The sequence below is a fragment of the Cynocephalus volans genome, chromosome 8 (genome assembly GCF_027409185.1).
Source record: "Cynocephalus volans isolate mCynVol1 chromosome 8, mCynVol1.pri, whole genome shotgun sequence".
Classification (NCBI taxonomy): domain Eukaryota; kingdom Metazoa; phylum Chordata; class Mammalia; order Dermoptera; family Cynocephalidae; genus Cynocephalus; species Cynocephalus volans.
In genome coordinates this window covers 2,167,033-2,403,010 of record NC_084467.1, presented here as the reverse complement: position 1 = coordinate 2,403,010, position 235,978 = coordinate 2,167,033, and the positions used below count along the sequence as shown (strand labels likewise).

Below are 235,978 nucleotides of genomic sequence, written 5' to 3'. Positions count from 1 at the left end.
CCTGGAAGGGGCGACCCGTGCTGAAGTGGGGCGCCCCCGCACGCCCGTAGTGCCCGGCGCCCAGCGGTCACGCCCCGCCGTGAGCTTGGCACGTGGCCGCGTGCTCCCGCCTTCCCCTTCTGTGAAGCCAGCGCGTTCCCGGAAAAGCGGACTCTGCGCGGGACAGTCTCGTGCGGGACAGGAAGCCCCGGAGCGGCTGCAGGGCTCAGTGCCCAGGACAGCTCCCGAGCCTGCCCTCACTCGAGCGCTGTGACACCTGCTAGGCTGTGCGGGGCGGAAGCTGGTCTGTCAGTCTCCGGCCAGGTTCGCTGGAGAAGCGCCCCCGACGCTGCCAGCGTCCCGCCGAGCGAGCGCCGCCTCTGGAGAGCGGGACAGGACGTGTGCGCGTCGGGGCTTGTGCACGTCGGGGCGTGTGTGCACGTCGGGGCGTGAGCATCGGGGTGTGTGTGCACGTTGGGGCGTGTGCACATAAGGGTGTTTGCACGTCGGGGTGTGTGCGTCTCCCCTGCATGGAAGGGCAAGACTGGCACAGATGTGGTGAAGAGTTTGGTGGAAAACTGAGTACCTGTTCACGATCAGGTGGAGAGGTGCTCTATGTGTGTCCCGGGTGGCCAGACGTTCACAGGCTCTGCAGCTGGTCTCCTTTAAGAACCAAGGCTTTGCCTGGCCCGCTGCTTTCAGGAGCATTGGGGAAATGGCCGGTTTAAGGTAGATTTAGATTTGTTCTCTGGGCCCAGTGCTTTGCTAGATGCAGACGTGTGATGAGTCCTCTCAGAGACCTCAGGAAGCAGCACTGTCACCACCTATCACAGAAGGGACACTAAGGCACAGGGTCAGCCACTTCCCACTGTCACACCATGACGGGCTGAGCCAAGACCCATCTGAGGCACATCTCCTGGGCCCTGCTCTTGTCCTGGGGGGCACTAGAATGCCATCTGTCCTTCCCCATGGCTGTCCTGGGCTTCGCCATCCCTGCCAGGGGCCTCCACTCTGCAGTCTTAGCCCTTACAGGCCCCAGGTTGACCTCATCGCCATCCTTCAAACCATCCTGACGGGACCCAAGGGCTGTGCGTTGATGACAGCTTACAGATCCTCACCCAAATGGTCACTTCTGACTTCACTGCCTCTGCTCATGCCCTCCTGTCTCCCTCACCCCAAAAGCCTTCCTGCCTCCACTCCGCTGTGTCCATCTTCCATTATCTGGTTTAAAACTCACCTCTCCAGGAGACCTTTGCCATTCAGCAGGGCTCACTCTCTTTTGTTCTTTGCTCTTTCATGTAATCCACTCCGTGCACGCCTGGTCTTTCTGCTGTGTGTGTGTATGTGCACTTGTGTGTGTGTGTGCTTGTGTTGTGTGCTGTATTTGTTGGGAGTGCTCATGGAGCTAGTCCCTTGTACATGGTTGGCGCTTTGGGCTTTGTAACCACTTTCAGAGTATTTCACATTTCCCAACAGCCCAGGGATGTAAACACACTGTTGTGTCCATGCTACAGCTGATGAAACGGGTTTGGAGAGTTCCAGTGAGTGCCTGAGGCTGCATGGCTGGCTCAGCTATGCCAACGAGCAGAGGGATGCTCTCGCTGTTGTGAACAAGGCAAGGGCCAGGCCTCTGTCCCTGAGACCTCCAGGAAGCACTGCTCCTCCACACACAGCATGTTCTTCACAGCTGCTCACTGCCCTACCTGGATGTCAACATCGACAGAAACAGGAGGCACCAAAATACCACTGATGATGGATAGCTTTAGCACTTTGCTTCCTGGAAAAAAAAAACAAGATCTTAAAGAGTGCCAAGGGAGTGGCAGACGTGCTTAACAAAGTGCTCTGGGCCCGCTGGCCTGCCGGGTCTGCCTGGGCCCTGCTCCTGCCGGGGGAGGAAGCCCCTCTTCTCTGGCAACCAGAGCCTCTTCTGCAGCCCGCTCAGCCCAGTCCCTGCTGGGTGGACTTGAGTTGGGGTTCCCTGAGGGGCAGCCTGGGCCACCTGCCCCTGTCCTGTGCACCTGTCACCATAGAGGGGAGTCGGAACAGCTGTCAGGGACCCATGGACGATGGCAGCTGGGAGCTGCTTCCTGTCCGTGCTTCAGCTCTCCATGCCTCAGTTTCCTCATCTCTTGAGTGGGCATGATCATAGGTTCTGCTTCCTGTGGCCGTCGGGAGGATCAGATGAGCTGGCACCTGAGGCGTGCTTAGCCCCCTGCCTGGCCCACATTCAGAGCCATCTCAGTGCCGGCTGTTACTATTTGTGCTGTTGACTGAGCCTCTTGGCATAGCTGGGGGGTAGGGGGAGGCAGTATTACCCACTTTGACCATGGAGAAAAGTGGGTCCTAGCCCAGAGAAGTTGTCACTTTGGGAACATGACACATCAACAGAGGACTAGGCCAGGACTTTCACCTGGGACATTCTGAGGCCAGTGCTCCAGCCCTACCCTGTACCCCTGTGCCAGTGGCTCCAGGAGGGTCCGAGACGGAGATAGAGAGCCCTGCCCCACCTGACCCACTCGCCACTCGCCTCCACACTCACCAGTGGATGACACACTTCGTGTTTACTCTCAGACATGAGAAGGAAGGAGCAGTCGCCTCCCTGCCCGAGCAGGACTCAGCAGTGACCTGGATTAGTGTCTCAGCAGGGTGGCGAGAGCTGTAGCCACAGGTCAGAGAATGGGCACTGGGGCCGGAAGGGTAAATGGGACAACACCGACAGAGGCTCTGGAGGAGTTTTGGGAGGTGTTTGGGGTGGAAGAAGTCATGGGGCAGCCAGCCCCTCCGGCGTACCCACAGATGGCCGTGGCTGACCTCGGGCCATTGCTTGACCTCCCCGCCCCCCTCTCCTCTGGAGAGCAGGACGATGAACCCCGCTCCAGGCTGCCCCCAGGCTGAGGCAGCCGGCCGCTCAGACAGGCCCTGCCCACCCCAAGCTGGTGCTCCGCTAGTGTCTGCTACTGTAGGTAGAATGTCGCTGTCCCTGCGCGGCCCAGCTCACAGAGGTGATCAGCCTCTGTGGAGCGAGGGACGACAGAAGAGGACAGTACCCCAGGAATGGAGGCCGAGGGAAGAGAACCCAGCATGCAGGGTCAGAGTTGGCTGGGGGCACAGTGGACAGAGGTGAGGCTCGAGCGGATGGCTGAGGGTGGGACGTGTGGGGAGGGGACTCAGGGCTTCTGGGCACATCTGTCTTCTTCAAGTGGGGTGGGGGTGCAGCCGGGAGTTTTGGTAAAGATGGCAATTTGGAATAGCAGGGGTGAGAAACAGGCCACGGGGCTGATGAGGGACAGGCATGGGGAGACCTCAGGGAGGCTTGCAGTGGAGCTGCCCACACAGTGGCTGGTGGGAGTGGGACAAACTGATGCTGGACTGGTCTAGACTGGGGGCTTGTTGGGGAGATACAGTCAAAGACGAGGGAGAAAAGGAGACCAAGATCCCATGGGGGAGTATTTGCCAGGGACAGAAAAGGATCAGGGATTTTACATCCCTTGCAAGAGGACAGGCCGGCCTGCCATGGTGGTGGGGACACTGACAGAAGAAACAAGACCCCTGGGTCAGAGAAGAGAGACTGTTACTACCAGGAAAATCAGTGGCAAGGTGTCCCCAAGCCCCATTCCTGCAGGGTTGATGCCAGTGTGCTGAGACAGATGTCACACACAGAGAGTGTGTTACAGGACAGGCCCCGGAGCTTGTGAGCGAGTGTGGTCTTTGTCCCAGAGGGAGACACTGCCCTGCCCCGCAAGTCTGCCCTCTGCAAAGGCAAGCCCGAGAAATGGCCCAAGAAGAGCAGTCAGGGCAATGCGTTCTTGGCATGCCCAGCAAGACAGGCAGGAGAGACACGGAGGGGGGGAACTTGAGGTCCGGGTGTCCTGTCTGGTTAGAGACGGCAGCAGGTCCGACAGGGACTGGTGAGTGCGGGATAGGGAGGGATGAAGGGCAGGGGCCTGGAGGCTGCTGCGTGGATGTGGGCGAGGAAGACCTGGACAACGGGAGCTGTGGTCAGCGAGCGGGTGCTGGGATGGGAGAGTCCACAGAGAGAGTTCTGGATGGCGGCAAGGATTGAGTCATGGTCTTGGGACTGGATGCCCTGGTGAGCAGCGTGAAGAACTGGGAGAGGAGCCCAGGACCAGTGTATTAGCCCGTTTCTGTTGCTTATAACAGAAATACCTGAAACTGGGTAATTTAAGTCAAGGGCTAAGTCCAAGGTCCAGGGAACACATCTGGTGGGGGCCCTCTTGGTGCAGACTCCTGTGGAGACTCAGGGTGTCATGTGGTGAAAATGGGCTGAGCAAGAGCAAGTTAATTTTCTCACTTGCCCTCCTTAAAAAGCCATCAGAACCACGCCATGACCACCCATTCAACCAGCAACTCATCACTGTGTATGGATCAGTCTGTTCACGAGGACACAGTCCTGGGATCCAGTTACCTCCCAAAGGCCCCACCTTTCCAATGCCATAACTGGATTTCCCACCCTCTTACCACTGTTACAATGGGATCAAGTTTCTAATACATGAACTTTTGGGGGACACGTCCCACCCGTAGCAACCAGTTATGCTGGACAATGCTGAAGTCCTCAGGGTGCTGGCAGGGGCAGTGCGCCAAGGGGGCTTTGGATCCAGATCCTTCTGTGGTACAGGAGTGACCTGCACGTCCCTCAGTTCGAGAAACAACAAGGGACGGACCAGTGATTGAATGCATAGGCGACAATACGCAGATAGCCTCCGGTGGTGTTCGAGTTTCCTGGGGCTGCCAGAACAAAGCACCACACACTGGTGTGTTTGAAACAACAGAAACTTACTCTGTCACAGTTCGGGAGGCCAACGTCCCCAGTCAAGGTGTGGGCAGGGCTGCGCTCCCTCTGACACCTCTAGGGGAGACTTTTTTCTTGCTCTTCCAGCTTCTAGTGTTTTCTGGCAATCCTCATTCCTTGGCGTGTAAATAAATCACCCCACCTCTGCCTCTGTGGTCACATGGCTGTCTTCTCCCTGTCTCTTCTTACAAGGATACAAGTCACACTGGATTAGGGCTTGCTATAATGGCCTCGTCCTAACTTGGTTACATCTGCAATGGCTCTATGTCCAAATAAGGTCACATTCACAGGTACTGGGGTTAGGACTGGAAACTATGTTTTGGGGGAACACAGTTCAATCTGGAACAGATAGTCATAGGTGTGCAAATGATGGAAAGTTCCAGCTGAGATCCTTGCCCTCCACACGCACACGTTGGTTGGGAGACAGGAGAAGATGGTTTGTGGTTGGGGTTTGGCTGTGAGTCCCAGGAGCTGAGTAGCCCCGGAGTTGGGGTCACTTATTTCTTGGGGCTTTTAAAGGCTGTTGCCATTTCTGTCGGCAGGTGGCAGCATCACCCATGCTGGACTCCAATCTGAGGCTCCCCACCCCACCTCCTGCTTCTGTGCCTGGCTGTGTTTAAGCCCCAGATGAGGTCATTATTTATATTATCTTCCTGCGGAAGACTCGAAATCTCAGCTGGGAAGAGTGGATTCTTATCTTAACTTCCACATGTTGTGGTTTAGCATTTTACAAAATCAATACGTCCCACCTTTGACATCTCTGATGGATGTGGAGGGTCAGGGGCCACATGCCAAATGGGAGCCCAAGGGTGGGGCCTCAGAGTTGCCAGGGTTCTGTAGGTGTGGCAGCAGCCCCCCAGCCTGGAGGTCAGTGCACAGCCTGGAGGATATACCCCTATGCAGGGTCTGTGATGAGCTCGGCACCACACACACACACACACACACACACACACACACACACACACACACACACACACACACACCCCTGTGGTATTTCTTGGCCTCTGATGAGCTCGGCACCACACACACACACACACACACACACACACACACACACACACACACACCCCTGTGGTATTTCTTGGCCTCTGATGAGCTCGGCACCACACACACACACACACACACACACACACACACACCCCTCTCTGTGGTGTTTCTTGGCCTCTCCCTCCTGTAAGGAAGCAGGGTCCGGGCTCAGCTGGTCCCAGGGCGTGGGAGGCTCGGCAGTGTCCAGCAGCTCTCGGATGGTGTATTGCAGACATTTTTCTTAATCTTTGACTTTGGCGAGTCGTAAGAGAAGCAGAGGCAACTTTAACAAAGAAATACCCTTCGCGGGAGACGAAAGGGTGTGGGCCTCGGGGAAGGGGAGGGCAGGCTTCCAAACATCTTGGCTTTGCAGCTCAAGAGCAGGATGTAGGAAATGAGCATGAGATGCAGCTCGGTGAGGTTCTTAAAGATGGAGTTGTCTGGATGGTAACTTTCTATGCACCCTGTGCTGACCAGGAAGAGGGTTTTGCTCACCTCCAACCTACCTCCAGCTCGCCTCGCCAGGCCAGGTGCCCGAGGTGGTCTCTCTGCCACCAGCCAGGAGCTGCAGTGTCCGAATCTGTTGGGAAGGCCTGGCCTTGCGGATGAGCTTACCTTGGGCAAGCAGGAGCCAGGAGGAGGCTGGGGGACATCAGGTTAAGTCTGGGGGCCAGGAGATCTAGGAAAGGACATTGCCTGGGATGGGGTGTCACTGCTGCTTCTGGTCGGCATGGCAGGTGAGGGGCGAGGGCTGAAGGCGGAGCACAGACTGCTTTACTCCTGAGAAATGCCTTGCACAAGGCGTGTCCTGCAGTACAGCCCCACATCTCCCAGACTCAGCTACAGGGGGAGACTCTGTCTGCCCCGAGTGGTGCTGCTGACAAGGCCTGAGGTTGAGGGCCCGTGGGGCATGGCTGCCCCGGGCTGGGCCAGGCCAGCGTTCCGAGGATGTTCATTTCCTCTCTGGCCGGGGCCCCCTGAGAACAGGCACCGATCGGCCTCATTCATGGCCTGTGTGAGTTTCCTGCAGCTACTGTTACAGATGACTACAGACTGGTGGCTAAGACCACAGAAACTTATTCTCTCGCGGTTTCAGAGGCCAGAAGTCTGAGATCAAGCTGCGGACAGGGCTGGTTCCTTTCTGAGGGCCGTGAGGAGTCCGTTCCCTGTCCCTCTTCTGGTTTCTGGACACTCTTAGAATCCTGTAGACGCATCTCCCCAGCCTCTGCCTCCACCGTAACACGATACTCTCTCCCCTGTGTCTCTGTCTCAAATCTCGCTCTCCCGTCTCTTACGAGGACACCTGACATTGGATTTAGGGCCCGGGATGATCCTGTCTGGAGATCCTTCTTAATGACCTCTTCAAAGACCCTTTTCCAGAAAAGGTCACTTTCAAAGTTACCAGGGTTAGGATGAGACACATCTTTTTGACCCCCTGCAGTACCGTGTGCCCAACACCTTGTGCCGTTGCATGAACGGGCGCAGTTTTCTGCCCTCGGTGTTTGCAGGTGACCTAAAACCCATCACAGCGTTTCTGGATCCTGCTCCACCCTTGATGCTCCCCGGGAGTTAAAGAGGGGATGGGTGAGGGGGGAGGGTCTGCGATGGGGGACAGACCAGGCCTGTGTGTTCAGACGCCACTTGGTCATTAGAACATAGTTGTGCCCATTGACGCTGCACCATCGGCCTGTGGGTTCAACCCTGAGCAGGAGCCAGCTTCTGAGGCTGCCACTGAGCTGTCTCCACTTTACCTTTGAGGACACTGAGGCACACAAAGATTCAGGAAGTCGTCCAGGCCAGGCGGCCGGTCAGGGAGGAGCAGTCTCTGACCCGGGCCAGCTCTTGCCCACCCCTTGGGGTCACACAAACCCACGTTAAGTTCGCCATTGATTGCTGCTTTCCTTTTAGTTTCTCTTCTGGGTCTGATTAGAAGGTTTAGTAATGAACTTCGGAATCAGCTGCCTAAAGACTTCTCATTGAACTGGTTAAGTATTTGGTGTAGGGTTTCAGATGTGATGCTCTGCTGTCTAGAGAATTCTCCCGTCTCGTCTCTGGCTATCGCCAGAATGATGCTGGATCTCACGGTCATCTCCCCATGGGCTGTGTTTGCTGAAATTGGAGAAGGCACCCTCGGTAGTATTGACCACGAAGACTGCTATGGGCACTGTGCATCTGAGCGTCTGAAAGCACCTTTGGCATGAATTAACTGGCTCGCTCTCCTATCAGGAGAAGTGATTGCAAAAACCCAGACGAGATGCTAGACTGTTTTCTTGGACTGACAGACACGTTTGTTCAGGGAGCTTTACAGGATGTTGTGAATTTCTCTCTGTGGGTTCCATGTCCTTCAGCTCACAGAGGTTCTCAAGTCCAGCCGCAGGAAGGGAGCAAGGGAGCGGAGCTGCTTGCTTCGGACACCAGCGCTGGGAATCTTCAGCTGAGCCAGTGGTTTGATTCTTCTTCCTCCTTACGTTATTTTTTTCTTGGACCAAAGGCTATTTTTATTATTTCCAGCAGAGAATGAGACAAGAACTTTGAAAAGTAGCGTCTTTTAAGGATTGTCTTCACTCAAACATGAGCAATCATGTGCCAGATGTAAAAACAGGAGCATGTCCACTCCTCACGTCTGTTTGGGGTGAGGTCCAAACCCAGTCCGACCCCATGTGTGACTTGGGAATAGTGACCTGGGCGTCGCCCCAGGCCTGAGTCCTTTGTGAAGGGGCAGGATAGAGAAAGAGTGGAACCTGAGACCATGGGCAGGGAGGCGTGTGCGGTGGCAGGGCCGGGGCTTCCACGGCGTGGCACCTGCTGCTCAGGGCCCACTTCCTCGTCAGGTGCAGGTGCCGTACATTTGGGGTTAGATCCCCCAATGAATGCTCAGGATTGTGATGACCACATCTGTACCTTGAAAGTGGAGTCAGCAAATTCTAAGGTGGAATTGGGACATTTGGCTAGTTTTGCTGAAGGCTTTTGGGACAGGAACTTGGGCTGGTATCCGAGACCTGAGCTGCAGCTGTGACTCAGTGGGTGTCTGAAGGCCCAGTGGGTCCAGCCCTGGGTACCGAAGGGTTTCAATACCTCCATCCTGCATGAGGGGGTGGTGCCCCCCAACAGTCCCGGCAGCGGCCGCTTCTCTCCTGGGCTACCTTCTGAAGCTCCCAGGAGAGTTCCTGCCCTTTCCAAAGTCTGGCTATTGTGAAGGTGTCAGTTCTTACATGAGCTCATACATGTAAGGCGACTGCAGTTAAAAGTCCAGTGCGCTGTGAAGGGACTGGATAAAGTGATTCAAAATTCGTTTGGAAGAATGACGGACAAGAATTACCAATGTTATTTGCAGGAGAAAACAAGAGTAGTGGAGAGGTCCTTGCCATACGGTCCCTGCAACGTGTCATCAGTGCAAGCCCCATCTCATTCCAGTGATGCAGGTCAAGTAGTTAAAACTATCTGGGGTTGTAGGAAGAACCCGTGGAAATGCCCAGAGACAGATTCTGTTTGCGATCAGTGCAGGTCTGAGATGCTATCTCCTATCCTTGGAAGCAGGTTGGCCAGCAGATGCAACAACTAGCTAACTACAACCAGTCCTCCCTTCACAGCACACAACAGGGTAAATTCCATATGAAATAAATAAGTGCAAGAACCTTAATAGAAAAGAAAGAATAAAACATTAGTGATCTTTCTAAGCTAAGTGCCTACTTCTAAGCAATGGCAGGAACTGCCTAGTGAAAAACTATGTACATTTGAGGAGAAATTTACATAGTCAGCATCATTAACCATATTAAAACCAAAACTACAGACTGGGAAAATGTTTGCAATAACTATGTCCCACAAACTGTCACCTTATTATGAAAATGGACAAAGACAGATACTTCTTGGAGAATATGTAGTGTTCTATTTGGTTACTATAAAAGAAGTCTTGTTTTTTTGTTTTTTGTGACCGGTAAGGGGATCACAACCCTTGGCTTGGTGTCGCTGGCACCACGCTCAGCCAGTGAGCGCACCGGCCATCCCTATATAGGATCCGAACCCGCGGCGGGAGCGCCCGCTGCGCTCCCAAGCGCTGCACTCTCCCGAGTGTGCCACAGGGCCAGCCCTAAAAGAAGCCTTGTTTATCGTGAGTGGAACCCACTTATGTATACACACATATGCACAGTCTGATTACTTTTTTCAAATCTAACACCTAAGCATCCTCTTTCATGGCCTGTCGGTGGTCTGGGCAGGAAGACACACTTTGTGGTTTAGGCAGCAGGATGTTTGACCGCGCCCGTGCCCTCAGGTGCCAGGCTGGGCAGAGAAGACAGGCTGGGGAGGAGGGGGGAGATTTAGGGAAGTGACCGCCCCAGGGGTCTTCCTGCCTGCCTCAGTCTGTGGGAGAGGGGCTTTGCTTTGCGAGGTGAGCTCTGTGCTTGAGAATGAGGGCCATCTAGAGATGGTGGGAAGGCGCAGACTGTCCAGGTGGAGTCCCTCACTTTGAGTGGCACACGAGAAAAGGCTATGCATGGGGGTGGGGTGCTGGGAGGTGTCCTAACTCGGGGACTTCCAGCAGGAAGTACCGTCCCCGCCCACCTGGCATCTGGCACCCCTCACCTGGCAGCTGAACTCAGTGCCAGGACGGTGGGGGAGGTAAAGTCGCAATTACTGAGAGGCCAGGAAAGCTTATACTTCAGGGGTCCTTTCAAGTTGGGGGCAGCGGGGCCTAGAAATGCATGCACGACATCATGTGTTTTTGTAAAATTAGCAAAATAACTTATTTTTGTATTCTTTCAAGAGGGCCCCCCAATTTTATCTTTTTCACCCACAAAACCTGGATCCTCGCCTTCCCTGAGACCTCCTTTCTAACCCACAGGATCCATCCAAATTCTTTCCTTCTTCCTCCGATAAGCTGGAGAATTCTCTGAAACAATGAGTCATCCCGCGGGGCAGGACGGAATTTAGCAGAGAAGCTTGTGCACTTTTTTAAGGTGATAATTCACTCATTCGCACACACTGACCATCCATGTGGGCCACGAGGCTCTAGAGGAGAAGGGATAAGACGTAAAGACGGGAAAAGAAGATGGCCCCGTTGTGAAGTTCTCAGGGTTGGCGTCCGGCTGTAGAGGGGGAGGCGCTGGGGAGGTTTGCTTGGGCGCAGGCTCTCAGAAGAGCAGTGTTTCAGGGTAGACTTCCAAAGCAAAGACCAGGAGGAAAGGAGAGGAAACCGGCCAGCCCAAGTGGTCCCAGGGAGGGGTGGGTGGCGGGCAGGGGGCAGGGGGGCAAGACTGAGAGTGGGATAGACTAGGGTCATGCTTGGAGCATCAGCGAGCAGGGATGCCAACCTGTATTTGGTTCTGGAATACAGTGAACTTGCCCCGTAGGACTTCTGTCCAGTCTATGCCCTTCAGCGTTTTTCTCTGATTTACAGGCAGCAGAGTACAGGGTTAAGAGACAACCCTGGAACCAGACACCTGTGTTCACTTCCCAGATTTGTAGTTTACCAGTTGGGCAGGGGTTGGGGTGCTGCTCCTGCCTTTGACCTCAGCAGCGACAACAATCTGTAAAGCAGCTACAACAGCAGGGCTGGCCTGACCCCCATGAAGATGACCGCAACCCTCCAGGTGGTGCGAAGGGCTCATAGCCTGTGCCTGGGGGGTGGGGTGGGGGTGATGCATGTCTCCATTGCGTATGGACTGTTGGGGTCCCCACCTCCCAAGCCCCTACCAGCCAGGGGCTCCCTCCAGTGCTATTAGAGTGGGGGGCTTTTGAGTCCCCCCTCACTCAGTCACATGAAGTATTGCAGAAGGAAGGCCCCAAGGAAGAGGGCCGGCAAGGCTCCACGGGCAGGGCTGGGGGCCGGTGCACCTCTCCAGCTGGGACTGTCAGGGGCCCGCCCTCCACACAACCCCTGGCCTCCACCTGGTCCTGTCCAGACTGCACCTCTCTCCGCTCTTCAAAAAGAGCCACTCTTAAGTGGCTGGTCGTCCTCACTGTCCAGCCCCTGGCCCACCTGGTCCTTGCCCCTGGAGTAAGCCAATTCCAAACCCAAGCCAGGTTTAAAAGGAGAAAAGCAAACCAGAGCAGGAGCTTTGCCCTAGACTGATGCCTCCAGGCTCACAGGGTGTCCCCCATGTCTGTGGTTGGTGGGACCCCCGCCCCCACCCACTCCAGGCCACTGTCCAAGAGCACTCTGCATAAAAATAGGAATAAAAATGCCCAGAGGACGGCTGGTGACCAACAGTTTTGGTGCCAAAAACGGGGTGCCCAGAAGTACACAGAGGGCTGCAGAAACTGCCCACCCCCTCCTCAAGCCCTTTCCCTTGCTGGGAGGGGATGAAGTACCAGGGATAAGGGTGGACGACAGGCCAACCTGGCTTCCCCAGGGACTTAAGAAGGAAGGGAGACTGAGGGCTGCCCCCCTACCCTAGGTCCGGGATCTGCTGGGTGTGCGGGGCGTGGACCCCCGGCTCTCGGCCCCGCCAGGGTTGATCACTCGGGTCGGAAGGGACTTGGGATTTTCAGCCTGAGATGACCAGGGAGCGAAAAGGGGCTGTGCCGGCCGAGTGGGGTCGGGGTAGGGACGCCCGGGTGAGGTTGTGGGTGTGGCCGAGAGCCGGGGGGGGGGGGGGGGGGGCGGGGAGGAGGGGTTAGAGGCGGGGCTCTAGGAGGGACCCGGGGGCGTGCCGGGGGCGGGGCGCGGCTGGGGTGGGAGGGGAGTGGAGGGGCCTGGGCCTGGCTGGGGGTCCGGGCGGGACCTGGGGGCGGGGCGCGGCTGGGGTGGGAGGGGAGCGGAGGGGCCTGGGCCTGGCTGGGGGTCCGGGCGGGACCTGGGGGCGCGGCGCGGCTGGGGTGGGAGGGGAGCGGAGGGGCCTGGGCCTGGCTGGGGGTCCGGGCGGGACCTGGGGGCGGGGCGCGGCTGGGGTGGGAGGGGAGTGGAGGGGCCTGGGCTGGGCTGGGGGTCTGGGCGGGATCCGGGAGGCGTGCGGGGAGCGGGGCGCGGCTGGGGTGGGAGGGGAGCGGAGGGGCCTGGGCCTGGCTGGGGGTCCGGGCGGGACCCGGGGGCGCGGCGCGGCAGGGGTGGGAGGGGAGCGGAGGGGCCTGGGCCTGGCTGGGGGTCCGGGCGTGCCGGGGGCGGGGCGCGGCAGGGGTGGGAGGGGAGCGGAGGGGCCTGGGCAGAGCTGGGGGTCCGGGCGGGATCCGGGGGGCGTGTCGGGGGCGGGGCGCGGCTGGGGTGGGAGGGGAGCGGAGGAGCCTGGGCCTGGCTGGGGGTCCGGGCGGGATCCGGGGGGCGTGCCGGGGGCGGGGCGAGGCTGGGGTGGGAGGGGAGCGGAGGAGCCTGGGCCTGGCTGGGGGTCCGGGCGGGATCCGGGGGGCGTGCCGGGGGCGGGGCGAGGCTGGGTGGGAGGGAAGCGGAGGGGTCTGGGCCTGGCTGGGGGTCCGGGCGGGATCCGGGGGGCGTGCCGGGGGCGGGGCGAGGCTGGGGTGGGAGGGGAGCGGAGGGGCCTGGGCCTGGCTGGGGGTCCGGGCGGGACCCGGGGGCGTTCCGGGGGCGGGGCCGGCGTCTAGCGCGCTCGCTGCCCGCACGCTGAGAGTGTCGGGCGGCGGGGACCCGGGCGGCAGGTCTCGGCGCTGCCCCTTCGGGCGCGGGCGGGAAGCCGGGCGCTCCGCACCTGCGGCGACCTCGGACTCCGCGGACCGGCGCGGGCACCTGTGGCTGCGCCCGCGCGCCCACCCGAGCTATGGCGCACGTGCAGGCGGCGGCTCCGAGGGTCCGCCGGGTCCGCCTGTGAGCTGGGGACCGGAGGAGGGACCCGGCGCGGGGCCGAGCGCACGATGCCTAGCCTTGCGGAGGCGAGGGCGGCGGGGCGCGCGGTGGCCCTGGCTCTGGCGCTGCTGCTGCCCGCGGTGCCCGGCGCCCCGCCGCGGCCCCTGCTCACACTGCAGCCCGGCATGTGAGTAGCCAGAGCGGGGAGGGATCGGCGGGACGTCCGCAGACCCCGGGCCACGGGCGGCCCGCCGTGGGCACAGCTCCGAGGCTTTGTCCCTGGGCCCCAGAACAATGGGTTCTTTGCCTTTAACTGGGGAGGGGGGGTCAAGACGCGAGGCTGCAGGCCTGGGTCTGGGGGCGCTTCTGTGGCAGGGGCCCTCGCGCCTCCCCTCCCTCTCCCCCTCCTGTCCCTTTGCTCTGTGATTCGGGTCTCGCAGGCTCAGGCAGATGCTGTGCTTTGGAAAGAGGTGAGGAATCCGGGCCCCTTGCCGGGCAGGGTCTAGCCAGGGACCCGGGCTTGGAGAAGGCAGAAAGGAAGCAGCGGCTCCCACCTCCCTCCAAAGCCTGTCTCCTGGGGTCTGGGGGCCTTTGCAGGGGCGGGGGCTGCACAGAGTTGGTTTTGTGTGTTAAACACGTGCGCTTTGGGGCTGTCGGAGCAGGAATTTAGTACCAGAATGGGCAGGAAGAGCGGGTCAGGGAGCCAGCCGAGATGGATTTAATTTTGAAAGATGATTCCCCAATGGGCCGCTTAGCGGTCTCTCAAACAGCAAATCATTCCTTGTGTTGGCCTCAAAGGACAGCCGGTGCCGATGTGAGCCGACGTGGAGGAGGGGAGGCTGCTGCCTGCAGGGTGCCGGGCTGGGGCCTGCAGAGCTTCGTGAGGCTGGGGAGGGCGGGTGGGGGACCCAGGCAGGGGTTAGGGCCTCCTGTGACAGCCCTAGGGCCAAGTCAGCTGGCCGTGCGGGACAGAGCTGCAGCTCTCCGGGCAGGAGGAGACAGGCCTTCACGTGGAGCTGGGGGAGGGGTCTCACTTTACTCCAGGAAGGAAGATTTCCTTGTAGCCGTTTCAAAGGAGCACCGTCTCGGGGTCGGCGGCCTTTGCATCCAGAAACGTGGACGGCTTAGGCCCTGACTCCACGTGACTTCTGCTGGACATTCCTCTTTCCCGTGATCCCGTTTGTTCGCGGGGTGGGGGGTGCAGCCTCAGAAGGGACCACCGCCGTGGCCTGCTGCTCAGCCGGCCTCTCTTCACGTGGTTGGCCCGGGGTGTCCAAGGGTACAAGCTCCCGGGAGTTGCAGGGTGCTGGGCGGCGTGGGCAGCTCAGCGTAGGTAGATGGACACCTCTGCTCTTGAGAGGGGCTTCTGCTCCCAGCGCTTGTGGAAACTGCCGGTCACCCCCCTGGGCTCCCCTGTACCCCCCACCCAGCTTGCCTGTGCTTGCTGAGCTCCTGGGGAAGGGGCGGAGCCGAGAGTCAGTTTTTCTGTCTTCTGCATGCTCACCTGGGGCTCAGGAAGCCCTTAGCGAGTCTGGGGAAAAGCTATTTGGACCAGCGGTGAATGGGTTACAGGAGAGAGTGGGTCTCTTCTTCCCGCCCCACGCTGTTCCCAAGGCCTCCCCTCCCCTCCTTTCTCCGTGCTCTTCAAACCCTGGGCTGGGCCTGGGGGAGCCTCCCACCCCACAGTGACGGCTGCTGCTCTGGGGGCCTGTGTCCCCTTGTTTCTTGGCCTGCGGTACATCCAAATGGGGCCTCTGTTCTCAGATTGCCCCGCACATATGAGTCTGAGTTCAGTGACAGCGGCAGATACACCTTCCACAGACCTTTTGTCTCGGAAGCACCTGGCACGTGTTTGGACACACAGTAGGGCTGCAGTGGACAGGGGCTGGCTGGCTGAACGCGTGGGGACCCCGAAGAGATTTCTCCTCTGGGCTGTGGAGGACGGGGCCCATCCAGTGGATCCAGAGTTTGCTCTTTGTTCCCTCACCCCAGAGGAGAGGGGAGGGGGCCAGGGGAGCAGCGAGGGTCCCAGAAAGTGCTGGTCCTTGCCGGTCTTATCCTCTCTGCCATCCTTATTCTGAGAGATCTGAGAGCCGCAGGGCCTGGCACACTCCCTCTGGCCGGTTTAAACAATACAGCTGACCTCCTGCCTGGACACCCTGTGGCTGGTGCTAGAAGTTGTGGGCCTCTGGGGGAGGTAAGAAGGGTGTGGTACGGGGACGCATCCCACTGACTAGCAGCCCCACGTGCTCTGTGGACCTTCGTGAACCTGCTGGAGTGATCTGGGTAGTGCTTTGGCTCCCCCTGACCGCATGTTCCCAGACTCAGCGCCACCCTGGGAGCGGGCAACGCTTATCTGTCTGCCTGTCTGTCTTTGTCTCCAAAATGAATTTCTGCTGCCACAGAGGAACGACTTGCCTTTCTTTCCTGGGCCCTGGAACCACTGCTGACCACATGGCCCAAGGTGGCTGGCTGGGCTTCCAGGAGCGAGGTCAAGGGGGAGCAGGAGCCAGATTGCCCACTTGCTGAAGCACTGACCAGCAGGCTCGGACTAGCCATGGTCTTAGGCTCCACGCTTCGGAGGAGATATACCTGCTTCACAGCGCTGAGCTTCTCCCCGAGCTGGAGTGCCCCGTGGGCAGCTGTGCTAAGAAAATGGCCATTGCTTTGGAATCAGCTGATTATATCGACCCCTCCCATCCGGGGCGGGGCGGGCCCCTCCAAGCTCAAGTCCCATCTTGCAGGTAGCTCTTTGGACCCACTGGCCCTGAGAGCTCCAACACCCCGACCTCTGAGGCCTTGGCTTCCTCCTGCTCCACCCCATTAGGAGTCAGAAAGGTGAACTGTACTGTCAATGGGCTGCGGGCAGCTGTTCTGAGCACCCCACTGGGGGCCCAGAGTTACACAGCTGCCAGGGCCTTGCCTCTTGCTTCTCCTGGGTGCCGAGCTGCGGGGTGGGTGCAGGGAGGAGCAGGAGAGGGAACTCACGCCTGAGAGCTGCCACGTTGGGCCCTGCACATTCGTGTGACATTCCAATAAATTGTCTCATGGCCTTGCACCTGAGGGACCAAGAGTCACAGCCTCCGGCGACCTGCCTGGTCATGGCATCGGAGGGGCCGCAGGACAGGAACCAGGCTCCCCAAACCCAGATCCTTGTGCTTCTCACATGTGGGCTGCACCCAGGCCAGGAGAGGGTGTTCAGAGGCAGCCCGTGGGGTAAAAATGGAGCCTTTAAACAGAAAGTCGAGGGAGACGCTTCTGAGCAAACCTGCCCTCCTCCCGGGCAGGGGTGTGTCCACTTCCATCCACCCAAACACAAAAGCCCGCTCCGTGCTTCGAGGTGCCAGCACTCCCCTCTCCTCCCTGTAACCGTGATTGATGATCCAGCAATCTTGTCAGCGTTGAGGCCGCCCGGGAGCCTTCAGGGATACGCCTGCGCCAGGCAGTCCCAGGGGCTGGCCTCACCGTGCGACTCCCTGCGGTCCACGCTGACCACAGTTGCGCTAGAGGCTGGGCTGCGGGGCGGGGCAGGGGGCCACAGGCCTTGGGGAGGGCCAGCTGGGGGAGGGGTTCTTGGAGAGATGAAGGGCAGGAGGCCAGGGCACCAGACAGTGACCAGAGAATGTGCTGGAAGGGCTGCCGTGTGACCTGGGGTGGGCGGGCAAAGGGTGGGACGGTCCTTCAGTGTTGTCATCTTGCAGATTAGCAGCAGCCAAGATGGTCGAGGTTTAAGGAGGGTTATGAAGGACAAGAGGACCTGCCGAGGGGAGCCCCAGCACCTCCACGCCCCTTGCTCTGTGTTTTCTGTCATGCCTGACACTGCCAAGGTCTGTGTGGGGCATTTCTCCTCCCCCGACCCTGTGGCTGGACCACTGCCCAGCTCCTCCTGCCTCCCGCAGCCCCCACTCCCCTGACACAAAGGACCCTTGCGCTCTGTGGCGCCACCTCCCTGGGGCTCTGGTGCTGGCATCCTACGTGCTGAGCTGGGGTCAGCATGAGGGAACTGGGGGGACATGTGGGCAGGAGACGTGGGCCCACACCAGGTTCCTAACATGCGTGGCCTCATCTTGGGTGCTCTGGAGTCCTGGAGGCATGTGCTGTCATCGTGCCCACTTTGCAGATGCTGAATCTGGGGCTCAGAGAGGGTTGGTGACTGTCTTCAGGTGGCACAGTGGGCCATGGACCTGGGTTGTCTGTTCTAAAGCCCGTGCTTGTAACTGCCCGCCTCGGTGTCATCTCCATCCCGGGACAATAACGGGCCACCTCCAGGTGGCCTCCCTCAGCACGGGCGCTATTTCAGAGTCAGGGGCTGGAGCCCTGCAACTGGAGCTCCGAGGGCATCGGCCTCAGCCCCCTCCCACTTCCACTGTGCACAGACAGGGAGCTGAGGCTGGCATTTGTCCAGGGCTCACCCCTGACGGTGCGGTGCAGGGAGCAGGTGTGGGCAAAGCATTCGGAGTAAAAACGGCAACACCCGATTTCAATTAGTGGATTCACTTTTTCCTGAAGGAACAGCCTGTTCACTACGGGGTCCCAGCATTGATGGTAAATAACACCAGCTGATGTCTATCTAGGACTGTCAGGAGCCCCTTTCTGTACTGACTCCTGTAACCCTCATGACACTCTGGCGAGGTTAGTGCCATGAGTCTCCATTTTGCAGGTGAGGTGAGGAGACTGAGGCAGAGGCTCCGCAGTGGCATGTCTTACGGATGGTGAGCGGGTGGCTGAGATTCCAACCTGGGCTGCCTGGCTCTGACCTGCCAGTCCAAGGGTTCTCAAACCCGTATCTGCGTCAGGCTCCCTGGAGGGCTTGTTAAAACGCCAGCCGTTGCTAAATCTGCAGGAATGCTGGGCACTACCCCCACAGTTCAGTGGGCCTGGGGTGGGACCCAAGAATGTGCCTTTCTGACAAGCCCCAGGAGAGGCTGCTGGTCCTGGCCCAGGGACCCCACTTTGAGAACCACTGCATGGCGTGCCGCTGCCATAGAGCCAGGGCAGGGTACATGCGTCCATCGTGAGTTCTGTTCCAAAATGTGCAACTCGATATCGTCATATGAAAACTTGGCATTTTGGTTTTTGGAGGGGGGACAGTGTGTCTGTCACGGAGGAGGACAGGGGTGGCACTCTGCCATGAGCGGGTTGTGAGGGGTCTGCAGGGAGGCATGTGTGCTGCGGCCTGCGTGAGAAACCTCCGGGCGTGCAGCAGTGGGACGCCGATTCCACCCCTGGGAGAAGGATGCAGGGAGGCGGTGGGGGGTTCCTGGAGCCTGAGAGAGCTGCGCTGTGGCCGGGATGGGGAGGCAGCCCCCACCAACTGCCCCACAGCATGGGAGTGGGGGGCAACTACCCTAGCTGCTCTCTTCTCCTGCCCCCCATCTCCCGCTGGTCCTCCCACTGGACAAACCCACCAGGCAGCCAGAGGGCAGGGACGTGCGTGCAGGCGTGTGTGTTGGGGAGGGGGACATACTCCACAGAGGTGGGCCTCCCGGGGCACAGAGCAGGTCAGAGGAGAATGGCAGCAGCCCCAGCGGCCATGAGACCATCCGACATTGATGCTCGGGATGGGGTGGAGACAGGGACTCCTCAGACCAAGACTCAGTTCTTGGTGATGGGGGGACCCCCATCCCTGATCCAGCCTCCTGCCTTGCCCCTTACCCACGTTCTCACCCTGGGGTCCTTGGCCCATCATGACACGGCCGCTGGAGGCAGAAGCCCAGGTGTCCTCTGTTCAGCCTCCTGAGAGGCAGGAGCCCCAGTGATGCTGGGGAAGGCGGGAGACGCCTGGCTTTTAGTCCTGACTCTTGTCACTAGTGGGTGACCTCAGGCAGGCCACACGGGGAGTCACTGTCACCTCCTCCGGGGTGAGTTGGGATTCGATGATACATGTGTCTGGAAAGGGTGTGGTGTCAGCACCCACTGAGGAGGTGCTCCAAAAAGGAGTGACCTCTGCCCCCATTAGGAGTAACCCCCTTCCTGGTTGGGGGTCTCCGTGGAGCAGGAAGAGGCCACAGTTGCAGGTCCCATCCGGGAGTTCATGGGGGAGTCTGGGTCCCACTCCTGGGTGGGTGTGCCCTGGCCGGCCCTGCACCCTGAGGTCCTCACACTGCAGTCACACAGACCCAGCTCCCGGATGGATGCGGCCTCAGGTGGGCAAGCCTCTGCCCTGGCGCACGAGTCTGGGGCACGGCAGGAGGGGCGAGAGTGGGACTTCTCGGGCGGGAGGTTGCAGGCGGGACACCTTTAGTGGTGGCCTGGGCCCCTGCAGGCTGGGCACGGGCCTGGTGGCCGTCCGCCCTTTCACGGATGGGCAGCTGGAGCCAGAGGGCCGGGCTGTGGGGACACCGCTGTCCCAGCTGTGGCCTGCCATTTGGCGCTTTCATGCTCTTGCCACCTCTGCTGCCGGGGGTGGGGGTTCCAGGCTTCCCTGACTTGTTCTCGGTGGGGTGGGCAGGTATCGGAGGGGACACATGTCTTCCCTCCCAGCATGAGCCCGTGAGAACGGGAAGGAGAATGTCTTTGGCTGTGAGGGCACCGTCTGGGGGTGGTGGGCCTCGGGCCAGGGTGGCTGGACAGGGTGGGCAGAGTCCCCGAGTGCCGTGCTGACTTGTGGGACGCTGGCACTGGAGCCACGTTCTCTCTTCCGAAATCTGCCTCTGCCGAGACTACCTCTGCCCCTCACCCGCCGCCTGCTTGGCCATCTCAGAATGTTCCTCCCTGTGACCTTTCCCCCAGCAGGGCCCAAGCCCATTCTCCACCTGCCCAAGCCTGATGGGGTCTGGAGTTGACTTAGGTCGACTTGGAGTGTGCTTGGCTGCTGTGTGCCCCCTCACTGGGTTTGTGCCATCCCTGGGCTGGGGAGGCCTCGGGAAGGGGAGCTGCTGGGGGCTCGGTGGGGGTGGGGGGATGGGGGTTTCATTTCTCTGATCCCGGCCCCACTACCTGCTCCGAGAGTATGCCATGTTGGTTGTCCAAACATTCACCTGTGTGGGTCAAAGGATGCTGGGAGCCACCGAGATGGCAGGGGACTATGGTGCCAGGAGCTGGCTGTGCCCCTCCCCGTCCCCCACTTCCATATCCTGCCTGCCCTTGCCTGTCCTGCATGGGGCAAACACCTACCCCTGCTGCCCTGGCACCACCCTCCTGGCTGAGGGATGTGGCTGAAGCGGGGAGGGCTGGGGTGGAGGGGTCAGATGGACTCAGGTCAGTCCTGAACTCGGGATGAGGCGTTACTGTACCTTGTGACTGTGTGTTCCCATCTATTGTGGGTGGGCGGTGGTGTCCACGGTGCAGGGGTCTTGGCAGATCAGGAGCAGCGCTGTGAGCAGCATGTAGCCCATGGGTGGGGAATTCTGTGGTTGTCCCTTTTCCTCTGAGCTCCACACTCTTGATCCTGGGCTCTGTTGCAGGCCTGGGGTGGGCGCTGTGCTGGGAGGCCTGGCCACGGGTCTGGAGCCCATGCAGGATGACTCCCCACCTGAGGGCGGGCGTGCTGGAGGGGCTGGTGCCAGCGGCCATCAGTGCTGAGGCGCTGACTGTCTGTGTCCTCTGTCCCAGGCCCCACGTGTGTGCCGAGCAGGAGCTGACCCTGGTGGGCCGCCGCCAGCCCTGTGTGCGGACCTTCAGCCGCATGGTGCCCGTGTGGAAGCCGGGATGCGGGTGGCAGGCGTGGTGCGTCAGCCACGAGCGGAGGTACGTGCTTGGGACCTGGGGCCCGATGTTGGGGGGGCTCTGCTCACAGCATTGACTACCCAGGCACCAGGCAGCTGGGGGTGGGGGGTCCATCCTGGTCTCTGGGCCACCTGCACTCCCCTTCCTGAAGCCCCTCGTCTGAGGACAAGGCCTTTTGTGCCCCGAGGTGGGCTGCAGTCCTCTCTGCTTAGCCCTGTGCCTGTCTCCCTTGTGGGGGAGATGGGTGCTTTGCCTGCTGAGTCCTGGCTGGAGACTGCAGCTGCTCGACCCTTGGGCCTCGTTCCCAAGTCCATGTGAAACCTTTATTGCTCAAGATTTTATTTCAAAACCACGCTTTGCATACCTCTCCTCTTTATGAACTCGGGTTCTGCAGCATTTGCCTGATTGCAAAGCCGGGCGGCGGGGGTGGCTGGCAGCTGCCCTGAGTAAGGTGGAGGCTCTCCACGCGTCCGGGGGAGGGAAGGCGGGAACGTGCGTCCCCAGGCAGGAGTCGGCGTTCGGCTTCCTTGCCAGGGCTCGTGGGGTGCAGGGCAGGGGGGCGCGGCCCTGCTCTGGCTGCTCGTGTGGGTGCGTGGCCCGAGTGGGGGCGCCACGTCTGCTGGGTCTGCTCCAGGGAGCCCCGGGGCGGCTGGAGGAGGCAGCTTTCATTTGGAATGTGTGTTGTACAATTCAGACTGTTCGGAGTAGAGGAGGAAAAAGGTACAGTTATGCTGTAACTAACAGCGGTTCTCAACCAGGGGCGGTTTTTATCCCTCCCTCTGGGGACGTGGGCTTGTCTGATGTGACACAGAGGTCCAGCCTGCACGTGAGTTGGGCAGAGGCGGGGGTGCTAGCAACATCCTACAGAGCATAGGACGAACGACACTGCCCCCACGTCAGGAGGGCGGAGGCGGAGGGACCCTTTGCACAAAGAAGAATCCCCCCCCGCCGTCATTCCTCCAGAAACGTGCATCCTGCAGTGCAACCTCCGACCTTCACACGTGCGTGCGTGGACTGTACCAGGCACCTCAGTGTGTGCATAAAGCGGATGGGAAGATAGTACGAATCCTCCCACGAACTTCTGAAGATCCCTCGTATTTACAAAGCAGGAATTCTCCCACATAAACCACATCTCTCCGTCAACAACTCGTTGTGGAAGGGAGCCATTTCTGGAAGCAGCCGGAAGCCCCTTGGACCCGGGGCTGGAGAGTTCCGTGGGTGGCCATTCAGATGACTTTTCTGCCATGGTCTCCAGGCTGGCCTGAAAGGAGGGTGGGACCAGCGCTTCTGAAGCGGCTGGGTGCCTTCAACTTCCTGGCAGGATGTCCGGGGCGTCGGAGGGGAAAGTCCCATGGTCTGGGAGGGCCACTCTGCCCCAGCCGTGCGCAGGCGGGGACCATGGTGTTTCTGCCACGTTTTGTGTCTGTGGATCTATGTTCTGTGACAGGGTTTCCTGGGAAGGCCTGGGGGTCCTGCATGCAAGGCTGGTTCTGGAGATCCCCTCCCTGTGCTGTCCAGCTCGAGGTGTCTGGGACACTTCACCAACTGAGCCCTTCCCTTCCTGAACGTGGCAGTTCTGCCTTGGGGTTCCGTGGGAGCAGTTTGGGTTCTGGGCTTGTGGGTGGAGGAGGGTGAGCCGTCCAGTCTGCCTGGCTCTGGAGTGTGGCTGAGGCCCACCTGTTCTCCCCACTTCTCTCCCGGGTGAACCTCGGTGCCCACAGGGGATGAAGTGTCCTGCCTGGTTTACTGGAACCAGCACCATGTGGTCACTGTGGCCAGGCTCAGTCCCCTCAGACGCTGCTGTGCTGTCAGCATGCACTGGAATGCTCACGAGTCCCGTGTTTCCTCCCAAGCCACCTGGGGCAGAGCCTGGCTGTGCCAGACTGTGAGAAGTTCCCCCAAATGCCTCATCCAGACGTCGCTTCAGCAACACCGAGGCTGTGGCTGGCACCTGGAGCAGCTGCCATCCATCCTTCTCAGGAAGGCAGTCCATGTCAGGAGCCCCCCAGTCCTAAGCCAGAGCCCTTGGGTTGTGTGTTTGCCTGTGAGTCCCCAGTGCTTATGAGCAGGTGCCCAAGTCCACGTGGACCTGGTCGTGGCCCCAGCATCCCAAGCGGGCTCTAGGCAATGCAAGGGAGGCCGGCGCAATGCCGCCGTCCTGTGTCCCCACGGGCGGCCTCTCCTCTCCCACGCCTGCGGTCATGTGTGGATGTGGAAAGACGCTGGGGCCCAGCCAGGGGAGGGGACCTTACCTTGGCTCTGCTTCCTGTCACCCAGCCAGTGCGTCAAGCTGTGGAAGGGCCCTGACATCTGGGGAGATGTAGGAGAGGAGGCCCATCCCTGCCCTTCAGGAGGGCACGGGGGGAGGCAGGGCAGGAGCTTGGTGCTGCAGCCCAGGGGACAGCCCTAGGCAGGATACCCAGAGCACCGAGGGTATTGAATGGTGCTTCAAGGGAGGGCTGGCACCGTAGGGGGCTCAGGGGTTTTATTGCTGGCTCCACCCCACCAGCCTGGTAACCCCAGCTTCGTTTTTCTCATCCATGAAACAGGCTGACCACATCTCCCACACCAGGGCTCCTGCCTGTCAGCCTAACCCAGAATGCCCTTCGTGGGCTGCCTGGCATGGAGCAAGGCTCAGGAACAGGGTGCCTGTGAGCAGAGCAGCCTCCGGCAGGGCCTTGGCTGCTCCCATGCCTGGCTGGTGGGACCCACTGTGGACATCTGGCTCCTGGGACCAGCCTGCATGGGAGAGCCATGGCTCAGGATGGTCTGGCTGCCTGTGGGTGGCTGCATTCTTTTCAGCTCCTGCAAGGAAGCCATTAAACTCTCTATTTTAAAAATGGGGAAACTAAGGCCTGGAGAGGCTTTAGGCAACGTAGCTGTGGTCATGCCGGGAGCGAGTGGCAGGGCTGGAATGTCAGTCCTGGTCTGACTCCCCAGCCTGAGTGCCGGCTGTGAGGCACACAGCCTCTGTTGAACTCCCGTTCACCCTTCACAACCCAGCTCAGATACGCCCTCCTCTGTGAAGCCCTCCCTGACCTCTAGGCAGCCAGAGGCTGTCTTTGCATCCCTGCATCTCCCTGCAGGAGGACACTGAGGCTTGAAGGCTGCCAGCAGGACAAGGAGCAGCTCGGCCAGCTTGGCTGGGGTGGGGAGTGGGCGCAGTGAGGCCAGGGGAGGGAGGCTGAGGCAGGGAAGTGAGGGCTGTGGTCTCCTTGTCTCCAGAAGAGCCAGCACTGATTCAGGACCTGGATCCAGAGCATCACTGGGACTTGGTCTCGGTTTGGCCCAAGCATGGCAGCTGCTTATTTTAGCCGCTGGAAGGTGATGGGGACCTCATCTTCGAGTCCCTGTGTAGGGCAGGCAGAGCCTGCCAGGCACTGAGAGGAGGAGCAGGCATTGGAGTTGGCACACAGGGCAACGCCCATGCCCCTCAGCCTCCAAGACGTCACCAGCCTCACGCCTGGGCCCCGAGGGATGTGTCTATGAATGTGGGTCTTTGCCACGGTGTGACCTTGTCCACTTGGGGTTTTATTGTCAGGGACGTGTCCTTGTGCTGTTTGGCTTCCAGCCTTTTCTTTCTTTTGAGATTCTTCTCCTTGGAGAATTCTCCAGTTAGTCAGAGCAAGTTGCAGAGGCTGGAAGCTGAGGGCGGGAGGCGGAAGCTCTGCACCCCACAAGTGACCGCACCCCAACTTGCTCAGCTCAGGGCCATTCTCTCTCCCCCTGGACAGACAGGAGATGCCTTCTCTCCCAAGCTTGTGGGGTGGCTGGCAGGGCAGGGGCCACAGGATGGACTTTGTGTCCAAGCGCTCAGGCTGGGTCAGCTCCAGCAAGGTTCAGAACCTGTCCGAGCCTCAGTGTCCCTATCTGGATTGCAGCTGGGGTGAGGATTCAGTGACAGCACGGGCCAGGCCCCACGTGTGGCTGTTATGTGGTAGCTCCTGCTGCCGTTTCTCCTGCAGTCTGAAGGGCAGCGGGCATTTGGCTTCTGTGTCTGATTTCTGGGCTGCCTGGCCACTGAGGTGCGACTACGCCTGAGAGGCCAGACGGGGGTACCCAAGGTCTCGTGGTCAGCCCTCCCACTGGGTGTTTCCCCGACAATCCCAGCACAGGCCAGCCCAGCCCGGGGAGTCCCTCAGGCATGTAAAGGGCTCCCCCTGCCAGGAGTAAGGTCCAAGGGAAGGAAGGGAAAAGGGACTGAGCAAAGAGGTGCTCTGAACGTGGAGCCAACACCATGTCCCTCCCTCCAGGCCCAGACCCTGCTGTGCTGTGGCCTCAACTGTGTGACACTGGCTGTAGGGGAATGAAGGGCAAGTCCTCACAGGGGCCGTGGGGGCTGCAAGCCAACTGTCCCTCTCCAGGGGTCTTTAACTTTAGGGGGCATGGGGAGGGGTGACCAGTGGCTGGGAGCAGCCGCATGTAGCCGGGCCATGCCCACGGCCCCGGGAAAGGGGATAAATATTTACAGTGGAAGGGCCCAAACAGTCCTAGCTCTGCCAAATATTGTTTGCTGCTGGGGCCGGTTTCTGTCCAGGCAAGTGGTTTCATGTCCTGCCAAAAGTGGTATTTTGCAAGGCGCTCCCGCGTCTCTCTGTGCAGGGCATGTGCACGCACACACGCTTGAGGGAAGTGGCCCGCCGGCCACCCTGTTTGCTCGTTGGGTCGGGGTCCCCAGGGCCAACCTCGGGCTTCCTGCACTCCAGCCTCAGCCGCTGAGGGGGAGTTTAGTTACCTGGAGATCGCAGCCCGGGCGTCCTGGCCCTCTCAGGGGCTCAAGGGCCCTTGACCAGTGGCTGTTGGCCTGGCCCCTCGTCCCGTCTGTACAGACAGTGGCGGGGGGAGGGAGGTCATTGTGCTGCGGGGCCTTAGGGTTGTGGAGTGGCCCTGGGTGGTCCATCTCCCCCTCCTTCTGTTACTCTTCTCTCTGTCTCTGTCACTGTCTCTCTACCTCTGTGGGTCTCTCTCTCTCTGAATTTCTCTGTCTCTGTCTTCTCTGTCTCTCTGACTTTCTCTCTCTCTCTGTATCTGTCTTTGTCTTTACCTCTCTCTGTATATCTCTGTCTGTTTGTCTGTCTCTGCGTGTCTCTCTGTGTCTCTCCATCTGTCTTTCTCTTCATCTCTGTCTCTTCATCCTCTCCTGCCCACACACATCCACGTGACCCATTCTGTCCTGCAAACACAAAGGACTCATAGCCATGGGATAGGGGCAGGTGCCGTGTGAGTTTCCTGGGCTGCTGTGACAAATTATGTCAACCCAGGTGGTTTAAAAACAACACTTCAAGAGGCCCGAGGTCCAGGTGTGGGCGGGCGCTGGTCCTCTCTCCAGCATTTGGGGCGGCCGCAGTCCTGTGGCTCCTGGGCTTGTAGACACCTCGCTCCAGCCTCTGCCTCTGCCTAATGTGGCCTCCTCCTGTGTCTGTATCCGAACTTCCCTCTCCTATCAGGACAACAGACACTGGCTTAGGGCCTCCTCTCCAGCTGACTCTTCTTAACTTGATGGCAAGTTAAGCAAAGACCTTTCTAAATAAGGTCATATTCCAGGTGTATGTGAATTTGGGGGGACATTATTCAAGCCAGTACAAGCAGTGAGAGACAGGGCGTTGGGTGGGGGGCAGTTAGGTCTGCCTTGCTGACCCTCATCAGAGTGGGAGGTGGAGGTGGTGTGGGCAGGGGGTAGGACAGGGACTCAGGGCAGCTCCCCGTAGGGAGAACAGGGTGTCGGCAGATCTTGAGCTGCTGGGGCCCCCTCTGAAGAAGCAGGAAAGGTGCTCATTGGAGGAGCAGAGACCCTTCCTGGATCTGAGGCCCAGACCAGGAGGAGCCGGGACTTGGGGTCTGGGACCGGGGGTCCAGCCATTGGAGGGCTGCCTGCTGGGAGCCGCATGGACCAGGGCGCCCTCTGCTCCCACCTCCCTCTGCTCGAGGTTTGCAGCTGTGGGCAAGTCCTGGGGCTGGGGGAGGCAGACCCCTCCCCGCTGCTCACTGTGAGGGGCTGGAGAAGCAGGTGGAGGCCAGGGCTGGGCTGAGGGTGGCCCTGAGGTGGCTGGGCTTCCACAGGCCTCAAGGTCCTGGTGGCCTGCGGTGCCTCTGGATCTGCGGAGGGGGACAGATAGGGGACCCCTATCCTTTGGTGAGCTGGTCTCTCCCTGGCTGTGGGCACCATCCGCCTATGGCTACCTCCTATGCCAGATCCCAGGCTGGCCAGATCTGGCAGCCCCCTCCCAGGGGTCCCAGCATGGGGCCCCCCTCTCAGTCCCTGGGTGGGCTCCGTCATTCTCTGCTCAGCCTTCGTGAGAGCTGCAGCCTGGTCCGTTTGAGCAGGAAGCAGCCTGTGGACCCATGCCATCTGGGCCTCTTGGCCCCCGGGAAGACCCCCGCCAGCTGCTCGCCCTGCTGTCTCCCCTCTGACTTCGGCACATATGGGTCCTCCTGCCTCTGCCCATAACTGCTTCATCTGGGTTACCTGTCTCCTGGCTCAGCTCTATACTCCTGGGGGTGGGGGAAGGGCCTGTGGCACCGGTGTTTGGGGACCCCTCCTATGGACCCTCTGGTACCATCCACTTCGTTGGTGGACTGAGAGTCTGAACAGGCACCACCCCTCCCTGACCCAGCCGGCCCGGCCTTGGGCACTCTGGGCCTGCTCAGCTCATTCCAGAAGCGGCTCTGGCTCCTGAGCTGGGCCTTCCAGTCTGAGTCTCCAGACCCTCCCAGACTGGGCTGGTGCTAAGAGCCAGGTGACCAGCAAGATGCACATTCTGACCCCAGCTTGGGAGCCGGGACCTCTGTGGGGTGGGGAGGGCAGTGTGTTCCGGGGCAGAGCACAGCATGAGGCCACCGAGGCCGGCTCCCCGCAGCCCTCCCGTCCACGTGGGTGCGGTCCCCTCGGGCTGCAGACGACCTGGCCGGGTACCGGCCCGGCCGCCCCGTGGCTCAGCTGGGAAGCTGGATGCCGCTGCGGTGGTGACCGCCTCCCCTTCCCTTCTTTTCCAGGACCATCTACTACATGGGCTACAGGCAGGTGTACGCCACGGAGGCCCGGACCGTGTTCAGGTGCTGCCGAGGGTGGACCCAGCAGCCCGGCGAGGAGGGCTGCCTCTCCCGTGAGTGCCGCCGTCCCTCCCCACCCGCGTCCCCGGCGGCCACTGTCCCTCTGCACCCCAGAAGAGGCCGTGTCTAATAGGCAATGCCCTCCCTGGGACATAGGCCCCGAGTGTCCACACTGGGCGTGACTTCCCAGAGCAACACGAGAGACTCTGGGGGCCGCTCACTGTGTGGCTCTGCCTGCCCGAGACGTTAGAGCGAGACTGGAGGGAAAGAGGACAGTGACTTTCCCCAGCGCCAGGCTGGCAGGAGCCGCAGAGAGAGTGTGGGGCCAGTGGGGGGTCAGTCGGCTTCTCTGGCTCTGCTGAGGATGGGGCCTGGTCTGCTGGTGTCTGAGGTCCTGCATGGGGACAGTGTCTGAGGTCACACAAGGCTGCATGTTGGTGTCAGTGGTCTCAGGTACTGTGAGCTGGTTTGGGGGGGTGTTCAGAGCATGGCTCTGGAGCGTCTGCCATGCCACGTCCCTCTGGCTCTTGGGTCCTTCTGCCTGCTCTGTTCCCAGAAAGGCCCAGACAGGGCAGGCGGCACCATGCTCACCTTCGGCCTCAGTGGGTGCCAGGTGGCAGCTCTGTCCTGTCCCATTCGTTGGTATTCCTGGGCGCCCCGAGCCCCAGCCTTCTCGTCTGCAGAACAGGAGCGGGGGTGGCCCCTGTGTATCCAGCAGGACTCTGGAAACCCTGTGCCACATAAGATGACTGGGGGCAGGTGCTGGTGGGCTGAGGCTCAGAGGTGGGGGGCTGGGGCTAGAATCAGGTTGTCTGGTCCTAGCGGTGGCTCTCAAACCTTTGCTTTGTAAAAAGAGTGGCTCACAGCTGTGGAGCCTGGCTGCATGGGGTGTTTGGGAAGGGTTTCTGGCCTATGAGAGTAGGGACAGGTGAGTGGTGACAGGTGGGCCAGCAAGTGAGTGTGGCAACAGATGAGTGTGGGGATAGGTGGGCCTGCAGGTTGGTATGGGGACAGGTGAGTGTGTGGACAGGTAGGTGCGGGGACAGGTGAGTGTGGGGGCAGGTAGGTGTGGGGATAGGTGAGTGTGGGGACAGGTTGGTGTGGGGACAGGTGAGTGTGGGGACAGGTGCCCTGGCAGTTGAGGCCACCTGGGAAAAGACATCAGTGTCCCTCCCTTGGAGAGGTTGACCCTGAGATTGTGGGACCCTTGTCCCGTGGAACCAGGCTTCCCTGAAGCACTGACGTGGCATCTGTGGGTGAGGCGAGGGATGGGGCTGTGAGCTCCCCACCGTGAGGGGTACAGGCCTGGGCTCCCCGGGCTCCTTCTGTGGCCTGTCCCCTGAAGCCCCTGGCTCCCTCCTTTGAGGGGGACGGAGCTGCCTGTCCTGACGTGCATTTCAGCAGGGACAGGGGAAGAGAGAGGGACGGTGGTGATGTTTTTCTAGTAGAGGAAGTGAATCACTCTCTCCAGGAGGGGACAGAGAGGAAAGAGGGAGGAGGCGGCCAGCTGGGGGGGACGGTGAGGCCCTGAGAAGCGGCTCTTCTTTCTGTGGCTCTCTGATCGCTGTGCCTGATGCGTCCCCTGTTTCTCTGCTTCTGGCATCTGGCAGGAACAAAGGGGTCTGTTTAGTGGGGGGGGGGGGGCAGACATCAAAGCTGCAGTCCCCTGGTTTCCGCTCTGGGGCGGGGAGCTCCTGGGGCTGGAAGGTGGCTCAGATAAAGGAGTGGGGCCGGGGTGAGGAGAGGAAGCGGGGCGGCGGTGGGGGGAGGGGGAGATGGGGCCTTGCACGCCGGGAAGGGATGTGACTGCGCAGCCGCACAGGTGACGTGGGGCTGCCCCTGGCCTGGTGTCCCCTGGCAGAGGGTAGGGTGGGGGAGCCTGGACACAGGTGAAATGATTGCAGGTGGAGGTGTGCATGGCAGCATTTGGACAGTATTGTCCCCTCTGAGCTCTGAGCCAGGATCTGGTGGCCCTTGCTTTCACCTGTGTCTGGGAGTGACCATCCCAGGGTCAGGGCAGGGCCAGGGGCCAGCCAGTCCCCAGCAGGCTGGGTTGGCCTTTCCTCACTGCGGAGAATGGCCCACGTGCTGGCTTTTTGGGAATGGGATGGGTCACTAGTGGGCTCCGTCAATGTGATCATCTCTCTCCGTCGCCAGTCTGCCCAGCATGAGCTTTGGGCCTGTCCCGCCAGCTCTGCCTTCTTGTTCCTGCAGTCAGGCTCCAGGGTGTCACTTACACGGGGGACCCCAGGCCATAGAAGAATGAGGTGGCTCTGCCCTGGCCTAGCCTGGCGGGCAGGAGGGAGATGCTGGGGGCTCAGCCGGTGGGGCCCAAAGCAGCCTGGGCGCCGCAGCACTGGGAGGATCCTGATGTGGTTCTGTGCCGGGACCCTCCTCAGGGCAGCTTTGGCTGGGCATCTGCTGTGGGACACAGCAGGGTCCCCACGTGGGTCCTCAACTTGGGCTTCAGGTTTCTTGGTTGTAGGCTTTTGAAAATGCATTTTTAGCGCAGGATTTACGTGCTTGTGTATTTTCCTTTTGTGTGTTTGTTTTCATGATCCCGGGAAAGCTGTGATCTGGCTTCTCCGGATGCCGAGTGTTTACCCCCGTGTGTGAGGGGGCCGAGGGGTGGGTGGCAGGGGTGGGAGTCTGGTTCACGCCGGCCGAGGAACCTCGCATGCAGCCTTCGGGGGGCGCCGGCGCGCAGGAGGCCTCGCTTGCTCCGGCTCCCGCGTGCGTTTCCTACCGGTGGGCTCGTCAAGGGGGCCGGGGCATTGCGGGTTGGATCAGGACCCAGCAGGAGCCTGGAGCTGCTCTGCCCGGGAAGCCCTGCCACGGTGGGGTCAGGCGAGAGTCTCAGGTGGCGGCTGCAGTCCTCGCCTGGCCAGTGTGCCAATGGGCCTCAGGGCCAGGACAGGCTCCTCCAAGCCCCCTGGCCCCCAGCACCCCCATATCTGTGAGCAGAGAGGACAGGGTGGCGGCAAAGGCTCCCGTGCAGAGGGGCCTGGTGGTCTGGCCCACTCCTTTCTCTCCCTCGCCGCTCCCCATGTCCCTGTCACCCCTGCAACCCTTCCCAGCAGGGGAGGGCGGGGTCAGCCCGTGAGCTACAGACGTCCGGACCCCCATCCCCGCACCCACCCCACCAGCCATCGTGAAGCTGCTTTGCGCTTGTGTGACCTGGAAACCCAGCTGTGGAGGACAGTGTCAGGGCCGCGAGGGTGGGCCTTGGAACCCTGTCGTGTTTGTGTAGGTATGAGGAGGACACTTCATGCCTGTGGGAGAGGATGGCAGGAAGCTGCTGACCGTGTGGTGATTGCTACGAGATCCACTCAGCCGCACGTGTGGCCTGGAGGTGGCTGAGCAGAAAGAGCATTGGCCGGGCAGCGGGGCTTTCGGGTGGGCGGCCCCGCGGAACGTGCACCCGGGTCTCTTGCTGTGGGGCGACTCCTCTTCGCTCAGGGTTCTCTTAATCCCACTTTGATCACAGTGGGTGACACAGTTTGCTCCGACCCTCTGATGCTTCAAGTAGTCACCCTGGGTCCTGGCACCTTTCCTCACGATGGGGGCCCTGAGTGTGCAGAGTGGCTGATGTGGTGTCTGCCTGGAGCCATGGACACCCCAGTCCCCCACATGCAGACTCTGAGATGGACACACGCAGGAACGAAGTGCCAGGAAGACCCTGTCTGCGGCCCCTTCCTCTGACTCTCTCCCTGTGGGCTGAGCTCGGCTGGGTGTGGTGGGGGCTGAAGGGAACCAGGCAGGCCGCAATGGAGAGACAGGACCCGAGGAGGGTGTCCAGAGCCACAGTGGCTCCTTGGGGTGTGAAGAGCACAGGGAAGGAATCCTGTGGCCAGTGAGTTCTTCATAAAGCAGAGTTAAGCCGGTTTCCTTTCTGCAGGACTTCTCAGAGCCTTTAATGTGGTAATGTGCCCCATGGAGTCCTGTGACAGCTTATACAGTATCATGTTTTCCAAACTAATTGCATCTTGAATTCAGAGCCATCCTAAAAAAGAAAGAAAAAAAAGGAACAAAGTCAAAGCTACAAAACAGTGTCCCTAAACAGGCTTTGACATACTGACGTAGGTGATCCACTCGATGGTCATTCATGGGGGCCAGTGCTGTGCTCTGGGCTGGTGCTGTGCTTGGGGCCACGAGGGTAGCTGTGAGCAGAAACTGGTCCCTGCCCTGATATCCTGGGACTCGTGTCCTGCAGCAGGAGACACACAGGAAAAGAAGTGGTTACGTGCCACTGGTGGGAGGTGCAGAGAGAAATGAGGCAGGGACAGGGTGGGGGCTGGGAGGGTGGGAGAGGCAGTGGGAGTCGGGATTTGCAGTCTGGAAACTGAGTCTGGAAGGCTCAGGCCCGGCCCTACCTCCACAAATTCTGGGGTTCCAGGACCTCAGAGTCCCTAGCCCCCGTGTGCCCAGTGTGTGTGGGTGGGGACAGCCTGGCTCTTGACTCTGGAGCAGACCCTCAGGCAACTGCAGCCGGGGAGGACCCCGCAGAGTGACCATGCAGAGTTCCTCCGTGAGCTGCCCTGACCCCTCCCTGCCTTCTTGCTGCTCAGGGATCCCAGCCGTCTAGGGGGAGGCCAAAGACCTTCGTAGAAGAGTGCCTTCCTGCACGGGCTTCCCAGCTGCGGGGGGCGTTGAAATGATCTGTGTCCTGCAGGAGCCGGGGAGGCTGTGCCTTTGCCTTTGCCCATGGCTGGGGTTGGCAGAAGGGACAGGAGCTCAAGCCGCTGGACACTGCCCTTGATCTGGGTGTCGGTGCACCTGCAGCCTCGGCAGCAACAGTCGGGGGCACCCAGGGGCGAGGCCCAGGCTGGGGTCCCCGTGTCCAGCTATTGGACCGCCAGGCAGGCAGGGCCTGCAGGTCTTCCTCCTGCCCCAGGATGGCCTGGGGCCCTGCTTGGCTGCCAGGGCCAGTGGCTGCTCCCTCCTCAGTGTTCCTCTGGGCCTGGTTGGTCGGGACCACTGGGAAGGAGGCTGCAGGAAGGCCGCGTGGGACCCCGGGGCTGCCCTCTGCTTTCCTGCCTCTACCGTTTGCTTCTCCTTTTCCGTTCTGGCCATAGGTCCGCCCTGCTCCCCAGTGTGGGAACTGGCTGGGCTGATGTCACGGCTCTGAGCTCTCCTTTCCTCTGTGTGGATGCAGTGCATTGTCTGCCAATACCTGTTGTCTACTGTGACTTCTACTCTCTTATCGCTGTCTCCCCACCCCCAACACCCCAGGCCTCTCCCAACCGTGGAGTCACATCCAGACTGGTAGGCCCCCATGCCCAGCCACACTGTGCGCACTGGCACACATGGTGCACCTGGACTCGCAGCCCTCCCAGAGGGCCCACCCACTCACTTCCTTGCAGATTTGTGCACACACATGCATGTGCTCACTCCCCCACATGCACACATTCACACTGACGTGCTCGCGTGCATGCACACACTGTGCACAGCCCCGCACACATGCACATGTACGCTCACACACGTGTGCTCACTCATGCATGCATAAGATGTGTCTGTGCACGCTCATAGTCACAGTGCTCCTGTGGGCCCACAGCATGTGCAAATCCCACACACCCACATGCTCACACCCACACGTGCTCACATGTTCATAGCCACATGTGCTCACAGCCACACATGATCACACATGTTCACACCCACACATGCTCACACCCATGCGTGCTCATACGTTCACACCCACATGTGCTCACACCCATGCATGCTCATAGCCACACATACCCACATCCACACGTGCTCACACATACATGTGCTTACACCCACACGTGCTTACAGCCACATGCTCACACCCACATGTACTCACATGTTCACACCCACATGTGCTCACACCCATGCATGCTCATAGCTGCACACATTCATAGCCACATGTGCTCACATGTTCACACCCACACACGCTCACACACACGCAAGCTCATGGTCACAGTCCCACACTCACACCTGGCCCAGAGCTCCCTTCCCCCTCCCCTCCCTGCTATGGGAGTTGCCCAGCAGTGACACAAGGAGCCACGAGCTCCAATGATGCTGTGAAGTCCTCAGACACCTCTGGGCAGGGTATGGAGGGGTGGAGACCTACAGGAACCCTGTGTTATTGCTGTCTCCAATGCAGTCCTGGGGACTTACTGGGTGACCTGGGCAGAAGGGGGCCGTCATCTTCAGTTCAGTTTCACTCCCTGGGTGGGCTTTCGCTGTGCATGGTGACAGGGACACCGAGACTTCCCCTGGGGCTACGGTGCAGGGGAGCACAGGCCCTGAGACATGGAGATGGCACCGGCTGCTTGGAGTCCACACCGATCCCCAGTGCCAGATGGAGCTCTTCCTTCTGGAAGGCTCTGGTGCGTGGACTTCGGGGATTCTGCATGCAGGGGCGAGGGAGAGGAGGGGAAGGCTTGCTCTGGCCTGCTCAGCCTCCTACTCCTGCATTGACAGGACGCGGCCTCCCCAGTGTGGTGAGGCCAGTTTTTCTCTTGACTTCAATGATGTGCTAGGGCTTTGGGAGCTGGCCTGACTCTGGGCAGGGGGAGGTCCACCCACCCACCTGTCCAGCCCTCCCCGCCTGGAGGGCTTGGCCCTTCCTGGTGAGCCTGGAGCCTCAGCGCCCAGCACGGAGCAGCTGGACTGCGCCCTCCGCCCATGAGAGTCTGGGCAGAGAGGGGGTTGGTTGGGTGAGGGATGTGGTCAGGGCCCCAAGCCTCCAGCCGGCATTGGGTGGCAGCAGGTTTGGGTGGACTCAGGGTCATTCTGTTCCCTGGGCTCCCAGGGAAGTAGCTTCCTTTGCTGAGCCACCGCCAGTGGTGGAGGTGGGCTCTGTGACCCCCAGCGTGGGCAGCTCACGGGCAGTGCTTTGCAGCAGCTCAAGCGGTTTAGGAACCGCCGTCAGCCTTGGTTGACGAGACAGCAGTGTCTTCTGAGCCGCGCTGCTTGGAGGCCTGGGACCTCGTGCTGTGCCAGCCCTCCCTCTGGCATCCCTGGTGGTACGTTGTCCTCACTATCTCCCCGTTTGTCTGTGCTTTCGCATGCCTGGCACCATTTGACCCCCAAACACCTCCACATGTGGCAGACAGATGTGGTCTTGCTGAGGACCCGGGCCCTAGTTCAGCCTGGCTTTGGTCTCCCCCGCTGGGGGCTGGGGGGGTTGTCAGGGGCAGACGTGCCCTGCTGGGGTCCTGCCCTGTTGTGTGTGCCTGGGATGTGCCCGGGAGGCCCAAGCAGAGGGAATATCCCACCAGCCCCTCCCTGGCCTGGGCAGGGGAGCGCCCACCCTTGTCCTCTGCTTTCCTCGCCTTTCACCATAAGAGAAAGTGGCTGGCATTAAAGAGGCCACATATGTGCCTGGATGTGCTGCCCCCGCCCTGCGGATTGCACTCCCCCAATCTGCCATCCAGCACCCAGGCGCAGCCAGGAGCAGGGGAGACGTGTGGACAGCCAGTCACTAGGGGGAGTTCCCTGCCCCAAGCCTTCCCTCCACTTGCTCGGCCCTCAGAGGCTGGCCCCTTGGCAGTGGCAGATCCTGTGGGCACTGTGGGCCCCAGGTCGCCTCCATCTGACCTTGCATTTCTCATGTCCGTGGGTTCAGAAGGCTCCTTCCTGGCCCCCAAAGGTCCTGTGGGTGCAGTCCCGGCCAGGCCAACAGCTTCAAGGGACAATCCCCAAGCTTCCCAGACCCCCTGCCATGACCTGGCACGCAATAGGCACTCTTAAGATTCATTAATGTTTTAAAAATAATGTTAAGTATAAAACAAATTTGCCAATTGTTTCGTAAAGCACCACTCTTCCTTTAGCACCCATGCACTGAGGTTTTCTGTTTTTCATTCCTGGGTCTGTACTCGGTTCTCTTTCCTGTCCACCTGTCTTTGTCATCTCTGTGAGGTGCTCCTCTCTTCTCACAGAGGATGTCGGATGTCCTGGTTTTAAAGCCGTGGTCTGACACTCATGAGCTCTGTTTCCTTGGGTGTGAGTTCTTCCACTTTTCATGTGTCATGTCTGTCACGAGTTGGGTGGATCTTTTGGGGTGTGTGTCTGTCTGTTGGAGACAGCCGGCTGCCTTCCTCTGTGCTGTGCACTTGGGGGGTAGTAGAGGAAACTGCCATTGTTTGCTGTTTTGGTGACAGTGGGGAGGGGTGGGCCCTGCTGCAGGAGGCTGGCGTCGTTGGCTTCCCAGACCACCAGGTCCATGTCCTCCGACACAGGCTCCCCTCACTGTTGCTGTTGCTCTTGCCTGACCCACCAGGGCGAAGGTCGTGCAGGGCCGGTCCTGCCTGGGTACTATCCTTCACATTGTGTGCAGTGTCTGTCCTGCCCCAGGCCTCTGCTCTGGCTGCACCTGGAGCATGCACCTTATTGCTCCTGCCAACCAGGAGCCCTGGGCTTCCCTCTGTGGCGTCCCTGTTCTTCCAGCATCCCACAAGTCTCTGACCAACCAGGAGCACCCCTTCTTGCTTTGGAGCTTTGTGAAGCTTTGTCTTAAAACGGTGTCGTGTTTTTCCATCTCTGTGGGTGTGATGCTTCGTGCAACCTGCCACCTCAAATCTCGAGCTCCTGCCCTTTCCCCAAGGCTTACAGACAGACAGCTCTCGCACATCTGGTTTTGCCTGGGCATATGGTTGGTTGTTCACACATTCATTCATTCATTCAACAAAACTGGCCGGTGTGCTTCTGAGGGTGGGTGCTGAGGCATGGGATGGCAATCCAGACAGGGTTGGTGCCTGTTCTCAGGGAGCCCATGGCCTGGATGGAAGAGGAGCTGTCACCCCAATTAAGTGCTTAATTATGGCCAAGAGGCCATGCAAGATCACCAGCTGCAAGGTAGAGGATGGAACTGGGGTGAGCAGGAGTGAAAGGGGAAACTGGCTAAGGCCTCTGCAGGAGCAAGAGGTGGCGCTGGAGGTGGACAGACGTGGGCGTGTTCAAGGCGCACCAGGGGCAGCACCCTCGGACTAGCTTTGGGCTGGATGCAGTGTGGGAGCGAGCACACGAGGACTCCTCCTGGGTGTCTGGCCTGAGTCTTTAGGTCAGAAGGAGGATTCGCTGTGTGTGCATCGATTGGCTGGTCCACGGTCGAGGGAGCGTCTTGTGGCCATGTCTCCTAGGGTGAAGGTCAATTATGAAGGTCTGACATGGACACAGGACGGGGCAGTGGCTGCCCCGGGCCTAGCACCCTGGTGAGTGCACGTGCAGTAGGACTGGCGTGCCTGCTCTGGAGGGAGGGCTCAGCTCCCCTTGCCCTGAGGTGTGGTGTCTTTAGTTGGGACAAGCAGGGGCGCTACCGTGGATGCTACTGTGGGGACAGTCCACAGAGATGAGAGGGAGCAGGGTCTGGTTAGGACTGTTCCAAGCTCCTCCCTTTCCCTCTCTGTTCCAGAATTAGGCAGATGCTCCTGGGAAGGGAGAGGGCAGATGCAGGGCAGTGGGCTTCTGGGCTGTCACCTGCTCCCCACCTGAGGGGTGGCGGGTCTCAGCCATTTAGGGCTGGAGGTCTTCAGGACAATGAAAACCTTCCAGGTGGAAATAAACGCAGCTGGCTTTTGCTCAATGAAATTGCACAAGTCAGCAGGTTTCGGGCCCATGGTGCTCGGGACTCTGATGCTTTCCTGTTGTGTGGGCCCTGGGGGACGGCCCCTCGGTCCAGGGGACTTCCCTGTGTGGATTCCAGGGTCAGGGGGGCTTCCGTCCCTGCTCCCCTGTGAGCTGTCTTGTGCCCCACCCCCCCTGCCCCATTCTGGACACATCCTCCAGCTGCAGATTTGGCTGGAGGGAAGAGTCTGATGGGACCGAGGGTGGCTGGGTGTGGAGGAGCAGCGGGGCCACAGGGGCAGCGGTGGTGGGTATGGGTGCAGGACTGCAGAGGAAGAAGCGTCCACAGAGAGCCTGTGTCTCAGTGCTGGCCTGCACTCTGGTCGCTCCTCACTGTGCAACCTGGGGACACGTACTGAATGTCTCTGAGCCTCGGTTTCCACATCAGGTGCAGCACCTGATCCAGGGGCCACTTGGACCCGTGTGCCTGGCTGTCATCCTTCCCCTCGATCTGCACCCTGGGAATCTCAGGTGGTCTCACCTGGCTGCCAGCAGAGCACTGCTCCTTCTAGAGCTTCCTCCCTGCCCTGGCAGGAATGCTCTCAGCGACACACAAGCTCTGAGCCTGAGGGTGATAAGCTTCAGGGTGGCAGGGGTGGCCAGGTCACTTCTGGGAGTGTCCACTCACCCAGCGAGCTCCCCATGTGGGTGGGGTGCAACCCGCCCAGCCGACCTTGCCCTCCTATGTGTGAGGATTTGCAGGTGGCGGCTGTGGGGTCAAGGACACTGACCAAAATCCCCCCGAGGAGGCACCTGGTCCAACCTGGTTGGGCACTCACTGTGACAGGGGCCAGCGGGACAGTTTGGGACTGTCGGCTGGTGGAGCTGCCTGCCAAGCTCCACCCACCTTCCCCCCCACTGAGCCGTTGCCTTGTGGGCCCAGCACAGCTTCCTCCACCTCCACACTGGTGGTCTCACTCCTGAGTCTAGGGAGCCTCAAGGCAGCAGTAGCAAACGCTGCCCAGAGTGGGGCTGGGGAGAGGGCCGGGGAGCAGGGGGTCTCCCCCGCAGAAGGATGAAGCCAGCCCCTCCCCAGCCCTGGCCTCCTCCTGCCGGGGACCCTCACTTCCTCCCATCCTGTGCTCCTGCTGGACCGGGCCAGGATTGCCCCTCCTTGGGGACAGGACCAGCCTGGTAGGTTCCACCTTCAAGGCCTCAGCCAGGCTCTCAGGCCCCCTCGCAGCTGTGGGCAGTGTCCTGGCCACTCTGCTGCCCCCGCCCTGCCCCTTGCACTCTCTGCCCTCCTTCCACTCCCTTCCACCCCCTCACTCCCTACCCGCTGCCCCCAGGAAATGCTCTGCAACTCAGAGGGCTCCCATTTAACCCTGCTGGGTGTGGCCATTGCAGGTGGAGAGGGGGACACTTCAGGCTCCGGTGGGGGAGGGATGGAGGTGGCTCAGGACAGAGCAGAGCTGGGCCAGCAAAGTGACAGCCTGAGGCGGGGCTGCCTTCTTGTCGGACCCTCCCCAGGACCGGGTGCTCACCCCTTGGCACGTTCCGAGGTCCGAGGTGGGGCAGCGCTTTCCTCTCTGTGTCCGGGGTCCAGGTCCTGCAGTGCCTGGGCCGGGGCTGGAGACCCTCCGTCTCAGAAGCAGAGGGTGGAGTTACAGCTGGATGGGAAGACTTCGCAGGCAGGCGGGCCGTCCCCAGGGACTTGGTGTCCCGTGGGTGGCTGGGGGCTGCCCCGGGCTCCTGCCCCTCCTCACCGGCCTTTCTCCTTTTCTCCACAGCCGAGTGCAGTGCTGGGTTCTGCTTTCATGGCGGCCGCTGTGTGCCAGGCTTGGCCCAGCCCTGCTACTGTCCCCGAGGCTTCCGGGGTCCCCGCTGTCAGTACGGTGAGTGGAGCCCCCTTGGGGCAGCGGGGCCCAGGCTGTGGCCAGCTTGTGGGTGGAGGAGCAAGGGATGAGCTGGGGGTGATTCTGCCGCACAGGGTCCTGCAGGGGAAACCCCTGGACAAGCGGGCATTCTCCCCGCTCCACCAGCTCCCTGCAGCCCATCCGAGGCTGTTGGGAGGAGGGGCGACCCCAAGAGACCCCTTCCTCTGCAATAGCTCTGCACCTTGTAATCTTAGAGCCCACCCTGTCCAACCCCATCATTTATGGGCAGGGACAACTGGGCCCAGAGAAAGGCCTGGAGTGGCCGGGGTCCCTGGCAGCTCAGGTAGCAGCCCGTCCCAGGGTCCTCCAGCTGCACGGCCACACGGCCAGAGCTCTCATCCCTGATGTCGAGGGAGGGGGACACCGGTGGTCCTCGCAGAGGTGATTGGCTGAGTAAACCGTGGCGCGCCTGAACTGGGAGCTCGCACGGAGCACGTGAGGCCGGCTGCGGTAGGAGCTCCCGGTGCCCGAGAAAATGCGCGTAGGTGAAGCAAGCAAACACACAGAAAATCACCGAAAGGACCTTCGTCCTAATTCTCTGAGTGCGGGAAGCGAGGCTTTTCCCTTCCTCTGTGGCTTCTGCTCTGCCCAGTCTCCCACCACAGCCGCGAGGGGCCGAGCCAGGTGGGCGCGTTGGGGTGAAATACTCCCAAGCGGTCTCCGTGATCTGGGATTGCGCCTGTGGCGGGTGATGAGCGGGTCCTTGCAGGCGCTGCCCAGGAGCCAACTGGAGGGGAACCTGAGGAAATCAGAGGGAGTCTGGGGGTCCCCATGTTTGCAAAGGAGACCCCTGCCCATTCGCCGTTCTCTGCGTGGCCATGCGAGGTAGCCTCTCCTCGAGCGCTGGTCTGAGGACAGGGGTCCTAGGCAGGTGCTGGGTTTCTCCAGAGTTCTGATGTGGCTCCAGGTGACCATTGCTGGAAAGGCTGGCGGCTTGGACGCCTCTGATGCTGGACGGTTTGCTGGGTACCGTCTGTAGCTGGACAGTTCCAGTGCTTGCGGCTTCCTGGGCTCTGGGTGGTCAGGAGGGCTGCTGCCCTGGCCATGGAGTGAGGCCTGTCTGTCTCATGCAGATGAATGGTCCTCTGCAGGTCCCCTGTCACTGCCCTGTGACATCCAGGCTTTCAGCCTCGGTCAGGCCTCCTTGTGGTTTCAGACCTCAAGTCCCTCGTGGGCTATTGCAGGTGGCCGACCCCTGCCCGGACGGCAGGCTGGGGTCCACGGCAGGATGGGGATGGGAGCTGCAGCAATCACACTTCGTCTCTGGTTGGGAACTTTAATTATGGCGACTGGTGGGTACTGGGACACGCGACGAGGCCTTCCTGTCTCATCGTCTCATCTTTTTGAAATGGGCACTGCTTGACCTTGGCTTCGTGGGGAAATGCCAGGGCGGTCGAGCTGGGGTGGGAAGGCTGCCTTTGGGAGGTTTCCAGGAAAGTGCTGTGGCTGGACAGTCGGCAAAGCAGACCCTGCTGAGGCCCCTGCCCTGGGGGAGGGCAGTGGGGAGGCGACCCTGGGGTGGGACCAGTCCTGGTCCTGTCTGGGAAGGGGCCAAGGACACCTAACCTTCCCCTCAGGGCCAGCCCCATGCCACACCCTCCCGTGCACTGCTTTCTGTCCTCTGTCAGGCACCCCTCCCACCCCTGCCTAATCTTTGTCGAAGCTCCATCTCGGAGCCTCCCTGGTGGGCACTTCCTTCTACAATGCAGCCTCCCCCCCCCCCCCGCATGGCACCCCGACACTTGGCTCCTGGGTCCCAGAGGGTAGCAGAGTTTGCAGAGGACTCGTCGTGGGGCTGGGGACTAGGTACCCGATGGGGGAACTGGGCATCTAGTGGGGGCTCTGCATCCCGGGGTGGGGGGAGGCTGAGCAGCTCATGGGGAGGGGGCTCCAGCATCTAGCTAGAAGTGCGGGATCTAGGGCAGAGCTGGGCATCTTTGGGGGGCTCAGCATCATTGTAGGGCCCAGCAGCCAGTGTGAGGGAGTGTCTTGCCCAGGTCCAGGGCAGCATCTGCTTTGAGCTCCACACCCGGGTACACTGGGTAGGGGTGGCCTCACGTGCCCTGTGCCTGCCAACTTCTGGGGCCCTGACTTCTGTGTCAGACTCAGAGGGGCACCTGGGCTCCAGGCTCAGCCCCAAGAGCAGCAGTCCCCCTCCACGGTGACTGTGGGGACAGCCTCTCAGGGGCACCCTCCTGGCTCTGAGCCACGCTCTGTGCCATCTCACTGAAGCCTCACTTCATCTGCCTCGTGGGAGAGGAAAGCAGGATCAGGAGGCCCAGCAGCTGCTGACCATTGCTCGTGACTGGCAGAGCAGGGCTGAAGCCATGTCTGTCCCAGGGAGCACATGGGACCCCTGGCCACACTGCCTCCTGGGGCCAGGTCATGCCTTGGCCAGGGTGGATCCCTGTTGAGATCGCCTTTGGAGGAGAGAGGAGCAGGGTCCCCAGGTAGGGCAGGAGCATCTTCACCAGGGGGACTGGACCTGTGACTACCTTCCCAGGTGGGGGCTTCCTGGGAGAGTGGACAGTCAGGGAGCAGATGTGGCCTTCAGGAGGTGGTAGATAAGCTGGAATGTGGCCGACCTGCCTCCTTTCCAGCCTGTTCTCTTGTGGAAGAAGGGCAGGGTGTGCAGGATGGGGTGTGCAGGGCTGGGTGTGCAGGGCTGCTGTGCAGGGCAGGGCTTGCAGTGTCAGGCATGCAAGCCGAGCTGTTGTGCCTGCAGGGGCAACCCCTGGCCTTCCTGCTCCCACCCACACCTCTAACAGTCACTTTGCTGTCCCTCCTCCAGCTGGGTTTGGGCACCACAGACCTGAGCTCAAACACAGTTGGGAATATTTAACTAATCCCCCAATTATAATTGATTCCAGTTTTGAAAATAAAAGTCAAATTTTTCTGGTTCCCCCAAATTCTTTTATTTGAACAAGAGTGGCGGAGGGAGAAAGGGACTCGGCTGGTGACCGTGGAGGGTGGCGGGAGGGGCCCCCGGAAAGAGCCTTCTCCTCCCCCATTTCTCCGTCCCTCCCCTTCTCTCACCCAGATCACAAGTCAGGGCTGGGTCTGCGCAGGGGAGGGGGCTTCGTGTGGAAGAGCTGCCCCAAAGCTGTTCTGCAGAGCAGGGGGAGGCCTGGGGAGCGTACACTGGGCCTGTGCCCCTCCCAGGGTGGAGCGACAGGCCAGGGCACCAGCCTGCCGCAGAGCCCCCCGCCCAGCCCATCACAGGCCAGTGGCTCAGTTTGTCTGGGACTGGCTTTGGCATCCCCCAGGCCTGTGACTGAGTGACCAGAGTAACCTACTGGAACTCTTGGGCCCCCGTTTCCCCTCCTTTTCGGGGAAGATGACACGGGCGATGTTTGTGCCAGTTGCATGAGTCAGCGCAGGGGAGACCCAGAGCCAGCCTGGCAGAGGGTCAGGAAGTGAGGGCTGCTGTCCGGGACAACGCAGTGATGGTGACAAGTTCCAGGCCCCCGGTGCCTCTGTGGGTGCAGCTCCCACGTGGCCTCTCCCTTGGAATGCCCTGGGGTCAGGAAGGACCTGGAGGGTCAAGGGCAGTCTTTGAGAACCAAGGCCTGGGTCACCTCTAGGTGCTTTCTTGGTCCAAGAAGCTTTGGCTTTGGTTTTCCTTCAGGCCTCAGTTTCCTCACCTGTAAAATGGGCAGGGCAGGTCTCTGAGGCAGTTCCACACTAAAGTGCTGGCACCCTCACTCCTGAGTCCAGCATAGAGTGTGGGCAGCTGCACTGCCCAGTAGAGGTGGTGCAGAGGGCTTCCTGGAGGAGGCAGGCCTGTGGGCTGGGGGAGGTTTAGGGAGCGGCAGGTGGGTCGGGTGGGTTTCCAAATGGAAAAGGCAGGAGCAGAGAGGAAGAGGAAGTCAGTTCAGCCCTGAGGCACTGCGTGGGGACTGGGGGGGAGATTCAGCCTGGAATCCCGAGGGTCCCCACATTCGCTCTGAGACTGAGCCAGGGGCTGTCTGGGACTGGCCTGACAGGTGCCCCTGGGTACCTGGTGTGGCCCCGCACCCCCACCCCACCCCATCCTAGCAGGGAGAGACATCAGTGGTCCTTCTGGAGTCTCCCCAAAGGAACCTCAGTTTCTCCCATCTGGGGAGGAAACCAGCAGGTAGGGGGTCCTTGGGAGGGGACTGGAGCTGCTTGTGGCATTGGTGGGGGCCCTGCAGTTATGCCAGGAAGCAGAGCCCTGAAGGACTAGGCCAGAAGTCCCCGAGGGCGTGGGGACAGGAGGAAGGGCTGGGCGGGGGCCTGAGCAGCTCTTAGTCCCAGCCTTGGCTCAAGGGCGACTCTGTTTCTAAACAGGGATAATTGATTAATGGAGAGGATGCCAGCCCTCCCAGCTGCCCTTCAATGCTGCCCACTGTGTCTGAGGGTGGGAGTCTGACCCCTCGCCCGAGATCCAGACACCACCCAGGGCTGCTCCTGGCTGCCAGCTGTGGCCAGGCCTGGGAGCTGCCTCGGAGTCTGGCCCTCCAGGGAGCGGGGCAGGGAGGATGGGCCAGCCCGGCCTCCACCAGAGAGGCTCCTGTTCATTTCAGCCTCTGTCCATCTGCACGCACAGAGGGCCCTGTCCTGGCTGGAGCTGAGGCAGTGTCTTACTGAGCACCTCTCCTCCTGCCACCTGCCACCGGGTGGCTGTCCTTGGGGAGGCATCTCAGCTTCTGTCCTGGGGGGGTGGTCTCAGGTTTACCAGACCCTGATCCTGGGCTGTGGTTCCAGGCTCCCCACACTGTTCCCTGCACTCGTCTCTAGGCAGGCCGGAGCCAGCTCAGCGAGCGGGTCCACTCTGCGGGGAGGCTGTGTGTGTCCGCTGTGAGAAAGGACCCAGCACACCCGGGAGCCTTGCTCTCTGGCCTCCTGGGCGGACTGGCCTTGCTATTGGAGTTTCTCTGCTCCACTTGCTGCTGAGGGGCGGGTCCCCTGAGCACAGAGGTACCAGGAGGCGCCGCGCTGGCCAGCGGGACTGTGTGGGCTGTCTGGGGAGGGACTTGCCTTCCTCGACAGGGGTCCGTAGCTGGTGTAGACATTGTATGCTGCAGGGGAGGGCAGAGACAGGCAGCCTCAGGATCCTGAGAACACAGCTGGCCCAGGACCCCCAACCCCCACTATCCGAGGGTCCCTGAGGGAGATGGGGACCCCGCGTGGTGCAGGACCATTTGAGAGCCATGCTGGCCGTCAGCACAAGGTTGGCTCGGCAGTGGAGCTTGGGGGTTGGGCTGCGTTCCCCGTGAGCACCTGGCTCCTGGCTGGACCTGCCTCTTTGGCTTCATCTCCGTCTGGGCTTTCCTCAGGTTCCGGCCTTTGAGGAGCTCTGTCTAGTCGCTGGATAACCAGAAAGCCCAACGAGCAGTGGCTGCTCTGGCTGTCCTCTCCCCGTGGGGTGGCCCGGAGCTGTCCAGCCCCACCAGACCCCCTCGCTCTGCTCTGCTCTGCTGCACCCGAGTGGGCAGAGTGGCCGTGGGCTTCTGCTTTTCCACACGTGCCCACTTGAGGTACATGAACCCCCTCCTCTGGGGGGACGGTTCCTCGAAATCTCCAGGGAGCCCCACCTCCCTGCAGGAGCCTGTGCTGGGCGGCCTGCCAGTTGGCTCCTTGCTGCTGAGGTGGGGGCCGTCTCTGCCCACCGTGGGGTGGCTTTGACTCGGGCCTCTCTGGCCTTGGTCCCTGCTGGCTGTGACTGTTGGCTGGGGCAGGTGGGGCTGCTCCAGGTCCGTCCTGCTGTGCTCGGGCTGGGCCACATCCTCTGCAGACAGTCGGGGAACCGCCTGCAGAATTCCGAGCTGTCTTTCAAAGTGGCTGACTCCGGGAAGGGTATTCATGTTCGCTCAGTGAATCGTTTAATTACCAGGTTTGTTCCTCTCCCTGGCCACCCACAAAAGCGCCTCTGTCTTTCTCCTGGGATGACTGTGTCCCCCCCTGGCCCTGGCTCCATTCACAATGGGGTTGTGTGCCTGCTCCCAGAAGCTGGCTTCAGAGAGGGGTGGTCTTTTAATGACATAATTACAGCAGGAGACACCGAGAGGCAGACCCTCCCAGGCATGGCAGGGGGAGTTCTGTGAGCTTGTCCCATCTGTCCCCATGCTGCCTGGCTGTGGTGTGTGGTGAGTGAGCATCTCCAGTGTCCCTGCCCACAGCATCCTGGGCTGCCCAGCGGCTGCCCCAGTGTTCTCCACCCCATTTTCCTGGGCATTCTCCTTGGATGTCCCATTTCACAGATGGGGACGCCAAGTCCCAGCAGTTCCCGAGTTGCTTGTGATCAGTAGTGGACCGAGTGTTGGCAGATGACCCCTCGACCTCCAACCCCAGGACAGGGCTGGATGCCGTGGAGGCCTCAGCTGGGTCGGGGGAGCCTGGGTGGGGAGCCCTGACAGTCTTTGGGGGATCCGTGTAGCCTGGTGCCGTGTGGGTCCCAGTGACCGCTGCTGCCGGGGATGGAGTTTGGCTGCAGGGGCTTCCTCCGGGAGTGCTTGGGGCCACAGGCCACGCCCGGGCCTCTGGCAGACCTCTCCTGGCAGCCGCTGGCTGAGTGAAGCCGGGCCCCTGCCCCCCTGCTGGAGCTGTGGTGCCCGAGTTTACAGCTCCCACTGGCCGTGCTGAGGGCTTGGCGCTTTCTATTCTGGGCAGAGGAATGGCTGGGCCAAGCTGAGGGTGCTGGGTGAGGGCCGTGGTGCTCTGTGGCTCTGCGCTGCATGGACACACCCCTGCTGGCTGACCCTCCTCTGCCCCGGGCCCTCCAGGCCCTCACCAGCTCAGGCTTTCTCCGGCTGGTGGAGGGGAACAGAGGAGCAGCCCCCAGCCCAGGGGCTTCTATAAGTCACAGAAGATAAGTGTCTGCTTGCAGCCCTGTGGGGTGGGCCAATGTGGTGGAAACCCACCATCAGGAGGGGTGGAAGGACGTGTGGGCGAGCTCACAGGGCACTGGTGGGTGGGCATCCAGGTCAGGGCATGCGGCAATGGAGTGGGTGTCCCTGCACTTGGGGGGCTCTCGACCTGGGCGGTGGGGGAGAGACCCTTGGGGAGCAGGTGATGGGTTCCTGCCCTGGAGAAAGCACATGTGTGCAAGGACTCACCTGTGAGCCCCTATGGTCCCACCTGCAGAGCTGCTGCTTTTGTGGCCCCACCGTCTTGCTTCAGGCAGAGGGACGGCCTCCTCGGCACCCCCTGGGAGGCCTAGGACCACTGTGAGACCCCCAGACTAACTGCGTTCCTGAAGGTTGGGACCCCTGGAGGCCTGGTGCGGACCCAGCACTCGGTGGGTACTCAGCGCTGAGGCCTGATGTCTGGTCCTGGCTTGCTGGGTCTGCTGTCCTGGTGGTCCTGTGCACCGTGCACCCCCCTCCGCATCACCCAGGAATCTCTGGGAACCTCTGCAGCAGTGACCCTGCCTGGTCATTCACCTCTCACCCTGCGCTCTGGCTGTGGTAGGCATGCTGATGAGTCAGTAAATCTCAGCCTGCTGCTGAGCTGGGGAGGGGTCTGCCTGATCTGAATTCCTGGAGAATTCCTGCCCTGGGTGATCTGCAGGCCAGTGAGGCTCGCAGGAGCGTTTCTGGGGCTGGTTCTGCCTCCTCAGTGGTTGGATCCCTTGTGGCGGGCCGTGTCTCTGATGGCCCCCTACCCCCAGCCTGTAGTGCCTGTGAGACCTGGTGGATGGAGGGCCTGGAGCAGCGGGCAGCAGCCCATGGTGAGCCTGAGAGGCCGTCCCAGCCTCCAGTACACTCGGCTCAAGTGAGGAAAGAGGGGAGGGGCTGCTCACACCCCCAGTCCTGCTGTGAATGTGCCACAGAAACACGGGCCGTCGTCCTGCCCTCACCAGCTTCCAGAGAGCAGGTCGGTCGAGAGGCATCCTCTCGAGGTCCCTGCATTCCCCAGGCCTCAGCCTGCCTCTGGACACGCTGGGCCTGCAAAGTCAAAGCTTGGGTGTGTCTGGGGACATTGCAGGCAGGAAGGGCCCGGGATGAGATAGTTGAGAAGCTGGGCCAGGTTGGCAAGTGTCCCTGGCGGTGGGGGGCGTGATCTGAGCCTTCACTGTGGGGCTAGCTTGTCCAGGGAGAGCCTGGCTTGGGGTCAGCATCAGTGCTGGTCCTGTGCCAGTTCCAGGGGTACGAGAGGGGGTTCCAGCCCATGGAGCCCACATGCAGGCCAGGAAGCAGTCAATAAACACGGCCTCCTGCTGCTGCTGGTGTGCGGGGAGACTTGCTGTGGGACACAGTGCTGGGGTAGGGTCCTGGGAGAGGCAGGGCCGGGCATTCCTGGAGCCAGCACTTGAGGGGCAGATTCTGGGCTTGGGGAGCCCCGTGGGGCGGGGAATGTGCTGGGTTCTGCCCAGGACGCTATCCTGAGGGACTGGGGTGTCGTCTCCGCTGTGGCCAGTCTCCCTGCTCGCATCTCCGGCTCTGGGCTCTGGCGGGGATGCACGGCTGTATGGGGTAGCCAGCCACGTGAGCCAGGGCTGGGCCCTGCCAGCTGTCACAGGGCAGCCCCTGCTGCTGCTGGTGTGGGGTCCCCGACGAGTTTGGGCACTTAACCTGGCTTAGGACTTGGGCAAGTTGGGCAGCCTCGCTGCAGCTCAGTTTCCTCGCTGGGAAGACTGGGGTGGCAGCAAGACCTGCTAGAGGATGCCGCGGTGAGAACCGGATGGGACGCTGCCAGCAACACGCCCAGTCTAATGCCCAGTCCCAGTGAGGGCGAGTTATTCCACAGGTGGGAGGAGAGAGGCACTGCCCAGTTTCTGTGGGCTGCGTCTTGCAGTTCTGAGGACTCAGCCAGCCTGGGGGTCTCCCTGGGCCCCCGCGAGCCCACCAGCACTGGGGGCCGTGCTCTCCTCTGCCCGGGCAACTCTGTGGTCTCTCCAGCCCTAGCCGTTCTAGCTGCTTGACCTGGGGTGTCTGGGGGCTCACAGCCGTGGAGTGCTTGGGGTGAGGAGGGACTCCAGCAGTTCCCCACAGTGGGCAGAGGAGCCCGCCTGTGAGGCCTGTTTATGATGCTGTCCAGAGGCAGGAGGGACTTGCTGATCCTGCAAGATTCCTTCCAGCAAGAAAACGCTGGAGTTTTCCAGAGCAACCTGTGAGCTGCTCACATTCCCATCAGGCTGCAAAGATTGGCCCTGGGTTGGCTAGTGTCTTGTGCCCGCTCTACCTGAGTGCTGGCCACCCAGAGCCCTAGCTGCTCAAGGAGGCAAATTCTAGGAAATCTGCTGATTGTCCGCTTTCAGGATTCCTGGGGAGCCTGCCTGTGCCCCCACCCCCAGCGAGATAATTAATGAGGGTCTGCAAGTGAGTCACCACCCTCTGGAGGCCCTGGGCTTTGCTCTTGGGCTCTGGCAGCTCCAGGCATTCCAGAGCAGGGCCCGGCCCTCTGTCTGGGTCGAGCCGGGGGCCTGGGCAGCATCATGCAGAGCCAGGCTAGCTGATAACAAGACAGCTAGGGCAGGAGGAGGAGGCAGCAGCGAGGGTGCCAGCAGCCTCCAGCTGGCTCTGGCTGCAGGGGAGCTGCTGCCGAGGTCGGTATCGTGGGCCAACATCTGCTCTGCTGGGGCCAGGAGCAAGAGGAGGTCGCCCCACTGTGGAGAGCTCAGGGCACAATGAACCTGTGGACCAGCTGTCCATGGCAGGGTCCTCAGTGGCCAAGCCCTGGTCAGAGGTCTCAGAAGGGAGGACCTGGATTCTCACCAAGCCCTAAGTGGGGTGCAGATAAACCTGGACAATGCTGTGGTCGTTTGGTATAACCGGCCAATTCAGAAGGTTCTTGGACAGTGGGCAGCTTGGTGCTGGGCCGCAGGTCCCACCGTGCACGCCATCCAGGGTGAGGCCGGGCAGTGCTGAGCCCAGGCCCTGGAAGGCTCCTGGTCCTGCCCCTCACGCCTTGCCCCGGACCCCGCCCCCTCCAGGCACGCCTTCTGCTCGGCATGGCTCCCTGGGAAAGCTCAGCGTGGCCCTGACCTTCAGGATGGACTCGCCTCGTGTGTGTCATTTGTAGACTCAGTGCCAAGGGTGGCTGTGAGCTTGCTGCTCCGGGAAGAGGAAGGGTGAGGTTCGGCTGCAAACCTGCTGAAGGTGACAGAACCCATTCATCAGCTCCTTTCCGGCCAGCGTGCTTGTTGGTGCCTCCCGTGGACAATCACTGTCCTACACGGTCCTCTTTGCTGTACGTCCTGTGAGCTGTGTGCAGGCGGATGGTTCTGCTTGACGCTGGCTGGGCTGCCAGGGCCTGTCACAGGCAGATGCAAGAGGGCCTGACGCAGAGTCGGTGTTCCATGGGACAGTCCACGTCCACTGGGCCTTTCTGCTCTTCCTGGGGGACTCTGGACTCATTTCCGGGATCCTGGCTCCATCCACTTGGAAGTTGGGGAGTCAGGGCTGGGAGCTGATACTTCCCGAGAGCCTCCATGTGGGCGTCAGCTGTGTGTGCCCCTTCCTCCTGTTCATGCTGCCAAGGGGAGAGGCCGGGGTGGGCTCACCAATCCTTGTCCCACTGCTCTGACCAGCTGGGGGCCCCACAGGTGTCTTCCTTCCTGCCTCCTCCCCATGGGGCCTGCTCACCCAGGACCACTGTCACTTTAGTCTTTGTGTCCATGCTATGCACTGGCCTGTCCACCCATAGCCTTCTCTGGCTGGGTTGACCCTGCTTGGGCATCTCTAGGTGCCCCCTGGTGACGAGAGCGCACAGAAGGGGCCAGTGCCCAGCACGGTATAGAGAGGGTGGGCACTATCTCCTGCCGCCCTTGGGGCCTGTGGCTGCCCGGGCAAGAGGATAGTTGTTCTGGAGAGGAGGAGGTGGCATTGAAGAGCTTTCTGGTGCCCACAGGGCGCTCAGGGCCTGATGTGAGTAAGCACCAGACCTGTGCAGGGCCTCTCTGTCAATCCCCGCCCACAGAGAGTGTCACAGTGGCTGGACCATCCCTGTGCTGGGCTCCACGTGTGGTCACCCTGCGCAGCCACACTGCCCGGGCCTTGGATGGCCCTGTGAGAGCTACAGAGCCGGGCTCCTGGGCATTCGTGGCGCTCTGCTGGGCCCATGCACTTTTCCTGTCAGACCCTCCAGTGCCTCACTCAGGGCTCCCTCCCTTACTTTGTCGATGGGGACACTGATGTTCATAAGGGACAGTGCCTCGGCCCGAGTGGTACAGAGGACTCCAGCATGGTGGCCCTTTTGTACATGGGGAAGTGTCTGGGGGATTCGGTGCAGGGCTGAGCCGGGTGGCCTGTTTGTCCTCAGCTGTGTCCCTCTGTCCCCAGGGTTGGGTTCTGGCCACCATCAGGTTACGTAGGGTTGGCAGTTGTGGGAAGGTAGGGAAGATCTGGCCATCATGTGGCCTGGCTCCTGTGATGACACCAGGGAGAGAGGCAGAGGACTCCTTCCTGGATGCTGTGTCCAGGCATTTGGGGACCTTGCCCAGGAGGAGTCTTGGGCAGTGTGGTCCCTGTGGCCTGGGATTCCTCCTGGACGCTGCTCCTGCCGCCAGCGGGGTCCCCACCGCGTGTTCAGGGCGGGGCACTGGTGCCCCCTGGTGGCAGTGAGAGGCCAGAGCAGGCGCAGGGGCTGCCTGGGATTTAAGGTCGGGTTAGGAAGGTGACCAGCAACGAGGGACGGTGGGGTCTGAGGATGTACTTGTGCCAGACTCCATCCGTGCATCTTCTTGTCCACTCCCAACCTCACTTCTGTGCCCATCTGACACATGCAGAGCCTGAGGACATTCAACTGCCAGGCCTTGGGGACGCTGTGGGAGAGAGGATAAGACCCCGGTGAGGGGCCCCAGGGCAAGAATGGGGAAGGGGTGTCCTGGGTGCACATCCCTCCATCTGTCCATGGCCGGACCCCCACTGTGTGCGGACCCTGTGCTGGGAATCAGCTGCCCTCGAGGGCTCTGTGTCCTGCTGTGTGTGTGTGTTGGGGGGTGGTAACAGGAAGCGGGGGTCACAGATTCAGCAGCGACGTGTGCTGTGGGGAATGTAAGTCAGGATGAGCGGGTAGAAAATGCCAGCGGGGATGGGGGAGGCCGGCATCAGTGGGCATGGCGGGGGCCTCGGAGCAAGTAACGTGGAACAGACTTAAGTCACAGGGCCTGGGGCAGGTCCAGGAGGGGGACGCTGCCGGCGTGGACAGGGTGGCCGGTGTGGCGAGAGGGCCGCTCACGGAGGTGTGGCGACCACAGTGAGGGCTGGGCTTCCTGCGGTGATGTGTCACTCCTGTTGGCTTGCTGGGACTTTTGAGTCGGGGGACAGTGTGTGGGGTCGGACATGAGTTTCAGGAGCTCCCTCTGGTCGCTGGAGATGAGGCTGAGACAGGAAGTACAGGGAGGAGACTGCACAGTCACCCTGGGAGAGATGGTGGCTTGGCGGTGGCTGGGCTGGTGGCCAGGGCGGTGTTAGTCCAGGGCAGCGATGGAGACCAGCACGGATGGGAGCGGGGGTAGGGGGCTGGTTCTGGGTGCCGGTGAGGGGAGGGAAGGCAGGTGCGGGTCACCGACGGCCCCACGTGGGGGCAGCGGACAGGGGCTCCCAGGGTCCGGGTGCGTGTGGTGTGGTGGGTGGTGGGGCCTGCCCTGAAGTAGGGAAAGGGTAGCAGCAGGCCCAGGGGGAGCACGGAGACTTTCTGCAAGGGGGGCACGTGGGCACAGGAAGGGCCCTTTGGCCGAGGGGTTCTGCCCGTGCCTGGGAGCAACGGGCTCTGGCCTCTCAGGGCACCAGGCCGGGCCAGCCCTGCCCTCCAGCAGTGCAGACACCACAGGGCCTGGGCCTCCCATGCCTTGTGTTCAGCCTGTGGGACAGGAGCAGGACCTGCTGACCCCGTGGGCTCTTTGATTCTAACCCCCTGGATATCGGCCTCACCTCTCTTCCTTGCGGGTGTCCGGGGAGCTGGAAAGAGGCTCTTTGCAGGAATAAAATAGAACTTACACCCAAACCCAGGCCCTGAATGAAATTGTCCTCAGCATTTAATCTGCCTTCTTACCACAGATAGTTGCCGGTGTTTACTGTGTGCCAGGCACAGCTGGGGGCTGGCCACGCTGTGGCCGCCGGGCAGATGTGGCCTGTTCTCAGGGACCTGCAGTCCAGCAGAGAGGCAGACATCCCCTGCCAGACTGGTCAGGAAGGGGGACGTGGGACCGGGGCCTGGCCTGGGGGGAGGGGCAGGCGCCCAGTGGGGGGCCTCTGCACTCCTCCCCACTTCCCTAAATCCTGCCATCTGCCCTTTGAGCACACAGCTCTGGGTTGCCTGTTGGCGCCATGCATGTGGCTTGACACCAGGGCCACAGCAAGCAACCCGCCCTCATGGTCTCAATGATCTGCAGAGAGACAAGGATGGGTCCGGGGGCAACAACGCTCCTGCTGAGGGTTGGGGCAGGCCGGACAGGCCACATGCAGAGGTGCAGGGGACGCATGTGCACAGCCGGGGCACCACGCCCTGTACAGAGCCAACAGAACGGAGGCCTCTGGGAAGCGACTCCCATACTGGACCGAGAAAGGTGTGGATGACAGCCAGGTGAGGCACTGCAGAAATCCTCGGGTGGGCAGGGGACGCTCTCTGGAGTGCTCCTCCAGCCACGTCCTGGGGGCTCTCGGGGAGACCCAGCCACCCTTCCCAAGGGTGAGTGTGGGGAGGAGCTGGGGACGGCCCTGCCAGCCCCCTCGCCTCCCCGCTAACCATTGCCCTGCTCCAGAGCCGGCCCGGGAGACACTGCCGCCCCCGCCACGTGTCCTGGACAGGGTGGGCCTGGCTGAGGGGGCAGGTGCTTGTCTGGCCAGAGGCTCAAGCGGGTCCAATCCTTGGTTTCAAAACAAGAGGACGTGAGGGGACAGCCGGCCAAGGATGGCCGAGTGCTGTTGTCCCAGGGTGGGCTCCCAGTGAGGCCCAGCCCTGTCTCTGGCAGGGCTGTGAGCTCTGTTCAAGGAAATAATAGGAAAGCGCTGAGCCCCGTCCCGCCCCCAGTTCTTGATCTTGGCTCAGACACGGAGCAGGAGGCGAAGGCAACACGTCACCTCTGCGGTCTAGACTGCAGGGAGGACGCCGGGTGTCGGGGCCCTCCAGACTTCTGGGTTGCTCTGAGCGGGTCTTGACTGTTTGAGGGTTTAGAGGTCTGGGTGGACCCATGTGAGCTCAGAAATCAGTGCCCTTGGCAGAGAGTCAGAGACAGAGAGAGACACAGAGATGGAGAGAGACACAGAGAGAGACAGACAGACAGACTCTCACAGAGAGAGGACCCGAGAGCGCGCCTGGCCCAGAGCTTACCAGCCCTCCCACGTCTCGCCCTGCTGCGGGGCAGCCCGGGGGCACCGCCAGAAACTGAAACGCCCTAGGAACGTGGCCACCGAGGGGGAGTGAAGACCTGAGTATTCGGGGGAACTGAGGAATGTTCTTGGCTTCTTTCTGGGCCTTTTACATTTTGTCTTGTTTTCTGGGAGACAAATGAGAGAAAAAAAAAAAAAAAGCAAGCCGCGTTCCCACGTTTCTGGAGGCCGGCTCGTATATGCAGAGCAAACCTGATCACTTTCAGAGCGAGCGGAGAAACGCTGTTCCAAGTCAGGAGGGTGAAGTCAGACCCTGGTGTGGCCAAGACCCACTTCCCGCATTCGTGTCATCTCCTGCATCCCCCGTGTTTCCTTTGATGCCTCTACATGCCCAGAAAAGGCACGTCTCCGTGGGCGCACACGGGTGTGGGTGGGGGTGGGCTTTGTCATCTGACGCACCTGACTTTGAATCCAGACCTGGCTCCCGCAGGCTGTGGCCTTGGGCAGGTTCCTCTCTGGGCTCAGTGTCTCCACCTGTAAATGGGCGTCCTGTCACCTGACTGCCAGGTGTCTGCAGGAAGGGCCTCCCCATAGTTGGTACTTAGTGGATTTTGGCCGTAACGGAGGCTGTCACTGCCTCATGGTGAGCATTGGGGGCATTGGGTCCTGGGCTCATGGCAGACGGTGTTGGAGCCCTTCTGGTCCTGCCCACGTGGCTGCACTTCTGGAGACACCTTTAATGATGTCTGTACACCCACTGTCCCTGGTGTCCTGCTCGGAGATGCTTCAGGGATTCCCATGGCCAACATTGCCTGACCCCTACCCCGCCTCGGGTCTCAGGGGGCTGCTGGCTGAGTGGAAGCCCTGATCCCCCCTTAGCCCTTGTGCCTCAGCAGAGCATGGAGTGCCCCTCTTCACCTGTCCCAAAGCTCAGCTCAAAATCCCGATCTCTTCTGTGCCCTCTTCTGGCCAGAGCCGGCAGCAGCCTCTGCCCTACGGGGCCCTGCCCACCTCCCCTTTTAGAGGCTGTCTCTCCTGTGGGGCAGGGCCTTTCCCTTCATAGCACCCCAGGCTGGAGTCAGAGGAGGACTCGGCAGGTGCGTGACAACTGGCAGCCTCACCTGACCCCCAGTCCACCTCTGTGCCTGGCCCTGGGTGCAGAGGGGCCGAGAGCTGACCCCTGCCCTCCAGTGCCCCTGGAGCCCTAGACAGGTGTGAGCCTGAACACCCTGGGGGCGAGAGAGTCCAGCAGTGCGTGGCCCGAGCCCACCATCCCTCTCCTGGCCTGCCCACGGCACGGTCCAGGAGGCCGCTGAGGTGGGACTGCCGGGTGACCCTGGAAATCCAGAGTGGGCGAGGCCTGTCCGACCATTTCTAGGCGACCCACTCTTGGTTTCCAGGGTTGCTTTGGAAACCCCAGATGGGGAGGGGGCTGAGGACGTTCATCCTCCCTGGGCCAGGGAAGGAATCCCCCAAACCTGCCTCCCTGAGCTTGCCTCTGGGGGACAACAGCAACAGCTCAAGCTCCTTAAGTGCACATGACTCAGGGCCAGTCCGCAAAGGCTGCGCGCGGCGCTGTTCCAGCCGCCTGACGGTCTGGAAAAGTCCAACCGTAGAGACGGTAAGAAGATCAGGGGTTCCCGAGGTCTGGCGGGATGGTGTGGGGTGGGGGATGGCCAGGTGAGCGCAGAGGAGTTTTAGGGCAGTGAAACTATTATTCCGTGTGATACTGCAGTGGTGGACACGTGTCCGGACCCATAGGACACACAATCCTAAGAGTGAGCCCTCATGTAATCTCTGGACTTCGGTTAATGACAATGTGTGAATATCGGTTCCGTTGTAACGAATGTATCGTATTAATGCAGGATGTTAATGATAAAGGAAAAGGAATGTGTTGGGGAGACGGGGGTATATGGGAACTTCCTGCACTTACTGCTCAATTTTTCCATAAACCTAAAATTGCTCTAAAAAAAAAAAAAAAATCTATAGTTTTAAAAAAAGCCCAGTCTTTTCAGCCTCCCGCGGCTGGCGCTGCCCAACCTCTCCCACTTGCCTCCCGCCTGCGGGCTCCCGTCGTGCCCTCCCGGTGCCCCGCTGAGTGCGTGTTCAGAGGCCTCATTTTCTCTGTCTTCTCCCGAGGATGGCCTCGAAGGTTTCGGTCTCTCTGCGGTGCCCACCTGCCCCCGAGCCGTTTGGTTTGTAACTGTGGTGGTCACACACGCTGGTGAGTCGATCCTTGAACGGCCAGGTGTCGCGGTGCCCAGCGTTGTCCGCGCAGAGCCTTGAGCACGCACGTGAGGAAGCTGTCCTGCAGCCAGGCTGGCTACTCAGACCAGGAGAAGGCACCCAGTGGACGGCGATGGCTTCGAAATGATTTCTCAGGACTCGGGTTTAATGAGGGGACAAGGAGCAGGCGTGCTGGATGGCCCTGCCATGTACTGCCAGGGCCACGCGCTTCCTTCTTTACCTGCCTTGCCCGGGGTGAGGTTCCTCGCAGACCTCCTGGATGCAGAAGGCACGGGATGAGGGACCGGGAGGGGACTTCTAGGGTGTTCAGTTTCAGAAGAAAATGAGAAAGGTCGAGTCACCTGTATATGCATGAGAGGGAAAATGCCAGAGCAGGAATTTTCTGAGAGGGAGCGAGGGAGGCGGGCGGGAAGGGAGCCACAGGGAAGGTGGCAGGCCGACGCCTCGGAGGGGAAGAACAGACAGAAGCCTGCAGCTGCCACCAGGGGGTGATGTTGGGCCAGGACAGCGGGGTGGCTGTCCAGGAGAGGGTGCCCAGGATGTGTTTTCAGACTGCGCCGGAGGTCTAAAGGAGAGCGCCACACGGAGCCAATCAGACGACAAATGCCGACAGTGGGCTGTGCTGCAAGTGGCGGCTGGGCCGTGCTGCAAGTGGCAGCTGGGTCATGCTGCAAGTGGCAGCTGGGCCGGCTGCATTGCTGTTTGGGATCTGGGTGGCCCCTTTGGACGGCAAACTGTGCAAAAGCATTCACAACTGGGCTCTGACATGCATCTCCTTGGAGCAGCAGAGAAGCAAAGCTGCCGTGCCTGCCTGAGCCATAGCCCACTGGACGGACAGATGGTTTCCTCTGAGCCCTCAGGAGTGGCTCCGCCGAGGACGCCTCTCCCAGGAGACCCTCCCTCGTGTGCCTTTCTGCACGTCACCCCTGAATCCCCACCCTCTGCTGATGCTTCTTCAGCTTCCCTGTCCCGCTCCTGTGGTTCTTCACCTACCTGGCTGTCCTCGCACGGGCTGGGCACCTGTGCTTTCTCAGAGCTCAGCAGTGCTTGCAGTGGAGCGAGCGGGTGACGTCTGGGCCCCTCATCCAGCCCCTCTGGCTGGTGCCAAGGTGGGGCAGGATCAGATGGGAATTGAGATTGGAATGCTCTGGCTCTGCGGGCTGGCAGGACTTCTGAGCTGCAGGAGCAGAGATGCCCACCCAGCAAGGTGGGCATGTGGCCTGGAAGCCGGCTTGCTTAGACAGCGGCTCCCCCTCAAGACACAGTCCCCCTCCCCAGGCCAGCCCAGCTGGGCAGGACACCCTCCTGCCAGCCTGGGGGCCCAGGGCGAGCTGCAGCCGGCAGGAGCTCTTCTCTAAAGAAGTGACGTGTGTGTTTGTGTTTTTCAATTTTAAAGGTGATCCACGTCTAGTAACCGCATTGGTTTTTCTTTTGCTGCCGTGACAAATGGTCACGAATGTAACGGTTTAAAACAGCACAGACTTCTTTTCTCACAGCGCTTGAGGTCAGAATTCTGACACGGCTCATGGGCGAAGGTGTTGGCAGGGCTGGTTCCTTCCGGAGTGTCCAGGGAGGATCGTTCCCTTGCCTCTTCCAGCTGCTGGAGATCCTGCACGTTCTTGGCCCGTGGCCCCTTCCTCCTCCCTCAGCGCCTGCAGCGTGGCATCTGGCCGGCTGCCAGTGTGTCGCTTCTCTTTCTCTGACCTCGCCTGCCTCCCCGTCCACCTGAAAGGACCCTCGTGATTCCACAGGACCCGCCCAGGTGATGCAGGACAAGCCCCTGTGTACGGGCAGCTCGTCAGCAGCCTCCGTCCCTTCCGTACCCATCACTCCCCTCCGCCATGGAGCATCACATGTTCACAGGTTCCAGGGACTGGGATGTGGACATCTTTGGGGTCATTATTCTGCCTACCGTGGTAACTAAATATTGGAAAACAGACAAAGAAGGAAAAATTACTGCAGCCTCGCTGCCCAGCAGGCTTAATATTTTCTGATGTTCTTGTTTCTGAGAGCACTTATGTGGTGGGGACAGTGCCACGTGTTCCCCCAGTGTCATTCTCACGGGGCCTCTTGTGCTCTCCAAAGGGTCCCATTTTGGACGATAATTTATCTGCCTCCCTGCTTTCCCCGATGGTGCGCTCGTGAGGTCTCGGGTCTTGCTTGGTGCGGTCACGTTGGGTCTCTAGCGTTTTCTGTGCCCCTGGCCTTCGTCGTGGTTGTCACTTGTGGGGCCTGCAGGTTGTCCCGAGGGTGGACGTGCTGCCCCCCTGACCCGCCCCCGCGCATGCGTGCCACCGTCTGACCGGAGCCCGAGGCGCGTTTGGCTCGCAGGCTTTCCTCCCTCTCCTGCTTGCTCCGGCTCCGGCGGGAGGTGACCGTCAGAGTTTCATTCCATCCGGCAAACAGTGTTGGACGTGCTTGTCACCATGCCAATGTCATAAAATGAGCAGTCCCAGGGAGCTCGTGGGGGTGCCTTTGGGCCGAGATCACGGAGTTCAGTCCCGAGCCCGGCCTCACACCGAGCTCTGTGTTATCCACGGGCCCGCCCTGCCCCTCTCCCCATCCTGGGAAGTCCTGACGGAGGCTGGGGGAGCAGAGCATGGACTCACAGGATGGCCCGTCGCCACAGCCAAAGTCACTCAGTGCCCAGGTCACAGAGGGATGCTCCCTCTGGGACCTGCTGAGCCAGCCCATGTCGTCCCTGCCCACCTCAGAGAAGGAGCTCCGTGGGCCACAGACCCTGGTCTGGCTGCTTCTGGGGCCAGCCGGGATCCTGTCAGTCCTGTGGGGAGGGTGAGCAGATGGGGACACAGTCAGTCACGGACGGGCCCCAGGAGGCCTGGGCTGCCTGCTGCTAAAACCCCTTCCCCAGCAGTGGTGGGACAGCTTTTTGAGTTGGGGGCTTGTGTTGGACAATTTCCATGTAGACAGATGCTCATACGGATGCTGGGGCAGGTCCTCCTGGAATAACTGGTTTCCTTGGCCAGGGGCAGGTGTGGGTTCTGCCTTTGGCTGCCAGCCCTCGTCCCCGCCCCACGTGGCAGATACTTCCCTGGGAGTCACAGAGCCCAGCCTGGGCCCGAGACCCCAGGAGGAGCTTCTGGTACAAGCTGAGGCTGGTGCCTGGCCTGGCACCTGGCTGAGCCAGCCCTGGAACCTGTGCCCACAGGACTTTGCCCTGCTCTAGGCACCCGGTCTCCAGTGGAGCCGGTGAGGAGGAAGCTTGGTGGCATGCGAGCACCCTCGCTGGCGGGAGTGCCCAGGAGGCCGGAGGACGCTCTGGATTTCCCCTCTCTCCCCACGTCGAGGCCTGGGGGTGGTAGGAAGGGCCTGGCATGTTCCGAGGCCATGGGCCCAGGCCAGGGAGCTCTACCCTCCAGAGCACAGAGTCTGCTGGCGCCAGGAAGCCACCAGCCGTGCCCCGTGCCCAGACACTGCTTTCTGCAGGCTGCCTGCCACAGCTCCTGAGAGCAGCTTGGGGCCATCTGGAGCAGGGGGCCTGTTGGCTTTGCCATGGAGGGGCTGGGCAGGTGGGTGCCCTGTGGAGCTCGGGAGAGCCCCTCTACCTGGGCTGACCCGCCATCTGCCTCCCACTTCCCTGGCCTCCTTTGGGCCCCTCCTCCTGGAAGAATCCTGCAGCTGCTCACCTAGCCCTGCTGCTAGTGCTTCTCCCCTCAGGCCCACCCTTCGGGTCCCTGCTGTGCCTTCGGGTGCAGGTGCAGTTGTGTGGGTGGTATCTGCCCAGCCAGATGGTGGTCTCCGGGTGGGCAGCCCCTAAAAGGCCCGGTCTGGTTCTAGAAGGCTCTTGGGGTGTGGATAGCACTTCTTATATGCTCCCTGGGCCTTCGTCCAGGCTTTCTGCTGTGCGCCCCCCCCCCCACCTCCACTGGAGAGGCAGCCTGAGGTTGGGCTGGGGGTGAGGGTATAGTTGTGTGTAGAGTCAGGTGGGCTGCGTGGGGGTCCCCAAGGAGTCTGCTCCAGCCCTCTCCTGGCTACGAATGGGTCTCCTAACCGGAGGGCTTACCACACAGGGCCGGAGGAGGCTGGGGAAGGCCAGAAGAGCAGAGTTGGAGCCAGGCCCAGAGTGGAGATGCCAGGGGTAGAGACGTTTGGGGTCTGGGGGCCAGGAAACCAATGTGGAAAGAATCTGCCCCACCCTGGTCATCTTGCTGGCATCCTGGTGCCAGACACACTTCTGGTGGGGCACCTGGGCCTCCCTGGTGCCTGCCCTGCGCCCCCTGAAATGTGGCCCCTATCCCTAAAGCAAAGACAGACTGCTGGATGGGGGGGTATGCCTGAGGCCTAGTCTAGAACATTCTGCTTAACGTGCCCAGCACCAGAGAGGGTGGGGTCTGGCTGGGTTCACCCACCCCCACCCAACTCAGGTCTCCAAGGCCACTGTCAGAACCTCTCCCACCCCCCAGCTCCTTCCTGGGAAGTCATCTTCAAATGCCTGGGGCATTTGTGCCTAAAGGCAGGATCCTCTGGGAATCTTCCGTTACCCCAAATCACAGAATCATTACAAAGTGGGGAGGAGGCCCTGGCCCTGGAGTGGCCTGTAGGGCTGTGGAGGGAAGCTGCGGTGGCAGTGGCCACAGGGGGCACCTGTGTTGGGAGAGCTGCTGAGGGTGGGTACAGGGTGAGGGCGGGTGGGACCAGGATGCGTTTGTTCCAGAGAGAGCTGTCCCCTCTTTGGGGATGCCCACAAGTGGGGTCTGGAGACCCCATAGTGCCCGCTCTCCTAACCCTAACCCTCTCTTGGGTCACGCTCGAAGCAGCCACAGGAGGGGACGACTCCCAGCATGGAGTCATGGCTAGGAGAGCAGGGAACCTGCTGGAGCAAGACCCAGGACGATGTATGTGACAGGAAGGTCCATCAGGGATTGGGTGGCCCATCCAAAGGGACCCAAGAGGGTCAAGCAGCACCCTGGGGTCAGTAATGGCAGTACTCTGTCACTTTTGCTAGACTGCAGAGGTGACAGCTGCCTGCTGAGGAGCTGTGGGCTCACAGTGGCTAGTGGGGAGGGGCCCAGTGTAGGAGTGCCCAGAGCTCGGACCCCTCTTCACTTACCTCCCCTGGCCAGGCTGACTGGTCGCTGGCATTTTCTCTGCACCATGGCCTGATGGATGGGAAGGTGCAGGCCTGCTGGGGTCCAGGTTGCGACCCATGGGAGACAGCCTCTGAGGACAGAGCAGGGGATGGAGAGAGGGCTGAGGGTGACACCAGCACAGGTCATGGAAAGGAGACTCCTGCCTCCAGCTTCCTGACCATGACTGCTTTTCTCCGCTGGGCTCCAGGACAGGCAGGGCCTGCGGCTCACCTTTGTCTACCCATCTGTCACCCACCTGCCCACCCAGTTGTTCCCCACCTGTCCATCCACCTGTCCACCTGCCCCATCTCTGCATGTTGGAAGCTCACAGAGGCCGACGTATGGGGCTCAGCCACTCCTGAGCCAGTGGCCTTGGCCTCTGCAAATGGTGGTCATCTGAATAGTGAACCCCGAGATGTCCACATCCCGATCCTGGGGACATGTGCCTATTTCCTTATGTGGCAAAGACTGCAGATGTGATCGAATTAAGGATCTTGAGATGGGGAGATGGTCCTGCCTTACCCAGGTGGGCCCTGAATGCCATCACGAATGTCCTTATAAGGGGGATTTGGCGAAGAAGGGCAGGTGATGTGACCATGGAGGCAGGTTGGAGTGATGCGGCCACCAGCCACAGAATGCCATTTGTGGAAGAGACATGGAGGACCCTCCCCTGGGGCCTGCGGGCGGTGGGGGTGGGGGTGGGGGGGCAGGGCGGTGGCCCTGCTGACACCCAGGGATGCTGATTTTGGACTTCTGGTCTCCAGACCTGTAAGGATATGTTTCTGTTGTTTAAGCCACCCAGTTACTGGTACTTTGTTGCAGGAGGCCCAGAAACTGAAATAACCACCTCCTGCTACAGCCAGGACACCCTGGGGCCCCTTACCTTATCACCTTAGTTACCTGCTTCCCCCCGTCAAAGCCAAGGGGCCCCAGTCCATCTGCACTTGTCCCCTAACCCTGGCCAGGAGCCCAGAAACCTTGCCATCTTCCTTTGGTCTGGCCTGGGCTGGGTCCTGACCCCTCCTTCTCAGGACTCTTCCCGGCCTTCCTGATGGCTTCCACCACTGGGAGCCGCCTCGTCTTGGCCCTGGCTGACTGGAGATGCTCCCAGCCCTGCTTCCCACGATTTCAGCGCCACTTCCCGTGTCCTTCAAAACCTGCGCAGACCCCCTGCCATCCCCCGTGCAGGTCTTGTCGTACCCGTGCCAGGGCGAGTTCCCACCACAGCGTGCAGCAGGGTGCATGGAGAGTGGGTGTAACGGGGGCTCCCGGGGGTGGGGGTGGGGTGCGTGTGTTCAGCCCCACCTCAGCAGCACCAGGCCCTCCTGCCCAGGAGGCCAAGCAGGCACACGTCAGCCCTGCAGAGCAAGCTTGCACAGGGACCCCCTATTGTCCTGCCGCCCCCCGAGGGAAGGAGGGGCCCAGAAGGCTCTGAGGCAGAACATTCCTTGGGAGGTGGACCAGGCAGGCCCCAGCTCCTGTCCGTATCAGTGTGTGGGCCAAGGGGATGCTCCTGGCACCTCCTGTCCCTCGGCAGCACGGGGTGGGGGTGAGGGGCTGCCCACCCCTCCTGGGGAGGTGCCTTCCCGGTCCCCCTGCAGCTTGCAGCCTTTTGTGAAGCCCCTGATACCTGTGCCTTCCTCCTCTGCTCTGGAACCCCGTGCAGCTGACTCCCGTCCAGCTGGTTTTCGTCAGCGCTCCTGGCTGGGATTTGGGGAGCAGCCCTGGCCTGTCTGGGTGACACCTGGCTGCAGGAAGGAAGGATTCTTGGCCTAGGGGCAGGCAGGGCCTCATAAATCCTGGCTCCTGACAGGAAGCCCAAAGCCCAGGCAGGTGGACACGGATGGGATAATTGTCCCCACAGGCCTGGCGTGCCAAGGATGCGGCCATCTGGCCTGCCCGGTGGGCTTGGGGCGGCCTCTCTTTGGGTGGTCTCAGCCTTGGTTCTGCAGGGGGAGGCTTCCCCTCCTCCCCATCTCTTCCTCATGGTACAGGGTGGGGGGTCCTCTGACACGCCCTCCTCTGTTCTGCCTCATCCAGAAACCGCCCAGGAAGGGACCAGCGTGCTCAGGGGACACATGGCGAGGGGCCTGCTGTGGGCTCTGGAGGTTGCCAGGCCACCCAGAGTGGCCTGGGGTGGGAGGAACTGGGGACAGGCCTGGGTCCCAGGCGGGAAAGCCCAGTTGGCTATGGGTCCCCACACTCAGGCTGAGAGGAGGGTCAGAAAGGGTAGAATGAGGAGATATGGGGGGTGGGGAGGCACAGCGGGGCAGAGGGCACAGCGGGGTGCCGGTGGGCAGGGGACGGGCCGCCTGGCTGGGCCCCAGTCCTTGGGCTGAGTGATCTGCAGAGAAGACCTGTGCGGTGGCCTCGGCTCTGCCAGCTGGGCCTCGGGAAGGGGCAGCAGCCCTACTTGGTGGGGATCAGAGGATTTAGCCAGGCTTGGGGGTGGAGAGCTGGTCCCCATGGGTGGAGAAAGCCACCTCTTCCCTTCCAGCCGCTCCAGTGGGCCGCCGCAGCCTCCCCGCCCAAGGGCATCTCCCCAAGGTTTTGTTTCTTTTCGGAATTCCTTGGCCCTTTCTGGGCTCAGTCCTGGACCTCAGTCCCACTGCCCTCCTGGCATTGGGCCCAGCCCCGGCAGCTCATGTGCCCGTGTGTTCTCACCGCCCTAACCACGTGCTCCGGCTCCGTCGCAGGCAGGTTTGGGTTCACACCCCGCCCTGCGCTCTTGGCTGAGGGGCCTCGGGAGGCTGCATTCTCATGAGTGAAGTGGGAATCCTAAGGGTTGAGCCCGGTTCTGCCCATCCAGAGGAGGGTCCTCGCCTGCCACTGGGCTGATGGTAATGTCCTCCTGAGGGCATGTGCTGGTCAAGGTGTCGGGATGTCTGGAATCTTCCAGCTCGGAGCCCAGCAAGGCTTGGTGGGACACAGACATTGGCAGGTGGCGGGATCTTAGCTCTAAGATTGCCACCTCATGCGCGGACTGGAACAATGAGTTTTACAAACCCTGGTGGTTCCCAGAGGGTGGCCTTGGGCACAGTAGATCACCCATGTGGCTGGTTTTCCTGGTGGGAAGCTGCAGCCCTGCGGGTTTCTGGTGGCCGCCCCCATGCAGCTCCCCCGAGCGGCTCTTGGCCTCCCCTGCGGGACGGGTTTGGGAGGCTGCTCCTGTGCGGGACGGGTTTGGGAGGCTGCTCCTGCCCTGCAGGGCAAAGGGTCGTGTGTATGTCGGGGGGCGGGGGGGGGCTGTCTCCTGTCCTGGGCGGGCCCTGGTGATACAGGTCCCCTGAGGCTCCAGTGACAAGTCAGAGCCAGCCTGTGACAGCTGAGGTCCCATGGGGTAGAGGGAGGGAGAAAGCCTGGCGTCCTGGGAACATGCTTGCTGTGACCTTGCATCTGACGAGACAGGGTCCTGAGCCGGCCCGCCTAGGATATCCATCTGGTCCTGAGGGAGGCACTGCCAGAAAGCAGGGGACCGGCTGGGGCCTGACTCGGTGTTTGGCTGGAGCCTCTCCTGGTGGGGCTCCCCACATCCCACCCCCTTCCGGCCCCCTCAGGGCCCTGCCACTCCCAGCAGTCTCCACCCAGTGTGATTAACGTTGTCTGAGGCTAGTGTGCAGCCTGTCCCCTGGGGTCTGCATGCCTGGCCTGCCAACACTGGCTGCTCTGTCCCTAGGCTCCGTGCTCCTGGGAAACACGCTCTGTCACCTGCATGGGAAGGAGGGGCACCCCAGCAGGAGCCCCATGGCGTCTCATCGTGAGGAGGGACTGGGAGGCTGGCACTGCTTGGTGGAGCTGCCTGGCCATGGGACCACACAGGCCTGGCTCTCAGAGCTCGGAGCCATGTGCTGTCTCACGAAACAGACCTGCTTCACACCTGGGGGACTCAGAGACCCAAGGGCAACTGCCCAGCCCAGGCTGGCTGTACCTCCGATTCTGGCCCCTGTCCATACCTGGCCGCTGATCTGAGCATCTCATCACACCCAGGCAGCTGATGGACAGGCGGATGGGTGGCGACCTGTTCTCCCAGGATGTGGGTCCCCTCTTGTTCCCCTGGGGATGCCGAGGGGTCTTCACTCTGTAGCCTGAGGTTGCTGAATTAACTGGGCTGGCTGCACCGGAGGCGTGTTGGCGCCTCCCATGTGAGTGCTTGCCCACGCTTCCTGGAGCAGAGCGTCCCCACCCACGGCCCAACGGGGGCTGCAGCTCCAGGTGCAAAGTCGGCTCAGGTCACCCCAGGACAAGCGGGGAGTGAGGGGCCCGTCCGCTGCCCAGGCTGCTGCCTCGTGAACGGAAGGGTGCTCAGCCCCCGGAGTTTCCTGAGCCACAACACTGACCAAGTGAAATTCCAGTTCACAAATGACAGGCCAAAGCTGGGACCGAAGTCCTTGTGCGCTGTCCAGCTGGGTTAGCTGTGAGGAGCGGTGTGGACTGAGGGATTTTGGCTTTGGGGTATCTCGTACTGGTGTCACTGGTGAATTGATGGATCATTCTGGAAGGCCAACCAATGGGATGCCTGTTGCGTGCCAACCTGGGCCAGGGCACAGTGATGTGCTCCCAGAAACCTGCCGGGCAGTCCCAGTCTCCTTACCCACACCTGGAGCCCTGAGGTCCTGGGGTGGAGGGATGAGAGGCTCCAGGGGTCTTCAGGGAGGAGCCCTTCCTGGTCCCAGCGCTCAGTTTCCCCTCCTTTCTGGCCCTGTGTGGCGCCAGCCTGCCCCGTGAATGGGATTCCTGCCCAGGCCAGACTGTTGGACTGCGACATCCCCTCCCTGAGGCTGGCCAAGGACAGGGTCAGTGCTGACACCCTGGGGTACCATCGGCTGCCCCCGCCCCCAGCCCAGGGCTGCCACGCCCCGCTCCCCAGCCTGCGGGTTTGAACAGGTAGTCCCCCCGCAGGCGGTCGCACTACGGAAGGATGTACAGTGAAAAGCTGCCCTCCCACCCCTCCCCCTAGGCACCTAGCTCCCCGCAAGGAGGCAACCGTGGGCCACCTACCTACCGTGCAAGCAGATTCATTCAACAGATCCTGAGTGACTGTGCTGTGGGGTTGAGCTCCTGGTGCTGGAGTTGCAGCAATGAGCAAAAGGATGGAACTCCCTGTCCTCTGGAGGCACCGGTGGTGCGCAGGATTTGACAGTATTTCCCTTGTCCCCAGGTGCTGCGGAGGAAGAAAGCACAGGCCTCGAGAGGCATGTTAAGCTGGGGTCAGTTCTAAACAGGTGCTCAGGTGCCCCCACCAAGCAGGTGACTCTGAACCTGAAGCACGGTGTCTGGTCCTTCCTTCCACCTCCGCTTCCTCCTCGCCTCCTCCCCTACCTCCCACCCTGGGGCCTGTGCTGCCCACCACCCAGGAGGCTGGGTCCTGTATCCCCCACCCCGGGCCAGCCACGTGCACCAGAGATGGTCAGCCGAGAGGACTCTGCTGACTCTGCCCTGTGCCCCCTGACCCCGGCTCCAGCCGAGGAGAGAGCCCTGGTCAGCGTGGCCTTCTCAGGCTGGGCTACCACTGCCTGGAGAGGGGGCTCGGGGGAGGGCTGGCCACGCTGCCCTGCTCTGGCTTCTCTCCTGGAGGTGGTCCGTAATTAAGTGTGATGTTTATTTAATAGCTAGAGGCTCTTCTGCTCTCCTGAGGCCCCCTGCGGGCCTGGGCTAGGCTGGGCACGAGGACCCTGAGACTAGGGGGGCACAGTGCTCACTGAGGCCCTCACGGTCCAGCTGTGGGCAGATCACACAGTGCAGAGTCACAAGGGCTCAGTCCAGCCTGGAGGCAAAGGGGACTGCCTGGGGGTGCCCAAGTGGGGCCCACAGCGTGGAGATGCTGGGATGGAGGTGGGGGTGATCCCAGCAGTTGGGACAGTGACAGGCAGCAGGTGGCCGTCGTGAGTGCCAGGCCCTGCAGCCCCCTCACCCTGGTGCCCAGCAGTGTCAGGGTGGGGCTCTGTGAGGCTGTCCCCCACCCCCACACGAGCAGTCGTGCTGGTGCTCATGTGGCCGGGGCAGTGGAGACTTTGCTGTGCTAGCTGCTGTGAGGGGGCTCTCCTGGTCTCTGGTCCACATGCCTGGCCACCTGCCCTCCAGGCTTTGTGGCCTCACAGCCCAAATGTCAGGCAGGCCCCAGAGCTTTGCACCTGCCTCACTCCTGGGCCCACCACTTGCCCGCTGGGGCTGGCCTCACACTGTCTCCTAGGCTGGGTAGACAGGAAGCCCTGGGAACCCCCAGCTTTGACCCCTGGCCGGGCCAGCCTCTCTCTCTCCCTGCGTAACTCCCTAGGAATTCCCAGAAAATTCCCACTGTTAACCTCTGCAGGGCAGGCTGGCGGCTACATTCCAGCAGTCAAGAGGCAGCTGGCCTGTGGTTCCGGCCACAGCCTTCCTTGTGGGACTGTGGCCACCCCCAAAGCCCATTGCCTGGCTCGGAGGTCTTCCAAGGATCCTCCTGCAGAGGTGCACAGAGAAATGCCAGAGCCATTGGGGGAGCCTCGGGCCGGCTCAGGTCTGGGAATTCAGGCACCAGGTCCTGTCTGCTTCCCGTGCATGGCTGGGAACAGTTGGGCTCACCTGGCAGCACCAGGAAGGCTGGGCTGGTGCCTGGCCATCTGCGCCCATGGAACACTGGGGGCCCCACTTGCTCCGAGCTTGCCTCCAGGCTATGTTCCCCCCACAGATGGGGAGAGCTGCAGCCTTTGGCCTCTGACCTTCAGGGTCTGTGGGCACGGGAGCCTTAACCCCCCCTTGGACCTCAGAGGGAGCAGCTCTGCGGGGGTGCTTGGGCAGAGGTGCCTGATCCCCTGTCACCCTATGTTGAGTTCCACACACATGCAAAGCATCCTAGGACCGAGGCAGGTCACCCGGTCGTCCCCATCGGCAGTCTTAGTCCCTTGGGCGTCGCTGGCCGAGGTCCGCTGTGGGAGAGGAAATGGTGCTGCCCTGCAGCGCCCGGCGCCGGGTGGGGGTCTGCCATCCCTGCCACAGGAGATCGCCCATGTTCCTGTACCCACAAAGGCAGGAGGGAGCCCTGGGGAGCCCGGGGCTCTGGGCTTGGCAGCTGGACTCGGCAGCTTGGCTCGGCGTTCAGGCTCATGACCTGCTCTGGGCCTAATTCAAATGCCACGGGATCCCAGCAGATCAGGGTGGCAGAGGCTAGATGGGAACACACGGAGGCCATTCTTTGGGGACTCTCAAAACCAGGTGTGACTTCGTTCACAGGGGCAGGGCCGTCCTCCTCTGCTGAGCAATGACCAAATGGCTCTTGCAAATCATGTTTCACTCGCATGCCAGGGGCGGCCACTTTCTCCAGTGCTGGGGAGGGAGCCATACCGCAGTGCGCTCCCCCGCTGCTGGGCTCACACCCCTGGGTTTCCCTCCCGTGGGTCCTGGCCTGCTGGCCCATGTCCTCCTCTGGAGTAGGGGAGGGCCCTGTGGCCGGCTGCTCACCCGCCTCTACCTTCGGAGACGTGGACGAGTACACCAGTGCCAACAGGGGCTGTGAGGGCCTGTGCTGCAACACCGTGGGGGGCTTCTGCTGCTGTCCCCTCAGCCACCAGCTGCAGGGAGATGGCAAGACCTGCCAAGGTAGGGCCTGGCCTGGCCCCCGGCCATCCCTGGCCTCGGTGTCCCTGCCCAGCTCCTCTGCACGACTGTCCCTTCTCAGACCTCGGGCTGCTCCAAGGGGCCCAGGCAGGGTCCTAGGTGGGAGCCCAGGTCCTCTGAGTCCTCCCCACCCACTCCCCCGTCTCATCTCATCCTCACCCCTGAAATTGCCTAGGGGCTGTGCAGGGGGAGGGAGGGGAGGGCAGGGAGAGGCTGCTCTGGGCTCTGTCCAGGGGAGATGTGGGTGGTGGGCCCAGAGCCATTGCTGGGATGGGCGGGCAGGCGGAGGTCGTGGTGGGGGAGTGAGTCCCTGTGGGGGGGAGTGAGTCCCTGTGGGGGGAAGGGCCCCATGCCTGGGTGTGCACAGGGTTACCGGGGGGCCCTGTGACTCCCAAGGACTCCCAGAGGCCCGGGGGTGGGGCCGGAGGTGCTCCCCAGCTCTGGGTGGCCCCTCAGCCCAGCCTCGCCATTGCTGGCCGGCCTTCAGCAACGTCAGGAGCAGACAAAGAAACCCCCCCAGAGAGAGACGGGAGCAGGTTAGGATGGAGGCAGTGGGGGCGCCCAAGTCATGCCCCCCACAGTCCTTCACACGCTCGGACCCTGCCCTGGCACTCAGAGTGCTTGGGGCTGTGGGCGGCCAGCGGGCCCCGGCTCGCTCTCCCCTCCAGACAGTCGCCATCATCTCATCCCCCAGGACCTCTCTGTGAACCCCACCCCTGCAGCCGTCCAGCTGTCGGGAGGCAGGAGGCGGGGGCCAGCCTGCTGGACCAGGGGTTGGGGGGCAGGGGGCGTCTGCCCTGTTCGAGATGTTCTGGAAACACTTTCTGGGGTGTTCTTGGCCAGCAGGAGGCAAGGGAAGGGAGAAGTTGCTGTGGCCACTGCTCACACCCAGGACCTGGGGTCCCGCGGGGGCCTCGGGGACGGGGTGGCAGGGAGCCTGGCTCTGTGAGGAGGCGATGCTCCCCCAGCTCCTGGGCCAGCGTCTCCCATCACCCACCCTGTCCTGGCTTTGCCTTGGTTTCCCCTTCTGTGAAGTGGGCTCGGTCGGGATGACAGAAATCCCCCAGGCCTGCATGGCTGCTCCAGGACATGCTGAAGGCAGGTAGAGTTGGGGGGAGCCAGTCAGGACCCTGCCCTGCCTTGCTGGGCATGCACCCGTCCTCTCTGCGGCTGGCCGGCGTCTGCCCTGCCCACTGACCCTTCCCTGTCGGTGTCTCTGCCTGTTCCAGTAGTGCACAGGGGGTCAGACGGGTGCTGCCCTGCGGCCCCAGGAGCTGCTGTCCAGGGCTATGGCTCCAGGACTCTGGTAGGCTGTTTTCTGTGATGGTGGAGTGGATCGGGTAGGGGTCTCTGGACTGGGGTTTCAGGAGAGTGTGTGTTGAGGCCTGGGAAACGGGTGGCCCCTGTGTGCCCTGGAGGGCCCCAGAAGACAGAGCTTCCACATTCCTGGCCTGCCCCATCCATCTCCTGCTGCCGCGAGACAGGTGAGGGTCAGAGGCCCTCCTGGGACAGATGTTCCTGGCTGGAGGAATGGGTGAACGGGCTTTCCCCCACTGCACCCCCTGTCCCCTCCCCTGCTCCCAGAAGTTAGGGAGGGGTCTTGTGCTCTGGACTCCTGGCCTGTGTGGGTGCTCTCCCAGTGCTGACCCAGGCCTGGCAGCCAGGTGTGGCAGGTGACAGGTCTGCAGGTCCTGGAATATCAAGTCCACGGCATTGACACTGCAGAGCTGAGCAGTGTCAGTAAACCAGTTAGGCCCGGACCTTGACCCGTGTTCCTTCAGGAGGTGTTGGAATCTCTCCACCCAGGAGGTCTCCAGGGACAGGTGAAGTTCTTGCCCTCTGGCAGAGTTGGCTGGATTCAGGGGCGTGGACCAGATGACCCGGGGCCCAGGCAGGAGGCTGGACGAGCCTCAGACCCGCATCCCAGCAGCACCGGGCTCTGGGCCCGTCCCCGGCCTCAGCCCCCCTGGAGGTCGTGGCCCTCCAGCTCTGCGTGTTTGGGATGGTTGAGGCTCCGAGTCACCGCATGGCCGAGGGGGCCCTGCTGAGAGCCAAGAGCCTGTGTTTCCTCTGTCCCCCCACCAGCCCAACCTCCCCTGACATCACGGCTCTGGCGAGCGAGCCCGGCTCATGGCACCGGCTGAGTGAGCGCCGCCCGTAGGAAAGTTCCGAGGAGGAGAGGACGGCTTTGCTGCTCATACACAGCGGGGCGCACTGAGGTGATGGTGGGGTGAGCCCAGAAACCGCTCAGAGTGATGAATCGCCCTGTGAAGCTCTGAGTGCTGGCATGGGAGCCTGGCCGGAGGGCGCCTTGGCCCTTGCTCTGGGAGCGTCTCCAGGACAGCGTGTTGTCGTGTTCCAGGACACTGTCCTGGGGTGGGCGCATGTCCCAGGTTAGCCTGGACGGCTGCTGCTGCTTCTGCCTCATTCTGGGCAGGGCGTGGCCTCCGCCAGGTGCCAGACCCTTGCCAAGACCCCTGGCGAGGTGGGCTCAGGCCTGTGGGTGATGGAGCTGGTAGGCCCTGGGGAGAAATGTGGGCCCCCCCAAGCTCCTGTCCAGGCTGCCCCAGGGTCCTGAGCTCACCTCTATGACAGCTCAGGCTTCTCATGGAAGCCCTTGTGGGAGGGCACTCCAGGGCCATCCTGCTGTCAATAAGGCCTGCGCTTGAGCCTCTGCTTAGCTCTTTACCGTGTGGCCATGGGCGAGTGACTCTGCCCCTCTGAACCTCAGTCTCTTCATCTGTAAAGTGGGACAAATGATGCTCTCACCTCTTTAGACGCTCTGGAGTGTTCAGGGAAATGTCTTGAGGCCCACGGCCCAGGGCCTGCTGGCAGAAATGCTCACTGTAGCAGGCCCCCAGCCCCAGGCAGCTTCAGGGGCCAACCTCGGATAGAGAGGACAGTTGCCCCCACCTGAGCTGAACTTGCCGTCCACCTTGGCCTTGGGTCACCCTCTCTGCCTTCTCTTGACTGAAGTTCTTTGGGACTAGGACCCTACCTCCAGGCCTGGGGGACCCCCTGCAGGTCTCTGTGCAAGGCCCACTTCCTCCCTCCACTGCCACTGGTTTGGAGTTCAGTCCTGCAAACATTCCCATCTGTAAAATGGGTCCAATCCTCACGTTAAGCCAATGGTTTGGACTGAGGACCATAGTCGCATCGCAACGGGAAGTACGTTCTGTCCCGTTCTGAGAGAGAGATTACTGCTGCTGGGCAGCAGAAACCAGACCGTGGCTGCCTTCCCACGCTGGGGCGGGACCCTGCCCTGAACCCTCGCTGCTGTTCCCGCCCTGGCTGACCCTGCTCCTTCCAGGAGATAAGGAGGGAGCCTGGGAGCCGGGGCGGTGGGTGGTGGCCAGGGCGGGGACTGGGTGAGGAGCAATGGCTTCCTCTGGTGGCAGTGGGTGGCTCGTCCTGGGGGAGGCTTGGCCTGCTGACTCCGGTCCCTTGGCTGCTCCTTGGCTGTGGGGGCTCCATATCAGAGTGCCTGTGAGAAGCCCACAGGAGCAGGTGCTGTGTCAATGTCCCCTGGAGGACGAGATGCTTCTCTACAGTGGATGGCACCAGCTCTAGGGTGGGCAACTCAGGTCACAGTGCCACCAAGGAGACCCGGCCCCCCCTGTGTTCCCAGGGAGTCCCTGGGCCCAGAGTCCCCAGGCTGCCGCTCCCGTCGTCGCTGTGGGCTTCAGTCTCCGCTCTGACAAGCGTTTCTCACACCCACTCGGCCTGAGGGCATGGCGGGTCCTCACTGTCCCAAGGGAGACGAAAGAATGTGAGACGTGACTTAGAGTCCTTGATTTGGAAGCCCCTGAGACTGACCGGCTGCCTGACCCAGGCCAGCTGTGCTGTCCTCTGGCACTGCCCAGGCAGGGGAGGGGGCACATGGAGCTAACCCTGACCCTTGCCCTGGTGCCCAGGGAAGGTGTCCACACCTCAGGCAGCCGCATGTCCATCTGCAGCGCATGAGGCCCTTCCTCGGGCCTTCCTGCTGGGGCATTCCTTTGTCCCACCTGTGGCAGGACCCCCACCCCCAGGAGAGCAGCATTGCGTGGAAGCCTCTCTGGAGGTCTTGGTGCCATAAGGACTGCTGCGCTTCCTGCGATAACATGCCCTCCTGAACCAGAAGAGCAGTCGTGGTGACTGAAACAGCCTCAGCCCGCTCTATCCAGCCCACACTCTGCTCCAGGCCTGGCAGCAGGCCCCCGCCCACTCATGGCCACCCTGGTCAGTGTTGTGGCCTCATGGTATAAAGCACAACAAGAGGCCTACACAGGGGCCGTGGCATGTGCAGAGTCATAGCCAGGGGTAGTGGGGGGATGGAAGACCAGAGCCCCTTGGCAAAGTCAGAGCAACCTGTGGCGCCCCACCAGGCACCAGTCCCACTGAGCCCTGGCACTCCAGTGTGTGCTCTTTGGCCCTGGGCCCCCATATAGGGGGGCAAGATGGGGGCGTCTCCCCTCTCCTTGGCCTGCTGGCTTCTTGGGAGTTGGAAGGGGCTTCCTCCTCACCTCCCGAGCTAGCATGCCTGGAACACGGTGGGCATTCAGCAGACATCCATGGAGCAGCCTGTGCTTGCAGAGGAGGAAACTGAGGCTGGAGAGGAGGGAGGCCTGCCCAGCCTCAGAGTCCCACACCTGCGGGCCCTGCAGCCCAGGCAGGAACTGGGGTCTTCTGGTTCCAAAGCCTCAGCCTTTTCCTGCCAGTGCTGGAATCGGGACCTTCCCAGCCAGTGTCCTCCACTGGCTGTGCTGGATGCAGGTGAGGAAACCCTGGGGCAAGCTGACTTCCTTCCAGGCGGGCGGCAGCATTTCCAACGAGGCGGCTGTGGCCAGAGGCCTCCTCCCCAGTGGGGCTGGGAGTTGACGGCTTTCATTTCCCGGCTCTGGCCCCGCTCATTCTCTAGTGAGCGGCTTCTGGCAGGTATATTCTTGGTTCAGGCCAAGGCAGGAAAATAATAGCCTTGGCGTCGACAGTTGGAAGCAGCTCGGAGACAGAGGGACAAGAGGCCTGCCCACTGGGCTGCCCCGACCTCCCAAAGTTCAGGATGATGGGACAGTTTCCTGAGGATGCCCCAAGGAGGGCAGTCTGCAGGCTGCCACGTGGTTGTGTTCTGGACACCCACAGCCAGCTGAAGGACCCGTAGGTTTAGGCAGAGGACCAGGAAAGAGCTGGGTGCTGGAGCTGGAAAGGCCTGGGTTTGAATCCCTGAGCCCTGATTTAGGACAAGTGTGACCCAGGGCTCAGGGGCAGGAAGCAGACTCACCTGAACAGGGAACCCCAGCGTGCCCTGTGGACTCTGGGCTGGCCTGGGGAAGACAGGCAGGGAGGTGACCAGCGGGCGATTCAGGAGGGGGCTTGCCTCAGCTCTGGGAGCCTCTGCCACTGAGCCAGGGGCCTCTCGGGCTGGGGACATGCGAGCTCCAGGAGGCCATTTTCCTCTAGTTCTCCTGGAATCTGGCCCCGTGGCCCAGGATCTCTGCTTGAGGAGGCTGGGGGTGACTGGGCCCTGCTGAAGCCATAGGACCTCAGGAAGGCGTGCGCGTCTGGCCCCCGCTGGCAGGTGCAGGCGCGGAGGCTGTGTGCACACCAGGCGGGTGGGGTCTGGCCCCTCGTCCCCTCCATGTTTCTCGTCTGCTGCTGACTCCAGTTCCCTTCCCCGTGCGTTTCTGCTCATCTGGGTTGGCCCCTTCTGTCCACAGCTCTGGGGCTGCTGGTCCAGGTGCCTCCGTTGTGTGATGACGGGTGGTGAAGGCTGCGCCTGTGCCCAATGGCTACCCTCCCTGCCACGACCCCATCTCTTACCCAGGGCACCCCAAAAAGTGATCTGGGCCTGGATTTCCCCTAGTCCTCTCTCCCACTTGCCCCTCCCAACCCCATGGGGCAGCTGGACTCCTGATCCCACTGAGCCCTCACCAAACCAGAGTCCCATTCTCAAATCCCTCTGCCCAGCCTGGCCAGGGGACGAGCTTTCCCCATCCTGGAGGGCGAGCGGTTGTAGTCTATGCAGTGCCTGTGATTAATAACCAGACCTGTGGGTCCTGAGCATCTTCCAGTGGAAAGGTTTAAGGGGGCGGTATGGACGCCCAGAACTCGGGGACACTGGCGAATCAGACTGCAAACCCTGTTGAATTAGAGGTTGCTTCTCTGCATTTTATGTGGGCGTTGTTGTCCCAAGCTGGGTCTGTGTGGCCGGTGTGCTTGTGGCCTGTGGGACATGTGGGGCAGCTTAGCGGGATCTGGTGGGTCTGGGCATACTCTTGTGCCTAGGGCAGGGGCGATGGCACTGGGCTCAGAGGGGGCAGGGGCAGTGGCCAGGTCCTGCCAGCTACAGGCTCGGGCACCTTCAAAGGCAGCGTAAGTGCTCACTGGACCTGGGCACCAGGCAGGAGCGAGCTGCCAGCACTGACCCTGGGCTTTGAGGGGACAGAGAGGGCAGCAGGAAGAGGGACCGATGGGGCCCAGAGGCCATGGGGGTTGCTGAAAGTGGCCTGGTGATGTGCCCAGGGCCACCAGTTTGTTGACTCATTCCAGCCTGCTGTGGGCAAGGCCCTGGGCACCGGGCCTCCCTTGACCCCCTTGCCCAGGCTCTGCTGTCTCTCTGCCCAGCAACCCACACTGCCCCACATGTCCTCCGACAAGCCAGTCTGTCCACAGGCCAGCTCAGGCCATCTCCTCCAGGAAGCCTCCCTGGTCACTCCCTGTTCTGTGGTCAGTGCTCCCCTGGTGGCTCTGACCTCCCCAGTGAGACTCTGGACTCCAAAGTGTGGCTGACCTCACCTGGCAGGGCGGCTGTGTCCCTGGCAGGAGCTGCGTCTGCACTGTAGTGTTCAGGCACTCCCAGGCCTTACACAGCTACAGGGGAGAGTCCAGGAAACAAAAAGCCACAGAGAGAGCCAGGTCACATGCACATACATGTGCACACGTATGCAGGAGGCCCTCATCTTGGCACCAGCCACCTGGGTTCTCTGGGGCTGTGCTGGGGTCTGATGTCCCTCCCCTAGGCTGCCTGGTCTCGGGAGGAGAGTGCGTGGGACAGGGACAGAGCTGCTCCGTCCTGGGCTCTCCCGGGGGCTGTGTCTGTGAGAGGAGAGGGCTCTCCCAGTTTCCCCAGCCCTGGCCTGGGACAGCTGTATCAGGAATGGCAACTGGGCTCGCGGAAACAACCGTGGTTTTAATTTTCCTTCCTTTGACCTGGGTGAGGAGCAGAGACAGGGTAATGGGTTTACCATGAGGCTGATTCTGGAACAATTCTGGGAGGCCGAAGCCAGGCCCCAGGGGCTCCCAGGCCAGGCGGGGGCCCTGGCGCTCTCTGCTCCTGAAATAAACTCCAGGGCGGCAGCAGGAGGAGGATTGGGAGGAGTGTCCTGGAGGCCGGCTCCGTGCCATCTCCATGGGGAGGCAGGCTGGACCATGTGTGACCCTAGACCGCAAAGTGACCTCCTGCTCTGGGCTTGGCCCTCAAGGTCAAGGGTCAGAAACAGCCCAGCAGATCCATGTGCCACCTGGGGGTGGGATGGGGTGTGGGGGATGTGGGGGGTGGCAAGGGAGGGCTTTGGGGCTGGGTGGCCTCGAGGCCCCGAGGCCAGCTGAAGAGAAGCCAAGAGAGCGGCCTCCTAGCACCTTCCTGGCAGTTCTCCCCTGTAGCTGGGGGCCCATCGGGTGCACGTCTGACCACTGCCCTGTCCCTGCAGACCCCTGCCCCACCCAGCCCACCAGTCTCCACCCTCCCCATGTCCCCAGCCCACTGCCATCATCTCCTCCAGAACCCAGGCCAGGGGGACCCCCTGCATGTGCCCAGGGCTCACTGCGCAGTGGTGGGTGGGATGAGAGGACCAACTGTCTCCCACTTGTCCTTAAATGCTTCCACCTGGAAGGGACACAGGCGCCCCCTTGCTCAGGCTTCATTGGCCGACACCCGTCATGTGATCGTGCCCACCTTCAGTGAAGAAGGAGGGGAGTGAGCTGCAGGTGACAGCAGAGTCCAGGCCTGGTGTCCCCTGGTGAGCTTGTTCAGGGTTTGCCCACCTGCTCACCTGTCCACCTGCGAGTGCTCACGCCCAGCCCCTGAGCAGTGCCAGGCACAGAGGGCACGAGGGCGGTCGCGATTGCTGCTCGACCTGGCACCTTACTGCGCCCAAGAGCCTCGCCTCTCCCAAACAAACTAGTGTCATCAGTGGTGGCCTCTGGGGGCTTCTCTGAGTGTCACTCCTCTGTTTCTCCTGTCCCCCACCCCACCTGCTGAGGGTCTAGTCCCCCTGTCCTATGCTGAATCCGTGGTTCTACCCCCAGGGACCTGGCCATGTGGGAGACTGTCAGGGTGCCCGCTGCCTTGGCTTGCATGGGTCCCATTCGTGGGTCCCCTCACCCCATGCCTTATCCCTAGGAACTTGGGGGACAGGTGTCCCCTAAGCGCCCACAGGCATCTTGGGCTTCTGAGCCCAGTGCTCTGTGCCGGGGGCTGGGCAGCCTGGATGCCAGGGCACCGCCTCCCTCTCAGGGAGTTAGTGCTCAGGTGTCTGAACCATGAGGCCTCGGGGGGCGCTTCGTGGAGGGGGTGTCGAGGTGAGTAGGGAGGGACAGACACCCCATAGCAGAGGGTCAGCTGGGCCCTGCTCTGCCCCCTGGCTCCAGCTGCCCCTGGGAATATGCCAGCTCTGTTCTAAAGCTCTGGAGTCAGGGCTCTAGGGTGGGACGGGCCTAGCACCAAGGAGGAGCGGTGGCCTCAGGCCCTTGTCCCAGGCTGGGTCCTGGCAAAGGAGCCCCATAGTCCCCCAGCTTGGGCTGGGGAGCTGGAGCCAGCCTGGGGGTGGGGAGAAGGGCTCCTTCTGCTGACACACAGACATTCCACCGGGCAGAGACGCCCAGCCGTGGTTCCGCATCGGGAAAGCATTTCCCAAACAGCTTCCAGACCCCACAGCCGCGAGCCTGGTTGTGCTCGGTGGCACGGAGGGGGGACGGTGGGAGGCCGCGGGTGCTGTCTGGACTGCTGGTGGCATTCTGCACGGCAGCCACTGTCCCCCATGGCCATGCCTGAGTTCCAGAGGGGTGGAGGGCCCAGAGCCCGCTGCACTCCCAGAGCTTCAGGGAGGTGCCACTGTGGCTCATCTGTACCAGGACTTGTCCTGGGCTCTGGGGACCTGGACGTACGTCTTGGTTGGGTGGGGAGATATTGCTGCACTCCAGGACCATGTGCTGCCCACAGTGGGCACACACGTCATTGAATGAAAAATGAGTGAGTGAGTGAGAGAGGACGGGCCGAGAGCGGGCCAGCCCAGAGGCGGCAGCAGCTGGCCCTGGGTGGGGTTTTGCAGAGGTGACTTCTGAGCTGGTGCTCTCTGAAGCCTGCATCAGAGCCCACAGCCGGTCAGGTGGGAGGAAGAGTGGGCATCTCAACTCAGCAGGAGCTGGGGCTCCGGGAGGGCAGGGCCACCCAGAGGATGGCAGAGCCAGGACTTGTGGCCAGAGACACTTTGTCCAGGGATGGACTCAGAGGCAGAGGCCCGGTGGACACCCTGTCCAGGGCAGCTGCGTCACAGAGCTTGGCCATCGATCTGTGAGGTACCTGCTGCGGCCTGCAGGGCGGCTGAGCAGGAGAGGCTGCGTGCCCACCTGGAGGACTTGCCCGCTGCCTGCTGCCCGCCAGGGTTCCTCATCTGGAGGATCCTGAGGAGGTGGCCTGGTGAGGACAGGATTTGGGTTGGAGTCAGACTTGGTCCCTCTGGCTGGCGCCTGTCTCCTGCGTGATCTTGGGCAGTCATTTGTCCTCTGGAGCAGACTTAGCGAGAACTTGGGAGGATGTCCCAGGCTGCATGCCGAGTGCAGGGCTCGGCCACCCACGGGGGGTGCCTGCCACTCAGGTTTCCTTTTGGGCAGAATGAGGGCTTCATTGTGGGCCTGTGTATGAGGGGCAGAGAGGTGGGTGTTGGGTGCCTGGGAGGAGAGGAGGCGGGCGTGGAAGGGAAGCGTCGGGGCGGGCAGGGCGGCTGCATGGGGCTGGGAGCAGCTAGAGGGGCCGGCTGAGCCTCAGTGCCGGAGCAGCCTCCCTGCCGGCCTGTTGGAGTCTGTTGAGGGTGACACTATGGGTGGCACCCCGAGGCCTCACGTAGCTCTTGAGGGCTTCCAGGCAGAAAAGTTGTCTTTTGCCCAAACTTGCCGTGAAGCATTCCGAAGGCCTCATTGTGCTCCTTGAGCTGCCCCTGGAGGCTCAGCTGCTTTTGTGTTTGGCCCCCCTGCTCCCCGGACCCTGTGGGGAATGTGGGGTGATACACCTGCCTCGTTTCCCCTTCCCAAGTCACGTGGGGCCCCTAGCTTCAGGCCCCTGCTGCAGATGAGGAAGCTGAGGCCCCGGGCGGGTCCTAGGACTCGTCTGTGCCACACAGCCCTTCACTAGCTGGAGCCCACATCTGCCCAGCCCAGACTGTGCCCCGGCCCTATGCTGGACACTGGGGACATGGGCCCGAAGCAGCCCCTGCCAGCCCCCAGGATGGACGTGGCAGTGAATGACCTCCACTCAGGCTTGAGTGGGAGTCAGGTCCAGGTCCATACAAAGGGCACTGGCAACCCCAAGTGGGGCGAGAGGGCAAGGGCAGTGGTCCCAGGTGGCTTGTGAGGGGGGTGCCGAGGTCGGGGAGGGGGCTGAGGGGCAGGGGTGATGGCTATCTTGGGACAGGCCAGTGCTTGTGTCCTTGACTCATGTCTGGCCAGCCTGGCTGGGGCTTCCAGGTGCCTTCAGGACCAGGGCTACCTCCACCACAGAATGGGAAGTGGACAGTCCCAGGACACTGTTCCCCCGACCCCTGGGAATCACCTGTGGACATGTCACTGTCATGGTTCTCACTGCTGGGCCTAAGTGAAGGGCCTGGGGAGGGGATCCAGACCCGGCCTCCGACGTTCGTTGACTTTTATCAACCCTCGGTCAAGCGCTATTATTACCACCCCTTGTTACCAACGAGGAAACTGAGGCACAGAGAGGTTCTGCGGCTCCCAGCTCTCCGAGGCCTCATGCCTCTCTGCCCATCACCAGCAGGGCTGGCGGGTGTCCAACAGAGATCGGGTGTGAGCCCGGCACGTGAACATGTCTGTCCTCCCAGATTTTCTCACAGCCACACCAAGAAAGGAAAAAGAAATCTGTGAAATCCGTCCGAATGACATGTTTTATTTAACGCCCTATGTCTAACCACGATCATTGGCCTGTCACACATACAGAAACGATCGAGACAGCTCAGCTGCTCTTACTCTTCCTAGGAGAGCGGTGTGTGTGCCCCGCCGTGTGGGTACCTCAGCTGGCATAAGCCTCCATGCTCACGCTCGGTGGCCACAGGCTGGCCCAGGGACAGACTCCCAGCACCTGCCCTTCCCTGATGGGGGCCTCACGGAGGGGCTCCAGGACCCTCCTCCCCGAGACAGAGGACAAGGCAGGAGCGCTTTCCCCAGGTGGGCAAGACCTGGGTGTGGTGGGGAGACCGAGGGTGGGGTGGCCCCTGCTGATTCCTTCCCTCGTGTGTCTGCTTTCCGCTTCCTGTCTTAGTTAGGTTCCTCCTCCCACAACCCTGGCCCTGGAGGGTGGTGGCGAAGACTGCATGAGCCGGGAGTTAGTGTCACCTCGGGTGCCACGTGAGGAAGACCTCCCCAGAGGGGGCTGAGCGGAGGGACTCCAGGCCTGGTCTCCTGCTGGTGACAGTGACTTTGGAATCTGAGGTTCCTTGCATGTCTCAGCACCTCTCCGTGAGATGGATATTGTCTCCAGGGCCCCTGGCCCTCTGCAGACCCGGCCCAGCCACCGAGGCAGACCTTGGTGTCTCGCCCCCGCACCCAGCCCAAGCTGGCTCCCACCTCCACGGAAGCCACTGGGGAAAAGGCCCTGCTGGCAGTGGCTGCACAGGGTGGGACCCTCAAGTTTCTGTCAGAACTTGCTTGTGAGCTCCTGGTGAACGGGACACACATTGTGATCGTGAACAGTGCCAGCCCGTGTGGAAGTGATCCGACAGCTTGTGTCAGGGAGGTCATGTAGGCTCCCCAAGGCGAGGGCTTGGAGTGTGCTCGGAGTGCCGCTCAGAGCGAGGGCGGGAGAGGGGCTCGCCCAGGAGGCCTCAGCAGACAGGCAGGACCCAGGCAGGCCTGTCTCTGCACTGCTGGGCGCCAGCAGGCGGGATGGCTGGCTGCCCTCTGGATTGCAGACAGGACCAGGCAAGGCGAGACAATGCTGGGCTGGGTGAGGCTGCCTCTCTCCCACGGGACTCAAGGTTGCCCCCTTGGCCCCTGCCCGCAGGTGGGCTGGGCAGGGCCACCAGCCCTTAGAGACTACCCTCTGCACATCTCAGCACTGGGCTGGGCTTGTGTTAGAAGGTGGAGACTCTGCTTCTGGGCTCCGCCGGGGTGGGGCTCTCTCCCTCTTGAATCTCCGGGGCTCTGCCTACCTGGATTGTCATGAGAACAGTGTCTTTCCTGCCCCGGCCTCAGTCTTCTCACCTCTAAAAGGGGAACAGTGGCCTCACCTGCAGGGACCTGGTGAGGATGGCAGGTGCGTTCCTCAAGCCCAGGGCCTGGCACGCACCGGGCACCTAGTTGGCTCTGGCTGTGGTTTTCACCCTCCTTCCTCACCATCCACCCAGTGCCTGTTGGTCCCTAAACAGCTCGGGGACTGTGCATCTGCACCCCCTCACCCCGCTGGCGCTCCCAGATCTATGGCCCAGTGAAACTGACCCGCCTGCTTCTGGCGGCTGTGGCATGTCTTCAAGCTTTCTGCCTCTGAAGTGGTCCCCAGTCCCGTGGCCTTGCGTCCACCTGTAGTCTTCAGAGAGGGGACACATGCCACACGTGGGGGGATGGAAGGGAACTTCCTGAGGGCCTGGGAACAGCTCAGTGCTTCCCATTGGGGCGCTGTGTCAGTCCCTGCTACCGACAGTCACACTGAGCACAGCTCTTCTATCCTCATGCAGCCCTGGAGGAGGGAGGGAGCCTGACCCCGAGTACAGGTGAGAGAAGGGACCCGGAGAGGATAGGGGCTCAGGAGGCTCCGCCCAAGTTGGAATCCCAGACCTGCTTCCCTCGAAAAGGCATGGCTGCAGGTCACGTGCTGTCAAGGCCCGAATGTGTGATTCCCTGGGACGCCAGCCCCCTGTGCAGCTGGGGCCTGGGCTGTGCCTTTTAGCAAAGTGGAGGCCCAAGGTTCTGGGCTAGATGGAGGTGACTCCGTGATCTTTCGGCTCAGCACCTGTGCATGACTGGCGCCCTGCTCGTAAGTCCTCCGTGCCCTCTGGCCCTCTCCCGCCTGCTGTTGGGGTGGGGGGATTCTCTCGTCCAGGCTACCTCTGGGTACCCTGGTCCACTGGAGGGAAGATAATGCAGGGAACCAAACACTGGGCCTGGGAGGTGGGGACATCTTCATGCCCAGGATCTCCACTTTGGTGCTGGGCCTCAGACTGCCTCCGACTCCCCACCCTCCCCACTCTTGTCGCGTTCCACCCACCAAGCCGCCTCTGCGGGGCCTCCGGCCTCGCCAGGATGGCTCCCTTCTCTGCTCTGGTTTCTTTTCCGTGTTGGCGCCCGAACACACGTGTTTGTGCATATGTGTGTGCGTGTCTGCGCACGTCTCTGCGTGCCTGAGTTTTCCAGTCTGTGTGACTCGTGTGCATGTTTGCCCACGTGGGTCTGTCTGCACGTCAGTGGGTGCCTGCGTTTGTGCGTGGGGCTGTGTCTGGGTCCAGTCCGGGAACGCGTGCAGGAATGCTTGGGGCGGGGCGGGGCCCGGGGCGGCCCCCCAGGGCGCCCGAGGATTTGTCCTTTACCTGCAGGGGGCGGAGGGAAAGCTGAGAGCATAAAGACAAGGGGCGGGGGCGCCAGGCCCACAGCTGCTCTGGGCGGCGCCGAGTGGAGCGGAGCGTTGGAGCCCGGAGCCCGGAGCCCGGAGCCCAGCGCGAGCCCCCCGCCTGGCTGCTGGTTCAGGGCGCAGCGCTCCCGGCCATGGAGGCGTCCTGGGGCCGCGGCGGGCTGGTGGCGCTCTGGTGCCTCGGGCTCCTGGGGAGCCTGGCGCGTGTCGCAGGCACGCACTACCGCTACCTCTGGAGGGGCTGCTACCCGTGCCACCTGGGCCAGGCCGGCTACCCCGTGAGCGCTGGTGATCAGAGGCCAGGTGGGAGCCGGGCAAACTGGGGTGGGGGCAGGCGGGACCAGGGTGCCTGCTCGGCGGGCGGCGCGCTCTCTTTGTTTCCTCTTTTAAAATTTGCACTGGCCCCGCTGACAGCCTGCAGGCTGGAGAGACCAGGGCTGGGGCAGTGTCCGGCAGGCGGCCCCTGTCTCTGGGACAGGTCCCCGAGGAATCAGACTGCTGACAGCAGAGATCACTTGACTGGAGGGAGGAAAAACATCCCTTTGCCTTTGCCTGTAGGTGCAGGGGGTGTTCCCCTCTAGGCACCAACAGCTCCAGGAGTCAAACGAGAAAGTAGGCTGGAGAGAGGCCCTCTGGGACCCCCGGAGCTGAGTCTCCCCCGCCAGAGTTCCAAGAGCCTGGCACCTTTGGAGCCAGGTGTATGAATGTGGCAGGTGCCTGCCCCCTCCCCAAGCCTCACAGGCCTGGCCGGCTGAGTGGTCTGCAAAGTCAGCCCCAAGGCCCTTGACTTGAGGACTCCAGCTGCTGCAGGAAGCAGGATGCCCCCTGTCCGTGGTCCCCTCTGCTTCTTTGTGCAGTGGGCATCTGCTGCCCGCACCAGGCCAGCACCCCTCAGGTGGCTCCTTTGAGCTTCTTTGGGATCTACAGAGGTTGGAGCTGGGAATCCTCAGGAATTCGAGGAGGGGGTGTGTGCGGCTCCCAGTGAGTCATCGCCTGCATCGTCCCTGGGAGGCGGGGGGGCGGGGGGGGCAGCGGGACCTCCCTACCAAGCCCTCCTAGTCCCCTGAGATGATTCCTCAGCTGTTTCAGTCCCCTGGGGCGAGTCTTTGCCTCTCTCATGCCTGCAGGGCACCTGGAACATTGAGCTCCAGGCCCTCAATTGTGGCAAGGCTGCCTGCCTCCCCTGACTCGGTCACTTGGCCCAACAGGGTTTGTACTCCTCCCCCCACACTAGGTAAGCATCCATCCTGCTCGGTGGCTCAGCCAGGGCTAGACCGGCCAATCTCTCCACCATGAGTGGCACTAAATGCCATTAGACCATGGCATCCAAAGGCCTCAGGCTGGGCAGGGCTGAGCTTTGGGGAGCTGGAAGCCTTTGCCCTGCTAGAGGCCCATTCTGGCTTTTGAGGGGTGCGAGAGAAGGGTCTGTAAGTAATTTTGTGCACTTCCCTGGGATGAGGACCTGTGGCATGTTTGGGGATAAAGCAGGACTTGGAACTTGATAACCACCCCTGAGTGGAGCTTTCTGGCAGGGTCCCAGAGGGCTCTGAATTTCCTGTAAGTGTGGGAGAATTGTCAGAAGGGGCTTATTTTGGGTGGTTTCTGCAGAGGCAGCTGGTTCATGGGTGACAGCTGTATCTGTCCACCCAGTGTGTTTTCCTGGGCCAGGAGCTGGTGGGACTTGAGTGATGGTTGGTGGGGACCCCATAGGCTCCCAACAACATCATGATGGGCTCCCCACAGCACCACCAGCCCCGTTTGGCAGACACCACAGGCCTAGCCTGGTTCCCAAGGGAACCACCCTGTGTTGGCACAGCGATGTCACCGTGTGCCAGCGTGCGCAGCTGATCCTGTCATGAGGCTGCCAAAGTCCACAGTCACATAGCTCAGCCAAGGACAGTGGTGGGACCATGGGGACATCCCAGCAGAGCCCTGGCCCGGCTATTTCTTAAAATAGCCCTGCTCGGGACCTGCCAACTGCCCCAGCCAGATGGCTCTTCCCCAGGTACATGTGGCAGCTGCTTGGGTTCTCCCTGGCCTGCACCGAGGTGAGGAGCTTGGCCTTAGGCTGGACAGGACAGCATGGGTTTGGCTCAGGCCAGGTCCTTGTCCCTGGAATGTGCAGGTTTTGTCCCTTGGCTCTCACTGGTAAGTATGGGAGAGAGTGGCCTCTTTTCAAGCTCCTTTCAGCCTTTGCTGGGGGTACCCCACTGCCATGGGGTCCAGGCCGCCCTCGTGCTTGCTCAGGAGGGCGATGTTTTGATTGAATTTCAGAGTCTGAGGACCAGTTGGCGTGTCTCAGGGCACTGGTCCCACTGCAGGGCTCAGCGTGACCCCATACAGCATGGCCTGTGTGTGGGTAACGTGCCTGGTCCTTGAGCACAGGCCCGTGGGTGGAGGAGACCAGGATGTCTGGTTTCTAGAGGTGCTGGGGAGCCAGTTGCCTGGCTGTGTGACCTGTCCCCCGGAGGGCAGAGAGGACCTCACTTCTAGGAATCAGGGGGCCTGGCTGGCCAGAGCCGATGTTTGGGAACCGTGGATGTCCAGCTCAGGTGGTCTGAGCCGCCATGACTCAGATTTGCTGCAGTCTGGAAAAGATTCCTGAGACACAGTGATGTGCTCTGTATTCCCTTCCTATGGCTGCTGCCACAAGTAACCACACACTCAGTGGGGGCTCCGGGGAGAATCTGTTTATTGCCCCTTCCAGCTTATAGTGGCCGCCTGAGCTCCTGGGCTCCCGGCCCATCCTCCACCCTCAAAGCCGGCCCCGCAGCACCTCCCTGTCCCTCCCTCTGACTCTAACCCTCCTGCCTCCCTTTTGTGAGGTCTGTGTGATGACTTTGTGCCTGCCTGGGTACTCCGAGATAACCTCCCGTCTCAAGACCCTTAACTGCAAAGTTCCTTTTGCCGTGTAAGGGTCTGCAGATGAGGACATGGATATCTTTGGGGGACGTTGTTCAGCTGAGCATGCTGTCCTTAAAGGGTACTAAGCCTGTAGCTCCCCAGCTCATGGCCACAGCCACAGCAGGGTCATGGGCCCGGTACTTAAGGGGTCTGCCACCACGTGGCCCACCTTGGGAGTGGGGCAGGCAGGGTTCCTGTGGCTCATTCCTGCCCTGCTTTCTGAGTGTAGGTCATTTCCATAGAGGGGATTGCTCAGTTAAATGCCTAGATCTCAAAGCTGAGGGGACCCTAGCAGGGGGGCATCTGGCCAAGTGCCCCACCCCCATACGCAGGCTTCTGTGTCTGGAGAGGTGAAGGAGGAGGTCCCAAGCCCTTGAGCCTTGAACTGACCTGCTGCATCCAGATATTGACCCTGGCCAACAGCAAACAGTGCCCTCCACCCGCGCTGCCGGCACCGCCAGTCACCAACCCAGTCCCCCTCCACGGCAGCCTCTCAGCCACCAGACAGCGCGGCTTTAGAGATGGGAAGGGCTTGGGGCGGGGGTCAGCGTGCCAGCCCCTCGTGAGAAGGGTGCCACTGGGGAAGGGCGGCGAGGTTTCAGAGGGGAGCCAGCGTTTCTGGAGGGAGTTAGGACTGGGAGAGGCTGGGCCAAGCATTAGGATGGGATGCTCATGTCTAAATATTTCTGTCCATGCAGCAGGAGGGCGATAGGAGAGCCGCTGTCATGTCACGTGGGAGGTGGGTGTGAGCAGGGAGGCCCAGGCTGCCCTTTCCTCTGGCGTCTGTGCAGCCAGCAGGGCTCCCGGGCCACCCGGGGGGCAGATGCTCCTCCTGGGCTGCAGGCACCGCCTGCCTCAGACTGGCGGGTGAGGATGCAGCTGCCCACTGGCTTGTCCTCCCCAGCCAGGGCTCTGAGGGCAGCTCAGAGTCCACTGCTGTCTGTGCAGGGTCACCACAGCCAACGTCTCTGTTAGCCGAGGGGTCAGAGGTGAGGCCCAGGATGAATCAGAGTTACTCGCCAAGCCCTGGGATTTTACAGAACCTCCCAGCTCTTACTAAGCACCTACTGTATGCTCTGCACCATGCTCCTTGTGGTTACCTTTCAGGGACTCTCACGGGAGTCTCTCAGGGAGGGATCTGAGCCCCCTCGGATGGGTGCTGTCCGTACTGCCCTGCCCAGCAGGTGTGGGTCTGTCCCCCTCCACAGGATGGTCCTGGGTCCTGAGACCTCCCACAGTGCCCTGGGGCCCTCTCTCCTCCTCAGCGGCTCTTTGGGGTCCTGTCAGAGGCCCATCAACCCTTTGTGTTTAAACTTCTCCCTGCAAGTCACCCAGCCTTCCTCTGAGGGATATGGCCGTGACTTTGTGACTTCGTGGTGCAGGTGGGAGGTGCCTTTGGTCTCATTGGTCTTCTCTGAGGCAGTCTCGGGGTTTAGGAGGGACCCTGGGGTCTCCCTGGAGTGGAGGCGGCTTGTGCTTGGAGCAGATGGCCCTGGAGGTCCCAGCAGAGACCCTGGCCTCCTGTGCTGGTTGCGTGCTGTTTCTGCATTGCCGAGCACATTCTTGGAGCGTGGCTCTGCCACAGGGTTTTCGTGTGTGAGAAGCACAGCTCGGCGGGTGGGCACTGGGCACCGACGCAGGCTTGGGAGGCCCGGGGGTGGCTGCGAAGGGCTGCGCCCCGTGTGCCACCTTTGGTCCCTTCAAAAATATGCTCAGATGGCTGGAGTTTTAGGATGAGAGCCTCAAAGGTGGGCGTTTTAATGCGGACAGAGGGTGGGAACCGGGGGGGTGGGGCAGCGTGGTAGGAAAGGCCCTGGTGGTCAGAGTGGACACCATAACCCTGTCAAGCAAACCAGAGAGACCTCAGCTCTGTGCAGTACCTGGGCATGCCCACCCAAGCTTCCCACACAATTGAGAATTTGTCGCTTGAAATCATAACATTTCTTGCAGTGCGGCCACGCCGAGCGGGGATCTTCCGCTGGCACTTGGAACCAAAGGTAGCTTTCCTGGCAAGGCACGGTCAGCGGTCAGGACCTCTGTGGTTGCCCTGGCCAGGGGGCCCCAGACGCTCGCTCGTAGCTGAAATGCAGAGTGTCTGTGCGTCTGTCACCCACTTGACAGTGGCTCTCAGCAGCCGGTCCGTCTCTAATCTGGGAGACCAGCTGCCTGGTTGGAGAGGCTGGTGGAGAAAAGGGGTCACCTGGCCTAAGTAGCAGGCGTGGACTTTGGTGCCTGTGTCCGGTGCTCCTGTCTATGTCCTTGCCTGAGGAGTGGCCCCCTCCCACCCTGTCTTTGGTGTCTCCCGGGCAGTCTGCACACACAGGTGTCCGGCGAGCCTGTTGTCCCACCTTTTCTGCTGCTCTGCTCCGTCTGCCTCTGGTCACTGCCTGGCCTGCCTCAAGGCCTGGCAGTGGAAGTGGGCCTGACGGCCGGGTGAGAGAGAGGCCAGGACAGCCCGAGCTTTCTGCACACCTGAGTCAGACCTGGTAGCCAGACCAGACCAGAGCCAGGGGCCTCCTGTCCTGGGGACATGTAGTACAGGCCTCCCGGTCCCCACACAGGGAGCCCGTGGGGGGTGGGAACCCCAGGCTGACCCCACCTACATTAATTTCCTAGGGCTGCTCTAACAAAACACTGCAAACAGGGTGGCTTAAAACCAGAGAAAGTTCTCTTCTCAGAGTCTGGAGGCCAGGACTCTGAAGTCCAGGTGTCAGCAGGGCCGCCTCTCTCTGAAACCTGTAGGGGAGGGTCCTCCTGGCCCCTTCCTTCCTGTCTTCCACTGCTTCCTGCGATCCTTAGCTTGTGGCTGCCCCACCGCAGTTTCTGTCTCGCCTATACCAGCCCTTCTCTGTGTGTCTCTTATCAGGACACCAGGCATTGGATTTAGGGCCAACCCTTATCCAGAATGACCTCATCTTGAACTTTCCCTTATGACCTCTGCAAAGACCCTGTTTCCAGATGAGGTCACTTTCTGAGGTTTCGGATGGGTGTGAATTTGGGAGGCACTGTTCAAGCCCGCACCCCCGCCCTGCCCTCTCTCTTCGACGTTTCCCCCACAGCCTGGGCAGGGTCATTGTGAAAGTTGTCAGTTTCTCCTTTTGGGCTTGTGGGCCGTAGCAGAGCAGCTGGTGCTCCCCGAGGGCATTTTCTGGGTTTGGACTTAAGAAAATAGCGTGTGTCCAAGCTCAGTCTTGAAAGGCGTTGGGGGCCAGCCAGGGCAGGAGGACGGGCCCTGCCTTCTGTCTGCTCCGGCTCCAGCGGGCGTGGGTGAGGGGCGCCGGGAGTGTTGCCGGTGTGGCCGATGAGGAGGCTGGGGTTCGCATCCTCGCACAGCCCTGGTGAATATTTGCTGTTGACCCTGCACCCCCCGCTCCTGCCCAGATGTGGACGAGTGCCAGGCACACAATGGCGGCTGCCAGCACAGGTGCGTGAACACCCCGGGCTCCTACCTCTGCGAGTGCAAGCCCAGCTTCCGGCTCCACACGGACGGCAGGACCTGCCTGGGTAAGTGTCCTCTGGAGACCCCCTGCATGGGCTCTGGCTTCCGCTGTCCCCTCATCCTCCTGGGTGTGCCCAGGTCTGGACAGTGGGGCAGGGGGCTGGCCAAGGAGGACTGGCCTGGGCAGGGAGGTGGTGTGAGGCCGCTGTGGCAGGTGGGGGAGGGGCTACCAAGCAGCAGGACCCAGACCTTCACTTCTGCTGCAGGGTCTCTTTGCTGTGGGGAGTGGGCTCCATGGAGTCCCTAGGGACACAGACTGCAGCCTGAGCAAGCATGGGAGGATCAAAGGTGGGGGGGAGAGCACCAGATCCCTGAGGTATAGTAGCAGGGCTGAGGGTGACACCCCACAGGCTGACTCTGGATACACCTGGGGGGCCACCCCCACCCCAGATCAGCCGCCCGGGTCGCCCTTCTCCAAGGAGAGCATTGCCTGAGGCGACCAGGGGACTCCAGGCTAAAAAGCCCCAGCTACAGACTCCCAGAAGTCCCCCAGCAGGCAGCAGGCTGGCTCTGGACACAGGTCCTGCAGTGACAGGGCTGACTGCTCCCATCAGCCTGTGTGGGAGGTGTATGGGGTCATTCTCTCGGGGGCTGAGGGTGGGATGCTGCTTTTTCCACCTTGGAGACCCAGAGCGGGACCCTGAGCAGCCTCCCCCCTGGGCCCGCTGCTATATGGCAGGGTGTCCTGCCAGCCTCGGGGGGGCCCTTCCTCTGTGCACACGCAAGTCCTGCTGCCATGTGGGGAGCCAGACGGCTGCCCTGTGAAGTCTCCCTGGGTCGGAAATTAGAAACAGATGCAGGAATGTTGTGTGCACTTGAGGACAATCGAGACAGGGGTGCGGCCCAGCCTGCTGGGGTGGGCGTGGACCCCCGCTGTGAGGGACCGGGGCCAGGGACCCTTGCGCCCTAGTCTTTGTCTCCATCATCTGTACTGATGGTGGTCTTCATCCAGATGCCCCCAAAAGGCACATGGACCAGGACAGGAAGAGTAGATAACTTCAAAGGGGAGGGATACTCTTTAGGGCTTTGGAGCATCAGGCAGTGGCTGCTAAGAATAGCCTTGAAGCCCGGGGGTGTCCCTCAGCCTTTCCCTGTCCCCCACCCCACCCCACACGATCACTGTGCTGGCCACCTTCCTGGAAGGGGACCTTCTGGGATTTGCCTCCCAGGAGCCTTTCCTGGGAGATGTCTGTACATTTTCAGGGCCCCTGAAATCTTGATTTGGGACACTTGCTTATTTTAAAGGGTCTTTTCAGAGTCAGGTGCCAGGGCCCTTGGGCATGGTCTGCACAGCCTGGCAGGAGGCTGTTGGAACCTCTCAGCCCCCTCTGGCAGTCACTCCCCAGCCCTGTGCACCCTGTTTGAGTGGGTGGGCTCCTGGTGCTTCCACAGCCTACTTGGGTGCCAGTGCCCACCTCCTGGTATTCCTGCTGGAGGGCCGGGTGAGACTCCTGTGTGCTGGCCTGTCCCCACTGTGGGAAGTGCTCATCTGTTCAGGAGTTTGGCTGGATGCAGAGAGTGACCTCAGACTGTCACTTTCTCTTGCCGGGACTGCACCTCCCAGCAGGGAATGTAGACCAAAGCCTCACTGCGGTGATACATCTGAGGGCTTCTAGTGCAGTCTGTTTCACTCCTAAAGGATGCTGGGAGAGGCTCACTGCACTGTCACCACCCTGGAATGGGTGGCGACCCTCACTGTGACAAGCACCGCCGTGGTGGCTTGGGCCCACCAGCCTCTGGCAGAGCCAAGTGGGGGAAACGCCTTCCCGTACACACAAGTTCCCTAGTGGGAGTGGGGCACGTGAGGATTACCCCCGTTCTGAGGCCGCCCCTGCCTGGGCATCACCTGGAACCTCTACCCGGCACTCCTGGGGCATTTTATCCCCGCTTGTTCCTTGCTCTATGGTGGTGTCTCACTCTGGGTCTGTGACTCTGGCTGTTGGTGGTGGATTCCCTGTACGTGGAATTCCTGGGAGCGACACCTGCCAGTGGGCAGGCGTGGGTTTGTGGGCCTGGCTCCACCAGGAGCTGCCTTCCCCGTGGTTGTGGGGTCTCCTGGGGGCTTCTTCCTAGGTAGAGTCTGGAGTGTTTGTTCCAGGGGTGCCCCGCCGCCTTGAGCCCCTTCTTGTTGCCGAAAGGCCCACCCCTGGCTGCTGTGGACCTGAGATGCTGGCCTGGGGGGATAGGGTAGATGAGCAACTCAGGTCACAACTGAAGGGCTTCCCTGCCAGAGAATCTCCTGCCATAGCACAGTTGGGCCCAGTGGAGGGCAGTGCCCAGTCCATGCCAGGCTGCTTGGACTCTGCAAAGGGGAGGGGGCTGGACCTCCAGCCACTGGGAAGCATAGGACCCTTCCCCCTGCTGCAGCCCTCCTTTCCCCACTTGGGACTCCCAGGGTGCAGGGTGTGGAGTCTGGTTCACAGTGGTACCCTCAGCAGACTCTTGTGGGAAGAAGTCATCTAGGAACCGTGCCCCTTCCCCGCCCCCGCCCCAGCCTGCTGTGGGGCAGACTGCACAGCTGGGACACAGCTGTGTGGAGCCGATTGATCCCCCTAGCGGGGAGGGGTGCCCTGAGCTCCCCTGGGGCTTTGCAGGGACCCACAGGCCTGAGGCTCTGCAATCTTGGGCTTGCCTCCAGCAACTTGGAGTGCAGATTACAGAGGCCGGGGTGGAGAGGGTGCCCACAGGGTACGACATCCTTCTGCAGTAAGGGTTGGGAGCTCTCAGAGTGCTGCCCCATTGAGGGCAGGAGTGATCTGGGAAGACCCCAGGAGCGCTTCAGGTGGCCTTGAAACACTTGAGGGGGCCTTGAAACACACCTCCAAGGCAGGTAGAGGACAGGAAATGCACAACCTCCATGTGTCCCTCTCTTCCAAATGATCTTATGGAAATAAAAAACATAAAGGTTTCCATTCCTAAAAGTGAGAATTTACAAAAAGGATTTTGCGCCGGCTCAGATGCTCCGAGAAGTGGCTGGGCCTAGAGCCAAGTCCCCCTGCCTTGGCCGCCCCAGGGGAAACAGAAACATCCTGGGGCTCTGTGCAGACCAGGGTGCTCTCCTGGACATGTCCCCTGGTTTCTGGGTGGGAAGAGCAGGGCCCAGCGAGGCCTGAGGGTTCGTGTAGGCCTGCTTCTCACCCTGGGGACCTGATCCAGCCCCTTTCCTGCCTCGCTATGGGAAGCAGGGCCTGCCCAGAGCAGTGGTTTGGCTGGCATGTCTAGGAGTGTCCTTTGTGCTTTTTGGTGACACCTTACGGAGCACCAATGTGCAGAACCCAAAGAGAACGACTCCCAGGTTGTTTAACGCTGCGCTGGGGGAGCCCTTCACCTTTGGGCGGCTGGGTGCCCTGAGCCAGCACAACACCCGCCCAGTGGTCCCAGAGCCCGGGCTGTGTGACCTTCCGGACCCTGGCGTTGAATGTGGCTGTTTCCTTGTGTCCCTGGGTGGAGTGGCAGAGGGCAGAGGGTCCCTCCAGCAGCAACAGCCCCGGGCCGGCCCCATGGAAGGGGTGGGCGCTGCGTGAGCAGTGGGTTACGGTCCTGAGGAAACGGATAAGGTCTGTCCCCCAGAGCTTGGCATCTGATGGGTGAGACCTCTGAGGACCACCTAAATGACAAACAAGATGCTCCTCTAAATGCTCTGGAGGAAGTGAAGCAGACAGTGGGGGCGCCTCTCCGAGATGGGCAGCTGGAGCCGAGGCTCGGTGATGGGAAGGTGCTCGCGGCGGCAGGGCGGTGAGAGGGTCCGCTCCGTCATGTGCAGCTGTCTGCTCCGGGGGGGCCCGAGGCTGGCCCTCTCTGTCTTGCCTCCCTCAGTTCCACCTGCTGCAGTCCAGGCTCTGCTGCCCACCGCTCTGCAGAAGAGCCTGGCGTCCCTCGAAGGCTGACTCGGATCCTTTAGCTTTTGTCTCTAGGGCCCACCTGTCACCTTGGCCAGTCGGTGAACCTCTGCAGCCCAGCATGGGCTGAGCTGGCTGCCTGGGAAGGTGGGGCTGGGTGGGACAGTCCAGGCCTGGCTGGGGGCCAGGGGGTGCAGGGTCAGCACAGTCTAGGTTCATGGAGGGAGTGGGGCTGCCCCTGTTTCTGCTGGAGGGCCTGTATTTGCCTGGTTCTCTTGCTGGCGGGGGTCGAGGAGAGAAGACCACGTTGTCAGGGGCCACATTCTGTTGTTGGGTCCTGGCAACATCACGGGCTCAAGGACAGCCATTTAGGTGGGCTATAAGTGAATAGTGCCCTTGCGTCACGGAGGCCCCACTTGGGCAAGGGGCAGGATGCACAAGATGGGGAGCAGTGGGTGGGCTGTGAGCTGCCTTTGGGGGGACGGGAAATTGTCTCTTCCCGTCCTGCCATCCTGGTCCGGACACCAGCACAGCAGAGCGCTTTCTGGAAGTAAGGGCTGCGGGTGGCCACCGGCCACAGGTGGTGTGGGGCTCTCAGGACCCAGAAACGAAACCAGCCCGAGGGCGTTAATTATAAAACCTCATGAAGACAGCAGGGACCAGATCCACCTAGAGCCTGCCCCGAAACCACTGGGCAGGCCTTGGTGGCGTGAGCAGAGCGAGCATGGACTTGGCACGCTGCGGGTGGGCTCGCCTCCCACCGCACAGCCCCAGCCCAGTGCAGCGCCTTAGCTGAGAGCTGGGATGGCCAGAGCCTCGCCTGCTGAGTGCCTCGCCATCTGCCGTCGACAGCCCCACCTGCCCTTCCTCCACTGCACCTGACCTTGGTGTTCGGGCCATGGCTCACGCCCCGAATCCATGCCCAGGCCAAAAGTGCTGCATCCTGATGCCAGGATAGCCCCCAGAATGCTGCACCTCCAAGAGCGGAGAGCACTGGTGCAGGCAGCGCAGGCCTCGGCCTTGTAGGGAGCTTGTTTTCTACCATGCCCGGGTTCCTACTCAAGGAAGGCCCTGTCCCCTTGGAAGAGTGCGAGCCTCACGCGGAATGAGTGGCGATTCCTGCTGGCACAAGGTGGAGTTGCAGCTCTCATGCACCTGTCCTGGCTGACGTGGTGGGTCCTGGGATTTGCAGTCTGGGGAGTCCAGGTGCATCAGTCTGCTTGGGCTTCCATAAGAAAGTCTTCCTGGCTTGTAGACAGCAACCTTCATGCTGTGCTCTCACATGGCAGAGAGAGAGAGAGAGAGAGAGAGAGCTTGAGTCTCTTCTTATGAGGACACTAATCCTATAGGATTAGGACCCCACTCTTATGCCCTCATTTAACCTTAATTACATCCCTAAAACCCTATCTCCACGCTGACTGGTTAGGTCTGTTGGTTAGAGTGTGTTGTGACAGCACCAAGGTCAAGGGTTCGGATCCTTGTACCGGCCAGCTGCAAAAAGAAAAAAGAAAAAAAAAAAGACCCTACTCCAAATACAATCACATTGGGGGTTAGGACCTCAACATATAAATATTGTGGGGACATCAGCATTCAGTCCTTGACACAGACTGTCCCCCACCTACAGTCAATTGCGTCTGATCTGGAAGTGGGTGGAAACCTAAGGTGGGCAGAGAAAGCGTGGACGTGCAGGAGGTCAGGCTCCCACGCCCCGGCAGGACGGCTCCCGCTGTTCCGCGGGGACTTTTTTCCTTCAGTATTATATTGGAAGGGAGAGAGAAGATGGGGGTTGTCGAGCCGGCTGTGTGAGCAGGTGCCTGTCCACAGGTGAGGCAGGTGAGGGCTGTGGGTATGCAGGGAGGGCAATTCCTAATCCCTGTTCTCTGATGGACGCCCTCAGCTTTGCTTCAGGTCTGAGCTCAGTCCTGATTTGCAGACTGTAACCAGGCATGAGCCCTGGGCCATGTGTGTCCCACAGCTAGGACGCACAGTGACTGGGGGGCCTGGAAATATCACCACAGCACTGGGTCCTGGTCACACAGAGCCCAGCCCTTCCCTGAGCTGCCCAGTGCTGGAGAAAATATGCCTTGTTCAGCTTTCCGGGAACCCACAGCAGGATGTGCGGGCTGACCCTGGGCTTGGCTCCCTGGTGTGCACAGCTTGGGAGCATCTGGAATGTCACACTTTGTGGAGGGGAGCTGGGAGAGGATGGGCTCCAGAGGGACCCCCCTAGTCTCCCCACCTGCCCTTGGTGGGCTCCAGTGGGCCCAGTGCCTGGCTGTCCCTGGGCCCTTTTGGGGGGCTCTGCCTTTCTGGAGGAGCTGATGGGGAATCCCCTCTCCAGCCCTGCCATGGCTTCCTGGGCCTGTGTCTGTGGTGCCTCTCCCTGCCTGGCTCTCCTGCCCAGGGCTCTGCGCTCCTCTGAGCCTGCCTGGCCCTGCCAGAAAGGGCTTCTGGTTCCTATTACATGTCCCGAGCAGGGATGCAGTTGGTGCTGTGAGCATGAATAAACAGATTCCCCGGGAATGTGGGGCCAGCTCAGGCCACGCTCAGAAGCCTCTGGAGTGATGGCCAGTGGCTTAAGCAGTGCCATCTCAGGCGAGGCAGGCCAGGCCTGGGGTCAGGGCAGAGTTGGGGGTAGGTGGACGAGAGGGGGGCTGAGAGGCTGACGGGCTCCTCTCAGTTCTACCTTGGCCTCGGGCTGCTGTGGCTCCTCCCTGCATGTGCCAGTGCAGGTGCGGTAGGGGACGGAGTGGTCACTGCCCCTGTGTCCTTCCCCTGAGGCTGGCTTTGTCCCAAAGGGGACACTCAGCATGGGCTCCCCACTGATGCCCCACGTGGGGAGACAGGGCAGTATCTGATTGCTGTGGTTTTTTAAAACAAGCTTGTTTCAAGGGACGCTTTGCCTTTGGCCGGCCTTGTGGGGGTCCCCACCTTCTCCAGGCCCCGAGGCGACTCATGCACTCCGGCCACACCAGCCCCCTTGGCCTCAGAGCACCCGCTCCTTGGGGGTGCCGGGCTCCTGATCCCACATGCTGGGGTGGTAAATCATGTTCCTGAACTCGGACCCCTAGGCCAGCCACCTCCTAGGGATGGTGGCATTCCCCCCAGGAGGCGTCCCCGAGGAGGCAGCATCTTGGGGTAAAGCCCAGCCCCCCAGAGTCACGGTGCTTTAGTAACAGGGCTCAGGTTGGCTCCAGCCCGCAGGCACATGGCTTCATCTCCCCGGGCACAGGCAGCTGCACATTCTTGTGGCTTGCCTCTGAGCTCAGGCCGGCACCCTCCCTAACCACAAGGCGGCTGCCAGAGACTTGATGGCAACTAAATCCCCACCAAGGAGGGGGCTGTTGATCCTGGCAGAGGCCCAGTGCCCACCCTGGGTGCCCAGTCTGGCCCAGTGCCCTCTCCCCACCACCCTGAGAATGCTGAGGGGCATGGCTCCAGTCCACCCACTGGTACACAGTCACCCACTGAGCCAAACTGACTTGCAGAGCCTGTGCCCTGTTGGGGTCCGAGTGTGAAGGACTGAGGTGCCGTGCCCACACCCCTGGGAGGGGTGGGGAGCATGTGCTCTGATCCCTCCGGTGCTGGGTGCCAAGCCCTCACTCTCAGGCTTCCCAGCGGCCCTGGTAATCTGTGCTCTGCTGGGGGTACTGGGCTTCCATTGAGGTGGGGCTTCTGTGTCCAGCCCTCAGGCAGGCCAGGGCCAGGGGATCCAGGGAGACAGCCACAGTCCTGCAGACCCTGTGTGTGGACTGAGACAGTGCAGTCAGGCCCGTGAGCCCGGCAGGAAGCAGTGTCACCCTCCCCAAACCCCAGCTTCTGGGGTGGAAAAACAGAGTCCTGGGGGCTTCTGCAGGAGATGATTGCTGTGTCTTTTCTGCTGTGTGCCAGCATCTGTCGGCCGGCCACCCTTCCTGGGCTGACCTGGGCTCCTCCCTGTGTCCCCAGCCATCAACTCCTGCTCCCTGGGCAATGGTGGCTGCCAGCACCGCTGTGTCCAGCTCACGGCGACCCAGCACCGCTGCCAGTGCCGGCCTGAGTTCCAGCTGCAGGACGATGGCAGACGCTGTGTCCGTGAGTAGCCGCCAGCCCTGGGATGGACGGAGGGAGGGCTGGGGCTGGGACCCCCTCCGAGCTCCCCCCATGCCCTCCATGAACCCACAGACCTGCCCAGGGACCCACAGCCTGAGCCTGGGCAGACGCAGGATGAGCCCCCCTGCCTTGGCTGCTGGGACGGGCAGCAGATCTCTGTGGGGAGCCCCTGTGCTGCTGTGACGCCTGGTGGGCTGTACGTCAGGGCTGTGCTTGGGGTGGCGCATCGTGGGGGTAGGTGCCCAGGACTGGGGCTGAGGCCCAGCTCCACAGCGGCCCACCCGGGGTTGCTGCGCTCTGGTGGAGGAGGCAGGCCAGGCCCCATGGGACACTCCTCTCTGCTCGCATGGAAGGAGGGCTGTGCTCATGGCAGGGCGCAGACTCAGAGGCCCCCCAAAATGTGGAGATAGAGGGCTGGAGACAGAGGTGGGTGTGAGTGTGAGGGACTTTGGCCAGTGGTGGGGACGGAGTGGCATGGGTCACAGGGCCGGGGGGTCAGAGCCCTGGGGCAGGCCCTGGCACCTCAGCTCTGACAAGAAGGCTGTTGGGAGGGGCTGGCTCCCCCCACCTGACCAGGGTGGGCCTGGCTGCCCTGCTGGGAAGTCCTCCTTTGGGCCTGACTTTCATCGTGCTGTGGGATTCTCTGGGAGTCCTGAGTTCTGACTTATGGACATGGGTGGGGTGTGGGCTCCTGGGACTTGGGTGGCCCAGGGGCTTCCCACATCTGGGAAGAGGGAGACCTACCACTTAGCCCATCAGGCCAGAGCAGAGAGGGGTGAGAGTGCTGGGGGTGGCACCGGGGCAGGTGTCGGTGTCCCCCTCACCCCCTGCCTTCATTCCTCGGGCCACGGCCGCAGGGAGAAGCCCGTGTGCGGATGGGAACGGCGGCTGCATGCACACGTGCAGGGCGCTCCGGGGCCTGGCCCACTGTGAGTGCCACACGGGCTACCGGCTGGCAGGGGACCGCAAGGCCTGCGAAGGTAGGACCAGGAAGGAAGGTCAGCAGGGCACGTCCCTGGCACTGTGGAGGGACCTGTGTCTGACTCCGGGGCCACCTGACGTCCGTGAACTGGGCCTTTTGGGGGCAGGTCTGGCCCCGTCCTGCCCCCCTTGGGTGCCTGGGACAACATCAGTGTCATCCTGTGCTGGGGGTGAGGGAGGGGGCGAAGCCCACTCAAGAAGATGCTTCCAGCCAGAGTCGCATTTCACCAGGAGTGAGCGAGACAGCTGGGTTTTGTTTTTATTTGTAAAAGTGTTTCTGTGTTACCTGAGCAACACCTGCTCGTTAGAACAGAAAAGAGACGGTGAGAAAAAGGAGGGGTCGCCCCTGAGGAGCCTCAGGAAAGCATCTGGAGCACCGGCTTCCGCTCCTTTCTCCGCGGCCGTTAGTTGACGTGCTGCTTGGGCTCGGGGCACAGTTGGGCGCTGTTTTCTGGAACACGTTCCTGTATCCTCAGCTGCACCTGCTGCATGGCCGTGGGAAGCGGCTAACTAACCTCATGCCTGCACGTGTGTGCACTTCGGACACTCCCCTGCTGACAGCAGGGCTGGGAGGGGCAGCCCCGGGCAGGGGTCCTTCCGGCCCCAGTGACCCTCAGGATGAGTCTCTGAAGCAGCAAGGTGCATCCAGGGCAGGCAGTGGTCAGTTTCCCCGGTGTCCTGCCAGATGGCCACAGGTGCCCACAGGTGTGGAGTCCTGCGGTCACACCTTTACCAACACCAGGAGGTCGTTGCTGCCATGAAAAGCCAGCCCTGGCTCTGGGTGCCTGTGGCTTTGACAGGCTCAGTATGAGACGGGGTTGAGGGTCAACTTCTTTATCCCGAGGAATCCAAGGGGCCATGACCATAGCAGTGGTTGGGATAGCGGGATTCGGTCCTGACCACCTGTGCCACGCAGCCACAGCGAGGCTGATGGCCGAGCCCTAGGGGTCAGCTGGCCGTGCACCCTCTGCTGCTGGCCTGACAGGCGGGTGGTGAAAGGCCCCTCCCCTTGGGTCTCTCCTCTCCAGACGTGGACGAATGTGCCATGGGGCTGGCCCAGTGTGCCCACGCCTGCCTCAACACTCGAGGATCCTTTAAGTGCGTGTGCCACACAGGCTACGAGCTGGGCGCTGATGGCTGGCAATGCTACCGTGAGTGCACGGTGGCTGGGCAGCAGAACCTCGGGGCTACGTGTACCCGGGATCCTGCTGGCTTGCTTCAGCTCCTATAGTGGGACCCCTGGGGGGCACGGGGAGGGCAGGGGTTTCAGCCCCCGTCCCATGTGCTGGGTGGCTGGTCTTGTGGCAGGGATTGAGATGGAGATTGTAAACAGCTGCGAGGTCAACAACGGCGGTTGCTCCCATGGCTGCAGCCACAGCAGCACGGGGCCCCTCTGTACCTGCCCCCGTGGCTACGAGCTGGACGAGGACCAGAAGACCTGCATCGGTGCGAGCCGGTTCCTCCCAGAACTCATGGCACCCCCAAACCGTGGATTTGCTGTTACCCTGAATCCGGACTGGTTTGAGTTCCCTCCTGTCACCATGCATTCTGCCCTGGCTGCCCCAGGCTGGGTGGGGTGTTGGGCTGGGCCTGGCGAGAGGTAGCATCAGGACCTGGGAAGGACCCCGGGTGCTCGCATTGGCCCACCCACCCTCTCCTCCATCACCCGGTGAAGGCCCCACTGTCTGGGTGCAGCACCCAAAGTGCTGTGGTTAGGGAGGGTCCTCTTTTCACAGGGAGACCCTGACTCCCCGATGGACTCCTCACCACCCTTCAGCTCCCAGTCCCAGCACCTTGTTCACAGCAGGCAGGGTGGCCCTGGGCTGTGACAGGTCCTGTGTGTGTGTCTGTGTATGCAGGGCCAGGAACGTGCATGCATGAGATTGTCTGCAACGTGTTCGGTTGTGCCAGTGTGTGTGACTGCGTGGGTACGCGTGATCATGGGGGTGTATGAATCATGTGCAGGTACGTGTGCGGTCAGCTGTGTGGACGCGTGCCGCTGTGCGTGTGCGTGGGTGTGCGGGCGCCTGGGTTGCAGCACGCTCCTGGTGTGTGCCCGCAGATGTTGACGACTGTGCCAACTCCCCGTGCTGCCAGCAGGTGTGCACCAACAACCCCGGTGGGTACGAGTGTGGCTGCTACGCCGGCTTCCGGCTCAGCACCGATGGCTGCAGCTGTGAGGGTGAGCGTTGCCCTGTGGAGGGCAGCTAGGATGACCAGGACCGCGGGGCCACCCACAGGAAGGACACAGGCTGGACTCTGGCCCTCCCTCAGTGGGTGTGGTGTCAGCCCTGCCCCGAGCTTCACCTGTGGGTGTTGGTTGAGCTCCTGCTATGGGTAGGGCTGTGTGACCTGCTCGCTCCCTCTGTCCAGTCTGTAGTCACTGGCCACTCTCCCAGCCTGGCCTCCTTCAGACAGGTGTGTACTGTCATGCTGACCCTGGGGGACAAGAGGATGGCCACAGAGGCTGTGGTGGCTGTGCGGTGGGCTTTACCCCCTGGATTAGGGAGACAAGCTGCTTGGCTCCCAGCCTGGCTACCTGGACCTCTATCCAGCACACAGAGCCGGGGTGGGCAGGCTCTCCCGAGTCCCCAACATGGAGCACAGGCCCCAGCAGCCCGGTTTGCCCACAGATGTGGATGAGTGTGCTTCTGGCCGCGGTGGCTGTGGGCACCACTGTGCCAACCTGGCTGGCTCCTTCCAATGCTCCTGCGAGGCCGGCTACCGGCTGGACGAGGACCGCCGGGGCTGCACCCGTGAGTCTCCCTGGGGCACCATGCTCCCTGCCTTCTTGGGGTCTACTCCCAGTAGCCCCTGTCCCCCCATTTACATGGCTGCCTCCCCCCACAACGTGGGATCCTGCATCCCCTCACCTCTCTGGGTCTGCACCGTCTCAGAGGCCGATGGACCCTGCGTGGACTCTACTGTTATTCTGCCTCCTGCTGTGGGACATTTGTGGGGCCACAGGGTTGGGTAAGGGAGCTGGTCAGACAGGTGTCCTGACAGGGCAAAGTGTTACTGGGAGGGGGTCCTGAGGGTCCAGCTTCTGTACTGACCAAGTGAGAGAAGGGACCATGACCTAAAGTTATATTCTCCCTGGTACTGATGGCAGCTGCCCTATATCCCACCCCTCCAGGCTCCAGAGTCCCTAGGGCCAGGGTGGAGCTGGGACGGAGCTGGGGGCAGAGGTGGCATGGGTCAAGTCCTCAGGGCCTGGGGCCTTCTCTGTCCTGAGGAGCAGTGTTAGGAATTTTGCGGGGATGACCCCTGCAACCAGGGGTGGGGGTGGAGGAGGTGGGGTGGAGAGGGGTGGCGGGTGGTAGGTTGAGTTTGGGGGGCTCAGGCCAGCCCTGCCCAGCGTAGATTTATCAGGGCTGTGCAGCCTCTAGCCCTGGGGAGGGCAGGTGGGCAGCTGGGGCTAAGGGGCCTCTGTGTCCTACCCCAGCCCTGGAGGAGCCCACGGTGGACCTAGAGGTGCCCACGGTGGACCTAGAGGTCCAGCTGCCCTTTGTGCGGCCACTGCCCCACATCGCGGTGCTCCGGGACGAGCTGCCGCAGCTCTTCCAGGACGACTACGGCGGGGCCGACGAGGAGGAGGCGGAGTTGCGGGGCGAACACACACTCACAGAGAAGTTTGGTGAGTGGCAGCCCTAGCTGGGGGCCCCTGCTCTCAGGGACAGCAGCCAGCAACCCCTCGGGCCGGGCTGAGGTCTGCCCTGTGGTCTTGGGTGTGAGGAACGACCCCTGCGGTCGCCTTGTTTGACCAAGGCCCAAGTGTGAGCTGCTTGTTTAGTTTGCACGGCTTGTCCGGGGCTGGGCCTGGGCTGTTCCTAGGCTGTGTGGCTCTTCCTGGCCCCGCTGGGAGCCCTTGTGGGCTGAGGACATTCTGTGTGTCCTCTTCCCCGGCCTGAGGGCCTGAGCCCAGCTTCTGTGCCTGCTGAGCCCGGGCAGGGCCTGAGGCTGGTGTGAGGTACTGAGGCCCCTCTGCCTGGTCTGCCCCCAGTCTGCCTGGGTGACACCTTCGGCCACGACTGCAGCTTGACCTGCGATGACTGCAGGAACGGAGGGGTCTGCCTCCCGGGCCTGGATGGCTGTGACTGCCCAGAGGGCTGGACTGGGACCATCTGCAATCAGAGTGAGACTGCTGGGTGGGGGTCGGGGGGCCGGGCAGGGGCATCTGGACCGCAGGACCTGCGGCCGTCTGTTCGGCTTGACTCCTCCCCGCCAGCCCTGGGCAGAGGGGTCCACACGTTCCTTCCTTCCTTCTTTCATTTGTTCCTTTGACAAGTGTCCACTGACTGTCGCGTCCGTGCCAGGCACTGCTGTAGGTAGTGGGGTGCCCCAGGAACAAGCAAGCTGCGTGACACCCCCCATGTGGGGATGTCGGTCTCTAGAGGTCCTGCTACAAGCAAGCCAACAAATAACTGAGGCAGCGACGGGGGGAGTTGTCTGCTGAGGTCAGCTGGTGGGCGGGCCCCTCTGGCCCCATGTAGTTGGGACTGTCCTGCCTGTCTCCTGGTGGGAGCAAGTTAGCAGCTAAAGCGCATTTGAGAACTGTTCTCTGTCCAAAGCCTCAGGGGTGAACTGGAGGCCAGGGCTCTTCTCCAGGTCCCGGTGACTGTCTGTGAGGGTCTTCCTGTTGAAAGGGCAGGTCAGAGGGATGTGCGGGGGTGTGGGCACGCGGAGGGAGAGGAAGCAGTGATTGATTAGCGATGTCTGCCGTGACTGTGGGTGGCAGATGGGGTGCGCGTGCCTCACGGGTTTCTCCAGGAGGTTTCTGAGTGGGGCACCTTCAGCCCCAAGAGAGGGGTCTCACAGCGTCCGTGGCGAGCACTCCTGCTGGGTGGTGACCGTGCTGCTTCCCTGTTGGCCCCTTAGCTTGTCCTGAAGACACTTTTGGGAGGAACTGCAGCCTCTCCTGCAGCTGTGAGAACGGCGGGACCTGTGACCCTGTGACGGGGGCCTGCCGCTGCCCCCCGGGTGTCAGTGGAGCCCACTGCGAGGACGGTGCGTGCAGCCCCTCCTGGTGCCTCTGGAGTTGCCCCTGGGGAGTGAGGGAGGCAGGAGGCACCAGCCCTCAGCTGCCACCAGCTTCCACTGGAGTAGAGAAGGTAGCCCTGGGTGTCCCTCCTGGCCTCCTGGCTCCAGAGTGCCAGGCTGTTGAGGGGACGTGAGGCCCTTGAGAGAGAGGCATCGAGTTTTCATTGTTGCTAATTTTCTCGGGGCCTGACCATATCAGATGGTGAAGACTCAACAAAACAGCATTTTGGCATGGGTCCCCTTGATAGGTAGTGAGCCCCCCGTTCCTGGAAGCATTCAAGTGTGGCTGTAGGATGGCTGGGTGGGATTTGTAGAAGCAATCAGGCACAGGCCAGCGGCTGCCTGGGAGGGTGCCGATGTCCTTTCTAACTCTGAAGTTTCAGCATTTTTAGAGGAATTCGAGTCCACATAGTTTAAGTTTCCCAGGTGGCCAATATTCATCTCTGAGTCTTCAGACCTTTGAAATTCTGCCTCTTAGCCTGGAGAATGTAGCTCACGTATGGTAAACTTCCTGCCTGGGTGAGGTAGCCATCAGTGAACCTGTCCCTGACGCCCCTGGAGCTTTGTGGCTTGTGTGCGGAGCTCTGTGGGGCTGGCAGCCCCACACAGGGCTTCCTGCCTCTTCCCTCCCAGTCAGTGTCCCTGCCTTTCCTCCCTTTCAACCTGCCATTTCTGTCCTGTGGGAACTCACTGCCCGTTAGAGGCCATGTGAGGGGTGGGCTCTGTACGATCTCAGGGGCTCTGGCAGGTAAAGGGTCTGAGCCTTAAAGCTTCCGTTTTGCAGCATGCACGTGACCTGGGTCTCAGGCGGGGCCTGTGGGAGGGTCACCAGGCTCCCCAGAAGCTAAAATGTACCTGTGCAGGTGAACTGATGGAGGGGAGGCCCAGGGGAGGCCTGGCCAGCCAGTTTCAGGGACAGGGGACTCATCGAGCCCCTGCAGGAGCTCCCAGGCCCTGGTGTGCTGGGCTTGTGGCTACATCACTCTGGTCTCTGCCTGTGTCCTCACGTGGCCATCTCCTCCTTCTCTGCCTTCTCTTCTGTCTCAAATCTCTGTCTGCCTCTCTGAAAAGGACATTTGTTGCTGGATTTAGGGCCCACCTGGATAATGCAGGGTAGTCTCACTTTGAGATCCTAGGGATTCGGTCAAGGACATAGCTTTTGGGGCTGGGTCCACTACAACCCGTCAGCAGGAGGAAGGACCTGGGGCAGGATGGAGCCAGAGGGAAGCATCTTGGGAGGAAAAGTAAGAGGCCTTCTCCTGGCCCTGGGGCCTCCTGATGCCTGGGCCTGAGACACTGGCCAGCTGGGGCCATGTGTCCTTCCTGATCTGAGGTCCAGAGGTCGAGCTCGGTGACCTCTGTGGGACAGAAGTTAGGACACTGCAGTTGTGGGCCGGTTGCTGGAGAGAGTGGGGTGTGAGCCTTGAGCTTCTCTTAAGGGTTGGAGAGGAGTGTGCTCAGCCGCCTCCCTTGCCACAGACCCTGCGGGGACCAGCCAGCTGGGGACGCCACGTTCAGGAGGCTCGTCTCGTACCCCTGGCTTCTCCCCAGTCTGCATGAGGTCCTGAGGTGGCTGGTGGCCCCAAAGCCCTCTGGCCGTGTCCCCTGGCTCCCTTGCTGGGGGCTGAAGCCCCCTAGTGTCTCCTCACGTGGCACAGCCATGTGTGGGTGGGCTGGCAGCTCCCCACAGCGCTCACTGGGCCCTGCTGTCCCCCAGGCTGCCCCAAGGGCTTCTATGGCAAGCACTGTCACAAAAAATGCCACTGTGCCAACCGGGGTCGGTGCCACCGCCTCTATGGGGCCTGCCTCTGTGACCCAGGGCTCTACGGCCGCTTCTGCCATCTTGGTGAGTCCCACCGCCTCTGCCAGTGTCTGAGGTGGCCACAGAGGGTGGAGGGGACCATCCGTGCCTTACTGCCTGCAGCCGGTGTTGGGAGAGCACAGTGGGGCCCAGCTGGGGTGTGGGGTCTGGGGTCCGCCCACATCTGTGGACTCCAACCATGCCTAGGCTGGCCTCCAAGGTGTTGGGTGGGTGGTCCCAGCCTTGTGGTACCACCCAGCCCTGATCCAGGCAGGCAGGTGGACTGAAGGTGAAGGCAGGGGGCAGGTCTCCCACGGAAGCTTCTGGGGCATGGGGTTCATGCTGCCCTTTGGAGATTCCTGGCAGTGAGGCCAAGCCCTGAGCCCCGGCTGGGTCATCCTCTGCAGGGTCTGCAGACACTTGGGGAGGGAAGGGAAGGGGGCGCTGGGCTGGTAGAGGAAAGGCGGGTGAAGACAGCTCCTTCGGTCATTCTGTAAAAGGGCTGCTTAGAGTGGAGAAAGCTGGGATTTTCCCAGCTGGGAAGTGGTATGACCCGGGGCTTCTAAACCTCACCGAGACCCTGGTTCTTGTCTGTAAAGCGGGCACAGTTGTCCCCGCCCCCTGGGCAAGAGCAAGGTGCTGTGATTCCCAGACCTTGCCTGGAAGGGGCACAGCTGTGAGGGGCTCGTCACCATCACCCATGCTAGTCCAGGGCTGCGTGGAAACAGGGCCCTGGGGGGGGGCACCGTGGGTGGGCAGGACCCCTCACGGCTGTGTGGGTGCAGCCTGCCCGCCGTGGGCCTTCGGGCCGGGCTGCTCGGAGGAGTGCCGGTGCGTACAGCCCAACACGCAGTCGTGCGACAGGAAGGATGGCAGCTGCTCCTGCAAGGCGGGCTTCCGGGGCGAGCGGTGCCAGGACGGTGAGTGCACATGGGGGTGGGAGCAGGGAGGGTCCCGGGGTCCACGGGACCCGCTCACCCCTCCCACGCCCCTGCAGAGTGCGAGCCGGGCTTCTTCGGGCCGGGGTGCCGGCACGCGTGCACCTGCCCACCAGGTGTGGCTTGTGACCCTGTGAGTGGCGAATGTCGGAAGCAGTGTCCTGCCGGCTACCGGGGGGAGGACTGTGGCCAAGGTGAGTGGCTGGCCCCTGGGGCTCCCAGCGGTCCAGATCGTCTGGCCCGCCTTGGGAGGTGGTTCACAGAAGTGCTGCACAGCTGGAGGCTGTCGCCTGGTGACACCTTTACCTGCCCTTGTCACTGGTGGGTAAAGGTCAGCAGCAGTGTGGCCACCGGTCTGTGTTGTAGAGATGGCTCATGGCAGGAGCTGGTCTGTCTGCCTGGGGCCTGGTCCAGAGAAAGGGACCGGTGCCTCTCCAAAGTCCCGCACTCCCTCACTCTGTCACTGCACCCGAACACACTGAGCGTGTCGTGGGCTGGAGCGGGAGCAGGAGCTCCTCCTCGTGGGGTCTGCGCTGGAGGTGCAGCATGGGACAGCAATGAGAGCCCCTCCACATGGGTGTGCGGCCCACGCGTGTGAACAGGCACAGAGCCCAGGTGCCCCACATTCACATGGGGCAGAAGAGGAGGAGCCACCAGGTGTCCCTGGGAGGCCTGGCTGTCTGAAGCAGGGCTGGGGGGGCGCCCCAGTAACTCGAACCCTGACCCTGTGAGCAGCCCAGTGTGCATGGGGCTGGAGGCTGTGCCTATGGGCTGGAAGGGTGGGGCACCGTGGCTGTCACCGCCTGGAGGAAGAGGCCCAGATCCTCAGCCTGAGCCAGTAGGAGGTGGGGACCGTGGTGTGGACCTGGCCAAGCGCATAACTAGCCTGTCTGTCTGATGCGTGGGGCTGCAGGATGATGTCTCTAAAGCCATCATGTAGTCTCATGACCAGGACAGGAAATACCTAAGTGTTGTCATTGGCTCGTGGGGAAAGGAAAAAAGCCTTCAGCCTGAGTAACTGGACCGCTGCAGCAGGCGCTGACAGGGCTCGGCAGGTTGGTGCCTCCTTCGGCACAGCACACGTAGTCCACGCCTAGCCACGGGGGGCCTGTGGTGTGACCAGCATGACTGTGACCAGGGCTGGAGAAGAGCCGTGGGAGCCTGGTGCCAGCACCCCTCCTCTGCCCTCCTGGGGCTGCACCGTGGGGCCAACCTGGATTCTTAGGAGCTCTGTGGTCTCAGGCTGGCGTTCAGCAGCTCTGAGTTTCCGTTTCCCCATCTGCACAAGCGTCACGAGAGCTTGATGAATCATGCTGACACTGGACTGAGCCTCCTCCTGACTCACCCGGCATCTTCTCTCTGCCCCACCACCCCTGTCCCAGCCCCAAACACTCACACACATATAACACATGCATGTATGTGCACACATGCATGGGCATGCACACACGCATGCACATGCATATACACAGATGCACACATTTACACATGCATGCACACATACATGGAGGTACTCATGCACAATGCACACACACATGTATATACACAGATGCATATGTGTGGACCTGCACACATGCATGCACATGCATGCAGGCAGACACACATATGCATGCGCACACATACACACATGCAGACAGACACATGTGCCCACACACAATTATACACACAGGATGCACGTTTGCAGCTCCCCTCCCCTGATGCCTGTGACCCTTTTAGACTGTCCCCCTTCATGCAGGGGACAGCGAGGAGGCCCCCCCACAAAAGCGCCCCCAGCATTTCTCTGGCAGCTTCTTTGCTAAGGCCAGAAAGGGCCTTTCGGCCCCAGCCCTCCCCACTGTCTTTTTTTTCTTTACTTTTTTTTCTTAAAGCCTCCAGTGCCCTGAGGATGAGCCACAGGAATGACACTCAGTTTATAGAAATGGTGGGCTCCTGCTTGTTGTTAGGTCTGGAAACGGTTACTGCCTCAAACATGTGTCTGCCCCCAGTTAGTGGAGGGGGGTCCCTGAGGCCTGGTGGGGCTGCTTCAGCCACACAGTTGCGTGTGCTGTGCCAGGGCCCCGTGCACACCTGTGTGCTGGGCTCAGAGTCCTGCTGACGTGCTGGTGTCCCTGGTGGGTGCGCACGGGGATGGGCCCTCGTAACACGGACTCACCATGGTGTCTGTTCCCAGAGCCCCTCTCAGGCCTCCAGGCCCAGGCCTGGAACCCTGCCCATCCTGCTGACTCCTTCTCAGGGCTCTCAGCCCCACTGTGGGGCACGTTGACCCATGGGCTCTGTGATTCTTTGGATGTGGAGTGTGGGGCTCTCGTAGCCCACCCTCCTGAGGCTCCCACGAAGGCCCAGGGAGGGGTTTTGTGCCAGCAGCAGGCCGGGCCCCAGAGTGGCCATTCCACACCATGCTGGGCAGGCAAGAAGCCTTCTCTGCCACCCAGAGCTCTGGCTCTAGCCTCTCGCTCTGCTGTTCTGGGGTGGGGAGGCCGAGGCCAGGCCCTGGGGCCAGGACAGGTGTGGGGAATGTGGAGGGAGGCTCTGCCAGCCCGAGCTGCTGGGCCCTCCTTGGGGCGGGGCCCTACTCCGTAGCACCCACCTTGTTTCCTGAGGCCTGCAGCGGGCCCAGGGCCTGCCTGCTCCTCCTCTCAGGATGCTCGGACTCTTTGGCCTCTGTTCTCCCCAGTGTCTCACTGACCTGCTGGGTGGAGGGAAGAGACTCCAGGCCGCCAGGGCCCCCACGCTCTTAGTGTGCAGAGCACTCTGTCTGCTGCACCTTCTCGATCCTGTCCTGCAGGGAGGGGCCCCGGATCTGGGTGTAAAGTGGGTGGATGCAGGCCGTGCCCCCAGCCCCTGGGGCTGAGTCCTGTGAGGAGCTCCCAGTTGGGTGGGGCAGGGGAGTGAGAGGGGCTGGGCTGGCACCCCCAGGTGAGGGGCACTGACCTGGCCAGCAGAGGTCTTGGGGGGGCAGACCTCGGTCGAGGTGGAAGGAGGGTAGAGAGCAGCCTGCCCTGTCCTCCTGGGAGCTCTCCAGGGTCCTGGACAGCTGAGGCATGCGCTGCTCCTGCCCCTCTATGTCCAAGAGACCACCCTTCACCCCCTCCCTGCCCATTCCTGTGACCTGTCCTGGTCACCCTGGGTGCCCCAGCTGTGTGCCACAGACCCTCCGGAGCTTGAGCTGGAGCAGGTGCCAGGGTGGGGGGCACACTTACCAGGAGCCCCTGTAGGGGAGAGGTTTGGGTTGAGCAGCTCTGCATGGGATGGCTGAGGCCCTTCCTGCTTCTGCAGAGTGCCCAGCAGGGACGTTCGGTGTGAACTGCTCGGGCTCCTGCTCCTGTCAGGGAGCCCCCTGCCACCGGGTTATGGGGCAGTGCCTGTGCCCGCCAGGGAGGACAGGGGAAGACTGCGGGGCAGGTGAGTGACAGTGGTCCCCAGTCCCCTTCTCCCTGGGCTGCACGACTCCAGAGGGCCAGTTTTGGGCCAGGTTTGGGGACCCCAGCCCTGCAGATCCCAGGCCCGTCTACAGCAATTTCGAGAGTGCACGGTTATTGGACCGTGGGTACGGGAGTGGGGGTCCACAGCTGCCCAGCTAAGCCCCCAGGCCTGTGGTTTACCTCCTGGCTACTTGTGTCTGTACAGGGGTCTCCCCGTCTCTCTAACGGGCTTCCCATTTTGCCTGTGTGTGGGCAGCCTGTAGCCCCAGGAGGTGTGCAGGGCTTCCAGTGACCCAGGAAGCTCCCCTGTCCTGGGCAGGCTTGGATGGTAACAGCGGTTCCCCATCCTGGGCCATAGCACGAGGGCATCTGGGCTGTGCCAGGCACAGGTTTACCTACATGTCTAGCAAGGGCAGCTGGGGGATACTGACTGGCCATGGGGGGCCCTAGATTGTCCCGAGGGCCGCTGGGGGCTTGGCTGCCAGGAGATCTGCCCCATGTGTGAACATGGCACTGGCTGTGACCCCGAGACTGGAGCCTGCCTGTGCCGCCCGGGCTTCGTTGGCTCCCGCTGCCAGGACGGTGAGTGTGGGTCGAGCCCTGACCTCAGCCGCTGCGAGGTGTTCGTGGCCCCCTCGCTCACCCCTGCGCTCTGCCTGCAGCATGCCCAGCAGGCTGGTTTGGGCCTGGCTGCCAGATGAGGTGCTCTTGTGCCAACGACGGGCACTGCCACCCAGCCACGGGACGCTGCAGCTGTGCCCCCGGGTGGACCGGCCTCAGCTGCCAGAGAGGTACGGGAGCCCTCTTCACCCTGGAGAAGCCTCCACCCAGCACCCAGGAGGCTTGGAGGCCAGCAGCAGGCCCCACCCTGTCCTGAGCTGCCCCTGTGCCCATACCTGGCAGGGGTGACCCAGGGCTCTGTTGCAGCCTGTGACAGCGAGCACTGGGGACCCGACTGCAGCTACCCCTGCAACTGCAGCGCAGGCCACGGGAGCTGCGACACCACCAGTGGCCTGTGCCTGTGTGAGGCCGGCTATGTGGGCCCGCGGTGCGAGCAGCGTGAGTCCTGGCTTGGCCTTTGGCCATGCACACCCACCCCCGAGCACACACATGCACGAACACACATGCCTGCTCACATGTATGCATGTGCACACGTGCACTGCCACTGGGGACCCTGGCTCTACCTTCCTGTCCTCACCTGAGCTTCCTCAGCTCCCCCTCCACAGCCTGGACCAAGTCCCCACTCTCCCACCTGCCCACACCAGACATAAGACTTACCTGGAGCACAGGCCGGGAGGGGCAGGGCCTGTCCCACCCCCACAGGACACCTGGCATCTGGGGGTGGGGAGATGGTGGCTTAGGGCTGGGGGCCATGCCCTTCAGTGCGTGCTTCCTAAGGCGGGGTTGGCGGGCCTGGGGCAGGTGGTCCTACAGGCAGCCCATGTGAGGACCCCTACCCTAAATGTGTAGCCTAGGGGCTTCATGCTGCAATGCTCCTAGCTGGGGGTGGGGCATGCATGTGAGTGAGCCAAGCCCCCTGGGTAAGGGGAGGTTTCTTGAGCCAGGCCCTGCCCCACTGCCCGGGGCCCTAACTGGGGATGGTGGCAAAACCAGGTGGGGCTGGGTCAGCCTCTCGGAATCTGGCTGACGCTGAGCCAGGGCTGCGTGTCTCAGGGTGTCCCCAGGGCCACTTCGGGCCTGGCTGTGAGCGGCAGTGCCTGTGTGAGCACGGGGCAGCCTGTGACCACGTCAGCGGGGCCTGCACCTGCCCGGCCGGCTGGAGGGGAACCTTCTGCGAGCGTGGTGAGCCGGGGTACAGGCCGGGCATGGGCCAGGGGCCTCGAGTGTGGGGCAGAGTCCCCTGGATCTTGGGCACCTCCCCATCACCTCCTTTGTCTGCAGCCTGCCCGGCCGGCTTCTTCGGGTTGGACTGCCGCAGCGCCTGCAACTGCACCGCGGGAGCCGCCTGCGATGCCGTGAGTGGCTCCTGCTTCTGCCCCGCCGGCCGCCGTGGCCCCCGCTGCAGCCAGAGTGCGTGAGGTCCCTGCTCAGCCCCGGGTACTGCAGGAGGGGGCGCCAGGTCCTCCATGGGAGAGTCGCTTCTGGGTCCCGTCCTGGGTGTCCAAAGCTGCCAGGCGGCCACCCTGAGAACACTGCTTGCCCACAAGGCTGTAGTGTTGGTCCCTTTTTGTGGCCGCTCTGCTGAGTGGGTGACCTAAGGCAGAGGGAGAGTAGAATTGAGCACGGCAGCCCCAGGGACCCTGGCACGTCTGCCCAGCTGCCTGAGATCTCCCAATGCGGCTGCTCCCGGGGTCCCTTCTGCGCCAGGCCCCTGACCGCCCATCTCCACCTGCAGCCTGCCCAGCTCTAACCTACGGGCACAACTGCAGCCAGGCCTGCATCTGCTTTAACGGGGCATCCTGTGACCCCGTCCATGGGCAGTGCCGCTGTGCCCCTGGCTGGATGGGGCCTACCTGCCTGCAGGGTGAGTCCAGAAGTCCAGAGAGCAGGGTCCAGGCTTGGAGGAGGACATTTGCCTCTTGCTGGGCCTGCATGGGGTCACGTGGGAGTGGGAGGCTAGGGTGGATGGAAACCTCACCTGGAGCAGTAGGCAGGGAGGGGAGGGGCCTGCGGCACCCCATAGAACACCTGGGGGGGGAAGTGGTGGCTTAGGACTGAGAAGACACCCTTCAGTGTGTGCCCCCCAAAGCCAGGATGGTGGGTGTAGGGTGGGCCTGGGGTAGGTAATCATGGCAGTAGCCCCAGGCAACACTCCTGTCCTCAAATTGCGATGTTGGGCCTTGGGATGGCTGGAGAGCCCACTGAATCATGGGGGCCCCGCTGGCTGGACGCTACAGGTGGCTGCCTTCCCGCTCTCCCCTGCCCCCAGCCTGCCCCACCGGCCTGTACGGCGAGGACTGTCGACATTCCTGCCTCTGCCAGAACGGAGGGACCTGCGACCCTGTCTCAGGCCACTGTGAATGCTCAGAGGGCTGGGCTGGCCTGGCCTGTGAGAACGGTGAGCAGAGGTGGCAGAGGTGGACGTGCCGGTGTGGTCCTACCCGGCGGCCTAGGAGGGCTCCTGGTTTCAGGCGGCAGTGTCCTGGGAGTGGCCAAGGGCACCTCTCCTTGCAAGGCTAGTCCTTAAGGACACAGGAACCAGGGCTCAGGTGCAGGAAGCACAGGCCAGTGTCTCCTGAGTCTGCGGGGACAGCCCTGTTCCAGGAGGCGGGACCCTCACCCTTGTCCCCGTCCCTATAGAGTGCCTCCCTGGGCGCTTCGGAGCTGGCTGCCAACACAGCTGCAGCTGCGAAAACGATGGCCTCTGTGACCGGCACACGGGCCGCTGCCTCTGCCTGGCTGGCTGGACTGGGGACAAGTGCCAGAGCTGTGAGTAGGGCGGGGGCGTCTGGGAGTCCTTGCTGGGGTCAAGGGGTGGTCTCAGCCTCACTCCAGGGCGAGGGACCATGGCCCAGGGTGGGACCTCACCCAGGTGGTCAGTTGTGAGGCAGAGGGCGGGGGCTCATGTCTGAGCTGTCAGGGGTCCCCTCTGGGAGGGTCTTGACCCAGAAAGCTGCTTGACAGGGGTGGGGGCTGCTGCTTTGAGCTAGTGGGGGTGTGTGTTGGCCCCTGGACGGGTCTCTAGTGAGCAGGGATGTGTGATGCTCTCGCTGGGGGTGGGAGCACAGTTCCCATCTAGCGACTCCAGAGAGGGACACTTTCACCCCCTTGGTCTGAAGCTTGTGCTGGCTGGGGGTCTCGCTTAGTGGGCAGCGGGCCTTAGCCTCTGTACCCGCAGGGCCTTGTCACCCAGCAGGGCTGAGCCCCTTCAGAGCCTCCGGGAGGGGGCGTCAGGGTGGACGCTGCCACGTTCATCCCCAGCTCCAGCCTCCCACCGGGGCTCGGGCTCACCAGCCCCTCTTCCACCCCGGGGGCAGTCCAGGCCGCCCCCTGCTCAGAGCTCAGGCCCTGGGGCTGCTGTCAGTGGGAGGCCTGGGCTGACGCAGCTCAGCCGCTGCTGGACCCTCAGGCTGGCCCAGGGTGTTCATGTCTCCCTTCGCCCACACGGCCCTCTCCCGTTCTCGTTGGCTCCCAATGGAGACCGCAGGACTCAGCCCTCCCATCCGTCTGCTTTGCCACAGCCTGTGCCGAGGGCACGTTTGGAGCTCGCTGTGAGGAGCGCTGTGCCTGTCGGCGGGGAGCCACCTGCCACCACATCACCGGGGCCTGCCTCTGTCCCCCAGGATGGAGGGGCTTGCGGTGTGAGAATGGTGAGCCCAGCCCCCAGCTCAGCCAGCACTGGGGACCAGCTGCCCGGGGCAGGGGTGGTCCTACACAGTGACTGCCCCGAGCCCTCCCTGGCCCAAGGGTGCCCCACTGTCCCCCACCTGCAACCCTGCCCAGCCACATCCTTCCCGCAGCCTGTCCACGCGGCTGGTTCGGAGAGGCCTGTGGCCAGCGCTGCCACTGCCCGCCTGGTGCCCCCTGCCACCACGTCACCGGGGAGTGCCGCTGTCCACCCGGCTTCACTGGGCCCGGCTGCGAGCAGGGTAGGTTCTCCCACAAACCTTTACCCACAGAGAGGGCCAGGCGGGGTGACTCCTGGGGCTGGGCCAGGACCAACCCCCGTCCTGCCTGCTCCCAGCCTGTCTGCCTGGCACCTTTGGGGAGGACTGTGGGCGCATGTGCCGGTGTCCCGGCGAGAACCAGGCCTGCCATCCCACCACGGGGGCCTGCATGTGTGCTGCTGGCTACCATGGCACCGGCTGCCAGCAACGTGAGTGCCATCCGTGCCCACCCTGCTGGGCCCCCGGCCCCCAGTCCTCAGGAAGGCCCCTGTCTGAGGGGGTGGAAGGTGGGGTGTATGGGGGCCTCACGGGAGTTGCCTTGCTGCGTTTAGGGGTGCCAGGGGCAGTCTCCAGTCCCCCAGCCCCTGGCAGCTGTCCCCTGTCCCTGCAGGATGCCCGCCTGGGTGGTACGGGCCAGGCTGTGAGCAGCTGTGTGGGTGTCTCAACGGGGGCTCCTGCGATGCGGCCACGGGGGCCTGCCGCTGCCCCACCGGGTTCCTTGGGGCCAACTGCAGCCTCAGTGAGTGGCCAGGTGGCAGGGCTGAGCAGTCCTCTTTGTGTCTCCGGTGGGCAGGGCACTGCCAGCCAGCCAGAACCTGAACTGCCCACCTCCCTGCCCTTTCCACCCCTTCTGCTGGGCCTGGCCCCGGGCTGCTGCTGCTCCCTGGCAGGAAGGGCCCACAGCCCTGGGGGTGTCCGTGTGATCCCACCCGTCCTCTGGCCAACTCCCGCCCAGCCTTGGGCTGTGCTCAGCAGGACCTGGGAATGTCCAGGGCAGAGGGAGCACTACTGTGCACGAGTGTCCTGCCGAGCGAGGGGCCTTTTCCTGGGTCATGTCAGCACTTTCCCTGTCTGGGACCCAGGTGGAGCTGGTGGGGGCAGGGTGGGAGTGGGGTGAGTCCCTGCAGCACAGGCCAGCTGGCCTCCTGTGGAGGAGATGCTGTGGTGGGCGGGGCATGGGAGCCGGCCGACTCCACCTTGTCTCGGGCAGACACAGAGTCCCTGTAGCTCTCCCGGCCCCCATCTCGCCTTGGGGGCTGGCACTGCAGGAGGGAAGGTGGCCTTCCTCACCTGCTCCCTCCCCGGCAGCCTGTCCACAGGGCCGCTTCGGCCCCAACTGTGCCCATGTGTGCGTGTGTGGGCAGGGGGCGTCCTGCGACCCTGTGACCGGCACCTGCATCTGTCCCCCGGGGAGGGCCGGCGTCCACTGTGAGCACGGTAAGTGCTGCTTCAGGGGACGGGGCACGTCAGCACTTTTCAGAGCTTGCTTGATTAGCCATGGGAGAGGCCAGTGGGGGGAACCCAGACCCCAGGGGTACATTCACACCAGCATTGCCGTTGGAGACCCAGGAGGCCCTGGGGTTAAGAAGCAGGTGCCCTTGCTGGTGTTGACAGTGCTGCCCCACTCGTGGGGACAGACTGTCCCCTGCCACCCCAAGCCCTGTCTTGACTGCCTGAGTCCCCGAGGCTCAGGCTCCTGAGTGACCTGTCCACGTCCCTGCGGCTAGTGGGGGTTGCAGGTTCCGACCCACAGCCCTGCTGGCCCCTAGCAGGAGGGGTCTGTCAGCTGTTTTCTGTCTGGGGATGGAGTCAGCTTCCTGGCTGATGTCCCCTTGGAAGAGGGTCCTCCTGGCCCTTTTCACCAGGCCTGTGGACCAGGGACCCCAGTTAGGGGGAAACCTGGAGCACAGGCCAAAGTGGATAAATGGGGTGGACACCGGGGGCGGCTGTGGCGACTCCTGGTCATGATGACACACCCAGTCCCCACAGCCACATCCACAGCCTCGCGGCCTGGCCCCCACTCTCAGTCCTTGTCGGGGGGCTGCCACCCCCACCACAAGTCCTTAGCGTGGGGGATGCTTGGAAGCTGGCAGCAGCAAAGGATCAGAAGCCAGGGACCAGGCTCCAGCCAGGACACAGTGGCCCTGCCTCACTCCTAGGAAGGACGACAGCCATCGGGTTAGTCAGCAGATGTCAGGTCATAAACAGGAGGGCCACAGAGGAGCCACCTCTGAGTTCACGGATGTCCAACCGTGCTGCTTCTCGGGTCTGGAGGATGTTTGCTTCCAAGATGGGCCTGTGCACAGCACGCCACCGCCTCCAGGAAGACTTCCCTGACCCCTACCCACCAGCTGGGCAGCTGCTCAGATTCCCTGGAAGGTCTCGGCCTGTTTGTCACCGAGTCATCCTCAGTACCTCGACCAGGACTGGGGGTGTTGCCTGGGACCATGAGTGAATGAACAGGGCTGTTTGGGGACGTTCTGGGCAGCTCTTGCCTTCCACCTCCCAGGCTGTGCCCAGGACCGGTTTGGCGTGGGCTGCGAGCGCAAGTGCGTCTGCAGAAACGGGGGCCGCTGCAACGCCGCCAACGGCAGCTGCTCCTGTGGCCTGGGCTGGACGGGGCCACACTGCGAGCTGGGTGTGTGGTGCCGGCTGGGCATGGAGGGAGGGCCGTGCCCTGGGCTGGGGGACCAGTCCTGGAGGGGAGGGGCTTGGGAGCCTTGAGCGGAGCTCCTGGGCTGCCTTAGGGCTGGGCAAGGCTCCCGGCATCACCTGAATCAGGCTAGTGCCTGAGGGACTGTTCCTCTTGGCCCCCATCCTTCCTACCCTCTCCCAGCCTGTCCCCCTGGGCGCTACGGAGCTGCCTGCCGCCTGGAGTGTTCCTGTCACAACAACGGCACGTGTGAGCCCACCACGGGGGCCTGTCACTGTGGCCCGGGCTTCTATGGCCAGGCCTGTGAGCACTGTGAGTCTGGGGCCCGGACCCCTGCCCGATTGGGCCGCTGCAGGCAGCTGTCCATCCATCTGGAGGATCTGGGGGGCTGGGGCTGGGAGCAGGGGCTGGGGAGGAACGAGGAAGCGTGGAAGGGGGCTTCTCGTGGGGCCCCCATCCTCAGTCCTTTGCTCCCTCTGGACAAACTGGAGGTTTCTGCTGCCTGCCCTCGGCTCGCTCTGACTAGGGTCCTCCTTCAGCCTGTCCGCCTGGCTTCCATGGTGCTGGCTGCCAGGCAGCGTGTGAGTGTCAGCACGGAGCCCCTTGTGACCCCATCAGCGGCCAGTGCCTCTGCTCTGCTGGCTTCCAGGGCCAGTTCTGCGAGAGGGGTGAGTGCTCCATGCCCCCACGGGCTACTCATCCTGTTCCCCCCAACCCTGGCCCTGTCTAGTCCAGATGCAGGACAGGAGGGTGATACTGACCCGTTGCCCCCACCAGGGTGCGAGCCAGGCTCATTCGGAGAGGGCTGCCGCCAACGGTGTGTCTGTGACAGGGAGGCACCCTGTGATCCTGTCACTGGCCTCTGCCTTTGCCCTCCAGGATCCACAGGAGCAATGTGTGAGCTGGGTGAGTCTGGGGTATTGCCAGGAGGGGGATGTGGGTGTGGATCTCCATCGGTGGCCAGTATCAACTGCGTTCGTTGAGCCTGTCTGTGCCAGCCCCAGGCTGAGCACTGTGCCCTTCCAGGGCCTCTGCATCTGGTGGGGGTGACACTACTGGGACATGTGTGAACAAAGTGCTCCTGCTGGAGCTGTCAGGGCCAGACCCTGCCCTGTGGCCACCCACTGAGTCCCCAGGAGGCCTCCCCAGGGCCGGGGGCTGCTGTCACAAGAGAAAGCCCCAGTTAGGTGCAAAGACTTCTGTGATCTGCCAGCCGGGTCTGGGGGCATCGAGGGAGCTGTGAGCCCTGCGGAAGAGAGGGCCCACCTGAGGACAGGAGGGGCCGTCCTGCTTGGGCTGCACACTGACCTCCTTGTGGCTTTTGGGTCTGTTGTGCCCTGGAGGGAGTGTCCCCAAGCACTAGGCTTTCTTTGCCCCCCCGGGGGTTTGTGATTCTGGGTATGTGCCCAGAGTCCAGCGCTTTTCCACGCAGGAACTTGTGGGCTACAGAGCACTGTTCAGTAAGGTGCGGCAGGAACTGTGATACTCCTCAGGGGAAACTGAGGCCTGAGGTCTCAGCTTCACACACCCCACATGGAGGGCCTCACCCCACCCAGGCCCTCTGCCAGTGGCTCCCATGGCTGGGGTCCCTGGCCCGGGCAGGATGCTCAGGGCTCTCTCCTGCCCCTGCAGATTGTAGAGGGGGCTACTTTGGGCCGGGCTGTGCTCTGCACTGTGACTGCGGGGGTGGATCTGACTGCGACCCTGTCAGTGGGCAGTGCCACTGTGTGGATGGCTACATGGGGCCCACGTGCCGGGAAGGTGAGTTGGGCTTCCCAAGGGAGGGTGCGAGGACACCAGGCCTCCCCAGCCCCACCCCTGGCCGAGGACCTGTCCTCCCCCTACCCCACTGCAGAGTTGGCTGGACCAGGCTAGCCAGAGTGAACCTCAGCTATCCCTGCCTGGTATCTGTGTCCAGTCGGCTTCTGATGGGCGAGGGGTGAGCTCACAGCCACTTAGCCTGCCCAGAGCAGCCCACTCCTCCAGGCCCAGACAGCCACAAGGGTGGGCTGCAAACTGCAGCAGGAGCCTGCAGACAGTTGTGACCCCAGGGGCAGGGCTGGATGAGCCTCAGTGTGGCAGGTGCCGCCCCTCCCTGCTCCGCATGCATGTGTCTGTGGGCGCCAGGGTGTGCACGTTGGCCAGCACATGCATGCACCAGTGGGTGCCAGTACATATGTGTGCAAACGTGCATACATGTGCACCAGCCTCTGTGTACCAGTGCATGTGTGCAATACGTGTGCAGGAATGTGCATGCTGTAGTAAGCTCCTGTACCAGGTGTGTGTGTGCACCAGGTGTCTGCGCATGCTCTACCGCATATGTGTCCACTAGGCACATGTGCTCGTGCCCCAGCGTGTGCATTTGGCATGTGTGCGTTGGGCACATGTGTGTGCTCCAGTGCATGTGTGTGCACACCAGGCTGCACTGTCTTGCCTGTGGCTGCATGCACCCACATGCAGAGTTGGGGGAGGTGGCCCCAGACGTGCCCTCCAGTCGCAGCTAGAACTTGGGGGTGCCCCGCCCCTCTAGCCAGCCTAGTCTTTGCTGGTGCCCCCAGTCAGCTCCCCAGGCCCAGCCTGCTGCAGGTGTTGGGAAGGGTCTCTGCAGAGGCAGTGGGAGGCAGGTGAGAGCCTGCTACGGGCCTGTGCAGGGCAGGACGTGCAGACAGGCAAAGGTGAGGAGCCAGCCCACGTCTCTGCAGTGTGGCTGAGTGTGGATTCCCAACTGGGGGTCCTCGGCTTGGGGGACCCAGATATGGGCCCATTACTGTGTATGTGCATCTTTTTGAGCCTCTCCAAGGCAGCCCTGGCCGCAAACTGTTCAGAGCTGTAAAGATAGGGAGCCCCTCCCACAGCAGTGCCAGGGGTGGGGGTGGTGAGGCTGCAGCTGGTGGCAGATGCTGTCCACAGCGGCATCTGGTGGTCGAGTGTGGCACTGCACCACAGGCTGACTGGCCAACCACGGGCAGAGTGTAGGGCAGGGCCGTGGCATTTAGCTGGAGGTCTCTGGAGCCTGGGCCCCATGGACAGGGCCTCATTGGCTGTCAGGGGTCCTGAGCCCTGCCCCTGCCCTGGAGTGGACTTGGTTTGGACTTGGGTGAAGCCCCTCCCCATCCAGCCCCCAAACCACGCCTCCCACCTCTCCTGCTGCCTGGGGAAGGGAAGGGCTGGGCATGTTCATTTGGGCAGAGGGACTGGCTCCCCCAGTCGCACAGGAGTGGGATGGGGGAAGAGGCTTGCTGGGGAAAGTGGGGTCCCTGCAGGCTGGGGCAGGGTTAGGCCTTGCTGCCCCGTTAACCGTTGCCCACCCAAGAGTGGGGTACTAATGTGACCTCCTGTCTATGCCCCTTCAGGTGGCCCCCCTCAGCTCCCCGAGAGCCCATCCCGAGCCCAGGGCCCAGGTAAGGTAGTGTCATGGTTAAGTCCAAAAAAGGGCCCAACAGGGCAGTGGGTGTTCCTGCTGCTGGGGGACCTCTAGAATCAGGATCTCAGAGATGGGGGCTGGGGCCACAGCTGGGAGGGTGGGTGGGCTGTTTTTCCCTCCTCTGGGCTTAGCTGCTGAGGGGAAGGGTGAGGTGTCGGCCCAGGCCCCTGGCTGTTTCCAGAGCTCTACTCCACCCAAGACTGACCCTCTTTCTCTTTGTCCCCCAGCGGCCACACACCCACCCTCCAGCAGACCAACATCTGGGCTCAGCAGTAGGGTGTCAAGGCACTAGCTGAGGGTGCCCTGCCTCTGGGCTCCAGCCCGAAGGGACCCAGGCTTTGGTGACAACTAAGGAGGGACTCCGTGGGCCCAGGACTCTTGGCCCTGCCCTTCTCTCCAAAGGGCTGTGGACACCTGTGCAGCCTATGGCTCGGTGAGGGTTGTGTGGCCGTGAGGAAGGAGCCCTGCCTGGAACTCTGCAGAACCCCAGCGAGTGGACAGGCCCTAGCTACACGGCTGCACAGGGCGGCAGAACATGCTGAGGAAGCCCTGCCCCGCCCTGCAGCCCCAGGACTGAGGGCAGGTGTGGGGCCCCCACCTTCTGAGCTGGTTCTTCTGGTGCTAGGCCTGGGACTGCTGCAGCTCAGCCGCCGTAGACCTGGAAACGCAGCCCGGCCCCTATTTATGTGGAGGTGTTCGTGGGCAGCTGCGCAAGCCCGCCGCAGCCCTGGGTTGGCTGGAAGCTGCCCTTCCATCTCTTGCCCACATGCAGGTCTGCAGGGCCGTGAGGGGTCTCCAGGCCGCGGCTCAGGTGCCGTGTGGTGCCTAGTACGTTAAAGGAGTAGTGGCTTCCCTGTGGCCTGTGTGTGTGCTGTGTCATGCCGGTTCTGCACGGATCCTCCCAGGGGCACTGAACAGGCATCTCCCCCTGGACCAGGGAGGCCCAGACAAGGTCCCCCAGCCCTTCCTGGGGATGGGGGTGCCACAGAGTCAAGTTCCCGTGCTGGAGAGGAGAACGTCGGGGCTGTCCCAGGCTGGGCCGATGGGTCAGCAAAGCCTGCTCATGGCTCAGATGCACCTGAGCCCTAGAAAGGGGCCAGTCCCAGGACCTGCCTGTGGGGAGAATGGCCCAGGGGAAGGAGGGCAGGGCCCCGAGGGCAGGGCTGGTGTGGAGAGCAGCCTGTGCAGGGCCGACCTGAGTTCAGCTTTTCCCACCTGCCCTACACCAGCCTCAGCAGTGGTGGCAGAGGGGGGACAGGCCATCCTTCTGAGGGGGTGGTGCTCACGGGCCAAGGCAGAGGTCACCTGGAAGGGTGGCACGCAGAGCAGAGGTGGGGGGTGGGGGGCTTCTCCAGAGGGTGGTGGCCAGTGGAGTGGGCTGGACCCAACTGTAACATGGACACTGCCCTGAGACTCTGCCTCCACCTCCCACCCGAAGAAAGCCCCCTTAGGTCTGGGCTGTAGCCCCCTCTCCCCTCCCCTCCAACACCAGTCAAGGTAGCTGATACTCCCAGGGGCACCTGAGGGGTACAGGGAGGATCCCAATGGGCTTGGTCACCCTAGACAGACAGACGACAAGGGAATGACATACAGTAGAGAAAGCCAAGGCAGCAGGCTCCAAAGTAAAGTATTAAGACTCTGAAGTCAATGCAGGGATAAGGGGTGGCAGAGTGGAAACGTGACGTGGAACAGACTGAAAAGACGCGGTTGTAGAGCCTGGGCATGGAAAATGTGCAAGGTGAAGGGGAGCGTCCCACGGACGGGAGAGCGGAAACCCCTCGGTAACGGATTTCCAGCTCGGGAGGCAGCAGAGAGGATTAAAGAGAGAGAGCACACAAAAGCAAGATGAACCGACGGGGGTTTAGGAAGTGTCGATCAGCATCCATGCGGATGAGGTCCTCAAGAAAGAAGGCGCCATCGGCATGAAGCAGGGCGAACAGGCCTTCCCAGCTCTGCAGAGCGGTCTCAGGCTGGAAGGGCGCACAGGGCAAACAAGATACAAACAGAAAAGCCACAGTCCACAGAACTTTAAGAGCATCCGCAGCAAAGGGAAATTCTAAAATGCCCAGAGGAGAAAAGAGAGATGGGAAGCAGCCTGACATTACACTTTACAAGAGAAACACCGGAAGCCAGAAAACAGCCGTGTTCTATCTTCCAGGAGCTGAAGACAACAGTTTTGAAACCTGAATTTTATGTCCTGCTAAACTATCACCGACACACTGTCTCCAAGGCCTCTCAGTACATTTACCACAAAAACCTGATTTGAAAATGCTCTTAGAAAAAGTTCTCCAGCAGGAGGGGAGAGGAACCCGGTGAGCGCTGTGGGAGACGAATTCCCACATTTCCCACGTGGCCCAGCCATTCGAAGAGAATCGAAATACTCCTATTACTCTACAATGGGAACCTCAGACGGTCTCACCGCAGGTGAGCCTCATCCTGCTCGATGGAAGATGTGGACGGTGACCAGCTGCAGAAAGTGCTAAGGCAGAAGATAAGTGCAGATTAATGAGAGAGAAGCAGCCACGAGGATGCTTAGCGTTTACATTGTCCGCAGGAAATCTGATCTGTCCAATGGAAGGCAGGAAAGGAGGGAAAACAGAGCATAATAAAGAGAGAATAGAGTAATAAATCTAATGTAAAATGCTTACAATCGATAATTGAAAAACAGATCCCTAGACTGCATTAAAAATATAATCGACAGTATCTTGACCACAAAAGTTATACTCGAAGGACAGAAAAAGAAACATGCAAAGGAAAGCTGGCCTGGGTGGCTGGTGATTTTCACAAGCTCTTTACAAAAACCAACAGGTTGAACAAACAAGATGCAGTGATGAAAAAATGTGGAGAAGCCTCCACCCATGTTCCATGTGTGTTCATACTTATGGTATATTCTATTCATGTATATACACCTTTGTATCTATGTATATAAACTTTACACTCAGCAAATGGAGAAACATTTAAGAAAACCCAATTTCTTTCTTTGAAGACTAATAAAAAAACTAGCAAGACTGACGAGTTTTTAAACATGAAGCAAGAAAAAAAAAATACAGAAGAAGGGAGAATTAACTACAGACACAATAGAGAGTAACACATAAAAAAAGAATATTATGAACAAATCGGTACCAATAACTTTGAAACCTTAGAAAAATGGATGGATTTTTGGGAAAGCATAAAATGTCAGGATTGGGATAAACAGATATTTAAAAACATGAACAAACCAGTAGTTTAAGTAAATGCAAGTAATAATGAGAGATCTGCCTGCATCTCCCTCTGCCACCAGCCCCTGTAAATCCCACCCTGGCACAGATGTTGGGGTGCATGGTGTACCAGACGTTCAAGACACTGAACCTATCTAATACGATGTGTTCCAGAAACTTTAAACATAGGAAAAGCACCTCACCTCATTTCATGAGGCCTGTATAGAACGTGGTTCTAAAACCAGGTGGGGACGGTACAAGCATCATGGCATGTACGCAAAAATCCTACATAAAGCATTAGCTATTCGAGTAAAAGTATTTAAAAATGTTATCAAGTTGATCAAATGGGGATTGGACTTGGTCAAATGGAAGGACAGTTTAACATCAGAAAATGTGCCGATGTATCCGGGGAGAAGAGAAACCAGACGACTGTCCTGATCGGAGCAAAAAGAACATTCAACAGAGTTCAACACCTGTTTAGGATTTTAATTCTTGGAAAACAGGGGACAGAAGGGAGCTTTCTTGACAGTGGCTATGTGCAAGCGTCATGTTTAGTGGAGAAACCAATGAATTTAGGTCTGGTCAAACGATTCCAGCGCAGAGAGCCCCCCGAGGCGACCGTCACCTGGTCCTGATTGCACGGTTACTGTTCTGCACAGCCCTGACATTACATCCCAGAGCTCGTGGTTGACCGGCCTTCCCCACTGGGTCTGAGGAGGCAGGGGCACTGCTTGCTTCACGCTGGAACCTGGACCTGGATGTGGGTGGGCTCGGTCAACATTGTTGCATCGGTAAATCCCCTTAAGGGTCAAGCATCAGATGATGTCTGCATATGGTCACTCCTCCCCCATCTCAGCAGAGCTCGGAAGGCCCTAAGCAGTAATGTCAGAGGAGGAAAAAACTGGCGGTGAGAGGATCTGTGGGGAAGAGAAAACCCGTTATGGTTTTCAGGGGACAGGATGCCCCCTGTAGAAGACCCAAAAGGGTCAACAGACAAATGGTTACAACTAATGAGAATTCAGCAAGGTTGGCAATAAAATAACATAAAATACATAAATTTCATAAAACCCACAAAACCCAGTAATTCTTCAACACCAGCAACAACCAACTAGAAAATGATACAAAATAAGATACCGTCCAACGTGGCAGCAAGACCCATAAATATATGGGAATGCATCTGAAGAAAGTTTCCTCATTTGCTTAACTCTTTCAGTAGCGGTTTTAAAGGCTTATGAAAGGGACCTGAAAAAGGGAGACAACGGGACGGGGGGGCGGGGGACGAATGTGATGTATAAATGTCACCCCCAGTCCTTAAATCTGATGCAATTCCAGTTTTGAATGAAAGGCCCAGCAACGGAGTCAACAGGTGGCAGCTGGGGGAGCGATCAGCAACGTCTAAAATGGGCAAGGGTCTGATATGGAGAATGGGTACACAGAACGATGCACACAGGAAGTGAGCAGAAGTCATGGTGACCGAATGGCCAGCCAGTGTAAGGAGAGGACGGTCCTGCCAGTACCAGAGATCTGCAACTCAGAACACTGGAATATGGCTTTACTCCTATGAGGGCAAAAGTTAGAGGGTCAGAGCGTTCTAAGTGAAGCACGGGGACTGAGGGACCCCTGAGGGCCCAGCCCACGGCCACCGGAGGGCACGTGAGGAGGGTGCACTACTGCGTGGCTGGCGGTAGAGGGCATCAGGCGCCAGTTAGCAGAAAGGACAAGTCCAGGGCAGTGCAGGCTCTGGAATGTTCTGCAGAGATTAGGAACAATGAGCCAGATGTGCAGACAGTGGCACAGATAGATCCCACGACGGTGCTGCGTGAGATGAGAGGCGGAGATAGGCACACACCCCCTTTATGGAATCACCGCCCCATAAAAGGACACTAGTGTACAGGGACACCCTTGGGTTTGGGGACATAACACATGGGAGGGGTGAAGGCGGAGGAGCGGGAGCAAAAGGAAACGCTCCCGTGGGCCTCCTGGCCCGGCTGCTGATGGACTTAACCCCGTACCTGGATGAAGGCACAGGAGGCCTGGGCTGGGACTCTGGCACTTGTTCTGGATTTGCTGGCGTGGCTGCTCAGGCCCTGCTTTTCTGCTCCTGTGAAGCACACGCCTCCTGCTCCCACCTCCCAGAGGGTGCTAGGGGTGGATGCCCACCTAGAACCAGCCACCGTCCACTCTGCCCACTTAGGGCTGGGCAGTGAGGTTTGCTGACATGAAGGACCACAGCCCTCGGCCTGGCCTTGGCTTCCCCAGCCAGGGTGGCCTTGGGGAAGGGGCTCAGCTGCAAGGCCCCAGCACCAGCCCCCCACTCCCCACTCCCCTGCAGACACACAGTCACCAGGGTGCCCCTGAGGCAAGGCTGGAACATTGGGCACCCCGGCTTTCGGGTCCCACTGGGGCTCCTTTGGGCACAGGCTTTGCTGGGGTAGGCTGGTGTCTTTAGAAGCCTCAGTGGCCCCCTGCAAGCACACTGACCCCAGCAGTGGGTAGAGGGTTTTGGGGCCTCAGTTTCTCCGTTGGCAAAAGGACAGTCTGTATGGGACAAAAGCGTGCCTGAGCCACGCAGCTGGACAGGAGGAGGGGCTGGGCCTGCTGAGCCAGTGTGGCAAGGTCCTCCACAGACAGGAAAGTGCCACCTGGGCACCCAACACTGAAAGGACAGTGTGAGGTCCTTAGAGGAGCAGCTCATCTAGAAGGAGACAGGCTCTCAGTCAGGCAGCCTCCAGTTGGGAGGTGGTGACTGTCCCACTGGGTCCATAGTGGCCCTGTCCTGCTGAGGGGATGACAACACCTGGACCAGCCAGGGCTGGGCTGCAGGCTAAGCAGAGGCCCTTGGAGGGGCTCCAGCCGGCACCTCTTGTGCTCCTCTTCTCCATGGACTCCACCCCTGCCTGGACCCCCAAGGCCTCTCCGTGGCCTGGGCCCTGCGCTGACTCTGCCTGGAGGGGTTTCCTGCCCTGAGCAGCGCAGCCGCCCCCAGGGCCCAGGGCCTGTCTTCCCTCCTCCGGGGCAGCATCTTGCTCCCTTGCTGATGAGGTGGAGTATGCTTTAACAGACAAACACTGAAGCCTGGAGACTGAGTCACCTGCCCTAGGTCACCTGGCTACAGAGTCAGAGGAAACCATCTCCACAGCTTTCCAAACTCACTTTGCTGTTAATGGAACACGTACTTGGCAGGGGAGGAACGGTGGGCCACCCTGCCCCTGCCTGACCCTGACCCTCGGGGGTCAGCGGGGAGAAGGAGCAGGAGGACTACGGGGCAGCTGTTTACACAAAGATGCTGCCCGCCTGCTCCTGCCAAACACGCGCACTCACGCACCCTCCCCCTTGAGCTGCCACCTTGCCCCACAGCAGCTCCAGGAAAAGAGCAGGGAGTCAACCCAGCTCACAGGTGGGAAGATCGAGGCCAGAGATCTCCATCCATCTGGGCAGTGGGAGGGCTGGGCTCCATCTCATGTGGCTCAACCCCCTGACCATGCCTTTCCCTGAGCCCTGGCCCTACACCTTCCTGCCAAGTGGCCTCTGACCAAAGCCCCCACCTTCCCAGGATGGCCCTGCTCAGGCTGCCAGAGGCCATGAGGAGAGGACCTGGCCCTCCCTCCTGGTGCACAACTCCTCCCCCCCTGGCTCAGTGGGCCAGGCTCAGAGCAGCTCCCCCTCACTCAGCCCCTGGCCCAGCCCCCTCCCACTGGTCCAGGCCAACTCCACTCCCTCCTGCACCTGGTCCTGCAGCGGTGCCAGGGCTGGGGACGCAGAAGCTGGCCTCCCAGCATCACCATATCTGGCTCATGTCTGGGTGAGGGAGACACATCCCTGAATTTCCTATAGAAGCCGCAGTCCCCAGTGGATCAGGGCAGATTCTCAGGCGTATCTGGGAGCCCCCATCCCCATGACAGCACTCCCCAAGCCGAGAGGCAGCAGCACCCACTGGCATGGAGCCCGGGAAGGCTGGCAGGGGCTTCCTGGCAGGCCGGGGACCACTCCTCCCACCTGGCCTAGCCCAGGCTGGCCGACCAGCTCAGGGCTGCCTCTCCTGCCTGCAGGTCCCAGGAGGAGACGGGCTAGGAGGGGAGGCCTGTGGGGGTGGGGCTGCCTCCAGGGAGCTCTCCGAAGGCTCTGCTGAAGCGCCAAGTCCTCAGACCCACTGGCCCGGTGGGCCCTTTGAGGTCCGGCTGTTACTGCTCCTGAGCTCCAGCCAGTGGACAGATGTGCCAGAGCCAAGGACAAGCATCGGGGACCATACATGGGGGGGCCCAGGCCCAGCCCATGGCACCTCGGCAATTTCCCTGGGACACAGACTGTCATAGTCTTTGCTTGGGCTCAGATTCACTGTGGAAATCCAAGTGTTGAAGAAATACTTTAATGTCTTTGGAAGTCTCATAGTTGACACTTCCCTACTGGCACTGCAGGGTCCCTCCCTCCGGCTGAACCTCCTCTCAGAACACTTCTTGAAGCACTCAGGGCCCTTCTTGTCCTGCTGTAGGTAGGAGCGGTGTGGGAGGGAGATGGCCCCACATTGTCCTTGCTGATAGCGTTGGCTGTCCTCTATCACTGTCACCCAGGGTGCAGCTGACCCATGCGTGCACAGGAGGGTGTGCAGCACAGTGGCCAGGAGCTGGGGGAGGGCCTGGGCCCGGCTCCTCCCGGGGACTTGGCCTGGGGTCAGGGCTGGTGTGGCCCTAAGAGCTTGCAGAGAGGATGCTCCCTGGGGGCAGGTATGGTCCTCCTCCTGTGAAGTGTCCAGAGCCCAGCGCTGCAGCCGGGGTCTCTTGGCAAAGGACAACCACACTCGCTGGAGCCAGGCACAGCCACTTGCTGGTCGGGGGCCTCAGGCTGCACCTGCCTCAGGCTGCCTCTCGTGGTGCCCGGCTGATGGGCTACACGTCCGTCTCCACCCGCAGCCGCTCCATCCTGCGCACGTTGCCCTCCACAGCCACACGGCTGGTGATGCAGCGCGCGAAGTCCTCGGGGAACCAGCCTGTCTCTCCGTCCCGAAGCCTCTCGCCGTAGAGCCACCCTGAACCCCAACAGGGGCAGAAGGGGTGAGAGAAAGGCTATGGCACCCAGGCCCTGACGCCCACGCCCCCATCCCCTCTGAGCAGGTGCTGGGTCCCTGAGAAGGTGTCGGGGCTGAGCTCAGCCCACCCAGCATGGCCATAGGCTGAGGACACAGCCCTGTTGGCCTGTGCAGGCACCTTCTGGGGCCCTGGTGGAATGGGGACTCAGGAACATGAGTCCTCCCTGATGAAGTCTTTGAGGGAGGAGGCAGGCCGTGGGCACACACGGGTCACCCTGCACCTCGGTGACCTCTGGACCTTCACCCTGACTGTCACTCAGAGCCTGCCTGTCCCCCTGCCCACACCCCAGGCTCACCGTCCTCCTGCTGCAGGACCAGGACCACGTCTGCCTGCTGCAGTGTGATCTCGTCTGCCTGCTTGGCAAAGTAGGCCTTGGTGATCTCCACCTGGGGCAAGTCTGTGTAGGGGGAGCGGACATCAGTGACAGGCTGCCCAGGGCCGGGTAGGCTGGGAGCTCTCCGCAGCCCAGAGGCGGGCAGGGCTCCACCTCCCAACAGCCTCCAGCAGACACATCCCCCAGGGCTGGGTCTCAGGGGGGCCTGGGAAGGCACCCAGGTGTCCCAGCATGGGGACAGGTGGCAGCTTCCCTCAGGCTAACGCAGGGCCCCTCCAGAGGCTGCAGGAGAGGTCCTCCCGCTTTTGGGGCCAAAGCACCCACCTCGGGCAGAGGGCACTCCCTCCCCTGAGAGAGCCAGAGCAGGGCCAGAGCTAGGAGCAACAGATCTATGTGCCACCCTGCTCTGCCCCTGTGGCCTCAGTTTCCCCTAGCTACTGGGCACGGACAGTGTTCTGTCTCTGCTGCATAGAGGGCGAGGCCTCCTGAGAGAGGGAACCCAAGAAGAGAGCTGGGTCTGTGTGGCCAGGTGGGCACATGTACTTGGGGGTGGGGTCCTGTGAGGTGGACTCCCCTCGCCTGGGCTAGTCGCCTGGAGGGCAGATCTGGTGGGGGCAGAAGGCCCACCCCCGCCCTGGGGCTGGGAAAGGGGCCACAGCCCCCACCAGCACTCACCTCCCTTGCTGGTGGGGCCCTGCCCCTCCCTCTCCCTGTATGTCAGCGCCGTGATCCACCGGGCCCGGTCACTCCTGGGGACCAGAGAGAGCGTGAGCAAGGCCTCGCAGCTGACCCCGCCAGCCTGTCCCCTGGCTTCAGAGGCCCATCCTCTGGGGGCATGGTGAGAAGATGGGGGGTGGGGAAAGCGAAGAGAGCTGGCCCCAGGTCATCCGTGCTCCGGCTCAGAGCCAGGTGGCCGCTGCACGCCCAGGCCGCAGACTGCCAGTCCCAGGTGACCCCGTTCCCGGCACTGGGCCTGCCCTCCCGGCCTGTCAGCTTGCTATCTGACACACTCGGCCTCGGTTTCCTTGCCTGGAAAGGGGCCCAGTGCTGGCCAGGGTCACAGGGGACAGGGGAGCTGGGCGGGAGGGAACATGGAGACGGGCCCACTCTCGTGCCTTCCTTCCACAGGGGTCCACAGAGCCCCTACTCGGTGCCTGCACGCATTCTATGCACTGGGCCCGCCCCTCCTGTCCCCTGTGCTCCTGCCCTCTGCACTGTGGGCTGGCTGTCCACAGTGCTGCTCTGTGGCAGGGCGCCGCTGCCTCAGGGCCTTTGCACGGCTGTGGCTCTGCTACATGCCCCTCCCCCCGGCATCCCCAGCCTCCATCCCTCCTCTCCTTTGGGTTTTGACCCAAATGTCACCTTGCCCAGGAGGCCTTCCCTAGTGGCCCCTGCCCCCTTCTCTCCTTGCTTTTTTCCCAGTTGTCACTCCCTTCTGGTTATCTGCTGGTGTGTGTCCCCTCCAGGGACGCAGAATCAAGGACGGGCTGTTTCTGTTTCGTTCATGGCTGTGTCCTGGCACCTATGCAGTGCCCGCCACACGAAAGTGCTCGGAAATTGTTGTGGGATAACAGATGCGGCTGAGCAGACGGACCATCCCTGGGGAGCTGGCGTGCGCGTGGGCCTCGGGTGTCCCCCCCCCAAGCCCCTCTTACGCGGAGTCCGTCGAGAGCAGGATCTGCTCCTGATGCCCCTCACTGTTGTGCAGCAGGGTCACCTGGAAGGGGTAGGGCACGGACGAGCTGCGGTTGCCGCCTCCTGGCAGTGGGAGCTCCGAGGGCTCCAGCTTCTCTGCCTGGACGTGGTCCATCTGGGCATAATCCTGCACCATGTAGCTGTCCTCGCTGTAGGGTGCTGGTGGTCAGTGGGACGTAGTAGCCCGGCTCCCACCTGGCCCCCCTGCAGCAGCCGGAGCCCAGCAGCCACCTGGATGCTCCCGAGAGCCCCCCTGAGCCCGAGGAACAGAGGCCATGAGCTTTGAGGTCCTCCTCATGGCCTGGGCAGGCAGACCTGGGTCCCCAGGCAGAAGCCAGAGCTGGCACAGTGAAAGTCACCTGGTCACCCCGTATTGCTTAGACCCCAACTCTGAGGTTGGAAGGGCTCAGGCCGGCTCCCTCACACTCCTCCTGACCCACAGCCCAGTGTTCATGGAACAGGGCCCACCTTTTCTTCTTGGTGACCACCAGGACGTCATTGAACAGGAACAAGTAACATGTCGGCCGGCTGCTAATTTTCCGGAAAAGCCCAGTTTCTTCCACCAGTAAGAGCTCCCCACGCTTCAGCAGCCAGCGGGAGGCAGAGATCAGCGGGAGGGACTGGGGGGACAGAGCCAGAGGGATGAACAAGTCCCCTGGCAGGGGGCAAGGATGGGTGGGGACCGATTGCTGCCCCCAGGAACTGGGTGACCAGCTGGCCATCCCCATTGGGGCTGGACAGAGGAGGGGACTATGGGACGCGTCCAGGCCATAAATAAAGGCTGTTCGGTCAGCTGACAAGTGCCAGCTCCACCAGGCCCTGGGCCCAGACGCTGCCCAGCAGCCCAGCACAGCCCAGCCGGCCTCCAGCCAGGCCCATGGGCTTGCTGGGCACCCACTGAATGTCCCACCCGAGCAGAGGCCAGTCCTGGGGAAGGCTCCACGCACCCCTCGCCTCAGTGTGGGGCGGGCAATGGCTTCTGCCCACAGACTCAGCAGCTCCTGGGAGCGAGGGCCTGGTCAGGCCTGGCGCCAGGGTGGGAAGAGCCAGCCTGCTCAGGACGGCCACATTCTGGTGTCTAGGGGCCTTCTGACCCCCAATTCACAGAGTCCCCTGCCCCACCTGGTGCTAAGTTGGTGGAGCTGGGTGGGGGTGGAGGGATCACAAAGATGGGGGGACGGGTGGGCAGAGCAAGAGTGAGCAGAAATGTGCACAGCCCCACCTGTCCCCAAACACAGGTCTCGACACCCCCACCCACTGCGGACTCTGAACCCCCAGCACCTCCCACCTCTGGGCCTTTGCCCCTGCCGCTCCCCCATCTGGATCCACCTACTCTCCCCAGCCCCCTTGCCCATCTGAAGCACCGACTTCAAGACCACAGGGGTTGGGAGCCCAACTCGGGGTCCGCCGGGCCTGGGATCAGCCCTGCTCTGGCCAGGCCTGGGATCTGTACTGCACCACAGACGCGAGAAGATCAGGAGCCAAGCACATGGCCTGCATGGGGTGTGGGCTCAGCGATGGCGGCTGGAGGTCACCACCCTGACACCTCCTCCATGATCATAGCCCACCCTGGCCCATCCAAGGGGCCCCTCCCCTTGCCGGGACCTCTGAGCCCTTTGCTCCTGCTCGGTGGCCCTGACCTATGGCAGCCTCTAACTTATCACCCAAACCAGGGCACCTGCGAAGGGCAAAAGGGCAAAAGTGGACAGGGCAGCAGAACAAGAGGCCCAGGCATGTCCACCTGCAGGGGTGGCCACTGGGGCCACCCTGGACAACACGAGGACAAAGCCAGTCTGTGGGGTCGTGGGGGCAGAGGTCTGAGCCCTGCCTGCTTGGGAGGGGGTTTGGGGTTGCCCAGGCCCAGGCTGGAAGTATTTTGCCTCTTCCCCAGAATCCAAGCCTCGCAGGGAAACCTGAGAGCTGAAACCTGAGGTTCCCCTCTCTCCTCAGTCAGGTCCTACCCAGCCTCTGACAGGCCAGCAAGGAGCCCTGGCCCAAGGTGAGCCCATCGACTGGGCCTGCCGCCTGCTGACCCCTGGGCTCAATCACCCAGGGACTGGGCCTGCCCTCTGCTCATGCAGTCCTGGGGCTGGGGGCAAGGGCCGGAGAGAGCTGCGCACCCACTCAGCCTTGGCAGGAGGGCTGTGAAGCTGAGTGGGGGCAGGGGTGCACAAGCGATGCTCCCAGATGGGGAAACTGAGGCCTGGAGAGATCAAAGGCACTCCCAAAGCCTCCCTCCTGCCCACAGGCCCCGGGGATGCAAACCCTGACCTCAGACAGAGGATAACAGGGAAAGCCAGGTGGGGAGTGGTCTGAGAGAGGCCTGCGGTGCCCAAGGCGGGCCACTGAATGCCTGGGGACGGCATGGCACCTACCTTGACTTTTCCAAAGTCCAGCTGCGTGTGCAGTGTGTACAGCTGCTCCATGCGCTCCATCCTGTGGGCTCCATCATTGCACTGCCGCACCAGCTGCAGGGGGTGCGTGCTCGGTGGGAGCCATGGCCTGGCCCACTGAGTGTGCCCGTCCCCACCAGGCATGCCGGGCCCCTGCCCAGTGCACCCAGGCTTCACCTGCCTGCCAACCGCTGCCTGCCCACGATGCCTGTCCTCATGGGTGGTTCTGGGCTGGCCTTAGCCCCCGCCATGCCATGGGCTCACCGATTATGTGAGCTCCACTGGATCTGGGTTTCCATCTCCCCATCGGTGCCACAAAAAACTCGGGGTGGATAATCCAAGACCCCTCCCTGCCCCAGGTCTATGCCATTGGGTGGGGTGGGAGTGGCCAGCACTGAGGATGGCGCTGGAGGTGGACGTGGTGCGCCCTGCCCTACATCCCATCTTTTCAGCCCCAGTCCCTGCCTCACCTTACTGATGGCCTTCAGGGCGCGGCTGGCAGCCTTGTACCTCTCGGGGTGGCCCTGGGTCTTGAGGCAGAGTGTCTGGAAAGGACCCACGATGTGAGGCACCAAGCCTCTCCCACATCCCAGGCATAGCAGCCTGTCCCCTCGTGGGGCAGGGGCTCACCTACCAACTTCAGACACCGACTGGTGGCTGCAGAGGGCTCCTGCTGGGCCCCACCAGTGCACACAGTCCCCAAGTGGCCTCTGCACCACCTGGGGCTCTCAGGGCAGGCCAGGTTGGGTTGGAATGGGAGCCAGCACCACGCCCCAGGACCCACCTCTTCCCATCCCTGGCCATATCCGTCCAGCCTTGGGATGGCCAGTGGAGATCCTCCTCTGCCAGCCCCATTTCTACACTCCCCAGGGGTCCCAGAGAGTCTGAGGTTTTGTGTGTCTTGGGCAGCCGACCCCGAGCACCCTTTGAGCACCTGTGCAGCCTGTGGGGGCTTAGCTCGGATGCTGGCACGTGTGTCTGTGTGCACATGCCTGCATATGTGCGTGCATGTGTCTGCATGTGTGCATGTGTCTGCATGTGTGTATGCACGTAAGCGTGTGTGCACCCTTCACCCACTGAGCCCCTCTGCCCTGTGGGCTGGCATCTCCGAGACACTGGCCATGCCAGGGAATCCCTCTGAGCCCCTTTCTCCACCCAAGAGATGGGAGAGCTAGGGGTGCGTGGGTGACCTCAGAGGGCCACCACGGCAGGGAGGTCTGGGGAAGGGGGATCGGCAGGTCTGGGTGCACCGGTTCCAATTCATCAATATGAGTCAACCTCATGAACCACCCGTAGGTGAGCAGGGTTCCGCCAGTGCTGCAGCAGCCCTGGCACGGTGAGCTGTGGGTGACAGCAGTTACCGTAGCGACCGTGGGCCATACCGATTATTAAAGTCATCTTAGAATCGTTGTCACAGCTGTTAGAATAGCACAGGTAGGCAGAGTGTGGAAGAAAAGGCCATGAGGGAGCAACGTTTGACTGAAGGTGGGGTCTCCAGTGGTGGGACCCCAGCAGCGCAGCTCCCACAGCTGGCCAACTACAGGCCACCCTGCCCCAGGCCTGCTTCCCTCGGGCTGATGCCTGGCTGGGTACTCACATCCGTCAGCAGGGGCAGCCGGGTCACCCTCTGCATGGGGAGGATGAGGAAGGAGATCATGGGCAAGCTCCCGCATGCGGGCCGCTTCTCGATCTCTCTCAGGACCTCGCGGAAGGCTGCGTTGCTGCTCCTGCAAGAGAGGATGGAGCTGTCCCTCCAGGTGCAGAAATCAGGCAGAACCTACGGAAGCCAGGCTGCGAGCAGGAATGTGCTTCAGGAGACCAAGGTGCCAGATTCTCCCAGGCTCCCTGGGACCCCGGAGATGACCCACTCACGTCAGCTTCTGCAGGGTGCGCTGCTGGTAGACCTCGTTGGAGCAGTAGGCGACGTAGGGGTGGAAGTGCTTCTCAGCGTGCTCCTCCAAGATGTCGCTGATGTCCTCCACACACACCTGTGCCTTGTGCCGCTGCTCCAGGTCCTCGAAGAACCTGCAGGCGTGCAAGGGTGAGGGTCCTGGTTGTTCACCGCCACAAGTGCATGTACACACATCATGCAGATGTACATATGCACGTGTGCACATGGAATACAGGTGTGCATATGCCCACACGTATGTACACGCAACAAATATGGACACAGGCACACATGTGTGCACACAATACAGATGTACATATGCATGCACACACAATACGGATGTGCATATGCACACATGTACGTGCAGTGCAGATGTGCATATGCCTGCACACACACACACACACACACACACACACACACATACACACACAAACACACAAACACGGCAGGAACCAAGCTAAGTTCCTGGAGGTGCATGGAGCAGGTGCTTGGTAGGGTGGCTGCCCAAGCCGATGGGACCTCATCTAGGACCTGGGCCAGTGTTCTCTGCAGAGCACTGTGAGCCACAGCTCTCCCATGGACACCCGAGAACAGAGCAGCTCCTTACACCTGAAATACCCGGGTGCTCGCCCTGGCCCTTGGCAGCAGCACCCACCCTGGGCCTGCCCCGGCAAGAAGCTCAAGGACAGAAACTCTGCCACAGGTGAGGGAAACATAAGTGCCTGTCTCCTGATCACACTGGGGGGGGCAACACCTGGGGCCCTGAGGGATCAGAGAGGTCTCCCGCCTCCAAGGACATGTCCCACATCTTGGTGGCACTGCCGGCAAGCTCCCTGCTGGGCTTCACGGACCATCCACTTTCACTGAGTCCCACCCTGTTCTGGGCGGGCAGTCAAGGCTAGGGTGGGGGGCGAGACTCCCTGGAGGTGACTGCCACCCCTCACCTCCTCCACACCCTGGCCTTGGTCCAGGGTGATGTGGGTGACGTGAGCTAACACTCAGTCAGAGCGTGGCCCAGGGTCAGCCCAGGGTTCTGCTGCCACAGGCTGCCACTGCCACTGTGCTGGGCCCAGCTGGACTGCGATGGTTGCCTGGTGTGTGAGGCTGAGGGCTGCAGCCTCCAGTCCATCCTGTAGACCCCGAGACTGCTGGACTCTGAGGTCCCACCCACCTCTCCAGGCCCCAACAGCTCTGTCTGTCTGAAAAGCCCCTTCCCCAGCTGGCAGGCAGGCAGGGGCTCTTCAGGACTCCCTGCTCACTGGGCCCCGGCTGGACCCTCCACCCATGCGGGGACTGCGCTTCCTGCAAGTGGGAACATTCTGAGAGCCTCTGGCCCTTGAGAAGCCCTGGCAGACGGGATGGCATGTCAGGAACGGAGGTCCCTGTGGACAAAGACTCCAGAGGGAGTGGTAGGCCCAAGCTGCCTGAATGCAGGCCACCACACGTGTGTGCAGGGGCAGGCCAGGCGGTCGGCACTTCCAATGGGCGACTCCAAGGGTTTCCAAGAAAGGTCTGGGAGAGCCTATCATCAGCCACTGACCCAGAATAGCATGTATTCTTGGGGGAAGGGGCACTGTGAATGACCAGGAGCGGCGGGGACCCAGCTGGGGGAGGAGGCCAGAGTGTCCCACCCTGGGGACAGCAATGACCAGTCTGAAGCCCTGTGGAGTCAGAGGCAAACGCTCAGCTGCTCATTGCAAAGGGGACCACACTCAGAGCACATAGAGTCTGCACAGCGCGGGTCAGCACTGGGGCAGGGGCAGCTGTCATCCCAGACGCCCCCGCCTCCCCCGACACCACCACGGCTGAGTCAGAGGTTGGGAGTTTCCCACGACCAGTCACTGAAGCTCTACAGGAAGCCTCCGTCTCCAGGAATGAGACAGCACCCCCCCACCGTGGCCCTGAAACTTCCTGGGGGCCACCCCGTGGGCAGCAGACTGGGTGGGATTCAGCGAGGGGTGGGCTGATATTGTCCTGAAGGAACCAGCAGCCCAGCCCCACTTGCGCGGCGCCACATGACCCAGCCATCTCTACGACCCCACCCACGTCCGCGATGGGCCCCAAGGCACCCACCCCATTGGGTCAGCCACAAGGCCAAGGCTCAGAGGCAGGATGACGCCCTGGGTTTCCTGAGAAACAGGGAGGCGCAGGGCTGAGCCTGCACAGCGCACACCTGAACTGCGCCCTCCGAGGAATTACATGCGCGTGCACGCTCATCGGGCATGCGCACACACCCCCACGCGGGCCTGCAGCGCACGCCCACCCTCCTCCACCTCCATCCTCCACCTCCACGCCCTGCAACCAGAGCCTGGGTTGGCCACCAGACACCTCTAGGCGAACATGATCCGGGGCGGCAACTCGAGGCTGCCTCTTGCCCAGTGAGTGCCCCGCAGGTGCTGCGCACTTGGGTCATGGGCCCTCTGCGCCTGGTGTCGTGGTGGGCATGTGCCCATCAGCAGGCAGAAAAGAGCCCCACCCCTCAGGAATGTCCAGGACGCCCACATCCCCCGTGCCCAACCTGTCCCCTGGGGCCAGCTCTCGGAGGTTGTCATGCTCTGTCCAAGCAGCTGCTATAAACCATCCCATCCACAGATGCAGGCCAGGGCTCTCCCAGAGCCTGCCAAGAAGCGGGGACCCAGACCCAGTGACCACAGAATGGGAAGGCTGTGGTGCGGGCTCACTTCTGACTGGCGCCCAGGACGTCCAGGATGTTAGAGAAAAGGTGGTGGTGCTCTGTCTGCGTCATGGTGGCCCGCAGCTCTCTGGACTGCAGGAACTCGGCCACCAGGATGCTCAGGCTGTGCTGGTAGGAAAACTCGGACGTGAGGATTTCGAAGATGGCCTGCGGCAAGAGGAGACGATGTGGCACAGCCCCCGAGAGGGGCCTGGACGCACCACCCCCCCAAGCGTGCGTGTGACAAGTGCTCGGGACCAGAGGATGTGATCTGGGAGGCAGGGGCAGGTGGGGACGTGGGTCCATGCGCAGACCCTGGATGGGGCTGTGAGCCTGGGGATGTGAGCCCCAAGTCCTGGGGTTTGTGCTTGACTACCGTGAGCTATGTGACACTGGGCAGGGCTCCCGTCCTCATCTCAGAAGTGGGTAGTGGTAGCCCCCACCCCGAGGCTGCCCTGAGGACTGCACAGGGGCTCAGGGAGTGCCTGGCACGGGGTGGGGGCGAGAAGCCCTCAGCTGTCACGACGGTGCCCAGCCCAGGAGGTGGCCAGTGGGTGGGTGGCAACGTCCCTGTGGCTCCTGCCCATCCCCCCCGGGGTGCTGTGTGGCCCACACCTCAGGCCGCATAACCTGCTCCGTGGCCTCACCTCCTGCCTCTTGCGCTCCTCAGTGGACAGCCTGTCCAGGATGCCTGACTCCATCACCTGAGGGGACACAGGCCCAGGGGTTACAGGCAGCATGTCCTGGAAGCGGAGCCAAACTCTGCCCTGTCCTCCCTCTGCTGGACTGAGCCAGCGTGGAGGACAGTCAGGCCCAGATGAAGTGGGAGCCCAGGCTGGCCCAGGCAGAGCTGCCCTGCATGGAGCAGCTGCGGCCACCGTAGGTGGGGAGGGGCTCTTGTCCCGAAGATGTTCCCAGGGGATGGCGAGGCGCAGAGCCCACCAGGGAGGGACAATGTGGAGGGCAGGACCATGACACAGACAGCAGGTACATTGGCACCCTGCCCGAGAGGTGCAGGTGACACCAGTGTGCCAGCATGGTGGCATCGCCAGAGCTCTACCTCCTGGGGTTCCATGGCTGGCAGCTGCCTTGGCCAGAGCATGGCTCATCTGGCACAGCATGCCGAGTCCCTGAAGAGCACGCCTGGACAGGCTGGCCACTGCACTGCCCAGGTGCCCCCTCTGCAGGACCACGGCCACCCCAGCTGGTGCCATCTGCTGCCCTCCGCCCAGCCCCCACGCCTCCTTCTTCCCAAGCTTGATCAGGCTGGGGTCAGAATCGCAGGCAGTGTCACCAGAGTGCATTGTCCTGGACGCCACCCCAGACTAGGGGAGAGCATGCACACCCAGCTCCCAGCACTTCGACCTTTCCATCTATGGACAGGTAGCCTCCCTGCCTGCCCTCACCCCCTTGCTGGGTGCCCCCCCGGCCGAGGGTCCCACAACACACAGTAGTGTGGAGCACTGTGAGCGGTCACAGTGCTGCGCCCCCTCATCCCACACAGGATGGCAGACAAGCAGCCCCATTGTACTGTAGATGGAGAAAGAGCCAGGCCCCGCCTGCCTGACACACCCACGCTCTGCAGCAGTCCCCTCCCACGGCCCTCAGAGGACAGGGTCACGAGTCTGTCCACCCATGGCTGGCTGTGCCCTCGTAGGGTAGCAGGCGCCCCTCTTACACACTGAGAGCCTAACAGCCCTGCAGAGTGGGGACAGGCCATTTTCACATGTGGAAAGTGAGTAGGTGGCCTGGCCCTGGAACACGGCCGTGTTGAAACCAAGCCTGGCCCCAGACCCTGGGCCCTCCCCTCCCCGACGGCCTCCCTACGCGGACCCTCCAGCCTTTCCCTGGGGCAGAGCCAGGGAAGGGGGTCCCTGTAGGGCAGAGGGCAGTCTGAGCAGATCGCCTGTTATGACGGCAAGAGACAAACTTGAGTTCCCAGTGACCACCCCCAAGGTGTGGAGCCAGCCCAGCAGGGACATGGGGAAGACCCCCCAGGGCAAGCTAGGCACAGCCAAGGGGTTTCGGGAAAGGTTGCCCGCCCTTCCTGGGAGGACCTGGGCTGGCTGCATGGGGCTGGCATCACGGGGACGGGAGGAGAAACGGCCAGGTGGCCTCCTGTGACCCCACCTGCCTCTCTGGGCTAGCTTCACCCACCACCCTGGCCCTACCTCTGGGAGCTGGCTCCAGGTGACGGGGGCAGGTCGGTAGCTCTTGACCACGATGGTGGTGTCCACCTTCTGGGCTCCCTCGGGGCTGGAGGGCTCATCGAGCACGTCGTCGTCAGACTCCTGGCTGGTGTTCAGGCCCCGCTCCCGGATCTCCTGGTAGAGCCGGGGGTCTGGAGGGAGGAAGAGTCACCTGCAGGCCTGGGGTCTCCAAGGAGGCCTGGACCGTAGAGCCCCTGAGAGCATCAGGCAGCGCAGAGCTCCCCGGGGCAGGCTCCCCTTGGGTGGGCTGGCTCCCATGGCTGTGCACGCTGAGCCCAGGAGATAGGCGGCGGCCCAGTGCAGAATGTGGCACCGTCAGACCAGGGCTGAGCTAACACACCAGAGCACCCGCAGGGGCTGGCTGGGCCTGCCTGGGGGAGGGAGGCTCTGGGTGGGCCTGCCCCTGGCTGGGCCGCAGGGCACTGGGCACTCCATCCTAGCGGGCCAGCCACCTCCCCTCGGCCTCCCTGTGGGGTGTCCTTGCTGTCCCACCCTACAGCAAACTAAACACGGTACTCTGGGTGAAAGCCATCATCCCCCACTGACCCTCCCCACGCTGGGCTCCCTTTCAACCTTGGAGACTCCAGGCAGTGAACTGGTCTCACCTCGGTCCCACTGGCATGGCCACTACGGGCTGGGCCCAGCACACACGTGGGGTGCTCAGGGTAAGTGTGCGGTCCCTGTCCCCTAACCTTGGGATCACACAGAGGGAGTCCAAGGGAACGTTCTAGACCTTTCTAGATCCATCCGAGCTGCATGGTCACACCAGCCTCTGGGACCTCAGCCCCTAGAAGAATCCCATCAAGCATGTCCTCCAAGACCCCAGAATCCCAACCCCCCAGAATGGCTCCAGTAAGACCAGGTTCCCGAAGCCACTCACCGTCCTTGAAGGAGCCCTTGTGTGCATGCTTCCGTCCCAGTGTCCTCTGCACAAACGACACACACAAACCCCCGCAGTCAGTGGGAGGTGGGCAGGTGTGGAGCCACAGCAATGCTGCTGCCCAGGGCCCAGAGGCCTCACCCCCTCATGTGCAAAGCCATGCCCAAGGGGAGGGGGCTCTGTTGGGCACAGAAGGCACTCATGAGGGTCTCAGGGCCGCCAAGCAGAGGCTAGGGCAGGTGGAATAGGGGCTCAGAGCAGGGAACCGAGGACTGGGCAGGTCCAGGAGGGTTGCCTGAAGGAGGAGGAAGGGCTGAACTCATTGAGAGGGAATGCTCAGGAGAGAGGGGTGTGGGACCCCGAGAATTCTGAGTGGCCCTGGAGGGAAGCCAGAGGCAGGACGGGTGTGGTTGGAGAGGGCTGAGAAAGGATGGTGGGGCTGTACCCTGGCCCCCTCAGAGACCAGGACCTGGGTGGCAGGAAGAGCCAGGACTGGCCAGGTCATGTCCAGCTCCTAGCATAGGCCTCAAGGACGGGTGGTGGAGGCGACTGGGTGGCAGGGTTCTTGGGGAGCCCCCACCCTCTGGCTGGTCCCCACCCTGCAGCTGCCCAGCTCAGAGCCCACCCTTCTTGGCTGGGACCCACCATTTCCCTGACCTCACAGATGTGCAGATTACAGGAAAGCAGGGGCTGGTTTCTCAGAACAAGTTGGGGCCTGAAAAGTCCTCTTGCGGTTGGGAACTTGCGGCACTCCCAGCTGCACCTGGCCTGGCACCCTCTGCCCTCTACCCTGGTGCCCCCAGCCCTCCGCCTCCAGGTCTGGGTGTGGGCCCTGGCCTCTGTCCTCTTCCTGGTCTCTCCCGTCCTTCCTGCCTCTGCTCTAACCCTCCTGGCTCCAGGACCCTCCCTTGGCTGAGGCCACAGGGAACCCCCTCTTCTGTGCTCCCACCATGCCCTGAGCTGCCCCAGCCAGCCCTTGGTACCCCTGCCAGCCTGGTAGCTGTCCTAGGACGGGATCGTGCCCTCTGAGCTCCCCCCAGCACCAAGATGTAGGGGTGTTCAGGAAACACCCGCAGGACGTGCAGGTCAGCAGTGACTGAGTGAATGAATGAGTGAAAGAATGAGTGAATGAATGAATGAGCGAGTGAATGAATGAATGAGCAAGTGAATAAATGAATGAGTGAATGAGTGGGTGAGTGTTGAATGAGTGAGCGAATGGGTGAGTGAGCGAATGAGTGAGTCAGCGAATGAGTGAGTGAGTGAGCGAATGAACGAGTGAGCGAGTGAGTAAGTAAATGAATGAGCGAGTCAGTGAGTGAGTGAGCGAATGAGCGAGTGAGCGAGCAAGTAAATGAATGAGTGAGTGAGTGAGTGAATGAGCGAGTGAGTGAGTGAATGAGTGGGTGGGTGAGTGAAGGGCCCTGCAGGCCTGGCCCTGGGCGGTGTAGGGCCCACAGCAGAGGTCCCGAGGCAGTTTCGGGGGTCTGGCACCTCAGGTAGGCACGTCAGAGGAGAGGCATGACCAAGGATGGTGGCTGGCACTGGGGACACGGGGCCACCTCGGCCACCATTGGCCTCCAGTGGAAGCTTGAGGCCCGGCCATGCTGCAGGCTGGGCAGCTGCGGTGCTGGCCATCATCATGAGCTCAGCTTTGCTGGGCTCAGCTCATGGTCTGGGCAGGAGCACAGGGCACAGGAGACAGCAGGGATGGCAACAGGATGGGGCAGGGGGCTGATGTCCCCAAGTGAGCATGCCCTTCCCACAGACACTGAGCCCAGCTCTTGGCACCTATGGCTGGCTGCATTCTATTCTCTAGAGAGTGCCAAGGTAGGACCACGTTATCTTCACTCACACGTGGGGAAGCTGAAGCTCAGGAAGGTTCAGGAACTTGCCAGGGCTCACGCTGCAGCAGAGCCCCACCCCAGACCCCTCGCTGGGGTTGCCTGTGTGCCTGGGGCTGCTTTCCGGGCAAGTCTGAGCGAGGAACCCAACAAAAGAGATGCCCCTGGGGCCAGACCTGCTTCTGTCCTGCATTCCTGAGGAAGTGCCAGGCTTCCACGGCTGCTGGAGACCAACCAACAGGTGGGCCCTGGCCAGCTCACCTCCTTACCCCCCACACCTGGCCCCTGCCCACCAGGTGAGGAGCCCTGGCAGGGTGGTCAGAGCTGCAGGCCTGGCCAGGGTGGGTACCTCCCTGAGCGTGGACTTTAGTTCTGCAGCTATCCACAACAAAGGCCCAGCCCCCAGCCACAGGGGGTGGTGACTCAAAGGGCAGGATACTGGGTCCAGGAGCCCCAGCCAGCTCCTCCCCCTCGGTCCCAGTGACATGGGTGGTCTGGGCTGCGTCTCTGCACAGGGAAGGGTGGACTGCCCGCTGTACCCCAGTCCTGGGAGCCACTGAGGGCAGACAGGGAAGGGAGGGATGTGTGCAGAGGGAGCCTGCAGACTTCTCCCGAGCTAGGGGCAGCCGGGAAGCTGCCCCTCCCCAGTCCCTGTTGGGAGCCCCTTTGTAGACTGAGCCCAGGCTGGTCGCTGCGGCAAAGTCTTCTGTGAAAGCTGTCACTCAGGCCGGCTCCCGTGTGGGGTGCAGAGACAGGACAGTCCCTCTGAGGCTCTGCTCTCCATTCTGACTGGGAGTGGGGATGCCAGAGTCTGGGGCCTGGGCAGAACCTTGACCTTACTCAGCCTCATCTGCCTCGTCTGCAAAATGGGATGTTTACATTCTCGGCCTGGTCTTGGGCTTAATGGGAATGAACTCGTCTCCAGAGCCTGCATACAGGAAGTGCTCGCTACATGGCAGCTGTCATGAGGCCTACAAGTCCCCTCCCCGTTGTTGAGGTGGGCAGGCCCCTACCTTATTTCTGGCTGGTCCCCGGGTGGGAGGCTGGCTGGGCTCCTCAGCCAGGGTCTGGAGCTTGGGGCTGAGCAGGACAGAGTTCCCGTTGCCACCGGGCATCCCCAGGCCCTTCATGGCTGCCCGGTAGGACTGGTTTCTTAGATTTCGCCTCAGCATCCCCCCGGGGCCCATGTCCATGTCCATATCATCCAGGGAGAAGCTGGGGGCTGAGAAGAGCTGGGGGTCCCGCCGGGCAGCCTCCTTGCTGAGCACGGCCGCCCCGAAGCTCTGGTGACGGGCAGGGGTCTTTGCCTTGCTGGTCATGGCAAGGCTCCTGGGGATCAGCTGCTCAGTGCCCATCTTAAGGGCAGCGGGGCTCTGCGTGCTCAGGATGATGGGCCGTAGTGCCTCACGCCCTGGGGGTGGTGGCTGTGGGGGTGCCGGGGCTTCAGGCCGGAAGGCGGCATTGGCCCCGACTGGCAGGGACTCCCGGACCATTGGGAGTCCAGATGCCGGGTTCCCGCTGGCATCGAGCCGCAGCTCCGAGTGGAAGCGGTACTCCAGGAGCTTCTCTTCCAACGAGCGGTCCGAGTGCCGCTGGGACATTCTGGGGAGCTACAGGGTCCTGTGGGGAAGGCCAGAGGTGAGGGACGCAGGCCTCTCTCTCTCGTTCCTCTCTGATGTCCACCCCACTGGCCTCCTGCACACAGACCCCAACTGCTTCTCATCATCACCCGCCCTGGCCAGAGCCCGGCATGGCTCCCGGGACACAGTGTGCATGGGACAGTGACACAGCTGGGAGCAGAGCTGGCAGCAACACAGACCTAATCACCAGGAGCCTCCCCGGGGAGGTGAAGCACAGTGGCCAGGGGCAGCCTCACGCCTGCTCCTGCTGATGGGCTGATTTGAGGACAGAAGCTGGACGCTTGCTGGGACTGGGGCAGGTGGCTGGTTCTCCAAGCTCTGAGGGCCCAGGAGGGAGCAGCCTGCATTAGAGCCCACCCTGCTTCCCCTGATGGAAAGCTCCTGAGCTGGGGGTAAGCGTGGGCAGTGCGGGGCACGTGGGCCCTGGGGGCCCTGCAGACCAAGACTGGGATCCTTGCTCAGCCCCTTGCTGCTGCCTGGGACACTGGCAGCCACTCGACCTCCCGGAATGATTCTGTCTCCTGTGAATGCCCTCAGAAGCCTTCCTGAGGTCGGCATCAGAAAACACGAGGTGGCCACGGCCTCTGTCGCACTGGCTTTGAGGGTGGCTTAGGCATACGGATCACCTCACCTACTCCCGGGAGGCACGGGCTGTCTATTCCCATCTGCAAATGAAGAAACAAGCCCCTCAGCAGTGGCCCAAGGACCTGCCTGGGGATGCAGCGCAAGTGGCAGCAGGAGCAGGGTCTGCAGCCACCTGTCTGATTCCCTATGCGGGGCACGACCGTAGCTGCTGTGCATGAAACCTTTCCGCACGTCTTGCACACACTCACACTTGGCCACAGCTCTAAACTTGGGATGGGGCTGAGAATCCCATCGAGGGTCTGGGACACCTGGTCACTGGGCAGGTGTGAGGCAGCGGGGGAGGTAGGTGTGTGCTGAGACCCGGTCTGGAGCCCACAGCCCAGGACACACCACCCAGCGCGTTGCCTGGTCAGTGCCACCCTTGGGCCGCCCGTGTCTCCCCTGCAGCTCGTGTAGACCAGACCAGCCCTCCCCTCCCTCTGCTCCACTGTTCCCGGGCAGCAGCCGGCAGCCCGCGCCTGATGTTGCCATACGTGCTGGTGCCGGCACATCCCACTTTCTCTTTCCAGGAGCGAGGCAGGGCTGCCCTTCCTGACCCATTTGGGTACCTCATGGTCCTGCGACCAGCTTTGCCCAATGACACAAGACATGAGCTGAAGGGACGGGTGTTCCCCCGGAGAAGACACATGAAGACCCGGCACCCGCCCACAATTCTCCCAGCCGCCGTGACCACGGGAGTGTGTGTCCCAATGGAGGCCACAACTGGGACCCCGGGTGACTGAGCAGTGCCGAGCCCTCAACAGCCTGGGGCACAGTAGGAGTCAGAGGTACGCGTTGGTTTGTGAGCACGTGGAGGGGCCGTTTGCCACTGCAGCAGAATGCGCCCATCCTGAGCCACAGTGCATCATTTTGCAGGAGTGGGGATGGGCCACCACCACCATTTATGCCCTAGGGTAGGCTGGGCCACCTCTAAGCCATTCTGAAGGTCTGTACTCCCGGGGCTCCCCACACCTGTCAGGGGCGGCCCTGCCTGGGGTACTTAAGACACCTGACGTCATCAATGAGCAAGTGACACTGCCTCTCTGTGCCTCAGTTTATAAATCTGTAAAATGGGCACAAAAAGAATAAAGCCACCTCCTAAGGGAAGAGAGTCCACAAGCTCAGACGCACGAAGTGTTTAAAACAGGCCTGTCTGGTCGTGGGGGCCACATCAGTGCCGTGGTGACCAAGGCTAGGCCGAATGGGAGATGACCTTGAGTTTCCTATGCTGCAGGGACATGCACAGCAGGAGCCAGAGTGCAGGAAGACTTCGCAGGATCAAAAAGTAATACGAGGAAAACTCACCTTTCACTCTTTTCCCTTTAATTTTCATAATAACAAGAACTTTTTACCCGCTGACGTCACAAGAGGCCCTTCTCTGGATGGGAAAACAAGGCTCAAAGCCGCTTGTCCAAGTTAGGAGTGAGCCTCTGGGCTCACAGTAGGACCACAGGGCCACCTTGTCACTTGCCCTGTGGTCTGGAGAGGAATGCTGGCCTGAGAGCTTACCAACAGCTCTGTCCTGCCCCAACAGGGGTCACGCCCGGCGGTGGCCAGGGCTATGGACGGACACAGGGCTCCGCAGTTGAGGGCTCCCTGGGTCCCACCCCTGGCCTACCTCACACACTCATGGCCAAACCCTAGCTCTGGGTGCTCCTGTGAGTTCCAAGCTTCTGCCAGGAACCCCTCCCTGGAGGAAGGCAGGGCAGGGCTGGCTGTGGAGCGACCACAGGGCACCCAGGAAACCTGGCTCCCTGTCCCTGCTTAGCCTCGGCAGCCACCAAGCTCTCCTGGGACACAGGTTCTCTGCTGAAACCATCCCAGGAAGGCATGTGTGGCTGAGCCTCCTGGGCCCCGGGGAGGGGTTGCCCTCAGAGCCCTGGCTGCCCCCACGCCGGGAGGGCACATTCCTCAGGACATTCCGAATCCCCCGCCACTCACAACAGTGGCTACACCAGGCCTCCCCCAGGAGCACGCCCTGGAGATGCCAGCCGGGGCCTGGGCAGGTCCACACCATCCCAGAGTCACCCACCCACGGAAACTTGTCTGTTTTACCCAGGCCTGGCCGAGAGGTGGGTTTATTCTAGACTTCCATCTGTACGCATGCCAAGCACAAGGCACCCCAGTGGGCAACCGAAGACACTCAGCTCCTGTGCAGTCATCGGACGGCATTTTACATTGATCTAAAGAGCACAGGCATTAAAAGTCCCACACCATGACCGTGCCCCGTCCCCACCAAATGCCCTCACATGCCCACCAGCCTCCACACACAGGGCCCCCTTGTCCTTCCCTCACCCCCACAGGCCTCCCTCCTCCGTGGTGGGGCCCCAGGCCATCATCTCCACCCAGGTCTGACTTCCTGACCCCGCGCCCCAGGCTGGGTGGGTGGCACGGCCCCTGGCTGGCGGCGGCCTCTCCCAAGGGAGGTCAAAGTCTGCTCCAGGGCCGGAAGGTGCCCGGGCAGGAACCTGTCGGGTGAGCTGTTGCAGGGTGGGACCTCGGTTCCCAGTGAGGCAGCCGCACCCACAGGCCTGGGGCACCACTGGCCCCGGACGCAGGGCCTAAAGGAGAGTAAGGAAAGTGGGCGCCGTCCGCAGGGTGCAAGCGGCTGCCCCTGACTCTGCAGGACCCAGTCCCCCGCAGGAGCCGCTCTCTGGAGCTGGGGCCGTCGCAGGCACCGCTGTGTGTTCTTTGCCTCCTAGTTTTTAGTTTGATTTCAGAACCACCCACACACAGGTTCAAAGCTCACATAGCACCAAAAGGCTTATCACGAAAGTCAGGTGTCCCTGCGCCACGCCGCCCTGCCCCCCAGAGGCCACCGCTCCGGGCTCTTGAGCTTTTCCTCAGTTTTTAAATAAGGCACAGCATGCTCTTTGGTGATCTCCTAACTTCGGGCACTCCCCACCCTGTCCCCGTCTGGTGGACAGGGGCTCGGGCCGGGCACACAGGCCACATGCAGCCCCACAGGACCGTAAGACCTGGCCGCCTCCTCACGATCCCTGCTCCTTCCACTTGCCCAGTTTCCCTGGGGCTGTTCCCTGAGCGTTCCTGGGACGACGATGCGTGTGTCCAGCACGGCAGGTCTGTGTCTCCCAGAGAAGGTCTGTCCTCCCTCTGGCTCTGTGGGCCCCAGGCCGTCTCCTGCCCCTGCACTGCACTGAGGCGTGTGTCTGCACCATCCCGAGGAAGTGACAGGGGACGCTTAGTGTTCCCATCCCACCTGCAAATGCCTTTCCCTGCCTCCCTTGACTGGCAGCCAGGGTGAGGTCAAAGCTCCGCTGGAGAGGATTTTCTCCCAGAGTCGTGAAGCACGTCCCCTCGTCCTAACGCGTCCTGTTTTCTTTCCCTTGGATTACAACCTGTGGCCCTCCCCTCCCCCCCAGCCCCAGGACAGGAGCACTGACGTCCACGGCAGTGTGCTTCAGTAGGGACCCACGTCCACTCACCGAGCCAGGGACCTGGGGGACTGCCACTCTGGGCACTCCTGCCTTTTAGGACTGTGCGTGTTTTAATATTATTTCTTTTGTAATTTCTTCCACTGTTTTCTCTTTCTGGAATACCCGCTAATGAGTATTAAAACCTCTGAAAGTTCTCCCTAATTTCCTGTCTTTTGTCTGCTATGTTTTCATCTCTTTGTCCTCATTTGGGGGAGATCTCCTCAACTTAATCTTCCAGTCTTTCCACCAAGCCTGTCTTGGCATTTTCGTTACTCTACTAGGAGCTCTCTCTTTACTCTCTATTCATAGCATCCTGTTCTTGTTTTACAGATGCAACAGCTTCCACTGATGCAGAGGACAAGGGTCACATTTCCTTTTAAGCAGTTTCTCTCCATTGGCCGCTGGGGCCACCTCCTCCTCACTGGCTTTCCTCGCCCATCCCTGCCCCTGTGGGCCTCTGTCTCTTGGGCACACGAGGCTTTCCTCAAACCCATGCTGGTGGTGGCTGACGTCTGCTCCTGCTTCTATTTAGGAGAGAGGCATTGTGCTGCTGGGAGGCCTGTGAGCACACCCCTGCAAGCACATGCTCTTGTCCTGGAGGGCTCTTCGGGACTGAGCCCCACTTCCATGCCTGGACCTGGTAGCTTTCCTCCAGGCTGGCTGGTCTCTACAAGGGTCTCTTTCAGTTTCCTCACTGGGTTGCTGGCCTGCACCTGGTGTCCTGGAACCAGTGAAGGGGAGGGACCGGGAGCCCAGACTCTTCTTTCAGCCACCCTCCAGGTGAATTCCGCCACACTGTCTGGGCACAGTGTCACTGACAGAGGCTAGCCACCTTGCAGCAGCCACGTGGGCCACAGAGGTGGATCTGCTCCCCAGCAAAGGCAGCCAGACTTGCTGAGCAGGGAGCCTCCCAGAAAGCTCCTCCAAAGATGCACAGGGTATGGACAGTTTCAGGCTGTCTGTCCTTCTGTCTCCCCACATGTCTGTGAGCCCTTTGAGGGCAGGGACACTTTCCTGTTCATGTCCCCACACACAGTGGGGCTCAGTTCCCGATTGACAAGTGAATGCCTAGCTTTGACACTAGCTCTGGTCTCCTCACCTGGATTCTGCATCTTCCTGAAGAGGCCCTGGTGTTCTGTGCTGAGAACTAACCTGCATGAGGCTCTGCTCAAAGTGAGCAGAAACTAAAACAAGGCAGCTCCCCCAGCCCCTGAGGATTCCAGACCTGTCTGTGCCATTTTCTGGGTGACTTCCTGCTACTTCTGCTCAGGGTGGGCTGGAAAGGGCCCCCCATGATTGAGACCGTGGAACCTGTGCCGTTCACCTGGTATCACTGATATGCGTCAGAGGTGGGTCAGGGGCACAAGGGACTTTTCAGGAGGAGCCATGGGACAGAGATGAGCAGGTGGAGTCGGTGGTCTCTGGGCAGTCTGTGACCCCATGCAGCCTGTCCAGTCCTAAGCTGCGCTGGGCCTCACCAGCTTGCAGCATTTTGGGCCTGGGCAGGTGGCTCTGCAGCCCAGACCTCCGGCTCCTGCGCCCTTCTCACAGACTGGCTTCCTGATACTCCACCGGGAAGGCACAGGCCTGTCCCTCCCACTCCCCCACAGAACCACAATCTCCCAGCACAGGCCTGTGGCTCTGGTGGCAGCTGCTCTCACAGCCACTGGGACCCAAATCCCCCTGAGTTGCGGACTTGCTGCCCCTCCAGTTAGGGCACGTTCGGGCATCCATCACCAGCTCCGAGGTGATCCCTGTCCCTTCTACCCCGGCCCCTAGGTCCTGCTGACCCCACCCTGCTGGCAGGGCTCGGCCTCCTGGGCATCTGCTTATCCGAGCCCAGTCTCTGCACAGCAAACTCAACCCACAATGATGCCCTTGTACTTGGGTAATCCTGCCTGGCCAAGTGTGGGATTCGGAGTCACAGGTAATTTGGGAGCAGAATTTGGCTTTGTAAACCAAACAACACATACCAACCAGTTCCGTTTGCAAGCTGGCCAGGGGCTCAGCTCAGTGGCTCCCACCACGGGCAGTTTTGCCTACCAGGGGACACTTGGCAATGTCTGGAAATGTTGTTGGTAGTCCCAAGTCCTGGCATCTTATGGGTTGAGGCCAGGGATTCTGTTAAACATCCTACAGTGCACAGGACAGCCCCACAAGAGAGAATTATCTGGCACATATGCCCACAGTGCTGAGGTGGAGAAACCCTGGTGTAGCTGACCAGAGATTCACCCTTCACAGTGGGGTGGGGGACACCCACCTGGCCCACCCATCCCTGGACACTGCCTGGCTTAGCCTATAGCAGCTGCCTCTCCCTCCCAGGTTCCTGGCTCTGAATCCAGACCTCTGATGAGCCCGGGCCCCGTCCCAAGTTCAGCTGGCACTCATGGGGTACCAAAGCTCCCAAAAGAAGCACCAGATTGAGAAATCAGAGTCCTGACTCCAACAGGCAGGGGGACAGGTGATGGGTATCCTGCTGCACCCGCTCCCAGATATGAAACAGGCACACAGGCAGTACCCTCCAAACGCCTCTCACCCACTGTGTCCTGTCCCCACACTTCCGGAAGGCGGGTCTTCTCCCTCTGATAGGTGCGGAAACCAGGTGCAGAGGGAACATGACCTGCCTGGGGCAGGCTCCGGTCAAGCCGGCGAGGAGCCAGGCCCCATCCTGACCCAGATAACTGTCCCCAGACACGGAGGTAGGGGAGCGGGGATCCTGGACTTGTCCACAGAGTCACTAGAAATACAGATGCTGCTACAGACAATCACCTGAGCACAGCAAGTGCCACCAGCTGAGACAAGCAGCCAAGGTCGGTCCAGAAACCGAAACTAAAACTCCGAGATCCGACTCACGGTGCACGGCCATACCCTAATCAAAACAGACTGCCGTCCGCAGGGACAGCAAACCTCGGCCTCCGCACAGGAGGCCAACAAGCCGCTTCACCTCTGTGCCTCAGTTTCCTCACACGTAGGTGGACAGCACTTCCCATAGAGGATGGTCATGTGGGTCAGAGCCGACCCCTGGGGAGCCAGAGCCCTTGGGATGCCCTCCCAGCAAAGGTTTCTCCCCAACAAGTGTTGGGAGGGTCTACCTGGCTCACCCCACCTGTTTCTCCAGGTGCTTTCTGTCCAAGTGACTCAGACCTTCCTTCTTTCAGGAAGCCCCAAGGACCCCTCATCTCCTGCTGCTCTCTCTCACCAGGACGGGTGTGGAGCAGCAGCCTTGGGCCCACAGCCCCCGCTGTGGGCAGTGCCTTTGATCTAACCCTCAGGTTCTTCTCTGCGGGCCATGGGCACCACAAGAGCAGGGGCTGTGTCTGCCTGGTGCATTTGTCCCCAGAGCAGGGGCTTCACAGCAGCTGACTGAGTCGACACCCTCTGAGGGAACACTCCTATTACTCCCTTTGTACAGACGAGGAAACTGAGGCCCAGAGGGCTCAAGGAACTTGCCTTAGTTCACAAGGAGCCAGGATGGGCTGGAGGCCAGCCTGGAGGCCACACACCTAAGCACTATTCCACAGATGTGTCCACACATGCAACTGTGTACAGTATCTGGGACCCTCCCCCTGGCCCCAGCCGGCCCCGCAGGTGCCAGGCACCCCCTGGCCTTGGGCAGCCCGGCGCGCACCGCCGAGGCCCTCACATTAGACGGGGCACAGATCGTTAGCCTCCAGGACACAGGAAGATGCAGTCCTATCCGGCTCCGGGTCAGAGGCAGAGGCCACCCAGAGCTTGCCATGGCTGCCACTCACTGGCCCCCCACCCCCACGTGCTGGGCTGAGGTCCTTGTACTCACTCAAATCTCAAAAGGGGTCCTTGCTCCCCTTTTACAGATGCAGAAACTGAGGCTGGTGTCCACGGACACAGCTTTGGGAAGAAGCCCCCTCCACCCTCCCCACCTGCCTTCTCAGTTGGAGGCCGGACAGGGTCCCACCAGGGTCGGGGAAGGCGTTCGTGTTTGGCTTGTGGGGGAGGGGAAGGGAGGCCATGTCCTCATTCTTGGGGCCGCTCTGAACTCTTGGGGCCAAAGCAGGTTTGCAAAGAGCTCCTGGGGGGGGGGACAGTCCGTCCTCTTCCTGCCGCCCACACCCCAACTCCCCGGACTTCCCCAGGCTCCCTCCGCTCCCGTGTCCAAACCCGAGCGCCCGGCTGCAGCGAACTTTCCCTTTAAGGCGAGGAAGCGGCCTCCTGGGGGCTGTAGGGCAGGGGCCGGGGCCGAGGCCGGGTCGGGGCCTGCGGGGAACGCGAGGGGAAGCGGGGCGCCCCCGGCCCGGCCCGGCGCCTCCCTCCCCCAGGCTTACCTGCCTCCGCGGGCTCACCTGTCCCCAGCCTCACCTGCGCCGCGGGGCGGGGCGGAGCGTGCCCCGGGCACCTGCTGAGGCGCCGCCGCCGCCGCCACCCCCGGGCCGGCCGGAGCCCACGTGACCCGCCGCGCCGGCTCGCGCCTCCCGATTCCGGCCGGAGTCCCCGCGCCGCCGCTCCGGGACCGCCCACCCCGCCCTGCCGCTCACGTGACCTGCTTCCTTCCTGCGTCACCCCCGCCAGGCCCGCGCCACTGCCGCCTCCTCCAGGAAGCCTTCCTGGGAAGGAGACCAGCCCTGCGGGGAAACTGAGGTTTGCCGCAGAAAGGCCCTGATTCTGCATTTTTCCAAGCGTGGTGGCCACCGGGCAGCCCTGGGGCACGCGGAGCACTCTGGCCACCTTCACAGTGTGGTGGAATTACCACGATTCCCACTCCACGGCCGAGCACATGAGGCCTGGATGGACACCAAGCCTGCCCTCTCCTGCTGCTGAGCTCCTGGAAACGTGTGTGAAGCTGTAGTTGTCCCCGCGGGTCCTCAGGGTAGAGGCTGCAGTGGCCCCACAGCAGGGACATTCAGGAATCAGGCCCCCTGGTGCTGTGGGAGGACCTCGGGGCTGGGCTGGGAGCTTGGGCCAACCCGCTAGTCTGTCGGGCAGGGCCCTCCTTGCTGTCCTGCCTGCCCTGTGTCACCCACCAGCCTCACAGAGCTCCACACCAACCCAGGGTGGCAGCAGCAGAGTCACGTTCACAGCATGCCCCTGCTCAAGAACGCCCTGTAGCTCCCAGTGGTCTCCTGCACGGGAGTCAACGGCTTCAACTTCCCCGTGAAGCCCAGCCTCCTTGCCCACACTCCGCCTGTGCAGCCCGCCTTGTCTCGGCTGCTTATGGCATGACCCAGGTGGAATTCTGCAGGACTGTTCCCCAGCAAGCATTCCCTCCTCCCTTCTCTGCAGCAGGAGGACACGGCCCTGCCTGTGTGACTCGCAGCACCAACCGGTGGGAAGAGCATCCTTCCTGCGCCACCGAATCAGGGGATGCACTTTGGCCACATTCTCAGACCAGGGCCAAGCTCCAAGAGCCTTTGCCGGTTTCCATGAGGTCTCCTGGTCTTTGCCTCCTCCAGGAGAACGATGTGCCCCACACTCTGTTCCTCCTTCAGCCGAGTCTCCCAGTGAGAAGGCACGTGGAGCAGACTGCCACCACTGTGGCTGCAGACCCCTCCACGTGGGCGTGTTTGTTACTGCAGCATAACCCGGCCAAAGCTGACTAACGTTTCCTCTCTCCTTTCTCTTTTCTCCCTCGGTCGGGACTAGCCCAAGATTCCTCTCCAGCAAGCTTCCCTCTCCCTCCTGCTTTCCTTTCTCCTTTTACTCTTAGCTATTTATGGGGGTCCTATTGTGTGCTGGCCACTGCAGGGCATGGGAGATACAGCCATGAGCCAAACTGACAAGGTCTCTGTCCTAACGGAACTCACTGCAGAGGGGACGGACAAATGTAAAATTACAGCAGGGGAAGGTACCACAAATGGGGGGAGGGGACAGTGCTATGCGAGGCTATCACAGTGGGGGCGGGGCCTGTGAAGCCCGCACTGCTGCCCCTAAAAAGGGCCACAAAACCTGAGACCTGGAGTAGGAGTTATGGTGAAAGGGGACGGAAGAGTGTTCCAGGCATGGTCACAGCACGTGCAGAGGCCCTGCAGTGAGAGGGAGCATGGCCAGAATGAGGGCATGAAAGGCCTGAGGGGCCAGGGCCAGAGAGTGTCTGGAAGCAGGATGGGGGTGAGAGCAGACTGGGCAGGGGCCAAGGGCAGTGAGGAGCCACTCAGGTCCATGCAAAGGCACACGGTCCGATCGCGTGCCTGGCAGCTGCTTATCTGGCAGTGGACGGAAAGCATGGTGGAGAGGGATGACGGGCACCGTGATTCCCAGGCCAGACTGAGCAGGCTGCTGTCACCTGCCTCTGCTTGAGAACTTCCGGGATGGGAGCTCACCACTTCCCAAGTCAGACTGTCATATTGTCCCCAGTTGTCACGTTCTTTGATCATTGTTAATCTGACATTGGATCCAGATTGTTCTTCATCCCCAAGATACTTCAGTCTGCCAAAGTCTCCCTCAGAATGTCATCAGGACAGACTCAGTACCACACTAAGACAAGAGGAGGGGACAGCACTCACCTCCTCTCTTCTGGAGGCTCTACTTCTGTTAACTCAGCCTCTTCCTGCTGTGGCTCTCATGAGTCCATCCTACACACCGAGCCCAGGACTCTGCACGTGGCAGGTGTTTGGTGAGTGTCTGGCACTGATGTGGCCTGCGGTCCCAGGACTCAGCTCGGGATGTGCTGGAGGTGCCCACCTCCCTTCCGACCTCTCTCCATCACCCCTTTTCAGGAAAGCTTGTTGCCAAGTATTCCACTTGAACATCAAGTGGGCTTTGCATTTGGGTGAGCGTCCACCACGGTCCCTCACTGACCCCAGGCCTTGTGAGGTGGCATGGCACTGTCTAGCCCGAGAGCACCGGCCACGTCAGCTTGTGGCCCATTGCTGGGCAAGATGGTGCCACGGGCTCTTGGGGCTCCAGCTGAGCATTTTCTCGGGTGTCATGTGTGAGGGATGGCCCTGCCTGGCACTCCTGTGGCTTTCCCAGAGCTTGCCCCTGCATCGGTTCTCTCCTACCCCCAGTGCCCCTGCAGCTGGGCTTGCCTGGGAGTCAGGTAATGCCACACTGTGTGCAGGTGCCACTTGGGCAGGGTGCAGGCTGACCACAGGGATGGCTCAGTGGCCATCAGTCCCACTATGGGGGAGGTGGCAGAGCTAAGAGCTGGCCTCTGTGGGCTGCGCCCTGGGCCCCGGGGCCACTTGGGGGCGGGTTATGCTTCCAGGCAGCTCCTGGGAAAGGCGGGTGGCTGCTGCCCCCTTGAGGCCATTTTGGATACTGCACTCACCCGGCCCAGCCTGCAGGAAGGAGCTGGGGCACCTTGGCCAATGGTGAGACTGAGGCCTGGTGGGGAGAGCCAGGTGCCCCACTCCCACTCAGTGCTTTCCCATAGAACCCTCTTTCAGAATCTGACTTCACAACTGTGGGGTTAGCCCCACCCCTTCATGCCACCGGCCATCCTGCACCTGCGTTGGCCTCTAGCCACCGTGAGCCTAGCGCTGCCTCAAAACTGAGAGTCTTTGGGTGGCCCGTCTTCCTGTCTCCCGCTGGCTCATTGTGGACCTGGAGGCCACTCTGTGTGGTTGGGACACGTCCATTCCCTAGTTCTGTGACACAGAGCAAGGGGCTGGACCTCTCTGTGCCTCCGTTTCTCAACTGTAAGATGGGGGTCAGGAGACAGCCCAGGCATAAGGCTTAGCACAGAGCCAGACTCAGGTGAGGGCTGGGAGGACGTAGCTAGCAGAATCTGAAGGGACCAGCAAGGAGAGAGAGACCCAGGAGGGCCTTCCAGCTGAGGTGGGTTCATGCAGCTCTCTGCACCTCTGTGGGGGGACCAAGGGCCTGGGGTTCAGGTGAGCACAGAGCTGGCAGCCCTTCAGGATGGCACCAGGCCCCTCCTTCCCTGCCTCGGGCCTCCAGGCTGGCTGCACCCCCTGCTTGAAGGGGGGTGCAGCCAGAATGCTCCTCGTGTAATGAGACCCCACAACAACCTCTGAAGGAACCCCCAGTATCCCTGCTTCATAAGTAAGGACCCTGAGGCTCAAAAGTGTATGTTTGACCCAAAGCTCAGGGCCTTTGCACGTGCCATCCCCCTGTCTGGGACACTGTGCCCCAGAGATCTGCGTGGATTGAAGCCCTCTTGGTCCTTTACACCTCTGCTCTGAGGTCACCTTCTCAACCAGGCATTTTCTGGTCACCCTACAGAGACAGGAAAGACTCCTCACCCCACTCAGCTCTCGTGGCCCCTGTGGTGGGACGAATTATGTCTCCCCCAAATACGTCCAAGTCCTAACCCTTGGTACCTATGAATGTGACCTTATTTGGACGTAGGGTTTTTGCAGGTGTGATCAGGTTAAGATGAGGTTATACTGGATTAAGGTGGCCCTAACCTGATGACTAGTGTCCTTATCGAGAGGGAAATTTGGACACGGAAACAGAGACACTCCGGGAAGATGGTCACATGAAGACGCAGGCAGAGATTGGCATAATGCGGTCGCAAGCCAAGGAACACCGAGGACTGCTGAAACTTCCAGAAGCTGGAGGAGGCAGGAAGGGTCCTCCCCTGGAGCCCTGGAGGGAGACTTCCGGCCTCTGGAACTGGGGGGAGTATGTCTGGCATCTTCAGCCACCCACTCTGTGCTCACGGTTATGCCTCCCCAGGCCCCCCAGGCATCTGAGGTGGCCGCCTGCCCACCCAGGCCCCGCTGCCCCCAATGGCCCCTTGTCGCTCTTCCTGCTGGAGAGCCGGCCCCACGAGGGTGGGCTGGGGTGTCTGTGGAGTAATGGTCGTGGGTGTCGCCTCTCCGCACGCCTGGGCAGTTCTGTGTGTGACTTCACCAGCGCTGCCAGGCACTGGGGACCTGCTGAGCTCCGGCAGGCGGGAAGAGGGTCTGGGACACACGATTGAGGTCTGCGCCTGCATGGTCAGCTGGGCTGGTCCTGCATGCCCCCCGCCTTCCCCCAACCAGCTGAGATGTTTGGCCTGGGAGAGTTGGAAAACAGGAGCCTGAGTGTCCATCTGGGAACCTCCCTCTCTCCTACCCCAGGAGGACTTGGAGGTGACCCTGCTGCCATATCAGTCAGCTGAAAGGCCTGTGCTGAGCAGGGAGGCTGGAGGCCACCTTAGTTCCAGTGCCAGGGTCCTGGGTTCAGAGCCTGCACACTTTGGAAGGTAAGGCATGGCTTGCAGCCTGTGCGGTCTGTTCTGGGGGACCTTCCCCCCAGGGTCACTAGCAGGGGAGAGGATGCAGATCCCCCAACCTTGACAGCAATTGCAATTTCCTGTAAAGTGGCCAATGCTCACTTGCTCACTGGATGTTTGTGGGAGCCTGGCAAACCCTTTTCCTGTGTTGTGAGGAGTCCTGTGCACCTGTAGATCTTGCTGTGACTCTTCCAGGCTTTTGCTCAGCCACTGGGGCCACAGCGTAGAGAGGAGGTGCCCTAAGGCCACCTTCCCAGGTGCCCAGGGTGGAGGCTGCAGGGTGTGCCAGGCCTCTCTGCTGGACCGAGTGGGCAGTGCCTGCCTGTCTGCTCCCTCCATCCTGGGCCTGTGTGTGGAGGGGCAGGGCACACAGCCCTCCTTTCTTCTCAGGCCCTCAGCATTGGGTGGAGGGGTTGCGTGGGTGCCCTTGCCCAGCCCGCAGGCAGCTGGAAAAAGGCTCCCATTGACCTTGGGTGCTACAGTGGCTGTGGGTGGGCTGAGACAGAGACTGCTCTGTGCTGGGAGAGTGGAGGCCCAGGGCTGGGTGGGGCTGGCAGATGAGCAAGGGGGCGGTGAGGGGTTCGGGGTGCTGAGCAGGGCCTTGCTGAGCAGGAGGTTGGGCTCAGGGAGCAGAGGTCACTCCTCCGGGTACCCCCAAACAGCCATGGCTGTGACTCCCATGGAGCACCTGCAGTGCCAGGCCCCCTGCCTGCACCGTCCCTTGGATTCTCACGGAAACACCCCACGGCATCACTGTCATCACCCCCACTTAACTGAGAGCAGAAATGTGTTGCCCGTTGTCACCTTGGCTAGTAAGCAGCCTAGACACGATTAGAACCCAGATCTGTCTGACTCCAAATCCCAGGCTCCCTGGTAATAACTAGGGGCTATTTTAGGTTCATAAAGAAGTACATGTAATTTTTAAAAAAACAACCCCCAAAACACAACCATGTATCTCCCCCCAGTTGAGAATTTAAAACATGACGGATATTTTGGCCATGACAAAGTAGCTGGTACTGCATCTGTCCTCCCGCCATCAACACCTAGAACATTGAATAAGAAATACAAGAAGCAGCTGTTTCTGGACAGAGGAGCACAGGTAGCAGGGGACGATTCCTGGGAGAAAGGAGCAGTGGAGCTTTCTGCCAAGAGAGCCTGGGGGTCTCGTGGAGCTACGGGGACATATAGGGAAGTTCTGGAGGCAAAGGGGACAGAAACCTGTGGGGGAGCCCTGGAGAGGAGGCCGTGGTGAAGAGAAGGTGCTCCACACATCCCTGCAGGGCTCCTCTGGAGTTTTGGACAAGTTTTATGCTGTGCGTATCAGGAGTGAGATTCCACAAAAGCAGGACAAACAATTCCCAGAGTTCACCAGGGCCAGGAGACACCTGAATCCCAGCCACCCAGGGTGAGGAGACCTCTCTGATCGCCCAGAGTGTTCAGCAGAGACCGGAGAAGGCCACGTCTTCGGTGGAGGACTAAACTAGTCCTAGAAAGACGGCTCCTCTAGACATGACCTAACAAAGCTTCAACATGAGTCTTGAAAAGACCAGGCTGATCCACAAGTAAATTAACTGCCTGTCGCACAAAACTCAACATTTTTGGAAAGAAGGTCAATTAAATCCAGAAACCCAGCAATCTGACATTTACAACCCCCAGCACTCGGTACAAAATAACTAGACGTGTGCAGAAGCTGCAGGAACGCGTGACGTGTAACCAGGAGAGAAACCAGTCAATAGAAACAGACCCAGAAACGACACAGGGGACGGAACCAGCAGATAAGGCATTTAAAACTGCTGTTGGAAGTATGCCCGAGATTGAAAGGAAACCGTGGTCGTAATCAAAAGAGACACGGAAGGTATAATAATGAGTCAAAATTCTAAAAATGAAAACATACAGTATATGAGATAAGGTGTCTACGGGGTGGAGCAAATTCGACGTTCCAGAAGAAAAGGTCAGTAAATGCGACGTGAGGAGTCATCCAAATTGAAGCCACAGCGGCTGGCTGGTTAGCTCCAGTGGTCCGATCATGGTGCTGACATCGAGGCCCGGGGTCCATCCCAGTACTGGCCAGCCGCCCAGAAAGAAAAAAGCAGAAAAAAAACAGCAGTGAAAAAGGAAAAAATGGTGGAGCACACAGAGAAAAAGCCTGGGGGAACGTAATCAGAGGCTGAGGACCCGTGAAGAAATATCTAGCGGTCTCATGATATGTGTCACTGGAAGCTCAGAAGGGCTGGGAGGGAGGAAACGTTTAAAGAAATAACTGCTGAAAATTTTCAAATGTGATAAAAGCCATAGGTCTAAGAACCTCGAAACAGCAAACACCACGTACATCATCATCAAATGGCCGAAAACCCAAGACAGTGAGAAAATGTCCGGGGAATAAAGACACAAATGCTTTGTGAGGTGTCATCAGAAACCCCGCGAGCAGCGAGAGCCAGAACGGCATCTTCAAGGGCTGAAAGGACACAATGCTGCCGACCGACATGTCCACTTCCAGTGAAAATACCACTCCCCGGTGCAAGTGGAGTAAACCCCGGAGCTCCCCTGTCAAACTCCCCTCCCCGCCTGCTCTGTCCCTGCCTCCCGCAAGCGGTGCTGGCTGACTCCCTTGCAAGCTTGGGATAAGTGGCCTTGGCATGTTCTCATTGCTGGTGGCAGCAGGGGGCTGGCCTTTGTGTATTTCCACAGTGTATACGTTCCCCAGTGGAAGGACATTTGGGTTCTTTCCAGGCCGGGGCTGTTCTGGCTGAAGCTGCCGCGAACGTTGGTCTTTGAGCTTCGTGTGTACGAATGTCTGCAGCTCACTGCATTTTAAAGGCTGGGCTGGATCCTGCCCTGTTCTCCTCCTCTGATTTCCTGGAACCTCCTGGTGGCCTGGTGGGCTCAGGAATCCAGGGGCCACAAACCTCACCTCAGGGTGGAGAAAGAGTCAACTGCATCCCTCGGGGTCTCCGGTGGGCCCCAGCTCCCCTGCAGGCCTCTGTTGTGCCTGGGCTTAGGGTCACTGCGAGAAAGGCCTTGGTTTCGCTTTCTTGAAACCTCAGAATTCCAGTCTCTTGTGCCCTTGACCCGTAGGCGGGAACTCCACGCAGCTTCCCTTCCCGAGTTAGGGCCCAGGTGTGTGGCAGGTGGTGTCTGGCCGGGGTTTGCACAGACCCACTTTCCACCAGCAGGGGTTGCAGGGCGGGCTCAGGCTGGTGGCCATCTTGCCCTCCAGAAAGCCCCGCAGGACGCCCTTCTCTGGGTGCCTCTGTCCGCACAAAATCCACCCTGTCTCTGGTCATTTTACCCCAAATTACAGCCATCTTGATTTTTAGACTTCTGGTGCCATGAGAAATAAGGATAACGGTTCTCAAAATAGCTTCTCTGCAAATAACTTACAAGCTCACTTGGCCCAGGATGAATCTGAAGGGGAATTAAAAAGAACGTCTTTTCCCAGAAAAGATTCCTCATTGACACATTGTTTTCTCCTGTTGATTTTTCCCTGTTTCCAAACTGGAGCCTTTCTCCCCCGGTCTTTTACGCGGGGAAGCAGGCCGCAGGGAGACAGAGTCCGCTTGTCAGCAGTGCTCTGTTAGTCTCTGTTCCCCCTGCCCCTGGGGTCCCGCTGACAATGGGGCTATTCTCAGGCAGCTCTCTTATTCCAGGGGCTTTTCCTCTCCCTGCGGGGCTAATGCGGAGAAACGTTGCCAGACTGAGCAGAGATGGGGCGGCTTTCACTTGACTGGAGCCTGATGTGGCAGACCCGGGGAGGGGCCGTGGCTGTTGGCCGCTGCCGCTTGATCGCTGTGAATGACTTTTGGGAGCACGGCCGTCCATCCGTTTTGTGATTCACATCATTTGTCCTCCGAGAACGGAAACATATTTCCAGGGAGAGAAGCTTGTCAAGCCGTCTCTGGGCCTTGAGCTCCCGGGGCAAACCCACATCTGACCATCGGGGCTTAAAATCTCACCGATGCTTAGTCAATCACAGCAGGAAGGAAAATAACCTCGAAATATTTAAATGCTTTCCCCCACCGAATCCTGCGCTGGGGAAACGCACTTCACCCGAACCCGACAGTGTTAAGAAAATGAAAAGGCTCAGAACCCTGGATTTGGGTCTGTGGGTCTGGTTCCAAGAGTAACTTCCTTTTTAGCAGCTACCAGGAGCTGCTGCTTGGGTGCCCCTGGGTCCCCGCCTCCCAGTCCTCTCATCAGAGCATGTTCTGGCCCCTTGGAGGACTGCGGAGGCACTGGTGTCCCACAGTCCATGCTGAGTGATGGCCCCACGCCACGCGAGTCACCCCTTCATTCACTCGCCGTCTATCCAACCTTCTACCCGCCTGTGCTTCAAGCCAGGCTTTGGCAACCAAGTCCAACATTGGGCACCCTCTGTCATCACAGCCCCTAAATCCAGTGCAGGTGATATCTTCAGACTCTGTGAACAGGCTAAGGGGGTCCCCTGAATGTCCCGGGGGCCTGAAGGTGTCAGTCTGTCTGGGATGCTCTGGACCCCTGAGCACTTTGAAAGCTGCTGAGAGATGGTGAGATATTTCCCTGTGTGTAAAAACACCACCTGCCACTGCTTCTCCTTAAACATCTCGGAAAGGACAGACACCATCTCAGTGTGGGTCGGGGGTTACTTTGCCAGACGGACACCTCGCCGGGTCTCTTTGGGGGTGGAGAGTGCACTGCCCACCTGTCCCACCTCCGTGAAGGGAGAAGCCGCGGGAGGCTTAGCTGCTGCGCAGAGTCCTGGGGGGCTGGGAGCTGCCTCCTGGTAGCTTGAGTGGGTCCCCCCGTGCGAGGCTGTGGGGGCTCGGGCAGGTGAGAAGTTACCTGCAGGAGTGGTCATGTAGGCAGCGACGGCGATGGCTGCCAATGGGTGGGTGTCGGGGGTCTTGAGATTTTATGATGAGCCTGCGACACTTGAAAAGTGGGCTCTCTCAAGAAGACACCACTTACAGAAGTGGCTCACCCCTTGTGTGTAGACCACCCACACCGGAAACCCCAGCCAAGCCTGCATTGGAGGAGCAGGGGGAGAGAGAGAAGGGGCGGGGGCACAGCTCCTGGGCTCTGGGGTCCACCGGGAGGTGGTGCCAAGGAGGAGCGGGGAGAAATTCAGAGACCCTGGGAGGCAGGGCTGGGCCCAGGGGCTGCTGGGGTGACATTGTTAGCCTCTGAGCCAGCAGAAAATAGAGGAGACCTCGTGGGTGGAGGGTTTGGGGCAGTCCCTGTGGGGCCCCCACGAGGAGGCCTGATCCAGGGCGGCTGGCATTGGGCTTTTGAGGTTTACCCATCACAATCCTCTCTGTCAGAGTACAGTCAGGGTGGGGGTCGCTGGGCCCCTGCTGGAGGCAGTTGGACCCCGAGGAGGGATCCTCAGGTACTCCAGAGGGGGGGCATCCTGGGGCCAGGCCAGAGAAGCTCCTAGAACAAGGCTGGGTCTGCTCCCTGTGGCCCCAGGGCCTTTGCTCAGCCCCTGTCCATCTAAACATCTCCTGCCGGGACTGTGCGCCCTAGCTGGGGACAGTGTGAGGTATGGGTGAGCACAGCCTCCGTGGAAGGCTGGCGGGGGAGATCCACCATGAGGAAGGGGTGAGCTCAGGACAGGCTGTAGAGGATGGGCTCCTTCAGCACCTGCACGAGGGAGTGCTGCTTCACCAAGAGGCCTCTGGCCTAGAGGCCAGCACACCTGGGAGCAAGCACACCTGGGGTCAAAACACCTGGAGGCAGGCACACCTGGGGACCAAAACACCTGGAGGCAGGCTCACCTAGAGGCAGGCTCACCTGGGGACCAAAACACCTGGAGGCAGGCTCACCTGGGGACCAAAACACCTGGAGGCAGGCTCACCTAGAGGCAGGCACACCTGGGGACCAAAACACCTGGAGGCAGGCTCACCTGGGGACCAAAACACCTGGAGGCAGGCTCACCTAGAGGCAGGCACACCTGGGGACCAAAACACCTGGAGGCAGGCTCACCTGGAGGCAGGCACACCTGGGGACCAAAACACCTGGAGGCAGGCTCACCTGGAGGCAGGCACACCTGGGAGCAAGCACACCTGGGGTCAAAACACCTGGAGGCAGGCTCACCTAGAGGCAGGCACACCTGGGGACCAAAACACCTGGAGGCAGGCTCACCTGGAGGCAGGCACACCTGGGGACCAAAACATCTGGAGGCAGGCAAACCTGGAGGTGGGCTCACCTGGAGGCAGGCACACCTGGGGACCAAAATACCTGGAGGCAGGCTCACCTAGAGGCAGGCACACCTGGGAGCAAGCACACCTGGGGTCAAAACACCTGGAGGCAGGCTCACCTAGAGGCAGGCACACCTGGGGACCAAAACACCTGGAGGCAGGCTCACCTAGAGGCAGGCACACCTGGGGACCAAAACACCTGGAGGCAGGCTCACCTAGAGGCCAGCACACCTGGGAGCAAGCACACCTGGGGTCAAAACACCTAGAGGCAGGCTCACCTGGAGGCAGGCACACCTGGGGACCAAAACATCTGGAGGCAGGCAAACCTGGAGGTGGGCTCACCTGGAGGCGGGCCCACCTGGAGGAAGGCTCACCTGGGACCACCACCATGCCTGAGGATGGACATATCTGGAGGACACACCTGGAGGCCACCATGGTCACTGGGGCCATCCGGGGTAGTTGGTGCCCCCTTGATTTGTTTTTTTCTGGAAAATGGGAATAGCCCCAGTGGTGTGTAGGGAAGACAGCTTTGTGCATAGTAGGGCCTGGCACCTGGGAACACCCCCGGGTCCAGGCTGAGAGTCGACACTGGCCAAGCCCTGACTCCCTCCTCCTGTCTCCTGCCCAGAGGCCCTGGTCGTCTCCGCAGTGAAGCTCGAAGGCACCCAGGTTTAGAAAAGCACACAGATTTATTGCAGACCAATCTCATGTATAAATTCATTGTAGCAGTGGAAAGAGTACATTTGGTATACAGTCCTATTCTACAGCATTGACCTCAAAATCAGCTTCTCCTAGGCTTTATCTTAAAGAAATTTCTCTACACAAGTACATTTGTCTTTATCACAAGCATCAAAATGAAATTTGCAGAATCGCTCTTAATTATTTCCTACACTTCATGTCTTATTTCATTATCCTCCCACAGCGATTTCCATATTAATTAAGAACTGCGCCTCTGTTGCGTTGGCGGTTCAGGACCCCTAGTCTTGGACGTAGACCCTAATCACATATTCAATAAGTGCATCTACGGCATTTTCCTTTTAATAAAAATTTCACAAACAGACACGATAATGACCGCTAAACACGAGTCATGCACAGTTTACTTATAAACATAACAGAAGCCATTTACAATCAAGGGGACATGGGACAAACGCCAGCCTCCTTCTCAATGGTTTTTTTTTTTTTAAAAAAACACTATGTGAAAACCAGACATTTACATTTGATTTATTTTTCAACACTATACAGTTCTACAAGAAAAGAACAAAACAAAACAAAAACAAAACTAAACCAAATCTGTGATGTAATGATGGTGTAAGAATGGCGTGGGCCGTGCGGGTCTGTGATTCTTGCGTGTTCCATGAGTGCATAGAGATACGTCAGGTGCCAAAGCATCCGTGTGTGCGCACTTTGCATCACGTCTGCTCACACCAGGGCTCGCTCCCCTGTGTGGAAGAAAGCGGCGATGACGTAGGACACGCTGAAGGAAACCTCCGGAATGACTTTCATTTACAAGTGAATTGCATGTTCGGAAACTCAAGCTGCCTTTTATTTGCTTTTTTTCCGAAAGTGGTAATATGAATCAGTGACAGAAAAGAATAAAACAGCACAACAAAACATGGAATGGAAGGAGCTCTTCTCAAAGAATGCAAGAATGTCTTTGTCACAGTATCACTCAGTGCTGCAGAGACAATAGTTTCATGGCTTTCGGTGCCCGGCCAACCTCCACTGACCAGGAACGGCTGTGTCCCGGTGTCCCCGGGCATCCCTGGCTGGGAAGGCAGCACCTTCCCTGGCTACCCGTCCCCCCAGGCGGCAGTGCAGGGGCGAGCTCACTTCTCCCTTCCCCTAGGACAACACAGTGAATACAGCTCAGTAGGTTTCAGTCCCTTGGGCAGGGGGACAGGGACCGGGGACCACAATCCAGTGCTTCGAGGTTTCGAGTCTAAAACATGTAATGTGTATTTAGGCAGGTGCTTTGCAAGCGCTCACTGGGGAAGCAGCTAAGGCAGAGAAAGCCAAGGGCCCCTAGGAGTGTCTAGGGCCACATGCGGGCATGCGGAGGTGTTGGGCTGGTCAGGGTCTGGACCGGCCATCTGCGTTCCTGGCCTTGTAAAAGGTGGCCCCGTGGGCTGGGCAGTCTCTCAGGCTGTGCCTGTGTCCACCCTATCCACTGCTCCACACCCCAGGGCCCCGAGCAGGCTGTGGGTACTTGCACTCCTGGGTTTGAGTCAGGGACATTCTGGTCCTTGTCTTGAAGGGTCTGCCTGGCCCACGGATGGGCAGCCTCGTGTGTCCCGCCCGACCCGCCCAGGGATGAGAGCAGCAACCAGGGGGAGGGTGCTGACTTGCTAGGGACCAGGGTTTGTGGGGCGGTGGAGGGACGGTGTGAGGTGGCCTTCTGAATTTCCACTTGGAATTTTCAGTTTGGATGAGTTTCAGCCATCTGAAGGAGTTAGCATCAGCGTGGCCATCGAGGCTGGACCAGGGGGCCCTGGACTCCGGCAAACCTGGCCCAGTGATACCCCTGGCTTGTAGCCTTGACCCCAGCCACCCACCCATGGACACAGTAGTCAGCCAGCCAGCCATCCTGTCCCGTCTCTGCTCACGCTAAGGGGCGACATGGCTTCTTACGGCTTGGTGTTCCAGGGGCCAGGACCTTGGGATTCTCATGCCCGGCCCAGGCTCCCTCACCCCCAGCACTCCCTGGGACTGGGGACACTGGGCCAGAGCGAGCCAGGTGCTGCTGAGCTGGTGCTGGAGCCCGGGGCAGAGACGAGGCATGAGGGCAGGGCTCGTGGGGTCTGGGGTAAGGCTGCGTGTCAAGGCGCTGTGTCAGGGACACACCAGCACAGGAAATAACTGCTCTCTTTGTCTGGGGGTCCAAGGACATAGCCCTCCAAAATGTGACTTAAAATGTGCAACCGGGGCTCTGGGGAAAGGGGGAGAAAGGGATAGTAGGAGAAGAGATAACGTTTAGGACGATCAGCCAGAAACGATCGAATTTGGCAGGGAAATCCAACCAGCCACGGGAAGGGCAGCTCTGATCAGCTCTGCCACGGCTGAAAAGATACACTCTGGCCTCCATCCATCCAAACTCCCCACTTCAGAAAGAGAGAGGCATATCGCAAAAAAAAGCACACACCTTATTCTTTCGCAGAAGAAATCATATAATTTGGGTTTACAGAAATGGGGTGCTTGTATCTGAGGTTGAATTTTTACAGCGATCCTTAGATCAAGGGGAAACCGGGAATACCTACACGGTGCCCGGCAGGTCTGGCCAGGGGGTGCCGCGGATCCTTGTGCAGAGGCGTGAGCGGTTGTGTTTGCGAATCGGAGACGTGGCCACGGCCAGCTCTTCCTCTCGCGGCTCCCCTGGCTGTCCAGGGACGTTTTTCCAGTCTGCACACGCGTGCATGGGGCCCGGCGCACGCACAGGGTGGCTCTCCATCTCCCCACTTTGTGCAGATTTAGCGAGGGGCGAGTCCTTTTCACGGCAATCCGTAGGTTTGTGGCAGCTGCAGGGACCTCCCTGTCGCCAGTCTCCGGTGCAAGCCTGGACCACCCGGCACCTGCAGAGACGATTGTCTTTGGCCTGGAGTGGCCGGAATGTGCGTGGAACAGACCCGCACGGACACTTGCTGTCGCCACCGGGGACGAACACAGATGCCCACGGTATGACACAAATCTGCACAGACGTGGCTTGCACGTGACTTTGTATTCACGCTCTTTTGTTTTAAGGGCTACTTGGGCGATTTTTTTCTCTTCTTATTGGGACACTATTATTATGTTTTTCTTCCAAACAATAAAAGAAATAAATAGAACACTTGTCTTAAATGCAAATGCAACTGAGACTCAGATTTAACAAAAACATGTGATTGTCTGGTAAATGGGAAGCTGTGACAGCAGGATTTGGGGTGGGGACCGCGGGGGTATTTGGCACATTAAAAATCGCCCCACTCCCTGGTTATCGATCACACAACACACAATCTTATTACACGGTTTTGGTCCTTCACTAGATACTTATATTAACATTATTTCTTCACAATAAGAATGTCTAATGCCAAAAATACTGTTAAGGAAGAAATAAAATAAGAAAAGAAATGAATTAGAAAAAATTACAAGTTATATACAGATTAAGGTAAATTCCATCAGGGAACAAAAATTATCATTTGAAGTTGGCCCCTATGGGAATAATTTAAAGCCCATCCGAAAGGAGTCGTCACATCCCGAGGAAGGGAGGCGGCTGTCCCCGGGGGCAGTGCTGGCTCTGCTCTTGGAGGCAGGTGCCCTGGATGTCTCTGTTCCTGGGCCACATCTCACCAGGAACCTGCGTCTCACCAGGAACCCGCACAAAGAGCAGAAACGGCGATGGGGTGGGTGGTGGATCGGAGTCTCAGGCACAGGTAGAGCTCAGCGCCCTGGAGCGGCAGAGCAGCGGAGTACTCCCCCACGGTGGCCTCGGGGAGGGCCCCAGAGCTGCCAGGGGTTGCATGAGGGTGGGAGGCTGGAGACCCAGAACGTGGCCAACAGGCCCTGCCTTCAGAAGAGTGGCAGCGGTGGGAGCAGCCGAGGCACAGACTGACCAAGGAGGGAAGGAAACTCGGAGGCCTGGGCCACACCTCTGCATGGAGCACTGAGCCACCAGCTTCCGACTTCCCCGTACAATGGGGTCCCTGGTACGAATTACACGTCATGTGATGGCAGGCATACCTCCCAGTCCCAGCCTCAGGCGAGCCCGCAGCCCTGGGAACAACGCTTAAGGATTCCTTGGCACGGTCTGTACACTGTTCAGAGGAGTGGCCCCACGCCCCTTGTTCTGCCTTGGGGGCACCCAGAATCACCTTGGCTCGTACAAACAGGGTCAGAGATAGAAAATTTCTCCATTATCTACAGTATAAAGAACACACCCAAGCACGGTGCTGGTTCCCAGGCAGACCTGGGTTTGCAGATAAGCTGAAATGTCAAAGCGATGCAAAATTACTTTTAAAAAACAATTTGCAAGTCATTTTTTTTGATTTTTTAAAAAATACTGTCTGTTTTTAAAACCACATGCTTAAATAGACTCTGTAGTCAATAAGATTACCAAAAGGGGTTTTTCTTGTCCTTTTCTTTATAAAAACTGTTTGAGCAACCTCTCTCTTTAGAGCACACCCGTGTCTCTCCATCCCCGTCCACAACACCGTGTGGGCACCTGGAAGTGGCCCCTGGCTCCGGTTTTGGACTGAGAGTCCCCCTTGCCCATGGGGCTGACCTGTGCAGCCGCTTCAGGGCTCACATGGCCGTGTGCCGTGCAGTCACCGGACAGTGTCCTCAAGACCAATTTCTAGAGATGGCAAAACTCTACAAGTGCTTTCGGGACTTTCGGGTTCTGGGTTTTCCTTGGAAAAATGAGAGCTGGACCATGGTGGGTGGGGGACAGATGCTGAGCAGTGGTCAAGTGCAGGTGACGGGGATCCTCCCTGGCCCTGGCCGCCTTCACCTTCTGCAGCTGGTGCCCTTGCTTTGGACTCTGAACCCAGGACCTCTGGACCCCTCAGAGGTGGTGGATAGGGTTAAAGGCTCCGGCCTCCGACGTGGCTCCTGCGATATTCAGCCAAGCATCCAGAGAGCTCTGGGAGGGGGTGTGGAGAGGAGTGTCCTCGGAGAGCGACAGCATCATTGCATACGCCTGGCGAGAGAGGACATGGGACTGGTGGTGAGAAGTGTTGGGGACCTGCAGTCCAGATGGGCAGGGCTGAGCCCCGCCCATCCCTGGCCTCCCGCTGCTCCTGGCCTGGCTCAGCCTCGCCCTGGGCAACAGGAAGGCCCAGATGCCCCTGGATGAGAGTGGGTGTGACGGCAGGGAGGGAAGGAGCCTAAGACATCACAGCCCCAGTCGGGGGCCTCTTGTGCACACAGGGCACTCTCAGTCTCTTGGGGGTGCTCTGCCTGCAGTCACCTCTCCACCTCCCAGATTTCTCTGCCTGGTGACCAGCAAGAACTTACAGACACACATCCCCTCTGGGAGGGCCCTGGGAATTGGTGGTAGTTATTGCCCCCCCGTGCCAACATGAGTCAGTCCCTGCCTGGTGGGGAAGGGGGTCTGGGGGACACCTGTTTTGACAACTTTGGTGACACCATGGAGCTACTTCTGGGAAAAGGGGGTACAGAGCTTCTGAGCCATCAGAGTTATTAGAGAATGCAGATGTCTTTCTTGGCCTCAGACAGTCCACGGGACACCCTTCTGCCCCAAGCCACAGGGCAGCAGGTGATGGGACCCAGGGGTGCTCGGAACATTGGGTGCAGGATAAGACAGGGTGGTGGGAAAGCCCGATGCTTTTCCCACCCAAGCTGACACTCTGGACAGAGTTAGTAATCAGACAAAGACAGACATGCAGACGGCTTTCACCGAGACTCGGGGCGGGTCGGCCCCCTCTAGGAAGGCTGCAGAGAGATGAAAGAGACCTGAGCCCTCCAGACTGGAGAGGGTCGGGAGGCGGGGCCTGTGGCCACCTACCCTAAGGAGTGCAGTCAGGAAGTGTCTAGGGCCAAGTCTGGGGTCCTCGCACACCCCTGGTCACAGCTCCAGCTGGGAAGCAGTGACCACCTGACTGGGCACCTTCCCCTGAGAAAAGCCTGGGCTGCCGGTCTCTCCAGCTTGGATCAGAGAGGGAGGGAGACCCAGGCGGCTGCAGTGTTTCGCACTGGGGCCGAGACGAGTGGGACCGCCCACCCCGTGTGTCTGTGAGCACCTCAGAGGGAGGGACGGAGCTTGTCGTGAGGGTCCGGCCAGGCTCATGTGCTTTCAGCCTCTCCCTGCCCAGCCCGGCTTGCAGGAGGGTGGTGATCGTTGGGCGTCTCTCTAGCCAATGCAGGGGGCACGGGGTGGCAGGGTCCTGAGCTTCCCCCAGACATGGGATGGCCACAGCGCCAGGGGCTGATGGCCACAGAGAAGGGGCTGGCCCTTGGCCGAGGAGGTGCAGCAGCCACCTGCTGTCTGAGCCAGGTGGAGGTGGGAGGCGGGGCGGGGCTCTGATGGGTACCTACCTGGTTCTTAGCCTGCCTGTACAGTGTCTGTTTTAAAGTCTCAGAATCTAAGGTGGAATTAAGCACATCTTTAACTTCAAATGCTTCCTCAGCTGCTCTGCGGAGATCCAGCCCCTTCCCAAAAGTCGGCATCGGCTCCAAAGCTAACAGACCGCCTTCTTGCTCCTCAATACACCTGCACCAATGACCAGGGAGAGGGAGGGACCTGGTGTTAGCTGGCCTGGCCTCCGGCCACCTCTCTGATGCCATCAGGCTGGCTCTGTGCCCGCATGCACGCCACGGGGTCTCCACAAGCCACATGCACAAGGAGACAGACACATGGACACATGGACACCTGGACAGGAAGCCACACAGATGCAAGAGAGAGAATGGATGGAGAGCCACAGAGGGTGAATGCATGCACACGCGGCAAGCAGCAGGCGGGGCTCAGGTCCTGGGGCAGAGGGCGGGAAAGGCCTTAATTCTCTGAGGCTCTGGGCAGCTCAGGAGGGGCCTGGGCCAGCATCAGGGCTGGGGAGGAAATGCCATCTCTGAAGAGCCTCCCCCAGGAGGGTCTCAGAGTGCTGGTGGCATCACTGGTGCCAAAAGTAGGTGGCGAAAATTCAGGACATGGGGGAGAGGCTCTGGCTGTGCAAATTCCAAAATCATGGTGCTTGGCCCCTGCATGCAGCCCCACTAGAGGCTGCTCCCCAGGGCATGCGTGGGGGCTGGGGGCCCCCGAACCCTTGTCTCTGGCCAGCCTCACCCTGGCCCACACACAGAAGCCTCTGCGGTGGAACCGGCCCCTGGGCAGGAGGGTGAGCCCAGGCCGGGAGCAGGCAGCTCATGGGTGGTTTGAAGAGGGCGATCCTGGCGCCACATCCTCCCGCCCCTCCTGGTCCCCAGCACAAGGCTGCCCCCACCTGCGGGTGCGGTCGAAGCCCATGGCCAGCGAGGTGGGCGGCTCCTCGTCCTCCTCGTCCTCGTAGACACCCTGGGGCTCGGGCGTGGGGGACACGGTGTCTTCCTGTGACTTCCCGGCCAGGCTGTCCTCATCCTCCTCCTCCAGCTCCTCGTCCTCTTCTGCCTCCGCATCCTCCGGCTTATCGCTGGCTAAGCCTGGACACTGGGGACTGCCGTCCAGGTCTGGGACCTCCGGGCTGCAATGACACAGGAGGAGGTTGCGGCGTTCGGGGGCCTCTAGCCTCACCTGCACCCCTCAAAGGCCGGCCCCTCAACTCTGGTGGGCTCTTCCCCCACCACCCCCACAGCCCTCCCAGTCCCCTTCCCAAGGGAGTTCGGGACGGCTCCTCCCCTCCCTCGGCCCAGCCACTGTCCCTGCAGAGTGACCGTGATGAGGCCGTGGGAAGGTCCGAGGAGCAGGGCAGGGTGTGGAGGGCACAGGGGCTGGGCTGCTCAGCAGAGGGTCTTGTTATGCCTCGGTGGATTCCAGGCCATTCGGGGGTTTACAGCAGGTGTGGGTGCTGGGCAGGGAGCTGCGGCCAGGCCCATGGGGAAGGTGGTCCTGCGCTGGTGCAGGGCACTGCACGAGGGGTGCCCCGTGGCACTGATCAATGTGTGCTCCTTTCGGCCAGCCTTGAGGACTCAAGGACATGGGGTGGTGGCCCAGGGAGCTGGGGGACCCCTGAAAAAAGTCTGGGATCCTGGATTATGGAGAGCTAGACTGGCCTCGGGCTCCCCACTGTCAACAGTCTAAACCCGCCACGACGAGTCTGCTCCAGAGACTGTGGTGGACGCTCTCCTGCAGCCCAGACCCCACCTCACGTCCCTCGGGGTCCCTGCAGTCCTGGCACGACTCTTCCACTCTGGTTCCTCATTATTCAAGAAGAAAAGCCTGCCGGGTGAGGTGAGAATGCTCTCATTTCCTTCAAAGTCTACCGGAGTTTTGTTCATGTTCAGATCCATGACTAGAGCCTTGCACAGGTGGGCTGGGCCCCGAGGGCACTGCAGGCCACCTGGGCAGGTGCTCTATGCACCGGCAGAGGACATACACGAGGGCACAGTGCACGATTCCTCACCGGCCCACGTTCAGAGCCCCAGACCTCACCGCCTCCTAGGCCCACGGGGTCTGTCCACAGCTGCACTGGGTGGCGCCCAAGGGCTCGGGGAGACACAGAGGTCCTGTCCCTAGTATTGAAGCAAGATGGTGACAGCATCTCCAAGTGATCGGCCTCCTAACTCGAAGCTGTGTTGAGGACTCGCCCGTGGACACGGGGCTGGACTGGGCTGGGGGAAACTCCTCCAGTACCCGGCTCTCAGCAGACTCCACGTCTCCATTTCTTGTCTTTCTACGTGAAGGTATTAGAGAGGCTGACAGCCGATCTGCTTTCCAGGATGGGCAGAATCCTGACAGGTTTGGGGGTTCCAAGGACATTGCCCTTGTCACTGGTCACCTGTGTTGGGGGGCTGGCCAGAGTGTCCTGTGCACACGTCCATCTCCCCAGTAACAGAGAGCTCTGGGATCTGGGTCCTGCCTCCTGCCCTGGCTCACGGTCCACTCAGAGAACGGGATGAGACAGCACAGGTGGAGAGCCCGTGCCCAGCACCATGCTCACCACATAGACTGTCTTGGTAAGTCACAGCCGATGGCCCCATTAGGTTTACATTCATCTCCGCTCTGTGGGAGCAGGGACTACGTTCTCTGATCTTTGCTGCCCCTGCACAGAGTATTTGCTCACCGATGGCAGTGGTGGCGGGGGTGGGAGGTCCAGCAGGGACAGAGTATGGGGTCAGCTTTAGACAGGGAGGGCAGACACCCTGGCTGGGAGGCATGTCAGTCTCCTGGGGCTGCTGTAACAAAGCGCCACAGACTGCGTGGCTTAGAACAGCAGGAATTTTGCCCTCACAGTCTGGAGGCTGGAAGTCTGAGATCAAGGTGTGGGCAGGGCTGGCTCCTTCCGGGCTGTGCGGGAGAACCTGTCCTAGGCCTCTCTCCCAGTGCTGGTGTGGCCGATCTCAGCACTCCATCTCTGCCTGTCTTCACGTGGCGCTCTCCCTGTGTGTGTCTGTCTCCAAATCCCCCCTTTTCATAAAGACCCCAGTCCTTGCATACAATATTAGCCTAATATTGGATTAGGGCCCACTCCACTCCCGCGTGACCTCATCTTAACTTAATCACCTCTTTAAAGACCCTGTCTCCAAGGAGAGTCCCATTCTGAGGTCCTGGGGGTTAGGACTTGAACATATGAATTTGTGTGGGGAGTTGTGGGGCTTTGGGGCCAGGACACGACCTGGCAGACCGTGGATTCTCACTGACAGTCAAGAGAAGGAAACTGGTTCTGAGTGAGAACCAGAGAACGTTCATATCGGCCCAACATCGAACTGCCAGCATCCCCACCACTCCATGCTGATTGGCTGAGTCATGTCAAGCTTGCCCGTGGCTCTGGGGACAAGGCCAGCAGGACCTTGGGGGCCTCACCTCAGCAGGATAGGCCACCAAGAGACTGGCTCAGAGGCCCAGCTCTGCCACGGACTCTCTGAGGGATCTGGGCCAGCCTCCACCTCCACCTGAGCCTCATTTGCCCCAGGCCTGCCGTCCATGGGACAGGGCTGCTCTATCCCCAGCGCCAGGGCCATAAGGAGCAGGTGCTTGTAGTACTCTGTTGCAGAGAGGAGGGTTAGGAAGGGGAGGTCCTGTCCTATGCACTGGGAGGCCCAGTGGCCCTTCTTCCTTCTGGAGGCAGCCCCTCTGTCCTGGGGACCTTGTGCGTGTCACCGGGCCTGCCACCCTGGCCTGGGCCTGGGGGCCTTGCTGTCCTCCAGGGCTCAGGACCTTGGCAACCCCCTGAGCACGCACACCTGGTGCCGGGTCCACCCAGCGAGGACGCTCTTGCCAAGTCCTCATTCCTCTGTATGGCTTTGCCCTGGGGCTCCAGGAAGCCACAGTTTAGGGGATTGTCTTTAAAAGTGAGGACGTGCCCCAGGGCATGGTCTGGTACTGGGGCTTAGGGAAGGCCTGGCATAGCCACAGGTGGTCACGTCTGTGACATACAGCTTTCTCTGAAGGCAGAGGACAGCTCTCAAACAGGGTGTTCTCAGAGTGGTAGGGGCCAGGTTCCTTAAGATCATTGTGCCTGGAGCCGAGGATGGGGACGCCTGGGGACGCCCAGGCACTCTGGCTGCAGAGTGGGTGGGGCTACGCCTGGGGTGGGGCCGAGGCTTTAGGGACAGCAGCCCACCGCCCACTCCTCTGAGTCCCCCCTGGGCTCTGGTGGATGAAGATACTCAGGGCCCTACACGTGAGATCACCTTCCCAGGGGCATGGACTAGGGGCAGCTTTGCCAGAAGCAGAGCCAAGTGCCTCCTTCGTTTCTTGCTTGGGCAGGTCTCCCCCGGGCCCCTCCTCCCTATCAGCCAGGAGCCAGGAGCACTAATGACAAGAAAGACACAAACGGCCCTGCCCTGGAGCAGCAGGCAGGCTCCTGGGGACCTGGTCTCCAGGGGATTCTTCTTCACTTGCTGGAGGTGGGTGGGGATGGGCCTGGGCTCTGGCTTCAGGTTCTGAGCCTGGCTGTGGCACTGAAGCAAGGCACCCCACTTCTGTGGGCCTGTTTCCCCTCTGCAGAATTAGGGGATCACATGCTGAGGACTCCTGGAGTTTGGAGCACCCTTGGTTCTCTGCCAGCTGGTGCAGCATTAGATTTTATCTAAGGAGAACCTCTTCTTGGGGTGTCTGAAGGGTCCTTCCAGAAGAGAGGGGCCTCAGAGTAACAACGCTGAGCCCTGGGACCTGAGGCTGCACAGAACACCTGCCAACATCCCTGAATCTGAATTCTGCTACTTTTCTGATGCTCTGTATATGTGTGCGCGTGTGTGTGTGTGTGTGTGTGTGTGTGTGTGTGTGTGTGTGTTAAAGGGGCAGCATTCTTGTTTGGAAGCCATTAGTGCCTCCGATTAAACAAAGGTGCTCTTGAGTTTCAGAGGCAGGGCTGAACTTGGCGCAGAAGCCCTCACCTGGCCAATGTTTTGCACGCAAACCTGTCAACAGCAAGGCCGGACAATGCCAGCTGCCATTTAGCCCATGCACTGGGCTATGCACACAGCTCGCATCATCTCAGGGGTTCTCTGGCCACCCAGGGGTGCTTACTCTCAGCACCCTCTCCAGGTGGAGAAACTGAGGCAGGTAGAGGGGAGCTCCCCGGCTTCCAGATGTCAGAGCCCAGGGGCCTCACCCTCTGCTGGGTGCACCCGGGATGCTGCTGGGGTGGAGATGCATGGCTCTCAGTGCAGCCACACAGGGCGGGCATCCGGGCCAGGCCTTCCCAGGGCAGGGACGGTTTCCTTACCGTTTATCTGCTCGCGTTGAGGTTTGGTTCATCTCACTATTGGCAATGAAGTTTCTGATTTCAGAGAAATAGGAGTCTTCTTTCTCATCTAAAAGTGCATGGTTGTCCGACTCGGAAGTGGGGGAGGAGGCGCTGGTCCCCAGGTGGTTTGTGAGGACCCCGGAATGCTGGCTCACTGTGGATGGGCGGGAGCAACAGGGGTTCCTTCAGCTGAGCCCCCTCCCATGGGGCAAGCCAGTGGGGGAGCTGCCAGCCGCAGAAAGTGCAGATTTGGGGTGCTCTTAGGGAAACCCCAGAGCACGAGGTTCTCTTTAATAGAAGTGGACTGAGGCGCCCGGTCGGTTTTCCCTGGGACTAGCGCGCGGCCCCTCCCCCGCCCCTCGGCCCCTCCCCACCCGGCCCCTCCCCCGCCCCTCTCGGCCCCGCCCCGCCCCGCCCCGCCCCCACACCCCAGGCCCGGCCGCCCTGGGGCACCTGGCGCGCTCTCGTGCTCGTGCTTCTTGAGGTGCCTGTCCAGGTTGGTCTGCTGCCCGAAGCACCGGTTGCACAGGTGGCACTTGAACGGCTTCTCCTTGTTGTGGATGTTCCGGACGTGCCGCTGCAGGTTGGAGGAGATGCTGAAGGAGCGGTCGCAGTACTTACACCTGGAAGACACGCGCGCGCCTCAGCGGGGCCCGGGGGAGGCTCTGCCGGGCTGCCCGGCCCTGCACGCGCCCCGCGGACCGGGGCAGCAGGGAGACGGGGCCGGCGCCGCGGGTGGTGGGGACAGGCGCCCGGGCCTCTGCCCCCCACCCACAGTCGAGCTCACTGTGGTGTCCCCGAGACCGGCCGTGGGATCACCTTGACAGCCCGAGGCACCGAGGGGAAGCTGTCCCCAGAAAGCGCCTGGCTTGAGGAGCAGGTGCTCACCCTCTCTATTGTCCAGGGGCGGCAGGTCCTGTTTGAACGTGCTGGCGGGGGACTCTCTTGGGCCCTGTGCTCCTGCGTATGCTGCGCCCTGGACCCTCCAGCCTCTCCCGCCCCCATGCCTGGGTCCCTCCAGCTCAGAGGCCCTGGGGCCAGGCGGGTCTGATGCCGGAGGGAGACGTGCTTCCTGCAGCCTCAAGAGGGCGACCTTGCACCGTGGAAGGACGCTCGGGCGGGTTTTCCTGGGAAGGCCTGGCCCTTGCACCAAGTGGCTGAGGGTCCTTGGGCAGGCCCCATCTCTCTTGGGGCCTCAGCTTTCCAATCCATTAACTGGGGGCTTAGGGGGTGCCCCAGATGCTCTTAGCTCAGCCTTACCACCTGTCCCCCCAACCCTATTCGGATGGCAAATGACCATGCTGAGCCCTGTTGGGCATGGCCAGCTCTGTGGGCTCAGTTTGTCTTTATGCATGCCCTGCTCTGCAGCACACAGGGCTGCTCCCAGGCTGCACCACATGTGGGAAAATTAAGAAAGACACCCCTCCTGCAGATGTGTCAGTGGCACCTGGCAGAATACGACCATGACATGCCAGGTTTATCACAACGAGGCACCTCACTGCCAGAAGATCGCTGTAACAAACAGCCCAGGACGTCTGCCACGTGAGTGGCTGTGCTGGGAATGACCTTCGCAGCCACACTTGGTGGCCCCGCGGGCAGGGGAAGGCAGGTTGATCTCCCTGTGTTACACAGGAACTGAGAGCTGGGGGCCTAAGCACACTTGCACTGAGTGGCAAGAAAACCAATCCTGGAACATACAGAGAGCCGGACAGAGAGAGAGAGGGATTCAGAAGGAACCTTCTAGGCTCTGCAGGCAAACGCATGAGCCTTACGAAGGAGCGGGCTCCTCACTGTGGGGAGTCCAAGCAGAGCCGAGGCGGCGTACTGAGGGGCCTCTCACCAAGCCTGCACGCCTAGCCATGCTGTTGGGGAATCCCGACGTTCAGTTGCACACGTGTGCCCGGGTGTGTGCATGAATGCGGGGTGTCTGTGAGCGCATGCTGCAGGGTCTTAGCTGACCGAGTCTGTCAGAACCCAGAGCAGTGAGTCTCAGTGGGGCACAAGGATGGGGGTATGTCCACCTGCAGGGGCGAGGCCATTCTAAACGTGGCTGCAGGAGGGCCAGGACCTCGCAAGGCCCCCACCCCACCCCAATTTGGTGCTGTGGCCATCTCCAGCTCAGTACACTGGTCGTGCACCCTGGTCACATGGATGAGATGTGCCTGAGACCACTTTGGGAGGGGCTGTGTAAGGGTGGCTTTCATGGCACTGAACTGCCAAGCACAGGAGGGGCCCGGCCCCAGCGATGGACACCAGAGGCCCAGCGTGGGACCCTAGCCTGGGGAGTCTGATCAGCCGTCAGCACGCCCCAGGCCCTCCCCGAGGCAGGAGGCAGTAGCTCCCAAGCTTTCTGGGTGTCACAGTGGGCCCAGGAGCTGAGCTCTCCCCACACAAGGGGTGGCAGCTTTATGAAACACTGTCCTTGGAATCTCAGAGCCTGCAGGCATCCCCCTGCCCCCCAAGGTGCCTGATAAAACCTGGGAAGTCTGATGATGGGCCCCCAGGGAACGTGGAGGTGGCCCTGTTGGAAGGGGCTCCCCTTGGCCTAGGGTCTTCTTCCAGTCCTGGCTGTAGTGGGCGCCCGCCCTCCCCCAGCCCCCGAGGGCTCCCATGTGCTTTCCTGGGGTTCCGTTCATTCCGTGCCCGAACCTTCCTCCACAGTACAGTCATTGGTAATCTACAGACTCACTCTGCAGGCCGGCCCCTGGGCCCCTCTTAAGTGGCCCTCAGCCTTCCCTGCTCCTTTGCCTCTGGGCACTGACCTCTGGACCTCTCTGTGGGGCCCCTGCTTCTCCCTGGGGCTGGTCACAGCTCCGCTCCCGCAGCCTGGTGCCGTTCAGCAGCCTGCGTTGGCCGACCATCCGCCACTCACTCTGGGAGCCTGAGCGGTTTAGTCCTTCTCGGTGGCCTATCTCCAGGGAGCTCAGGTGAGGCTCCCGCCCCCTCAGCTGTTGGGTCAGAGATGCTCAGGCACCCCCTACCTGACGCTCCCACAACAGTCCAAAAGGAGACCTTTTACACCCTACAATGCACCATGTCACTCCCCTGCCCTGATATGTCCTTAACCTTACAGACACCCTGGTGGCGCCCGGCTCTGGGCCATCCTGCTCTTTAGGGTGGTGGCTCAGGAAGGACAAACTTGATTTTGCGTCATCAGAGCAAGTGCAAGTCCAGGCTGGCCGCCAGCCCAGGTCTGGACATTTGTCCCCAGCCCAACAAGAGGCACCCTACTGCAAGGACCTGCAGTCCCCGGCTCACGGATGCAGGCCAGCCTGCCTGTCTGTCTGCACACTCCACACATGGCCTGTTCAGTTCCTGGTCTCTTTGGAATGCAGGGACCCTGTGACAAATTCCACTTCATGGTTCCTGCATAAACTCTGAGCGATGGCCATCCCAAGTCAGAAAGGAGACTAGAGCAGGAGCTTGTCCACAGAAACGAACAGGACTCTCATGCGAAGGGGTGGGGGCTCTGTGTATTCTATTTGGTCATAGAGGGTCCTGAACGTGGCCCTCTCCTGCTTCTAATCTAAATAAATGGCCTAGACAGAGAAGCCCATTTGATATTTAGGGGAGCACTGAGCCTAGGGCTGCGAGGGAGCAGAGTTCTCCAAGCAGCTGGGATTTGTGTTGTAAATAAGCTGACAAGTGGCTAGTGAAATATATGGCTCTGCTGTGTAAAATAACACACTGTTGGGCTCCAAAAAGAATGCGAGAGCACAGACCGCCCTGGCCACGGCACTTGGTGGAGGGCTTGGAGAGGACCTTGCTGTGACCGTCTCCACGGAGACCCCAGGCAAGCCCAGCACGGTGGAGATGACGGTCGGCCCCAGGCCCAGAGCCAGGGGCAGGAGTGTCCTCCCCGGGGTCCAGGGGGCCACCGCCAGCCACCACGAGGGGAACTGCTCTTGGTAATTGTAAAAGTAGGGTAAGAAAAAGGAAGAGAGATTTTGAAACCCAGCCATAAACATAAAACTAAAAAGGAGTGAGGACATGCACAGGCCACCTGCAGACCCCAGTCGAAACAACTGTGCCTCCCCAGGGCACCCTGGCTTAACACAGTTGGCAGGACAGGAGCCTGGAAGGAAATAGAGGAAACCAGGGCAGACCAGGAGTCGTGCATCCTCAAAGCAGGACCAGGGGCTCCTGCGGGAGCCCCCAGGCCCCATCCAGGGTGTGACTCGGGCCCCAGCAAGCAGCATCCTGGAGAGCCCCCCAGCACGGCTGCCAGAACAGATTCCGGGAAGCAGCCCCCCTCATTCCCACTTCAGTTTTATGTCTTTCCAGCACACCTCCCACAAAGCCTATATACTGGAGTTTTAAGACGTAAGAATGGCGTTAACTGCACCTCATCTTCCAAGTTCATGAAAAGATCTTCAGGCCAGGAGAAGCTGTGAGCCAAGGACAATTCATGGGGCCAGGAAGAAGGTTTGCCTTCCCCCAGGAAATGCGTGCGTCACACCAAAGGGTCTTTCTTTGTCCTGTCGGGGCTCTGAAGCACATTCTGAGTGTTTTTAGGTCATCTGAGGCAGGGGCAGTTTGATTATTCCATCGCTTGAGCCACATATAAAAGCCCCTCTTCCTCCTGCTTGCGAGGGGCCTGCGACAGCCCTGCTTCTCCAGGGCACACAGGCAGGCACGTGTGCATACACACCCACCCAGCGGGCACACACAGGGTGACAGCCCCTCGGAGGGGCAGGCATGGGGGCAGCGAGCTTCTCTTGGTGGGCCTATGGACAGACGGCACGTTCTGTTCCTCCAACTTAAAACCCTTCCAATTATCAAAGCGAGCCCAGTAACCACCAGAGGTATCAAAGAGAAAGACCCACGCCCCAAACGCCTCAGCACAGGGCTGCCTTGGGCCAGATAAAGTCAGGATTTGCAACACAAACTTGCAAAGCAATTATTGTTACCAAAGTCGAAACTCACAGATTGGAGAGAGCAAAAGAAATCAATGATAATTAAATTCTTCTATAAACACGGCCCCGACCCTCTGGGGGCTGTTAGCAGGCAACACTGTCCAGAAGTCGGCTCTCGTTACAGAGAAAACACATGGCTCGTTTTCTGTGAGGGGACCAGACCGAACCAATCTTTCTGTTGCTGGCCTTTGTTAGGTTGTAAGTCACTATTTTTTGGAGGGGGACAAGGGGGGCCTGTGCATTGGGGAGGACGGGGGCACTGGGCAGACAACTGGTAGGTAGCGTGAGCAGTCATTTACCTGCCAGATGGGACGTGGTTGGGGATGCGCCTTACGTCTCCGGTGGGGCTGGAGAGCATGGCACACGTGCAGGTGCCTCATGTGACCTCCTCCCTGGGTATGGGGTCGTGAAGCAAGTCCCCAGGGCCCGTATTACCTTGTGGTCACTTCCTGGTGACCCCAGCTCCGTGTGCCTAGAGTACTGGAATCTTATGCCACCAACTTAAAACCATGCCAAGCTTCCCATATTCCCAACGACCTCTGTTAACCACACATGCCCCAGAACATGTTACTAAACTGGTCTTGGCGTAGAAACCAGCCTTTTCCCATCTGCCTCTTGCTTACAATCTCCTGGGGCTCTCGTTTTAAAATGCCAACTGCCAGGCCCCTCCCTGGGAGTCACTGACCGGCTGAGCTGGGCAGGGCTCTGGGCATGTCAGGGCACCACCCTCGGCCCTTCTCCTGCCCCACAAAGGCCCTGGGGACAAGAGAACAGGGAACTAGCCTCTCCCAGGGCCAGAACAGTAAGCTATGGTAGGCTCCAACCCCGGGCAAGTCACGGGGCGTCTCTGAGCCTTGGGTTCTGCATCTCTGTGGGGATGACCAGGCTTGCTGGGGGGCTGTCGTGAACCTAAAATCCAGTGATTCACATCCTGATGTGCTCTGCGGCTGCGTCTCTGCAGGCCACAGTGGCTGTTCAGGAGAGGGCAGACGCGTGGCTTCCCAGCCAGGGCTGCCACGGGGACCCCAAGCGATCCCTCAAGGCATCCCAATCCCAGGGTGGAGACACACCTCTGCATGGAGCTCCCCGTCAACCACCTTCCACCCACTAGGGGTGGGGGTGGCTATGGCCCTGTGAGATGGCTGCTGCTGGACTGTATGCGCGTGAGGCTGAGTGTTCTCCCACCCAGACCACTCCTGGGGCCCTGGCTTGTGGTCGACCCCGCTCTGATCCTGAGCCCCTGCCCAAAGTGGTACCCCATGGCAGGTGGAGAGCTGCTCCCTGGCATCCTCCTTTGTGAGCAGTGCAGGAGCCTTCTGGAAGCTTCCTGAGCACCTCCTACCTCATCCTGAAAGTGTCCCAGGGGGCAGGACAGCAGTGGGGCCAGGAGAGAGGGGTCCAGAGAGGAACCAGACCCGAGGTCTCAACGCGAGCCCCATGGGTGCCTGTGGCCCTGCTGGAGGAAGCCGGGAGTCCCTGGGGAGGGTGAGTGTGTTCAAACAAGTGGCGATGATAGTCCACTGTGGCAGGCTGCCGGAATCACAGCCCCGCCAGGAGCCTGCTCCCACATCTGACCCCTGCAGCTCCTACCTGTACGGCTGCTCCCCGGTGTGCGTCCTCAGGTGTCTGGTGAGATTTGCTGATCTGGGGAAGATCTTCCCACAGTACCTGGGGTGGAGATGAGGGGGCAGGGGGGGCGAGGGAGACTGTCAGGGTGGGTCACGCAGCCATTTCCTAGAGACCTTCTCCCCCCTGGTGTCTGGCGCCTGAGGTCTCACACCTGGGGTGCAGGTGGCCCTACCCACATGGTAGTTTCCAGTCTCCTCTTCAGCCACTGAGCCCAGCCCCCTTTTACAGAGAAGCCTGCCACGGGCCACAGGAGCAGACAGACCCTCCCTGTGCCCCTCGGGATGGTAGTGGAAGGAGCTGGCTAAGACGGGCACCAGCTGGCCAGAGGGCTGGGCGTGCCTTCCCAGTGCTGCAGAAATGCACAGAAGCTGCAGCACTGGGGCTGAGCGCTGACCAGCACGCCCAGCCTCGGCTTCCAAATTCCAGACAGCTGGGCCAGGTCACCCTCCCTTGAGCTCACATAAACACAGTGCAGCGCGTGGCGGGGGGAGGCCCACGCCACATTGATTTTTGGGGAGGGTGACCTCAAGCAGACAGGCTTCGCAGTGGCCATGACCATGAGTTTTCCCCTGACGTGCAGGTCCCTGGGCTGCAGGTGTAGCACCTTTGCCCCGCACCAGGGCCATCCCACCACTACCCCGGGGACACAGGGACCTCACCTGCATGTGTACCGCTCCTTGCCCTTCCTGAGGATGGGGTCCGAGAGCGTCGGGGGCGGGGATCGGAAGTTGAAGGGGTGGTGGGGGAGGGGCTGAAGAGAGCTGCCCGAGTCCGCTTTCATGGCCGCAAAGCTCTCCAGCTTCTCCGTCATGGTTTCAATGGCTGACATCTGTTGGCACAAGAGAGGGGAGTTCGTCTGTCTTGGAGAGTGTAGACCATCCGTGTAGGTGCCTAAGGGTCCTTTATGACTGAGGCATCATCAGGTCTGTGGGCGGTCACAGGAGACCTCCTGGTGTCTTCTTGGCCACTGGGCTGGATCCTTCACCTTTCTGTGTCCAGCCCTGCTCTTGTCTTTCTCTGGAACCCCTGTTGCATTCAAGGGTCTGGCCTTTGGGAGCTGGAACTGACCTTGAACGACCTGCCTCACTGCTAATATCTGTGATTACCCAACTCCTTATTCTGACCCAGGCCAGCAATGCCCAGCTGGCTTGACCCCGGGCCTGTACTCCTGGTTGGCCAGCTTGGGTTAAACACAGAATTATATCTAGGTTTTGGGGGTTTTTTTTGTCTTGAAAAACAGAATCCCAGTTTAAAACATGTGATCATGGGTCTGAGGAACCACCACCACCTAGTGGCAGCGTGTCATAATTGCAGGCAAAATACTAAAGAGAAATTCAACAGCCTCTGGAAGACCAGAGCCCAGGAACAAAATATTCAAACTCATAAAGGCAAATGTCACATGACAGATGACAAGTTGATCTGGACAACAGGAGCTGCCCTTCTGCTCCCTGGAGATGCCAAGGGCTTGCTCAAGGAGGGGATGGGAGGCATGGAATTGGTCATTTCCACCCAGTGGGCAGAGTTCTGATCAGAATCCCAGGCCCAGGCCTCAGGCCTTGATGATGGGGGCAGGAGAGGCTGGTGGAGCTACTCAGGTCTCAGCAAACTTCTCCAGCCAGAGCTCCTCCACTTGTAAGTCAGTAACAGCCCATGATGGAGGTGGGCCACCCCATGAGTGCCTGCTATAGGCCAGGACCTGTGGGAGGCTGAAAAGCAAGGGCTTTCATTATTCCCAGAGCCCTCAGGGTTTAAAGAGAACTCAGGGCCTTGGCAGTAGTCACTAAGCCTGTTGAAGGTGGAGCCAGGGTCCCCAGGGCCCTGCTGGGCACAGTGGGCACTCCATACATTTTTGCTCAAACATAGAGAAGGGGCTGGTGGGGAGGGCGGAGGGACGGGTGGCAACGGAGATGGGGAGAGAAGGAATAGCTGCTGGTTCTCAGAGAGCTGTGGTCACTGGGAGAAACTGGTCATTGGGGGAGGGTCCCTGGCAGCCAGCATACAGAGCGGGAGCAGGTGGGCAAGGAGAAGGGGAGGGAGGCCCCGCCTCCCCCAAGGCCCCCCATTTAGTGCCCACCACCTCAGGGCAACACTTCCTGCGGGCCTCTTGGAGAAGTTTCCTGCTCATTTACAGCAAGACCTCGGCCCCTGCTGACCACTGGCAAACAAAACATCACGTCACCTAGCGGGGGGTTCTTTCAGTCATCCCTGGCCATTCAGCCCTCGTCTCAGTGCCCAGTGCTCACCTTTGTGGGGCCCCGCTCACCTGGCAGGGAGCAGGGGCTTTTTACCAATGCTACTGGGCAGCCATAAACTTCAGTGTGGAGATAACTTTCTATCTGGGGAACAACTGACTGGTTGCAATAAAAGCACCAGAAAGGAGTTAATGAGTAGAAGAGTGTGTCCATCCGTGATGGCCAAGGCCTCCCCTTACCCAGGCTGCTGCCCTGGCTCCCTCGCCAGCTCTGCCCAGGCTGCAGGAGACTTCTAGCGTGTCCCTGCTGATGGACAGGTGGAAGACGCCTTCCTCCATGGCCTAGACAAGGGGTCCCCAGGGCAGGCAGAAACTGCCTGAGGGTGTCAGCTGTAGCTCCGGGACACCCTGCAGCTCTTCTCCACCCTGAGGCTCCCCAGGACCCCAGAGCTGGTGAGGGGCACACCAGGCAGGATCACCTTGCCCTGCACCAGGGGGGCCGTTTACCAGCACATCGGGCCTCAGAGCAGAAGGGTCTAGCGATGGTCCTGCCAAGCCCCTGCACGGCCCTGGCTAAGGTCTTTGTGCAGTAGTGGCTCTTGTGCTTGGTAGAGGCTGTTAGTTATCAGGCACCTTCTGCCCGACTGACAGCCCAATCTTAGGCCACTTAATTTGGTGACTTATCAGTCGGCCCTCTCTCCTTGCCTCCTCCTCCTGACTCCGGCTGCAGGGTGGCAGGCCCGCGGGCAGCGGCAGGAGGGACAATGGGCAGCAGGTCCCCCGCCGGGCCTCTCTTCCTCAGGCCTGGGCGGGTCTGGCCTGCTCGGCCTGCGCTGCATGATCAGATATTCCTGGCAGAGCCCCCGGCACAAACACAAACACAGGATGCGCTGGCGGGCTTGTCGGGTCTCTCCAGCCCGGCCCGAGCAAAATGGGGGGAAGTTATCAACCAGGCCCCACGGCCCCAGCAAGACAATGGGAGACGCTAAGTTTAGCTGTGAACTCAGCCAGGGTGCAGGCTTCACAGACGGGGTGTTTGTCCAAGGCGGGAAACACGAGAAAGGGAACAATGACCCAGTCTGCAGTCTCGGTTAGAGCCGCCCCGGCAGGCAGCCTGGGACCCCGGGTGGGGGAGGGCAGGTGGGCACAGGGGGCAGGAAATCAGGGAGGCGCTGCCCCTCCTTTCTGCCCCGCTGTGCCCAGCCCCCTGGGGGAGGCAGGAGTGTCTGCCGGCTCTACGAGGGCTGGGCTTGCCTGCACAGACTTGGGGGCTCTCCAGGTCAGTCTCTTTCCCAGACCCCTGCTCTACTGCCTGCAGACGCCTCCCTCTGGGCTGCCTCCTGCCCACCTGCCCTGAACCATGCCCTGCTCCGTGCCGCTGTCTGTGCGCTCAGGCCCTTCCTCTCATCTGGTCATTTCATTTGAATACATTCAGGTCTCGGCCACCCCAGAAAGACCAGCTCCCACCCCATGCCACCGGGGCTGCTGCCCGAGCCTGCTCCCCTGACGTTCAGAACGCCTGGACTCCCTCCGACCTCCACCCCCTACTCCACTGAAGCTGGTCCCTCTCCCAGGGTCTGGAGCCATGGGCTGCCCCATGAGGACCTCCCTCCTGCCTCATGCTCTGTAGCCTCACAGTGACCCTTGGGGCCTTCAGGGAAAGACTCCTCCTCTGCCTTTGAGGGACGAGGAAGCTGAGGATGGAGCCTGCCTTGGGCATGTGGCATGGCCTGGATGGAAACTCGGGCCCCCACCACACCAAGAGCTCCTGCACTGCCTCGGGCAGCCAGGGTGGGCCCGCCAGGCACGAGTGGTCCCGAGGCACCCCATCGCCTGCTCCCCCACTGTGGACATTACCTGGGGGTGGAACAGCAGCGGTGACGGCCGCAGGTACTTTTCCTTCAGGACTCCCACGGGGTCCGACACCTTCCGCTTTTCTACCCTGCTGGACAACAACACCGAGGGTTACGCACCCCCCTGATCCACCTGCCCCTCCGGGAGCTCATCTGTGCCCCGGTCGGTCATTAGGCCATGGTGGGGGCCTCACCACGGCTGCCTTGCCAGCTGTCACCTGGCCCTCCAGCCCACCCCTGCCTCCTGAACACTCTCACTCCGTGGTTCTGACACGTGCTCCCCACCCCCTTCAAATTCCCTGGTTTCCCCCAAAACCGCTCCTGCTTCTGGTGCCCATGCATGTCACGAATGCTTAATGCTGGAGCCTGGAATCTTCTCTGAAGGCCCTGTGCCCACCAGCCTCCAGCCACCTGGCTGGTCAGCCCCGTGTGCATGGGGGCCACCCCATCGGTGGTCCTGGGACTTGCCAGCGGATCACATGGAGGCTCGACCCCTACACACCAACTTCCCTGTCCCTCCCAGCCTTTGGTGCAGGGAGCTATCTGTTTGCACAGATAAATGTGAGTGGCTGGTGGGTTTCTGACCTGGGGAAGTCACCAGAGACTTCCCACAGCAACCAAGCAGGCCTCTACCTAAAAACCCTTGATGGCAGCTGGAGATTGCAATTCTAGAATCTTCTCCAAATGCCAATGACAACTCTGCTAAACACAAAACAAGTCTCCATGGTAAGCGAAGCTGGTGGTCGGGGTGGCATCCACTGACCCCTGCTGTACCCCGAGGATTCCCAGCCGTGGGGGATCTTCCCACGCCCGCTGCAGCCCCCGGCAGGGGTTGGGACCCGTGAGCCTCTTTCTCGGCATCTCTTTGGTCAGACCTGTGGCCCTCCCCCCAACACCCCTCTGAGCACACTCAGGACTGGGGCTCCTGTTCACTCGCTCGGGCCCTTGCTGGGCGCTGGTGTCCCTCACTCCTGCTCACGACTCTAGGAAGTGGGGTCTTGGCTTCTCTGCCGTCCAGGGGACCAGAACAGAAACTGGGGTGGGGGGGCACGGACCACAGCGAAACAGGTGAGGTGACCACAGGAGGGCACAAGCCACCGAGGAAAATACAGCCACCCCAAGGCCGCAGGTAACCCCACAGAGACCCCAAACGACCCTGGTCCAGGAGGGGGAGGGCTCTGAGGACAGAGAAGGCAGAGAAGGTTCTCTGCCCCGCAAAGGGACAGGCACTTGTCAGCGTGGGGGAGATTCACTCGGGCCCTCACTTTGCTGAGTTTAACCAAGGCCCCGACCAACATAGGGCTGTGTGGGATTGGCCTTTCTGGGTTTTTTTTTTTTTTTGGTTTAATTAAAATGTTTATTGTTTTATAATTTATTACTTCACCTACTCTAATCTTTTTTTTTTTTTTTTTTGGATTTATTCAAACTTTTCAATGCGAGATGGTAGAAATACCCAATTTATATTCTATTTTTTCCCCAACCTCTCCCCAATCTCCCTCCCGCACCCACCTCCACCCCGGCAACCCTCGGTATGTTCTCTCCCTCTGCAAGTCCAACTTTCAAGAGACATTCTGGGGTTGGCAGCATTGGCCGAGAGCAAGGGGACCCAGGGAGGAAAAGGCTTTGCAGTGGGACGAGGGCTCGAGGTGTGGGAAGCCACGGGCCACGGCAGGGTGGCTCGGGCCCTCTTTGAGGGGGGTTAGGCACACCATCCCAGTGAACCCAGACCCGGCCGTGTGCGGTTTGTCTTGCTGTCTATCCTGCCTTTTCCTGGTCTTGTGTCCCGTGGCGTCCCCACAAGCCTGGCTCCCTGAGTGACCGAGGCCAGCAGACCCTGCTGACCCACGGAGGACGTGTGTTGTGCCGAGATGCTCTGCTTCTGTCACGGAGGCGTTTGCAGCCCATCCTCATGGACGCACCAGCTGTGTGACGGGAGGGAGGACCCAGGAGCAGAGGGGCCGAGAGGCTGAGGGGACCTTCTCCCCAAAGCCCAGCATCTCCACGGGCGGTCACAGCCTCTGGCACCTTCACTTGGAAGGAAGCCTTCCACTTGCCGTGCATTTGTCTACCTGGATTGGACTTGAGGGCAATTTAGAGTGAACCCACACTCAGGCGCTCAGCTGGTGTTTGCTAAGCAGGAAAACCTCCTGAGTCAGTCTGTGTATAAAGGCAGGATCCAGGCAGCCTCTCTAGCAGCTGCTAGATCCTAAATCCCAAAGACGAGAGCTGGGGACATGTGTGGCCTTGGGGGAGCTCTGCGGGGAGCTGGGGATGGGCGCCTTCAGGGCCCTGTGACTGGCACCCATGGGTCCCACCTGCAGCCTGACCATCTGCTCCCTGCAGCTTCTAGGAAAAGGCCCAAAGCCCTAAACCAAGACTGTGGGCGTTGAAGGGCTGGATGTGGCAAAGAAGAGGCTAAGGGGGTTGTTGGAGGCAAAGGGCAGAGGGGAGCAGAGGCCAGGAAAGCAGAGGTAGCAGGAGACCAGGGCGGACTGGGGAGAAGCTTGCCCGGCTGCTGGCTCCAGCACAGGGCCTGACCAGGAGGCTCTGTCCCTTGGTCCCCAAACCCCGCCTCAGGTCCTGTGCTTGTCCCCCTGGGTGCCAGTACCCCTACCCTCTCATCCCTGCTGTTTCCTGGCCCGCTGGGAGTCCTGGAGTCCCTGATTTTAACTGGCAAGCGCTTCCTCAGACTTTGGCTGGCCATGCTCACCCCAGAAAGCCGATGGGCAGCAGGGCCTTTGACAGATGACAAGTTGCCCCCTCTCTCAAACCATCTACAGGTGGTGGGTGCTTAAAGAAACACCTGAGGGCACTGCTTATGTTTCCTGTGATGACGTCAGGATGTCGGCAGAAAGTAGGCCCTGGCAGCAGACCCAGGCCAGGCCTCAGGGTCATGCTGGACATGCTGGCAGCAGGACAGGTGTCCTCGATGCAGACACATGGAGACGTGCCCACCCTGCACTTCTTGGCCAGCAGCTCTCAGCCTGCCTTGCTCTGACATTTTGCCTCATCTTTGTCTTCCGAGAACCCAAAATGCAGCAGGTGTGACCTGCTCACCTGCTGCCTCTCTTGGAGTTGTGGGCTCCATGTCCCCAGGATGTGGCTGGCCCCAAGGAGAATGGTAGACATGCAGGCCAGGAAGGGCTGCCGCATGCCCCCCACGCACCAGTGCATGCATGCACACGTGTGTGCACACGTGTCTCTCTTCGAGGCACAGGCCCACATCAGTTGCACCAGCCCAGCCCACTCACGAGCACACCCAGGTTCACCTGCCTGCATCTCCCTTACACAGACACGCAGGCAGCGTGGGGCAGGGGCTCCTAGGGGTACGACCCCTCTCGTCTAACCTAGCCCTGCGCTCATTGCACTCTAGGGAGGCTCAAAGCCTGCCCAGAAATCGGGGAGTGGGATTAAATTTGCCCCCACCCGGGGCATCAGGGAGTTGGGACAGTGATGCTTCCTCAGCCCCCCAGACTCCTCCGGCCTCCTCCCCCTCCTCTCTCCAGGGCCCAGCAGCCCCTTCTCTGATTTCCCCTGGGCCACCAGAAAGCCCTCGCTGTGGCTCCAGGGTGGGGCCGGGGGCCACAGGAGCAGCCACAGGGAAGCAGAGCCGTTGGGGGTAGAGAAGACACTCAGAGGAAGCAGGACCCTCTGACTTGTGGGAGGTGGAAATTGGTCCAGAAAAGGCAGCTGGAGATGGGGGCTCGTGCGGGGCTGAAGCAGGCAGTGGACGTTGGAACCACGTGTGTCTGGGAGCACCGCTCTGGCCTCCCAACCGTGGCCCTGGCCAGTTGCCCACCCTAGGAACGGCCAAGCCCGGCTTCCCTCAGGCAGGATGCGGACCCCTCCGGGGCCGAGTCACCTCCCCGAAGCCAGCAAAGGCAGAGGGAAGAGCCTTGAGGGAGCTCTCGAAACAGGGAGACCCCTGCACTGAGCCCACCCAGCTGCCACCGGGGCGGGTCGTGGCCCTGTGGGAGCACAGGGGAGGGCGGGGCGTGTTATACCTGTAGATGGGGTCCATGAAGAAGGGGGATGGCTTGGCGTAGTGCAGCGAGGGCTGCTGGGGCAGCTGCGCCGGGCACACCTTGGGCAGCGCCTCGCCGGGCCCCAGCTTCCGCTCGCCGTAGATGTGGTTCTTGCGGGGCTCCCGGCCGCCTCCGTTCTGGCTGGCCCGGGCCCGGCTGCCGATGCTCAGGTCCAGAGGCTGCTCCTCGCCGGATGCGGGCACCAAGGGGACCTTGGGCGTGGGCAGGATGGGCTTCGCCTCTTTTGGTTTGGTGGTGAGGTCGAAGGGGCACTCGGCACTGGGGCCGCCCACCTTGAGGGTGTCCCGGGGCGACTTTGGCTCGGCCTTGACCAGCAAGTTGTGGGTGAGGGCTCGGTCCGTGAAGGGGTAGAGGGAGTGTGGGAAGTTGGGCAGGAGCTGGAAGGGGAACACCGAGTGGTAGGGCAGCGAGCCCAGCTTCTTCTCCTGCATCCCCATGAAGCCCGGGCCGAAGTACTTCTCGGCGATGGACGCAATGGCCTTGATGGAGTCGCCTGCGGCGCCCGACGCGGCCAGCAGCTGCTCGTCGGGCGGCGGGAGGAAGGCGTGCTGGGCGTAGAAGACGGGCACCTCGGCCAGGCTGTTGGGGGCCCCAGGGGGTGCCGAGCCGCCCCCAAGCTCGGGCTTGCCCTCAGCCGGCCTGCTCTTGTCCTTGACCTTGTCACGGTCGCTGTCCGCGTCGCTGTCCAGGTCTGAGCCGGTCCCCGTGCTCGTGTCCAGGTCAGTCCCCGTCGTGGTGTTGATGTCCTCGAAGTCGCTGACGTCCGACACGTCGCTGATCCGCGTCTTGAGCTTCTCCGCGTACGAGTCCTCCAGGCGGCTCCCGAACTTCTCCTCGGGCCCGGTGCCCGCGGTGGCGCCCTGGGCACTGTTGCTGACCGCGGAGACGAGGGGCAGGGCCGGGTTCCCCAGGGGGCTGGGGAGCTTGGCGTCCGGGGTGTGGTTCAGGGGGCTCTTGAGCAAGGGTGTGGGAGGTAGCAGAGGCGGCCGGGGGTACAAGGACGGAGGGAAGATGCCCGGGAAGCCGGGTGTAAGCGCGGGGAAGGCCGGGGGCGCCGTGGAGAAGGGCAGGCTGCCCGGGTGCGGCCGGGAGGGGAAGTACTCGTGGAAGCCCAGGCCGGCGTGGTTGAGAGTGGTAGGGGGCTTAGTCTTGTCCACCAGGGGGCTGGGGGCCAGGGGCAGGCCTGGGGTGAAGAGGCCGCCAGGCGTGTAATGGTTCTTGCCCTCGCAGAAGCGCCGGTGCTTGTTGAGGGAGGAGGTAGTGCTGAACATCTGCCCGCAGTCCTTGCACTTGATCTGCGTGCGGCAGTCGGCGTGCATGCGCTTGTGCCGGCACAGGTTGGAGAACTGGGTGTAGGACTTGTGGCAGACCTCACCTAGAACATCAGCAGAAAGCAAAGACACACATGCCATGAAGTACCAGGAAGCCCTGCGCCCAGAGGGGTGGGACCAGGGGTCTGTGGGCACGCGTGGGTGTACTGTGCATGTGTGCATATGCACACACATGTGCCTACACACGTGCATGTCTGTGTATGCCCACGTGTATGTAAGCATGCAAGCATGGGCACACATGTGCACGCATGAACACGTGTGTGTGTGCCTGTGCACACGCACCCCACCCTGGAGTGGCCTCCAGTGTCTGGCTCGCTTTGGCCAAGACCACCCGAGCCCTGCCCTGGGCCCCTGGGCCAGCTTCACAGACCCCACAGAGCCTCGATCTCCTTTTCAGGCAAATGGGGACGTCACTGCTTCCTCCCAGCTGCCCCAGAGTGTTGCTAATTCGGGAGCCAGGACCTTCAGAGATCACAGAAGGAGGGTGAGCCTGCTCCCCAGGGCTGGGCACCACAAAGAGAAGTTGCACAGCCACGTCTGCAGCTTCCGCAGCCTACGAGGCCAGCGGGCTCAGAACCCGGTCACCGTCCTCTGCACTTCAGGGACCGCTGCCCCAGCGGGGGTGGAAGAAACACCAGCCACTCTGATCGGGTCTCCCAGTCCCCAGAGATTTAAAATGCTGCTTGCTTCCTCCCTCCTGCTCTGGCTCTGCCCCAGGCCTGCCACTGCATCCCAGGAGCGGGTGGCCTCCGGGGGTGGGGGGGGATGCAAACCGTTGCTGGGGGTTCTATGGGGCTCCGGCTCAGGGGAGTCCAGGCTCGGGGAGCACGGCTCCTGGCAGCACTTGGCCACCATCTGGGGGTGGCTGAAGGTGGGATGGGAGGTGATCCCCATGCAAGGGGGCGTGTGGAGAGGAATGGGTTTCACCTTTGAGAAAGTGAAAATCCTCCTTCCAGGAACCTCCCCAAACTGAGAGGGGAGAGGCAGGGCCAGGATCTGGCATCTTCCCTCCACAGGAGAGAGCAGAGCCACCGAGCCCAACTCCAGGGCCCAGAGGCTCGGGGGACCCGAGGCCTGTGAATCAGGGGTCAGCAAATCACCAGCTTGTCTTTCTGCTCTTGTTTTTCTAATGAGAAAGGGAGGACCATGGGCACACGCACACACCTGCACCCACACGCACACACCTGCACACACATGCACACACCTGCACACACCTGCACACACCTGCACACACACGCACATGCGCACACACGCACACGCACACACACGCACACACACGCACACACCTGCACACACACGCACCTGTGTGTCTCTCTCTGCAGGGCAATTGCCCCCTAAACACAGCCCGGTGGAAACAAGGACTTGACTGGGCTCATCGCTCTCCGCAAACGCTCGGCAGCCTGACTTCAGGCGATTCTAGCAGGGAGCCGCTGACAGGAGAACTTTGCCTCATTTAACCAAATCTGCCCTTTTGGAAGGCTGCTGACAGAGAGGTGCCACTCCACGGGATGGTCTGTATATATCCTGGGGTCACCTGCCTACCCTCAGGGAGGAGCTCATGCCATGCCAGCCAACAAGCAACACCTGGACACTCCCGATGCCCTCGCTGCACCCGGCCCTCCACAGGGCTCTACCAACCTCTTGTCAGTGGCTGCTGCCAGCTTGGGCTTGAATGCTGGCTCTGTGCAGGTCTCTTGCCAGGATAGCTTCAACAAGGGGCCCTGTGGGCCAGTGGCTGTGCCTGGGCTTGGGGACCCTTGGCTCCTACCTATCCATGAAGGGGTCCTGCAGGGGGCTGGACCTGCAGAAACACTGGGGCTGCAGGCTGCAGAGAGGCCTCAGGAGATTGAGGTCCTGGACCCCAGGGACGACTGATAGATGGGTCAGAGCCCACGAGAAGAGACAGAGGTCGCCTGCAGGTGGAGGAAGGGCGGTGCAGCTACAGTGACCTGGACATGGGGACCAGTGCTGGACGGAGGGTGCCCCAAGCCCTGCCAGGATGTGGAGGGACCCTGGGCAGTGCTTGCCCTGCCAGGAGTTTCTTTTCCTCAAGGCTCGTGTGTGGACACACACACAGTGTCTCTCTCTCTCACATGCACCCTCGCACCCTTGTTCCAGCCAAGGTCCTTTCCTGAAAAGTGCCCACGAGGAGACTGCTTGCTTCTGCACCCAGACACCCTTCTCGCTCCCTCCCCTGCCCTCCTTCCCTATCTCCCTCTTACACACACACACACACACACACACACACACACACACACACACATGCACACGTGCATGCAACCCCCTCCCCAGTGCACACCCAAGCTCCCTGGTGGAGAGCGATCACAGAGTATGATGCCCCTCAGTCTGCGTGGTCAGTGAGGTGGGGGGGCTTCCTGGCATTTTGGTGCCCATCTGTGTGTGTTGCGGGTTGCACACAGAGTCTGCACATTAGTGCCTGCGCCACTGGGAGCCTGGCTGTGGGGAGCTCTCTCAAGTGACTGGTCATTCCTTGAAAGGGCCACAACATTTGGAGCCCACCACCCTTACTTCTTGCAGATTTTCCTCTCCAAGCCTGACTACAACCCTCTAATGTGCACCAAAGCACGCTGTGCCGAGGTTTGGGTGATACATGCGTCTGTATTTCATGTGTCTAATTTCTAAAATTTGCATCATCTTGAGTGAAATGTTCATAAACTCAGCCTGGCCACATTTGGCGGTTTTTTGGGGGGTTTTTTTTGTTTTTGTTTTTTTAGTTTTATCTCATTAGCCAAAAAGCAGGCACAAAGGTGAGCTTGGAGCACAGCCCAGAGGCGTGAGAGCTACGGACGCCAGTGTCCTGTTCTCCGGCACGCACGTGCAGTGCAGAGCAGAGGTGTGGCTCCTGGAACTGTTATTACATTGATCCAATGGGACTTTAAAAAGCTTGTCTGCATGCCCAGAAGGGCAATGACGTTTACAATTTTCTTGTTTCTGAGATTGCTTTAAGACACCCAGCTATTCTTTAATGCATTAACACGTGCCCCTCCCACAGTGGGAACCACTGAGATGTGACCGGGCAAAGCAGGGTGTTTCCTTCCAGTCACAAAGTCATGGTGCCCTGTCCCCCCCACGCCCAGCTCAGCCTCGTCGTGGCCCCTCCCCGAGGGAACGGTCACGGCCCGTGCAGGGTGACGGGGCTGGTCCCACCACTGCTCAGATGTGCCTTTCTGGGGCCTGCAGGTGAAGGAGGTGGTTGGTAAACGGAAAACAGAATATGTGGAACGGCCAACAGAGGAGGTCTTTCTCCCTTGGGTTCCTCCTTGGGGGAGCCGGTGACCCAGGCAAGGTTGGGGTCTGAGTCATCTCTAGCAAGACAACCGGAAGTCTGGGCTGGGGGCTGTGGGTGGGAGAGAGGCACAGCCCCAGCTGCCCGACATAGGCCTGGCCCACTGGTCAGCATCGCCTCTTTGGGGCAGTGGCCAGTGCCCGAGTGTCCTGCACTCTAGTGTGAACACCCTGACCCCAAGTGCCCAACCCCCCAGAATCACTCCTACCACACCGACACGATGGAGCCCAAGGTTCGAGGTCGCCCCGCCTGGGGTCAGGAGCCAGCCCCTAAGCTAGAATCTGTACTCTGCAGCTGGACTTGGGCGTCAGGTCACCCAGTGCCTGGCAGCCTTGGCTTCCTTCCCTGTCAGGTGGAGATGGCAGAAATTCTGTAAAGATGTCGCACTACAACGTGTGGGAAAAAATGACTTGGCCCCATGCTCAGCAGACAGCAAACTTCAGTGGCTTCTGAACCCGCTGAGAATCAGGGTCGATATCCCTGCACTGGCCCAGTCGGTCCCCGGGACCTGGTGACCTCTGACGCCTCCTCCCCAAACACCCCTGGCCTCAAGGCCCCTGTGCCCACTGCCCCCTTCCTGAGCCTCCTCCGCAGGCACATGCGCTCTCTCTCTGCTGGAACGTGCAGGAGCACGGCCCACCCCAGGCTGCCAACCTGGCCCTGCGTGAGGCCCTAGCCCTGCACCACTGTCCCCAGGCTGGTGTGCCTGTCACCTTGTTCATACAGCTTGTCTGTCTCCTCGCACTAGTGCACAAGTCACCTGAGGATAGGAGCTCTTTTATTTACCGCTGGCCTGGCCGCCTGCAACAGCGCTGGGCACACAGGGTCTCCCTAGAAGATGGTCATGCACAGGGCAGCAGGAAGGACACCCTCTGGAGCTCAGCTAGGGTGGGTGTGAGGGCAGGGGACAGGAAGGGCTCTTGGGGGAGAAAGGGCTGTGCCTTCCTCTGTAGGACCCTGGACCAGACCTGGTCCTTCCCACCACTCGTTACCTACCTGCCAGGGAACCAGGCCTCACCTGGCAGACATGTCAAGACCTTGCAGGAGACTTTTCTAAATAGGGGTCCTCTGAGTGGGAGGAGAGCCCAGGGGATGCCACACCTTGGCCTGACCCCGTGGTGCCCGCGCATAGCAGGGAGGAGTGAGGGAGGGAGGGCGGGCAGCCCGCGGGGACAACTCACATATGAAGGGTTTGACGGTGCTGTGGATGTGCTTGTGTTGCTTCAGGCCGGAGGACGTGGCGAAGGTCTTCCCACAGTCTGGGCAGGCGTGGGCCCGGGCGCCGACGTGCTGCGAGCGGATGTGCCGCTGCAGGTTGCTGGGGTCCGTGAACACCTGGGGAGACCATCGCTGTGGGCTCGTGCCCTGTCTCGATGCCCCCCAGTTGGCCCGGGTCTGGCCGCTGCACCAGGGGCCATGAAGGCTGGGTCCTGCCTGTGTCCCTGCCTGCCCTGACCCTGCACTGAGCTGGCCAGGACGGGTCCATGCCACAGCAGGGTCCAGGGTGGCCCTACGTGAGCTGCTGAGCCTCCCCGGCCCTGGTTTCCTCAGCAATACTTCCTGGGAAAACTGTGGCCACGGGCTGCATGAGGCAGAAACACAGAGCGCGTTTCTAAGCTAAAGGGCCACCCCCGTGAGGGCTTGGGCTGCGGGAGGGTCCCCTGCCAGCCCCTTCCTTTCGTGTCAGCAGGAGCACGACAGCCCGCCCGCAGAGGACCGGGTTCAGGTCTTGGCCCTGGTCCTTCTGAGCTGCAGGAGCCCGTCTTCTCCGAGACTTCCCTTCCGCCCAAGTAGAATGGAAGGGCCAAGTGACCTGGGGCCTCCAGCTGCCCGGCTGCACTGTACCTGCATTTTGCAGTGGGCAGGGGGGAGAGGGTGGCGGATCCGTGCCTGTCTGTGGAAGGCAGGGTGCGTGGGAGCGGCAGGGGCGCGTGCACGGTACCTTCACGCAGTTTTCACATTCGAAGCGCTTGCCACTGTCGTGGGACATCTGGTGGCGGATGAGGTTGGACTTCCAGTTGAAGGCCTTGGGACACTGGTCGCACTTGTACTCTCGCTCCTCCGTGTGGACGATCATGTGCTGCTCTAAGCTGCACACAGAGCACAGGGTCACGCGGCCCCACTGCCGCCCTCTGCCCTAGAGGGGAGGCCCCCGACCCCACACGGCCTGCTCTCCGTGGCCCCCAGAGTCCTCCACACTGCTGGGGCCAGAGCAGTCCCAGCATCTCTTCTGTCCACCTCCTGTCTGGACCGGCCAACAGTACGAGGGCCATCAGCGTCCTTTCCCCATCGGACGAGGAAGCCGATGCCTGCACGGAGCTCAGTCCCTCCCCAAGGCCACCCTCCCAGCACCCGGGGGCAGGGCAGCCTGTACTCCTTGGCCGCCCCTTGGGACGGTCCTAACCTTGAGGCTAAGCTTGGGCCTAAGAAATAAGGGGTCCTGAAGCTTGAACTTTGCCCAAGCCCCAGAGTGGTGGCAAGGCCCAGGCCACCCAAGGCCACCCCTCTGAGCTCCTCGGGGGTCCTTCAGGCTGAGCTAGGCACACACCGAGGAGGCAGCGGGAGTGAAGGAGGGGGTCTCCAAGTGACATGTGATGAGGGGGAGAGAGCAGCTGCTGGGGGGCCGCTCCACTTGGCGGAACGAGCAGCTTCTAATCCCCTCCTCTCCGGGGACACCCTGCTTTTCCTCCCATCCCGGGGATGACCGTTAATCTTCATGAGCAAAGCAGTAATACATCACGGCCCGTTAATTACGGGGCCCAGCCATCCATTTAGATCAGAAAGGCCTGGTTCCAAGCATCGGGAGATTGTATCTTTTTCCCTGTTGTTAATTGTGATTTATGTGTTTATGTAAAGAAAACATGGACCCTCTTGAGCAGTGCTTACTGCAGAGGGCCTCAGTCGGGACTTGCCCAAACACTTATTTTCTCAGTCATCTGTTCAGGGTGGAGGGCTTGCTGTCCCCAGGGAGGTTGTGATGGGATCGGCGTAAATCCCCAGCAATCACACAGCCGGTTAGTGGCCTGATGGGTTTTGCTCTGACTTTGCAAGGCCGTCCTGGAGGAAATTCTCAAAGACTGGAGGAAGCACCCAAGTTGGTAAAGTTTCCCTGGCTCTAGAGCACAGGGACTGAATGTCCTGGCTTCTCCCCACAGAGCCCAGGAAGCTCATCTTTCCCAGGGTGCACAGGGTCCCCAAGTCCCCTAGTCTCTAGGTCCTGACTCCTGCCTGGCCTTGGGGAAGGGGAGGGCCAGCTTGGGCCTGCTCTGCGCTGACTGTGTCTGACCATCACACTGCGGGCCCAGCACTCTCTGAAGTCCCTCCTGGGAAAAGTGGCTGTCCCCCCATACCACGGGGAGCAGAGGCCGGTGTCTGGGGGGTTAAGGGGACTCCTGGGTGACCTCTTTCCACTCGTAGCCATTATCTGAGAAGGAGCAGTGCATGTATCCAGAGGGTGAGGCCACCCCATGCATCCCAGTCTGGGACCTTCTTACAGATGCAGCCCTGGGGCTGATCCCTGCACGTGCCAGGGTCTGGTCTGCGTTTCTGACTCTTTTCTAGTCTGTCTCCACAACTCAGCCCTGACTGTGCGGGTTGGCAGGGCCAGCAGCATCTCAACTGGGTGTCTGGCAGATTTTTCTGGGAGCAGGCCCTTTGCAGTGAGAACCAGGGACCACCTGCAGCTCCGCCCACCAGCTTCTGCACCAGCTGTGCGCCCTAAGTCCAGCCCTGCCACATGAGTGGCTGGGTATGCATCCCAGTGCACTGGAGGGAACCCTGTGTCTCCGCCTGTCCCTGGAGCCCCTGGCCTGTCAGAGCGGGTGGGGATGGGGAACGGGCCGACCTCTGCCCTCCTTAGGGCTCCCTGGTGTTTCTGGGAGGGAGGGGCAGGGCAGTGGCACCTGTACTTGGTGGGAAACATCCGCTCACAGTCCTTGCACTCGTGGGGCTGCCCGTCGCTGCTGCCCCCGCTGCCCAGGCCCTCGGCCTTCAGCTCCTCGCCCAGACCCTCGTAGAGCGTGGCCCCTGCCGAGCTGCACGCATACTTCTTGTGGCGCCGCAGGTCCAGCTTGGAATGGAAGAGCTCGTCACACTCGGCACAGCGGAACGTGGGCTCCTCTGCAAAAGAGGGGGCAGGGAGGTGGGTAGGTGAGCCGGAGACCTGTCCTAGGGCCCATCCCAGGGCCTGTCCCAGGGCCTGCAGAGGGCTTGGGAGACCTGGCCCCCTCAGCACCGTCCCGAGGGGCCTGTGCACTGGCTGGTCCTGCTCTGCTTCCTCATCCTGGACCCAGGAGACAGGACCATAGGGACGAGCCCTGGGAGCATGATGGACCCTGATCTCTGCCTCACGGGGCCACCCCAGGGTCCCTTCCTGCATCTCAGGCAGCCACTGTGGGCTCGAGCAGGCCCCACGCTCAGAGTGGAGGAGGAAGCTGGGCCAAGTGCTTTGTTTATGAATTAGGAGAAAAAAGACGACAGAGCTCCAGTGCGTATAATAAATTATTGTCGTCAAGGTCAAACAAATTAAAAGGGGGGGCAGCTATTATTAAGTTTACGAGGCAGCATCCTGACCACAGTGCCAAGCCAAACAATCAGCCGGAGCTGTCATCCCAGCCTCCCTGCCTGCAGCTGCCTGAACTGCATCTTTCCCCTAGAGAGGGCATCCCCCTCCCCACCTAAGGAAGGCTCCACGTCCCACCCAGGTCTGGAAAGAGAACACTTGCACTGAGCCCCTGCACAAATGAGTTGAATGATGCATCTGTGTGCTTGTGTGCACATGTGGGCATGTGCGTGTGTGCTGTGTGCATCTTGACATGGGCGTGCAGCTGTGTGTGGATGTGTGTGCATGTGCATGTGTGTGCATGAGTGAGGACACCGGAGCATATCTGAACCCATGTTTGTGCATCTTTGTGTGAGTGTATGTGTACGCCTGTGCATTTACACCCATGTTGGTATGAGTGTGCATATGAACTCGTGTGCATGTGTGCATGCTTTGCACATGTGAATGTGCATGTGTTTTTGTGTGTATGAATGTGCATTTATGTGTTACATACACATGTGTGTGCATGTTACATATATGTGTTTGTGTACATGGGTTATGTCTATTGGGTGTGCATGTTTAAATGTCCATATGTGTGCATGTGTGACTGTGTGTACATGAGCATGAATGTGCACTTTGTGTGTGTACTTGTGTGTTTTTGTGGTATGTGTCCATGTGTGTGCAGTTGTGCATGTGTTATAGGATTGTATTTGTGTGCATTTTAACGTGCATGTTTGTGAGTGAATGCGTGTGTGTTTGTGTGCATGTGAATGTGTGTGGGTGCGTTTGTGTGCACGTGTGAATGTATATGTGGGTGTGTGTGCACATGCCCGGTGCCCAGCACTCAGTGGAGCCTTAATAAACTTGGGCTAAATATTGGCCTGAAAGGCCTGAACTAAGTAGTGCAGAGGCAAGGAGTCAGGGGAGACGGGGGCAGATGGGGGAGGGGGCCGCCTCCTGTCCCCTTCCTTGGTTCAGAGACCACTATGACCACGGGCCATGTCAGCATCCTAAGGATGCCAATCACTGGCAGCCTGGGCAGTGTGGCAGTTATGGGGGAGGTCACCCTCTTGCTGACTGGAAGCTTCCCTGAGTCTGAGGGTGGAGGTGCTGTTCCTGATATCTGGCCTGGGCCATACCTGGCACCCCCAACAGTGGGCACCCAGATGCCCAAGGCGGAGACTTCCTTGGGTACTGGCTCGGAGATGCTGGTGGCCAAGCTCACCGGCTGACACCCATTCTGATATACAAGCACCAGCTCGCCAGATGCGACTTTTGGTCACATCTTTGGACAGAGACAAATATCCAGGTGACGAGGAGGAGCTGCCAGGCCGAGCGGAGCTCTGGGGATGTGTGTGTTTGGGACCGACTGAGCAGGTGCCCGTGTGGTCAAGATGCACCAAACACTGAGAGCTAGAAACCAGCCAGTGTCCAGGCATCCAGGCCCTGCTCGCTGACCTGAGCCTGCTGTCAAGACAGCTCTTGTTTGGGGGAAGAAAAGACCCTGAAGGGAAAAGGGGAGCAGGACTCTCAGGGTCTGTGGAGTCCAGCTCTGACACCCAGCCCTGCCCGAGGACTGCGCTCCACAGCGGGGCTCTAGCCTCTGGGGCTCGGAAGGCTCCATCCCAAACATCTCCAGGGAAGGTGCCACTCGGAGCTTTCCCCAGACACGTGCTGAGCAAATGAAACCCATCTAGGCACTGACTCATCCTTGGGTGCTAGGGGCACCCCAGACACGACGCACGGGGTGGGAGAGAATGATTCTCGTTACGGAAGTGATCACCCCACACATCTACAAAACGCCGCCTTTAAAATATAATAATTCAAGCATGCAAACTCCTTTCGGGAAAAAACTCCTTTCGGTTTACTGTACAAACTACACGAACACCTGAGGTTTATCAGGAGCTTCCAGGCGGCAGGCACTGTCCTAAGAACTTAACAGAATCCATGCATTAAAGCCTCGTCCATTCACGAGCACCCAGGTGGGTACTATTTGTATCCCTGCTTTATAACCGGTCAGCTGAGGCCGGGAGAGATGGAATGACTTGCCCGTGGAAGTGGCAGAGCTGCGGGAGTGGGGCCTTTCCACTGTTTGGGGCTCAGGAAAGCGGGTGGGCAGGGTCCCAATTTCCCGCTGAGGGTTACGAGAGAAAAGCGACGTGACCTGCCTGCGAGAGGTCGGGAGGCGCTCACTGCCATCGCCCTCAGCAGGCCCTCCCTCAGCCTTAGAAATTCGGATCTTCACTATGGAACGAATCCTGTCTGTCTGAGCACCGAGAGCATCTTCAGACGGAGCCGACACGCAGACCCCGCAAAGCCGCCCTGTGGGTTTGTTCCAACTTCCCGGGCTGGAGGAGCTGAGATGGGGCCCTGTGACTGGCATTGCGACTAGGTTAGAAATGCCCATTTTTATTTTATTTTTTCTGGATCCAACTAAGAACACAAGCACAGAAGCTGAAATTTGAAAACAAAGATAAAAAAAACCCTTCCCACTGACTGTTTGCGTTTAAGACAACCAACGGTGTGGGAGAAAATATTTGCAAATTATACATCTGACAAAGGATTAATATCCAGAATATACAAGGAACTGAAACAACTTTACAACAAAAAAACAAGCAACCCAATTAAAAAATGGGCAAAAGAGCTAAGAAGGCATTTCTCTAAGGAAGATATACAAATGGCCAACAGACATATGAAAAAATGCTCAACATCACTCAGCATCCGGGAAATGCAAATCAAAACCACACTGAGATACCATCTAACCCCAGTTAGGATAGCTAAAATCCAAAAGACTCTGAACGATAAATGCTGGCGAGGCTGCGGAGAAAAAGGAACTCTCATACATTGTTGGTGGGACTGCAAAATGGTGCAGCCTCTATGGAAAATGGTACAGAGGTTACTCAAACAATTGCAGATAGATCTACCATACGACCCAGCTATCCCACTGTTGGGAATATACCCAGAGGAATGGAAATCATCAAGTCGAAGGTATACCTGTTCCCCAATGTTCATCACAGCACTCTTTACAATAGCCAAGAGTTGGAACCAGCCCAAATGCCCATCATCAGATGAGTGGATACGGAAAATGTGGTACATCTACACAATGGAATACTACTCAGCTATAAAAACGAATGAAATACTGCCATTTACAACAAAATGGATGGACCTTGAGAGAATTATATTAAGTGAGACGAGTCAGGCACAGAAAGAGAAATACCACGTGTTCTCACTTATTGGTGGGAGCTAAAAATAAATAAATAAATACACAAATAAACGGGGGGCGGGCGGGGGAGAAGACACAACAATTACAATTCCTTGAAGTTGATGCGACAAGCAAACAGAAAGGACATTGTTGGGTGGGGGGGGAGGAGGGAGGGAGGGAGGTTTTGGTGATTGGGCCACAATAGTCAACCACATTGTATAGTGACAAAATAAAATAAAATTTTTTAAAAAATTGGGGATTTAAAATGAAAACTCAGTCTGACTCTCGCTGCGACGGCATTCGGGGTGTCCCGGAGGGATGGAACCACAGTTGGTGGCAAGTGCTGCCCTCCTCCCGCTCTGCCCCTCCCTCCATGGACCCAAGCTTGTCCCTGTTGAAGGACAGAGCCGGGCAGAGAGCACGTCGGAGCCTCGCCTGTCCAGGGCAGGTGCAGTTGGTGTTGGCCGCACCCTGGGCAGCTGGGCGTGGGCAGCGAGGACGGCACAGCCCACATAGGTTCATTTTCCCAGCACAAGGAATCCCGTTCTAAAGAAACGCTAAAAGATCGTGCTGCGTTCTGATAGTCCGTGACCCTGCTATGTCCTGTCATATTCTCTGTCTTCTGCCTCGTGCTCTGTTCGCAATACACGGCATCTCCTTGACCTTTTCTGGAGAGGGGAAAAGTAAATTGTCATGAGCCTTTCTAAAAAGAAAAGCGCGTTTGAATGAAAATGATTTTCTTTATTTTCTCCCGAGCAGCAAGTTCCCACACAAGGAGAATCATTCCCCTCTCCATTGTAAGAGTAAACACAAAATAAAAAGTTGCTGGAGCTCATGAATCTGAAAGTGGCTTCCCTCTGGTTGGAATCACTTGTGTGGCGGCTGGAACCGCATTTCTTTACAAAGCCACCTCGCCTCGGTGAAGCAGCGCGCCCAGCCCGAGCTGCAGGGCACATGCTCGGCGCCCCCTGCCCTGCTGGCAAACCAGGGCCTGCCTCCTTCCTTGCTCCCCGCACAGGGTCCCCGGCAAAGCCCCCTTTCCCGCAGCCAAAGCACAGAACATAGTGAGTGGAAACCAAAGCCTCTTGTCTCACTCTGGCGCGGGGACACAGGCTGGGGGGCGAGGCGTCCCTTCCACCTGCACCAACTGAGCCAACGCCGTGGCAGCCTGGCGTCTTGCTGGTCAAATCTGTGCCTTGCTTGTCTATCTCAAGTTCCATCGGCAACTTTCACGGCAGAGCAGGAATGTAACAGAAAAATAAATCGGTGCCTAATGGCCTCGGAGAACCAAGGGGTTAGCAATTACGTGGCATCTACATGCTAATCTACCAGACTCGGGCTCAAAAGAGCTCGAGAGCCTACTCCAAATTCCTGCAGTGATAAGGGGCCGGCTGCATTTAGCTGGGGTTGGGATAAAAGATTTTTTATGATAATTATCGTAGTGAGGAACATTTTTGCATTTTCTTTCAGTGTGATTCAGAGTTTAACTGGGGGGTGGCTGTTGGGAGGCTAAGAAGTGATCTTGACAGGAGAGAGCAGGAAAAGTCAAATATTTGACGTTGGACTATTCTGTGTGGAAAGCAATTAGCCCACAAATGTTCGATAGATTATCAGGAAAAAGTAGACCCAGGTTATTTAATGTCGGGGGTGGTAGGAGGGTGGGGAACAGGAATCGAGGTTTTTAAAAAGCCTTTTGGAAGAAAGAAATTTCATTATACAAATGAAATTCCACCGTCGAGCACCCTCCTTCAGTTAAGTGGATTTATCTTTTGGAGTTCTCGTGCGACATCTAAGATTCATACGTCTTTTCAATAATTATTTTAAGGAAAATGAGACCTTCCCCTGCTATCCAGATCTTGGCAACTTATTTTTCCTTTCTCCATGGCCCCATTAAAACCAAACTTTAGAGGAGAAAACAGATAGGACCTGGCTCATAAAATTGTCCTTTGGTGGTAACTTCCTTTCAGGCAACTCAGGGACATAAACTGCTGCTGTATAAAGGAAGGACTTAATTGCTGGGCCAAGCTCGGTGACCCGAAGGGTAAATTAAGGCAGAGTTCCCCAGGTCTGGTCTTGGAGCCCTCCTGCTAGTTCCAGTGCCCAGCTCACTGGCCGAGCCAGTGCCACGTCTTCACTGAGAAATTAGAGTGGCTCCTTAGAGAAACCTGCAGCTGGTGACATCAGACACTAAGCCTTGGTGTGTTTGTAGGGGAGGGGAAAGGGAGCCGGAAGGAAAAATCCAGCCTCCGTCCTTTCTCAGCATGAGGAGTCAGCTCTGGAATGGCTAGAAAGGGACACCGCTTCTCTGTCCACATGTGGGGTCTCCTCCAAAGGAAAGAAGTAGCTGTGGAGCCTGGAGCCGTGCTCAGCAAGGACCCCATGGAGCTGAGGGACCAGTCCTCCCTTGCCAATGCAGCCACCTCGAACCCACCGCTGCAGGACCCGAGAGGGCAGGGACGCGTGGCTTAACAACATGGAGGAAGGAAAATAAATCTGTTTCAGAAAATCTCGTCCGTGTGAGACAGGCGTTTCCTTGAGTGTCATCTCGTGCACACTTGGTGTGTGGCTGATGGAGAAGGGGAGGCAGATACCGAGTTGGAAGTCGAGAGGAAGGGAAGTCAGGATTCCTGCAGCCCTGCGCGGGCTGGTGGCAGGACCGTGGTGCCACTGGAGGGCCCGCCCCAAGTCCTACATTTTCCTTCTCACCAAATAAAATCGCCCCTCACATTTCTCTTGGACTTTTAACTAATGATAGGCATCACTTTGACAGATGCGCGCGCTATCACCCGACACGGAAACTTCCCCCACGACAGAAAGCCCCAGGCACACAACTGGTTTTTTTGACGACAATGCTGCTGTTGCTGATAACAACAATAACAGTATTTTAAAATGACTCTGGACTCGAACCCTGCAGAGGTCTAATTCAGCATGAGGCCAATTGTCCCGCATTATCTGAAGCCCTATCTTAAATTCGGAATGTGGTTCCTACACCCCGGGACGAACACAGGAAGCCTTAGGTCGAGGAGTCCGTAGGCGGGTGCAGTTTCTGCTGGCCTGAGACCTGCAAACACAGGGCCGTAGCCACCAGCAGGGGGATGCCTGGTCCTCGTTATGTGGCAGGAAGTGAGGCGAGGCCAGGGTGCCCCTCTTCTGGGTGGGGTGGGGGCTCCTGGGGGCAGCAGCCCAGGGGTGTCTTACCATCCAGACCGGGCGGCACCGTGCTCAGGTTGTAGGCTCCTTCCTTCACGTGCACCAACAGCTCCTCGCCCGGCTCAATGTCCTTAATGACTTTATAATAAATCTAGGGTGGAGAGACCAGAGAGAAAGGGTAAGTGGGGGTGTTTGCTGTTGTCTGGAAAGCCACTCTGTGCGCACTCAGCCCCGCGCACTGTGGCACAGCTCACGGGGAGGCTGGCCCGCAGCCCACTCGACCCTTCTGCTAATTGCCACTAAGAGGGTCCCCTCTGGAAGTTCTGCAGAATATGCTCAAAAGGAACTGAGTCCCTGTTTAATTTGTTTTACCCACTTTGGGGATATTTATAAAGGCGGTACAAAATTACATAGGTGAGGGTCAGCATTCAGGTTCCCAACCAGGCAGCATCCCAGGGAAAGAGCGAGAGAGACTTTCATCAGGAGTGGGCCTGGGTCGGCTCTCAAGTTTCTTTCATGAAAGTGTATGTAGGTGAGATACCCTTGGCCACTGGGGCTACGGGCGGGGGGAGCTTGGGGTGTAGGGTGAATTTGGTTGCTTATGAACATGTCCATTAACTGGCACCAGCCCCATGGGTCAGGACACCAGGCTGCAGAAGCTGTGAGCAAACGGGGTAGGGGGAGTGTGTGCCTGCTGCAAGCTTGGTGCCCAACTGCTGGCCTGGGGTCTGAGATGAGGGACACTCCTGAGGAGGGGACAGGGCTTAGGGTAGATTCTGCAGCCCTGGAGTGGAGGGGACTTTATTTGGAATGTCGAGCTTTGAGTAGCACTGTCCTGAACCATGTCAGCTATAGGTGCCAATGTGTCTCCTGGAAAAAGAAAGTTGTCTTGGGGGTGTTGAAGTGGTGGCCAAGGTGAAGAAAATTTTAGCAATTCAGAAAGGAGTGGCCAGGCCATCTAGGATAGAGGCCAGGGAATGGGCACTGCAGGCCCTGAGCGACTTTGGGGGAGAACAGGGGCCCTCTTTGACTTTGTCAGACCCTGCTCTGTAGCCCCCTGTCCTCTACAGACAGCAGCAACACAGGTCCTCTTAGTAGGGGTTCCCGCTCCCCACATAAGCACAGCAGACCCCAGGACTCTCGCACCTTAAGCCTGGAAATGTCTGACAGTGGGAGCATTTCTCTCAGGGAGATCCACTGCCCACCCCCGCACGTGAGTGTCTGCAGCTCTAATCTGATAACAGTAACCTCAGGGCCTCCAGGAGTCTGCAGGCCTAGCCAGGGGACTGGCTGAGAGGCTGCGAGAGGCCCAAGAGAAATCCACATGCCCTGGGAGACCCAGGGCTGAGGCTCCCCCAGGCTGACCCCTGGGAGGTCCTTCAGCATCGTCCTCCTCCTGGAGAGGGGGCTGAAGAGGAGGGAGCAAGCAAAGGGAGGAATGTTCTCCAAGAAAACCCAGCTGGTCTGCACTCAGGAGGGAAGGGTTCCCAGGGACTGAGGGGAGGGGACAAGGCTGTCCTTGCGGTGGCCCTGGCTCGGGTCTGCTGCTGGACATGGTTGGGCCCCCCAGAGACGAGCTGAGCACAGGGCTGCTTTCCCTTATGCATGGTGCCCACAACAGGCTATGCCTCCAGGGCACCCAGACTCAGAACTGCACCCGGAGAAGACACACAGGTGCACATATGTATCTTACTGATGTGTAAAGTCCCTTTACCATGTGGTTAGGAGAGGTTGTTCATTTGGCAATTACTCTCAGGTTAGTCTCTAAAACAATGAAGAGATTTAAAAATGGAGAATAGGAACTGGACCATGGGCATGCAGGTGGACGTGAGGAGAGGGTCGGGTGCAGGGCGGCTGCCCGCGGGTCCCTACTGGAGGGCACGTGGGCCCTGTCCCTGCGCGCTCTGAGCTGGCCCTGGGCAGGCAGCGCATCCTCCGCCCACCTGGTTGCAGGGCTCCAGCCACCTGACACCTGTCCCCACCCCAGCTCCGGCTGCGAGGGCCACCCGACTTCCCTCCTCCGACCCCCTCAGAGGGCCGCTGGGCCTCCCAGGTCCCCACACCCCAGCTCTGGAGGGGATCTGGCCTCGCGGGTGACCCTCCTGGGGCTGGTGTGGATGCCACCCCTTGAGCCAAAGCAGGCGGGCGCCCCCTCCCAGGCCTGAGACCCACAGAACGGCCGCCAGGTCCGCGCACAGAGGACACAGGGCAGCTGCATGGCCCAAGAGACTTTGAGCCAAAGAAGGAATTAATCGCACACAGGGTGTGGGGCGGGGCCAAGGGGGATGTCCCCAACCTGCTTCCGCCTGGAGAGGGGGACGGAGGTGAACAGGACTCAGTGCAAACTTTTCCAAACTCAGCCACTGTGTCTTTGCAAAGAGCACAGAGACGCACGCAAAAGCTGCCCATGGTCTTGAGACCTGCTCCCACCGGTACAAAAAGGCTTTATCAGCCAGGCAAGCGTGACAAAGCCCTGGGTCCTGGGCGACGGGGTCAGGCAACTTCCCGGGACAAAGGCCAGCCTTGGTGGGAACCAGGCGTCTGCAGGACTGAGGCCTGGGCCACCTCCTGACGTCCAGGGCGTTACAAATTGCGCATTTACTGTACTGCCTCGGGCCCCTTCCGTGCAGGGCCTATAATAAATTATTATTGCAGTCCCTTAAAAATTCCTGCAGTGGGTCTGTAATCCTCCTTTCAGTGAACGACCCTCGGTTGATCACGTTCAGACCCGCCGGCCAGGTTAGCATCGTGGGCAGGCTGAGGCCAAGCGTTCTCCCAAGAAGGGCTAAGGCTTGTTTGAGGAAAATGAAACCTCCAGTCTCTGATACCCTTTAGCCCCCAAACGCGGCCTTAGAGGAGGGCGGCTGGCCGCAGGAAAGGCAAAGGAATGGAGTGTTTGTTTAAGTGACAGCCTCTAAGTATCTGTCCCCTTCCAAACAGTTACCTTTCTGCACTATTTAAGTCCTGTCTGAGTCCAGGGGCAAGGCTGGAATTTTCTCTTTGGTTTAAGGATCTGAGGGTGGGGAACCCTCTTAACAACAGCTGAGTTTACTAGCGCCAATAAATGTCTGCTCTAAACGGCTTTAAAAAATAATGATGCCAAACAGACTTGATCTGAAGTTAAGTCCTTGTTTCAACACTCCAGGTCCTCTTTGCAACAACAATGCGTTTATTGAACATGGGTGAACGCCACCAAAAACAGGTCCTCAGAGTTATAACTGTATTTAGCGTGACCCTGCCTATATGGTCCCCTTTTATCACTTTCCAGACACAAAGAGGCGGCTCCTTGTAGGTAAACGGAGCTCTGAGACGAATTAATGGCCACGTTCTCAACAAAAGGCAGAGAAATTGCCTGAGAAAAGTTGGATTTAGCACAGGCCACATGCATTTAGACCGAGCTTTTTCTGAAAATGAACATCATTGCCTCCCCCCGACAACATTCTTTAAGACAAATATTTCACATTTACCATGGCTGTCCGCTTCTGGATGCTTTCTTCTTAGAGTTCTTTTATTTTATTTTTTTTTAAATATCAAATCATTTCACGAGGAAGGGGACACACACACTACTTTTGAATATGAAGCTTTGAGTTTCACAATTTTCATTCCTACTTAATCTTAGAATTTTAAAATTTAAATAGGTGAAAAACTCCATCAAATGACACCAGGTAGAAAGCACCAGATTGCAGACCGAAAGTCAGTACACTGAATACAGGCTGCAGTCGTGGTTCTCCCTTCCTGGGGAAAAATTAATTTTTTTTCATTCAAGGGGATTTCTGGGCTACTTTAAAAAATACGTAATCTTCTTTGACCAATATAAGAAACTTGAAAGGTTATTCAAAGGATACATGTGAAATCTCTCTCTTTAAAAAAATCAACCTCTCACCGTCCTGGGTTTCAGAATTGAACTGTGTTTGAATTTGTGAAGGCTTTGGCATGGTGCAGGAGTGGCTTTTCTCATAAAAGACATGCGTGCAGTGAGTGGAATTTGAATTCTTCTCAGATTGTTCCTGACAAGCAAATTCGTCTAGTGATCCAGTCTGCTTCTCACCTGTTCTTCGAGAGAGGACATTGGTCCATGGTTATCCCCGGGCATTTTTGTTTGTTTGTTTGTTTGTTTGTTTTTTGTTCCTGGAGATTTCCGAAGAGGCAGCTGAGTCCCAGCACTGCCTCGTGGCTTGAAGGACTTTGGAATTCTCACCGTGTATCTCAAATACTTGTTGTCCCCAAACTGTGAGTCAATATTCCCTGGGGAAGGGCTATGCTCTTTCAGAACCCTGAGGCTGGCTAAGGGGCTGAGGATTTGGTGTTAAAAACTAACCCTGTCGATGCTGCAAGAGCCTGCAGGAAAAGCACCCGCAGCTGCCCGGGCTTTGGGCAGAGGTCTTCATGTCTCTTCCCCCCACCGCGCACGCCTTCTCTTCGGGAGCCTTCCTCTGGCCTGTTTTCTTGCCTGCTTTAAGCTTGGCGCTGAGCCAGAGCAAGGGGACAGCAGTTCTGGGCTCCACACCCTGGGCAGGCTCCAGGGACATGCAGGCAATTCCTTCCTCTGGCCGAGAGAGGAAAAGGCTCCTTAGAGTCCCTGGGATTTGCCACTTTCCTCTCTTCCCTTGCAAGGCTGAAGCAATTTTATTTGTGCCTCAATCTTTATTATTTTGTGGCTTTGTATTCTGACAGCATCCCAGCAGCTCAAACACTAAAGGAAATTCTATAAGCTTATCTGTTTCTTAGTTGTGTAGTTTGGATCTGGATTATTAAAATATAAATGATCAGTCCATGGGTAGATTTTCTTTGTCATTCTTAAATGGCTTCTTCTAATCAAGTACAGCGTCTGATTAAGGAGAGAATACAAATTCCGGCAAGTGGTTATGGGAGGCGCTGTGCAGCGCAGTCAGACTTAAACTTTGTTCCTCGCCCAAAAGAGGATTAGTTTGTCCCAAAAAGAGCCCTGTACAATGTGGCAGTTTTTCTGAGTCTTGATACTTTTTGAAAGTCCTTTGTAAACTGGTTAAGAAACGCTGAAATGAATCCTGTACTCTTGCCCTTCTCCTGTTCAAAGGGGAAAATTGTATCTAATTGTTGGAGGCTACCATGAGAATCGACCAAATAAAAAAGTTTATGATTATTAATTTAAAAAACTGTAGAAGATAAAAGCAAAAGAACTAAGGACATGTCCGGGGCGGGGGTGGGCAGAGAAAGATGGTGGATGTCAGATGCCCTCCGTGTAAAATTCCAACCCCGGCAGATCACACACCCTGACGGAGAAAGGGACCAGGCCGTGGCCAAGGAAACGAAATCAAAAAGAAAATGTCCTTCACCGGCGGGCTGCGCTGGGCGCGGGAAGCACCAGGTTTTCATTAAAAGCAAGTGCTGGCTCTCGCTGTCGCGGTGCTGTGTGGCTAGCCGTCAGCTGATCTTCTAATAAAATGCCTTCGTCCAGCACACTCTGAAGAGGGCCTACCCTGCTCCACTTTGGGGAGACCCGGCCCCTCGTGCTCAGCTTGAGTGGCTGTGGCCTCCTGACCAGCAGGCCCAGGGTGCAATGGCCCCTCTGCTTGGCCCTTAGAATGTGCCGGTGTCACTGGGTTGTCCTGGTGCTGTACAGGCAGGAGGATTTGGCTGCTCTCTGGGTTGGGGTGCCACGTGGGGCGAGCTAGCCTACCGGCCTTTCTGGGGTGCACTGGGGGGTCTGGCAGCCCCCTGTTGTGCTCCCCCGTGTGTGTGTGTGTGTGTGTGTGTGTGTGTTGTGTGTGTGTGTTGTGTGTGTGTTGTGTGTGTGTGTGTTGTGTGTGTTGTGTGTGTGTTGTGTGTGTGTGTGTTGTGTGTGTGTTGTGTGTGTGTGTGGTGTGTGTGTGTGTGTGTGTGTGTGTGTGTGTGTGTGTGTGCGCGTGTGAGCTGAGCCCCACCTCCTGCCAACCCCAGCCCCACGGGCCAGTCGACATCCCACCACCAGCGTTCTCACCCTATTGAGGCGACGTGAGAAAAAGAAGGAAAGTCTCTCAGTGAATAGCTCTCCCGCCTCCCGCTTCCTCCTGTGGGCACTTTGCTTCCAAGCTCTTGTTTTCTTTCCTAACATTAGAACAAGTTCAGGAACAGACCCTGTCTGTGTCTCCTGAAACATTTCAAACCAACTCATTTGCTCATAATTGCAGGAGAAAGAACCACCCAGGGGTGATCTGAATGTCTTGAATTTTCCAAAAAGGAAAGTGGGAGTTGAGGGGTGGGGGGGCAGAGAGGCCCTGGCTGGGGTGGGGAGGGGTCCTGCACCCAGAGGGGATGGAGATACCTCTGGGTGCTTTTCTGCTAAGGTGAAACAGTGAATCTAAGCATCGTGATGACAGCTTCTGACATGCTCGGCTGTCAAGCGAGGCTCTCCGGCCGCCATCTGACGCCCCCCCCGCGAAAAATCCCAGGAGAGAGGCACAGCCACCCCTGCTGCCTTCTGTGGACATTTTGTTCCTAGCCACCAGACAGGAGAGCTGGCAGCCTCTAGGGGCTCGGTGTGCCCTTGGCCATGGACTGGCTGTGGCCTCTTTATGCATATAGAAAGCCACAAGTCACCATTTAGGTGACAGGGACCAGCCCAGGAAAAAATTTGTGGACTCATGTGGCCTCTGCTGCTGCTCAGCTCCCATCCAGAGCTTCAAGGAGATGGCCCTAGAGGAGAGAGGGCTGGGGTGACAGGCCGGTCAGTTTTCTGTCCCTGGGGCCAAGACTTCTCAGAGCCACAGAGCGCCGTGCCAGGAGGAGGACTCTTCCACCCAGATGAGAACACGGAGGGGGAAAGGACAGCCCAAGTCCACAGAGATGGCCAAGTTCACAGGAATCCTGAGATGGGGAGGGCACGGAGCCCCAGGCCACCCTGGCTGGGAAGGAGGACGTGTGGCAGCCCAGCCTGCCCCGCCTCCGTCCACTGGCCAAGGCAGCAGGAGGTGGCACGCTGGAGAAGTCCTCGGGGAAACTTGCTGGACAGTCGCTGAGCCCCTTCCAGCCCCGGGGCTCACTTCTTCTCATGTTCATGTGCCCCCACCCCAAATGGCCACACAGAAGCACAAAAGCCGATCTCCTTCTGTATCAAGGCAGGGGACTCAGGCACGTCAGATCAGATGAGGTTGGGGTGAGGGCATGTGATCAGTGGTCCGAGCAGGTTCCTGGGAGACACGAGCTGCACAGAACCAGGAGGGACGTGGGAGATGGTGTCTCTGTGCATGCACAGCACCCTGCAGCCAGTGGAGGCCGGGAGAAGACCCTGACAGGCCAACGAAGATGTGACTCCCCCACCTCCAACGCGCCTGTGAGGCATGAGTCTCTCCCAAGACACGGGACCTTCCGAGTGTGCCCAAGTCCTGACTGCCACTAGCGGAAGATTCAGCAGATAGCTGAGTCCGGGTCCCCGGTCTGCACACGGACCCGAGTCTTCAGTTCAGAGCTGTCTCCCTCCTCTGCCCATGGAGGGCTCTTTTCCTCTCTCCTCTGGGGGACTATGGCTTCTAGAACATTCTCTTTGGGATGTTGAGACCCTCTTCTGCCCCAGTCTCCTCTCTACACCGAAAATTGGGGCCAAGGTCATGTGTCTTGACCTTCAAAACAAAGCTCATGCTTCTCTGACTTTGAGCGTTTTCCCTACTGAATACCATCTGGCAAACTTGAAGCTGCTTTATGGAGCTCAGATATTCAGATACGGACTCCTTCCCTTCGGCGTCTGTGCTGTGTTGGACGTGGTGTGTGTGCATGTGCGTGCGTGTGTGTGTGTGTGTGTTTGTGTGTGTGTGGGGGGGTGTGGTGTCCATAAGTACCAGGAAATCCTGGCAGAAACCCTTGGGATCATGGAAATCTGAGAAACCCCGTTAATATCGTGTAATGTTTTCTTCTCAAAGAGAATCCTGTCTTCAAAACTCTTTGTTTTATTATTACTATTTCAGGGAAGCTTTTATGTTACCTACAAATGGGGTCAAAGTAGGTTGCTCTCAGGAGCCCACTTCCACGGTCAGGACCAGGCAATGGAAACGTTCTGCTGAGGCCCTACGTGGTCATCCCACGAGAGAGAGCAACTCCATTTTGGGGAGACTATTTAGAAAACAGTTTGAATCTATGATACACCTTTTGTAAAAGTCATTGAAAGGTATTTCTAAAAGTCATTGCCTTTGACCAACAAATATTTATTGTGCATTTCTAGGTTTCTGAGAGCAGTTTTTCATATTATGATTAGAGTTTAAACCTTATTATTCAAAGGAAAATAAGTCCCGCAAAGTGTGCATTTTCTTTTGATAACTGAAATTCAAAGCTGAGGCTTTAGGACGAGAAGCTGAGCGCCTGACGGCTTCTCGGCAGCCCTTGTCCCTGTCCCCACCCGGCCAGTTTCCTCTGGCCTCTGCTTGGTTCCTGCTTTCCCGGGCGTTTTGGAGGCCACTGCCACGTGGTTTATCAAGTTCAGAGGCACACCTCTGGGGGGACGTTGGCGGGAATCTCAGCTACCTTGTAACAGCTAGTGTCACCTGCTGCTGTATGAGGGATGTCCTGGGGCAGAGGGCTCTTCTCTCCCCTCAGAGGGGAAGGGTCTCAACACCAGGTTGAGGGGGTTGGAAATGCCCCAGGTGGGCGGTTTCAGTGGTGCCACTTCTTAAATGTGCATTCCAAGTTCCTTCTGAGTTTGTGGCTTTAAGTCAGCCCGTGGGCCTAAAACGGGGAAAATTAATTCCGTGAGGTTGTGTCTGAGAGAAACGTCTAGCAGGTGAAGAGCTAGCCAGAGGAGTTTTGACAGACTGGGTACTAGAGCCAGGTATGTTTCTGTCTCTAGGATGGGGCTTTGGAATGAGTAAGTGTGGGATAAAGGCGGGGTGAAATTAAAAGCAACCAGTAAGAGTCAAGAATTATTATTATGTCTTCGCAGAAAGCATTTCTGTCCTCTGGTCCTGACAACGGATAGACAGTTTGCTGCAAAGCAGTCAGTTCTATTTTGACCCCATGTGTAGCTTAAATACAAGCTTCCCTGAAATAATAGCAAAACAAAGATTTTTAAAGACAGGTCTTTTCTTTGGGAAGATTATACATCGGTTTCTTTTTTAAAAAGCTTGACACATGAGGATACCTAATGTATTGTTTAAGTTTAGTTCAAACTTTCTAATAAACATTTATTTCTTAAATAAAAAAGTCTGGACCTCTCATTATTCTAATCTGTTTCTCACAAAAGCATGTCCTGGTCGCAGCCCTGAGGTACACCTGGGGTGGTCCCCAGCTTCCCAACAGACAGCCAGGGACACACGCCCTCCAAAAATCTGCACTCCAGAAGGGGTCCAGAAAGACCATCTTTCCATGTGCCTCAAATCTAATTCCTTCACTCAAATTTCACTTTCATCTGGAAGAAGAAAAAGGTTGTTTTTTTAAAAAAAAGGTTCTGTTCTAACGTTTATAGTTATTCTTTTGCTTTATTTCTGTATTTTTTTTTTTTTTTTTTTTTTTGCAATCAGAAAAAGTTATTTCAAAAGTTAAGGCCACTGAAGTCCTGGTAGCAGAGACGAATTCATGCCCCCATCCAGAACCAGCTTGTGTCCAGTGGAGCAACTGCTTGGTCCAGGCTGAGCCCCGCAGCCAAGAGGGAGACTAACCTCATGTGGGGGAGACCGCTGGCAGCCTGCTGGGGCCCGGGGAACCTCCCTAGGGTTCAACCTCTGTGTCTGTTAATGCAAAAAAAATGTTTCTCTAAAGTCAAAAGCCTTGCACCACTTTGAACAGTTTGCATGGTCTGTGTGAGAATGTACCTTTTCATGTGGTCTTCACAAACACTGTTTAAAGCAATGGAATCCTTTTTCACAAATAAAAATCTCACGTGTAACCCCAAGATATGGTAGGCAGAGGGGAACGGCTCTGATGGATGGGCTGGGGGCTCCAGGCACCCCAGAGGAATCCAGTGCTCTGGGAACACAGGATAAAAGCTGCCACTCGGGAGGCCGGGCTCCAGAGCGGGGAGTCTCCAGGGGCCCCTCGCAAACTTGTAATGCAAGGAATGGACAAAGCAGCAACCAGGGCTGGGGACACGCTGCGTCTGCAGTTGAAAGAAGCTCCGCATCTCCTGATCAGCTTGTGGGTCTGGAAGCCCGCCTGGCGGTGCCACGGGCAAGACATGGAGCACCAGGATCCAGTGAGCTTAGACGAGCCCTCAGATCTCGTGACGGCCGGGAACAGAAGCGAAGGTGTCTTTTGACCCTGGTGGGGCCTGGGGCCAAAGTCAGAACCACACAGCTCAGGAAGAATATCAGCTTGCTCCTCACAGTGGGTACCTTGTGCCAAAACAAGGCCAGTGGCCTTCGCAGGCTGGTCCAGCTGCGACAGTGATTCTTGGGGGTTCTGGGCAATGGGGGTCACACCTCCACCTGGCTTGGCCAAGGAAGCCCCTGACCGGCCTTCCTGCCGGCCAGTGTGGACTCTTCTGGAGAACTTGGTTCAGCAGTGCCTTTCAGACACGATCCTTCCGTCCCCGGTTCCCCTTCTCTGCTCCTCTTGTGTCTCATGGGCAGCGGGCATTTGCAGGGAATGAGGAACCCTGAGTCTGGGAATCCACCTGCTCCGGCTGCTCTTCTTCACGTAAACCATGACCTTTTGGCTCTCAAGTCCCATCAGCCTCGGGCAACGGTCGCTGACCAAAGGCTCCAATGGAGCATTCACAGGGTACGTAAGCGCCCCAGAAAGCCAGGGCCACTGAGTATCAAATAGCTGCCCCTGCCACAAGACGGGGCTTGGCAGAAGTCCCCAGCAGTGGCTCAGCTACCCCATGCCTTGGCACCCCCATCAATCTTGGTGTCACGTGTGCAAGGACAACTCCGGACCTACCTGGTCATTGATCTGACACATGGTGAGGTTCTGGTCATCGCAGGAGCAAGCCACACGGATGTACTTGAGCCAGCTGCCAGCCCCCGCCTGGTTAGCATCCATGCAGAACTTCTCGCTGCCCAAGTCTTCAGAGATCTGCCCGAGAAGAAAGAAAACCAAGGGTCAGAGATGCTCTGTGTGCTAGAGTCTGCATACCACATCTGCCCAGCAGGTTCAGCGTAGGAAGGGAGGTGAGTGTCTGGAGCCCTGTCTAGGAAGCAGTGAGAACCCTGGCCTACTCAGCCCGCCCATGCCCAGGAGCCTCCGGGGGCCTGGTGGAGAGGTAGGAGACAGTCGTTTCTCTTCTCACCAGCTCATTGCTGCCCTGGCTAGGCAGTACACCGAGCCTCCGGCATTGCAAAAACTCCCCAGCAGCGCCGGCCCACGTGTGAGAAAGCAGAGGCCTCTGAACCTGAGAACAGAGCCCCTGCTGAGGAGAGCGGGTGCTGGGCTGCAGAGAGTGTGTTTGAAGGTGAAGGTGTGTCTGGGTGCTCGGCGGCATGGGGTCTGCGTGTGCGTGTGCCTGCGGGGGCCTGCAGGTGCATGCGTGCACATGTGTATGCACTCACGTCAACTTGCACATCACCCTGAAAGTAAGAAAAGCTGCTTGTTTCCTGAAAACTGGAAAGTTTCAGTTTGACACCCAGAGGCACACAAGTGCCTTGCTCTTCTCACCACGCCCTCAGAGAGCGCTTTGTTGCTGCTGCTGTTTTCTGAACACTGCTCTGACAGGCAGCATGGCAGCTGCTCAGGCTGCTTTTCTTATCGCCATCACCCCTGCCCCTCGGAGACCATCCTTTACTAGAAGACCTGACCCGCTGTCCACTGCTGAGACAGGGCATTCCCTAGACCTGCCGGGCCATGGCGTGGGTGCAGCAGGTGGAGTCAAGTCTCCCAGCCTCCTGCCTGCTCTGGTCAGTGCTTCCTCTGGGCTCTGAATCCAGAGCCACTGAGGCCAGCAGCATGTTGGGAGCACCTCTGGACAGCTCAGTCCCAGCACAGAGAGGGTGAGAGGGTTGGGGGAGGGTGGTGAGCAGGGGCTGAGGCCACCACCACACTGAGGTCCTAGAAGGAGAAAGGCTGTGTCCAGGTAGGCAAGTGTGTCCTGGAGTAGGTGTCCTGGTAGGCAGGTGTATCCAGGTAGACAGGTGTATCCAGGTGGGCAGGTATGTCTGGGTGTGCAGTTGTGTCCAGGTAGGCAGGTATGTCCAGGTGGGCAGGTGTGTCCAGGTAGACAGATATGTCCAGGTGGGCAGATATGTCCAGGTGGGCAGGTGTGTCCAGGTAGACAGATATGTCCAGGTGGGCAGATATGTCCAGGTGGGCAGGTGTGTCCAGGTAGACAGATATGTCCAGGTGGGCAGATATGTCCAGGTGGGCAGGTGTGTCCAGGTGGTCAGGGGTGATGAGAGCAGGGAGTCAGAAGGAGCCAGGCAAGTCAGGGCAGGGGTAGTGTCTACCTGAGGTCTGGAAGCCGCCCACTGTGTCCAGAGTTGGGAGTTTTGTAAACAGTTCAGGTGCTCCACAGATGTCCACAGACACTTCCCAAGTGACCAAGGGCCCCACTGGGCCTCAGGGCCGATGAGGAACGGAGGCTTGGGGAGGTGGCTTCTTGGCTTCAGGATGCACAGAAGCTGCTGTGGAGACTACAGCCCCTTCTGGAGTCCCTGGGGTGTGGGGTCTGTTACCACCCTTCCTATAAACAACAAGTCTCTGAGTGATGTGCTCGGGTCCCACTTTGCCGGACACCTTGGAGACTGACCTGAAAGGTCTGTGAGGGACCTTAGTTCTGAGCAGTCTCTGCTTTGCAGGGACTTTATTATTTGTGCCAAGATCAAAGCCACATGGGCCTAGTTCTGAAAGAGGAGAGAGAGGGACCAGAGGGAACCCAGGAACAATGGGGTCAGAAAGACACATGGATGGGGAAGACGGGGGTTGGGGGGATGGGGCTGGAGAGAGAGCAGAGCAGGAAAGCCGCGGACTCTTTGTCCAGCCCTCCGGTCCTCAGTGGCTGCACCCAGACCCTCAGGAGGCCACGGGCTGAACACTGGTGCCGCGCATCCACCCCCGAGTGCACAGCCCCCACGACCCTGCGGTCTGACGCCCAAATGCTCACAAATGCTTCCCTGGATTCTGGAGCCATCTCAGGCCTGGCGCTGGAATTCTTCTTTTGCAAAGTCAATGTCGGCACAGTGCAAGGAGGACGCACACAGGCCAGACGCCCGCCTCTGTGTGTCCTGCCCCCTCCTCTCCAGAGACTGCTACAGAATTCCAGACCCCAAGTACAGCAGAGATGGGGAGAGGGTCTTCAGTCTCTTCCCCGCTCTACCAGCCCTCATTCTGTGCTGACATCTGCCAACAATGCTGGGCTTCCCACCTAAGGGTGGGCAGTGAGGGCCCTTGGGTGCCGGGCAAGGGAGATGTGGGGTGCAGGGTAGGGGGTGAGCTCCTGCTCTCAGAGGCCTTTCTGGCTCCATGCAGGGCGGCTGTGGTCACACTCACAGCTCACCTGCAGGTGAGGCAGCAGCAGCGGGACGCTGCCCAGTCTCACAAGGTGCAGCTGTCGAGCTCCGTCGATCAAGGGACTTTGGTTAAATGGCCAAGTCCCTTCATCCACTCTTGCTCGATTTTCCTCTCTGCCCATGTCGGCCACCAATCATGTCCACTCTGCTGGCTGTGGGTCCCTGAAGCAGACCCGGATCAGAGGCTGGGTGCCCGAGGAGAGTGAACAGCAGTGGTAGTGTGGTCACACGCCCGGGAGCGGGGCTGGGCAGCACCCCCTGGCCTGCCCCAAGATGTGGATCCATGTCCCGTCAGGGGCCAGCTAACATCCCGCTGTGCCGCACACAGTTCCTGTGAGCTGAGGGCTGACGGGGACCCACCCAGGGCCGACAGTGCCCTCCCACCTGGGATCTGAGCTGAGGCCTCCTGCCAGTGTAGCCAGGAGCATGTGCCCCCGAACAGCACCCCCACCCCCGAGCCCAGGCACCAGGCAGGACCCTCAACTCCACATGCTCCCACCACACAGGCTTGGCCGGCTCCCTCCCTCTGCTCCGGCTGCCTCGGGTCACTTTCTCACTGTGCTGATTTGTCTTTTTCCAAAACATACTTGCTGCCCCCACGACCACCCGAGGGGCACCCCTGACACACACGCACGCACACTTGCATACACACAGGTACAAATCCACATGCCTGCATGTGTGCACACACGTGTGCCCACCCCCATGTGTGCACACGCATACATACATGCAGGTATCTCTTCTGCTGTGCCCCTTTCCTCTGTCAACCCCAAGAGATACTTGACCCTTTAGAGGTTCTCAAAGGACTTTTACTGGGGACAGGGGACAAAAAGCACAGGAGGCCGAGCCAGCAGCACTGAGCACACTGCATCTTTTGGAATCATTTTTGGGTGGACAGACCCTCCCTTCCAGCAATGTCCCCCCTCACCTCGCAGAACACGCCTCTCTCTTCTCCACATGACGACCCTACAGGTATTTGACTGTGTCCTAACCTCCCTGTGCCAGCGTAAACCTCTCCAGCTCTCTCAAGTGTGTCTGAGCAGGGTCACGACTGGCTGCTCACCCACGGGACACTGCTCGGGAGGCTTTGGTCTGTACCTGTCTCTCTTGGGGTACAGAGGCCCCGAGCACTAGGCCACCCTCCCTGCCGTGCAGGTGGCGTCCTCTCTGGCCCAACGGCCTCTCCTTCCTGGTCACCCTCATGTCCCAAGTCCTCCCTCATCATTCCCAGAAAGCCTAGTCCCCAACCCCTGACCATGTGGATAGTCACAGGGTGCGAGTTACTTCCCGGTGGCCCCTAAAGATTCGAGGAGATTCTCTTCCCTCTTGGGGGCACCTAGGGCTGGACTTCTGGGGTGACTCCTCCCTTCCAAAGGGACAAAGACTCTGCCAAAGGTCTGATGAGGGGGCGGGGGCGATGGTCCCTGCTTGTCTTGGGGCAGAGGAGCCCACCCTTTCCAACCTGGGTGGATACTATGTCCAGCCTCATCTGGGAGCTGGGCCACTGCTTGGACCTAAGCTTTGGTGTGAAGCCTTTTAGCTCTGATACCTCTGGGCCATCTGGGGGCCTCCCGGGCAGAGCCCATGGCCTGGTTTGGTAAAGATGAGAAGTAGGTGGACGAGCGCCTGAATGAATGCGGTGCCCAGCCCTGGCCGCAGGTACAGGTTCCGTCCGTTCAGGAGACATCAGTGAGGGAGAGAGGGAGAGGAGGCAGGAGTGACCCGGCCCACGTCTCCTCCTGGCCGGCTTCAGCACGCAGTGCCCTGGGGGCCGCCATAGCCGCAGGGCCGAGCCTCTCTGCAGATTCAGAATCCGGCTTCCTGCCTGGTCGCCACTCAAAAGCCTGGCTCTGGGGCTGTTTTGGGCCGAGCCTCGGGAATCCCAGAACCTCTAACGGCAACTGCCCTCCTGCCCACTTCCCCCCACTTGGCCTCCTGGGCCTCCCCGCCCCCTCGTTTCCCCGCAGGCTCCCCCAGCTCGTAAATCACCCCCATCAGAAATGCTGAGTTATAGAGCGGAGTGATGGAAAACTCTCTTGACCTTGACAATTTTTTCGCACATCATCTGAGGTTTCCTGCACTTCTAATTTGTGGGCTCTGCTAGGCTGGCTTTTTCACATTTAATGGGCACGGCCAGCCGCTGGCCCCGTCTGGGGCGTGCATGCAGGCGGGAATGCCGAGGCATCTGTCGTCAGCTTGCCTAATGGTTCTGAGCTTCTGAGTGTGCAGGCAGGCGCAGAACCCTGCGAGTCTGCCCTCTCGGTCCCTGCGGCCTGTTGTGTGACGCGGCTTCCCAGCAGCCCGGGGCATGCAGTCCACCTCTGACAGCCAGCAGCTGGCAGGAGCGGGGGAGGGTCTGCTCACCTTGACCCCCTTCTTCAGAGCAACAAGCCCCAGCCAGGAAGCCACGTGGTCTTTTTTTCTGTCTGTAGGCACAGGCACATGCACACACGCACACAGAGGCACATGCACACGCAGGCACACGCCCACGCAGGCACACGCACACGCAGGCACATGCACACACTCACACAGAGGCACACACACACAGAGGCACACGCACACGCAGGCACACGCACACGCAGGCACACGCCCACGCAGGCACACGCGCACACACACACACACAGGTCACGATTTACGGAGCTCATGAGTAGCTGAAACAGAAAGTCCATTCTTGTGAAGGAAGGAGGTGAAGGAAAGGGATCCTGGAAACACCTCGGTCTGGTGCGGACCTGGGGCCCGGACAAGCTCATAAATCCCCTGTCCTGACACTCATTATGGAGCTCGGTGGTGATATGACCAAGCGCTAACGAGAAATGTGGCGGGCGGGACGGGGTCACACTGCTGCCAAGCAGACGGCAGTCCTGGCTGTTGGGTCATCGGGCCTGGGGCCCACCTGCTCAGGTTGAGTGGAAGGTGGAGGAGGGGGAGGGGAAGAGAACGGAGGAAGGGGGAGGGGTGTGGGGAGGGGGAGGGGACGGAAGTGGGGGAGAGATCAGGGAAGGATGGGGAGATAGAGAGAGGGAGAGAGACAGAGACAGAGGCAGAGAAAGTGCGTTTCTGGGGTTTGTTCCTGGAAGAAGTTGGTGGGGCTCTTAGGCTTCCCCTCCTACCCTGGCTGAGCTGGGTCTCAGCTGGACAGGTCCAGGGCAGTGGCGTGTGTGCTGGGGGAGAGATAAGGGCCAGGGTCCCAGAGAGACCCAGGAGCTCGGCCCAGGAGTCAGATGCTGTAAGAGGAAGCCATGCCCAACGGGGGACTCTGACGGCAGAAGGAGGCCCAGGGACACCCTAAGCCCAGGCCTGGGGGACTTTGCTTCTGTGCTGGTGACAGGCAGACCCCTTTGGCTTAGAGCCAGACTGAGAAACACAGCACGTTGGAAAGAGAGTCACTGACTTCCACGCTTTATAGCATTTTGTGTCCAAGATGCCTTCAAAGATCCAGAAATTGCTCTGACGTCCAATTGCCATGTACCTGCCTCACGGTCTCAGACCCCTGCCTCCAAAATACTCAGACACCCAGATGCTGCGCAAGTCTCTGGGGGCCCACAGATCTCCCCCCAAATGCTCAGAGCCCAGGGGTCATGGGGCTCCCAGCAGGAGCCAGACTGCAGGGCTCTGATCTTTTTACCTCAGTTTCCCCTCAGTTCCCTCGCCAGCCCTGCCTCTGTGCCCTTCTCCCCTTTCACCCTATCCTTAGTTACTTCCTTTTCTCCTCCTCTTTGGGGCTCCCCAGGGGAGGGAAACTACCCTCCCAGCAGCATCCGTGAAATTTGCAGAAAACCAGAGGGTGAGACGGTGAAGCAGAGATGGTTCTCGTCTGACTGTGTGCATGGCCTGAGCCGTGTCAAGGTCCTCCGGGGTGATCTCAGGGGACGAGAGGAGGAGCCACAGAAGTGGCCTCTCGGCTGCTCCCAGCTACCTGCACAGAAGCCGGGCCCAGTGTGTCCTCACACTCTGCCCTGCGCTGCTCCACCACAGCCCGTGTGGGCTATGTGGGGTGTTTGGGGCTGGGCTTCCACCCCAGCAGGTGGCAAGTCTGTGGTTTGCCTCCTTGGCCATGGGCTGCAGCCCTGACCCATCAGAAATAAATGGCCAATTGGTGATTCAAACCAGCACTCACGTCTGCAGCAAAATAAAGGAGTGAAATATAGACTCGGGCAAATACAGAGATCCCTTGGGGTGATTAGCAGAGGGTCTGTGGAAACCTTATGAGTGGCAGGTGGGACGTCTGCACAGGCAGCCCATGCATGGATGAGGCTCCTGGAGAAGTCTGGGTGGCCATCCCTCCTTCCAGGGTGCTCCGAACACAGGCTGGACTCTGAACTACATGTGCCTCTTCAGTCCTGACATCCCATCGTTCTCAATTTGACCATGTGGGGATTGTCTGGGGGTCCTGCCTCAGTGTCCCCTTTGGAAACTAGGAAGACTCTTTTCTGCTTTCCAGCAGCTTGAGGCCCGTGGCTACACGCACACGTGGTGAGCACTAAGGAACACTTGGTTTGCCCTTGGCAGCCTGTCGAAGACTCCTGAATGGAGCCCGTGCGCCCAGCCCTGCCTGGACCCCGTGGATGCTCAACGGTGTGCCCGTCCCAGCCACACACTTCTGACTACTGATGGCTGTGGAGCTGGTGCTTCACCAGGCTGCCCCTGCTCGTCTGCCCTTCAGAAACGTGCCCACCATGGGGTGGTCAGAAGCAGGGACCTCTCCTGGGTCTTCTGGACAAGGCAGAAGGACGGGCAAGTCTAGCCCACTGTGAATCTTGCAGTGGCTGCCTCGGCCCCCCAAGGGACAAGTCGGCCTTGGCAGTGAGTAGGAGACGGGGACATGCAGCAGACAGCTCTGTGCTGTGCCTCTCCCTCACTGCAGAGAGCCCTGGACCAACGCCTCGGGGGGTCCCCCGCACAGACCCAGGCCAGCTGAGCTGGGTGCCGGTGGGTGGGACTCTCTGGGCTTTTCTCCACGGACCCTCCCTCTGGGGGGGACACTGTTACAGCCCACGCCCAAGAGGGCACCTGAGCCTGGGCAGGCTTTGACTTCAGCCACATTTGCTGGGAACAGGTTACGGCGTAAGACACTTTGCCCCTGAAAAGTTGTTTGTAGGGCCGACCCCGTGGTGCACTCGGGAGAGTGTGGCGCTGGGCAGCCGCAGGTTCGGATCCTATATAAGGATGGCCGGGGCGCTCACTGGCTGAGCGCAGTGCGGCCGGTCACAAAAAGACAAAAAAAAACCAAACAAACAAAAGTTGTTTGTAAATTGGATTTCTGTAATGGGGATTCCAGTTCACAGAAGTGCCCTCTTTAAAGACACCCTGCATTAGGGTCAAACAGGACGCTCTTCACAAAGGGGGCAGCCCTGTGTGCCACTGCCTGGCTCGATGGACTTTGGTTTCAGGACGCCGGAGCAGGTAGAGAAAGGGCTTGTTTTGATGAGGAGGGGCAGGTTTGCTTCACAGCAGGGAGTGAGTCGAGCCCCCGTGACACCAGGTCCATCTGACCCTTTCTGTGAATCTGCTGGGGTGTTTCTCACAAGCATAAAGAAGAGATTTTGGCTGCTGTGTAGACAACAGGGTCACAGCAAGGATTTGGAGGGCAGAGCCTGTACCTGCCGAGGAAGGTGAGCAACTATGAGTGCCAGGAGCTCCCCTTCAACCCCCGACTCCCGGAGGAGACGGCTGGAGTCACGAGAGCGTCTCAGAAGTGCGTCCCTGCAGCGCCCGCTGGGACGCGGTCCTCGCTGTCTCTCCAGGGGATTGTGATGTCTGACCTCAGAGAATCCAGGTGCTCTAGGAAGATTCTGGGTGTCAATAGTCTGCTCACCTGTGTGCCCCACTTGCCCTGGCATCACAGTGGGAGTGGGCACCCACAGGCAGAAGCCCAGTTGCTCCCGACACATACCCTCCCAGAGGTGCCGCTCCTGTGTGCCTGAGCTCAGCCCCACTGCTCCTGCTGCTGTTGGCTGACTCGAGAGTTGGCATCCGAGCCCCTAACAACATGTGCGGCAATCTGGACTGGTAAAGGCTGTCCATGCAACGTCCCCCAGATCCCCAGTGGCTTGTAAAGGATTTCCCAGCATGCAGGGTCTACATGAGGGCCACTTCTGCCCCCTTCCCCCAGTCCCTGCTCCTTGGATTGGGGCCAGGGCCCTTGTCTGTGCCCTGTCCCAGACCTTCTCGTGGGGGGGGGGGATCGGGGCAGCTGCCATCTTTCCCACCCACCCAGAACAGGTTGAAGAGGTGAAAACACCAACAGCCCAAACATCTTTTCAAACATGAATCTGATTCAAGTGGGGTTGAGAACCGCAGGAGTCCCTGAGCCTGAAGGTTGCATGTTACCACAGACGCGGCTGTGACATTCTGAAGCGAGGTTCTTCTGTTTCTGTTTGGTTTTTGATCATGAAAGAGATTGGAAAAAAAGAAAGCCCAACAACCCAAACCAAACGCTGTGGCAGAGTCCCTGCCCCAGCTGAGGCGGGAGCCCAGATCTGCCCACAGGAAGCGGCTCCTTGGAGACTGCTGCACACCCCGCAAGGTGTAACACTCAACCTTTCTTTGGTGACAAACTGCAGAGCTTGTGAATGTGGCCCCCCAACAGCGGATGTGGGAGGAATTCCCCACAAGGGGCTGAGCCCATGCAGCTGGGGGCGAGGGCTTCCAAAAATATCTGGCACGCTCTACAGAGCTCCGTGAGAAGCAGGGCCTTTGGGGAAGCCCAGACCTCCTCTTTGTTGAACAAAAGCCCCCAAGTGTGGAAGCTGAATGCCGGGCCAAGGAGCCCACCGAGGACCCCCAGGGCCTCCTCACCCAGCTCTCTCCCCTTGGCTGGGGAACTGCCCCATCTGGTTTCACTGGGATTTCTGGACCACTAGCCCATGGCCTCAGCAGGAGCTGCTCAGGGCCCCAAGACCTCATTTCACACAGGCCTGTCATTGACAAACGCCTTGTCATTGTCGACCATAACCAATGCCGACTGCAAGTGGGGGAAGTGACTTCCAGATGCACTTTCAGGCGAGCCAGATGCACCTGAGATGGGAGTGGCTCTGTCCTCTCACCCCCTGCTTCTCCAGAGAGGTCAGCCATGTGCAGAGCCAAGATCCCACACACCTGCCCCCCAGCGCTCCTTCCATCTCACCATTGGAGGTCAGGTTCCCTCTGGCTACCGCCATCCCACAGGCTGCAGATGCTGCTGTCGCTGCTGCTCCAGACAATGGCGGTTGTTGAGACTCACCATCAGGTCAAGGGATGCTTACCTCTCCCCCAGGGCTGGCCACTGTTGTATCCACATTTATAGATGGGGAAATGGAGTCACAGAAGAGTTAAGTAATTGGCCTGAGTTTGCACAGCCAGAAAGGGGCAGATGAGCTGGGCCATGGGTACTGGACCAGGGCCAGGCATCTTAGTGTGTCCTGCCCTGCTCACCTTTCCTCTACTTGAGGATAGTGGCCAAGGATGACTGAAGCTTCTCCAGAGCCTTGCCCAGGATGAGTGCTCAGTTGGGACTCACTGAATGTCTCCAAATTGGATGAATGGATGGTGGACGGATCAATGGATGGATGAATACACATGTAGATAAATGGATGGGTGAGTAGATGAATAGATAGATAGATGGATGCTGGATGGATGGAAGCGTGGGTGAATGGATGGATGGATGGGTGGATGAGTGGATGGATGGATGAGTGGATGGATGGATGGATGGATGGATGGATGGATGGGTGGATGAGTGGATGGATGGATGGATGGATGGATGGGTGGATGAGTGGATGAGTGGATGGGTGGATGAGTGGATGGATGGATGGGTGGATGCGTGGATGGATGGGTGAGTGGATGGATGGATGGAGGTGGATGAGTGGATGGATGGTTAAGTGAATGAGTTGATAAATGGATAGATATTGGATGGATGGGTAAACAAGTAGATAAATGAATGAATGAGTAGATGAATAGATAAATGGATGGATGGATGGGTGGGTGGGTGGGTGGATGGGTGGATGGATGGATGGGTGGGTGGGTGGATGGATGAGTGGGTGGGTGGGTGGATGGATGAGTGGGTGGGTGGATGGATGGATGGATGGATGGATTGGTGGGTGGGTGGATGGATTGGTGGGTGGATGGATGGATGGGTGGGTGGGTGGATGGATGAGTGGGTGGGTGGATGGATGGATGGATGGATGGATTGGTGGGTGGGTGGATGGATTGGTGGGTGGATGGATGGATGGGTGGGTGGGTGGATGGATGAGTGGGTGGGTGGATGGATGGATGGATGGATTGGTGGGTGGGTGGATGGATAGATGAATGGGTGGATGGATGGATGGGTGGGTGGGTGGGTGGGTGGATGGGTGGATGCGTGGATGGGTGGATGGGTGGATGGGTGGGTGGGTGGATGGATGAGTGGGTGGGTGGGTGGATGGATGAGTGGGTGGGTGGGTGGATGGATGGATGGATGGATGGGTGGGTGGGTGGATGGATGAGTGGGTGGGTGGGTGGATGGATGGATGGATTGGTGGGTGGGTGGATGGATAGATGAATGGGTGGGTGGATGGATGGATGGGTGGGTGGGTGGATGGATGAGTGGGTGGGTGGATGGATGAGTGGGTGGGTGGGTGGATGGATGAGTGGATGGATGGATGGGTGGATGGATGGGCAGGTGGGTGGGTGGATGGATGAATGGGTGGTTGGGTGGGTGGGTGGATGAGTGGGTGAATGATTAGATGGATGGATGGATGGATAGGCTAGGAGCAGAGTCCCCCTCCACCCACCTTCCCAGATAGTTCTGGCTTCCCCAGCTTCCTACAGTGAGACCCAAGGAACATTCTGCCAGGAGCTGTAAAAGGGGCAGAACACAGAACACCTCTCCTGGGAGGCCTGCTCTGGTCCATCGCATCAGGGTGAGGCCCCCTTAGGAACTCTCCCAGTGCCTACCCTGTCACAGCATGGACTACACTGGGCCACAACTATTATGTCATTTCCTTCTCCTCCCACAGACAGCGAGGGCCTCGAGGGTTTCAACTGGCTGGTTTCCAGGGCCAAGCAGGCGGTGGTGCTCCATGAACATTTGGGGGGAAAACGAATGAACTGAGGCTCCTTGAGACATCTGAGAGTGCCCCTTAATACTTCCTATGCTGTCCTTCGCCCAGTGGCCTTTATTTCCTCCCCGCCCTTTCACATCTGGGCTCTTGTCCTCCTCGTTCCTGCACGGGTTCTGCTGAAGGTCATGCAAACCTTCCTCCTGGTTCCTTTGCCTCTCTGGAAGTCAGAGTTGTGATTCTTCCCGGGTCCAATGTCAGAGGGTCACTGTCCTGTGCACAGTGTCATGGTTGTCCTTCTTCCCCGGGCAGAGCATGACAGCAACCTGTCTCCCCAAGCAGAGGGAGCAGAGGCCATGGCTGGCTGGTTCATCTCAGCACCCTGCGGGGCCTGGCTCACAGTAGGTGCTTAGCGAAGTTTTGGCGAGTGGCCAGGACAGACCCGCCAGGTTATATTTAGTGCCTTCCCTGCCACTGACTCAGTCTCTCCGGGCCCATCCTTCTTCCTTCTCCCTGGGACACGTTGGTTTGGAGGAGCGGGTGACTCACTGCCTTCCGTATCAGGCCTGATGTTTTGAGATCAGCTCTTACAAATAGCTCAAATCTCAACAGGCCAAGTCTAAGCAAATACCTTGCCAATCTCCATAAAGAACAACTCTCACTGCTCTTTGACATACAAAAATGGTCATTGGCAGAGGATTCTCGGTGCAGGCGATGTTGTCTTTGGATGCTCTGCAAACAGCCAACTCTGGTTTCTTCCCAGAGTGGGCCCAGGTATGCGTGCATAGACTCTGGCCTGGGCCCGGGCCTTCGTCTGGCTTTATCCAGAGAGGAGTGTGCTTTTCCTCCGAATGGTTTGTTGTGATGACTCCACTTCCCAGGATTTCTGTTTTTCTCAGGGGACCTGAAGCTCAGCTGAGTTGGGGCCGTTACTGTAACCCATCCTTTCTCCTTACCCAACCTTCCCAGCGTCGGACGTGGAGCAACTAAGACACTGGCAATGGGGATATTGGATTTCTGGATCACACGGGCTCTTTCCTGGATTATCCACTTCTGGGGCTGTATCATCCTGGCCAGAGACCACCCAGGTCCCCGGTGGTGGACTTTTGAGCTGCAGGCTAAGCCCACCCTCAGATGTAAGCTCAGCCTGAGACGTGTCTCCTTGGGAACCCAAAACCGACTTCCTTCCCAAACCGTGGACACAATGGGTCCAACTGGCAAGTTTGAAAATCATTCAGAGGTGCTGCAAAGTCGGTCTTGAATGACAAATGGAACCAATTAAATTCAATAGCTCTCCTTTCCCGTGTTCCAGCCGGTACCTACAGCTAGTCACCTCTGATGAAATATATCAAAGGAATTAACACGTGTCCCCCACAACGATATTACCTGAATCCCTTTCAGATCCTCACCAGCCACATTCAAACATCTATTCAAGCTCAGGAAATAGAATCGAAACGGTTTATTAAAAATGTAATCACAAGCATTTACATGACACAAGTGACTCTGAACTGCATCCACCAACCCCACAGCCTCTCCCAGGGGGAGCCCAGTGCAGCTGACTACCCAGAATTTAAGTGGGGGTGTTCAGGAGCCAGGGAACATTTTAATCAGGATCTTTCTTTGTGGATTCTGCTATTGCATTTTTTTTTTTTTTCTGTTAAAAAGACAAAGATGGGAGGACACATTGGCTTTCCTCCCTCGAGGGAGCACAGAGACGACTTATTCTGGCAGATCTGTTTCTATTGAAGTCATCAGGATGTGAATAGAAACTCATGGGAAAAGAAAAAGAAGCTGCTGAATCATAGCGGCACAACGTGGTTTGCGGTGGCTTGCCGCCTGCCGTCCCGGGTCAGGACACCTCATTGGGTGGCTGGTTTGGAGTTTTCTCAAGAGGAGCAGCCCGGTGCAAAAGAGACAGTTCCTCCCCTCTGTTTTTGGGGGGAGGCACAGTTAGAGGTCTTTGTTTGACATTCGGCTCTCTGGATCTCTGGAGCCTGATGGTCGGAACAGCCGTGGATATGGAAGAGATCCTTTGACGACTTCCCACTGGCCCAGCCAAAGCCAGTGGCAGCCACCCAGGGCTGGATCACAGCACCCTACTCTAGCGGCCGAGACCCTCACCCCCCAACTTCTCTCCAGACAGAGGTGTTGGAGACCAGGTCCTTGGTGTGGCTCCTGAGCTGGGAATTATGTCACAGAGACTGCTAGCCACAGCTGCCTCGTGCAGGGAAGTGTCCAGCCAGGCCCGTGTCAGTGATGGGTCAGGGTAGCTCTGGAAGGACAAGTGGGGCCTCAGCAATACCTAGAACGCCAGGAATGTCCACCAAACAGTTGGTTTCAGTAAGTTGCGACACCGCCTCCCCTCTGTTGGGGGATGGGTGGGCTGTTTTCTACAAGGTTCTCTGACTCTTTGGGGAAGTTCAGCCCTCTGGCCTGTCAGATGCATAATGTCACAAAACCCTTTGTCTCCTTTAAATCCTCACTCTCTCAACATATATTACTTTATTTTAATTACTTTTGTTTAGTCTTCCTCTCTAAACAATGACTATTTTTTAACAATTTTTTTTTTTAAGTAAAAAGAATCACTTCGATTCTTCCCCAAGTGCCTGGTTTTGAAGACGAACTTGTCTTTTCAATTTAATATCCAATTTAGTTTTTTAAAAACTTAGTAAAAAATATGACAGGATCAGAACATTTACAGTAAGTACACTCACCACTCACTCTAGTGATTCACGTACGTTTCATCAACATGGAAAAGAAATTCAGGAGTGTAATAACTTTCAAATACACGATGTCCACTTTTGTCAATATTTTATGATTATATACATATTCTATTGTGGAAGCAGAAATACTCTCACAAAAATGCGGAACAGCAGGAGTGCCCGTGTGTTTTTGCACAATAGACACCTGAGCCCAGCTCTTTTGGGGTGGGGTGGGGCTTGCAGCACCCCCCCCATCATAGCAAAGGGTCTCCCCAAAGCCCTTTGGCTGTTGGTGCATTGGTGTGGGTCAGCTGAAAGCTTCTGGGGTGTCCCCACACCGTCAGCCACAGCAAAGAGCTTGCATTCAATTTTCCTCTCTGCTGGATGAGACCCCTCCCAAGACCCGCCTGCCATACAAACCACATGCACGACTTCCTGTCGTTGGAAGTAGAGAAGTGACCCCCACCTTGACAGTTCGATCCCTAAGCTGCGGAGGCCCCTGTGCTTGTCAGACTGCAAACACTAGAGGAGGCATGCTCCTTCTTTCGCTGGTCGTCAGCAACTCTAGAAACAAAGCCGAGCAAAATAAAACGCACACGTGCAGCCCCTTGCACCCCCCAAAAGGCCACAAAGTTCCCTTTGTGTGCCTACAGACCGGGGTAGACTGGCGTGGTGTTCGCAGACGCAGTTACAGCCTGATATTACGCAATAGGATGTTAACCACACATTCTAATAAAAAAATAAAATAAGTAATAATAAACATTTGACCTAGAGTAAAGATCTTTCACGAGACACCCTAATCATTTTTCTGCTCCGACCTCAGTTTTTTCTGGAACTGCTCCAGTGAGCCCAGGGTGGTATGACAGCCTTTTTCTCGTCGGGAACAAAAGGTCTTTTTTAGTCCTCAGGGCTGTCAAGTTTATCCAAATATTCTCAGCTTACTACTAGCCCCTTTCTGAATTGATATTTCCAATAAAAGGACACTTTGTATCTTTAAGCCACACTGGGCCCCGGAGAGAGGACCGCTGCACGGCCCTGGCCTGCTACTTCCTCCGAGGCGGGTGGGAAAAGGGTGTCCCCAGCCTAAGGAGACGGGAGTGGGCAGTGGAGGGCTGAGGGCAGGGGTCAAGGCTGTGTGCTGGAGGGAGGCAGGAAGGAGACAGAACCCACAGAGGATGCCCACCCTCCCGTCAGGACAGCAGCCATGGCCCCGTGTCCTCCTGCATCGGTTCTGATTTGGCCGAGCCCGTCCAGGCTGCGCATTCAGCCTTGATGGTGCCGTGCAGCAGGAGAGGGTCCACTGCAGCCGGCCGCGCTGTGCAAAGCCTGTGTTCTCAGGCTGTCGGCATGCAGGGCCCGTGAGCGGCCTTGCCAGAGGCCACTTTTAAAGACAGGGCAGGGGCTAGTTCTTAGCATCAGCTGCTTCCTGACTGCCTAGACGCTCCCTGTGAGCCACCCCCAGGCGGGTCCTGTGTGCATGTGTGTGTGTGTGTGTGCACTTGTGCGTGTGCATACATGCACCCCAGTGCACACGCACACACACACAACTGACACCCTTCAAAGTGGTCTCCACAGCACCACCGAGAGCATTTCCTCCACCCCAACCTCCTCCAAACGGCCCTGATTAGTGCTAATGATAACTCTCATTAATCACCTCCGGTTGCCGCGGAATGGAACCAAGGCTGCGGCACAGTGACAGGAGCCACTTAGGCGGTATTTACGACTTGTGTGTGGCGGCAGCACCAGGCCCTGACACCTCTGGCCTGCGGCTGACATCCGGGTTGACATTTGGGGCCACCAGCTGCCCAGCACAGATCCCCCCAGTGTTTCAGAAACGCCAGTAGCCCCGCAGTGCCTCACCATCCACAGCTTAGAAAAGCAGTGGCTCCTTCAGGTCCAGCGGCGGAGTCGAGGGGTAACTCTGGGGTGTGGGCAGCCTGCCCCAAAGGCAAGGAGGAGGAGGAAGGGGGGGTCCCTGTGTCAGCCAGGAAGTCCCTCCGCACCGCCCCGCCTTCTTTCTTAAACAGAGCCTCCTCTCCCCTCCCTGACCCTCAGGGTGCTGAACCGCCCCAGCCCACGGCTGGGAACTGCCTCTGGTCCACTGTGACCCTCAGCACTAGGTGCTTGGCGGGTGTTTGTGGGCTCCACCATTAGCCGAGTGTGCAGGAGAGATGGGAGGGTGCATGAGGCCGTGTGCAGGAGCCCCTAGGCCGGCATCCTCCTGAGTGGCTTGCCGAAGTCCTCTGGCCACTGCCCAGCCCTGGAGACCGTGCAACTCAGCTCTCACTTTCCTGGACAGACCCACCCTGACCCTGCTCTCTAACACCAGTCCAGCTGAGTGGCTCCCTGGTTCAGACAAACCTGATTTTCCTGGGGATCCTGGTGCTTTCCTGCCCTTGTATCCCCTAGGGGAGATTACGGTGGTCCGGCACTGAGCGAGCCTTCCCCAGGCTGGGGAGGGATGGCGTGCACGTGCGGCCATGCGGTGCTCAGAGGCAGCACGCACAGGAGTGGGAAGCGTGCTCGTGAACGATTGGCCGCCCTGAAACATCGCTGCCTCGCAAAGCAGCAAATGTGTCCTGCTCGGGCTTGGGGATGAGCGGGCCCATACGTCAAGCTTCTGGTCCTCCTGGAAGAACCAGGATAAGGAAAGTGGGGCTCTGGTTCTGGTTTCTATAAGGCCCACCCATGCCCTGCACAGCTGAGTGGGAAGGAAGTAGCCACCTGGCAGCAAGTAACGACGTTGCCACCAGCCTGGTTAATATTGCCTTGACACCAGGGGGCCGCATGCAGGAGCTCAGGGTCATTGCTAGGCTGTTGCCAGGGGCAAGGGGGTGGGTGGTGGAAATGCTGGATGTGGACGGCTCCAGTGAGGCCTGGGCTGAAATGACAAAGATACCATGGTCCAGGGCTTGTCTGGAAAGTGCCCTGAATCTGTCACTGTGTCACTGTGTCAGTCTCCAGCCACTCGAGAGGCTGCAGCACCTTGACAGGCATTTTTGAGTCTGTAAGTCAAAGGTCAAGGTGAGGCTGCTGTGCAAGGTGATGTGCGGTCTCCTTCATGGCTAACCAGGAACTCTGGAAGAGCCGTGAAACCACCTACAACACAGACCCGCATCCCAGACCTCTCGCCGGGAGGAAACACACTGCTCCCGTCTTGTTTCTCAAGCATATTAACCAGCACGCCATGGCCACAGTGGGGTGGGTGTGGGGTTAGCATCTCACCGGCAGTTTCTGTGCCCACGACCACCTGCAACAGGAAGGCGTGTAGGCCACGCCCCCACCCACAGCAAAGTGAAGGAGCTGAGGAGGTTTCTGAGACCTTCTGGGCTGAGTCCAGGGGAGGGGCTGGTCTGGGCCCCTGTGTCCCCTGACTCTGCAGCGCCTGCTTCAGGTGGACTGTTGCTCCTGGAGGTGGGAGCTGCACTGGGTCTGCGTTGCTTTGTTTTGTTTTGTTTCCTCTTAGAAAGGCCTTTGGTCCTAACACCTCAGCTTCCCGAGTCTCTCCCCCAGGGCAGTGGGACTCACTTTGGAATGTGACTGCCAGGCCGTGCCCATGCCCCCAAGGCCGATTCTGAGTCGTGCACCCACTCGGAGGCTGTGTGGGGCTTTTCTGGAAAGGGGCCTTATTGGGGAGCAATAAGCTTATTATGAATTTCCTACTTATGAAATCAAGGCTGGATCAGAGTCTCAGAAGGGAAGTTGTCTATGAGCAACACTTGGGGGTCCCTGAGAAAATCAAACAGCCTCGCTGCCAGGGTGAGGCAGCCTGTGACCTGCGCGGCAAAGGTCATGAAAGTCACAGCGCCTCTGTGCCTGCCCAAATTCCTCCAGTCATGAGCATTCCAGGGACTGTCAACCCACTGACTCCCTCCAGGGGTGGGAGGAATTTTCCAGAAATGAATACCTTCCCACGGAATGTTTAATTAAGGATGATGTGAGCATGTCCATGTCATGTGCGGCGTTGCTATGTTGAAGAGGAAAATTACAGTGGACACGCAACAATTAACAGGACACCAGCCACAAGGGGTGGGCAGCTCCTTTGACACCGTCCAATCCCAGGGCACCTGCCTTTGGCACCTACCAGCCGAAGACGAGGTATCCCAGAGTGGAGGTCATCTCTGCAAGGACGTAGACTCACCCAGGCAGAAAGGGCCCCCACCCCCGACAGGGTGGGGTAGCAGCCTCCCAGATTCTGGGGTCCCTCTCTACTCCCTGGGGAGCCGTCTTGAGGGGCATCTCGCTGGCTCCTCAATAATGAGGCTGCGGGTTCTGATGTCTTCCAATCCCGAGTTGACATGGAGCTGGAGGGAGGGCTGGTTTCTAGGCAAACTCCTGTCACTCAGAGCTGGTTGAGAGTGGCCCGTGGGTCACAGCTTCCCTGACACTCTCTGGAGCAGGTTCGGTCCCACCTGGGGGTTTGGAAGCTATGGGGCTGTGAGGAGCCCTGGCCCGCTCTGTGTAGGGCTCAATGCAGGGCTTCATCCTTAGGGAGAGCCTTCCTCTTGCAGAGTCGTGGTACCTGATTCCACAGAGTTCTAAGCGAATGCACACCTGCTTTTTAGAAGGGAATGTGTGCATGCATGTATGTATGCATGCATATGTCCCAGTGCCCTCGGCAGTCCAAGTGGAAGTGGTTTTCTCAACCCTGTTTTCTGCTGTTTCCCCACAGTGACCCCCGGGCTGGTCTTCTCACTGAACACCGAGCCCCTGTCCAGCAGCACTGCTGTCCTGGCTTCTCCCGACCCGTCTCCGTCTCCTCCCCTCCAGGGAGCCGCCCCAGCCTGCCATGTGTGGAGACATCTCCATTTCAATTCCTTTGTTAGCTCTTCTTGTGGGAACCACGACTTGCCTGATGCCAGCCTGTGTCTTCTTTAATCACCTTGGTTTCGGGGTAGCAGAGGATTCCTGGGGGCCCCATGCTCGTGGACAAGCTCCATGTCACCATGCCCCTGCTGGTTATCATCCATCAAGTTTGATATTTGCACAACAAATGCCTGGTGGGTGGGGCACTTGCCAGGGGGAGGACAGGTCCTTGCAACTAGAATGAGGACAGTGGCCAGAAGGAGGGCTCAAGGTCACTTCAGGATCCTTGGAGAAAAGTCTGCTCAGGGTGTGGGGCTTAGTCAAGAGCGGGGGACCTTCCTTCCCCTCCAGAAGGATGTCCCCAGGGGCTGGCTGGCCCCAGCAGACACTCCCTTGGGCTATGGCATCACCTCCGCTGTCCTCACATGTCCTCGTATTTAGTTCTTCACCACAGTCCATTTGGGGACTTCTCCCAGAGGGCCCAGGACCCATTCCTTCCTAGTCCCCAAATATTCCCCCATGGAGAAGGTCAGGGTTTGGCCCATGTGACACCCAAGATGAGCTTCAGGGTTACCGACGGATGAGGTTTGGGCCGTGCCATCGACAAATAACGTGGCCGTGTCAGACAAACATCCTTCCCTTTTTAGCTTTTTTCTTTCCTTAACAAAACCATGATAATCTTGGATTATACA

At 59.9% G+C, this 235,978-nt stretch overlaps 3 protein-coding genes across 3 annotated transcripts in view; 1 reads left to right on the top strand and 2 right to left on the bottom strand.

Moving 5' to 3' along the window:
• The first annotated feature begins 13,615 nt into the window (after positions 1-13,615).
• Positions 13,616-127,168, top strand: MEGF6 (multiple EGF like domains 6). The gene is made up of 42 exons (XM_063105686.1): positions 13,616-13,734; positions 21,102-21,236; positions 28,209-28,318; positions 68,757-68,876; positions 89,005-89,127; positions 96,910-97,035; positions 97,911-98,033; positions 99,063-99,185; positions 99,343-99,480; positions 100,097-100,216; positions 100,668-100,790; positions 101,480-101,671; positions 102,038-102,169; positions 102,913-103,041; positions 104,792-104,920; positions 105,661-105,795; positions 105,873-106,007; positions 109,087-109,212; positions 109,683-109,814; positions 109,895-110,023; positions 110,160-110,291; positions 110,907-111,035; positions 111,135-111,263; positions 111,589-111,717; positions 112,123-112,251; positions 112,494-112,622; positions 113,375-113,503; positions 113,654-113,782; positions 113,878-114,009; positions 114,192-114,320; positions 114,890-115,018; positions 116,091-116,219; positions 116,418-116,546; positions 116,774-116,902; positions 117,012-117,140; positions 117,867-117,995; positions 119,588-119,635; positions 119,886-119,943; positions 120,061-120,091; positions 120,284-120,469; positions 126,409-126,657; positions 126,758-127,168. The coding sequence occupies exons 1-42, from the start codon at positions 13,616-13,618 to the stop codon at positions 127,166-127,168; spliced, it is 5,652 nt and encodes a 1,883-aa protein (XP_062961756.1).
• A 430-nt stretch (positions 127,169-127,598) lies between these two features.
• ARHGEF16 (Rho guanine nucleotide exchange factor 16) lies at positions 127,599-143,455 on the bottom strand. The gene is made up of 14 exons (XM_063106906.1): positions 142,868-143,455; positions 140,014-140,059; positions 139,095-139,264; positions 137,571-137,627; positions 136,931-137,091; positions 134,234-134,386; positions 133,959-134,088; positions 132,832-132,906; positions 132,344-132,436; positions 130,437-130,588; positions 129,929-130,117; positions 128,949-129,022; positions 128,235-128,336; positions 127,599-127,878 (listed from the first exon to the last, which is right to left on the bottom strand). Exons 1-14 carry the CDS (start codon positions 143,453-143,455, stop codon positions 127,739-127,741), a joined length of 2,130 nt encoding a protein of 709 aa, XP_062962976.1. The 3' UTR covers positions 127,599-127,738.
• A 24,963-nt stretch (positions 143,456-168,418) lies between these two features.
• PRDM16 (PR/SET domain 16) overlaps positions 168,419-235,978 on the bottom strand; it is a 234,175-nt gene continuing 166,615 nt past the window's right edge. Inside the window, exons 5-18 of the mRNA XM_063105685.1 lie at positions 216,207-216,341; positions 205,431-205,533; positions 198,393-198,609; positions 196,433-196,580; positions 195,672-195,825; positions 189,811-191,227; positions 185,811-185,895; positions 182,422-182,591; positions 181,724-181,801; positions 175,671-175,840; positions 175,197-175,371; positions 170,814-171,050; positions 169,912-170,086; positions 168,419-168,553 (exon numbers count right to left, since the gene is read on the bottom strand). Coding sequence (XP_062961755.1) covers positions 168,419-168,553; positions 169,912-170,086; positions 170,814-171,050; positions 175,197-175,371; positions 175,671-175,840; positions 181,724-181,801; positions 182,422-182,591; positions 185,811-185,895; positions 189,811-191,227; positions 195,672-195,825; positions 196,433-196,580; positions 198,393-198,609; positions 205,431-205,533; positions 216,207-216,341 — 3,399 coding nt within the window. The remainder of the gene's footprint in view (positions 168,554-169,911; positions 170,087-170,813; positions 171,051-175,196; positions 175,372-175,670; positions 175,841-181,723; positions 181,802-182,421; positions 182,592-185,810; positions 185,896-189,810; positions 191,228-195,671; positions 195,826-196,432; positions 196,581-198,392; positions 198,610-205,430; positions 205,534-216,206; positions 216,342-235,978) is intronic.

Bases quoted from the DNA above. Each gene is read 5' to 3' on its own strand.
- MEGF6 (XM_063105686.1), top strand. From the start codon at position 13,616: ATGCCTAGCCTTGCGGAGGCGAGGGCGGCGGGGCGCGCGGTGGCCCTG. The intron at 28,319-68,756 runs GTGAGTGCCGCC...CTACCTTCGGAG, and splicing joins CGAGGAGGGCTGCCTCTCCC to ACGTGGACGAGTACACCAGT. The intron at 89,128-96,909 runs GTAAGTGTCCTC...CTGTGTCCCCAG, and splicing joins GGACGGCAGGACCTGCCTGG to CCATCAACTCCTGCTCCCTG.
- ARHGEF16 (XM_063106906.1), bottom strand. From the start codon at position 143,455: ATGTCCCAGCGGCACTCGGACCGCTCGTTGGAAGAGAAGCTCCTGGAG. The intron at 134,089-134,233 runs GTGAGTGGGTCA...CCTCTCTTGCAG, and splicing joins CGCACCCTGCAGAAGCTGAC to GAGCAGCAACGCAGCCTTCC. The intron at 132,907-133,958 runs GTGAGTACCCAG...GGTCCTTTCCAG, and splicing joins GGCTGCCCCTGCTGACGGAT to ACACTCTGCCTCAAGACCCA.